The sequence below is a fragment of the Saccopteryx leptura genome, chromosome 2 (assembly GCF_036850995.1).
Source record: "Saccopteryx leptura isolate mSacLep1 chromosome 2, mSacLep1_pri_phased_curated, whole genome shotgun sequence".
NCBI classification, from domain to species: Eukaryota; Metazoa; Chordata; class Mammalia; order Chiroptera; family Emballonuridae; genus Saccopteryx; species Saccopteryx leptura.
This window is the reverse complement of record NC_089504.1, coordinates 132,448,879-132,732,631: the sequence shown is the minus strand read 5'-3', so window position 1 is coordinate 132,732,631 and position 283,753 is coordinate 132,448,879. Positions and strand designations below refer to the sequence as shown.

The 283,753-nt window shown below is 44.7% G+C and overlaps 5 protein-coding genes, 1 long non-coding RNA gene, 1 other non-coding gene and 3 pseudogenes across 8 annotated transcripts in view; 3 read left to right on the top strand and 7 right to left on the bottom strand.

The window, feature by feature from the left end:
* Window positions 1–18,434: 18,434 nt before the first annotated feature.
* DHH (desert hedgehog signaling molecule) lies at window positions 18,435–23,747 on the bottom strand. Its single transcript, XM_066365774.1, has 3 exons — window positions 23,237–23,747; window positions 20,263–20,524; window positions 18,435–19,992 (listed from the first exon to the last, which is right to left on the bottom strand). The coding sequence occupies exons 1-3, from the start codon at window positions 23,537–23,539 to the stop codon at window positions 19,367–19,369; spliced, it is 1,191 nt and encodes a 396-aa protein (XP_066221871.1). The 5' UTR covers window positions 23,540–23,747; the 3' UTR covers window positions 18,435–19,366.
* Window positions 23,748–25,516: 1,769 nt separating this feature from the next.
* LMBR1L (limb development membrane protein 1 like) lies at window positions 25,517–41,438 on the bottom strand. The gene is made up of 17 exons (XM_066368795.1): window positions 41,069–41,438; window positions 36,238–36,322; window positions 34,920–34,953; window positions 33,411–33,550; window positions 32,513–32,616; window positions 31,826–31,952; window positions 31,230–31,298; window positions 31,026–31,090; window positions 30,606–30,678; window positions 30,449–30,532; window positions 30,276–30,352; window positions 29,250–29,327; window positions 29,030–29,103; window positions 28,717–28,807; window positions 28,549–28,615; window positions 26,319–26,480; window positions 25,517–26,129 (listed from the first exon to the last, which is right to left on the bottom strand). The coding sequence occupies exons 1-17, from the start codon at window positions 41,138–41,140 to the stop codon at window positions 26,062–26,064; spliced, it is 1,470 nt and encodes a 489-aa protein (XP_066224892.1). The 5' UTR covers window positions 41,141–41,438; the 3' UTR covers window positions 25,517–26,061.
* A 5,167-nt stretch (window positions 41,439–46,605) lies between these two features.
* Window positions 46,606–46,905, bottom strand: LOC136393134 (large ribosomal subunit protein eL36 pseudogene; annotated as a pseudogene).
* A 13,509-nt stretch (window positions 46,906–60,414) lies between these two features.
* TUBA1B (tubulin alpha 1b) lies at window positions 60,415–90,736 on the bottom strand. 2 transcript variants are annotated; one of them, XM_066368782.1, is made up of 4 exons: window positions 90,643–90,736; window positions 62,072–62,294; window positions 61,781–61,929; window positions 60,415–61,551 (listed from the first exon to the last, which is right to left on the bottom strand). In XM_066368782.1, the coding sequence occupies exons 1-4, from the start codon at window positions 90,643–90,645 to the stop codon at window positions 60,571–60,573; spliced, it is 1,356 nt and encodes a 451-aa protein (XP_066224879.1). In that variant the 5' UTR covers window positions 90,646–90,736; the 3' UTR covers window positions 60,415–60,570. The 2 variants fall into 2 exon arrangements, with proteins under 2 accessions (XP_066224879.1, XP_066224878.1); XM_066368781.1 differs by lacking the exon at window positions 90,643–90,736 and adding an exon at window positions 63,699–63,856.
* Window positions 80,957–84,562, bottom strand: LOC136393892 (heterogeneous nuclear ribonucleoprotein A3-like; annotated as a pseudogene).
* Window positions 86,385–90,780, bottom strand: LOC136394918 (tubulin alpha-1A chain). Its single transcript, XM_066368783.1, has 4 exons — window positions 90,643–90,780; window positions 88,397–88,619; window positions 88,106–88,254; window positions 86,385–87,565 (listed from the first exon to the last, which is right to left on the bottom strand). Exons 1-4 carry the CDS (start codon window positions 90,643–90,645, stop codon window positions 86,585–86,587), a joined length of 1,356 nt encoding a protein of 451 aa, XP_066224880.1. The 5' UTR covers window positions 90,646–90,780; the 3' UTR covers window positions 86,385–86,584.
* Window positions 87,737–186,274, top strand: LOC136394925 (uncharacterized). Its single transcript, XR_010749249.1, has 3 exons — window positions 87,737–87,904; window positions 103,645–103,789; window positions 185,258–186,274. It is a non-coding gene; the product is annotated as an uncharacterized lncRNA (long non-coding RNA).
* Window positions 105,809–107,463, top strand: LOC136393133 (microfibrillar-associated protein 1-like; annotated as a pseudogene).
* A 73,400-nt stretch (window positions 186,275–259,674) lies between the features above and the next one.
* On the bottom strand, window positions 259,675–259,781 carry LOC136396418 (U6 spliceosomal RNA). The gene has a single exon (XR_010749705.1). It is a non-coding gene; the product is annotated as a U6 spliceosomal RNA (small nuclear RNA).
* A 13,638-nt stretch (window positions 259,782–273,419) lies between these two features.
* The window catches only part of TUBA1C (tubulin alpha 1c), a 10,625-nt gene continuing 291 nt past the window's right edge, over window positions 273,420–283,753 (top strand). Inside the window, exons 1-4 of the mRNA XM_066368784.1 lie at window positions 273,420–273,539; window positions 277,654–277,876; window positions 278,019–278,167; window positions 282,974–283,753. The exon at window positions 282,974–283,753 is cut by the window's right edge and continues 291 nt beyond it. Coding sequence (XP_066224881.1) covers window positions 273,537–273,539; window positions 277,654–277,876; window positions 278,019–278,167; window positions 282,974–283,753 — 1,155 coding nt within the window. The 5' untranslated portion in view covers window positions 273,420–273,536. The remainder of the gene's footprint in view (window positions 273,540–277,653; window positions 277,877–278,018; window positions 278,168–282,973) is intronic.

Genomic DNA, 283,753 nt, shown 5'->3' with positions numbered 1-283,753 from the left:
TAGAAGTGGCTGCGAAAAATCGTTAATAGAAAATACACACTTTGGCTGGCCTGGAATTTCTTCTTTTTTTTTTTTTTTTTTTTACAGAGACAGAGTGAGTCAGAGAGAGGGATAGATAGAGACAGACAGGAACGGAGAGATGAGAAGCATCCATCATTAGTTTTTTGGTTTTTGGTTTTTGTTTTTTTAGAGAAGAGAGGGAGAGCCAGAGAGAGGAGAGACAGAGAGAGAGAAGGGGGGAGGAGCTGGAAGCATCAACTCCCATATGTGCCTCGACCAGGCAAGCCCAGGGTTTCGAACCGGCTACCTCAGCATTTCCAGGTTGAGGCTTTATCCACTGCGCCACCACAGGTCAGGCCAATCATTAGTTTTTGTTGCAACACTTTAGTTGTTCATTGATTGCTTTCTCATATGTGCCTTCACCACGGGCCTTCAGCAGACCGAGTAACCCCTTGCTGGAGCCAGCGACCTTGGGTTCAAGCTGGTGAGCATTGCTCAAACCAGATGAGCCCGTGTTCAAGCTGGTGACCTCGGGGTCTCGAACCTGGGTCCTCTGCATCCCAGTCCGACGCTCTATCCACTGTGCCACCGCCTGGTCAGGCTGGCCTGGAATTTCTGATCAAAAGATTCTAGGCCTTCCTTTTGCAAGGTTTTTGGGTCCTTGGATTGGGGAAAAAGGCCAAAGTTCTAATATATTACCTCTGCTTTCCCAACCTTCGGCCCCAGATCTTTTATTGTCAGGTTTCCGTAGCCTGCCAGGACCTCACTCTGGAACTGCAATTACTATTCTGGGAAAAACTATTAGAATTTGTGGCCATGTCCTCTGAGATTTCGTTGTCTTCATCATAATAAACACATTTATTTATTCAGCAAAAAGTTATTAAGCATATAGTATATGTTCCAGGCATTGCTCTAGTTTTGGGAATAGAGAGAGGCACATAGCAAACAGTCGCTGCGCTCACAAAACTTAAAACCTAGTTAGGGAAAAAACAAAAACAAAACGTAGTTAGGAAAAGACAAACGTATAAACAAAGCAATATTGGTGTCCCAGTAGAGCCCAAGCTCTACATCGATCAGGTGTCCCTGATTCGACTTCCCGGTGCAGTGGAACACTCCTGCTTATCAGCAGGGCTAGCAACCTCTTGAGATTACTCTTGAGGCGGCTATGAGGATGCTACTGTTAAGTGCCACCGGAGGAAAGACACGACCAACACACAAATTAGTTGCAGTAATCACACAGGCAATTTATTACTCACAGACCCTTTTGGTGTGCCTGGGCACAGCTCAAGAGGGCCCCATCAGAGTGCTCCTCCCGGCTGTCTTTGGTCAGAGCTCAGAGCGGCATGGAGACAGTCCACATCAACGTTGGAGTCTGGGCGACTACTGCAGCAGGGGGCCCCTCAGCTTTAGTACTTTTTCTGGCCAACGCCTTCTAACAGGTGTCAATCTACACCTCAAACCACCTTTTTAGGGAGTTCCTCCCAGGGAATCCTCCACTATGTTAATCTGAAATGTTTACATTAAACCACTTTTTTTTTTTTTTGTATCAATATTTTTCTGAAGTTGGAAATGGGGAGGCAGTCAGACAGACTCCCACATGCACCGGACCGGGATCCACCCGGCATGCCCACCAGGGGGCAATGCTCCGCCCATCTGGGGTGCTGCTCTGTTGCAACCAGAGCCATTCTAGCGCCTGAGGCAGAGGCCATAGAGCCATCCTCAGCACCCGGGCCAATTTTGCTCCAATGGAGCCTCAGCTGTGGGAGGGGAAGAGAAAGACAGTAAGGAAGGAGAGGAGGAGGGATGGAGAAGCAAATGGGCGCTTCTCCTGTGTGCCCTGGCCGGAATTGAACCCGGGAGTCCTGCACGCCAGGCTGACGCTCTACCACTGAGCCAACCGGCCAGGGCCTTAAACCACTTTTTAAGATGTTTTTAGTTACATTAATTTACAAAGTTAATGCAAATAACACCAAGCCACTTCTTATCTAGGTATAACTTCACACACACACTAACTGGGCCCTGCTCGAAAGTCAGAGTCTGTTTACCACATTACAGAGTTATGACACCAAGCCACTATATTAATTCCTACCCAAATGGCATAACTTTATTTAATTTTTTTTAACTTTATTTATTTATTTATATTTTACAAAGACAGTGAGTCAGAGAGAGGGATAGACGGGACAGACAGACAGGAACGGAGAGAGATGAGAAGCATCAATCATTCGTTTTTTTTTGTTGTTGCGTGTTGCAACATCTTAGTTGTTCATTGATTGCTTTCTCATATGTGCCTTGACCGCGGGCCTTCAGCAGACTGAGTAACCTCTTGCTGGAGCCAGTGACCTTGGGTTCAAGCTGGTGGGCTTTTGCTCAAACCAGATGAGCCCGCGCTCAAGCTGGCGACCTCGGGGTCTTGAACCTGGGTCCTCTGCATCCGAGTCCAACGCTCTATCCACTGTGCCACCGCCTGGTCAGGCAACTTTATTTAATTTTAATAATTATTTTTAATCTCATTTTAATTACTTTTATATATCTTTCATATTTTTATATTTCTATATATTTAATTACTATAACCTTATATTACTACAACAATTGAGCAATATAAAGTGCTGTAAGGCCCTGGCCAGTTGGCTCAGTGGTAGAGCGTTGGCCTGGTGTGCAGGCATTCCAGGTTCGATTCCCAGCCAGGGCACACAGGAGAAGCGCCCATCTGCTTCTCCATCCCTCCCCCCTCTCCTTCCTCTCTGTCTCTCTCTTCCCCTCCCGCAGCCGAGGCTCCATTGGAGCAAAGTTGGCCCGGGTGCTGAGGATGGCTCTGTGGCCTCTGCCTCAGGCGCTAGAATGGCTCTGGTTGCAACAGAGCGACGCCCCAGATGGGCAAAGCATCGCCCCCTGGTGGGCATGCCAGGTGGATCCTGGTCGGGTGCATGCTAGAGTCTGTCTGACTGCCTCCTTGTTTCCAACTTCAGAAAAATACAAATAAATAAATAAAAATAAATAAAGTGCTGTAAAAGACAGTGTAATAAGAAATGACCATTTTAGACCAGTGATACTTCCTTTCAAAAAAAGCCTTGTTTAAACTCAACTCTGAATGACAATAAGAAGCCAGATAGCACAAGATTCCCACAGAAGAATCTACCCGTTTTCTCACGCTAAAACAGAAATAAATGTTTTCAATTTAAATTCCAGGAGAGAGAGAGAGAGAGAGTGAGAGAGAGAAAGCACATGAGAGAGACCAGTTAGCCTAAAGCAGATGAAGCCTAAGAGGATAGCAGGGCTAATTCTACAATAGTATCTAGAAAGCTGTCGGTGATGTTTAAGTTAGGGCAAGACATGATCTGAATTGTGTTTCTAGAAATCTCTCTCACTTGGCCCTGGCCGGGTAGCTCAGCTGGTTAGAGCATCGACCCGATATGCCAAGGTTGTAGGGTTTGATTGCATCAGGGCACATAAAGGAATCAACCAATAAATGTATAAATAAGTGGAACAATAAATCGTGTTTCTTTCTCCCTCTCTTTCTCCCTTCCTCTCTCTAAAAATCAACCAACCAATAAATAAATAAATGATAACTTTTAAAAGATCATAAATATATATATTTTTAAATGTCACAGATACAGCCTGACCAGGCGGTGGCGCAGTGGATAGAGCGTCGGACTGGGATGCAGAGGACCCAGGTTCAAGACCCCAAGCTCACTAGCTTGAGCATGGGCTCATCTGGTTTGAGCAAAAAGCTCACTAGCTTGGACCCAAGGTCTCTGGCTAGAGCAAGGGGTTACTCGGTCTGCTGAAGGCCCGTGGTCAAGGCTCATATGAGATGAGAAAGCAATCAATAAACAACTAAGGTCTCGCAACGAAAAACTGATGATTGATGCTTCTCATCTCTCTCTGTTCCGTCTATCCCTCTCTCTGACTCTCTCTTTGTCCCTGTAAAAAAAAAAAAAGTCACAGATACATAAAGATTACCAATATAGGATCAAATAAAGGAAGAAGCATCCCTCGCTGTGGAGAATGGATTGGAGTTTGAGGAGGATAGGAGCAACTGGTGAAGCAGGGAAATGAAAAGTGAAGGTGACTTGACTAGAGTGATAGAGATGAATGAAATAATTTGGAATATGTTTTGAGACTGAGGTCAGCTGACTTGCTGAAGGATTGGAAACAGGATGTGAGGGAAAGAAAACACCTATATTTACAGAGAGTTCTATGTTGTGCAAGGAGCATTTTATTGTTATCTCATTTAATATCTACAAAAGTCCTAAGGCTGATAATTTGTACTATTCATTCATTAATCAACAAATCCTTATCAACAACCATCATGTCCCAGGCACTCTTCTAGGTGCTTGAAAAAGAGCAAGGAACAACACAGATGAAGTTTTTGCTCACAAGGAGCAAGTATTCTTTTGAAAGAAGACCAATAATCTACAAGTAAACAATAAATAAGTTACAACAAAAAAGTTATAACTGCGATAGGGAAAAAAAAACAAAGTATTAATGGGCTAGAAACTAACTTGGGGTGTGATATTCCTCTTTTTTTTTATGTGATATCCTAGAAAGCCTGAAAAGGTGACATTTGTGCCTGAGACTTGAATGATGAGTAGCTATTATCTTACAGATGTGGAAACTGAGAGTTAGTTATACAGGTAGTGTACAGAAGTTATTTCTTCTGGAAAGCCCTGTAAAGTGGGTATTTAGGAGTTGAATTATACTGAAGGACAGGTTTTATAAAACTATAAAACCATCTAATGCTCTAAAAAGTCCAGATCTAAGAAAGCTGTTTTAAAGAGCCATTTCTTAATCTGGCCTCAGAGAGGAACCCAAATACCTTTTCTACTGGGGAAAGAAAGTTCCTTGCAAATCCGCAATTTTATGTTGAATAATTGGGAGTGACCAAGGTTGGCGACGATTGCAGATTGGGTCTTAAACACTGTAAAATAGAACAAAGAACTGGATTCAGTTAAATTCAATAAAAACATATTCATCTCCTACCTTGTGCCAGATACTCTTACTATGTGTTGCATACTATGGAAGTCAGGTTAAGTAAGAGATGTTTTATATACTATTTGTCTTTCCACTCTTCCACCCAGATTTGTGTACAAGAGGCAGACCTTGCCCCCTGAATCCTAGTGGGGCTGAGCCAAAGTGGAGCACTCACAGAAGATCAGGTAGAGAGCCTGCCCAGTGTTTGTACAGTGGATACAGTAGCAACTGGAGATGCTGAGGTGCCACACTTGAAACTCTGAGGTCGCCAGCTTTGGCGTGGGCTCAAGAGCTTGAGTGCGGGGTCACCACCTTGAGCGCCAGATCACCGACATGATCCCAAGGTCACTGGCTTGAGCCCAAGGTCATTGGTTTGAGCAAAGGGTCACTGGCTCAGCTTGAGCCTTCTGTTCAAGGCACATACAAGAAGCAAGCAATGAACAACTAAAGTGAAGCAACTACAAGTTGATGCTTCTCTCTCTCCTTCCTCTCTCTCTCTCTCTCTCTCTCTCAAAATCAATTTTTTAAAAAAGATCAAATGGACGGAGGATAGTGTCAGTGTCCTCCACTAAAGATCAGGGCACCTCTCAAGGCACTCCCTGCCTCCACACACACAGCTCTTTTGTTCTGTTTCTAGTAACTCCCTCCCCTTACTTCTCGGTAACAGCCCTTCTGATACTCATCAAGATGTACTGTTCTGGCCCTGGCCGGTTGGCTCAGTGGTAGAGCGTCGGCCTGGCGTGCAAGGGATCCCGGGTTCGATTCCCGGCCAGGGCACACAGGAGAAGCGCCCATCTGCTTCTCCACCCCTCCCCCTCTCCTTCCTCTCTGTCTCTCTCTTCCCCTCCCGCAGCAAGGCTCCATTGGAGCAAAGATGGCCCGGGCGCTGGGGATGGCTCCTTGGCCTCTGCCCCAGGCACTAGAGTGGCTCTGGTCGCAACAGAGCGACGCCCCGGAGGGGCAGAGCATCGCTCCCTGGTGGGCAGAGCGTCGCCCCCTGGTGGGCGTGCCGGGTGGATCCCGGTAGGGCGCATGCGGGAGTCTGTCTGTCTCTCCTTGTTTCCAGCTTCGGAAAAATAAAAAAATAAAAATAAATAAAAAAGATGTACTGTTCTACCCCTTTGGTTTTCCTACAACTTGGCACAACTTTGTAAATAGCCTCTTTTTTAAATCATCCTCAAATTATCTTGAGGGCTTTCTCCTCCTGTGGCTTTAATATATATATAAAGAAAATCTCACAGCAGATTTTCAGCTACATCTCCTTAATCAAAACTGTATCATGTGGTTATCTCTAGCTGCAAGGGAGCCTAGAAATTTTAGCATTTTATTTTCTACCCTCTATAGAAAAGGAAAGAGGGGAAAAAGAGATTAAGAATAAATGTTTAGTGAACCACTCTACAATCTCAGGACCAAGATATTTGTTTATTAAATATCAATCACCTGCAAAAGTAATGCCTAAATGATAACTTTTAAAAGATCAGAGATATATTATATAAAAATCACCAATATAAGATCAAATAAAGGAAGCAAATTATCCTAACATTAGGTAAATGGGATTGGAGTAAAATTTCTAGTGACAGCATCATATATTGCTAGGTCTCAAACAACTGGGACAAAATAAGATGAAATGCTCCCAGAAAACTGTTTTAAGTATTCCTATGAAAAGTGAAAAATGTGCCCTGGCCAACTGGCTCAGTGGATAGAGTGTCAACCCAGTGTATGGACATCCTGGTTCGATTCCTGGCCAGGGAACACAAAAGAAGTGACCGTTTGCTTCTTTTCTCCTCCCTTTCCCCCTTCTCTCTCTCTTCGCCTCTCACAGACAGTGGTTTAATTGGCCCGAGTGTTAGCCCGGGTGCTGAGGATAGCTAGGTTGATTCAAGCATCAGCACCAAACAAGGGTTGCCAGGTAGATCCCAGTCATGGTGCATGTAGTCTGTCTCTCTATCTCCCCTCCTCTCAAAGAAAAAAAAAAGTGAAAACATTTATACTATTTTTGCATCAAAATTATGGGTCCCATTGTACAGGTCTTCAGGTCTTCTTGGTGTTCTACAGCTTTAGTGGAGAAACTATTACAGGTTCACCACCTTGTTGATGGATCAGTTACCTATTGTTGCATAACAAAGTATATAAAAATTTAGTGGTTTAAAACAACAACAATATTTTATTTCTCATGATTCTGTGGGTTGAAATTAGCAATTCTGTATTCTCTCCTGGACTCATTCATATGGCTACTAGAGGCCACAGACCCTGTTGGGTGGTCCTCTCCTTCAACTAAGCTACAGTTACAGCTATCTCTGGGTTCTTGTACCCTCCCTTCCCTTGCCCCTTGAGGCCTAGGAGTTACCACCTCTAGTGGCTCCCCGCTGATGTCAGACTCAGAATGCTTTAGTACTATTGTAGATACTCCTTCACCTTGGCTACACCTTTATGAACAGACCTTTCATTAAATTTTCCTCAACTCCCCATTTGCTATGCAACTGTTTCCTCCAAGGTCTCTGAATGATACACTTCTGAATGTTATAGTAGGGGAAAATATCAAATAAAATATTAGAAGCCAAATTACATTGTCTTATGTCACAATATAAGTAGTTAGTAACATAGAAAAAGAAAACATTCTCAGTGCCTTACTTGTGGTGCAGTGCATAAAGCGTTAACCTAGAATGCTGACGTCACCGGTTCAAAACCCTGGGCTTGCCTGGTCAAGGCACATATAGGAGTTGATGCTTCCTGCTCCTCCTCCCCCTTCTCTCTCTCTCTCTCTGTCTCCTCTCTAATATAAATAAATAAAATATTTTAAGAAAAATAAGAAAACATTCTTTTTTTATTTTTTTTTTTTTTATTTTTTTTTTTTTTTTTCATTTTTCTGAAGCTGGAAACGGGGATAGACAGTCAGACAGACTCCCGCATGCGCCCGACCGGGATCCACCCGGCACGCCCACCAGGGGCGGTGCTCTGCCCCCCAGGGGGCGATGCTCTGCCCATCCTGGGCGTCGCCATATTGCGACCAGAGCCACTCTAGCGCCTGAGGCAGAGGCCACAGAGCCATGCCCAGCGCCCGGGCCATCTTTGCTCCAATGGAGCCTTGGCTGCGGGAGGGGAAGAGAGAGACAGAGAGGAAAGCGCGGCGGAGGGGTGGAGAAGCAAATGGACGCTTCTCCTATGTGCCCTGGCCGGGAATCGAACCCGGGTCCTCCTCACGCTAGGCCGACGCTCTACCGCTGAGCCAACCGGCCAGGGCCAAGAAAACATTCTTAAAAAAAAAATAAGGCCCTGGCTTGTTGGCTCAGTGGTAGAGCGCCAGCTCGGCATATGGAAGTCCCGGGTTCAATGCAGGGCACACAGGAGAAGTGTCCATCTGCTTCTCCATCCCAGCCCCTCTCACTTCTCTCTCTCTCCTCCCCTTCTGCAGCCATGGCTTGATTAGTGCGAGTTGGCCCCAGGCGCTGAAGATGGCTCCATGGCCTTTGCCTCAGGCGATAAAAAATGGCTGTGGCTGCAACTGAGCAAAGGCCCTAGAGGGGCAGAGCATCGCCCCCTAGTAAGCTTGCCAGGTAGATTCCAGTTGGGGTGCATATGAGAGTCTGTCTCCGCTTCCCCTCCTCTCACTTAAAAAAGAGAAAAGAGGATCTAACCTTGCCCTGACCTGGTGGCTCGGTTGGTTAGAACATCATCTTGATATACAAAGGTTGTTGGTTGGATCGATTCCAACCAACATACAGGAACAGATTGATATTTCTCTCTTTCTCTTCTTCTCTTCTAAAATCAATCAATAATTTTTTTTAAGTTAACGTGTTTTTTTTTTTGCCTGACCCAGGTGGTGGCACAGTGGAAAGAGCATCAGACTGGGACATGGAGGTCCTAGGTTCGAAACTCCGAGGTGGCCAGTTTAAGCGTGGGCTCATCTGGTTTGAGCAAGGCTCACCAGCTTGAGCCCAAGGTTGCTGGCTTGACCAAGGGGTCACTCACTCTGCTGTAGCCCCTGGTCAAGGCACATATGAGAAGGCAATCAATGAGAAACTGAGGTGCCACAATGAAGAATTGATGCCTCTCATCTCTCTCCCTTCCTGTCTGTCTGTCCCTATCTGTCCCTTTCTCTGTCTCTCTTTGTCTCTGTCACACACACACACAAAGGTAATCTTTTTTTGGTAACTGAGGGTTCTCAAGACATACCACAGTGGTATGTAACATGATTTAAGTAATACACAATCTTAAAAATTATTTGAGCCTGACCTGTGGTGGCGCAGTGGATGAAGCGTTGACCTGGAAATGCTGAGGTCACCAGTTCGAAACCCGGGCTTGCCTGGTCAAGGCACATATGGGAGTTGATGCTTCCAGCTCCTCCCCACCTTCTCTCTCTGTCTCTCTCTCCTCTCTCTCTCCCTCTCTGTCTCTCTCTCCCTTTCTCTCTCCTCTCTAAAATGAATAAATAAAAAAATTAAAAAAATAATAATACTTTAAAAAGTTATTTGGTTATATAATTTTAATGTCTGGTAGAAAAAATAATTTATTTTTGACACATGGATTTGGGCACATGTCTCAGATGTTCACATGTCAATGAGCCAATTAAGGATATGTGTTTCTAGGCACACCACAGAAAAATAATCAGTATGCACATACAGACATTTTCCTGCATGTTCCTTATGTCTGTCTGCCTCTCCCCTTACTCCTGCACCTACTCTTGACTTCTGTTAGCATGTAATATGATAAACACTAACCCATTTTAGAAAAATGGGAAGTACTTAGCTTCTCTCAGGGGACCTTGCTCAATCCAGGGACCACAACTGGCAACTTACAAAATAATTGAATTATTTTGAATTGAATCAAGTTAGCTTATTAGAGCTGGAGGATCTTGGTAATCATCTGGTATAGTTAGTTATTCTCAAACTTGAGGATGCATCAGAGTCACCTGGAGTATTTGTTAATGCAAAGATTGCTGGGCCTTACACCAAAGTTTTCTTTTTAAATTTTTATTTATTCATTTTAGAGAGGAGAGAGAGTTAGAATGAGAGAGAGAGAGAGAGAGAGAGAGAGAGAGAAAGGGGGGAGGAGCAGGAAGCATCAACTCTAATATATGCCTTGACCAGGCAAGCACAGGGTTTTGAACCGGTGACCTCAGTGTTCCATCTCAACGCTTTATCCACTGCACCACCACAGGTCAGAGCCAAAGTTTTCTTTTTAATTTATTTATTAATTTTTAGAGAAAGAGGAAGGGAGAGAGAAAAACAATTTGTTGTTCCACTTATTTATGCATTCAGTGGTTAATTCCTATATGTGCACTGACCAGGGATCAAACCCACAACCTTGGCTTATAGGGATGATGCTCTAACCAACTAAGCTACCGGCCAGGCCCCAAAGTTTTTGATTCAGAAGTTCTGAGCAGGATCCAAGAATCTGCATTTTAAATAGGTTTCCAGGTGATACTGAGGTTACTGGTCTGGGGACTATACTTTGAGAATCACTTGGTGTAGAAAAAACTTCTATAGGCTAGGAAACAATAGCCTGGAAAAGTTAAGTGCATTGCAGCAGCAAAACATTGTGGAAAGAACACGGACTTTGCAGTTAACCAGACCTGGTTTCAAATCCTGGATTATTTACTATGTGATCTCAGGCAGGCTACTTAACTACTCTGAGCGTCAGTTTCTTATCTATGAAATGGTTAGAACAACACGGTAGATGCCTGTCATTCTTTCTAGCTGCTGGCAGAAAGACGGAGTTCCAGGGTGCAGAGTGGCAATAGAGGCAGCAGTGCCTTCCAGCATCCAGTGTCAGGGAATTGGTAAGCATTGCAGTGTCTAGTGTTTAGCAACAGTTGCTGAAGTGCTCCGACTGCCTTGGTTCTATATTTGAGGCATTATTTCTGACTGTGTAGCCTTGGAACCCAGGCCCACAGTTCCCTTGTCACCTGCTTAAATCCTTCTGGAATCAATTACTTATTTTGCACAACTGTTGTAAAAAGTAAATGAGATCATGAGTGTGCTATCCCTATCACTTTATTAACAAACAGTTGGTACCCATTAAATTGAAGCTATCAAAATAATTATCATTATTAGTGTAAAAAAATAATTCACAGTTTGGCCAGAGAGATATGCTCAGAGGGAAGCAGATGGCCTGGTTCCCTCCTTGGACACCACAGAGAATGATGATCCTGGGAAGAGCACTCAGTGTAGCCAGCATGGGGACTGGACTGGCTCATTACACCTCTAAATGCTCATGTGGTAAGAAATCCTCACCTAAATTCATAAGTACCTGATCCGGATTCCACCATGCCAATGTATCCATTGCTTTCACTTCCATCCCCCAGGATGCCTACGTCCTCTGTCTAGGGCATTCCCTTTTTCAGTGAGGTACCAGATTGTTATCTAATGAGCATAAATTCAGGATAAAGGAGGAGGAATCTCTCTGTGGGGTATTTCAGCCAGGTCAAATGGAGGCCTGAAGAACCATCCCTGCCCCACCAGTGATCACATTGGGCATCTCCTTCCCCAAGATAATTCTGGGCACACAGTAACAATTCTGATTGACTGGATTGTCCATTTACCATATTCCCTTTGGAATTAATATATTGATATTGGCTGATCAGTTACTCTTTTATTTTATTTATTTATTTTTTATTTTTGGTGACAAAGATAGAGGGACAGACAGACAGGAAGGGAGAGAGATGAGAAGCATCAATTCCTCATTGCGGCGCCTTAGTTGTTTTTTATTGATTGCTTTCACATATGTGCCTTGACTGGGGGGCTATAGCAGACGGAGTGACCTCTTGCTCAAGCCAGCAACCTTGGTGCTGGTGAGCCTTGCTCAAACCAGATGAGCCTGCACTCAAGCTGGCCACCTCGGGGTTTTGAATCTGGCTCCTTTGCATCCCAGTCCGACGCTCTATACACTGCACCATCATCTGGTCAGACTACTCTTTTATTTTAGATATAGGGATATCAACTACATAAAGCTGAAGGAAATTGTTTCCGCTTTCTACCTCCTCTTCCCTCCAATCAACCGCTATGTCTTAGCAATCCCACAAATGTAAATATTTCCTGAAACTGTCCTTTCTTTCTATTTTTTATTTTTTTATTTATTGATTTATAGAGAGAGGAGAGAGAGAGAGATGGGGGAGAGCAGGAAGCATCAACTCATCATAGTTGCTTCCAGTATGTGCCTTGACCAGGCAAGCCCAGGGTTTTGAACTGGCGACCTTGACATTACAGGTCAACACTTTATCCACTGCACCACTACAGGTCAGGCATTCTTTCTTTCTATTTATATCAGTCAAAATCATCTCTTTTTTCCTTTATTTTTTTTATTTATTTTTTTGAGAGAGAGAGAGAAGCAGGGAGAGAGAGACAAAGAGACAGGAACATGGAGCTGCTCTGTGCTCTGGGACGACCCTCTAACCAACTAAGCTATCCAGTCAGGACTTAATTTTTATTGATTTTTAGAGAGACAGAGGAAGGGTAGGGGAAGGGAAGCATTCATCTGTTGTTCCACTCAGAATGCATTCTGTGGTTGCTTCCCATGTGTGCTCTGACCAGAGATCAAACTCGCAACTTTGTTGTTTTGGGACAATGCTTCTAACCAACTGAGCTGGCTGGGCAAGGCCTCTTCTTTTTTCTTTTCTTTCTTTCTTTTTTTTTTTTTTTACAAACAAACGTTTATTTAGAAAGTCAGGGAAGTAGAAGTGAGCTATGGAAGAATTGAGCCAGCTGAGTTGTGTGGGCTCAGGAAACAAGTTACAGAAGCAAATGAAGGGCCTTTAGTGCTTAAGAGAAAGAGAGGCAAGGAAAATATGCCTGGGGAAAAGGCTCAGGCATGCTTCATAGAGAGAGCTGCTTTTTTAAAATCTTGTTGTGTATCCAACATCATCTCTTATCTGCACTATTATATTATCCTTTTTGCCTGCTGTCCTCTTTGGACCCACTAAGTCCCTTCTAATCCATTCTCCACTCAGCTGTTAGAAGGTTCTCTTCAAAACCCAAAATTGATCAGGCTACTCCTCCAAGCTAAAACATAACTAATTTAATTCATTTCAATAACTTCCTGTTGGCCCTGGTCTGTTGGCACAGTGGTAGAGCATCAGCCCTGCATGTGGATGTCCCAGGTTCAGTCTCTGGTCAGGGCACACAGGAGAAGCGCCTATGTGCTTCTCCACCCCTCCCCCTTCTTGCTTCTCTCTCTCTCTCTCTCTCTCTCTCTCTCTTCTCCTCCTGCAGCCATGGCTCCATTGGAGCGAGTTGGCCCCTGACGCTGAAAATGGTAGATGGTTCCATGCCCTCCACCTCAGATTCTGAGGAGAGCTCGGTTGCTGAGCAACAGAGCAATACCCAGGATAGACAGAGCATCGCCCCCAAGGGGGCTTTCCTGGTGGATCCTGGTTGGGGCTCATGCAGGAGTCTGTCTCTGCCTCCCCTCCTCTCACTGAATAAAATAAATAAATAAATACAAATACAAATAAAGAAATAAATAACTTCCTGTTTCTTTAGAAAAACATAAGAAAAAAAAACAAAAAACCTTTAGCATAGAACAATGCCTATCAGTATTTGCCAAGACTTAATAAATATTTCTTGAAGAGAGGGAGTTGTCTCTGGACCTGGGAGGAATTGCCTTGTACCTTTGTGAATTATTTTTGCCTTGCCTTGTTTAAATCTTACAGTACTTCCTTATTTCCAACCTCTTAGAAGTACCTCATTGTAGCCTCTGGCATCTCTTACAAAGTGATTTCCTCAAGGTCACACAGCTGGTGCATAAGCACCCAATAGAATATATAGCCCTATTGTTCTTAACCGTGAGTCACAGTTAAGTGCGACGCAATCATAGTTTAAAAGTGACAACCACTAGTATGATGGCTTGATCCTCCTGTAAAACTCCCACCAAGTTTCTAGGCCTTGGTATAGAATCTTCCAAAGATAAAGGAAACCCACCTTCTCACCCTACCAAACAAGCCCTTTTATCTTTAGATGATTCTAATGGTTATAGAAAATCAGACATTTCAAAAAAACAATCTATCCTAGCCAGTTTATCAAAGAATAGAGAGGATGAGAGAAAGGAGGCTATGTGTGTGAGAGAGACCCACACCTTCCTTCTTGTGGTGGCCCTGAGGTGCTTTGGGCAAGCTGCCCACAAGAGAAAAAGGTGAGCAACTTTGGCTTCAGATTAGTTCAGAGAGAGAATGATATTTAGTCTCAAATATTCTACAAGATATTATAGACTAGCCAAGGACTAGAAAAGGAAAGAATATGTGGGGAGGAAATAAGATTAATCTTAGCTCAAATGTTGGGTGGAATCCCAGCTGCTGCAGCTGCTGAGGGCTTAACCAGCTGTTCCCTGGGCAGCTGCAATGTTCAGCCCAGATCTGGCTCTCAGGATGGCAGCTCTGTCTCAACTTAGGGCCATAAGCTCCAAGATAAGCCAAGGCTCTATTGAAAGAATTTCTGGAAAGCAAAAGAGAATAGAGAGAGAAAAAAAGAGCCCTAGTTCCAAGTACTTATGTTTGGATACCATGAGGTTTGAAATCAGATAACTGTGTTCTTAGATTATGTTGTCCCAAGGAGAGAGGTTGAGAGACAATTTGTGTTTGGGTTTCAGAGAAGCAAAGCCAGGCTGGAGGTGTCACCTTCAATTCTGTTCCTATCCTTTCCTGTCCTGTTCCAATATCCTTCCACTGCTGCCCACCATCTGCTCCCATAACACATTCTGTGTGAGGACTGAGGTATTTCCTAGATGGGGTCAGAACTAGCAACACTTACATGCTCAGATGAGAATCAATTTACTGAGGGGTAAAGACAACCCAAAGAGCTTGCGCAATTGCCAATTTTCTTTTTAAAATGCAAGTTTTATTATTTTTTTTCTCCTCACTTGCTTCAAATCCTACAATTGCTTTTCATCTTCAGGACAAAATTGAAAATCTCTGAAGTACATCACATCTCCCTCTCGCTATACTGAATTTGTCAGTGCTCCTCAGATTCATCTTACTTCAGGCCTTTACACATGCTGGTCCCTCTGCTTGAACAACCTTTACACATATTTCAGGTCTTGGCTTAAATGTACTTCTCATCTCTTTCATCGCACTCAACGACCTTCTAACCACCTGTGCCTGTCTTACCCAGTTGAACTGTAAGGGCCATGCTTGATTCTAATGTCTTATCCCTATGGCACAATACAATGTTTGGTACATTGTAGGACTCAATCAAAACCTAACTGAAGCCTGACCAGGCGGTGGCGCAGTGGATAGAGCATCGGACTGGGATGCAGAGGTCCCAGGTTCAAGACCCCGAGGTCGCCAGTTTGAGCAGGGGCTCATCGGGTTTGAGCAAAGCTCACCAACTTGGACCCAAGGTTGCTGGCTTGAGCAAGGGGTTACTCGGTCTGCTGTAGCCCCACGGTCAAGGCACATATGAGAAAGCAATCAATGAACAACTAAGGTGCCACAACGAAGAATTGATGCTTCTCATCTCTCTCCGTTTCTGTCTGTCTGTCCCTATCTATCCCTCTCTCTCTGTTTCTGTAAAAAAATAAATAAAACAAACCCAAATGTGTCATACAGTGCCTCCTGAAGAAAGGAGTGTTATAAAATCAAATAAAATAATTATAGGGGTAACAACCCCCCCAAAAAAAGTTTGGGAATCATTAATAATGCTTCTAGCAGAGTAGCAAGGCAGACAGACATCAGAAGCAGCAAAGGGAGTAAGTACAATATGGATGCAGAGCATAGAAAACATTTATTGAGTGCCTGCTCCACTTGAGACACATACACTGATCTTGTCAACAGTTCTGTCAGGGAGGTATCATTACCTGTGGGTTGGCCTGATTTCCAAGCCATGCCCTTTCCCCAATCCTCATTACCTATTTTGTTGATGAAAAGAGGTAATGCAATTGGAGATGTTGTATACACAAGTGAATATGCCCTCTGAGCCAGCTTCCTGGAGATGATAGACTTTGCTGCTTGCAGGCAGGTGATGTTTTTTTAAGGAAGTTGGAGGGCCTCCAGAAGACAGAATGATGAGGAATGGAAGGGGTGTGTATGTGAGAGAGAGATGAACCTCAGGCCTGGACTGACAGGATATAGTTTAAGGGGAACCTTGTCCCCAAATATCTCCCTGCCCAAATTATTAAGGTGCTAGGAATCAGCACCATTATGGTTTTATGGCTTAAGAACTTTTGCAGCAGGCAGTTAAGATATATACATTACCTAAGAAGGTTAGTAAAAACAAGGAGCCCGCTTGACCAGGCAGTGGCGCAGTGGATAGAGCGTCGGACTGGGATGCGGAGGACCCAGGTTCAGACCCCGACGTCGCCAGCTTGAGTGCGGGCTCATCTGGCTTGAGCAAAAAACTCACCAGCTTGGACCCAAGGTCGCTGGCTCAAGCAAGGGGTTACTCGGTCTGCTGTAGCCCCACGGTCAAGGCACATATGAGAAAGCAATCAATGAACTAAGGTGTCACACAAAAAACTGATGATTGATGCTTCTCATCTCTCTCCGTTCCTGTCTGTCTGTCCCTATCTATCCCTCTCTCTGACTCTCTCTCTGTCCCTGAAAAACAAACAAACAAACAAAAAAAAACAAGGAGCCCATCATCATAGGAAGACTAATTAATTTATCAGATTAGTCATCCCCCCAAAAAGACATGACTGGAGGGCACCAGGATCTGATAAAGGATGACAAAGGCAGGTTTCAAAACAAAGTTGTTCTCCCAAAACAACAAGGTTATGGCTTCCCCAGTCAGAGCACACACAGGAAGCAAAAAATGTATGTACAACTAAGTGAAAGAACAAATGAATGCTTCCTTTCCCTCTACTCTCTCTCCTTTTCTCTCTCTGTCTCTTTATAAATCAATCAACAAAAATTTTTTTAAATTAAGCCCTGGCCTGACTACGCGGTGGCACAGTGGATAGAGCATCGGACTGGGATGTGGAGGACCCAGATTTGAGACCCTGAGGTCGCCAGCTTGAGCGCAGGCTCATCTGGTTTGAGCAAGGCTCACCAGCTTGAGCCTAAGGTCGCTGGCTTGAGAAGGGGTCACTCGATCTGCTGTAGCCCCCCCCCCCCATCAAGGCACATATGAGAAATCAATCAATGAACAACTAAGGAGCCGCAACGAAGAATTGATGTTTCTCATCTCTCTCCCTTCCTGTCTGTCTGCCCCTATTTGTCTCTCTCTCTGACTCTCTCTGTCTCTGCCACACACACACACACACACACACACACACACACACACACACACACACAAATTAAGCCCTGGCCGGATAGCTTGGTCAGAGGTTGCTGGTCCTATCCCCTTCAGGGCACATACAGGAGTAGCTCAATGTTCCTCTCTCTCTCTCTCTTTTTGCCTCTCTCTAAAAAACAAAACAAAACAAACAAATAAAGTAGGAAAGGTCCACAGCTTGAAGTGCATTTATGAGGTGGCAATAGGAGCCTGATGTGGAAGGGGGTAGAAGGGCACAAAAGGTAAACTTAGCTGCTTCCAAGCGTTGCCTTTATCAAGCACCACCTGGAAACCTAAGTATGCTTTCACTTCTAGACAATGACTTAAGGGTCACAAGGGTGAAGGAGATGAAGGGACAACTTGGATGTACATGGAAATCTGGACTACTACAGGCTACCAGGAGCCAAAGATCTAAATCAGGCAGGAGAGACGCATTAATGCCAGTTTAGAAGGGCCTTCTCAAAGACAGGCAGCTGGGCTCCTCACCAGCCCCTGACTGACACCTGTGGCTCAGCCCCGGCAGCTTAACCAGCCCCAAGCACCATGTACCATCTCTTGCCTCTGCAGAAAGTCTCCTTTGCGCCTATCCAGTCTACCCATTTCAGTGGTACAGTGTTAATTTACGACTGCTCAGGAGGTTGGCGCTCCTAACGGGGGCGTTGGTTCAAGGGTCAACTCTATACACAGTAGTTCTCTTTCCTTTGGTAAGGTAACTGATCTTGAAAACCACCAGAGGGCGGTGTATAGCAGGGACCCAGCTGCTGGGAGGATACAGCTGCTACTGGGAAGGGCGGGCTCCCGGTGGTACCACCCACCCCGACCATCCCCCAAACCCTAGACACTCCCTTTCCAGTGTAGTCTGACTTTCTCAGATCTTCTATTCCTAACTAGAGAGCACCTGCTTGCCTGGATTCCAGATGTCTGCTGTATTGAAAGCCAAAGGTTCCAGGAACAATCAGGCCAAGGAAGCAGAGCCGGCAATAATGGAAGAAGGGGGACAGAGAAACTGTGGAGGAAGCCACTAGAAACAACCGGGACAGGCGATCAGGAAGGGTGCCGGGATTGTAATACCCATACACCCTTGCTTGAAGCGCCTATCCTCCCCCCCACCCCCACCCAACACCAGGGCTGAAGTGGTTTTTCACCCAACAGCCCTTCAGAAGGAATAGGTTTCAGTCTTCTGTCCAGGATTTCTGTCTTGACCAAGAAGAGTGTGTGGGGGCTATCAGATATGACTTGGCTAAGAATTGGGCCAGTTGGTCCCATGACATTCCGCCAAAAAACTTTGGTTCCATCCAGACCCCACACCAGGGTAGGAGGGGGCTAGGTTGATGCATGGTCTTGAGGGAGGGACCAGGACCACAGGCTAACAATAGGAGACAAGAATTCTTTGATTATCAGTACCCACAACGGCCGCCTCAGCTCCATCGAAGCCTCTATGAACAGAGAAAGGACGTGCATGGGCTCTTTCGCTCCTTGGACAACTCTGGCCCCTGTAATAATGGCCAGTATGCAACCGTGCGGGCAGAATGTTGTCCTTTCTGGGTGGGAGTAGGGACCAGCAGCCTAAAAAAGGGCACGATTTTTTTGGTTTCTGACTGATGCATTAAGATGCCCCCTCTGAAAGGAGGAAGCAGGGCAGGAAGACCTGTTGGGGAAGGAGGGAGGAGTCGAATGTAGGATATTGACCCTGGCTGTGTCCCTTTTCACCCACTCTCTGGAGGTGAATCACCCTCGAAATAGAGAGATTTTCCAATAATCTCCTGGAAGCTTTCCCTTTATTAGCCCACCTGTAGGGAAATGTCAGATGTCAGATTGGCTGGCTGTGTAAGGCAGTGTTAATGCCGTACCTCAGCCCCTCATCTTGCCAGGCTAGGCAAGCAGATAATTATATTATGATTTATAAATAGAAAATAAAATAAAATAATCAGGTGGGGGCTGAGGCACTGGAGAAGAATAGGCGAAATATCTCTTTCGAGAAGTACCCACTATCAACGCCACCTGCCTAGGGCCCGGGTCCACCTCTTCAGTTGGAGGTTGCCCCTAAACCAGGCAGTCCTGTGTGCCTCCATTTTTCTCCCTATCCCTTCCTTCCTCCCTCCCTCCCAATTAACATCATTTGCTGCCCACATCCTTAGATCTCAGCCCCATGCCCTCTTTTCAGCTGGCGCACGAGATTTCTATGCCTAGAGCGCTCAGCCCAGCAGCTCCTCCGCCAACCGATAGAGGAACCGAGAGTACCAATGCATGCCTGTCGGCTGGACCGCTCCTCCGGGAAGCAGCGCCCCCAGCGCATGCAGCAGGCGCAAAGGAGCAAAGGCGCGGTGCGCCCACTGGTGACTCTCCAGAACCGCGTAGCACGAGGCGAGGACGTCGTTGACCAGCAGCGTCCCATGCGCTGTAAGCGGCGCGAACACGCCCACGGCTTCCTCTCGAGCCACACGGGCCACGCGCGCCGGCCGCAGCGCGTCCCCGCCGGGCGCCAGCACCGAGTCCCCTGCACGTAGCCGGCGCGCGAATACTGGTGCAAAGTCTCCTGGCGCGGGCGCTGGCCCTCGAGCGGCGAACACCAGGTGCCAGGGTGTGAGCAACAGCTTGCGTGGGGGCCACTCGGTCTCCACAGCCACGAAAGAGGCCCGGCGCTGCAAGTCCCGGTCCAGGAAGAGCAGCACTGGCGTGGGTACCACCCGGCCTGCGGAGTCCGCTGCCAGCACCCAGTCCCCTCGATGTAGTTCCCGCAGCCCTTTCCGCTCTCCACTCTGCAGGCGCACGGTGGCATTTCCCGGAAAGCAGCCGCCAGCCCTGACCGCCAGTGAGTTATCTGCAGAGAACAAGCATAGACACGATTGAATGGAGACCAGCGGTTTCAGAATGTTAGTACAGATGTGGGTCAAGCCCAGCTCAGACCTCATCAGTCCCGGGACAACTCCAATTTCCCATGTATCTGGTCCCAACCTTGGAGAAATGGAAGGGTAATTTATAACACTAACGCCCACCTTGATCTCTCCCACAGTCGCAACAAAGCTATGTAGTCTCAGTTTCCCGGAGAGAGCCCCTTTGGATCGACCTCACCACCCATCCCTTACTGTACCGGCTTTGACCGACACGTGGACATGGTTGCGGGACTCGTAGTAGACCCAGTCGAAGCCGGCTTCCACTGCCAAGCGCGCCAGCAACCCATACTTATTGCGATCGCGGTCGGACGTAGTGATGTCCAAGGCACGGCCTTCGTAGTGGAGAGAGTCCTGAGCATGGTGGCCATCCTCGTCCCAGCCTTCGGTCACCCGTAGGCGTACTCCGGGCCACATGTTCATCACAGCAATGGCCAGCGCGTTCACTCGCTCCTTACAACGCTGTCGGGGAACGAAGGAGTCAATCTCCCTACTACCATACCACCGCTATGGGGGCAACAGGGACCTGGATGGGAGGGTCGATTGTTTTCGTGTCCCCACTCCAGTCCCTCCCACCTTTTGTGCGCCCTGAGAATCTGCATAGGTATAGTTGCCAATCTGAACTCCAGTTCCAAACCATCGTTGGAGAACTGTGGGGTTACGTCTGAGGCTGAGAGGGGGCTCCTATCTCTAGCTTTTCCACTATTTTTAATGCCTGCTTCTCACCCCTACTAGTTTTGGGGCCTCGACTTAACCTGGAAAAGGGCAACGGTTGAGAGGGCGGTGGAATCTTGGTCAGGAAGAGGTTGAGCAGCCTGGCTCCCCGAGAGGAGCCCCTGTTTGAGTCTGACCCCCGCCGCAAGCCCCGGCTGCCCTCCCTCCGCCTGATTCATCTTTTGTTTCGTTGCCTTGCCTGGCACCGGGCATCGCTTCCTTCCTTCCTTCCTCCTCCTCCTTTCGGCCCCTAGCATTAACCCCTTGATAGTGCGAGTGCCCCCCACAGAGGTGCCCTAGCGGAGCCGTGCAGGATCAAGGCTGCTGGAAAAAGGGTTGATGGCGGGGGTTGCACGAAGTACAATGGCCATTCTCCGGGATGACTTAACCAAGCGAGAATCCCGGGCCGAGGCCGGGGACGCGCCGGGAGAAGCGGACTCAGCAGCTCCATCCACAAAGGCGCTTTTCAGCCGCCCAGGCTCAGAGAGAGGAAAGGGCAGAAAGCCGCGCCCCTCATCCCTGCTCCCGCCCGTAGGTCCCCTCCCCCAGCACGGCAATCCCTCCGGGTCTCCGCTCAGGCTCTGCCAGCCCTGAGAACCGCCATCACTCCTACTCTGGTCCAGATGCAGCTCAGAGGGGCGTAGGAGTTGCACCTGAGAAAAGCTGGAGCTGTACTTGTGCGGATCTGGGGGGCCCCCTGCAGGGTGGGAGTGGAGAGGAGGAAAAGAAGCCGCAGCTGCTGGAGGCCTGCAACCGGGGGAGTGAGACTACGGTTATCTTGGCTGCTCCGTCTGGGAGCCAGAGACCTTGGCGCTCATCATAGCACGGACACGGAAGGAGGAGGTGCAAAGAAGACAGCTTCCTTTTCTTCTCCCCATCCGACCTCTCACCTCAGACTTGGTGTTCTACTAACTGCCAGAGGGACACTTTCCTCCTGTCTTTCTTGCCAAGTCTTCTACACCTCCGCAGGATTGGAGAGGAGGGGAGGGGAAAGAGAAAAAGTGGTAACTTCTCCCAACTTTTTGTCGTTTTGTCCTCTAAGAAGTCCTTGAGGCCTTGACCTGCGGGGGCAGCAGCCCAGTGCGGAGCTCACTCAATGAAGGCCTTTTGCAGCTATGGTGTGGGAGATAAGCAGGATCGAAAGGGTACCCCTTAAGGGTTCCCAAACCTTCAGAGCCCCTCCTGGGCTTGTCCATTGTTCTGCCCCCTCTGCTGCAGGTGGCAGCCAGAGGAAAGGACCATAACATTCCATGCTCGAGCAAGGAGGGAAGGAGTGTTCCCTTCCCAATCTCAGTAAGAGAAAGGCTTCAGGGCAGGAGCAAGAAGGGATTCTTTCTTCCCTGGACAGGTTTTCCTAACAAAGTAACCTGGAAAACTATGGCAATTAATCAGAGGAAATCCGTACCCCTCCCTCTCCCCCCACCTCCACACTCCATACACAATTAGGTGGTGTAATGGAAAGTGTATAGGACTTAGAAATCAGGAGTCCTGAATTCTAGTCCCAGCCATACCACTAATTAGTTTTAAGACTTTGATTAAATCGCTTTTCCTCCCGGGCCCCAGCTCTCACTGTAAAATGGGGGGTGGGGTGATGGTGGAAGAATGTGACCTTCAAGTTTCCTTCCAGTTTGGACAGTTGAGGTCTTTGGCCAGAGCATTCCATGATCCTCTCTCCCAAGGCATTGCTCACCTCACCCTACGTTTGTTAGGTTCTGATCTGCAGCAGATGCTCAATATGTGGTAGTTGGATTTATTTTAATTATTTAATTCCAAGGAAAGCTCCTGAGCTAAACTGAACCTGAGGACACAGGAACCCTTTGATTCTCAGGTGGGCCCATCTGTTCTTCTCATTGAGGGCTGCTTTTCATCCCAAGACAGTCGTTTAGACTCTAGAATAACCTTGCCCTGGTTCTATACTGCCTCCCCTGTGCCAGAGACAATTTCTGCCCAGCTCATCCTCAGGTAAATGGTCTGGTGGGTGACCTGCCTCTTGGCCACCCTTTCCCAGCTCCCTTCAGTCTCTTTGACTCACAGAGCTTTTCCACAGTCGGGTCAGAAGCCAGGCTAAGGGCATAGCTTTCTGTCTGCTGCCTAGCCAGCTCCTGGCCCCCAGCTCACCCCAGCCCTTCCTGCCTGGCTCAGTAGCTGACCCCCGGTCCACGCCTCAGCCATTTCCCGTCTCGCCTGCCGCCATCCCCCTTTCCCCGCCCTCGCCCTTGGTGTCTCTCCCAGCTTCACTCTCACTAGTCCCTCCTCCCTCTCCCCATCCCAGCCTCTCCCTGTTCGAATTTCTCCTGATCACTCAGTCCAGCCAGCAGAGGTTTTATGGGGGGGGGGGGGGGGGGGTGTCTTTGAAATAAAGGTTGCTTTAGATGAAGCCCAACTCACCCTCCTGGGCTGCTATAGGAAAGTAGAGAGGTTGGCAGTGCCCTGGCGCAGGTGAGAAGAGGCCCACCTTACCTCTGTCATCAGGCGGTCTGCGCCACTGTTCTCCTCATCCTTGAAGATGATGTCGGGGTTGTAGTTGGGCACCAGATCCCGGAAACGCTCCGAGCCCCTTGCAACCCTCCCCTCAGCGGGCCCACTGGCGCCCAGGGTCCGTTCGGGCACACTGGGCACATACTGCTTGTAGAGCAGCGGCACAAGCTGCTTGCGCACATAGCGGCGCCGGCCAACCGGCCCCCGGCCCGGACCGCAGCTCTGGGCTGGCAATGCCAGAAGTGCCAAGCAGCACAGGGGCACCAGACTGGCCAGCAACGCCATGGATGCAGCGGACTCGGGCCAAAAGGGAATGTTCTTGTCCTCACCAGCTCGCCCTGCAATTGGGCATTCCCCCAGCACCAGACCACGCAGCAGGCAGAACTGCCCCGGGAGTGCCCTAGAGCTCTTGTGGCTCTGTGCACCTGGCTGCCACTAGTTCTGCCTACATGCCCCCGGGGGGTCTGGAACCTGCTACTGACGGGCCATCATAGCAGGGAAGGGGGGTCGTGGGTGAGTGCCAGCTCAGCCTGGCTCTGCGGCCAGGCTCCGGCACAGCCACAATGCCCCGGCTCCGCCTTAAGTGGCCCCTGGCCCCGCCCCCGGCCCAGGACCCGCCCGCCCCCTCCCACCAGGGCGGGGGCTCTAGCCGGTCACCACTGGTCCAGTTTGAGACTGAAGTTGTGTCCCATCCTGGAAACCAGACAGTCACCTGCCTAGGAAATCCTAGTAGCTTTACAGTCCTTGGCTGCCTGGATAAGCATCCTTCTACCTCCCAGTCTAAGCTTGGCACCAAACCACCCTCCTCTGATACTTGAATTGGACCTTTGCTCTCCCAAAGCCTACCCTGGCAAGCCATGTCCTCTGCTACCCTCCAGGAAGTATTGGTTCCAGTTTCTGCCCACGGCCAAATTCTTTAGGCACAGAACTGGAGCCTCCCTTGTCTGTCATCCTCCCCAAACCTCTGCCATTTCCATCTTTCTTCATCAGCAGTAACCAAGACTAGAAGGGGTGGGTACCAGGGGACCATTTTCCCTAGTAGCTTTATAGTCTTCTGCTGGGATCTTCTCTCAGAATCAAGAGCTTGTAGTTATAGTCTGGTTTAGGAACTTCAAAATTTGGCCCCTCTTTTGTCCTTGCTAGACACCCAACTTCTTTCCAAATGAATAACTTGCCAATTCGAAGTTGCTGGAGGGTACTGGGCATGTTCAAGTCTCTAATAGGTTAACGATTACTTCCTTTTACTTTTCATGTAGCCACCTCTCTAGCCAGCTCCCTCTCTGGACCCCCTGGGGCTCTGCTTTCAGACACTCAGGTTTTATCTGAGGCTTTCAGTTTGCTAAACTTCCTTCACCAATCTATTCTGCAGTGATCACTTTCTCTAAGAAGCCTTTTCTGATAGCTGCCCACCTCTGTGTTCCCTTGAGAACCAGCAATTAATTGCCATCCACTGTGCTGTTAGAATTATCTGTCACCGTTACAATAAAGCAATTAAGCAAACTTATTTATCAGGTAACCCCATGGTTAAGTGCCTGGCCTATGGTAATGTTCAGCAAATATTCATGACACCTACATTATTTTTGGATTCCATATTCATGCCTCATGCACCTCCATAGCTAGCACTCAGCACCTTTGTGTATATTAGAAAAAAAGCACCCCTTCCTCAAGGCACCTGCTATTTGCAAGAAAATAGTCATAGTAACTACACATAAGGCTATGAGGTGAATGGTGCCCCTAAAAGTTGTACAATGCACAATCTGCATAACCCTGAGCAGAAACTTTGTCCCTAGCCCCAACATTGCAGGGGGCTTGTATAGTATTTAAGGCACTTACAGCCTCTGGAAAGATGGAGTTAAGGTCTTCTCTGAGGTAGCTTGCAAATCCTTGTTAGCCAGCCACTTCTTTTACTCCACAGCCAATAGTCAAATCAGGGAGGACAGGGTTGAGGGTGTGTGTGTGTACAGGGGAAGGTTATCCTACTCCTACACCCATGCCTACCTATCCCCAGTAACCAAGGCACAGAAACAAGGTCAGGGATATAAGAAAGAGTCAGGGGATCAGCTAGCTTTAGGCAACACTAAGGGAGAGGAGCTTCCAACACCTAATTGTGTGTCCTATCACCAGACCTCAGTCCCCAAAGGATAGTAAGAATGTGGATGGAGGGGAAGGGGAAGGGAAAGGATGGTAGACAGGACCCTTCTGTTTCTTTCAGTTTAGGAGTGGGAGGAGCAAAGCCGTTCAAATAGACACAGAGACAAGGCCTTTAAAAAAACAAAAGCAAACCTTGAGATCAACTTTATTGCTGATGGCTGTGGCCTCTTCTTCCCTATGCCTTTATCTCTCTGATGGCCTAAAGCTCATCTAGGATAGTACAGTGCTTAGGTTTTTCTGGACCAAGAGGCAAAAAGAGACAATCTGCCTCCCAAGTCTGCCCCTGCTCAGTCCCTCCCCTGTCCCCACCCTACCCTATTGCACATCAAATCATGTAAACATGGCTACAGGCACAGCCCGGAATAGCACTGAGGCAGATTGATGTGTAAACGGATTTGGGACCAGAAGCCAGACCCAGTCACCCAGCCCCACCCCATGCTGAGGCCCACAGTTAAATCTGGAAAAGAGGGGAAGGGGAGGGGGCCTGGTCCCAAACTCTGGCTCAGATTATGCAACAGTGCAGATGGCTCAGCTCCCCTCTGCCACCCACCCCTCCCAGATTCCAGGTCCTGAGGTCCACCCACTCCTGGTGTTGCTCCAGGCCTGAGCAGCAGATGGCAGTGTCCAGTTTTCTCCCTCTCACCCCCAACTGGGGGTCACTGGTTCTGGGTCTTCCTAGATGCCCTGGGAAAACCGGAAACAGGCAATGGCAGTCTGTCTAGCCCTAGAAAAGAGGAGGGAGGGGGCATATATTCAGACCTCTGGGATAAGACAACAAAGCCACAAAATGGATGGATGTGGGAGGTTACAAACAAAGCAGAAAGCATGCTGTCTTTCCTTCTGGGATGACCCGTTCCAGAGGATGCCAACTCAAAATTATCCCACTAGCCCATGCCCCTCCACTCCTTCTCACCAAAAGCCCGGATCAGCTCTGCCCGCACAGCTGCAGTGAAGGTCTTCACCAGACAGAGAGTGGTGAGGCCCGCAAAGGTCGCATTGTAGAGGAACACGATGTAGAAATTGCCCAGCCAGTTGAAGCGTCCGAAATCACCCAGCAGGTCAAAGCGAGTGAGTCCTGCAGTACAAAGACCAGGATGGGAGGTGGGCACCCCAGCCTCTCCCTGGCTCAGAGTCCAGCTTTCTGCTGCCTCCTGGTGGCCTCATTGCAACTGATAGGTTGGCCTCCTCTCTCATTAATTATTTCTATCTCTCAAGCTCTGTCTCTGGCAGTTCAGGACTGTGGAAAAAAAGTGTCAACCGCTAGCCTTGTTCCAACTTCCCTTCTAAAGTTTGGCATGTTTTCCAGTTGAGTCCCCTCTGGCTCCAGGTGTCCCGAAGAGCTCCCTGGGCCTGCCAGTTGTCCCTGGGTCAGGAACGTTAAAGGTAGTCACCATGTATTTTTTCAGTGTGGAGGCTAAGAGCTCTGACTCTGAATAGACTGTTTTGGTTCATATCCAAACTCCACCCCAACTAACTGTGTGATCTGGGACAAATTCTTTAAACATCTGTGCCTCAGTTTCCTCAACTATAAAGTAGAGAAAATAATGGGACTGTGAGAATCAAATGACACACACAGGCCCTGGCCGGTTGGCTCAGTGGTAGAGCGTCGGCCTGGCGTGTGGAAGTCCCGGGTTCGATTCCAGGCCAGGGCACACAGGAGAAGCGCCCATCTGCTTCTCCACCCCTCCCCCTCTCCTTCCTCTCTATCTCTCTCTTCCCCTCCCGCAGCGAGGCTCCATTGGAGCAAAGATGGCCCGGGTGCTGGGGATGGCTCCATGGCCTTTGCCCCAGGCGCTGGAGTGGCTCTGGTCGCAACAGAGCGACCCCCGGAGGGGCAGAGCATCGCCCCCTGGTGGACAGAGCGTCGCCCCTGGTGGGCGTGCCGGGTGGATCCCGGTCAGGTGCATGTAGGAGTCTGTCTGACTGTCTCTCCCCATTTCCAGCTTCAGAAAAATACAAAAAAAAAAAAAAAAGAACCAGATAAAATTAATTTATTTTTTTATTTTGAGAGTACATTTATTAAAGCTAGGGATAGTGGGGGAGTTGGAAGAGGTAGAATAAATAAAAGGGTGATAAATGGTGATGAAAGGAGACTTGACTTGGGGTGGTGAACACACAATACAGTATACAGATGGTGTGTTATTAAATTGTACACCCAAAACCTACTTATTATTAACCAATATCACCTCAATAAATTCAATTAAAAAATAAAACATAATTATACAATGAAAAAAAAAAAAAGCTGGGGACTCCGCCTGGCTGGGTGGCTCAGTGGGTTAGAGCACCATCCTGATACACCAAGGTTGTGGGTTTGATCCCCGATCAGGGCACATACAAGAATAAACCAATGAATGCATAAATACATGGAACAACAAATCTCTCTTCTTCCTCTCTATTCCTTCCTTCTTTCCTCTCTCTCTCTCTCTTGTCAAAAATAAATAAATAAATAATAAAAATTCTCTACAAATTTGGATGTTTCTTATATTGACAGTTACTCAATGTTGCTGGCAGAATTTAGAAGACGCCACCCAGGACTGCCCCGTAAACCTAGACCTAGTACTAGGTACCAGCATGGGCTCATTGTGCCGCACTGTCTCACCACCTCAAGTCCAGTGAACTTGGAAAGGACGTCAAATAGAGACACTCTCCAACATTGTGGACCTTATCAGGGACCTAACCATGAATGGACACCTGCCCTTGCCTCCACCTACAAGGGACATCAAAGTTTCCTCTAGGATGAGAAGCTATTGACACCAGAGGTAGACAGCTATCCCAAGATATTGGGAAGGCTTGTATACCTATGGACTGATGTTGAACTCAGAAACCATTTTGTTTAATTGTCTTTACCTATCTCCTAATAATATTAGCCATAATAATAGTTATACTTGTTAAAAAACAAAACAGAACTAAATGGAAGGTTATGTGATGTAGCAAATGGAAAAAAGTACGAGTTTTGAAGCAACACTACACTGAAACAGCATAAGCATTTCACAGAGCCTCTGTTTCTCAATTTGTATCATGAGGATAATACCTTCTCATTAAGTTTGTTGTGGGAATTAGGAAGAACATGCACATAAAGTGCCTGCTTAGCACCAGTAGGTACTCAAAAAAAGCCAATTCCCTTATTTCCTTTTGCTACTTACCCAGGGTTCGAGAGAAGACAGGAAGTGCTGAGCTTAGAACCAGGAGGCAGACACAGTTCCCGATGATCTGGTTAGGAATAAGGAAAGGGGAAGTAAGGAAAGCAGAGCTGCCAGCACCTAGTCCCCATGCATGCCCCCAGGATACCTCCTCTACTCCTATCCAGCTACCTGTGTCATGGCTGTGTTGTGCCATCTGGGCCGCAGGCCCCGGAAGAGTGGAGAACTGTAGAATCCCACGACCGAGGATACCATCAGGTAACTGCCACTGGGGTTAGGGAAGAACAGGCCAACTCCCAAGGATCTGTTCCCTCATCTCAAAGGAAACAGACCCTTTTACCCTTGCCCTACTTTCAAAATCATGTCTTCTTCTTTCTCAACATCAGGTTGGTGAAGACTTGCCCCCTTCCCATCACTTCTACCGCAGTTCTGCCCAGAGTCCCAAAGGAGACAGATTCAGTGGACAGGAGCAATAAAAGGATACAAGATTAATACAACCTGAATGACGGCACCAAAGGAGCCCAGCTTGGAGAAGGAGACCTGGCCCAGGGAGGCACCCTGAGAGATGAAGCAGTGTCACTTGGAGCATTATCCACCCTAGCACCACCCAGCACCCAGCCTTCCCTCTGGCCTCAGTTTCTGCCCCTCACTCCAGCCCTTCTTAGGCCCTCCCCAAAAGATACGGTGGGAGGGCAGCCCAGTACCTGCATGCCCCGGGGCATGGCAGCCTCATCAATAAGCAGCTCCAGGATGTGGATAGCCACAATGAGCACAGATAGGCCCTGTGTGAGACAAGGTCACAGATTCCCAACCCTGCCCCAGCCCACAGCTGTATCCAGAGTTGAATGTCAACAGCAGATACTCTGGTACAACATTTTCAGTTTCCAAGTAGCTATATGGGACCTCCTCAAGACTGGTGCAAGCAACAGATCACCTGTGAGGGTATTATAAGATTCACCCTCTCCAGGTAGAAGGATTGCAAAAAATCTGAATAGAAAAATGGACCATGGCCCTGGCCAGTTGGCTCAGCAGTAGGGCGTCAGTCCAGCGTGTGAAAGTCCCGGGTTCAATTCCCAGTCAGGGCACACAGGAGAAGCAACCATCTGCTTCTCTACCACTACCCCTCCTCTCTCTCTCTCTCTCTCTCTCTTACCTTCCCCACCCCTTGCAGCCATGGCTCATTTGAGCAAAGTTGGTCCTGGACACTGAGGATGGCACCATGGCCTCGCCTCAGGCACCAAAATAGCTTACTGCCGAGCATCGCCCCATAGAGGGCTTGCCAGGAGGATCCCGGTCGGGGTGCATGTGGGAGTCTGTCTCTCTGCCCCCTGCCTCTCACTTAATAATAATAATAGTAAAAATAATGATAAAGAAAAGTAAAAAAAAAATGGACCTCTTCCTCAAGACCCAATAAACTTATTCCCAAGTCCAAGTTGTGGCAAATCAGGGGACAGACTGGTGTTCAACCCTTATTTTCACCCCAAAGCAAACCTGGGTTACTTCTCAGTGGCCCTGTGTAAACTTGGGCAAACTCCTTAACTCTACATTTCATCATTTACAAAATGGGAATTGATGTGCTCAGCACAGGACAGGACACAAAGTAGGCACTCAGTGACAGGCAACTACTATTATTGAGGATAACTAGGTCCCTGCATCTCCCTCTTCCCTGAAAAGGCCTAAAGTACTCAAGGGCCAACTCTTCCCACCCCCACCAAGGCTAGTATACGCACCGTCAATACCAGTAAGCACAGCATGGCCAGGGGATAGCCCAAGTTCCGCTGCCAGGCTGAAGCCTTCCACCGCTTCTCTGTGCAAGGATGGGAAGTGGTTAGCAAGGGCCTGGAACGAGAGGCTACTCTCCTTGGCGAGCCCAAGGTATCCCCACCCCTACCAACCCACATACCCAGCAGGACCCTCTGTGTCTGCAGAGCCAGGACCTGTCTATGCAGCAGCTCCATGTACAAAGGCAGCCAGCAGGAGGTAGGATCTGAGAACAGAAAAGATAGTGCTGGCCCTGCCCAAGCCATGCCACCATCCCACTGAGAAGATTTTCAACTCACTGCAAATCCTGCGGGTCAAAGCTGCTTCCTCAAAAGCTGAGCAGTACAGCTGCTCCTCCAGGTCCTCTAGCAGCTGGGAGCAGGGGAAAGGGAGGGACTAACAGTCAGAGGCTCCCAGATCCTAAGGGCCCCAGGAGTACCCTGTTCATGCCAGGGCTTTATATTTATAGTCCCATTCCTTCCCCTACCTCTCATTTACCACCCTGTGGTCAGCAAGTTTACCCATCCCTCCTGACTGCCTTGTGCTCTGCTTTATGTCTGGTAACCAGCTCCAGATGATGGAGGTGGATACAAGAGCCAACAAAGGCTGTGGCCCTCTGCAAGGTGTGCATCACATAACCACATGGTTGCTTCATTGTTTGGCTTCAGCTTTGCAGGAAGCTCACCCAGGCAGATCAAAGGGCCAGCAGCACTACATACCCGGGGTTTGACCAGCAGCTTCCCAGTAACCGAGAACATGCGGGCAAGACCCAGCGGAGTACACACTGTAGGGACAGAAGCCAGTCACCTGCTGGACCCTTCTCTCCATCATTCCCCCTTCCCACTTTCCATTCCCTCTCATCCCACCCTGGTGGCTCTGGCCCAGGGACCTTACCCATTCTCTCCCACACCCTGAATACTCACCCAGAAGAAGCAGGACCCCAAGGAAGGAAATGCAGGAGTAGAGGTAAGGGAGGTAGTACTCCCAGAAATCTAAGGGTAAAAAACAAGATACAGTCAGCCCATCTCCTTCCTACTTACTGGGACTATCAGGCCTCAGAGACAACACAAAACTTACAGGGGTTAGGCAAGTAATGCAAATCAGGAAAGCTGGCCTGTGTCAGCAGAAGAGGGAGTGGCAGGGACTACAGCAAACTGGAGATCCTAAACCCTACCTAAAGGGCACAACCGCTATTCAGCTCTAGTCACCAGGGACTAGTGCGGCCAGATTCTCAACCTCGTCAAGCAAAGCCAGAGATCTGAACATTAAAGTGAAATCTCACCATTTCAACAAGTCAGCAACTGACTCATATATTTTTTTAATCATTGCAGGGGCCCAATGGAACATTTCGGCAGGTTATATTTGGTCTAAGGTCCATCATTTCAAAACTTCAGTCTAATGGCTGAGATGATTCCAACCTTCTCCACCTTAGAGGGATACAGTTGTTCCAGGCAGGGGAGCATCATCCAACTGAAGAGCCACTCAGCCTGGAGGGTGGAAAGGAAGCTGGCCCTCTCACCATAGAGTGACTCTCTGCTGGCCTTGTTGTTGTCCACAATGGCTGATGCCACCCACACCATGCCCAGCACCAGCAGAGTGAGGAGCATCAACATTACCACCGTCTCGTAGACCCGGCCCAGGACACCCTATGGAAGAAGGCATTAGGGGTTGGATGGAGAGAAATCCCAACATCAGAGTATTGTGAGAAAGAAAGGAAATATGGGGATGTCAGCCTGGTTGGGGGAACCAGAGGACTGGATTCGGAGGAAGGGAAAAGCGTTTCCCTCTTATTCTACTAAATCACTCTGTCCTACCCCACATGGGCTATTCCCTATCCTGGGTATTCATTTGTAACCCCCTCCTGGCTCCTTTCCCCATCCTAGTCTTGCCCTGGGAGGCTGACCCCTGCGGTTTGCATCACAGAAGCCCTTTGTCCTTCGGTTTCCAGTTCAACTTGCCCAATGGAAAGGACTAGCACATTCTCAGCTTCAAATACCAGCGGGTTCCAGAAGCTATTTCTTCCCTCTGCTCCCACAGGCCTAGGGTAGTAATGACTTTCAGCTGTCACTAGCACCTCACACTCCTTGTTGGTCTCCTCAACTCTGACTATAACTCTGCAAATAGTCTCCATTAAAATCTCTTCAGTCAAAACATCTAAGTAGAATTCTGTTGCCCACCTGGATTGATTGATGTATCCCTTACTCACCTTTCTGGAACCAGCGAAGCCCTCAGACTCAGTGAAGAAGTATGCAAAGGGCATGAGGAAGATGAGAGACAGGTTGGAGAAGAGAAAAACAAGGTTCCAGAGGCCTAGAGCAAAAAAGTAAAGACAGCAGTGGTCAGGAAATGAGGGTTCAATGCAGAGAGGACTGACCATGTGCTAGCACTCACAGCACCTTTGTGTACATTAGAAAAAAAGCACCCCTTCCTCAAGGCACCTGCTATTTGCAAGAAAATAGTCATAGTAACTACACATAAGGCTATGAGGTGAATGGTGCCCCTAAAAGTTGTACAATGCACAATCTGCATAACCCTGAGCAGAAACTTTGTCCCTAGCCCCAACATTGCAGGGGGCTTGTATAGTATTTAAGGCACTTACAGCCTCTGGAAAGATGGAGTTAAGTCCTTCTCTGAGGTAGCAATTCCTTGTTAGCCAGCCACTTCTTTTACTCCACAGCCAATAGTCAAATCAGGGAGGACAGGGTCGAGGGTGTGTGTGTACAGGGGGAGGTTATCCTATTCCTACACCCATGCCTACCTATCCCCAGTAACCAAGGCACAGAAACAAGGTCAGGGGTATAAGAAAGAGTCAGGGGATCAGCTAGCTTTAGGCAACACTAAGGGAGAGGAGCTTCCAACACCTAATTGTGTGTCCTATCACCAGACCTCAGTCCCCAAAGGATAGTAAGAAAGTAGATGGAGGGGGAGGGGAAGGGAAAGGATGGTGGACAGGACCCTTCTGTTTCTCACAGTTGATGGACTCAGAAGTGGGAGGAGCAAAGGTGTTCAAACAGACACTGACTGATAAGTTCAAGGCTGTCTGTATCTGCCTGATCCTTTCTACTCTCTATCACCACCCAAAACTGTAGCCATAAGCCACGTACCATGGATGAGGGAGCCATTGAGCCACTGGATGTAGTAGTTCCGAGGCAGTGAGAGCAGCACCTCATTGCTGATGATGGAGAAGGGCAGGAGCAGGACAGCACCCAGGGCAACCGCCAGGGTAAAGGTGCAGAGCTCAAACCTGGGCAGAGAAGAGGTAGTGCCCTTGCTTAGCCCAGACACTCACTTCCCTGGGCCCCAGAAGCCCCATTCGTTCCTGCGGGCAACTGTGCATTCTCCTGGAACTGACTATAGCAGTAACAGAGCTAGGGAAGGAGCCATCATCTGGGGGTCTACCTACAGCCCCCACCCCATCCTAGCCCTTACCTTCAGGAAAGCCTTGGCACGTGGGATGGCCACATATCAGGCATTCATGGGAATCTGGTCACCTGCCATGTTACTTTCCCAGACTATCCCCAGGAGAGTGTGATCCTCCCACACATGCCTGTAGGGTGCACCAGGCATGATACCAACCTAAGGGGCCTGGCCTCTGCTCAGAGATGTGGATTTCTGAGCTTGCTTTCAACCCACATAAGTGTAGGGTCATCCCAAATGGCTAAGCCCTGCACAAAGCACTAGGACAAAGGGGGGAAAGGAAGCTAAAACCTAACTTCAGCCTGACCAGGCAGTGCTGCAGTGGACAGTGTTAGACTGGGACGCGGAGGACCCAGGTTCAAAACCTCAAGATCGCCAGCTTGAGTGCAGGCTCATCTGGTTTGAGCAAGGCTCACCAGCTTGAGCCCAAGGTCGCTGGCTTGAGCAAGGGGTCACTCAGTCTGCTGTCGCCCCCCAGTCAAGGCACATATGAGAAAGCAATCAATGAACAACTAAGGTGCCACAACAAAGAACTGATGCTTCTCATCTCTCTCCCTTTCTGTCTGTCTGTCCCTATCCATCCCTCTCTCTGTCTCTCTCACCAAAAAAAAAAGGAAAAAAATATCCAACTTCATAGCCAAGGTCTGTGTCCAAGGTTGCATCAGTTGAAAAGAAGGGACACATTTACCTATTTGGTCCACCAAGGCGGGGAGGGTTGCCTTCTTGTAATCTGTTGACCCAGAGGGGTCATCTCTACATTTTTCTCTATACTTGCTAGTGAATAATAGCAGCCTGGAATTAAGGCCATCCTCTTAGAATCAAGGATGCCTCCCCTGCGGGTATCCTCTTCCGCATGCCTTGGAATTTTCATTAGTCTGCATCCTACCCTACGTCCTTCCCTATAGGCTGCTGGAAGGTGAGGCCAAGCTGAAGCCATTTCCGGTGACTCAGGCCCCAGCTGACAGTTCCTGGCCATGAGGATCCCAGAAGCTCCTGGCCTAACCAGGAAGGCAGGAAGAACAGCTTTTCTAAGCTTCCCCAGGGTGGGGTAAAGCTGGAAAAAGCCAGAAATGGGGTGTAAGCAGAAACTCTCTCTTCACTCTGTGACACCCCACTTTCTCCCCCAGCTCCAAGGCCTCACTAGATCTAAGTGTCTAAAGGATACTGGTGCCAGGTGTTCAGGCAGCAACACTTACGCAATCTTGTTGACTGTGGCATCTTCATCATCCACTACAAGAGACAGAGGCATGGGGAAGAAGCAGGACATCACTGGACAGCTCTGAGAACCATGTGTGTTGCAGTATGCCCTCCTGCCCCTCCCTGCTCCCTGAAAGGAGGGTCTACACCAGGGGTCCCCAAACTACGGCCTGCGGGCCACATGTGGCCCCCTGAGGCCATTTATCCGGCCCCCGCCGCACTTCCGGAAGGGGCACCTCTTTCATTGGTGGTCAGTGAGAGGAGCATAGTTCCCATTGAAATACTGGTCAGTTTGTTGATTTAAATTTACTTGTTCTTTATTTTAAATATTGTATTTGCTCCCATTTTGTTTTTTTACTTTAAAATAAGATTTGTGCAGTGTGCATAGGGATTTGTTCATAGTTTTTTTTATAGTCCGGCCCTCCAACGGTCTGAGGGACAGTGAACTGGCCCCCTGTGTAAAAAGTTTGGGGACCCCTGGTCTACACCCACAGAGGCAGAGTTGGACAGGAGGCTCTGGGAGAGTTCATGCTGTGAATCCTACAACCTGTTTTCTGGCCAAGGTGGCAGTGATCCCAGGCCAGAAACACTCTCACTTCCCTTCCTCCCCATGATGTCTTCCATCACAGGTTCCTCTTTGTAAGCACAAAATATGATAAACAACTGGTCTGCGAGGTTAGTTACATCAGCGGTTGGGTGCAGAGAAGACAAATGCAGGGAGTGGGGGGAAGGGAGATTCACAGAGAAAGTCTCCAGGAAATTACACAGAAGCATAGCTGCCTTCTTGGGTGGGGGCTCATGAAGTGATCTGGAGGGGAGGTAAAGCTAGGGTCAGGACAAGAAAATCTGGACAGGCTGGGACTAGGAACTGAGGCTAGTGTGTGTCCCCCACCCCCTGCCACATAATGCCTACAGGAAAGAAAACTCCAATCTAAGCACACTTAGGCTCTCTATAAAGAGAAAGGCTACCATCACCAGGTCCTGGGGTCCCAGTGGTCATGAAGGTCTCTGGTCCTGACTATGGGAACACTAGGAAAGGAGGTGCCCATAACATTCACCTTGCAGTTGCCCACTTTAAGTTTAAAGAGTGCATTTATATTAACCATCTGATTTGGTCCACACAAAAACAATGGACTGGGTAGAGACTGTTAGGTCCATTTTGTAAAGGAAAAAACTGAGAGTCAGAAAAGGTAAAGGCTCTCAAACAGCCACCTCTCCTTTCCCAGTAGGCACCATAGGCCCATTCTCCTGAGGCTGGCCCCATGGCAACGGGAACACTGGCAGAGGGCGGGCAAATGAGAGGGAAGTCACAAGTACCTGTGGTGAACTCGGCAGGCTTCTTGAAGTGGGTCAGGGCAATGTGGCAGAGAATGTAGAGCGTCGCAAACAGAAGTGTTGAGATCTGCGGCAGAATGTGAGCTGGGATAAGAAACTGTAATCCCTGCCTGACTGGTGGCACAGTGGATAGAGCACTGACCTGGGACACTAAGGTCCCAGGTTTGAAACCCCAAGATCACTGGCTTGAGTGTAGGATTGCCAGCTGGAGTGCAGGGTCACCAGCTTGAGCATGGGATTATCAACATGATCCCGTGGTCGCTGGCTTGAGCCCAGAGGTCACTGGCTTGAAGCCCAAGGTTGCTGGTTTGAAGCTCAAGGTTGCTGGCTTGAGCAAGGGGTCACTGGCTCGGCTGGAGCCAACCCCCCCCCCCCCCATCAAGGCACATATGAGAAGCAATCAGTAAACAACTAAAGTGCCACAACTATGAGTTGATCCTTCTCATCTCTCTCCCTTCCTGTCTGCTTTCTTCTCTCTTTCTCTCTCTCTCGCACATGCTAAAAAAAAGGATAGAAAAAGAAAAAAATAATTCTAATCCCCAGCACATTCTTCAGCCCCAATAGCCTCTCTCTTAATTCTTTTTTTTTAATTTTTATTTATTTATTTACAGAGACAGAGAGTGAGTCAGAGAGAGGGATAGACAGGGTCAGACAGACAGGAACGGAGAGAGGTGAGAAGCATCAATCATTAGTTTTTCATTGCGCATTGCAATACCTTAGTTGTTCATTGATTGCTTTCTCATATGTGCCCTGACCGCGGGCCTTCAGCAGACCGAGTAACCCCTTGCTGGAGCCAGCGACCTTGGATTCAAGCTGGTGGGCTTTTCCTCAAACCAGATGAGCCCGCACTCAAGCTGGTGACCTCGGGGTCTTGAACCGGGTCCTCTGCATCCCAGTCCGACGCTCTATCCACTGTGCCACCGCCTGGTCAGGCGTCTCTTAATTCTGTGGGTAAGTTCGCCCAGACAAGGCTCCATGGAACTTCCAAGGGTCTACCTTTCTCCCAGGTACTTCCTCCTAGTCAGGGCCTCAGGAGCCGCTAAGAAGCAGCAGACAGGGGCTGTCCCATGCATCTGGAAAAAGAGCACCTTGTCTAGCCCTATAAGGGTTCTCCCGGGAGAAAATAGCAACAGCCAAATGCTGGCTGATAAATTGGCAGAGAAAACTAGAGATGCACATGTACACACACGCCTGAAATAGGCCAGAGAACCAGAGAGCATTTACTCTTAGCACATTATTAGAAAAGGAAGCAAGTCTGAGAGGAAGGAGATACAGTATCTGTATTGTCCTGGCACTTCACTGCCCTTCCCTTTCACCTGCTCCCCCAGTGCAATCTTGACCCAAGCTCCAGGAGAGAATAAGTAGGAATCATGTTTCTAGATCAAGTCTGAACTTCTGTGCTTATTCAGAAGTCTTGAAAGAGCGGGTCTGCTATGAGCCAAACCAGAGTCTCACTTAATTCTCTGCCCCTAAGAGTAGGACTTAGTTTGCCTGATTGGTGGTGGTGCCATAGATAGAACATTAGCCTGGGACACTGAGGTCCCAGATTCAAAACCCCAAAGCCGACAGCTTGAGCATGGGCTCATCCAGCTTGAGCACAGGCTCACCAGCTTGAGTGTGGGATCATAGACATGATTCCATGGTGGCTGGCTTGAGCCCAAAGGTCGTTGGCCTGAGGCCCAAGGTCACTGGCTTGAGCCCAAGGTTGCTGGCTTGAGCAAGGTGTCACTGGCTCAGCTGGAGCACCCTGGTCAAAGCACATGTGAGAAGCAATCATGAACTAAAAAGCTGTAACTACGAGCTGATGCTTCTCATCTCTCTCCCTTCCCATCCCCCCCCTCTCCCTTTCTCTCTCTCAAAAAAAAAAAAAAAAAAAGAGTAGGACTTAGTTTACTCAACATCTGCAAAGTTTCTGGAGTCAGTATCAGCCCCTTTAAAGGCTGCCACCTCTTTGTTCCCTCCTGCAAGTGACTTTCCAACTCTAGGACCGAGCCTCTCAGAGCCTGTCCCATGCCTCTCAGTGATTGGACCTCCAACTGACAGTTAAGATAGGACTTGGCCTGGCTGGGTAGCTCAGTTGGCTATAGTGTCATCCCAATAGGCCAAGATTGCAGGTTCAATCCCTGGTCAAGGCACATACAAGAATCAACCAGGTCTGACCAGGCGGTGGCGCAGTGGATAGAGCATCAGACTGGGATGCGGAAGGACCCAGGTTCGACACCCCAGGATACCCAGCTTGAGCGTGGGCGCATCTGGTTTGAGCAAAAAAGCTCACTAGCATGGACCCAAGGTCAATGGCTCGAGCGAGGGGATACTCAGTCTGCTGAAGGCCCGCGGTCATGGCACATATGAGAAAGCAATCAATGAACTAAGGTGTCACAATGAAAAACTGATAATTGATGCTTCTCATCTCTCTCCGTTCCTGTCTGTCTGTCCCTATCTATCCCTCTCTCTGACTCACTCTGTCCCTGTAAAAAAATTAAAAAAAAAAAAAAAAAGAATCAACCAGCAAATGCATAAATAAGTGGAACAACAAATAGATGTTTCTCTCTCCCTCTCTTCCCTTCCTCTCTCTCTGAAATCAATAAATAAACTTTTTTAAAAAGGCAGGACTTGCCCTGGCCGGTTGGCTCAGCGGTAGAGCGTCGGCCTAGCGTGCGGAGGACCCGGGTTCGATTCCCGGCCAGGGCACACAGGAGAAGCGCCCATTTGCTTCTCCACCCCTCCGCCGCGCTTTCCTCTCTCTGTTTCTCTCTTCCCCTCCCGCAGCCAAGGCTCCATTGGAGCAAAGATGGCCCGGGCACTGGGGATGGCTCCTTGGCCTCTGCCTCAGGCGCTAGAGTGGCTCTGGTCGCAACATGGCGACGCCCAGGATGGGCAGAGCATTGCCCCCTGGTGGGCAGAGCATCGCCCCTGGTGGGCGTGCCGGGTGGATCCCGGTTGGGCGCATGCGGGAGTCTGTCTGACTGTCTCTCCCTGTTTCCAGCTTCAGAAAAATGGAAAAAAAAAAAAAAAAAAGGCAGGACTTGACCAAGTTACTCTGCACATGTATGCATCCCAACCCCACCCCAAGTAAGCTGCTATTGCTCAGGGAAGGAAACACTGATCAGTTTGGCTCCACAATTGTAGTCTTGAGAAGAGGCATTATTGTTTTTGAAGTAGTCCTAGAAGGCAGGATCAGTCTCGTGGGTATTCCAGTCTCCAAGAGGAGCTGACCTGACAGGAAATCTGCATATAATCCATACAAAGTGGGAAAAAGTCAGAGAAACCCCAGAAGAGTCATGGGTCTAGGACAAAGCTGTAGCTTTTGACATTAGGGAAGCAGAGGAGAATGAGCCACTCAGATTGCAACTGCAGAATTTTTACAGCCTAGTGCTCTGCCCTGGGCTTGCGTAATAGCCAGAAAGGTGGGAGGGCTCAAAAGGTCAGGCTGGAGTTCCACGCAGTTCCAGTACAGGCTAGGTCATTTTCTAGAGCAGGGGAAGAGAGCCAGGTAGAGAAGCTACCAGAAGCCTTCAGGCTGTCCTTGGCCAGCACTGATGTCCTCAGCTAATGGGAATCAAGGATGGGGGAGACATCCAGGAGGCTGCTTCTCTGTCCAAGGTCTCATCCCTCCCTTTTCTCTAGTAATGTGGGTCTCTGGCCACACACCATCTCAAGGTCTGGGTGAACCTCAACGATATGTTCAACCCCACCACCATGTGGGACTATCCACTAAGGGACACACAAAGGCTTCCTGAAAGCAGATCTGGCATTCTACATATGGACTGATAGATTTCCTACTTTCCAGTCCTCACAGATAAGGACAGATCCAGTTGAGCTGTGGCTCACTTTATCCCTCCTCCAATCTGAGGCTGCTCAGGGCAGACCAGAGCCCAGCCTGAGAAAAATGAAGAACGAGCCCACTCACTAACACTTCTATTCTTCCAAATCTTTTTCTTTTCCTTTCCATTTAATGTACAGAAGAGAGAGCTACCCTGGGGAGCTTCAAGGAAGACTGGGGAGAAAGGAGAAAGATGAGAGCTCACAGCAGGCCTGAGGAAGATTCCACTTCCTAAGCACCTTTGGGTGTCCCCCGCACCGAAGTGAGGAGTCCATTGCTGTGGCAGGTTCAGCTGATGCTCTCTAGGTGGCAGTGAGGGAGTAAAGAAGGCAGCCTTCCCCTCTAAAGCACTGAGGAAAACCACTCACAGGGGAAATCCCTAAATGGCTAGGTAGCTACTAGGAACCTCCATTCGTAGTGCTCCTAACAAACACCAATAAAGGGGTGGGGAAAGGGAATACTTGAGTTGTTCTCCATCTTTACCCAGTAGAATCCACCTCAGCAAGAGTCCCTTCTTCCAAAGTGGAAGATCCACCAAAATACCCCTTCAACAAACATCAGATGGGTTGGGGGGGGGGGGGTAAATGTAAATAAGTCCTCCTCTAATCAAATCGACCTCTTAGACTGAGATGAGCAGACTCACCAGACTCTTAGACACTGGAGGACCCACACCCGGAACAACAGAAGGGGTGGGGGTGGGGGAGACAGACGGGAGGGCAGGGGGAGGGGCGTGCAGAGGGGAGGAACGGAAATCGATCAGCTTTGTTTATCTCGCAGCAACCCAGCTGAGCCGACCTACTGGTTCACCAGCTGGGGCACCGGTCCTTCTGTCGGGCCGGGGCCGTTCGCTACTCGATCTGGGTCCAGGCAGGGTCTGACGGCACTCTGAGCCCAGGTGATCGTACTCAAACCCGAACCTCTCCCTCTCCCGCGACACCCGTGCTTCTCCCCGCTTTGGTCCTAACCTTCCTGCCCCGGTCCCGCACTCACAATGCATTCGCGGACCCTCTCGTGGAATAGCTGCTCTCGCACGGACAGCACTTCGTAGTCAGCTGCTTCCATAATCTGTTCAGCATGACTGGGGCGGGCGTGTCTCCGGGCCCGGGGAGGACCAGCGGGGATAAAGCCGCCGCCGCCAAGCACCCGGACCCAGCCGAAGAGCCTTTCCTCGCAGCCTGAGACGGAAACTCGGGGAAATCTAAGGTTCAGATTCAGTCGTCTGAACGCCCCGCCCTTAAAGAGGCAGGCACTAGTGAGCCTTGCTTTAAAAGGCCCCTGTCCCCGGCCTCCTTCTGTTCCCTCCCCTTTAAAGTCGGGCCTCCGTCACGTTTCAACGCAAACACTCGCCACCAGGCTCTCTAAGAGGAAGCGTCGATCCTCACTCTGTTTTACAGACAACCAAGTAACGACACAGGGATGGGCGGGTTCCTTTCAGAGAACAGAACTCATTGGCTTCGAGAGAGCTGCCTCTCATCGCTGATGGAATGCTGATAGGCTTTTCCCGACAAAGGAGGCAGGATCTTTTATGTTAATGAATACTGAGTCGAAGACTAACCAGTTGACTCCCTCACCTCGGGCGGTTGGAATGGGAGAATTCCTGAGTATTTGTAGCGACCAAAGTTTTAGTTTGGCCGTGGTTAAATGAACCATTTAGAGCAGGTCAGCCATGGAAGTGCTGAAAGGTACTGCCACCCAGGAACCCAAGGCCCATAGCACCATTTTCTGAAAGTGTGTTTTTATTGGAGTGGAGTCCTCTTCACGGTGAGTTTTCACTGGGTCCCTTTTGTGGATGGTCAAATGTGTGCTGGAGCAAATACGAAAAACAAAACCAAACAACAGCAACAACAACAACAAAAACCTGAATAGAAAACTATAGAAATATTCTTCTGAAGCTTTGTGAGGAAATGACTATAGTGGAACATCGCTGAGTAGGGGCTGAATTAAACATTAGCCAACCTGTGTGCCACTAGCTTTACAGACTTGATCTCATTTAATATCACAACCCTTAAGAGGAACGGGTTATGATTAGCATTTTAGAAATTAGAAAAAGGTAAGAGGCCATGTGCCCAAGGTCACATAATTAAGGAATTCAAGTTACCTTCCATAGTTCTGTAGTTCTTGGTGTACTATTTGAGAAGTCCCACCTGCCCCTGACCGGGTGGTGGCGCAGTGGATAAAGCATCGGCCTGGGATGGTGAGGACCCAGGTGTGAGGCCCCGAGGTCACTGGCCTGAGGCGAAGGATCATAGACATTACTCCATGATCGCTAGCCCAAGGTTGCTGGCTTGAGCAAGGGGGTCACTAGCTTTGCTGGGGCCACCCCCACCCCTCCATTATACGCCTGGGGCATGACTGTCCATCATGACCTGCCCAGTTAAGAATTTATGATCAAATCACCCTATGATGTTACTTTCTGTAGAACCCCTTCTTTTGCCCACATCTTGAACATGCTTATTTCCTTAACCTGGTGCCTAATATGTGTATTACTCAAATATTTACAAATGTAGTGAGAAAAGATGTCAGACATTGCTAATAATCAGAAAAGTTGGGCTCTGGTTCTAGTATTGTCGTCTTGAGGTACACTTGATCTCATCTGCAAAACTAGAAGACCCTTCAGATTGCTTCCAAATCTATAAATCTAGTGTTAATGTCCTTTGCAATCCACAAAGTACTGTGACATCACTCAAGTCACAGACTGTTACATCTGATTCTTTTTTTTTTATAATTTTTTTTATTTATTCATTTTAGAGAGGAGAGGGAGAGAGAGAGAGAGAGACAGAGACAGAGAGACAGAGAGTAGAGACAGAGAGAAGGGGAGGAGGAGCTGGAAGCATCAACTCCCATATGTGCCTTGACCAGGCAAGCCCAGGGTTTCGAACCGGTGATCTCAGCATTCCAGGTCGATGCTCTATCCACTGCGCCACCACAGGTCAGGCACATCTGATTCTTATCACTCATCAACATAGATTTCTGCTTAGAGATTTAAATTTATCCAGAATGTACTGTTGTGTTCAACTGAAATGAACTTAAAAAAATTTTTTTTTAATTTATTGCCTGACCAGTGGTAGCACAGTGGATAGAACATTATTAACCTGGGACGCTGAGGTACCAGGTCTGAAACCCTGAGGTCCTCAGCTTGAGTATGGGCTCATCTGGCTTGAGCACCGGATCACCAGCTTGAGTGCAGTGTTGCTGGCGTGAGTGTGGGATCATAGACATGATCTTATGGTTGCTGGCTTGAAGCCCAAGGTTATTGTCTTGAGCAAAGGATCACTGGCTTGGCTGGAGCCCCCTACCCCGGTCAAGTATGAGAAGCAATCAATGAACAACTGAAGTGACACAACTATGAGTTGATGCTTCTCATCTCTCTCCCTTCCTCTCTCTCTCTCTAAAAAAAAAAAAAAAAAAAAAAAAGAATGTTTAAAAATTTATTGATTTTAGAAGGAGCAGAAGAGAGAGAGAGAGAGAAACATTAATTTATTGTTCCACTTATTTACATATTCATTGATTGATTCCTGTATGTGCCCTGACCCAGGATTGAACCTACAATCTTGGTGTATTAGAACAACATTCTAACCAACTGAGCTACCCGGCCAGGGCTGAAATGAACTTTAAAAGGCAAAATATCATCCTGGCCTAACCAGGTGGTGGCGCAGTGGATAGAGTGTCGGACTGGGATGCAAAGGACCCAGGTTCGAGACCCCGAGGTCGCCAGCTTGAGCGCGGGCTCATCTGGTTTGAACAAAAGCTCACCAGCTTGGACCCGAGGTCGCTGACTTGAGCAAGGGGTTACTCGGTCTGCTGAAGGCCCGTGGTCAAGGCACATATGAGAAAGCAATCAATGAACTAAGGAGTCGCAAGGAAAAACTGATGATTGATGCTTCTCATCTCTCTCCATTCCTGTCTGTCTGTCCCTATCTATCCCTCTCTCTGTCTCTGTAAATAAATAAATAAATAAATATCTTTAAAAAAAAAAAAAAACACCAAAATATCACCCTGGCTGGGTAGCTCAGTTGGTTAGAATGTTGTCCCAACATGCTGAGGTTGTAGGTTTTTTGTTTGTTTGTTTGTTTGTTTTTTACAGTGACAGAGAGAGAGTCAGAGAGAGGGATATAGATAGGGACAGACAGACAGGAGCGGAGAGAGATGAGAAGCATCCATCATTAGTTTTTCGTTGTGACACCTTAGTTTATTGATTGCTTTCTCATATGTGCCTTGACCTTGGGGCTGCAGCAGACCAAGTAACCCCTTGCTTGAGCCAACGACCTTGGGTCCAAGCTGATGAGCTTTGCTCAAACCAGATGAGCCCGCGCTCAAGCTGGCGACCTAGGGGTTTCGAACCTCGGTCCTCCGCATCCCAGTCTGATGCTCTATCCACTGTGCCACCGCCTGGTCAGGCGAGGTTGTGGGTTTGAATCCCGGTCAGGGCACATTACAAGAATCAACCAGTAATGTCATAAATAAGTGGAACAACAAAAGTTGATCTCTCTCTCTCTCTCTCAAAAATCAATAAATTTTTAAAAAGCAAAATATCTATAAATGAATGAGGCCTGACCTGTGGTGGCGCAGTGGATAAAGCATCGACCTGTAATGCTGAGGTCGCCGGTTCAAAATCCTGGGCTTGCCTGGTCAAGGCACATATGGGAGTTGAAGCTTCCTGCTCCTCCCCCTCTTCTCTCTCTCTCTCTCTCTCTCTCTCTCTCTCTCTCTTCTAAAATGAATAAATATAAATGAATGAACTTGGACCTGCATTGTATAAGACAATTTTAAGCTCAGAACACAGAGAGCCTGACCTGTGGTGGCGCAGTGGATAAAGCGTCGACCTGGAAATGCTGAGGTTGCCGGTTCGAAACCCTGGGCTTGCCTGGTCAAGGCACATATGGGAGTTGATGCTTCCAGCTCCTCCCCTCTGTCTCTGTCTCTCTCTCTCTCTCTCTCTTCTCTAAAATGAATAAATAAAAATTTAAAAAAAAAAAAAAAAAAAGAACACAGAGAAAAAACCTAGAAGACATCCTAGAAAAAGGATGTTTTTTGTTTTTTTTTTTGTTTTTTTTTGTATTTTTCTGAAGCTGGAAACGGGGAGAGACAGACAGACTCCCGCATGCGCCCGACCGGGATCCACCCGGCACACCCACCAGGGGCGACGCTCTGCCCCTCCGGGGCGTCGCTCTGCCGCAACCAGAGCCACTCTAGCACCTGGGGCAGAGGCCAAGGAGCCATCCCCAGCGCCCGGGCCATCTTTGCTCCAATGGAGCCTTGGCTGCGGGAGGGGAAGAGAGAGACAGAGAGGAAGGAGGGGGTGGGGGTGGAGAAGCAAATGGGTGCTTCTCCTATGTGCCCTGGCCGGGAATCGAACCCGGGTCCCCCACACGCCAGGCCGACGCTCTACCACTGAGCCAACCGGCCAGGGCTAGAAAAAGGAGTTTTGAGCCCAATAGCAATCTGATTTATTTGCTCACAATTCCTTGAGCCCTTGTTTATAAATCCATTGGAAGCACAGTAGCTTTGTTCCCAATGCCTATGTTTAGAATTGATTAAAGCTTCTGTTTACTGAATTACTACTGAAGGCATTATGTAAAAAGACACTATACAGCCTCTTTTTAAAATATATTTTTTTATTTATTCATTTTAGAGAGGAGAGAGAGAGAGAGAGAAGGGGGAAGGAGCAGGAAGCATCAGCTCCCACATGCGCCTTGACCAGGCAAGCCCAGAGTTTCAAACCGGCGACCTCAGTGTTTCCAGGTCGACACTCCATCCACTGCACCACTGCCTGGTCAGGCTATACAGCCTCTTTTTTTTTTTTTTCTTTTTTTTATTCATTTTTAGAGAGGAGAGAGAGAGAGAGGGAGAGAGAGAAACAGAGAGAGAGAAGGGGGGAGGAACTGGAAGCATCAATTCCCATATGTGCCCTTGACCAGGCAAGCCCAGGGTTTCGAACTGGCGATCTCAACATTTCCAGGTCGACGCTTTATCCACTGCGCCACCACAGGTCAGGCTATACAGCTTCTTTTTAAACTTACTAAATCTCGCTTGACCTGTGGTGGCGCAGTGGATAAAGCGTCGACCTGGAAATGCTGAGGTCGCCGGTTCAAAACCCTGGGTTTGCCTGGTCAAGGCACATATGGGAGTTGATGCTTCCAGCTCCTCCCCACCTTCTCAGTCTCTCTCTCTCCCTTTCTCTCTCCTCTCTAAAATGAATAAATAAAATTAAAAAAAAAAACAAACTTACTAAATCTCCCTTTGTTCAAATCCTATCTACTTCCAACCCAAATATCTTCTCTTCCATCCTTTCCTAAAAGTATTTCTACCTCTTGTAAATTTTCAAAACAACATTCAGCTGTATAGTTCAGTGGGCAATGAACAATTAGGCATATATGTACAGTCTCCTAATATTCATTATCTTGAGCTGTTATTTAAATCTTTTTGTTGTTGTTGTTATTTAAATCTTTTGTATTGTTTAACTTTATCTCCATTTGTGTCTTTTCTTTTTTCTGAACAGGTTTTATCACACACAGAGGGGATGGGGTTCAGTCCTTCTTGGCTGCTGCCTTCCTCATGGCTGCGAGGACATTGCTCAGCTCCTCTCTCTTCCTTGTGGCACAGATGTGTGTCCCCACCCTCTTCTTGATGGATTTCAGGGCTCCCTTGTCCTTGAAGACCTTGAGCAGCTCCATGATGCAAAGCCACAACCTCTCAGATTGTGTCCCACACAAACTTAGTGTGCTTGGCGAGGTGCCTGTGGCAGCGGCTGTGCCTTGACTTGCTCACGCTGTTGGTCACATGTGGCCCTTGTGGAGGTCCATGGCTAAGTAGTAGCACAGAGTCATGGCTTCTGCTCCTTAATGGCTGCCATAATGGAAGGGCTCCCATTTATGACTTTTCTCCTTTCCTCTCTTCTTAAAGGGCTAGAACCCTGCATTTGGCTTCTAATTCACCCCTTTCCTTTAAACCCCAGTACTTAACCCAGTGCAGTTCTCACAGTAAACATTCAATGTTTGCGGATTTGATCTGCCCAGGAGATTAGGTACCCATTCTTAATAGGGAAGGGGCCACCTTAACAGTGGAGTAAATTTCAACATCTCCAGGCAACACAGAGAAGGGAATAATCCAGACTGAGTCACCAATAAGTGCTAAATATGAACAGATACTTTACATAGATTAGTTTATTTACTGTCACAAGGACCCTAAAAAGTAGACTTTTTTTTGAAGGGTCCAAGTTAACATTTATTGTGCACTTACTGTAGGCAACTGCCAAGTCCTCAAAATGCAAAGCTCAGCAACACAATTTTACTGCAGAAATATATCATCTATATACTATTATTGTTTTTTTTTAGATTTTACTTATTAATGTTTAGAGAGAGAAAGAGAGGATGACGGGAGGAGCAGGAAGCATCACCTCCCATATGTGCCTTGACCGGGCAAGCCCAGGGTTTCAAACTGGTGACCTCAGTGTTCCAGGTCAACTCTTTATCCACTGCACCACCACAGGTCAGGTGATATATCACCTATATAAAAACAATTTAGCCTGACCTGTGGTGGCACAGTGGATAAAGTGTTGACCTGAAACACTGAGGTCACCGGTTCAAAACCCTGGGCTTGCCCGGTCAAGGCATATATGGGAGTTGATGCTTCCTGCTCCTCTCCCCTTTCTCTCTCTCTCTCTCTCTTTCTTTCTCTCTCTCTCATTCTAACTCTCTCTCCTCTCTAAAAAATAAATAAAAAAAAAAGAATAAATATATAAAAACAATTTGGTAGAAACATATAGGAAAGAATAATTTGAGTGAGAAAAAGATGAAGTATTGGGATGGATATTTCAGCATAAGTAATGGTTCAGAGGTGTGAAAATATGGTATTAGGCTTTTTAAAAAAATTTATTGATTGATTTTAGAGAGAAGAGAGAAAGAGATAGAAACATTGCTTTGTTCCTGTATGTCCCCTGACTGGGGTTCGGACCCATAACCTTTGCATTATAGGATAATGCTCTAATCAACTGAGTTATTCAGCCAGGAAAAGCTTTTTTCTTTTTTCTTTTTCTTTTTTTTTTTAGATGAGGAATCAGTTCTAAAAGATTAAGTAATTTGTACAAGGGGCTACAATAGTAAATAATGGAGCTGGTATTTGAATTTGGTCTGTCTGACTGGAAGCTTCCCTTTCCCTCACTTCTGTATTGCTCTCATTACTAAACTGCTTAGATACTCACTGTAGTAGGAAGCTAAAACTTGAAGAGGTCTGGCATCCTACATCTGTATCTAAAAGGTTCACTGTTCTGCTTCTTCCTGTGAGGACACCTTTGAGCTTTCAAATGTTGACTTATTGCTGAATAGCACCTTAAGTGGAGCAGACAGAAGACCCAGAGGCACCCTCTCCCAGAGATGACAGGGGTAAACAGGGGACTAGGAAAAATTACCCTTTTTTTTTTCAAACAAAGATTTCAGAAACTTTCCATTCAGAATATGGGTTATTTTCATTTTCTCTTTGCTTACCTACGTGTCCCAATATTCCCACAGAAAACATAAAAAGTACAGAAAAATTTCTACTGACTCGAAGACTAGTAGCTTTAGGGTGGTTTTATTCCAGAATGTCCTGGATCTTCAGAAAGAATTCACTTGCCTGACCTGTGGTGGCGCAGTGGATAAAGCGTCGACCTGGAAATGCTGAGGTCGCCGGTTCGAAACCCTGGGCTTGCCTGGTCAAGGCACATATGGGAGTTGATGCTTCTGGCTCCTCCCCCTTCTCTCTCTTCTCTCTCTCTCTCTCTCTCTCCTCTCTAAAATGAATAAATAAAATAAAATATAAAAATAAAAAATAAAAAAAAAATAAAAAAAAAAGAAAGAGAAAGAATTCACTCAACTCTAAGGAGAAAATACTATAGGCTGTAGCTAAGGACTGAATGTTTGTGTTCCCCTCCCCCAAATTCATATGTTAAAACTCTAACCCCAAACATGATAGTAATATGAAATGGGACCTTTGGGAGGTAATTAGGTTTACATGAGGTCATGAGGTACAGCCCCCATCATGGGATTATTGTTCATGTAAGCAGAGAAAAAGACTAGAGCTTTCTCACTCTCAGCCACGTAAGGACACAGCAAGAAGGTGGTGGGCCATCTGCAGGTCAGGAAAAGGGCTCTCACGAGACTGAATCTGCCAACACTTTGATCTTAGATTTCCCAGTCTCCCTAACTGTGAGAAATAAATGTTTGTTGTTTAAGCCATCTAGTCTATAGTGTTTTTTATAGCAGCCCAAACTAAGACAGGCTGTAAACCCTTTTCCTTCTCTGATGGAAATTAAATCAATTTCTAGAAATGAGCCAGCAACTTTGGAATTGCCCTCTTGTCTAGGATTCTAGGGGAACCAGAGGTTCCCCTTAGGCAAGGCCTCCCTGGATCTGAGAACTTGTGTTGTTGTTGGCCAGAGGGGGGAGAACGGTTTAAGAAACATGCTCTGAGAGGTTCTGTTCTTTTGTCCCTACCTTTCTCTGACCTCTCCAAAAATATTTGAGAGAATAGTCACAATGAAAGATTGGCTTGAGATAACAAGAACATTTGGAAGCCCTAGACTCTACAAATGGGGAAGGATTGTAGAAGTCTTTAGTTCTTCCTGTTTGCCTTTTGTAACATGGACGCCATGGCAGTCCACTGTAGGTCATAGTTAATTGCTAGAAAGTGAGCTGCAATGTTCTTCCCCATCCTTTGCTGTGCCCTCTAGGGTTTTGAGGAAAGAGTCTGCCACCATTTCTAAACAGGAGCTCCTCATTACATTTCTCTTTTCTAATCTAAACAACCTCAGTTTTCTGAGTTGCTGTACCCAGGTCCCCTTACCCACACCTCTCACCCCTTGGAGGAAACTCTCTTGCCTGTCCATATCCTTCTTAAGGTGCACAGAACTGGATAACCCTGCATAGTAGGATGATAAGTGAAGAGGATGGTGGGAACACTTACCAACAAGCTTTGTACACTGTTATATAGAAGGAATGTCTAAGGTGACATCAGCCTGATCGGGCAGCTGGGTCACACCCATCTCATGGCACACATTCATTTGGTCAATGGGAGCCAGCAGAAGTTCTTCCATGTTAGTTAGCATCATGAGACACTAGAGTTGGGTCAAAGAGAGGCTGAGGGTGTTCTTATCAATGAAGAATCTTTAGAAAGATGAGCAATTTTATTGTTCACCTCCATTTGATGTCACTGTCTACCCTGTAGTGTCTACCTGAGGCATCTTAAATCTTTGGGACTGGGAAAGTGGGGGAAGGGGAAGTCAGTAGAGGGGAAGTCTTTGCTAGCTTTCAGAGTTAAAAGGTTGAATCTGCCCTGGCCAGATAGCTCAGTTGGTTAGAGCATCGTCCCGATGCACAGAGGTTGCCTGTTCGATCCCCAGTCAGAGCACATACAGGAACAACAGATTAATGTTTCTGTCTGTCTCTCTCCTTCCTCTCTCTCTAAAATCAATGAATAAAAAAATTTTTTTAAAGTTGTAATTTAGCCTGACCAGGCAATGGTGCAGTGGATAGAGTGGAGGACCCAGGTTCAAGACCCCAAGGTCGCCAGCTTGAGCATGGGCTCATCTGGTTTGAGCAAAGCTCGCCAGCTTGGATCCAAGGTCGCTGGCTTGAGCAAGGGGTTACTCAATCTGCTGAAGGCCCACGGACAAGGCACATATGAGAAAGCAATCAATGAACAACTAAGGTGTCGCAACGAGAAGCTGATGATTGATGCTTCTCATCTCTCTCTGTTCCTGTCTGTTTGTCCCTGTCTATCCCTCTCTCTGACTCTCTCTGTCTCTGTACAAAAATAAAATAAAAAGTAAAAATGTTGTACTGTATGCTTTTGTTTATTAAGTGTCAATCACTTAATAATAAGCACCAAGCGAGGTACTGGTGATATAATGGTAGGCATAATAAACATGGAGTTTATAAAAATCTGGTGGGGGAGCCTGGCCTGTGGTGGCGCAGTGGATAAAGCGTCGACCTGAAAATGCTGAGGTTGCCAGTTCAAAAACCCTGGGCTTACCAGGTCAAGGCACATATGGGAGTTGATACTTCCTGCTCTTTCCCCCTCGTGTCTCCCTTCTCTCTCTCTCTCCTCTCTCTCAAATGAATAAATAAAATCTTTTTAAAAAATTTTAAAAAATTAAAAAAAATCTGGTGGGGGAAATATATTAATTATATAATCACATAAATATATAATTCAAAAATATGATAAATACTTTAAAAGTAGGAGGTTCTATAAAAATACATAATAGAAAACCTGACCTAGTTTGACCTAGTCTTTAAATCCTTAATGAGATGACTCTTGGGTTTTCATCTTCAAAGGAAGAAGATGAGTTAATTGGTCAAAGGGGGTGGAATCATTTATGATTAGTAAAAGTATTATATCTATGCAGATAGAATAGTGTTTGAAGGCCCCAGGCAGGACTGAGATGATGAGGTTGGTTCTATCACAGTTGGACATAGTAACATACATCAGGCTGTCAGGAGAGGGGTTGGTCATTTGAGGGATGGATAACATAGGGCATTTATTCCAGTTGTACCAGATGGTGGAGAGAAAAAACCTCGCCCTCACAACACAATATCAGTATCCCTATATGATGATGTTCACTTTTTTTTTTTTAAAGATTTTATTTATTTATTATAGAGAGGGAAGACACAGAGAGAGAGAGAGAGAGAGAGAGAGAGAGAGAAGCAGGAAGCATCAACTCCCATATGTGCCTTGACCCGGGAAGCCAGGGTTTTGAACCAGCAAGCTCAGCGTTTCCAGGTTGACGCTTTATCCACTGTGCCACCACAGGTCAGGCGATGTTCACTTTTTATCAATATTGACTTCAGATTAATCTGGCAACATGTTCCTTCATTACCCTTGTTGACCCCAAGGCCATGTTTTTTTCTTTCTTTCTTTCTTTCTTTCTTTCTTTCTTTCTTTCTTTCTTTCTTTCTTTCTTTCTTTCTTTCTTTCTTTCTTTCTTTCTTTCTTTTTTACAGAGACAGAGAGAGAGTCAGAGAGATAGGTAGGGATAGACAGACAGGAATGGAGAGAGATGAGAAGCATCAGTCATCAGTTTTTTGTTGCGACACCTTAGTTGTTCATTGATTGCTTTCTCATATGTGCCTTGACCGTGGGCCTTCAGCAGACCGAGTAACCCCTTGCTGGATGGAGCCCGCGACCCTGGGTCCAAGCTGGTAAGCTTTGCTCAAACCAGATGAGCCCGCGCTCAAGCTGGCGACCTCAGGGTCTCGAACCTGGGTCCTCCACATCCCAGTCTGACGCTCTATCCACTGCGCCACTGCCTGGTCAGGCCCAAGGCCATGTTTGTTTGTTTTTTGTTTTTTTTGTTTTTTTAAAAATTTTTCTGAAGTTTAAATGGGGAGGCAGTCAGACAGACTCCCACATGTGCCTGACCGGGATCCACCCGGCATGCCCACCAGGGGGTGATGCTCTGCCCATCTGGGGCGTCGCTCTGCTGCAACCAGAGCCATTCTAGTGTCTGAGGCAGAGGCCATGGAGCCATCCTCAGCGCCCGGGCCAACTTTGCTCCAATGGAGCCTTGGCTGCGGAAGGGGAAGAGAGAGACAGAGAGGAAGGAGAGGGGGAGGGGTGGAGAAGCAGATGGCGCTTCTCCTGTGTGCCCTGGCCGGGAATCGAACCTGGGACTCCTGCACACCAGTCCGACGCTCTACCACTGAGCCAACCAGCCAGGGCCAAGGTCATGTTTTTAAAACAATAATTTTAAATTGATTTTAGAGAGAAAGAAAGAAAGGGAGAGAGAGAAAGAGAGAGAGAGAGAGATCCACTTGTTGTTCCACTCATTTATATATTCTTTGTTGATTCTTAAATGTGCAACCTTGGCATATTGGCAACTAACTGAGCTACCTGGCCAGGACCTCAAGGTCATTTAAAAAATTTTTAATTTAGCCTGACCAGGCGGTGGCACAGTGGATAGAGCGTCGGACTGGGATGCTGAGGACCCAGGTTAGAGACCCCGAGGTCACCAGCTTGAGCGCGGGCTCAACTGGTTTGAGCAAAAAAGCTCACCAGCTTAGACCCAAGGTCGCTGGCTCAAGCAAGGGGTTGCTTGGTCTGCTGAAGGCCTGTGGTCAAGGCACATATGAGAAAGCAATCAATGAACAACTGAAGTGTCACAATGCGCAACGAAAAACTAATAATTGATGCTTCTCATCTCTCTGTTCCTGTCTTGTCTGTCCCTGTCTATCCCTCTCTCTCTGTCTCTGTAAAAAATAAATAAATAAAAAATAAAATTTAATTTATTGATTTGAGAGGGAGGAAGAGGGCGGTGGGGGGAGAGAGAAAGAAACATCCATTTGTTGTTCCACTTATTTATGCATTCATTAATTGCTTTTTGCATGTGCCCTGACTGGGGTCAAACCTGCAACCTTGACATGATGAGCTAACCAACTGAGCGATCTGGCCAGGGCCCAAGGTTATGTTCCCGTCCCACTGTGGGAAGCACCCCTAGTGGCAGGAGCTGAGGTGAAGAGCTCCTTGGGTGTGGAGTTCCTGTGGCTGCCTGATTCACAATGGCCTAGCAGGAGGTCCAGCTGACTCCAGGAATAGACAGAACAAGAAAGTGACAAGTATGTGAATGCTAGGGATGCCAGGTCAGTCACTTCCTGTTTGTTGTATATTTTTTGGGTTCAGCTCCCAGGTGACAACCAGGACAAAGTTCACAAATCTGAGCTCAGCACTTCTGGGCAGAGAACTCTTTGTCAGTGGTGCCATCTGCAGGGCATTAAGGAATTTGCCAGGAATTTGATGGGATTGAGAGGGGGGAAATGGCATCTCCTTCCTCTCTGCCTCAAGCCTCTTAAACTGAGTGTCCCTGGATAACAGCCCTGGTCCTTCATAGGGCTGAAAGACTCCTACTGTCTCTGATCTTGTGGCAGGCAATATTTAAGGGACCTGGTCCTACAAGGCAGGACACTGAGCTGTGTTATCATGTAATTTCTTCCCTGACAATTAAATGTCATCTGTAAAAAAAGAGAGAGAGAGAGAGAGAGACCTAAATAAATAAATTAAAATGTGTAAAAACAAAAGAGGCCAAGAATGCTGGGTTGTGAAGATATTTAAGCATTTTGACGTTAAAAAAAAAAGTGGATGGGTAGTAAATTGACAATGTTGATATTAAGGTAAATTATTATTTTTATATCTTTGCCATCTCTTCTTAGGCATTTACTTATTTTTCTTTCTCTGAATAAGTGGCTCACTCTTTCTTGGCAGTGGCTCTAGGGTCCCACTGAGCAGAGCTGTCACATCCCGGCTTGGGGTGCCCGGCTCCTCATCTTTCCAACTTGGACATATATCTCTAAGCTTTCAAGTCCTTCAAGACTTGATTGCTCCATTTGCTACCTCTTCTGAAAAAGGCAGGATGGAAATCTGTAGTGCAAAAAGGAAAACAGGGCTAGAAGGTTGAGAGCCTGACTAGTGACAGAACAAGAGATCAAGTATCTCTCTCTTTTCCCTAGGCCTCTCATCCTGAGACTCACCTTTTCAGGAGGTGCTTAAAAAGACCTGGGCTTGCCTGACCTGTGGTGGCGCAGTGGATAGGGCGTCGACCTGGAAATGCTGAGGTCGCCGGTTCGAAGCCCTGGGCTTGCCTGGTCAAGGCACATATGGGAGTTGATGCTTCCAGCTACTCCTCCCCTTCTCTCTCTCTGTCCCTCCCTCTCCTCTCTAGAATGAATAAAAAAAATAAAAAAATAAAAAAGACCTGGGCCTGGAAAGAGGGTGAATATATTTTACAAAACTCTAGGGTTAGCCTGACCTGTGGTGGCGCAGTGGATAAAGTGTCGACCTGGAAATGCTGAGGTCGCCGGTTCGAAACCCTGGGCTTGCCTGGTCAAGGCACATATGGGAGTTGATGCTTCCAGCTCCTCCCCCCCCCCTTCTCTCTCTCTGTCTCTCCCTCTCCTCTCTAAAATGAATAAATAAAAAAAATTTAAAAAAACAAAACAAAACAAAACAAAAAAAACTCTAGGGTTAGATGTTTATATTGAGTAGAACAATAGAGATTCTGACTTAAAAGGGAAATCATTTTTATTTCCTTGGAGCATTCTGTGGGCCACAAGCATTAACAGGCACTGTGTTTGCTGCTGGAGCAGAAGTGTAGATAATAAGACCCCCATGCTCCCCTAAAAGAATGCTTGGTGGCATTCCATTATAGTCATCCCTGCCATGTCATACACTTGGTGTCCCATGTCACTAAAGGCTTTGACTACTATTAGTCAACTACCAGTCATGGTCTTGACATATGATTGAAAACAGAGGGTACGGAGGTAAGTACTGAATTTTAGCAGCAAGTTCGATCAATAACCAAATAAGGTATAAAAGGCATACAATAGTTCAGGATTGTCAGGTGTCTGTTCTAAAGGGAGCTTAAAATGCAGTCAAACCCCTGGCTGATTAGCTCAGTTCGTTAGAGCATCCTCCTGCAATGACAAAGTTGCAGGTTTGATCCCCAGTCAGGGCACAAATAAGAAGCAAACGGTGGATGCACAACTAAAGTGAAACAATAAGTGAATGTTTCTCTCTAAAATCAATCAATGAAAAACTTTTTTAAAAGTAAATTAAAGACAAAAAAAACACAAAAATTAGAGTTTGACCTGTAAAAAATGGGAAAACTTTTTCTCTAAACTATAGGTTTCCCCTCCTTTTTTTCCCCCCCCCATTAAGTGAGAGCAGGTAAAGCAGAGAGACAAATTCTGCCATGTGCCCCAACCAGGATTCACCTGGGAAGCCCCTTAAGGGAGGATGTTCAGCACATCTGGGGCATTGTTCTGTTGCTCTAGAAACTGAGATATTTTTAGCATCTGAGGCAGAGGCCTTGGAGCCATTCTCAGCACCGAGGGCCAACTCGCTCAAATCAATTGAACCATGGCTACAGCAGGAGGAGAGAGAGAGAGCTAGAACAGAGAGGGGGAGAGGTACAGAAGCAAATGATTGCTTTTCCTGTGTGCCCAGACCAGAAATTGAACCCAGGACATCCAACTCAGGACATCCACACACCAGCCAACACTCTACCACTGAGCAAACTGGTCAGGGCCTCCCCACTTTTTTTTTTTTTTTTTTTTTTTGTATTTTTCTGAAGCTGGAAACGGGGAGAGACAGTCAGACAGACTCCCGCATGCGCCCGACCGGGATCCACCCGGCACGCCCACCAGGGGCGACGCTCTGCCCACCAGGGGGCAATGCTCTGCCCCTCCGGGGCCTCGCTCTGTCGCGACCAGAGCCACTCTAGCGCCTGGGGCAGAGGCCAAGGAGCCATCCCCAGCGCCCGGGCCATCTTTGCTCCAATGGTGCCTCGGCTGCGGGAGGGGAAGAGAGAGACAGAGAGGAAGGAGAGGGGGAGGGGTGGATAAGCAAATGGGCGCTTCTCCTGTGTGCCCTGGCCAGGAATCGAACCCGGGACTTCTGCACGCCAGGCCGACGCTCTACCACTGAGCCAACCGGCCAGGGCCTTTCCCCACTTTTTAAAAAGAAAATATTTCAAGCACACAGAAAATAGGATATTATAACTATGGTGTTGTTCTAGTCACTATAAACATTGTATAACTCTATTGATTCTCACCTCCTGTCATTTAAGTTTGTTCCTACATTGAAAAGGACTGATGTATAACACATAGGATATTGTTAAATGACAGTGTGATTTAAGATTATGTCATAAGACATTATGGTTTCTAACTTGCCTCTCTTGGATCACTCACTCTGGGGGAAGTCTGCTGCCATGCTGAGAGGACTCTCAAGGAACCCTATGGAGAGATCAATGTGAAGAATTAAGGCCACCAGCAAATAACTAGCACTAACTTGCCATGCATATGAATGACACCTTGGAAGTGAATCATTTAGCCCATCAAGTATCAGATGACTGCAACCTTATGAGAAACTAAGAAAAACCATCCAGTCAAGCTGCTTCTAAATTCCTGACCCTGAGAAATTGCAAGAGGTAATATACATTTATGTTGCTTTATTTATTTAAAAAAATCTTTAGTCCTGGCCAGATTGCTCAAGTTTGTTATAGCATCATCCCAAAATGTGAAGGTTGTGGGTTCGATCCCTGATCAGGGCACATACACGAACAGATTGATGTTTCTGTCTCTCACCCTTCTTTCACTAAAATCAATCAATAAATTGTGTGTGTGTGTGCGCGTGTGTGTGTGTGTGTGTGACAGACAGAGAGAGAGAGAGAGGGACAGATAGGGACAGACAGACAGGAAAGGAGAGAGATGAGAAGCATCAATTCTTTGTTGCAGCACCTTAGTTGTTCATTGATTGCTTTCTCATATGTGCCTTGACCGGAGGACTACAGCAGACTGAGTGACCCCTTGTTAGAGTCAGTGACCTTGGGCTCAAGCTAGTGAACTTTGCTCAAACCAGATGAGCCTTCGCTCAAGCTGGTGACCTTGGGGTCTTGAACCTGGGTCCTCCGCATCCCAGTCCAGTGCTCTATCCACTGTGCCACCGCCTGGTCAGGCAATCAATAAATTTTTAAAAATTAAAAAAAATAATCTGACCAGGCGGTGGCACAGTGGATAGAGCATCAGACTGGGAGGCGGAGGTCCCAGATTCGAAACCCTGAGGTCACCAGCTTTAGCGTGGGCTCATCTGGTTTGAGCAAGGCTCACCAGCTTGAGCCCAAGTCTTGAGCAAGGGGTCACTCGGTCTGCTGTAGCCCCCTGGTCAAGGCACATATGAGAAAGCAGTCAATGAATAACTAAGGGGTGCCGCAATGAAGAGTTGATGCTTCTCATCTCTTTCCATTCCTGTCTGTCTTTACCCGTCCTCTCTTTGTCTGTGTCACAAAAAAATAAAAAAATTTATCTGATTCTAGAAAGAAAGGAGAAACATCTATTTGTTGCCCCATTTATTTATGCATTATTGATTGATTCTCGTATATGCCCTGACTGGGGATCAAACTCTCAACCTTAGCATATCAGGACAACGATCTAACCAACTGAGTTAGCTACCTGGATAGGGCCCACAAATTTTTGGGCAATTTGACCTGACCAGGCAGTGGCGCAGTGGATAGAGCGTTAAATTAGGATGCGGAGGACCCGGGTTCGAGACCCCAAGGTTGCCAGCTTGAGTGAGGGCTTATTGGGTTTGAGCAAGGCTCACCAGCTTGAGCTCAAGGTGGCTGGCTCGAGCAAGGGGTTACTTGGTCTGCTGTAGCCCCCCCACCCCGTCAAGGCACATGAGAAAGCAATCAATGATCAACTAAGGTGCCACAGTGAAGAATTGATGTTTCTCATCTCTCCCTTCCTGTCTGTCCCTCTCTCTCTGCCACATAAAAAAAAAAAAAAAAGGGGGGGGTGCAATTTGTTATGTAGTAACAGGTAAATCATAAACACCTATGAACTTACCACCCAAGCTTGTCATCTTAACGTTTGCCTTACTACATTTTATTTTCTTTTTTTTTTTTTTTTTTTAATTTTATTTTTTACAGAGACAGTGAGTCAGAGAAAGGGCTAGAGAGGGACAGACAGATAGGAACGGAGAGAGATGAGAAGCATCAATCATTAGTTTTTTTTTTGTTGAGCGTTGCAACACCTTAGTTGTTCATTGATTGCTTTCTCATATGTGCCTTGACCGCGGGCCTTCAGCAGACCAAGTAACCCCTTGCTGGGTCCAGTGACCTTGGGTTCAAGTTGGTGGGCTTTTGCTCAAACCAGATGAACCCACGCTCAAGCTGGGGACCTCAGGGTCTCGAACCTGGGTCTTCCGCATCCCAGTCCGACGCTCTATCCACTGCGCCACCACCTGGTCAGGCCATTTTATTTTCTTAAAAGCAATGTTGGCCTTGACCAGTTGGCTCAGTGGATAGAGCATCAGCCCAGCGTGTGGACGTCCTGGTTCTCCCTGGTCGGGCACATATGAGAAGCAGCCATCTGCTTCTCCCTCCCTCCCTCTTTCTCTCTTCCGCATTCTCAACTAGTGGCTCCATTGGTTCACATGGCAGCCCTAGAACCGGGTTGCTGGGTGGATACCAATTGGGGCTTAAGGGCAAGTCTCTTTCCCCTTCTCATTTAAAAATAAATAAAAAGCAGTGTTCCCCCACCCCAAAATGAAACATTACAGTTGAAAACACTGGTCTTTTAATTTTATTAAAAAATACTTGACTTTAGAAAAAGTGAGATATAGGAACATCGATCTGTCCCTGTATGTATCCTAACAGGGGATTGAACTGGCAAAGCTTGTGCTTACAGGATGATGCTCCAAGCAACTGAGTGATCCAGCCAGGGTAAAATACTGGCTTAATCTTGTGCCCAGAATTCTGAGAAAGGATCAAAGCATCCCCTGCACTTATTGCTTGCCTAAAAAGCTTCCCTGCATTGGTTCACTGTTACCCAGGCTCCAATCTACCTTTCCCTCGTGTCATAGAAAGAACAGAGGGACATTTAAGAGGTCCTTTAAACATCTCTCAAGCTGGTCTTTTCTGTGAATTGGGCACTAACTCAAAACTTTAATTACAATTTATCCAGTTTAAAAGCCTTGGCATCTATCTCCCCCTTGGAATTAGTGGCTACTTGAGTGTTGCTGCTAGGCCTCTAGTGCTACCCAACAGCTTTCTCTATGCAAGTCAGATTCTTCCAGAAGCTAGGAACTATTTTATACAGGTGGGACAAAAGTAGGTTTAGTTTTTTCTATGTGATTTTCCATAGCAACTGTAAACCTTTGTCCCATCCTGTGTAGAGCATTTATGGGCTAGGAAAAAACTTGGTCTTTGCTACTTAAACCAGTTAAGACCTCAACATCTCCAGCAAATCTCAATAGTCCCTATGCTTCTGATCTTGAAATGTACTTTTCGCCTAGGTTAAATCCTCCATTTGCTTATCTCTAGATTTTAGATGTAGCAAAATTCTGTACTTAGAATAATGTAAGCTCTCAACCTTTACAAATGTTGCCACTTCATACTGTGTAGTAAAACAGTGCTCTCCTACAAATCCACATAATTTAACAGTAGTCACATCTGCAGGAGATTCATTCAGATTTACAGGCATACACTGGAGATCTGCAGGCTTGATTCTAGATAGAATTAAAGCACACAACAGAGTTGCAATTTTGCTGGAGGGTTTTGTGTCCAATTTGTAAATAATGCATCTGTGCAGTAAAACCAGGCATGTCTGTACTCGTTATTCATAACTCATTACCCAATTAATTCCAAAAGCTGTATTAGCAGAACTTATAACACATCAGTATCAAGCCATGCTTTTCCCGTGTGCTCCTTTTCCTCCAGAGATAGAAGTGGGTTTGTTGATATTACCACCATGTTGCAGTCTCTATCCTCAAAGTGTAGAGAAATCAATTTAGAAAAAGGACAGAAGTCAAACTTCATTTCTCAATGTCTTTACTTGGAGACATGAGGGGGAAATCTTTTGGGTATACATGAAAAGACAGACATGATCACAGGTAAAAGTGAAGACAATCTAGTCAGAAAGCTCTGAAGTTCTGAGTGTAACATGTTACAGGGCTGAAAGGAATGGTAATTAGTATTCCTCTCCTTCCTCCTCACCCTCTCCTTCAACAGAATCCACACCAACCTCCTCATAATCCTTCTCAAGGGCAGCCATGTCCTCACGTGCCTCGGAGAACTCTCCTTCCTCCATGCCCTCACCCACATACCAGTGGACAAAGGCACGCTTGGCATACATCAGGTCAAACTTGTGGTCCAGGCGAGCCCAGGCCTCAGCAATAGCTGTGGTGTTGCTCAGCATGCACACAGCTCGCTGCACTTTGGCCAGGTCTCCACCAGGGACCACAGTGGGAGGCTGGTAATTAATGCCAACTTTGAAGCCAGTGGGGCACCAGTCCACAAACTGGATGCTGCGCTTGGTCTTGATGGTGGCAATGGCTGCATTGACATCTTTGGGAACCACATCACCTCGGTACAGCAGGCAGCAAGCCATGTATTTACCGTGGCGAGGGTCACATTTCACCATCTGGTTGGCTGGCTCAAAGCACGCATTGGTGATCTCTGCTACAGAAAGCTGTTCATGGTAGGCTTTCTCAGCAGAGATGACAGGGGCATATGTGGCCAGAGGGAAGTGGATGCGGGGATAGGGCACCAGGTTGGTCTGGAATTCAGTCAGATCAACATTCAGGGCTCCATCAAACCTGAGGGAAGCAGTGATGGAGGACACAATCTGGCTAATAAGGCGGTTAAGGTTAGTGTAGGTTGGGCGCTCAATATCAAGATTTCTACGACAGATGTCATAGATGGCCTCATTGTCAACCATGAAGGCACAGTCAGAGTGCTCCAGGGTGGTGTGAGTGGTGAGGATGGAGTTGTAGGGCTCAACTACAGCTGTGGAAACTTGGGGTGCTGGGTAAATAGAGAACTCCAGCTTGGACTTCTTGCCGTAATCAACAGAGAGACGTTCCATCAGCAGGGAGGTGAACCCAGAACCAGTTCCCCCACCAAAGCTGTGGAAAACCAAGAAGCCCTGAAGACCTGTGCACTGGTCAGCCTGTAGGGGAAGAAAAAGAGACACTTTAATTCTTTAATGCTAGAATACATTTTCTTACTTAGAATCTCTATTTCTTTAACTTATGATCACATTGATGTAAACAATTAACATAGTGAGCAGTGTATCCCATTTTGGCATGTGTCAAAGAATGAGTGCTATAGTTTGGTTTTTCCTCTTAATTTACAATTGAACCCCCAACCCATTATAAATATACATTTAAATTTGATACCAGTTTCCGAATTCGGTCCAAGACGAGATCAATGATTTCCTTGCCAATGGTGTAGTGTCCACGGGCATAGTTATTGGCAGCATCTTCTTTGCCTGTGATGAGCTGCTCAGGGTGGAAGAGCTGGCGGTAGGTACCAGTGCGAACTTCATCTGGAAGAAGGAAGCCAGGCGGCCACCCGTCAGGAACAACCTGCACCAGCCTGCCTAACCCCAGGGCAGGCACAGAGCCCCCAGGACATACTTCCTGTCTCAGACCCCTGGGATCTCACTCAGGTTACTGAGATCAACTCACCAATGACTGTAGGTTCTAAGTCTACAAACACTGCCCTAGGCACATGCTTGCCAGCGCCTGTCTCACTGAAGAAGGTGTTGAAGGAGTCATCTCCCCCTCCAATGGTCTTGTCACTTGGCATCTGGCCATCGGGCTGGATGCCGTGTTCCAGGCAGTAGAGCTCCCAGCAGGCATTGCCGATCTGGACACCAGCCTGGCCAACGTGGATGGAGATGCACTCACGCTGTGGAAAAGAGAAGAAAATCTGGTTGAAACTAACCCAGCATTGGTTGTGAAGCAGAACAATATACATATGGAATCTTAATCTTACAAATTGCCTTTTAAAACAAATTAAAATGTAAAACTTTTTTTCTAGGGGACACTTTATTTTTTGATCTGTGTTGCTTTTAGTGAATTTCCTTTCCCCTTCTAAATTGAGAAAGGCCCCTTTTCAAACTAAGGAGAGACCTTAGTCACAGCTTCCTTTTTTGAAAGACCAAAATAAAGAAGCCATTAGTCCAGCACGCAGGCCCCAGAATTCCATTTTAGACTAGGTGGCCAGATTTCCGGGCAGCTCCCAGTACAGGAAGCACGTGGCCAGGACAGTGCAGAGGAAATGTCTGGCCCTCGTGAGGGGTAGGGCAGGGCCAGGATTCTGCAGCACAGGATGAATGAGCAATTCAGGGTGTGCGCGACAGCGCCCTCTACGGCCAGCGGGGCCATGCAGCTGCACAGGCATTGGGACAGCCACGGCCACGTCGGCAGAAGCGCAGCCATGACCAACCATCCTCAGCGTTCCCCAGGCATTGGGCTCAACCCAACACGTCAGCATCTGTCAGGTCATATCAGGGATTATCCACAACACGTATCTGGACTAAGATCGGATTTCCATTCACTCAAAATCCCTCTCTGCCAACTGTTCCCACAAGCATTCCTAACGTAGCAGAGAGGCCACGGAGGGGCAGATGTCCTCTAGGGCTGGTGGGAGGTAATATGGCATAGTGCAGCACACTGACAAGGAACCTTCCTCTACACTCTCCTTAATATATTCATTTAAAAAATCCGAAAACTCAAAACAAACCCCCAAACACGAAAACTCTGAGTAACAGGAGACACACCCTTCAGGTAGATCCGCAGCATCCGAGCGCGCACGCGCACACTGCAGTGGCGGTCTCCCGCCGACCCGGGGCGGGAAGATAACGGTCGCGCGTGCGCTCTTGTGTCAGGTCCCTTCCCGCCTCTGCTTTTCGCGCCGAGGAGGAAGTGAGGGCGGGGAGAGCCCGCGCGGGCGCCAGCCAAAGGCGGGGGAAGAGATGGGGGATGGAAACGCGCGGGGAAAAAACTGCAGGGTCTTGGGGCGCCGCACCCTGGAGCTAAGGGCTAAATAAGAGCCCTAACCAGGGTGGAGGGAGTCGACCATCCCCTTCCATAATCAGAGAAAAGGTGGCGAACTCCTTTTCCGGGCCCCAGCTTTTCTCTGCAAACCAGAGTCGATCTATTTCCAACCTTGGCTCATCTCATTTTTCGCCCTCCAAATGCACTGTGCTGGTCCCACCCTCTCTAGTTCGAGGCTCTCCGCCATACCCCCCTCCTCGCCTTGTTTTTTCCCGGTTCTTCGAGCGAGGGCGAGGCTGCTCGCGGCACTCACCATGGTTACGGGTTAGCAGGCACAGGCTACAGGAGTAGACAACGGATCCCGGTTACAGCCCCCGACAAGCTAAGAGTCGTGGTAAGTAACGCACTGAGGTGGGGGAGGCGCCGGAGTCGCTTAAGTAGCGGTTCTGGGAGGGGCGGACGGGCTCAGGCGGTGCCGTAGCCGCGGGCCCCTCCCTCGGCCCGGCGCGCCCACTCTGGGCCCGGCTTGGTCGCCGCAGAGGCGGGCTCCCGGCCCGGAACCCCCTCCCCCCTGCCCCCTCCCGCCCAGCGGGGCGGGGTCCTCCGCGCCTGCGGCCCGCGCGCTCGGCTGCTGCAGTCAGCGGCGCATGGCTGCCGAGGCCTGGTGGATGTTGGGCAGCGTTCCAAAGCAGACCATCCTGGAAGTGCGAGCTTGTCTTAATTTGAACGAACGTTGAGACTTAAGAAGTCTATACAATTTTAAAGGGGAGGCACCATGAAATGCAGAAACGTCTGTTGGGATAGCTCAGCTGATTATTTTCATGTTGCCACAATTTGTCAGTGAGTTTTGCCTTTTCCTTTTCTCAGTTCCTTTAAAGGCATTGCATTCTGTACTTCCTTGGTAATGTGGAGTCACGCGAGGTTAGAAAACAGTTCAGGCCCTGGCCGGTTTTCTCAGTGGTAGAGTGTCGGCCTGGCGGGCAGGAGTACCGGGTTCGATTCCCGGCCAGGGCACACAGGAGAGAGAAATTCTTAACAAAAACATTTGAATTACTGAAAACAGTTCTGTTTGGTTTATTATAATGACTTGTTCTTGAATCTAAGGATACCAAACGTTGGAAGTAAAAAACAGTCATTCAAAGAGTAGTACCTAAGCATTTAAGATCCACACTGTTTAAAAGGGCCCTATTTTTGGACCTCAGCCACCAACTTTTTGGAGCAGCCCTGGAGATTTAAAGACAGTTTGGTAGCTGAATTGAAGAAGTGAAGTCAGAAACTTGAGGTGGGACGAAATTGGCCCCAGAAAGATACCAGAAAGTGGGGATTCCTTATGTTAGTTTTGTAAAACTCTTTGTATAATAAATAACTGCGTTCTGTGTATCAAGATAGATCAGTTTGTTATAGTTTACTGCTAGGAGGCCCAGATTTTAGTGAGTAGACTTTTTCCTCCCCTTACCTTTCCGGAAAATATTCCAAAACCACTGTTAACCCTTCAAAATGCTTAAGGAGGTTAGGGTTAAAGTATGGCTTTTAAATGGTGCTAACAGAAAACCAGTTATTGTTACTACACTATTCAAATTATCCTCCTGATGATAGTGTATTAGTAACAGAAAAAGCTAAATGTAAGACAGTAAAAATTCATAGTTAATATTCAATTATTACCTGATTCAGATTTGGTAAACCATTTCATACAAATAAAAATTTTACTGTTCATATGTGTGTGCTGTTTGTAAGGCTATATATTTTTTTCCACTCATATTTATATGCACCTGGAATGCAAACAAGGAGGTCCTCATTTATTTCTCATAAATTTTTTTTGTAGGCCTGACCTGTGGTGGCGCAGTGGATAAAGCATCGACCTGGAATGCTGAGGTCTCCGGTTCAAAACCCTGAGCTTGCCTGGTCAAGGCACATATGGGAGTTGATGCTTCCTGCTCCTCCCCCTGTTCTCTTATCTCTCCCTCTCTCTCTCATAAAAAAGGAATAAATAAATAAAAATCTAAAAAAGTAAATAAATGTTTTTTGTAGTCCTGCTAAAAGGTTTTTGACACAAAACCCAAATTTGCACACATTTCCTAAACTGAGATATAGGAGACAGGAATATTTTTGTTTTTGTTGTTGTTTTTAGGAATGTATTTGAATATTATCACACTTATCCTTGACATACAGTAATATCCTATTAGTTTCAGGTTGTCTCATGTATACTTTTTTTTTGAAAATTTATCTGTTACATTTATTCTTAAAAGGATATGGAAAATACCAGGGTTGATTTTATTGTGCTTTGCTTTAGTGTGCTTTACAGATAGTATTTTTTTTTACAAATTGTAAGCAAGGCTCTCCACCATCAAAACGATTTATGACCAGCTTTATTGCAGTGGTCTGGAACTGAACCTACAATATGTTGGAGAAATCCTTGTCATTAGCTTGTCTTAACTGGAAATATGAATGTTAGGGAACCAACTAGCTGAACTCCATTTTGCTGTCTGCTTTGGATGAAAGCTATTTGAAAGCAGGCACCTCCCTCTTCCTAGCTCTCTTCAGAATCTTAGAGCTTTCACTGCAGGGATTTGTTTCTGTGGGCCTATATGCCTACCCAGATACCTTCCAAAAACTATTAGCTTTGCAAATAGTTTGCTAATAGCCTTGTTATCTATGAATTCCCCTGTTATGAATAAGAAGTATTGAGGTGGTTTTCCCTTTCTTTCTTTTTTTTTTTTTTGTTTTTGTGTTTGTTTTCAGACTTTATTCATTTGAGAGAGAGAGAGAAGGGGGAAGGAGCAGGAAGTGTCAACTTCCATATGTGCCTTGACCAGGCAAGTGCAGGGTTTTGAACCAGAGACCTCAGCATTCCAGGTCAATGCTTTATCCACTGCACCACCACAGGTCAGGCGTTTTCTCTTTCTTTCTTTCTTTCTTTCTTTCTTTCTTTCTTTCTTTCTTTCTTTCTTTCTTTCTTTCTTTCTTTCTTTCTTTCTTTCTTTCTCTTTCTTTCTTTCTTTCTTTCTTTCTTTCTTTCTTTCTTTCTTTCTTTCCTTTTCTTTTCTTTTTGGTTCATGATGATGCCTCAGGTTTCAGATAATAGAGCCAAAGGGATCTTTAACTATAACCTAGTTTGGTATCTATGTGATAAGGTGCCAAGAAACTATAAAACTTAGCATTAGCAACTGCCATTTTAAAGAGGAAAAGTCAAGCCTCTTAACCCCTCTTTTCTCTGGAGAAAGGAAAGAGAAGAATGCAGGAGCTTCCTGGCTTGCAAGGGCAACTAGGTCAGATAAGTCATCATTTATTTATTTATTTATTTATTTTTAGAGAAGGGTTTTTACTTTTTTTTTTTTAGAGAGAGAGAATCTGAGAGAGGGATAGATAGAGACAGACAAACAGGAAAAGAGAGAGATGAGAAGCATCAATCATTAGTTTTTAGTTGGGACACCTTAGTTGTTCATTGATCACTTTCTTATATGTGCCTTGACCGTGTGCTCGAGCCAGCGACCTTGGGTCCAAGCTGGTGAGCTTTAGCTCAAACCAGATGAACCCCGCGCTCAAGCTGGCGATCTCAGGGTTTCAAACCTGGGTCCTCCGCATCCCAGTCCAACACTCTACCCACTGAGCCACCGCCTGGTCAGGGCAGATAAGTCATAATTTAACTACAGAGCAAGGAAGATGGAACTTATCTGAGAATCCCTTCACTTCTCTTTTCTTAAAAGGCTTTAGGGTGTAGCAATGTTCTCCTTTTTATCTATAGTATAGATAAACATTGTAACAAAGCAGTAAAATTCAGTGAGCTTGTTAATGAGATTAATGACTTTTGTGCCATGCTCCCCCTCCTCCCAAGCCCAGCCAGTGTGTAATTGGGACTATAAAAAGGGGGGGCTGCCTGACCTGTGGTGGCACAGTGGATAAAGCGTCGACTTGTAATGCTGAGGTTGCCTGGTCAAGGCACATATGGGAGTTGATGCTTCCTGCTCCTCCCCACTTTCTCTCTCTCTTCTCTAAAATGAATAAATAAATTTAAAAAAATTTTTTTTAAAAAGGGGGGGCTGCAGGATTTGGGTTTGTTTTACACCCCTGTAGTCGCCGGCCAATAAACTCCTCCAAAATTCATCTGGTGTCTTTGGGGAACTCTGGTTACATTACTACATCTTAATGCCAGAAAAAGATTGAATAATGCTAAGTTAATTAATTTTGCTACCTCTTCAGTACCTGAGAAAAAAGGCTGACATTTTTACCCATTCTCAACTTAATCTGTTTGTATTATACATGGATGCATACACTTTGTGTGTGTGTGTTTGTGTTTATATATATATTTTTTTGTTTTTTTTGTTTTGTTTTGTTTTTTTTAGAGAGAGAGGGACAGACAGAGACAGACAGACAGGAAGAGAGAGGTGAGAAGCATCAACTCATAGTTGCAGCACTTTAGTTGTTCATTGATTGCTTTCTCATATGTGCCTTGATGGGGGGGTGCTGCAGCTGAGTTATTGACCCGTTTCTTGCTCAAGCAAGCGATTTTGGGCTTCAAGCCAGTGGCATGGGGTCATATCTATGATCCCACGTTCAAGCCAGCAACCCTGCGCTCAAACTGGTGAGCGCACTTTCAAGCCAGATTAACCCATGCTCAAGCTTGTGACCTTGGGGTCTCGATGGGTCTTCAATATCCTAGGCTGACTCTATTCACTGTGCCACTGCCTGGTCAGGCCACTTTGTTTTTAACAACTAAATAGTAGTTGTTAAATTGATGCATGTTGGTCAAATAAGTTTGTAAATATGATATATATGTTTGCTCGCTTATAGTTTGCATTGGGTGTGGGAGACAGGCTGTAAGCTGACAAAGTCCTTATAGCCTAAGGCTTAGTTTAAGACTAAGCTTTTCCCCACACCCCTGACTGTTGCATGATGTGGGGTGGTGCACTCTCATGAGGAATCCCATTATGCCTCAGAGAAGTGACTTTGTATCAGAGACTTCCTTGTTTGTATATTGGATTAAAGGTTTTGATTTCTATACTATTAAATGAGGCAGAGGAGCCCATGCTGGAGGAGAACAGAGAAAGGCCACGTGGAGGAGGCCAGGAGAAGCAGCCAAGATGGCGGAGTGCTGAAGGACAAGCCAGTTTGTGCAGAGTTTGTGCAGAGTTTGTGCATGGAGAAGGAAGGAGATGGGGAACAGAGGTGAATAAGGCTGGTGAGGTAGAAACCTTTGATTCTAGGAAACTCGGATAAGTCAGTGGCTTTGGGAGCCCTGAATGGAAAGGGAAGTGTTTTCCCACTGTGTGTATTTCTTGTTTGCTGGGTGCAAGCTAGGATTAATGATAATGGCCCACCAGTTCTTGGCTCCATTGTTTTATTACTGTCTATCCAAATCAAATGTGAACCTGCACGGGCCAGGCGGCTGTGATGGTGGCTGTTGGGCGGATAAAATGTATTATGCTCACTTTGTTAAAGATGCCGTCGCCCAGGTGATATTAATGTGCGTTGGAGGCTGGCAGGATCATTGTAGCCTGGGGCTTGGTTTTGGGATTAAGCCTTTCCTACCCTTTTTGGTGTAAGGTGGTACAATCCTATCATGCCTCAGAGAAGTGACTTTGTATTAAGAGACTTCCCTATTATGTATATTGGATTAAGGGTTTGGATTTCTACACTATAAAATGGGAACGGAGCGGGAGTTTGGCTCTTGGTTCCTGAGATTAGCATGAGAGAGCAGAGAAAGTAGAGCCAGCAGCGGAAGGCGGCCACGTGGAGGAGGCCAGGAAAAGCAGCCAAGATGGTGGAGTGCTGAGTGAGATGCCAGTTTGTACAGAGTTTGTATCTGGGATAAGGAAGGAGATGGGGAACTGAGGAGAATAAGTCTGGTGAGCTAGAAACCTTTGATTCTAGGGAACTCGGATAAGTCAGTGGCTTTGTGAGCACTGAATGTGACTGGGTTTTGGAGCCCAGTGTGTATTTTTACTTGCCCGCCGGGTGCAAGGTAGGATTAAAGGCTATGGCCCACCAGTTTTTGGCTCCATGGTTTCTTTACCGACTGTCCGAATCCAATGCGAACCTGCACTGGCTGGGCGGCTCCGATGCTGGCCGTGGCTGCTGGCTTTACAGTGGCCATGGCTACTAGTCTTACACTGCAATATAAACAGTATTATCCACTGTCTTAACATTTTTTATTTATTTATTCATCTTTAGAGAGGAGAGGGAGAGACAGAGAGAGAAGGGGGGAGGAGCTGGAAGCATCAACTCCCATATGTGCCTTGACCAGGCAAGCCCAGGGTTTTGAACCGGCAACCTCAGCATTTCCAGGTTGACGCTTTATCCACTGCGCCACCACAGGTCAGGCTGTCTTAACATTTTAATGGATTATATAGGTCTTTCTTTTGTTGGACTATTTCAGGGCCTACAGCTATTTGCTTTGAATCTTTGATATAGTAGGAGACTCTGTGTTGCTATTTGAGCCACTCTCATCTTAGCTACCTAATATCATGGTCGTTTGCTACTCTTCTCAGCAGTCAGTAACATTTTTTTTTTTTTTTTTTGCACTTTTCTGAAGCTGGAAACGGGGAGAGACAGTCAGACAGACTCCCGCATGCGCCCATCCGGGATCCACCCGGCACGCCCACCAGGGGCGACGCTCTGCCCATCAGGGGGCGATGCTCTGCCCCTGGGGAGGGGGGTTGCTCTGTCGCGACCAGAGCCACTCCAGCGCCTGGGGCAGAGGCCAAGGAGCCATCCCCAGCACCCGGGCCATCTTTGCTCCAATGGAGCCTCGGCTGTGGGAGGGGAAGAGAGAGACGGAGAGGAAGGAGAAGGGGAGGGGTGGAGAAGCGGCGCTTCTCCTGTGTGCCCTGGCCGGGAATCGAACCCGGGACCACTGCACGCCAGGCGGACGCTCCACCACTGAGCCAACCGGCCAGGGCCAGCAGTCAGTAACATTTGTTGATAGTCCATATTGTGCTTTAGACCCAAAAGTTCACAAAATATTTTGTTCATTTAAGCAGCTCTACAAGGAAAGACACAAATAACAAATAGTAACAACTTACCAAGCATCTATGATTTTCAAATGTTTAGCCTTTTATTTTTATTTATTAAAGTATTAAAAATTTATAGATGCCATTTTATGTTCTCTTTTTTCCCAGATGATATAGGGCAGAGATTTTCAATTTTTTCATCTCATGGCACACATAAACTACTTACTATTGTAGAATTCTGTGGCACACCAAAAATATTTTTTGCCAATCTGAAAAAAATATAGGTATGATTTTGATTTACTTACAAATAATAATAATAATAAAAATAATTACCTACCCTTTTTGCCTCAGTGACTTTTTTTTTTTTTCTGTATTTTTCTGAAGCCGGAAACGGGGAGAGACAGTCAGACAGACTCCCGCATGCGCCTGACCGGGATCCACCCGGCAGGCCCACCAGGGGCGACGCTCTGCCCACCAGGGGGCGATGCTCTGCCCCTCCGGGGCGTCGCTCTGTTGCAACCAGAGCCACTCTAGCGCCTGGGGCAGAGGCCAAGGAGCCATCCCCAGCGCCCGGGCCATCTTTGCTCCAATGGGGCCTTGGCTGCGGGAGGGGAAGAGAGAGACAGAGAGGAAGGAGAAGGGGAGGGGTGGAGAAGCAGATGGGTGCTTCTCCTGTGTGCCCTGGCCGGGAATCGAACCCGGGACTTCTGCATGCCAGGCCGACGCTCTACCACTGAGCCAACCGGCCAGGGCTCCCCAGTGACTTTTTAAAAACAGGTACCTATTCTTGCACATAAAGATTTCTGGTATAGCCTGACCAGGCAGTGGCGCAGTGCATAGAGCGTCAGACTGGGATGCGGAGGACCCAGGTTTGAGACCCTGAGTTCGCCAGCTTGAGCGCAGGCTCATCTGGTGTGAGCAAAGCTCACCAGCTTGGACCCAAGGTTGCTGGCTTGAGCAAGGGGTTACTTGGTCTGCTGAAGGCCCATGGTCAAGGCACATATGAGAAAGCAATCAATGAACAACTAAGGTGTTGCAATGAAAAACTGATGTTTGATGCTTCTCATCTCTCTCCATTCCTATCTTTCTATCGCTCTCTCTGACTCTCTCTGTAAAAAAAAAAAAAAAGATTTTTGGTACCAAGAATTAACCAGTCAGATGCAACCTTATTATTCAATGTGACCAATAAAATGCAATTCTATTATATGACCTATATATTTATGGTTCAAAATGGAGCATTTATACTAGAGAGCTATTGTTGTGTTGGCTGTTGTCTTTTTTTTTTTTTTCATTTTTCCGAAGCTGGAAACGGAGGCAGTCAGACAGACTCCCGCATGTGCCCCATCGGGATCCACCCAGCACGCCCACCAGGGGGCGTCGCTCTGTTGCATCCAGAGCCATTCTAGCGCCTAAGGCAGAGGCCACAGAGCCATCCTCAGCGCTGGGGCCATCTTTGCTCCAATGGAGCCTCGGCTGCGGAAGGGGAAGAGGGAGACAGAGAGGAAGAAGAGGGGGAGGGGTGGAGAAGCAGATGGGCACTTCTTCTGTGTGCCATGGCCGGGAATTGAACCCAGGACTCCTGCACGCCAGGCCGATGCTCTACCGCTGAGCCAACCGGCCAGGGCTTTTGTCTTTTATTTTTTATTTGATAATCTAAGGGAAAAGAGGTCAGTGCCCTTGACTAAATAGTCTAGTATTGCATGTTTTAAAAATTCTTGTGGCACACTGGTTGAAAATTGCTAGCATAGGGGAAAGAAAATGGGCTTTAATTTCAGATAGTATTAGATTTATTTCTGACATCAGTTAATAGTAGTATGACTTTAGACTCTTAATTATCTTTCTTGAGCTTAATTATGAATGGAAATCAATATTAGCTTGGAATCATCTTTTTCTCATACTGTCACATTCAATCCCATTAGTAAATTTAATCAATTTTATCTTAAAAATGCCCATCACTTTTTTTTTTTTTGCATTTTTCTGAAGCTGGAAACAGGGAGAGACAGTCAGACAGACTCCCGCATGCGCCTGACCGGGATCCACCCGGCACGCCCACCATGGGGCGATGCTCTGCCCACCAGGGGGCGATGCTCTGCCCATCCTGGGTGTCGCCATGTTGCGACCAGAGCCACTCTAGCGCCTGAGGCAGAGGCCACAGAGCCATCCCCAGCGCCCGGGCCATCTTTGCTCCAATGGAGCCTTGGCTGCGGGAGGGGAAGATAGAGACAGAGAGGAAGGCGCAGCGGAGGGGTGGAGAAGCAAATGGGCGCTTCTCCTATGTGCCCTGGCCGGGAATCGAACCCGGGTCCTCCGCACGCTAGGCCGACGCTCTACCGCTGAGCCAACCGGCCAGGGCCCCATCACTTTTTTTTAATCACATTACATTATTTCATAGGATTTATGGAATCTGAAATACTTTATTCATTTATTTACTTGTTCACATATTTATTTACTTAGAATTCAAGTTTTATGTCTGTTTTTGTGAAAGTCAATCTTGGTTGCCCTTCTAAAAACTACCTTCCATTCTTCTTTGCCAAGAGAACTCTTTTTTTCTTTTCTTTCTTTTTTTTTTTTTTAAGTGTAGTCATGTGCTCAATCCCAGGAGACAAATCAAGGGTGCCTTGTCTCCCTTTGCTACATATTTTCTCAGTCTCCTTCATATTTATGTGACATAAAGGGAGTTGAGTAGGGTGTTTCTGGAAATTGTTTTCCTCTCTGATCAAGACATTGCAGCCCAGGCCAGTTGGCTCAGTGGTAGAGTGTCGGCCTGGTGTGCAGGAGTCCCGGGTTCAATTCCCGGCCAGGGCACACAGAAGAAGCACCCATCTGCTTCTCCACCCCTCCCCCTCTCCTTCTTCTCTGTCTCTCTCTTCCTCTCCTGCAGCCAAGGCTCCAATGGAGCAAAGTTGGCCTGGGCCTGAGGCTGGCTCCATGGCCTCTGCCTCAGGCGCTAGAATGGCTCTGGTTGCAACAGAGCAATGCCCCAGATGGGCAGAGCATCGCCCCCTGGTGGGCATACCGGGTGGATCCCGGTCGGGCGCATGCGGGAGTCTGTTTGACTGCCTCCCCGTTTCCAACCTCAGAAAAAAAGAAAAAAGAAAAAAAAAGACATTGCATCCTTGAGCAAAGCTCTTTTGTTTCACTTTCCTCTCTTGCTTTTTGCTTTTGGAAATGTTCTATGAAGATATAATACCTGAAGTCAATTTAAGACCTTGAGGGTCTTAATGTAAAGAGAATCAAAGAAATGCCATTTTAGTGCTCTGACACATAATCTGCTGAGCCAACATTAAAACCACCTATCTCTGGATTTATTATTACATAGTAGGTGCTTAATATGTAATTTGTTGTTGAATATTGAACTTGGAGTTTGAGAGAAACTGAAGAATGAAAGTTAATTTTCAGATATTTGGTTTAAATACTTGATTGAATAGTTATGTTTTTCACTAAGATCATAATACTTAAAGGAAGAAGTGAATAGGAGCTATAGAAGGGATGCAGGAGGAGTTAAAAGTTCAGCTTATTTTTATTTTTATTTTTTTTGCAAGGGCTTTCCCTTTTATTTATTTATTTATTATTTTTATTTATTCATTTTTAGAGAGGAGAGAGGGCGAGAGAGGGACAGAGAGAGAGAGAGAGAGGAGAGAGAGACAGAGAGAGAGAAGGGGGGGAGGAGCTGGAAGCATCAACTCCCATATGTGCCTTGACCAGGCAAGCCCAGGGTTTCGAACCGGCGACCTCAGGATTTCCAGGTCGACGCTTTATCCACTGCGCCACCACAGGTCAGGCCCGTTCAGCTTATTTTTAAAAAATTATTTATTTTAGAGAGGGAGGGAGAGAGAGAAACATGGGTTTGTTCTACTTTTTTTTTTAGATTTTATTTATTGATTTTAGAGAGAGGGGGAGAAAGAGAGAAAGAGGGGAGAAGCGGAAGCATCAACTCATAGTAGTTGCTTCCTGTATATGCCTTGACCAGGCAGGCCCAGGGTTTCGAACCGGCAACCTCAGCATTCCAGGTCGATGCTTTACCCATTGCACCACCAAAGGTCAGGCTGTTCCACTTTTTAATGCATTTATTGATTGATTCTTATGTGTGTCCTGACCAGGAATCAAACCTGTCACATTGGCATATTGGGACCATGCTCTATCCAACTGAGCTACCCAGCCAGGGCTATTAGTTCAGCTTTTGACATATTTTGAGTTTAAGTATCTGTGACACATAGCTGGAGATGTCCATAGTCAGTTATATATACAGATATGGAGAGAGAAGAAAGATACAGATTTGAGTCTTTGAGATTTAAGATGATAACTAAACCATAGGGCTAAATAAAATCACTCAGGAGGAATGTATAGAGTTTAGGAGAGTGGTGGCCTAAGTAAGGAACCTGGCCTTAGTAGGGAATATGAGTAATGCTCACAAAAATTAGGGGATATTTAAAAATAAATATGAAGAGATTAAAAAAGCATTTGATTTTATTTTTTATTAAACAAGAACATCAGAAAAGCAAACAAGTCAGAGAAAGTTGTTTGGCTATGCAAATGAGATGCAAAACCAACTTTTATTTCATCAGTTAAAATGCACTATACAAAAGGCTGAAAGTACTGGAATATCTGCACGTTCACTAATCCCCTAATTTTTGTGAACACTGTATTTAAAGTAGAGAAAAAAGCCTTTAAAAGGCATCTAAGAAGAAATGATCAGAAAGGGAGAACTGCAAGTTTCACAATCCAAGGAATGACAGAGTTCCAAGAAGAAGAGGTCTTACAAAGTCAAATACTACAGAGAGGTTAAGTAGGATAAAGATAGGAAAGTGTCTATTGTATGTAGAAAACAATATGGCTTCTATTTTTATTTTTACATTGGATATATATTTATTGAGAACCTATAATGTCAGGCACTTTTTTTAAGTTTTGGGGTAGCTATCACAATGAACAAACTATATCCTGCCCTTATGGAGTTTATATCCTAGTAAAGGAGAAAGAAAATGAATATCCAGCAAAGAGATATGAAATGTAATATAGATACTAATAGGTGCTACAAGGAAAAATAAAGTCTGGAAAAGAGATTAAAGTTACAGAGGGATGCTGTAAATAAATAAATAAAAGTAAAAAAAACCCCGCTGCATATTGTATGATTCAATTACATGAAATGTCCAAATAGGCAAGTCCATTGAGACAGAAAATAGAATAGTGTTTGCCATGGGCTAAGAGAAGGGTAGAGTCTGACCTGTGGTGGCGCAGTGGATAAAGTGTTGACCTGGAATGCTTAGGTTGCCGGTTCAAAACCCTGGGCTTGCCTGGTCAAGGCACATATGGGAGTTGAAGCTTCCTGCTCCTCCCCCCCTTCTCTCTCTCTCTCTCTCCTCTAAAATAAATAAAAATAATTTTTAAAAAAAGAGGAGGGTAGACTGGAGAGTGACTGCTAATGGGTATAAAGTTTAGCTTTTTTTTTTTTTTTTAGATTGAAGAATATGTTCTAGAATTAAAGGTGGTATTGGTTGCACAAGCTGGTGAGTATACTAAAAACTCAAATTGTATATTAAAATTAAACTGTATACTACCTTGTACACTAGAGGGTGAATTTTGTGGTATATGAATTATATATCAAGTAATCTCTGTATTCTAAAATTCCATGTCCTGCCTGACCAGGCGGTTGCACAGTGGATAGAGCGTCGAACTGGGATGCTGAAGACCCAGGTTCAAGACCCTGAGGTCACCAGCTTGAGTGCGGGCTCATCTGGTTTGAGCAAAAGCTCACCAGCTTGGACCCAAGGTCTCTGTCTCAAGCAAGGGGTTACTTGGTCTGCTGAAGGCCCGCGGTCAAGGCACATATGAGAAGCAATCAATGAACAACTAAGATGTTGCAGCACGCAACAAAAAACTAATGATTGATGCTTCTCATCTCTCTCCATTCCTGTCTGTCTGTCCCTGTCTATCCCTCTCTCTGACTCACTCTCTGTCTCTGTAAAAATAAATAAATAAATAAATAAACAAATAAATAAAATAAAATTACATGTCTTACTGGTGTTTCTTTTATCTATTTGGATCACTGAATATGGAAATATTGCTAAAATATATCTACTTAAGTTGATTTTTTTTTTTTTTTTTTTTACAGAGGCAGAGATAGACAGGGACAGACAGACAGGAACAGAGAGAGATGAGAAGCATCAATCATCAGTTTCTCGTTGCGCGTTGAGACTTCTTAGTTGTTCATTGATTGCTTTCTCACATGTGCCTTGACCGCGGGCCTTCAGCAGACCGAGTAACCCCTTGCTTGAGCCAGCGACCTTGGGTCCAAGCTGGTGAGCTCTTTGCTCAAGCCAGATGAGCCCGCGCTCAAGCTGGCGACCTTGGGGTCTCGAACCTGGGTCCTTCCGCATCCCAGTCCGACGCTCTATCCACTGCACCACCACCTGGTCAGGCTAGTTGATTTTTTTTTAAAAGAAAAAGAACAAGTTACAAATGTCTACCTATTGTAATTTATAAAAAATGTCTGGAATAGTGAACAAAATAACAAAATAGAAACAGATTCATAGATATGGGGAACAGACTGATAGCTGTCAGAGGGGATGGGAGTTGGGGAGCTGTGTGAAAACGGTAAAGGGATTCAACAAAGAAAGAAAACGTATAGCCTGACCTCTGGTGTCACAGTGTAAAGCAGGGATCCCCAAACTATGGCCCGCGGGCCGCATGCTGCCCCCTGAGGTCATTTATCTGGCCCCGCCGCACTTCCTGAAGGGGCACCTCTTTCATTGGTGGCCAGTGAGAGAGCCACGCAAAGCACGGCGTAGCTCAGGTACAGTACTACTTCCGGTGATGCGGGACACACGTGTCACGGCTCTGGAAGCGCGTCATATCACTTGTTATGGCTAGCAGTGACAAATATGGAACCGGATATTGACCATCTCATTAGCCAAAAGCAGGCCTATAGTTCTCATTGAAATACTGGTCAGTTTGATTTAAATTTACTTGTACTTTATTTTAAATATTGTATTTGTTCCCATTTTGTTTACTTTAAAATAAGATATGTGCAGTGTGCATAGGGATTTGTTCATAGTGTTTTTTATAGTCCGGCCCTCCAACGGTCTGAGGGACAGTGAACTGGCCCCCTGTGTAAAAAGTTGGGGACCCCTGGTGTAAAGCATCAACCTGAAATGCTGAGGTCACCAGTTCAAAACCCTGGGCTTGCTTGGTCAAAGTATGTATCAGAGGCAACTATTACGAGTTGATGCTTCCTTCTCCTTTCCTTATTCTCTTTCTCACCTCTCTCTAAAATCAGTACATAAAATCATTTAAAAAATTATATATAAAAAAAGAAAAACAGAAAGAAATAGCACTTGTAAACATACAGCAGTATGGGAATTACAGGAGGGAAAAAAGGAGGTGGGGGGAGGTGGAGGGTAGGTGGGGATAGATGATGATGGAAGGAGACTTGACTTGGGGTGGTGAACACACAATATACAGATGATGTGCTGTAGAACTGGGTACCTGAAACCTGTATAATTTTATTAACCAATGTTACTCCAATAAATTAAATGAAAAAAACTAAAAAAGTTAACAGTAAAGATGCAATTTTTGTTATTTATTATTTTTCAATCTGCCTAATAAGACACTATTAAGTTGGGAATAAATTGGTTTCATTTGATATAAATGTATATGAAAAAAATAAAATGTCTGGGATAGGAAAATGTATAGAGACGAAATAGATTAGTGGTTGCATAGGGCTTATGGTTGTTCAGGTTACAGAGTTTCTTTGGCGGGGGTGATGAAATGTTCTAAAATTGATTGTGGAGATGGTTGCATAACTGTGAATATAATAAACACCACTGATATGCATACTTTGGGTGAATGTGTAGTATGTGAATTACATTTCAATCGAGATATTATATTAAAGATAAAATACAAGATCAAGTGTGAGAGAAAGAAAGGTGGGGGGCAGGTCTGGAAGGGGCGCAGGTCTGGAAGAGCAGGATGCATCAATTCATAGTTGCTTCTCGTAGGTGCCTCAACTGGGCAAGCCCGAGGTTTTGAACTGGTAACCTCAGCATTCCAGATCAATGCTTTACCACTGCAACACCACAGGACAGGTGATAGACTCTTTTTTTTTTTTTTTTTTTTTTTTTTTTTTTTTCATTTTTCTGAAGCTGGAAACGGGGAGAGACAGTCAGACAGACTCCCGCATGCGCCCGACCGGGATCCACCCGGCACGCCCACCAGGGGCGACGCTCTGCCCACCAGGGGGCGATGCTCTGCCCATCCTGGGCGTCGCCATGTTGCGACCAGAGCCACTCCAGCGCCTGGGGCAGAGGCCACAGAGCCATCCCCAGCGCCCGGGCCATCTTTGCTCCAATGGAGCCTTGGCTGCGGGAGGGGAAGAGAGAGACAGAGAGGAAAGCGCGGCGGAGGGGTGGAGAAGCAAATGGGCGCTTCTCCTGTGTGCCCTGGCCGGGAATCGAACCCGGGTCCTCCGCACGCTAGGCCGACGCTCTACCGCTGAGCCAACCGGCCAGGGCCGATAGACTCTTGATAAACTTTTTTTTGCTCTTTATAAGAAAAATGGAAAGAATGAAAATTCACAGTTGCATGTGAGACATTTGCTTAGCACCTTTAATGTGTTCCTCTGAAAAACTTGTGCTTACTGACTCATTACCACAAAGTGATTTATAAAATAATGATGTGGGGAGGTTCTTAAAAGTAAGTGCCATCTAGAATATGCTAGCATCAACTATAAATAGACTTGTAAAATATTAGAGTGCATCATTAAGGAAATTTCTGGATTTATTGACACCCAGCTTGTATATCCAGTATAAATAGGTTTTTAAGTTTTTTTTAAATCTTTATTTTGTTTTAGATTTTGTTTATTGATTTTTAAAGAGAAGAGAGAGAGAATGAAAGAGAGGAAGAGAGAAAAAGAAGGAGGAGAAACAGGACGTTTCAACTCATAGTAGTTGCTTCCTGTATGTGCCTTAACCAGGCAAGCCCAGGGTTTTGAACCAGTGACCTCAGCATCCAGGTCGATGCTTCATCCACTGTGCCACCACAGGTCAGGTGGCTTTTCAATTTAAACCAGAGAAATTCCTTCTTTTTAAAAAATAATTCTCTTTTCCTTTGTTTTACATACTCATTCTAGAAAATTCAGACAACTTAAAAAGTTAGAATGAAAGTAAAATTTACCTGAAATCTTATCATTAATAAAAATACAGTTAGAGACCCTTTTAGACATCTCTATGCATATACACATATAAAATTTTATGTAAATGGGTTTATATTATATAGAAAAACAAGACTTTGCTTTATATTCAGTTCTGAATCTGTTAGAGGCATTTCTTTTATTTATTTATAATTTACAAGTCTGCAAAAGGAAGCTAGATCCAAAATATGTGATGTTTCTCCCCCCCCCCTTTTTTTAAAGTTAGAAATTCCTTAACTTTTTATTCCTGTACCACTATCACAATTTACAGGACAACATACCTGATGTAATGAAAAGAAAAAAACAAAGCTACGACAGAGAAAAGACCTCAGGAATGTACATCTACTTGACACTACATTGCATTAATCAATAGCTGCACTTTTTTTTTTTTTACAAAAGCTGCACTTTTGTGGCTATGACAGTCCTGAACAAGAAGGGTTTCCTGTTTAAGTACAGTAGCAGTAACTTCTCTGACTATGGATCATTGTGCTTCCTTCCTTCCTTCCTTCCTTCCTTCCTTCCTTCCTTCCTTCCTTCCTTCCTTCCTTCCTTCCTTCCTCCCTCCCTCCCTCCCTCCCTACCTCCCTTCCTTCCTCCCTCCCTCCCTTCCTTCCTTCCTCTCTTTTCTTTCCTTCTTTCCTTCTTTCTTTCTTTCTTTCTTTCTTTCTTTCTTTCTTTCTTTCTTTCTTTCTTTCTTTCTTTCTTTCTTTCTTTCTTTCTTTTCTTTCCTTCCTTCCTTCCTTCCTTCCTTCCTTCCTTCCTTCCTTCCTTCCTTCCTTCCTTCCTTCCTTCCTTCCTTCCTTCCTTCCTTCCTTCCTTTCTTTCTTTCTTTCTTTCTTTCTTTCTTTCTTTCTTTCTTTCTTTCTTTCCAGAGACAGAGAGAGAGTCAGAGAGAGGGATAGATAGGGACAGACAGGAACAGAGAGAAATGAGAAGCATCAATCATTAGTTTTTTGTTGTGGCACTTTAGTTGTACATTGATTGCTTTCTCATATGTGCCTTGACGGGGGTGGGGGCTACAGTAGACCTAGTAACCCGTTGCTCAAGCCAGCAACCTTGGGTCCAAGCTGGTGAGCTTTGCTCAAACTAAATGAGCCTGCGCTCAATCTGGCGACCTCGGGGTCTCAAACCTGGATCCTCCGCATCCCAGTTCGACGCTCTATCCACTGCGCTACTGCCTGGTCAGGCTCATTGTTCTTTCTGTGGCAGATTTTTATAGTTCCTCTAATGCATTTGGGATGATTGTCTCAAAGTAACCTCCAGCTTTCCTGACAACTTCTCGCTCTCTCTCCTGCTAAGAACTGTAGACCTTTTCTTGATATTTTAGAACCTTCTGCTACTATTGTATATCTACCACTTCCACCACCAGATCTATAACCACCATCATAGGGATTGTCCAAGCTTCTTCCAGCAAAACAGCTCCCTTCATGGGTCTGTAATTTAATTGCTGCTGTCCAGTCTAATTTCCAAAATTATTCTAGTTCCCACCACCAAGTTACCACCAAAATTCCCCTCATCATTGTAACCATCATATCTACCACCACCGCTACCATATTCACCACCTTGGTTTCCATATCCTGGTCCACCACCACCACCATAGTCTCCTCTACTACTATAACCAGGACCACTGCCATAATTGTCCCCATCACCTCCAAATTCATTATATTCACCTCCCCCATAACTACCTCTGCTGCCACCTCCACCACCAAAGCCTCCTCTTCCACCAGTTTCCACCATTGCCAAAGTTACCTTCACCACCTCCAAAGTTTCTTCCACGACCTATAACGTTGCCAAATCCACCTCCACAACCTCTTTGTGATCCAGCAGACTGCATTTCTTGTTAGAAAGGACCTTTTTCACTTCACAATTATGCCCATTAATGTGTGGTATTTCTGAACAATAATTTTATCAACTGTATCATGATCATCAAATGTTACAAATGCAAATCCTCTTTTTTTCCCAGTCTGCCTGTCTTCCATAACTTCTATGGTTTCAATCTTGCCATACTTTTCAAAGTAGTCTCTCAAATTATATTCTTCTGTGTCTTTTTTAATACCACCAACAAAAATTGTCTTCCTTTTAGCTGGGCACAAGGCTTTACAGAATCCTCTCTAGAAACAGCTTTCTCTGGTTCCACCACACTCCCATCAACCTTGTGTGGTTGAGCACACATTGCTGCATTCACCTTCAACACAAGATTAAGTCACAAAACCAAATCCCTGGGAATGTTTTGTTTGAGGGTCTCTCATCCCCACACAATATGTGAGTGTACCCCATTGCTCAAAATGTTCTCTTAAACTGTCTTTAGTTTCAAAGCTCAGACCACTGATAAACAGTTTTCTCAACTGCTATAGTTCCTTCGGATCACGGCCCTCCATTTTGACACTGGACTCACCTCTTTTAACTCGAGTTCAATATGAGCTTTTTTCGAACTAGAGAATCTATGTGGATATTGGTTAAATTAATATAAAGCTAGTGAGACCATCTTTTGAGTAATTTTTTAAAATTTTTATTTATTTATTCATTTTAGAGAGGAGAGAGAGATACAGAGAGAGAGGAGAGAGAGGCAGGGGGGAGGAGCTGGAAGCATCAACTCCCATATGTGCCTTGACCAGGCAAGCCCAGGGTTTCGGACCAGGGACCTCGGCATTTCCAGGTCGACGCTTTATCCACTGCGCCACCACAGGTCAGGCTAGTGAGACCATCTTAATAGCTTATTTGATTAATACAGGCACAATTTATGAACTAACAAAATCCATTACAAATCTTATTTTTTAAGTTATAAGGATTTTGCAGATAGCCCAAGGGTTGGAATTAAGAGGCCACATTCCAGAATGGTAAAGAGAGATTCTGTAGCATAACAGTTTGACAAAAAAGAATCCTTAGGCTGGGCCAGTGGATCAGGGGTAGTATGTTGGCTGGCATATGGATGTCCTGGGTTCAATTCCTGGTCAGGGTACACAGAAGCAACCATCTGCTTCTCTGCCCCTCCTCCTCTTGCTTCTCTCTCTCTCTCTCTCTCTGTCCCCTTCCTGCAGTCATGGCTTGATTGGAGTGAGTTGGCCCCGGGTGCTGAGGATGGCTCTGTGGCCTCCACCTCAGGCACTAAGAAAAGCCCGGTTGCTGAGCAATGGAGCAATGCCCTAGTGGACAGAGCATTGCCCCCTAGTGGGCTTGCTGGGTGGATCCCGGTGAGGTTGCTAGCAGGAGTTTGTCTCTGCCTCCCCTCCTATCGCTTTAAAATAATAATAATAATAATAATAATAATAATAATAATAAAAAGGAATCCTTATCTCTTTACATGATCTATCAAGAGTAAAAGAATCTGAAACATAGCATAGAAAAGAAACATACAGCGGATCCTTGGATTACGACAATCTTGACATATGATGTTTTTAGTTTAGGACACTAACTCCCATAAAAACAAAAAAATTCAGACTTGAGTGTTTCAGTTTATGCCATTAGGGTTGTACAGCAATGACAGATTCAATAAGATATACAGAGCTGTTATGGATGCCTTGCAATGCTATAGGCAGATTTTGGAGGAGAAGAAATCATCAACCTTCCAGACTAGCCTGGAACAATTATTTATTTATTTATTTATTTATTTATTCATTCATTCATTTTTAGAGAGGAGAGAGAGAGACAGAGAGAGAGAAGGGGGAGGAGCTGGAAGCATCAACTCCCATATGTGCCTTGACCAGGCAAGCCCAGAGTTTTGAACTGGCGACCTCAGCATTTCCAGGTCGATGCTTTATCCACTGCGCCACCACAGGTTAGACTATATTTTTTTATTTATTCAGTTTTTAGAAAGGAGAGAGAGAGGGAGAGAGAGAGAGAGAACAGAGAGAGAAGGGGGGAAGAGCAGGAAGCATCAACTCCCATATGTGCCTTGACCAGGCAAGCCCAGGGTTTCGAACCGGCGACCTCAGCATTTCCAGGTCGATGCTTTATCACTGCGCCACTCCTTTTTTTTTTTTTTTTGTATTTTTCTGAAGCTGGAAACTGGGAGAGACAGTCAGACTCCCACATGCGCCCGACCGGGATCCACCCGGCACGCCCACCAGGGGCGAAGCTCTGCCCACCAGGGGGCGATGCTCTGCCCCTCCGGGGCGTAGCTCTGCCGCGACCAGAGCCACTCTAGCGCCTGGGGCAGAGGCCAAGGAGCCATCCCCAGCGCCCGGGCCATCTTTGCTCCAATGGAGCCTTGGCTGCGGGAGGGGAAGAGAGAGACAGAGAGGAAGGAGGGGGGGTAGAGAAGCAAATGGGCGCTTCTCCTATGTGCCCTGGCCAGGAATCGAACCCGGGTCCCCCACACGCCAGGCCGACCGGCCAGGGCCCACTCCTTTTTATATATTGATGAAAAACATAAAACATATCTCTCAAGGACAAAAGCTAAAAGCCAACTAAAGCTAGAAAAAAAGGATAGAATGAGCATCATAGCCACTATTATTATTTTTTAATATGAAGGAATATGCACAGGAAAATTATAAAATGTATATAATAGTCTCAAGATAATACATTCTTTTGCTGTCAATTAAAAAAAAAAATTAGTGCCTGACCTGTGGTGGTGCAGTGGATAAAGCGTTGACCTGGGATGCTGATGTCACTGGTTCAAAACCCTGGGCTTGTCTGGTCACAGCACATATGGTAGTTGATGCTTCCTACTCCTCCCCTGTCCTTCTCTCTCCTTTATCCTCTCACACTCTCTCTTCCCCCTGCTCTCTAAAATGAATAAATTAAAAAATAAAAATAAAAATTATTTAGTAAGAAAGAGAGACAGACAAGGAGAGAGATGAGAAGCATCAACTTTTAGTTGTGGCACTTTAGTTGTTATTCATTGATTGCTTCTCATACATGCTTTGTGGGGGATGCAGATGAGCCAGTGACTACCTGCTCAATCAAGCCTGCGACCTTGTGCTTCAAGCCAGTGACCTTTTGGACTCAAGCCCACAACTATGGTATCATGTCAGTGAACCCACACTCACGCTGGTGAGTTCATGCTCAAGCTGATGAAGTCAGGGTTCAAACCTGGTACTTCAGCATTCCAGGTTGATGCTCTATCCACTTTGCCATTACTGGTGAGGCCAATTTTTTGGTTTTTTACATTTCATTTATCTCCAGGTTCTTCTTACCTCAGATTAAATAGAATAAAAATGTTTTAATAATGCCCTGGCCAGTGGTTCAGTGGATAGAGTGTTGGCCCAGTATATAGATGTCCTGGGTTCATTTCCCAGCCAGGGCATACAGGAGAAGCACCCATCTGTTTCTCCACCTTTAACCTTCTCCTTTCTCTCTATCTCTCTCTTCCCCTCCTGCAGCCAATGCTCTATTAGTGCGAGTTGGCCCAGGCACTGAGGATGGCTTCATGGCTTCCTCCTCAGGTGCTAGAATGGCTCTGGTTGTAACAGAGCAACGGCCCAGATGGGCAGAGCATTGCCCCCTAGTGGGCATACTGGGTGGATCCCTGTTGGGCATATGCGGGAGTCTGTCTCTCTGCCTCCCTGCTTCTCACTTCAGAAAAATACAAAAAAAAAAAAATTGTTATCACAAGAAAAAAATTTAATTGTATGATGAATGTTAACTAGACTTGTGTAATCATTTCACAATGTATACAAATATTGAACCATTATGTTATAGACTTAAAGGTGGTATGTTATATATCCTTGTACCTTGATTTAAAAGAATTATATGCCTGACCAGGTGGTGGCACAGTGGATAGAACGTCAACCTGGGACACTGAGGACCCAGGTTAGAAACCCTGAGGTGGCTGACTTGAGTGTGGGCTCATCATCAACATGATCCCATGGTCACTGGCTTGAAGCCCAAGGTTGCTGACTTGAGGCCAAGGTCCCTGGCTTTGGCAAGGGGTCACTGCCTTGGCTGGAACCTCCCGCCCTCACACACACATAAGGCACCTATGAGAAAACAATAAACTAAGATGCTACAATGAAGAATTGATGCTTCTCATCTCCTTCCCTTCCTGTCTCTCAAATAAATAAACTTTAGTCCACTGGTATTTGACCAGAACAGGATACCATGATAGCACAAGACAATTCCTTATCCTTGGATCCTTAGCCTTTCCGTCCGTTGAACTTATCAGGTGTTCTATTGTTGGAAAAACCCTTTATCCAAACTGTTTCTCTTACCATCTTGTGCTGATGCCTACGATTGCAGTATTCGAGTTTTGTTCTTTGAAGTGATTGGGGTATGAAAATAAGCTTGTAAGACCTGATGATGCATTTGGAATATTCATCATTTAATGTTAGTTGTATGAGACTCAACAGCCAATCAGACCTTTGGCTGTGCATTAGAAGATATCAATTCTTACTAGCATTTTTAACTATTATAATGGAACCAAAACTTAAAAATATCATGGATGTTATCTAGTTACATTTAGATATAATTTTATAATTTATAAGTTTTATAATATACTAAGATAATTTAAGTCATAATATAGCCTGACCAGGTGGTGGCGCAGTGGATAGAGCATAGAACTGGGATACGAAGGACCGAGGTTCAAGACCCCAAGGTCACCAGCTTGAGCGTGGGCTCATCTGGTTTGAGCAAAGCTCGTCAGCTTGGACCCAAGGTTGCTGGCTCGAGCAAGGGGTTACTCGGTCTGCTGAAGGCCCGCGGTCAAGGCACATATGAGAGAGCAATCAATGAACTAAGATGGTGCGACAAGAAACTAATTGATCTCTTTCCGTTCCTATCTGTCCCTGTCTATTCCTCTCCCTGACTCTCTCCATAAGAAAAAATAAATAAAATAATAATATATGTGTATACCAGTAAAATTACTCTTTCTCTTCAATATACTAATACATAAAAAACTTTTGACACCCCAACAGAAAACACAAGTCTGAACTCATTTAAGACAGGGAATACTTTATTCAAACCCATCAGAGAAATGGACAGTTGAGTCTGTAACAAAGCATTGTTTTAAAGCATAGGCCAATTAATTGTTTAGAGTACTCGCTGCTACATTCAAATTAAGACCACAGCTTTTAAATGTTTAAAACAGAATAAGTTTCCCTGTAAAAGCAGCACCGTTGTGACATTTAAACTTTAATATTCCTCTCCTTCTTCCTCACCCTCTCCTTCAACAGAATCCACACCAACCTCCTCATAATCCTTCTCAAGGGCAGCCATGTCCTCACGTGCCTCGGAGAACTCTCCTTCCTCCATGCCCTCACCCACATACCAGTGAACAAAGGCACGCTTGGCATACATCAGGTCAAACTTGTGGTCCAGGCGAGCCCAGGCCTCAGCAATAGCTGTGGTGTTGCTCAGCATGCACACAGCTCGCTGCACTTTGGCCAGGTCTCCACCAGGGACCACAGTGGGAGGCTGGTAATTAATGCCAACTTTGAAGCCAGTGGGGCACCAGTCTACAAACTGGATAGTACGCTTGGTCTTGATGGTGGCAATGGCTGCATTGACATCTTTGGGAACCACATCACCTCGGTACAGCAGGCAGCAAGCCATGTATTTACCGTGGCGAGGGTCACATTTCACCATCTGGTTGGCTGGCTCAAAGCACGCATTGGTGATCTCTGCTACAGAAAGCTGTTCATGGTAGGCTTTCTCAGCAGAGATGACAGGGGCATATGTGGCCAGAGGGAAGTGGATGCGGGGATAGGGCACCAGGTTGGTCTGGAATTCAGTCAGATCAACATTCAGGGCTCCATCAAACCTGAGGGAAGCAGTGATGGAGGATACAATTTGACCTATCAACCTATTCAGGTTAGTGTAGGTTGGGCGTTCAATATCAAGATTTCTACGACAGATGTCATAGATGGCCTCATTGTCAACCATGAAGGCACAGTCAGAGTGCTCCAGGGTGGTGTGAGTGGTGAGGATGGAGTTGTAGGGCTCAACTACAGCTGTGGAAACCTGGGGTGCTGGGTAAATAGAGAACTCCAGCTTGGACTTCTTGCCGTAATCGACAGAGAGACGTTCCATCAGCAGGGAGGTGAACCCGGAACCAGTTCCCCCACCAAAGCTGTGGAAAACCAAGAAGCCCTGAAGACCTGTGCACTGGTCAGCCTGTTAGAAAAAAATAATACAGGAAACATAGTTACTGATTTTTGTGATACAAAATATATTTTCACTTTTTATACAAATCTAAGGACACAGACCTTATTTTGACTAACACTTTAAAAACTGTAGGCCTTACTGGAATAACTTGACATTTCTTTCTTTCTTTTTTTTAGATTTTATTTATTGGTTTTAGAGAGAAGAGAGAGAGAAAAGCTGGGAGAGGGAAGAACAGAAGCACCAACTCGTAGTTGCTTCTCCTATGTGCCTTGACCCAGCAAGACAGGGGACTTGTATCAGCAACCTCTGCATTCCACGTCCGACGCCTTATCCACTGTGCCACCACAGGTCAGGCACAACATTTCTTAATTTAAAATATCTTCATTAAAATTTATGAAATGATACCAAATAATCTATGTTTTGAATTTTTAACATACTGTAAAGGAATAATTCTTCTTATTACATTTCAATTCTGTATTTGAAAAAAAGCATTATTTTAAATGTCTTTCGTAGAATCATTAATTTATTTTACTTTTAGAACAAACATACCAGTTTCCGAATTCGGTCCAAGACGAGGTCAATGATCTCCTTGCCAATGGTGTAGTGTCCACGGGCATAGTTATTGGCAGCATCTTCTTTGCCTGTGATGAGCTGCTCAGGGTGGAAGAGCTGGCGGTAGGTACCAGTGCGAACTTCATCTGGAAAAAGGAAGCCAGGCGGCCACCCGTCACTAACAACCTGCACCAGCCTGCCTAACCCCAGGGCAGGCACAGAGCCCCCAGGACATACTTCCTGTCTCAGACCCCTGGGATCTCACTCAGGTTACTGAGATCAACTCACCAATGACTGTGGGTTCCAGGTCTACAAACACTGCCCTAGGCACATGCTTGCCAGCGCCTGTCTCACTGAAGAAGGTATTGAAAGAGTCATCTCCCCCTCCAATGGTCTTGTCACTTGGCATCTGGCCATCGGGCTGGATGCCGTGTTCCAGGCAGTAGAGCTCCCAGCAGGCATTGCCAATCTGGACACCAGCCTGGCCAACATGGATGGAGATGCACTCACGCTATTGGAAGGAAATGAGAAAAACTGTAAACATAGGCTGTGTTAACATTTTGAATTTTCAGTAGATTTCTAAAAATATTTCTAGTAGTATACAGATATTCTTCAAATTTATCTAAGTTCATGTCCCTAACATAATAGAAATGATTAAGGAAAAGCACCCCTACAAATGCTGCAGATGGGCATGGCCTGAGTAATTAATGTTGTACTGTTTAGCACATGGTGCAAGCCCATTGTTCCTACCAGCATGCTTGAGTAGATTTTTCACATTTAAAAAATATTCAAAGCACTGATTTTATAAAACGAAGTAAGTTAAATTCAACCATTAATTGAAATCAATATTACTACCCTGTTCTGCTTTAAATAAAGATAAAAGTTTAATCTAAATGATTTGGTATTTCAACATGAGCATCTGTACTGCAGCTGAGGCTAGAAGCCACACCCTTCTGCAGTCTATCTGCAGAATTCATCTGTACTTGGGGGTTTGAAGCTGAACAAGGGCTGACTCCTGAACTGCTGCATTTGCTGTGCCTGGTACTAGCCTGTACTGTCTGCTACATTATTTAACAGAGCAAGCTCTATTTCCAGAAACTGCCTACATGATCTCATTGTGCCGTTCTGCCAGTTTTCCTCCGCTGAACCAGGCTGGGACCATATGCCTAAATTGAAATGAATTAATGAAGTTGTGTTAGAACAAACAATAGCTGGACATGGAATATAATTCTTCTTTGCAGAAATTTCATTACTTTTTAAAAAGTTTCTCCAGAATCTTCTCTACTATAAAAAACTGAAAAATTATTCTTTAAAACAGTTCCTAAATTAGAAACAAATATCGCATGAGAAGCTACCAAACAAAGAATAAAACCCAGTGAAAGGATAATGAAATATTTCTTTAAAACAACAAAATAGTACCTATTTTCATTCTGAGATTTTTCTACCCAGCACAGAATGTTCACACTCAATGGTCTTTATGGCTACAACTTCATTGTCTATTCACTGACAGGGGGGTGGGGCAGGGAAGGGCGTTTCCCTGGGTCCTGACCATTAGGGTACCTTGGCTCGCATAGTGGTTTTCCTCACTGAACACAGTGCCAACAGATAGACACACTCTAGTCAGTCAGGGCGGGGTAGCCCAGGACCAGATTTTAAAGGACTTGTCAAGTGAATTGTGATTTTGCTCCTCAAGAAAAAAATATTTCATCTTCATCTAAGTTTTAGCAATGAATGAAAAACCTAACACCTACAGTTCCACAATGATGAAAGGCTTATTAAGTTTTCTCCTGATAGAAGAGGTTTAGCAAAAGCCAACCCCGCCCAGTGGCTCCAAGGCCAGAAAAGCCAGAAACAAACAACTCCACCCCTGCGCCGCCCTGACGCCTGCTACCACCGGCTTCAACAGAAACTAACCAGTTTTTCCTTGTTAATGTATTCCCCATCTTTATAAAATGCCTACGAATCAGCGAGGGAACTTGGGAAGCTTTTTTTTTTTTTTTTTTTTTTAATTAACCCAAGGGTCTACTTTGTCCCAGTCCTTCCCTCCCCCCACTCCCAGCTACACCCACCGACCCCTGGTCTTTTAGGGCGACTCCTCCTCTCCCTGGCCCTGGGGAAACACGCGGGAAGAAAAGAGCCTCTCCGAGTCACTCGGAGACGGTGTACATATACACTGGGGCCAAACAGGAGACGCCACGATCGTCTTTCCCTGCCCGAGACACTTTCATCACCAACAGATGGGCTGCTGGAGGCTCCGAAAGGCTCGGATAACAAAAAACCCTTCCAAACCGCCTTTGTTTTTCCCCACGGTTCTGCCGCGCCCTGGGCACAGTTCTTTCTGAGCTCCTCCTGCACTCTGCACTGCGGCGGCGGCCAGCTCAAGGATTTGGGACAAAGCTTAACCTCGCCAACAAAGCGTAAGGCTCCTCTTGCCAAAGATACTGTAAAGGGAAAAGGACTTCATATTTTCCAAGTACCCTGGAAGACTGACCCCACCCAACGACCACAAAGAGCCAGAGAAAACAGATTCCTACCATGGTTGCTGTTTTGCTGCTGCCAAATGGAAGGTGGAGAGGAAGAGGAGAGGTTGTTGCTTCTTACAGCACGACTCTTAGGCGGTCGATGTAAGAGAACCTGCGGCACATGGGCGGATGCAGCTCCCTATATACAACTCAGTCACCATGGGGATGGGCTGGGGCCTTTTCCTGTTGGTCCAGACCCCTCAATCTGCCCAGAGAAGCCATGACGGGAGAGTTGTGATTGGTGCAAACGACATGGGATGAGGTAATCTCTCCCCCACCCCCTTTCCCCTAGCATCCATAGACTGCATCCTTCAGACAAAGAGACCGAGAAAGAACAGTCAGCCGAGCATCCATTATAGGGTGGGGTTGGGGAGGGGGGTGCAAAAGAGAAGAAAGAGTTGAGGGTGGATGATTTTACGGTGCTTAAACCTCCAACTACAGTAAAAACCACCAATGTAAGTTTTTTTTCCCAACATTTAATCGCAGATTTTGTGTTGAGATGAAATATTTAATGGAAAATTACTCCCAGTTCCTCCGTCAAATTATACTGAACCACATTCGGTGAGGATTGAACATCTCAAATTGCTTTAAAAATAAAGAAGAGATAAGAATGATGTTTAAAATGGCTTGGGTAAATGTAATTTTTTAAATGAAAAAAGGTTCAGTAATAGAGACATCCAAAATGGTTTTTCAGGTTCAAATAATTTATTTTCAGACATTCGTTTGCACCTCTCCCCCAAATAACTAAACAAAAATGGAAGATGGAAAGAATAACCATACTAAATATGGAAGCACACAAGTAGTTCTAACATGGCAATAATTGAGGTCTAATGAACATACCATAGTTAAATGGTTTACTAGAAATATTCCTTTACTAGAAGTCTATGTAATATATTTTATGTAGTGTATTGTTCCTTACAATGAATCATCTTTTCTGATAAAGAACTGAGAAAATACAAGGAGAAAGCATTGAGTTCAGAAGCTAGTACTACCTGATCAGACAGTTATATTCTGTATTATTCTGTTTCCTGGAATGAGAAAAGTAACAGACACCAAATTAAGAAGGAGAATTGTACAGTGTAAAAAGAAGACCATTTTGTAATGTTGCCTCCATCCACAGATAACTGTAATGTCAGCTCAATAACTACATTTCTTTTTTTTTATGTAGCTCTTGTGTGAATTTGGTAAATCTCCTCTAAGAAGCAACTGTGGGAATTGTAGCCAGCCTCATACCGTTGCTATTCAACTAGAGACTGGTGGTTGCTCAATTGCCTCTTGGGACAAAAAGGCTTTACTTTCACTTCCTAGGAAATGAATTGCAGTAACATTCTTTTGCTACTTAGAAAGGCTCCATTATCAATAAAAATAGGCTATGCAGAATAAGACTCTGGACTGGGTGCCTCCTGACATTGATGAAATCTCAGAGTGAGAGGTTTGTAATGGTCACAAAATTGAAAATTTGTATTTTCCCTTTGGTTGTCAGTGACATATTTTTAGGGTCTGCAGCACCATTTACAGTGCTTTGCCGAGCCCATTCATTCCTGCTGGCTGGCAGGCAGAGCAGGGTGTGGGAGGGAGGGACTTGAGGAGACAGCTGCTGTAAGGTTGTGATGTTACAATAATGGCCATGGATTTTTCTAGCCTGCAAACCACAGCTCTGCTTTACATGTTCAAATTTGCTTCACTAATCTTCCCTAGGGGAGAAAAACCCAATGTATGAATTATTTTATCTACTTTTTGCATGTGTCACAGGAAAAATAATCTTCAATATCATCTTATCTTTCTTCAGAAAATAAAAATATACTTCAGTAAAGAGACAAGAAAATTAAGGACAACCTGAATACTTCTTTCTAAATTCAGAATTACATTTAACAAAAATAAGAATTAAGTGACATGGGGGGGGTAAGGATTAATTAAGTAGCTCATTGAAAAATACTTCCTTCAAAATTTTAACAATGAAATAAATTAGACACTGCTAGACCATAGTAAAATGTACAAATCTTTTGGGAATGAGAGGCACAGTCTTGAATTTTATTTTCTTTACATTATAAAAGAAATATGTCATTTGCCCAGTAGTCTCAATTCTTTATACAGTTTACACTGAGGATTAAATAAAAAAGAGGAGGTTCATGCAATTGATTCTTTGTAATTCTATCTCAGTGCCATTCTGTTCCTTATGTAAATGAGGAAATTTTTTCTCCCCTTGGGCATAAGTAACAATAAGATCTAGGTCAGAAATAGACTATTTGAGCACTGATAATCTTAAATATATAAATGGGAGAGCAGGGGGAAAAAACTAATCTCTTCTTTTTGTTCCTTGTCTGATTAATAGTGTGCCAACTATGGGAGGCAAAAAAATATTTTTTTTTATTCGTTTACTTCTTATTTTCAGTGCCAATTTCTTTAACTTACATTAGCTATCCCACTAATGGATTCATTATTGTCCATAGTAAGATTAGGATAAAACTTTCTCTTTTTTCTTTCATAATATTGTGGAATTAAGCTTTTTTGTGTGTCTATACTTTATCTCCATTAAAATGTGAATGCTAGTCTCTGGCAAAGTGCTTAGTGTACAATGGGCATTATACATGTTGGTTGAATTAAATGAACAGCTCTCTGTGCATATTTTCATTAACTATTATCATGGTTAGTAATTTATTTATTTAAATTTTTTGTGAGACGGTGAGAGACAGAAAGAGGGACAGATAGGGACAGAAAGACTGGAAGTGAGAGAGATGAGAAGCATCAATTCTTTGTTGCGGCACCTTAGTTGTTCACTGATTGCTTTCTCATATGTGCCTTGACCTGGGGGGGGGGGGCTACAGCAGACCGAGTAACCCCTTGCTCAAGCCAGCGACCTTGGGCTCAAGCTGGTGAGCCTTGCTTAAACCAGTTGAGCCCGTGCTCAAGCCGGCAACCTTGGGGTTTCAAACCCGGGTCCTCTGCATCCCAGTCTGAAACTATCCACTGTGCTACCGCCTGGTCAGGCTAAAAGTATTATTTTTTAAGATTTTATTTATTCATCTTATAGAGAGGGGGAGTGAGAGCGAGAAGTATCAACTCATAGTTATTTCACTTTAGTTGTTCATTACTTGCTTGTTGTTTGTTGTATGTGCCTTGACCAGGCAAGCCCAGGGATTTGAACTGGTGACCTTAGAATTCCCGGTTGATGGTCTGTCCACTGCACCACCACAGACCAGGTTAAAAATATTTAACAAAGTATTTTACTTTTTAAATATATATACAATAAGCATTTACTGAGTGTCTGTAGTAAGCCCTAGACCATTCTAAATACTGTGAGAATTCAGAGGTGGTAGCATGGCCCCTTTCACCAGAATCTTCCAATCTAATTGAAGAAATAAAACAAGAACATGTATATCAGTTTGAGAATGGGCCTGACCTGTGGTGGCATAGTGGATAAAGTGTTGACCTGGAACACTGACGTTGCCGGTTCAAAACCCCAGGCTTGCCTGGTCAAGGCACATATGGGAGTTGATGCTTCCTGCTCCTTCCCCCTTCTCTCTCTCCTCTCTCTCTAAAAATGAATAAATAAAAAAAATTAAAAAAAAATGAGAATGGTATGTGTTTGTGTGTATATGGGGAAGAGTCTTATAGACTCCATTGCATGACTCTGTGTATCTTAACTTATGTAGGAAACAAGAGTTGTCTAACACGTTTTTTTCCACTTTTTTACCTCCTATTTATCCTTAAATTCATTCCAATCTGGATTCTACTCCAGCCACTCCTTAAAACCATGTTTCTTGCTAAATCCACTTGACACTTTAGTTCTTGTTGACCTGTGAATGCTTTGTTACAGTTTACTATTCTTGAGACACTTTCTTCCCTTGGCCTGAAAAACTACATTTTATGGATTTTATTTCTATATTTTTTGCTTTTTTTTCCCCTCCTCTCCTAGTCTTCAAATGTTGAAGTTCCTTAAGGTTCAGTCCTAGGCCTTTCCCTCATTTTATTCTGCGAGATCTCATCCACTCCTAATTATTTGTTATGCAGTAAAGATATGTTTTGTGCATTCTTGTTTTTATGCAATTTTTCTTTTTTTGTATTTTTCTGAAGTTGAAAACAGGGAGGCAGTCAGACAGACTCCTGCATGCACCCGACCGGGATCCACCCAGCATGCCCACCAGGGGGCGATATTCTGCCCATCTGGGGTATTGCTCTGTTGCAACCAGAGCCATTCTAGCGCCTGAGGCAGAGGCCACAGAGCCATCCTCAGCGCCCGGGCCAACTTTGCTCCAATGGAGCCTTGGCTGCGGGAGGGGAAGAGGGAGACAGAGAGGGAGGAGAGGGGGAGGGGTGGAGAAGCAGATGAGCACTTCTCCTGTGTGCCCTGGCCAGGAATTGAACCCAGGACTCCTGCATGCCAGGCCGATGCTCTACCACTGAGCAAACTGGCCAGGGCCTTTTATGCAATTTTTATTTATTTATTTTTTTATTCATTTTAGAAAGGAGAGGGAGAGACAGAGAGAGAGAGAGAGAGAGGAGAGACAGAGAGAGAGAAGGGGGGAGGAGCTGGAAGCATCAACTCCCATATGTGCCTTGACCAGGCAAACCCAAGGTTTTGAACCGGCGACCTCAGCATTTCCAGGTTGACGCTTTATCCACTGTGCCACCACAGGTCAGGCTATGCAATTTTTATAATAAAAATTTTAACAATATAAATCTGTGAGTTCATAAAGATATATCCACAAAGCAAAAGAAAAAAATTTAAAAAGATTAAAAAGTGAATTAAAAATAATCATTGTCTGACCAGGCAGTGGCGCAGTGGATAGAGCATCAGACCGGGATGCAGAGGACCCAGGTTCGAAACCCCAAGCTCACCGGCTTGAGCTGGGGGGTCACTGGCTTGAGCGTGGGATCCTAGACATGACCCTGTGTTTGCTGACTGGAGCTCAAAGGTCACTGGCTTGAAGCCCAGGTCGCTGGCTTGAGCAAGGGGTCACTCGTTCTGCTGTAGGCCCCCCCACCACCACTCCCCTCTTTGGTCAAGGCACATATGAGAAAGCAAACAGTAAACAATGAAAGTACCGCAAGGAAGAATTGATGCTTCTCATCTCTCTCACTTACTGTCTGTCTGTCCCTGTCTGTTCCTCTCTCTGTTTCTCTCTCTCTGTCTCTGTCACACACACAAAAAAAATAATCATCATCTAATATCATTGTACTATTAGAAGTAACTAGGGCACCAACTCCATACTCTATACCAGTCGTAGTCAACCTGGTCCCTACTGCCCACTAGTGGGTGTTCAAGCTTTCATGGTGGGCGGTAGTGGAGCAACCAAAGTATAAATAAAAAGATATATTTTGGCCCTGGCCGGTTGGCTCAGTGGTAGAGCGTCGGCCTGGAGTGCAGAAGTCCCAAGTTTGATTCCCAGCCAGGGCACACAGGAGAAGCGCCCATCTGCTTCTCCACCCCTCCCCTTCTCCTTCCTCTCTGTCTCTCTCTTCCCCTCCCGCAGCAAGGCTCCATTGGAGCGAAGATGGCCCCGGCGCTGGGGATGGCTCCTCTGCCTCTGCCCCAGGCGCTAGAGTGGCTCTGGTCGCAACAGAGCGACGCCCCCTGGTGGGCGTGCCGGGTGGATCCCGAACGGGCGCATGCGGGAGTCTGTCTGACTGTCTCTCCCCGTTTCCAGCTTCAGAAAAATACAAAAAAAAAAAAAGAAGGGATATATTTAACTATTAGTAAGTTGTTTTATAAAGATTTATTCTGCCAAACTTAGCAAAAATCGAACATAAAGTACATGATAAGTAATTATTATTATATGCTTTAACTCTGCTTTATAAATTTTATACAGTAAAGTTACTTCCCTACTTTATAAATCACCATTACTGTGGAACCAGTGGGCAGTTAGAAAATTTTACTACTAACAGAGATACAAAAGTGGGTGGTAGGTATAAAAAGGTTGACTACCCCTGATCTATACAATGACAATTAAGTAATTAAATAAATAATTGAGCTTTTGTTCTGCATTTTCAGTACAAACTGTATTTCAGAGTAACCAAATTACCCTAGTTAATAAGGGAAAATCATTGTGTGTATGTGTGTGTGTATGTGACAGACAGAGTCAGACAGAGGGACAGACAGGAAAGAAGAGAGATGAGAAGCATTAATTCTTCGGGAGGCACCTTAGTTGTTCATTGATTGTTTTCTCATATGTGCCTTGACCGGAGAACTACAGTAGACCTAGTGATTCCTTGCTCGAGCCAGCGACCTTGGGCTCAAGCTGGTGAACCTTGCTCAAACCAGATGAGTCTGCGCTCAAGCTGGCGACCTCAGGGTCTTGAACCTGGGTCTTCCGCGTCCCAGTCCGATGCTCTATCCACTGCGCCACTGCCTGGTCAGGCAGGAAAATCATTCTTTTATAGGGTATGAAATGCCAGCTAGTAAATATGGCAATAGGCCCTGGCTGGTTGGCTCAGCGGTAGAGCGTCGGCCTGGCGTGCGGGGGACCCGGGTTCGATTCCCGGCCAGGGCACATAGGAGAGGCGCCCATTTGCTCCTCCACCCCCCCCCCCTTTCTCTCTGTGTCTCTCTTCCCCTCCCGCAGCCAAGGCTCCATTGGAGCAAAGATGGCCCGGGCGCTGGGGATGGCTCCTTGGCCTCTGCCCCAGGCGCTAGAGTGGCTCTAGTCATGGCAGAGCGACGCCCCGGAGGGGCAGAGCATCGCCCCCTGGTGGGCAGAGCATCGCCCCTGGTGGGCGTGCCGGGTGGATCCCAGTCGGGCGCATGCAGGAGTCTGTCTGACTGTCTCTCGCCGTTTCCAGCTTCAGAAAAAATACAAATATATATATATATATATATGGCAATAGAATTAGAAAAATCACCCTTTACATTCTCTAATGAAATAATTTATTCAGGCAAAGATTATCAGTGGTTGAAAATTCAGATAAAAAATTGATGGAGCCTGACCAGGCGGTGGCGCAGTGGATAGAGCGTCGGACTGGGATGCGGAGGACCCAGGTTCGAGACCCTGAGGCTGCTAGCTTGAGCTCAGGCTCATCTGGTTTGAGCAAAAAGCTCACCAGCTTGAACTCAAGGCCACTGGCTCGAGCAAGAGGTTACTTGGTCTGCTGAAGGCCCACAGTCAAGGCACATATGAGAAAGCAATCAATGAACAACTAAGGTGTCGCAACGAAAAACTGATGATTGATGCTTCTCATCTCTCTTCGTTCTGCCTGTCTGTCCCTATCTTATCTATCCCTCTCTCTCTGTAAAACAAACAAACAAAAAACAACAACAAAAAAAAAATTGATGGGGATATTTTAAATAAAAGGATTAGGCTATTAGCATCTGAACTGACTGATCAATCTTATCATCACTATAAGTGGGACTACCAGACCTTGTGAACCTGTGATGTGATCCAACAGAAAGTATGTGACATCATCTATGAAATGATCTGGCACAGACAATCATGCTGAATCTAATCAAGTCTTTAGAGCCAGAGGTTTTTTTTTTCTTTGCCTTTCCCAAGTAAGAGGAGGGGAGATAAACTAACTCCTGTAAGCGCCCCAACCAGGATCCACCTGGCAACCCCGTTTGGGGCCAATGCCCCCACCCATCTGGGGCCATGTACAGCAGAGCAATTTTTAGCACCTAAGGCAGAGGCTCCACAGAGCCATCCTCAGCACTGATGGCCAAGGACTCCAACCAATCAAGCCATGGCTTTGGGAGAGGAAGAGAGAAAGAGAGAAAGAGAGAAGTGAGGGACTGGGGTGAAGAAGCAGATGGTCGCCTGACTAGGCGGTGGCCCAGTGGATAGAGCGTTGGACTGGGATGCGGAGGACCCAGGTTTGAGACCCCGAGGTCGCTAGCTTGAGCGCGGGCTCATCTGGTTTGAACAAAGCTCACCAACTTGGACCCAAGGTCGCTGGCTCGAGCAAGGGGTTACTCAGTCTGTTGAAGGCCCATGGTCAAGGCACATATGAGAAAGCAATCAATGAACAACTAAGGTGTTGCAATGAAAAACTGATGATTGATGCTTCTCATCTCTCTGTTCCTGTCTGTCTGTCCCTATCTATCCCTCTCTCTGACTCTCTCTCTGTCTCTGTAATAAAAAAAAAAAAAAAAGAAGCAGATGGTCACTTCTGTGTGCCCTCACCAGGAATTGGAATTGAACCTGGGACATCCACATGCCAGCTTGATGCTCTACCACTGAGCCAACTGGCCAGGGTTAGAGATTCTTAACTTCCATTTATAGGAAATTCAGAGGATAGTGGAACAAGTCAGATGATATCACAAGGAGGCAAGGAGGCAACAGACCAATTCAGAGCATGGGATATTGTACAAGACAAATTATCTTATTTCTGCAACAAGTTACTGGTAGAGTGGGGTTAAAAAGGTGGGAAAAGTGGACTGTTCTAGATTGAAAGAGATTTTCTTTTCAATTTTAGATTAGAAGAGATTTTGACAACTACCAAATATAGCAATGGATGTTGTTTACATCCTGATTCAAACAAAATAAATGTAAAACACTTTGGATATAGCCAAGGAAATTTGAGTATGGACTGGTGATTAGATAATACCAACAAGTTGTTACTTTTATTAACTAATAATGGTAGTGTGGTTATGTAAAAAAATTTCAATAACTTTTAGAGATGCATGCAGAAGTATGGTGAGTTAAATGAAATAAGGTATGAGATTTGACCTGACCTGTGGTGGCACAGTGGATTAAAGTGTCGACTTGGAATGCTAAGGTTGCCAGTTTGAAACCCTGGGCTTGCCTGATCAAGGTACACATGGGAGATGACGCTTCCTGCGCCTTCCCACCCCTCACTATCTCTCTCTCCCCCTCTCTAAAATGAATAATAATAATAAAAAAGAAGATATGAGATTTACTTTAAAATACCTTAGCAAAAAATGGTAGATAAAAGATTGTGGCAAAAATTTTGATGGTTGTTGAATATTAATAATGGATATATAGAGTTTGTTATGCTATTTTCTCTTTTATAGTATGTTTGAACTTTTCTTTTTTTAATATTTTATTCAGTTTTAGAGAGAAGAGAGCAGAGAGAGAGAGAAAGAGAGAGAGAGAGAGAGAGAAGGAGGAGCAGGAAGCAAAGAGAGAGAGAGAGAGAGAAGGAGGAGCAGGAAGCAGAGAGAGAGAGAGAGAGAAAGAGAAGGAGGAGCAGGAAGCATCAACTCCCATATGTGCCTTGACCTGGCAAGCCCAGGATTTTGAACCAGCAACCTCAGCGCTCTAGCTCGACACCCCATTCACTGCAGCACCACAGGTCAGGCTGAGATTTTCTTAATAAAATTTTAAAGGCTATAGAAAGAGGAAATTTGGGATGCTAAAGACCAGTTTTATCTTCTTCATAATTTACTCTGTACTAACTTGAATAGAAAGTTATAGAAATTTCAAAGGAAAGAAAAAGTCCTTGTATTATGACCTATGGTTTATCATGGAAACCTTCATTAGAAATGGTGGCTTTTGACTGAATGGGATGGGAGTAGATGAGTAGTAAAAAAGGGAAAATAATATTAACAAAGACATAGTATGATGATGATCTGGTGCCTGCAGAAGGGAAGCAAAGAAATTGACTTGATTTGGGCATGCAAAGGAATTTTGAGTGATGTGTTATGTGGGGAGAGTGGAGCTAGTTAACAAAGCATTTTGAACTTCAGTCTGAAGAAGTTTGACTGTGAGTCCATAGACAATGCAAAGCCTTTATAATTTTATAAAAAAGAGTAAAGAAAAGGTAACAGCTTTTTCATAAAATTAATCTGGTACGTAAGTGGAATCAGGAAAGAACCTAGAATGAGGGGACCAAAAAAGAGGTTATTGCAATAATTTAAGCAGAAGGTGTCAGATGATAGTAATTACAGTGGGAATAGATAGAAAGGGATAATAGAAGAAACCATCCAAAATAAGAATCTCAGAGGTGATTAGTTGGACAGGAGGTAAAAAGGAAAGTGTCAAAATAACCCTTAAAGTTTTGAACCTGAAGAATTAAGAGAAGGAAATGGTATTTCATTGAAAAGAGATGTAACTCTGAGCAGGAAATGTGTTTGTGTATGTTTTGTGGAGAGTGTAGTGAGGGCAGGACCAATTAGTGATGTAATCTTTTAAAAAAATATTTATTGAGAGGCAGGGAGGCAGAGAGATAGACTCCCGCATGTACCTCGACCTGACCAGGATCCACCTGGCAAGCCCCGTACCAGGGGATGCTCTGCTCATCTGGGTCTGCTGCTCTGTTGCTTAGCAACTGAGCTATTTTAGTGCCTGGGGCGAGGCCGTGGAGTCATCCTCAATGCCTAGGGCCAGCTTGCTCAATCATTCAAACCATGCTGCAGGAGAGGAAGAGAGAGAGAGAGGAAGGGGGAGGGGCAGGGGTGGAGAAGTAGATGGTCGCTTCTCCTGTGTGCCGACCAGAAATCAAACCCAGGACTTTCACATGCCAGGTTGACATTCTACTTCTGAGCCAACTGGCCATATGTAAACTTATAAATTGAATGTTACACTGTTTGAGGTGATAGAGGGATTGAGGGCAGAAGTCTTGGATGCCACTGGGAATCCGAGATTGGCACTGCTCAGAGAAAGGTCAGGATTAGAGGAGTGGAGATGTATATTTAGAACCTAATGAATGACAACAGCATTATACACTGGTGGTATGGTATGAGAATAGAATTCTCAAGAGTAACCTAGAATTTCAAGTTATGCCACTGAACGGGAAATATATTTAGGTGTAATTATGTTTACCAAGTTGGAAGCCTTTCTTCCTTTTTTTAAAAAAAAAATTTATTTTATTTTTTTACGGAGACAGAGAGAGAGTCAGAGAGAGGGATAGATAGGGACAGACAGACAGGAACAAAGAGAGATGAGAAGCATCAATTATTAGTTTTTTGTTGCGCATTGCAACACCTTAGTTGTTCATTGATTGCTTTCTCATATGTGCCTTGACCACAGGCCTTCAGCAGACCGAGTAACCCCTCGCTTGAGCCAGCGACCTTGGGTCTAAGCTGGTGAGCTTTTGCTCAAATCAGATGAGCCTGCGCTCAAGCTGGCGACCTCGAGGTCTCGAACCTGGGTCCTCAGCATCCCAGTCCAACGCTCTATCCACTGTGCCACACCTGGTCAGACCTTTCTTCCTTTTTTATTCTTTGTGTTGAAACTTCTTTTTTTTTTTTAAATTGATTTGAGAGAGAGAGAGGAAAGAAGAGAGAGATAAACAATGATTTGTTTTTCCAATTATCTATGCATTCATTGGTTTATTCTTGTATGTGCCCTGACTGGGGATCAAACCCACACTTTGGCATGTTGGGGTGATGCTGTAACCAAATGAGCTACCCATCCAGGGCCCGAAACTTATTATTGAAGGATACATACATACATAAATTTTTACCAATTATAAATGTACAATTTAATGAATGTTTGCAAACTTTACACTATTACTAATGTAACCAGGATGCTGATCAAGAAACAGAGCAGTATCACTACCCGAGAGGCCTCCCCCTTGTTCCCCTACCCACTCACTATCTGCACTCAAAAGTAATCCCACGAAATTCTAGCACAATAAACTCATTTTGCCTGTTTTTCAACTTTATGTAAGTTGAATATACGGTCTCATATTCCATTGAATATGAATATACTTCTTTCAGTCAATATTATGTTTGAGAAATTTACTCATACCATTGAATATAATTATAAATTGGTTTCATTGTTCTGTAGTACCCCATTGTATGAATATACCATAATTTATCCATTTCCCAATGTTACTAAGATACTTGCATTGTTTCCAGCATTCTTGTACATGTATCTGGGTGAACATATTTACAAATTTTTGTTGCATGTATTGCAGCTGCTAGATTGTGGAATTGTAGGGTAATAGGCCATGTATATATGTTCAGCTTTAATAGAAAAACTACAAGTTTTTCCAGAGTGGTTGTAGTTACATACACGCCCACTAGCAGTGTAGGAGAGTTCTGGTTATTCCTCCTCCTCCTCCATTATAGCCATTTAGGAGAGTTTATAGCAGGGGTTGGGAACCTATTGCTCGCGAGCCAGATGTGGCTCTTTTGATGGCTGCATCTGACTCACAGACAAATCTTTAATAAAAAAAATAATAACATTAAAAATATAAAGCATTCTCATGTATTAGAATCCATTCATTTCCTACTGCTCATGTTTATGGTTGCAGGTGGCTGGAGCCAATCACAGCTGTCCTCCAGGACAACACCAAATTTTTATTGGATAATGCACAACGTACACGGGTCCTTGTATGGCTCTCACAGAATTACATTTTAAAATATGTGGCGTTCATGGCTCTCTCTGCCAAAAAGGTTCCCAATCCCTGGTTTATAGTAATATTTATCACATTGTGACTTTAACTTGGTAACTAATGAAGTTGATACCATTTGCTTTGTTCACTGTCCATTTGGATATTCTCTTTGGGAAAATGCCTGTTCAAGTCTTTTTTATATTTTCTCATAAGTTGCCTGTCTTTATGTTAGGAATTGGTAGGAGTACATTATATATTATTATGAATGAGTCTTTTGTTGGATTTGAAGAATGAAAAAAAATATTTTCCTACTCTATAGCTTGCCTTTTCACTCTTAATGATGTCATTTGATGAATAGAAGTTTTTAATTTTAATGTAGTTCAGTTTTATCATTTTTTATTTATTGTTAACATTCCTTGAGTTATAATTTAAAAATCTTTGCTTACCCACAAGGTCTTGACTACATTACCCTAAAGGATTTATTTCTTCTAAAGGATTTATTGTTTAACCTTTTACATTTTGTTCCACAATACATATGGCAATTGATATTTTCGTGTGTGTTTGGTCTGATGTAGGGGTAAAGATTTATTTTTTACCCCATATGAATATCCAGTTGACCAAGCACTATTTATTTAGAATACCATCTTTTCGCCACTGGAATGCAGTGACCCTTTTGTCATAAATCAAAGCAACTTCTTGCTTTCTAGCTCATACGTATTTCAACTGTATTATTATTATTATTTTTTTTAATTTTTTAAAATTTTTATTTATTCATTTTAGAGAAGAGAGAGAGAGAGAGAGAAAGAGAAGGGGGAGGAGCAGGAAGCATCAACTCCCATATGTGCCTTGACTGGGCAGGCCCAGGGTTTTGAACCGGCAACCTCAGCATTTCCAGGTCGACGCTTTATCCACTGCACAACCACAGGTCAGGCTCAACTGTATTATTTTTTAAATGATTATATGTATATTATTTTGAAGCCAAGTAATTAACTCATATGAATGGTCAACCCTACATGTTTTATTTTTGGAAAAAGGCAGGGAGAGGGAGAGAGAGACAGGAACATTGAGCTGTTTCTGTATGTGCCTTGACTACGGATTTAACCAGGAACTTCTGCACTTCTGAATGATGCTCCAAACAACTGAGCTATCTGTCCAGGGCTTAATTTTTTTATTTATTGATTGATTTTTTTTTTTTTAGAGAGACAGAGAGAGGAAGGGAACGATGGGGGAAGGGAGAAGGGAAGCTTTCATTTGTTGTTTCACTCAGTTGTGCATCCTTCAGTCGCTTCCCGTGTGCCCTTACTGGGGATCAAACCTGCAACTTTGTCATTTTAGAAGGATGCTCTGACTGAGCTAGCCAGGGCTCCTACATGTTTTAAACATTTATTTCTTATTTTTGGAAACAAATATTGATTACCTAGTAAGATGCATATATTGGGCCAGGCATAGTCTAGGGCAGGCGTCCCCAAACTACGGTCTGTGGGCCGCATGCGGCCCCCTGAGGCCATTTATCCGGCCCCCTGCCGCACTTCCGGAAGGGGCACCTCTTTCATTGGTGGTCATTGAGAGGAACACTGTATGTGGTGGCCCTCCAATGGTCTGAGGGACAGTGAACTGGCCCCCTGTATACAAAGTTTGGGGACTCCTGGTCTAGGGTATTAATAGGTATTTGTTTGACTAAGATTTAAATGGAGGCCCTGGTCAGCTGGCTAAGTGGTAGAGCGTTGGCCCAGCATGTGGAAGTTCCAGGTTCAATTCCCAGCCAAGGCATACAGACACAGCGCCGATCTGCTTCTCCACCCTTCCCCTTCTGCTTTCTTTCTGTTTCTCTCTTCCCCTCCCCCAGCCAAGGCTCCATTGGAGCAAAGTTAGCCCCGGTGCACTGAGGATGGCTCAATGGCCTCTGCCTCAGGTGCTAGAATGGCTCTGATTTCAACAGAGCAACGCCCCATCTCAGAGCATCGCTCCCTGGGGGGCTTACTGGTTGGATCCCAGTTGGGAGCAGGCAGGAGTCTGTCTCTCTGCCTTTCGGCATCTCATTTCAGAAAAACAAACAAACAAACAAACAAACAAACAAATAAATAAATAAATAAATAAAAAGATTTACATGGATGTGATGCATTCTGATAAGTTCCAAGGAAGAGGCATGGCATGATCCTGTTCAAAGATATATATGACTTATTGTTGTAAAGTACCTGTACCTCATTTCCGTGAGTTTACGTAGAGACACCAGGTCCAGATGAATTTTGAAGGGTTTTATTAAAGGAGGAGATTTCTTAAATATGCTGGCCGCATATGGCTTAACACGGGGCATTGCAGACCAAATGTGTGCACCAAATACATCTCAGAGGCTGGTTATATACCCTTGATCACACACAGGTTGTGGGGAGCATGACATCATGACACAATTATTAGCAAGCTGACAATATTTGTTTAGGGGATTAACAAAAACAGTAAAACTTTTAAGGTAATACAATCAAAGACTTTTACAAATCTTTTAGTGTCTGTCTCCCCTTCTTTGCCTGGAGGTATGTTACTCTCAGGATTCCAGGAAGGGGGGAGGAACTACAATCAATGTAGGGTGGTATGTAAATTATGTCTCTTATTGAAAGAGAAAAGAAGTTCCTCAGACAACCTTTACTCAATAGTTAAAACTAAATGACTCATTGTCCTTGTAAGCCAGAAACTTCTACACTCTTCTCCCTCCCCTCCTCAAAGGAAAGATGGGACAGGAAAGCCTGACCTTTCTTCCTAAAATATCAATATTAATTTTTCAGCTTTTTGGTACCTTACTACATTATAACCTCCAGGCTTCCAGGAAGTCTAAGGCTTCCTGGAAGAGGTGATACTTGGGACTGTCTTGAAAAATATATAGGAATAGTCTTCAACATTATAGCTGTTTACTATTTGGAATCAGTGAAGTTTCGGGAGTACCGCCACGGCCATGAACATGTTGGTCCCAAGCGCACTCATGAAACAACTGCCCATTCAGTCCACGGCTGGTGCCGTCCCTGTTCGCAATGAGAAAGGTGAGATTTCTTTTTTTTTTTTTTTTTTTATAAATTTTATTTTTATTTTATTTATTCATTTTTAGAGAGGAGAGAGAGAGAGAGACAGAAAGGGAGAGAGAGGAGAGAGAGAAGGGGGGAGGAGCTGGAAGCATCAACTCCTATATGTGCCTTGACCAGGCAAGCCTAGGGTTTCGAACCGGCGACCTCAGCATTTCCAGGTCAACGCTTTATCCACTGCACCACCACAGGTCAGGCGAGAAAGGTGAGATTTCAATGGAAAAAGTGAAGGTAAAACGTTATGTATCTGGAAAGAGGCCAGACTATGCCCCTATGGAGTCCTCAGATGAGGAGGATGAAGAATTTCAGTTCATTAAGAAAGCCAAAGAACAAGAAGCAGAACCTGAGGAACAGGAGGAGGATTCATCTATCAACCCTTGGCTCTGGCATCTGCAGAACCGTATTAGTGAAGATGTGGAAGAGAGATTGGCTCGACATCGGAAAATAGTGGAACCTGAAGTGGTAGGAGAAAGTGACTCAGAAGTAGAAGGAGATGCTTGGCACGTGGAACGAGAAGACAGCAGTGAAGAAGAAGAGGAAGAAATTGATGATGAGGAAATAGAGCAGCGTCGTGGCATGATGCGCCAGCGAGCACAGGAGAGAAAAAATGAAGAGATGGAAGTCATGGACGTGGAAGATGAAAGAGGTCTGGGGAGGAATCAGAATCAGAGTCCGAGTCCGAAGAGTACACAGACAGTGAAGATGAGATGGAGCCTCGTCTTAAACCAGTCTTCATTCGAAAGAAGGATCGAGTAACAGTTCAAGAATGTGAAGCTGAAGCATTGAAACAGAAGGAGCTGGAGCAGGAGGCAAAACGCATGGCTGAGGAGAGGCGCAAGTCCACACTCCAGATTGTAGAAGAGGAGACCAAGACAGAGCTGGAGGGAAACAGGCGGTCCCTGGCTGCACTGGATGCACTGAATACTGATGATGAAATGATGAGGAGGAATATGAGGCATGGAAAGTTCGGGAGCTAAAGAGAATCAAGAGGGACAGAGAAGATAGAGAAGCGCTTGAGAAGGAGAAGGCAGAAATCAAACTATGTGAAACCTAACTGAGGAAGAGAGGCGAGCTGAGCTTCAGGCAAATGGCAAAGTTATTACCAACAAAGCTGTTAAGGGCAAATACAAGTTCTTACAGAAGTATTAACACCGGGGTGCCTTCTTCATGGATGAGGATGAAGAAGTATACAAGAGAGATTTCAGTGCACCTACCCTGGAGGATCATTTCAACAAAACCATTCTTCCAAAAGTCATGCAGGTCAAGAACTTTGGGCGCTCTGGTTGTATCAAATACACCCACCTTGTGGATCAGGACACCACCTCCTTTGACTCAGCATGGGGTCAAGAGAGTGCCCAGAACACGAAGTTCTTTAAACAAAAGGCAGCTGGGGTATGAGATGTATTTGAACGGCCATCTGCCAAGAAGCGGAAAACTACTTAAAGTTCAACTACTAATTCTTCCAGTTGTGGGACACAAGGGGATGTCTCAGTGGCTAGCCCTTGATTTTTTTATTCACATGACCCATGTATCCAGTCTATTGGAATGCCAACTGTAACACTTGGGGAATCCAATTTTGGAAGGTGCTTTGTGAGATTTGGACTCATGCTGATAAACCCACAGAAAAGCACTTTGAATCTAGGTAATTGAGAGAATATTTGCCCTATTTGGTTGTTGTTGTTATTAATTGATACTAGAGAGAGGAAAGGAGAGGCAGAGACATCGATATCAACTTTCAGGTAGGACTATCTTCACTTAAAACTATTTCTGAGAAATCTTAGGTTTCATCATTGCTCTAGTTTCCCAAACTCACTTGGGACTATTCAAAGTTTCTTTTTCCAGCCCCTTAGCTTGGGTCAGAAACACGGGCATGTAAGTATACAGTACATTACTTCTACCTTATAGAAATCTACACTCATAAAACCTGTTTTTCATTTTTGGCTGGCATCGGTTTTTTTTAAATCCATTTATGTATATGTCAAGAAATAAACACATACCAAGATACTTTTTGAGCTTGATATTGGAAATAAAATGTGCAGGCTGACAAGTATTTACCTGTTAACTAAAATAAAACCAGGAAATCGTCAGGAAAAAAAAAAAAAAAAATATATATATATATATATAGAGAGAGAGAGAGAGAGGAATAGTAACTACAAATGGGGAAGAGAGTGCGTAGACAACTGTGTGAGTTTCAGAAACTGGAGGTGGTTTGTTAAAGTGTTAGAAAAGGGAATTGGGAAATGATGAAGCTGGAGGATTATGCAAAGAGTCAATTATGAAAGGACTTTATTCCCAACTCAATGAGAGCCATTAAAGGAAAGAGGAAAAATGAACTTAGCATTTCACAAAAATTCTTCTGACTTCTGTGTACAGAGAGGATAGATAGAACAGAGTTGGGGATGCAGAACCATAAGGCTGGGAGACTGGTTAAAAGATTGCTGTTTAGAAGGATAAGACTTATTTAAGGAAATTGTAATGGCCATGGAAAGAAGTAGACATATTTGGAAAATATATGGAAGATAAGAATCTAGAGGAGCTGGTGATGTGTAGGAATGAGGAGCAATGAAGATGGGGTTACCAGCTCCAGAGTCAGGAAGACCTAGGTTTAATTCTTTTGTCACAATTTGTTCAGATTAGAAAGATTGTTAGGGCTTTAAGGAATGGACTAGAAGAGTTTGAGATGGGAAGCAAGGAGATTATTTAGGAGGCTATTTCAGTCATCCCAAACTTTATGATAAGGGCCTAAGGCTAATAGAGGAAAAGAGATAGATTAGAATGCTAGAGATGGATTTAGGGGATATTTAGGAGGTTGATTTACCAGATTCAGGTACAGACTTAATAAATTAAAGACAATAAAGGACTGCAAGAGAAAGAAGAGTCAGAAAAGGAAACAAAGAAAAATGGCCAAAGGAAGAGAAAAGCGGAAGCCATTGATGTTACAGAAACAAAGGAAGGACAGTGTCAAGATAGAGGATGAGTAATATCAACTACTGAAAAGGGGCGTTGTTAACAAGGACAGAAAAGGCCCTGGCCAGTAGCCCAGTTGGTTATAGCATTGTCTCAACATGCTGAGGTTGCGAATTCAATCCCTGGTCAGTACACATGTGAGAATCAACCAATAATGGCACGAATAAGTGAAGCAATGGGTCAATGTTTCTATCTCTGTCCCTGTCTCTCCCTTCCTCTCTAAAAATCAATAAAAAATAAATAAAAATAAGGATAGAAGAGTGTTCATTGGAATGAGTGAAAAGGAAATAAATGTATAGCATGGGCTTGATACAAAAGGCTTAAAACTTGTTTCCTTGAACTCTAGAAGAGTTCAAGGTCCTAGGACAGAAACTGTTATTACAATGTATCATGTTGTGTGCTGTGAAAGTGAGATTCACATAAGAGCTGCTGGATTCAAAGAATTAGGTTACGTTGTCCCAACTTTTTCCCACCATGGCATCCACTGTCTCATGCCATATCACTGCCTCTACATCTTTTGTGAAATGACCATACACACCCACCTCAACACTGCCTTCCTCATGTAGGTTTGAGTATAAAAGAATAAATTCAAACAAGTAGTTTTTCCTTAAATTCTCTAACAAAAACACACCTCAAACACTAATTTTTAACAGGGAGATGGAGATGATTATGCTGACATGCTGAGTTTACATTTATCTTTATTTTAGGGTTTAGTACTTATCTATTGTTGGTCAAATAAGTTTGTAAATATATATATGTTTGCTTGCTTATAGTTTGTATTGGGTGTGGGGGACAGGCTGTAAACTGGCAGGGTGGTTATAGCCTAAGGCTTAGTTTTAAGACTAAGCTTTTCCCCACACCCTTGACTGATTGCATGATGTGGGGTGGTACACTCTCATGAGGAATCCCATTATGCCTCAGATAAGTGACTTTGTATCAGAGACTTCCTTGTTTGTATATTGGATTAAAGGTTTTGATTTTTATACTATAAAGTAGGGCAGACGAAAGCTTGCTCTCTCCGTTCCTGCTATCACCATTGCAGGGGCCTCCCTGATCCCTTGCCCTTCATGGGAAAAGCAGGTTTTCTGCTTTTCCCTTGTCTTCTCTTGTGGCTTGCCTATCTTGGTGAGACACCAATAAACAGAATGGCCTACCATCCTCCGACTCCACCATTTCTTTACCATCTGCCCGAATCCAATGGGAACCTGCATGTGGATGGCCACAATGACAGCTCCTGGCCTTACATTCATATATTGAGTTAATTGGTTCTCACTATGTGTGGTTGTTGGGCAGATAAAATATATTATGCTTACTTTGTTAAAGATGGAGCTGCCTATGTGGAGGCCATTGCCCAGGTGATATTAATGTGTGTCTCAGTGGGCTGTGGGCAGGCAGAATCCTTGTAGCCTGGGGCTTGGTTTTGGGATTAAGCCTTTCCCACCCTTTTTGATGTGGGGTGGTACAATCCCATCATGTCCCAGATAAGTGACTTTGTATTAGAGACTTCCCTATTGTATTTTGTATATTGGATTAAGGGTTATGGATGTACACTATAAAATGGGGGCAGAACAGAAGCTTGCTCTCTTGGTTCCTGAGATTAGCATGAGAGAGCAGAGAGAGCAGAGGAGAGCAGAAGGAGGCCACGTGGAGGAGGCCAGGAGAAGCAGCCAAGATGGTGGAGTGTTGAGTGAGAGGCCAGTTAGTGCAGAGTTTGTGCAGGAAGAAGGAAGGAGATGGGGAACAGAGGTGAATAAGTCTGGTGAGCTAGAAATCTTTGATTCTAGGAAACTCGGATAAGTCAGTAGCTTTGTGAGCACTGAATGTGAGTGGGTTTTGGAGCCCAGTGTGTGTTTTTACTTGCCCGCCGGGTGCAAGCTAGGATTAAAGATAATGGCCCATCAGGTTTTGGCTCCATTGTTTCTTTACCGACTGTCCGAATCCAATGCAAACCTGCATGGGCCAGGCTGCTGTGATAGTGGCCTTGGCCATGGATACTGGCTTTACAGTGGCCTTTAAAAACTGCTGCATTCACATTGGCCAAATTCTAACATTAATAGTTTAGGTAAAAGTATGACCCCAGATCTAAATTCAGATCTTTATTTAAAGCTTAATATTATCTTTCTCAAACTCTGGTCAACACAATAAATACATGATTACTAAATAATAGGGTTTCTTTGGATATGATGGTAAGAATTATCTGTGCAGATTTTGGTAACTGGGTTTCATCTATGTTAGGAAGGACTTTTATGTGTATAGCAGAGATAAATATTAATAAATTTCTGCTCCAGAAGTAAGACATAAAACAGTGCAATAAACACCTGTACTCTATAATATTAAAAATATATCTTGGCCTTGGCCAGTTAGCTGTCAGAGCGTGGTCCCAAAATGATATGTTATGGGTTCAATCCCCTGTCAGGGCACAGATGGGAAGCAACCAATTAATGTACAGCTAAGACGCCTGACCTGTGGTGGCACAGTGGATAAAGCGTCAACCTGGAAATGCTGAGGTCGCTGGTTCAAAACCCTGGGCTTGCCTGGTCAAGGCACATATGGGAGTTGATGCTTCCAGCTCCTCCCCCTTTCTCTCTCTCTGTCTCTCTCTCCTCTGTCTCCCTCTCTGTCTCTCTCTCCTCTCTAAAAATGAATAAATAAAATAAAATAAATTAATGTACAGCTAAGTGGAACAACAAATGAATGCTTCTCTCTCTTTAAAATCAATCAATAAGCCTGACCAGGCGGTGGCGCAGTGGATAGAGCATTGGACTGGGATGTGGAAGGACCCAGGTTCAAGACCCCGAGGTCACCAGCTTGAGCGCGGGCTCATCTGGCTTGAGCAAAAGCTCACCAGCTTGGACCCAGGGTCACTGGCTCCAGCAAGGGGTTACTCAGTCTGCTGAAGGCCCGCTGTTAAGGCACATATGAGAAAGCAATCAATGAACAACTAAGAAGTCGCAATGCACAACAAAAAAACCCTAATGATTGATGCTTCTCATCTGTCTCCATTCCTGTCTGTCCCTGACTATCCCTCTGACTCTGTCTCTGTAAAAAAAAAAAAAAATTAAAAAATCAATCAATAAATAATTTAAAAAATATATCTATTATTATAATAAAATGCTTTGAGGTGGCCTGACCTGTGGTGGTGCAGTGGATAAAGCATTGACTTAGAATGCTGAGGTCACTGGTTCAAAACCCTGGGCTTGCCTGGTCAAGGCACATATAGGAGTTGATGCTTCCTGCTCATCCCCCCATCTCTCTCTCTCTGTCTTTCCTCTCTAAAATGAATAAATCTAAAAAAAAAAAAAAAAAAAGAGGAAAAGAAAAAAGGTTTTGAAAAAATGCTTTGAGGTTTACTCATTGATATTTAGTAATTTACCGAACCTCTCTTTTTAACAAAATATTTATGCCCTAAGCTACACATTTTAAATATTTTATTTATTCATTTTAGAGAGGAGAGAGAGAGAGAAATGAGAGAGAGGGAGAGAGAAGGGGGGAGGAGCAGGAAGCATCAACTCCCATATGTGCCTTGACCAGGCAAGCCCAGGGTTTCGAACTGGCAACCTCAGTGTTCCAGGTCGACGCTTTATCCACTGTGCCACCACAGGTCAATCCTAAACTACACATTTTAATTTGTAATTTTGCTCTGGTACATTGGGGAAGTGGTTTACCCAAGCCTACTGATGAAATCTGATGTTTTGGACAACTGGAGAAAACTTGAAGAGGTTCAGAAGCATCCTGAGAGGAGAAGAAAGCAGGAAGTGGAAAAGATAGTAGATAATCTGTTTTTCATGAAACACACTTTATAATTTGGTTGCATTTTATTAACTCAGATTACACACACTCACAAGGATGCACATTGAACCACCTTTTTCCTACCCTTCCCCTTTGCCCCAAAGCAGATGGAAATTAGATGGCAGTCTGGAAGGTTGCCATGGTACACTGGCTATAGAGATTTAACAGTAGTCAAAAGAAGCTCCAGAGTCCCCTCCCCCAGCATCCTAATGTATGTTTCTCTTTTTTTCTCTCATTAATTCCATGTTATAGATAACCAGAGTGAGACTGATTTACTAGTGAACAACAAAAAAATTACTGTATCCAAAAGTGTTCCTGGCCCTGGCCGGTTGGCTCAGCGGTAGAGCGTCGGCCTGGCATGCGGGGGACCCGGGTTCGATTCCCGGCCAGGGCACATAGGAGAGGTGCCCATTTGCTTCTCCACCCCCCCCCCCTTCCTCTCTGTCTCTCTCTTCCCCTCCCGCAGCCAAGGCTCCATTGGAGCAAAGATGGCCCGGGCGCTGGGGATGGCTCCTTGGCCTCTGCCCCAGGTGCTAGAGTGGCTCTGGTCGTGGCAGAGCGACGCCCCGGAGGGGCAGAGCGTCGCCCCCTGGTGGGCGTGCCGGGTGGATCCCGGTCGGGCGCATGCGGGAGTCTGTCTGACTGTCTCTCCCCGTTTCCAGCTTCAGAAAAATACAAAAAAAAAAAAAAAAAAAGATATATATTTTTTACTGATTTTATCCTCCTGTATGACCTGTAGGCATCTCAAATTCAGTGTATCCAAATAGAATTGGTTACTTTTCTCCATTATCCTCTTTACTGTTCTGTAATCTAAATTATTCTATATTCTCATTATTAGTTCATTGTCACCATCTTTCTAGTCTACTAAACTAGATTAAAATAATACCTTCATATAATGCTTATTATGTGTCAGACATGAATCTTAGCACTTCATATAATATTAACTCATTTAGGTTAATCCAAACTGATTACTAAATTCTGTCAATTATATTTTAAAATTGTCTTTACAAATATTTGCCAAATGAACAAATGACTAATTTTCTAAAGTGTGACCAATTTTATTAACCAAAGGGTCTAGCTCAAGGGGAGGATGTGACACAATATTTAGGACATGGTCTTTGAAGCTTCATCTTTAAGCGTTATATGTATAAATCCAAGAGCCAAAATAGAAGATCACCCTTTGCAGCATATTGAAATCATCTCTACACCAGTGTTTCCTGCATGTGCTGAACTAACTAGTGTGTTTGTTTAAAATACTGATTTCCAGTTCCTGCAACAGAGCGTCTGATTTAGTAGGTCTAATTCTCTTAGATATCTTAGAATTAATAATTTGCCATTTTGGAACTACAGAGTTTTAATGCTTTTGGGTGCTGTGGTTCAGTTATTTCTAAATTCTGTTAACTCCTGGATAAATTGACTAAGAATTACTCTCCAGAGAGTTGTAATCATGAAAGACACAACTTCCAATGATGGCCAGTTTAAAAGGTATTTTAGGAAACATTTCTTCATCTTCCTTTAGATTTAAAAATCAACTATGCACATGCAGAAGAGAAGAAAGGCTGCGTTTTTCTTTATCTGCCCAGCCTAAAAGATCATTTAGAAGACACTTCTTCATTAACCTTAAACACTGATTATGCATGTGTTGAAAAGAAAGATTAGAAAAGGCTATTGGTTTTTCCTTCATCTGCTTTTATGAACAACAAATCATTATTCTAAAATATATAGCTTATATATAGCTTAAGAGATGTAGAGGTTTACTCAAGATAGCGTGGCCTGAAATAAGTCCTTTCCGTGGTAAGACTGTCTCTGGATTCAGTATATTTTAATAAATAAGTCCCACTATTAATTATTAAATGATTTTAGTATTTTTAGACATGTAAGAGAAACTTGACTCTCACCCCTCATGTTACTAAGCATATCATATAGTTGCTAGGAGACAGACTTGTAAGCTTGAGGGTACTTCAGTTTTTCCTTATCACCTTGCATTACCACATGACTATACCCTAGTGTTTTACAGCCTTAGAGGAAAGAGACAAACATTAATAGCACCTAGAAAAGATGGAAAAAGAGAGATAAGGGTGGGGAAATAGAATAAGGAAAATAGCAAAGTATTTGAGAAGAGCTTGTGAGGTTGGCAGAGGGAGGCTATTATGCAATTTCCTTGACTGAGTCATGGAAAAACCTTAAATTGCCAGTGCTCTAAATTCTGTATGCTTCTACCTTGTCTTAAAAAGAATTAGAGAGTAAACTTTAAGAGGATAATGTTTCATATAGTATTTCTGAATATTTTCAGTAGGGTGGATATCAGTTGTAACTCTTATTGAAGACTGGCAATTACAAACACATTAAACAAGTCTTACATTGTTTAAAATTCCAAATTCAGGTATACAACACTATTTTCTTTCATTTCTTCCTCAAAAGAGTAAAAAGGGACAGTATTAAAAGGAAGGTTACAATATAAGTGTTCTTGACTCCTGGGCAGTACATGTTTCTGTACAAAAATTTTAAAATCTAATATAAAAGGTAGAAAGAAGAAGCTGTTGTGCTTTACCTAGAGGACTCTGTTGTATCTGAAATAAGAAACCAGGCTCCAGGTTTCATTGTGGGCATGTGAAAGGTTGAGTCTTTGTGTCTCTGTGGCATTTGCTGTTGCTGGCAACCAGGAAGCTGCCTAGTGATTGTTGCTAGGTCCTCAGTGCCTCTGTGTGCCTGAAAACTTAATCAGTGCCAGAAACACCAGAGATAGAAATCGTTGCAGAGAATCCAGCGCCTGTTATCCTCAATGGTCCTACTGTAAACAGTCCATCTTGTGTTCAGTGAAAATCAGTGTAAAATGGAGATTTCACACAAAGAGTTCATCCTGAGCTTCCTCTTCATGAATGGCTCTCTCAGCACAGAGCACTGAGAGGATGCTGGAGGTGGTTTAATTGAAATAAGGTTTATATTTTTGTGTCACCAGCTTAAACTAACACATAATAACGAGTCTGAGACAGGGAATACAGAAAAGAAAAATTTTGTCGGATTTAGATGACTTCCAGTTCTGAAGGCAGGAAGGACCCGTCAACATTTGCTGACAGCTTGAGGTCGCCTTGATGACCACAGAAGCCATGATACAAATGATGGTACCATTTTAAAGAGGTGTCAAAAGATTCTGATAAAGGTTCATGTCAGCATCATCCCCAGAAATAACAGATATCATCTCTTGAAATTAAACATCGGTTCATAGATGAACATTACAAATCAGTACAACCACTTAAGCCATCTTGTGCAAATGTAGACTTCAAATTTTATTTTATTTTATTTTATTTATTATTATTTTTACAGACACAGAGAGAGAGTCAGAGAGAAGGATAGATAGGGACAGACAGACAGGAACGGAGAGAGATGAGAAGCATCAATCATCAGTTTTTTGTTGCGACACCTTAGTTGTTCATTGATTGCTTTCTCATACGTGCCTTGACCGCGGGCCTTCAGCAGACCAAGTAACCCCGTACTCAAGCCAGAGACCTTGGGTCCAAGCTGGTGAGCTTTGCTCAAACCAGATGAGCCCGCGTTCAAGCTGGCGACCTCAGGGTCTCGAACCTGGGTCCTCAGCATCCCAGTCCGACGCTCTATCCACTGTGCCACCGCCTGGTCATGCTAAATTTTATATTTCTTGCATGTCTCCTACCCAGATGTAAATAGCGATAGCTCTGAATTTATCTTGGGAACAACTGCAAATCTCAGCTGACATTAAGTAAACATTGGTGTTGAAAAAAAGATTGGTGCTGAGATGACGTAAATATCTACTCATATTAGGCATCTGGTCTCTAAAATGGGTCTAAATATTTACTGTTTTGATTATTACTAATTTTTGAACACCTAGGCAAGGTTAACTACAGTATGATCTAATTTATACCTCAAAATAATTCCTGGAAGTAGATACAATTATGTTCTCTTTTTCCTCAGATGATAAAACTGGTTCAGAGGAGTTAATAATATTCTCAAGGTCTCCCAGAGCTAATAAGTAGCAAAGTGAAAATTCAAACTTGGATATATCTGGCTCCAGTGTTTGACTATGAACCACTACTCTGAGTATTTTGTTTTAAAGAGAATGCTTTATGTATGGAAATAAATTGTGTAGTACATCATGTGTCAAGGTGAAGAGCACAGGCTCTAGAGTCCCTCTCTCCCCTTTTAGGATAGTTGAGACTCAGAATATCTCCTCCTTCTGGGGTTGGCTTGCCATAAAGGCCCTACCGGGACAGTTCTCCAGAACCTGGCAAGTCACCATCCTTGCCAAGTCTAGATGATTCGGTATGTAATAACATCCTATGGGGTCTTTAGATGGATAGTTCTGATTGGGCTTTGCAATCCCAGTCTAGTTAACCTGATAGTTCTTTTTTTTGGGAGGCAGACTTGCCCCTAGAGTGATGATTTTCAACATTTTTCATTTCATGGCACACATAAACTATAAAATTCTACAGTGCACCAAAACATATATTTTTTTCCTAATCTGACAAAAAAAAAAGGTATAATTTTGATTCATTCACCCTGCACAGCTATTGTTGTGTTGGCTGTTGTCTTTTTTTTTTTAATTTGACAATCTAAGGGGAAAGAGGTTAGTGCCCTGACTAAATAGTCAGATATTGCATGTTTTAAAAATTCTTCTGGCAGCCTGACCAGGCGGTGGCACAGTAGATAGAGTGTCAGACTGGGATGCGGAGGACCCAGGTTCGAGACTCTGAGGTCGCCAGCTTGAGCGCGGGCTCATCTGGTTTGAGCAAAGCTCACCAGCTTGGACTCAAGGTCGATGGCTTGAGCAAGGGGTTACTCGGTCTGCTGTAGCCCCACGGTCAAGGCTCATATGAGAAAGTAATCAATGAACAACTAAGGTGTCGCAACGAAAAACTGATGATTGATGCTTCTCATCTCTCTCCATTCCTGTCTGTCTGTCCCTTATCTATCCCTCTTTCTGTCTCTGTAAAAAAATAAAATAAAATTTAAAATTGGTGGTGGTAATGGTTGCATAACTCTGTGAATATACTTAAAACCATTAAATTGTGTACTTTAAATGGGTGAATTTTATGTTATGTTAATTATATTTAAATAAAGCTTTAAAAATATTATAGCCATGAAAAAAATTATTTCCTGGTTCTGTTCATTGAATAGGCCTAGAAATAATGATATCTCAGTAGCAAAAAGCCCCCTTAGCACCAAGACTGTAAGTTTTAGAAACTATTCCCAGTCCTGGCCAGGAGTCTCAGTGGATAAAGCATTGATGGACCTGATGGGCCAGAGGTCACAGGTTCAACCCCTGTTAGGGAAGCTACAGAGAACCAATCAATGAGTACACAGTTAAATGGAACAATTAAGAGAAACAACAAGTTGATGCTTTTCTCTCTCTCAAAATCAATGGAGGAAAATAATATATTCACAAATCATTTAGGAAGTCAGAGGATCCCAGAATTGTATGTGATAAAACAATGTAACTATTATAAATATATGAAACAACTTCACTGAGGAGGATGGGGAGAAAAAGTGCTGATCTAAGTTACTTTGGAAATAAGTGGAGACTAAAGGCAAAGGAACTGTATATAAGCACTATACTTGGCCCTGGCCGGTTGGCTCAGTGGTAGAGCATCAGCCAGGCATGTAGAAATCCTGGGTTCAATTCCTGGTCAGGGCACACAGAAGTGCCCATATGCTTCTCCACCCCTCCCACTCTCTTGCTCTCTATTCCCCACCCACAGCCATGGCTTGAATAATTCAAGCAAGTTGACTATGGCACCATAGCCTCATCTCAGGCGTTAAAATAGCTCGATTCCTGAGCAATGGAGCAGCGGCCCCAAATGGGCAGAGCATCCTTCAGTAGGGGGCTTGCCGGTTGAATCCTAGTCAGGGCACATGCGGGAGTCTGTCTCTCTGCCTCCCTGTCTCTCATTTAATAAAAATTAAAAATAAAAAAATAATCACTATACTCAATAAAGTTGTTTCCCATGAGGGATACATACAGGTTAACAATTCTGAAACCATTATCCATGTAGACTGGAATTGAACAATTAAGTAAATGGCTGGTGGCGAATGGTGGGACCCACATTTCTTTTTTTTTTTTATTATAAATAGATTTTTATTTTAATGGGGTGACATCAATAAATCAGGGTATATATATTCAAAGAAAACATGTCCAGGTTATCTTGTCATTCAATTATGTTGCATACCCATCACCCAAAGTCAGATTGTCCTCCGTCACCTTCTATCTAGTTTTCTTTGTGCCCCTCCCCCTCCCCCTCTCCCTCCTTCCCTCCCCCCGCTCCCCATAACCACCACACTCTTGTCCATGTCTCTTAGTCTCGTTTTTATGCCCCACCAATGTGTGGAATCCTGCAGTTCTTGTTTTTTTTCTGATTTACTTATTTCACTCCGTATAATGTTATCAAGATCCCACCATTTTGTTGTAAGTGATCCAATGTCATCATTTCTTATGGATGAATAGTATACCGTGGTGTATATGTGCCATATCTTCTTTATTCAGTCTTCTATTTTTTTTTTACAGTGATTAAAGCCTTTAAGCAAACTCTTGGCCAATATAACAAGAATCCATAAAAGAGTAGTGTCCTTAACAAGTTCACCAAGTCCAAGTTGGCCCCAACACCATGCCAAGTCCCTGATAAATGCAACCCAACCCCAGTTCAGTCTGTTAGGAGCTGTCCCAAGGAGCAGGAGTCCAGGAAAAGTCCACATCCAAGAAAAGTCCACATGGCACTGGAATTGTCACAATTCTATACTTTGCAGCTCACGTCCAAGTCCCAATGACCGCTGCTTCTAGCTGGTAATGATTCAGGTAGACTGGAAAAGCCATCTGCAGCATGTGTGGAAACGGAGCTTCTGTTCTCCTCTGCCTGGAGAGATGAGACCAGGTTGCTTTTCCCTGGAGCTCTGTGACTGTGGCTTGGTAAAGAGAACCTTGGGATACACTAAGCTGGGTGGCAAAGGTAGATTCATAATAGAAGTTGGCAAAAGGGGGAAAGAGAGCTCTAAATTAGGAGTAGGTCCCAGCCTGAAATATGAGTGGGGCATTGAGGTAGGAGGAATAAAGGAAACACTATATATTAAACAAAGCAACAGAAAATAGGACTATCAACACCCACAACAGAGATCTTTGAGGGAAGAATAAAAAACCTGACTATTCAGGCAAGACATAGTTAAGTGGCCCTTGTGCAAATGAGATCAGTTTACCTGCTTCTTGGAAGAAATACCCTAGGCTCGTCCATAGTGTCGTAGATGGGGCCGACGGCCCTGGGCACCTTCAGCCTTCAGTGGCAAACCCCAGCATTCTGGGCAAGGTTAGGTCACAGGTGGCTGGAGCAGGGCTGGAAGAGACTGAACCCTCCCTTAGAGGAGCGAGGGGGAAGCCTACCTTCCAGTGTCCCTGTTTCCTCACAGCAGAGGCATGTAAGCCTGGCAGGCTTTAGCTCAATGACCTTCCTTTCCACTATTGAATCAGGACCCAGATGGCATCCTATGAGACCCCTTTGGGGTATTGGAGCCTTTAGGGGCGTATCCTAAAAACTGGTAGTTCCCCTGATCTCTATTGAGCTTTTTCTGCCTCTTGGTATCTTAAAAGCCATGCTCAGAAGATCTCGCTGAGGGGTTTGAGGATCCCCATCCGCCTATATAAATCTTTTCCATATATCTGGGGCTATTTGGAAAAAGACAAAACAGTGTTATTAGCTGGATCAAATAAAGAAGGTAGTAGTTTGCAGGAGAAAAAGATTTGGCGTCTCCTGTTCATCAGCATTCAAAAGAAATTAAAAAAATTTTTAAGTGAAAAGCATGATATGGTAGACCCATAGGAGTTCCAGGATATGACTCCCCCCTTTTAAATTTTTTTAAATTGACCTTAAAATATTTGCTGGGTACACTTTAATAATACCTTGACTTTAAAGATTGTAAGAATGACAAAATACAGTAAATGCTTTTGCTTCATATGCAAGAGCATTGTCAGTTTAACCAGTTTAGAAAATTCAATAATAGAACAGTGCATACAGACAATGAGCTATAACATGCTTAGCAGCCTCTCCTGTTCTGACAGAGGTTACTATAAATCCAGAATATGTATTCACTGTAACGTGGACATAGGACTGTTTGCCAAATGAAGGTATATGAGTAACATCCATTTGCCAAAGTTGTCCTGGTATGGGTCCTTGAGGGTTAACTCCAAATGAAGGGGCAGATTGTAATATAGGACACCTTGGACAGGATTTCCCAATCTGCTGTGCTGCTTCCCGAGAAAGTTAAAACTGTTTACACAGGGCTGCAGCGTTCTGGTGATGAATAGTATGAGACTGAATTGCTCGATCTGTCATGGTTGCTCCAAATAAATTTTCTTTTGGGTAGCTTGATCAACAAGGGCAGTCCTAGGCCCTGGCTGGTTGGCTCAGTGGTAGAGCATTGGCCTGGCGTGCAGGAGTTCCAGCTTCGATTCCTGGCCAGGGCACACAGGAGAAGTGCCCATCTGCCTCTCCACCCCTCCCCCTCTCCTTCCCCTCTGTCTCTCTTCTCCCCTCCTGCAGCCAAGGCTCCATTGGAGCAAAGTTGGCCCGGGCGCTGAGGATGGCTCTGCAGCCTCTGCCTCAGGCGCTAGAATGGCTCTGGTTGCAACAGAGCAACACCCCAGATGGGCAGAGCATCCCCCCCCCAGTAGGCATGCCGGGTGGATCCCGGTTGGGTGCATGCAGGAGTCTGTCTGACTGCCTCTCCGTTTCCAACTTCAGAAAAATACAAAAAAAAAAAGGGGGGGGGGCATTCCCTTGTGCTAAAGCTCCAGGGAGCATGGAGTGAGCTTGAGTATGTCCTATAAAACATGGAGCTCTATGTTGACATATAAGTCTTTGAAGAAGGAGGAACTGCTGAAATAGTTTATCAGCATTTGTCCCTAAGACAGCAGTCTTTATAGTGGAAACAACCATAAGTAAGTATTTGCTGTCTGTATATAGATTAAAGGGGGAATATGGCAAATGCTGAAAAGCCATGATCATGGCATATAATTCTAGACTTTGAGCTGATTTTAAGTTGACAGTTTCAGTATAAAGTTGTCCATTGATTTGCAAGAGCGATTTGCCATTTAGAGGAAGTTTCCTAGAGCCATTGTTGTTGATCCTTTGAAAAAAGGAACAACAATAATTTTGAGGCTCAAAATCTATAAGCTGTAAGGGTCGCCTATGCCCCTTGATAATCCAGGAGGCAATAAGATCAAAATATGGAAGTGTATTCCATGGGCTATTAGATGGTTCAATGTGCCCAGGCTGTAGCTGCTCTTGTACCAATTGAGCAGCTGCCCTAAGTTTCTCCTGAGAAAGGGGCCATTGGTCTACCCATACAGGATTATCTGATTTCCAAGTAATTGGGTCTGCACAATGCATTATTGAGGTAGCAGGAGCTACCAAGGCCCCTATGCTAAATTTTGTTATCCTAATCCACACCTTCTGGTATTGGGTGCCATTTCTATAGGGGTGAGAATTCCTCGCTGTTCTTTCCCTAGTCCCTTGGTGGGCAAAAATCCCTGATCAAGCATCTGAGTACTGACTAAACCATTAGGACTGACAAGCAACGCTCCCATATTTTTCAAAACATCTCTACCCCACAAATTAACTGACCATCCAGGGAGCACATAAGGCTTAAAAAAATCCAGAATGACCTTCTTAATCTTTCCAATGTAGAAAACTAGAACTTTGTTGAGGGGATTTACTCTGCCCCACATTTCTTTTTTAATGTTAGAATTGGAGGTTACAGACAAACAAGAAGGAAAAGCTAAAATGATCGATGTGAGAGCTGGAGACATCAGTATGAATAGTTTGATTAATATAGAAACAATGTTACATATAGATATACTGTACTAATAAGTATGTGTGTATATGTACAGATGATTATATACATACACATATATTCCTCTCTTTGTCAGCTGCAAGTGCCTAGAAGCAATGATACTCCAAGGGCAACAAGTACACCTGCTTTGTATTTCTAATAATAGTCTCCAGTGAAAGGAACCAGGGTTCCTTGGAGAAATGGGCTGTTCTAGGACTAGAGCAATAAGTATACAAGATGATACTGGGGCATCTTTTAGTGTCAGAAAGTGATAAAGTGCTCAAAAAAACCTTGCAATGATGGGGATATGTCAAAGGGACACAGGAGCCAACTGAAGTAGTCTAATGGCCAGAGCTGGAGCAATTTGTGCAATAAACAAGTAGAGTGGCATTGGATTAAAACCCAGGGTATAAAATAAACATCTATCATTGCCAACTGATATAAATAAATAATTGAATAAATAAATAAATGGAGGTGAATTTATGTATATACTCCCCACTTAAGGAAATGGAGCATTAATTACAACTCCTGAATGACATCCTTCCAAAGAGAAAGGGAAAAAAAGAGTGAGTTTACAGTGGAAAAAACATGACAAAAGTAACCTCAGCCAGGTGATCAAGGTTAACATCATCAGTAATAAGTCATGTTGATGGCATGTACCCCTGGTGTGATATGATGAGAATTGTATGTTATCTCCATGGTCTTCCTCCCTCAACCCCAGAACCCCCAGTCAGTCATGAGCAAAAACAGCAGCAAAATCCCAATTGATGGGCAAATCTACAAAATATCTAATCAGGGTGACTCAAAACTGTCCATGTCATCACAAACAAGGAAAATCTGAGAAATTGTCACAGCCAAGAGAAGCCTGAAGAGACATGATGACTAAATGTAATGTGGTATCTGCCTGTCTATTGGTGGTGCAGTGGATAGAGTGTCGACCTGGGATGCTGAGGCCCTAGGTTCACAACCCCAAGGTCACCAGCTTGAGCATAGGCTTGCCGGTTTTAGCATGGGGTCACTGACTTGAGTCTAGAGGTCACTGTTTTGAAGCTCAAGGTCACTGGCTTGAGCCCAAGGTTGCTGGCTTGAGCAAGGGGTAACTGGCTTGGCTTGAGCCCCCTGGTCAAGGCACATATGAGAAACAATCAATGAACAACCAAAGTGACACAATTATGAGATGATGCTTGTCATCTCTGTCCCTTCCTGATCTCTTTCTTAAAAATAAAAAAAAGATAATGTAATATGGTGTTATAGATGGGATCCTGGAACAAATAAAGATATTAGGTAAAAACTAAGGAAATATGAATAAAATATGAACTTCAGTTAATAATAATGTAGCAATATTGCTTCATTAAGTGTGACAAATGTAATATACTAATTTAAGATGAAATAGGGGAAAATGGGTTTGGGGTATATGAGATTTCTCTCTACTATCTTCATAATTTTTTTGTAAATCTAAAATTGTTCTACAACAAAAAGTTTATTTAAAAAAATTTTTCCAGTGGCTCAATGGATAGAAAGTTGACCTGGGTTCGACCTGGGACACTGACGACCCAGGCTCGAAACCCTGTGTTTGCCAGCTTGAGCATAGGCTCATCCAGCTTGAGTACAGAAGCACCAGCTCGAGCATGGGGTTGCCTGCTTCAGCGTGGAATCATGGACATGACCCCATGGTCACTGGCTTGAGCCCCTTGCTGGCTTGAGCAAGGGGTGTCTCTCTGGCTTGGCTGGAGCCATCTGTCAAGGCACATATGAGGAAGCAATCAGTGAACAACTGAAGTGCAAGTTGATGCTTCTTATCTCTTTCCCTTCCTGTTTCTCTCTGTCTCTCCTGCTAAAAATAAAAAATAAATATTTTCTACTAAAAAAATTAGGGTTTCTTGGAGAAGGGGCTAATTCTTGGTCTGGGGCATAAAATGTACAAGATAAGCCTGAGACATCTTGTCATTCCAGAAAGCAAGGAAGTTCTCAAAAAGTTAGTGGGAGTGTGTCATAAGGACACAGGAGCAACATGAAGAGGCTCCTGTTGGTCAAAAACAGAACACAATAAGCCTTTAAAAGAACAATGACAACAATTGTTCTTTTAAAGGAAACACACTAATCATATTTTAAAAATAATGATTTCATAATGAGATTTTTTTTTTTTTACAGAGACAGAGAGTGAGTCAGAGAGAGGGATAGACAGGGACAGACAGACAGGAACGGAGAGAGATGAGAAGCATCAATCATTAGTTTTTCATTGCGTGTTGCAACACCTTAGTTCATTGATTGCTTTCTCCTATGTGCCTTGACCGCGGGCCTTCAGCACACCGAGTAGCCCCTTGTTGGAGCCAGCGACCTTGGGTTCAAGCTGGTGGGCTTTTGCTCAAAGCAGATGAGCCTGTGCTCAAGCTGGCGACCTCGGGGTCTTGAACCTGGATCCTCTGAGTCCCAGTTCAACGCTGTATCCACTGCACCACCTCCTGGTCAGGCTCATAATGAGATTTTTAAGAGAAAAAACAAAAAGCATTTGTCACTATATTATTTATTTATTTATTTAGATGAGAAGAGGGGAGATAGTGAGGCAGATTCCTGCATGTGCCCCAACCAGGATCCACCCAACAACCCCATCTTGGGCTGATGCCAAGTACCAAGCTATTTTTAGCACCTGGTGTGATGTGATGAGAATTGCATGTTATCTCCGTGGTCTTCCTCCTTCAACCCCAGAACCCCTAGTCAGTCATGAGCAAAAACAGCAGCAAAATCCCAATTGATGGACAAGTCTACAAAATATCTAACCAGGATGCCTCAAAACTGTCAATGTCATCACAATGAGGGTAATGCGCTCTGATTGAGCTACCTCAGTGCCCAGGGCCACACTCAGACCAATCGAGCCACTGGCTATGGGAGAGAAAGAGGGAGTAAAGGGGGAGAGGGAGCGGAAGAGAAGCAGATAGTCACTTCTCCTGTTTTCCCTAATCGGGAAGTGAATCCAGGATGCCCATGTGCCAGGCCAGCACTCTATCCACTGGCCATGGCCTTTTTTTTTTTTTTTAAGATTTTTAAAATTGATTTTTAGAGGGAGGCTAGAGAGAGAAAGGGGGTGGTAAGAATAGGGAGGAACAACTTACAGTTGCTTTTGGTAATGTTCCTTGACCAGGCAAGCCTAAGGTTTCGAACTGGCAACCTCAGCATCCCAAGTCAACACTTGATCCACTGCACCACCACAGGTCAGACATTTTTGTCACTATATTCTGACAATAGGCAAGTTAAAGGGGAAAATTAAACCTTAGCCTATCTTTTTCATATGAACTATGTTTCAGACGACCAATAGCACTTTTAAACAAAATAATTTTAGCTAATAAATGTCAAAAAAAGTACAGAATTTAAAAATCACCACGGCCTGACCTGTGGTGGCGCAGTGGGATAAAGCGTCGACCTGAAACACTGAGGTCGCCGGTTCGAAACCTTGGGCTTGCCTGGTCAAGGCACATATGGGAGTTGATGCTTCCTGCTCCTCCCCCTTCTCTCTCTCTCTGTCTCTCTCTCTCACTCCTTTCTCTCTAAAAAATATCAATAAATAAAATATTAAAAATAAATAAATAAATAAATAAAAATCACCACTTTGCAACTCAATGTCAAATCATTGACTCAGGCAAAGATCATCAAAGGATATGATACCATTTCAAGAAAGAGTGATAGGGCATTTTAAGATGGAGGGCTAAGACTATCACAACCTGACCCACATTCTTTTTTTTTTTTTTTTTTTTTTTTTTTTTTTGTATTTTTCTGAAGCTAGAAACGGGGAGAGACAGACTCCTGCATGCGCCCGACCGGGATCCACCCAGCACGCCCACCAGGGGGTGATGCTCTGCCCCTCCGGGGTGTCGCTCTGTTGCGACCAGAGCCACTCTAGCGCCTGGGGCAGAAGCCAAGGAGCCATCCCCAGCGCCGGGCCATCTTTGCTCCAATGGAGCCTTGCTGCGGGAGGGGAAGAGAGAGACAGAGAGGAAGGAGAGGGAGAGGGGTGGAGAAGCAGATGGGCGCTTCTCCTGTATGCCCTGGCCGGGAATCGAACCCGGGACTTCTGCACGCCAGGCCGACGCTCTACCACTGAGCCAACTGGCCAGGGCCTGACCCACATTCTTAATTTGTTTATTTTTATTTTAATTATTCTACAAGACAATGACATGAGGATATAAAGGAAAAGGAATTGCTTTAGATTAAGACATGAGACATAACAAAATTAATTTGTCCCCCTTGTTTGGATCCTATTTTTTTTTTTTTGTATTTTTCTGAAGTTGGAAATGGGGAGGCAGTCAGACAGACTCCCGCATGCGCCCGTCCGGGATCCACCCAGCATGCCCACCAGGGGATGATGTTCTGCCCATCTGGGGCGTCGCTCTGTTGCGACCAGAGCCATCCTAGCACCTGAGGCAGAGGCCGTGGAGCCATCCTCAGTGCCCGGGCCAACTTTGCTCCAGTGGAGCCTCGGCTGAGGGAGGGGAAGAGAGAGAGAGAGAGGGAGGAGAAGGGGAGGGGTGGAGAAGCAGATTGGCGCCTCTCCTGTGTGCCCTGGCCGGGAATCGAACCCGGGACTCCTGCACACCAGGCCATTGTTCTACCACTGAGCCAACCAGCCAGGGCTTGGATCCTATTTAAAGCAAACCATTTCTAAAAATAATTGTTTCAGATAATCAGAAAAATCTGAATATGCACCAAGGAATTATTGTTTTTTCAAAAATTAGGTATAATGTCATCAAAGTTCTGTAAAAAAAAGTTCATATTTATTAGAGATGGATACTGAAGTACGTAGGGATGAAATGAGATGGTCTGCTTTGGAATGCTAAATCAAAAGTGAGAGAGAAAGGCCACAAAAAAATCTCAAATAGCCTCAGCAACATTGAGAAAGAAGAACAAAGTTGAGGATATCATACTACCCCATCTAAAACTATACTACAAGGCCATAGTAATCAAAGTGGCATGCTACTGGCATAAAAACAGACATACAGATCAAGGAACAAAATAGAGAACCTAGAAATCAACCCACATCTATATGGTCAATTAATATTTGAGAAAGGAGGCAAGAACATACAAGGAGGTAAAGACAACACCAAAAAAACAATCCAATTAAAAAATGGAACAGTTCTCCAAAGAAGACCTACAGATTCAAATTAAAGCCACATGAGATACCACTTCCCACCTGTCAGAGTGGCTATCATCAATAAGTCCACAAATGACATGTGTTGATGAGAATGTAGAGAAAAGGGAAGCGTCCTGCACTGCTGGTGGGAATGAAGATTGGTGCAGCCACTGTGGAAAGCAGTATGGAGGGTCCCCAAAAGATTAAAAAAGGACCTGATTTATGATCTAGTGATTCTACTTCTGGGGATTTATCCAAAGAAACCAAAAACATTAATTTGAAAGAATATATACACCCCTGTGTTTATTGCAGTGTTTTTTACATTAGCCATACTGTAGAAGCAACCCAAGTGCCTATCAATCGATGACTAGATAAAAAAGCTTTGGTACATATATACAATGAAATGTTACTTGGCCATAAAAATGAATAAAATCTTAACATTTGCAACAGCATGGATGGAGCTAGAGGTCAGTAAAATAAGTCAATCAGAGAAAGACAAATACCATATGATTTTACTTATATGTGGAATCTAAAGAACAAAATAAACAAAACTGAAACAGACTTTTAGATACAGAGAAAGAACTGATGGTTGCCAGAGGTGAGGTGAGTGTTAGGGCACTGGCTGAGAGAGATGAAGGGACTAAGAAGCACAAATTGCTAGTCACTTAAATAGTCACAGGGAAGTAAGTAAAGCATAGGAAATATAGTCAATAATATTGTGATAACTATGAATGGTGCCAGACAGGGTACTAGAAATATTGGGGAGGGGAGACACTTTGTAAACTATATGATTGTCTAACCACTAGGCTTTACACTCAGAACCAGTACATAATAAAAAAAGAGAGAGAGAGAAAGAAAGGGGTAGATGAAGCAAGTGTTGTAAAATATTTTTTTGTGTGTGTGACAGAGACAGAGAGAGACAGAGAGAGGGACAGACTAGAAGAGAGGGAGATGAGAGGCATCAATTCTTTGTTGTGGCACCTTAGTTTCTCAGTGGTTGTTCTCTCATATGTGCCTTGACTGTAGGGCTACAGCAGACCAAGTGACTCCTTGCTCAAGCCAGTGACCTTGGATTCAAGCTGGTGAGCCTTGCTCAAACCAGATGAGCCTGTGCTCAAACTGGCGACCTCGGGGTTTCGAGCCTGGGTCCTTAGCATCCCAGGCTGACGCTCTATCCACTGCGCCACTGCCTGGTCAGGCAGTGTTATAAAATCTTGATAATTTGATGGGTATGTGGGGATTGATTACACTATTCTCTCTATTTTTGAATATGTTTGAAAATATTCACGAAAGTTTTTGAAAAGAAAGTTGCAGAAAACATATTCCATTTTTTTAGAATTCAAAGTTGGTGTGGTGGGCTTCATGGTGCACTGCCCAGGTAGATCCCCCAGACTGAGGGCTGCTGCCTTGGTTGCTGGTGTACTGTTGGCAGATACCCCAGCCACCAGCAGCCTCTTCAGAGGCTGCCTCAACTGAAGAGAGCTTTCTCATCCAAGCTCATGCTCTTTCCCAAGGTGGCCAGGTCCAATAACTGATTGGTGTGCTAGTATAAAGCCCTGGTCATCTTGGCTCAACTTGGGACGATTATAAAGGGTCACTGTTGCTCAGAGTGCCCTGTGGGGTCAGCTAAGGCAGTTTTGGGGCCTGCGTCACGACTTGACTCATCCATCTGCCTAATCCTTCCTTTTCCTCTCTTTCCCAGATGTTGACCTCAAGTACAACCCTTAATAAACATTGTGTATGCTAAACTCCATCTCAGAGTCTACTTCCCTGGGAACCCTATTTGTGACAGTTTAATGGGTAGAATTGTGTCCCCCACTAAAATTCATATGTTGAAGTCCTAACCTCTAGTACCTCAGAGTGTGATCTTATTTAGAAACAAAGTCTCTAAGGAGGTGATTAAGTTAAAGTGAGGTCATTAAGGTGGACTCTAATCCAATATGACTAGTGTCCTTATAAAAAGGGGAAATTTAGACACAGAAAATAGACATGCTTAGAAGGAAGATGATACAAATAAAAACAGGGACAAGATGGCTACCTACAAGCTAAAGAGAGAATTCTAGAACAATTCCTTCCCTCACAGTCCTCAGAAGGAACCAACCCTGCCAACACCTTGATCTCAGACTTCTAACCTCCAGAACTGTGAAATAATAAATTCATATTGTTTAAGAAGCACAGTTGCCCTGGCCGGTTGGCTCAGCGGTAGAGCGTCGGCCTAGCGTGCGGAGGACCCGGGTTCGATTCCCGGCCAGGGCACACAGGAGAAGCGCCCATTTGCTTCTCCACCCCTCCGCCGCGCTTTCCCTCTCTGTCTCTCTCTTCCCCTCCCTCAGCCAAGGCTCCATTGGAGCAAAGATGGCCCGGGCGCTGGGGATGGCTCTGTGGCCTCTGCCCCAGGCGCTAGAGTGGCTCTGGTCGCAACATGGTGACGCCCAGGATGGGCAGAGCATCGCCCCCTGGTGGGCAGAGCGTCGCCCCTGGTGGGCGTGCCGGGTGGATCCCGGTCGGGCGCATGCGGGAGTCTGTCTGACTGTCTCTCCCTGTTTCTAGCTTCAGAAAAATGAAAAAAAAAAAAAAAAAAAAGAAGCACAGTTTGTGGTACTTTGTTATGACAGTCCTAGCAAACTAATACAGACAACAAGCAGAACTAAACAGTTTGTCCAGTGATGCATATAAATGGAGCAAAGTCATCATGACAGCAAGAGAAGGAGACACACGTTCTTCTGGGGGGAGATGGGGTGCCATGCAGAGGAACCACAGAGAGCTTCGTCAGTCTGCTTCTTGAGATGATGGTGGGTTCATGATCACTGGTATTATTATGTTTTAAAATGTATTTTAGCCTGACCTGTGGTGGCGCAGTGGATCAAATGTTGACCTGGAACACTGAGGTCACCGGTTCAAAACCCTGGCCTTGCCTGACCAGGTGGTGGCGCAGTGGATAGAGCGTCGGACTGGGATGCGGAAGAACCCAGGTTTGAGACCCCGAGATCGCCAGCTTGAGTGCAGGTTCATCTGGCTTGAGCAAAGAGCTCACCAGCTTGGACCCAAGGTCGCTGACTTCAGCAGGGGGTTACTCCGTCTGCTGAAGGCCCGCGGTCAAGGCACATGTGAGAAAGCAATCAATGAACAACTAAGAAGTCGCAACGAGAAACTGATGATTGATGCTTCTCATCTCTCTCCGTTCCTGTCTGTCTGTCCCTGTCTATCTCTGCCTCTGTTAAAAAAAAAACACACATTAAAAAAAAACCAAAAACAACCCTGGCCTTGCCCGGTCAAGGCATGTGTGGGAATTGATGCTTCCTGCTCCTCCCCCCTTCTCTCTCTCTCTATCTCTCTTCTCTAAAATGAATAAATAAATAAAAATAATTAAAAAAAATAAAATGTATTTTATATTACTTATATTTTTGTGTTTATGTAAAATATTCCATATCTTTAAAAAATGTCATGTATCAATATAATATGTCTGAATTGTGAGAATGTGTGCCAAGTTCTCTTGCAGAGTTTGGCATTAGAAGAGAAGGTAGTATGAGCAGAGAAATCTGTTTCCCTTTATAGGGATTGAAGGAGACTTTCTTTGGCAATATTCACTCTGGTCCTTTGGGCCTCTTTCATAGCCAGTGGAATGTGACAGACAAGGAGAAAAAATCCTTACTTTCATTTTTAATGTCCCAGGAAACATGACCTCATAAGACCTCAACAAGAAATCAGCTAGAATGACTCATTTATATAGTTTTTTTTTTTCATTTATGTAGTTTTGAGAATGAATTCAGCAGATTTTTAAAAATTATTTTTATTAATTTTAGAGAAGAAAAACAGAGAGAGAGAGAGAGAAGGGGGGAGGAGCAGGAAGAAGCATCAACACCCATATGTGCCTTGACCAGGTAAGCCCAGGGTTTTGAACCAGCCACCTCAGTGTTCCAGGTCGACACTTGATCCACTGCGCCACCACAGATCAGGCAGCAGACTTTTTTAAGTTGCAACATTGACTGCAGTAGAAATTAATGTGCTTGACCTTATTCTACATCTTGCTGGAAAACAGGATTAATGTTTACCTCAGGACAGTAATTTGAGGCCTAATGTTTGAGTGGAGGTTTTTGATGTGAAGTGTTTAAGAAATCCAACCTATTTGGGCTGCAACTGAGATTGACTATTTTCTTGTTTAGCTAAACAGGAACTCTATTTTGTTCTTCCCTTAGTACCGGCCTGGTGCCTGATACTCCTCCAGAGGTCAATAGCCCTGTCCTTCTCACCTTTTAGGGATGTTTACTAGAGTTCCTAAAGCCATTGCCAGGTAGGTCACTGCCCCGGCCCCTTGTGTGGTGTTGCCCCACTGGAGGGTATGCCTTCCTTGCTGCTCAGGTAACAAGCCCTTCTTCCACAAGTAACACTTTCCATACACAGGAGGATTGCTTAGGGCTGAGCAGCTTCAAAAAAGGCAATTAGCATAAAGTGGGAAAGCAGTCCAGTCTCCAAACCTGGCAGCTAAAGGGGCTGTAACTCAAATTACACATCTAACTGTTGGGAGTAGGAAAACAATGGAAGACACAATTGTTTAGTGGACATTTAAAACTGTTTTCCTAAAGCAGCAATCATGTCTCTCTTTTTTTTAACCCAAAGTAAAAGACACACTGGGGTATTCTCAGTAAACAGGTGGGATGGAGAGGATTTATTTATGATTTACTGGAAGCACAAAGAGAAGCTTTTATTGTTGATGGCTGGGCTGGGTGGACGCCAGGAGACGCATCCCAGGGGAGCTGTGCTGCTGAGCACTGAATCACAAAGAGCTGACCTAGTCCTTTCTCATGCTGACTGCTTGCTCAGGAATTATGTCAGAGGACAGACAGTATCTAAAGACCCAGTATGTTTTAGACAATTATGGAGACTTTAGAGAAATCTTAATTCTAAGGAACCATTTCAAGAGAAATAGAGAAGCAGTATATTCATTAGCTTGGTGTGGAACTACTGTATGGAAACTATGCTGAGACAGCTCCATGGCTAGCCATTCTGTATCAGCATCTTTCCTGTTCCTTTGCAACTACAAATTTAAATTCAAGTTTCACCAAATGCCTTCAAGACACCAACAGGGGTGGGGCAGGGAGAAGGTAAGGAGTAAATCATTGTAACCAATATTTCTTTTTTAAACAATGTATTTTTTAAAAAATTTTTTTTCCTTTACAGGGACAGAGAGAGAGAGAGTCAGAGAGAGGGATAGACAAGGACAGACAGACAGGAATGGAGAGAGATGAGAAGCATCAATCATTAGTTTTTCGTTGCGCGTTGCAACACCTTAGTTGTTCATTGATTGCTTTCTCATATGTGCCTTGACCGCGGACCTTCAGCAGACTGAGTAACCCCTTGCTTGAGCCAGCGACCTTGGGCTCAAGCTGGTGAGCTTTTTGCTCAAACCAGATGAGCCCGTGCTCAAGCTGGTGACCTCAGGGTCTCGAACCTGGGTTTTCAGCATCCTAGTCCAACGCTTTACCCACTGCGCCACCGCCTGGTCAGGCTGTAACCAATATTTTTAGGCATGGGAATATTTTTTAAATTCTGAGCTAAAATCAGAGGGAGAAAGGGACAAGATGTGCCTTCTGGGAAGGTTGGGGAGGAAGGGAGAGAAAGAAAGATCGATGAGAAATAGCAATCTAAAGTGCAGACTAGGCCTGACCTGTAGTGGCGCTGTGGATAAAGTGTTGAGCTGGAACGCTGAGGTCACAGGTTCAAAACCCTTGCCTGGCCTGACCTGTGGTGGCGCAGTGGATAAAGCGTCGACCTGGAATGCTGAGGTCGCCGGTTCAAAACCCTGGGCTTGCCTGGTCAAGGCACATATGGGAGTATGGGAGTTGATGCTTCCTGCTCCTCCCTTCTCTCTCTCTCCTCTCTCTCTCTCTCTCTCTCTCTCTCTCTCTCTCTCTCTCTCTCTCTCCTGTCTAAAATGAATAAATAAAGTCTTAAAAAAAAACAAAAAAAAAAAACCTTGCCTGACCAGGTGGTGACGCAGTGGATAGAGCGTCGGACTGGGATGCGGAGGACCCAGGTTTGAGACCCTGAGCCCATCAGCGTGGGCTCATCCGGTTTGGACCCAAAGCAAAGCTCACCAGCTTGGACCCAAGGTTGCTGGCTTGAGCAAGGGGTTACCCGGTCTGCTGTAGCTCCCCGGTCAAGGCACATATGAGAAAGCAATCAATGAACAACTAAAGTACTACAACGAAAAACTGATGATTGATGCTTCTCATCTCTCTGTGTTCCTGTCTGTCTGTCCCTGTCTATCCCTCTCTCTGACTCTTGCTCTGTCTCTGTAAAAAACAATAACAACAACAGAAAACAACAACAACAACAAAACCCAACCCAGATGGATCCCAGAGTTCGAGAATAAAAAAAAAAATTTAAAACAAACAAACAAACAAACAAAAACACCCTGCACTTGTCTGGTCAAGGCACAATGGGAGTTAATGGTTCCTGCTCCTCCCCCTTTCTCTCTCTCTCTTTTCTCCTCCCCTCTAAAATGAATAAATTAAAAAAATTTTTTTTTAGCCTGACCAGGTAGTGGCGCAGTGGATAAAGCGTCAGACTGGGATGCAGAGGACCCAGGTTCGAGACCCCCGAGGTCGCCAGCTTGAGCGCAGGCTCATCTGGTTTGAGCAAAAAAAACCCCCCCAAAAAACCCAACCAGCTTGAACCCAAGGTCCCTGGCTCCAGCAAGGGGTTACTCGGTCTGCTGAAGGCCCGCAGTCAAGGCACATATGAGAAAGCAATCAATGAACAACTAAGGTGTTGCAATGTGCAATGAAAAAAGAAAAACTAATGATTGATACTTCTCATCTCTCTCCGTTCCTGTCTGTCTGTCCCTGTCTATCCCTATCTCTGAGTCACTCTCTGTCTCTGTTAAAAATAAATAAATAAATAAATAAAAAATTAAAAAAAATAAAGTGTAGAATAATGTGTAGATTTTCTTAGACTCAACAGAATCTTAAAATGTCAGGGCTAGAAAGAGCTTTTAGAGGTGATATCCCTATTTCTCACTAGTCATCTTACTGTTGAGGAAACTTGGACCAGAAAAGTTCAGTGACCTGCCTGAAGAAGCCAGGTGGATGGCAGAACCAAGCTGGAAGCCAGGTGTGCTCACTCTTCTCATGACAGCCCTGGCCTCCCACCACATCTGCATGATTCCCACCTTACCCAATAGCTATGGCCCCTCACCTATCACTTTAAAAGGTTTTGGACAAGGGGAACCATCAGCAGGTGGGATTGTGATTCAGTGCAATTGCCTTCTAGCCACCATGTTTTATATTTTCACATCCTAAAATAAATAAATCAATTCTGTTTTTCAACAAACTCTTATTTTATTTTTTAATTTATTTATTGATTTTAGAGAAAGGAGAGAGATAAAGGGGGAGGAGGAGCAGGAAGCATCAGCTCGTAGTTGCTTCTGGTATGTGCCTTGACTGGGCAAGCCAGGGGTTTCGAACCGGTGACCTCAGCGTTCCAGGTTGATGCCTTATCCACTGTGCCACTACAGGTCAGGCAACAAGCTCTTATTTTTAATCTTTCATTTGGAAAATATGACATTTAAGTGTAAAAGAAGAGGAATAACTCCAAATAATTTTTTTATGAATTATAGAAATGATCCCTGAAAGTGTAGTCATTACTAATTTTTTTACAAAGCAATCACATTCTACGATCCTTTACAATAGTTTGGATCCCGCACACCTCCCATGACTGTCTATGTAGTGGCAGCTGCTGCAGTCTCATGTTCCTGCCCACAACAATAATTTATTTTCTCCATAGTAATCTGAGTCCCAACAATTTTATCAGGATACTTCTGGGGACTCCATGGGCTCAAGGCTTTGGCTCTTCCAGATAAGCTGGTAGAAGCCATTTAGTTTGCGGAGTATTGGAGAAGGAGTATACATAATAACTGGTATAATATAAAATTTAATAATAGTGTATGTCTAGAGCTCAGCCTCAGGTCTTTAATTACCTTCTCATCCTTTATTATCACCTTGCACTCTACTAGACATACTGTCGCCTCAACTACCAACAGGCCAATTTATGTTTGCTTCTTTGAAGTATATACAGTCAAAAACAGAAAACTACACAAATGGAGACTCTTAAGTCTGGATTCTTAGCAGATGACTGGTACTTGGCACCCAGAATACTCCAGGCATCTGAATTCTATCTTGTCATCTAATACTCATCCCTTGTTTTCTTATAAAGTGAGAAAGATAATCCTTTTGATTTCTTCATCTAAGTGAGAGACCCAGGTGAAGGAATACCTGACGGCCATGATGAGAAGTTCCTCAAAATCTGGGGAATAAAATTGTTCAGGCAAGCATTTAAAAATAATTATTGTCTGGGCCCTGGCCAGTTGGCTCAGTGGTAGGGCATCAGCCCAGAATGCTGATGTCCTAGGTTCAATTCCCAGTCAGGTAACACAGGATAAGTAACCATCTGCTTCTCCAGCCCTCCCCCTCTTGCATCTCTCACTCTTCTCCTCCCCTCCTGCAGCGATGGCTCAATTAGAGCAAGTTGGTCCGGGTGCTGAGGTTGGCTCCATGACCTCCACCTCAGGTGCTAAAAAACTGGCTCTGGTTGCAATGGAACAAGGGCCCCAGCTGGGCAGAGCATCATCCCCTAGTGGGCTTGCTGGGTGGATCCTGGTCGAGTCACGTGCAGGAGTCTGTCTCTGCTTCCCCTCCTCAAAAAAAAAAAAAAAAAAAAAAAATTGTTGTCTGTACACATATACACTCTATACCTCAACACAAGAGTTTAATATTCCTTTAGACATCTAAAAGTGGTATATATGCAACCTACTGAATCAGCAAAAATAATCTTTATGCATCTACTCTGTGTTCAATGATATGCTAAGCAATGTGAGAGATAATAGTAATAGTTAATGTTTATCAAGCTTTTACAATGTGCTAGGCATCTGCTGGGCACTGCACATGAATTGCGTCATATAGTCATATAGCCACCCCTATGAGATAGGTATTTGTATTATCTCCATTTTAAATATTAAGAACTAAGGCATAAAAAAGTTAAGCCATTTGCCCAATGTCACATAGCTAGCGAGTTGAGCCAGGATTTGAGCACAGTTTCATTATAGAACTTACAACTTATGATCTTAAAGAATATAAATCATGGTTCCCACCCTCAATAAATTCATAATCTACTTGGAGAAACATGACTAACACATTAAAACAACAGTAAAGTAGATGAGCATATATAATTAAGCACTAAATTGGATGCCATCAACTATGAATGCTTCAAGAGTTCAGAAGGCCTAGGGAGGCTTGGGCCAAGCAGGCAGGATTTCACATAGCTGAGTTTTTCACATAGGGGAAGGACTGCCCCAGGCAGGGGGTCGAAAAAGTGCTAAAAGCAGAAGTGAGCAAGACCTGTGCAGAAGGATGCAGCAGCCAGCCTGGCCACAGTGGTTGGAGCTGATGGGAAGGGCTGGACCTGTTCTGAAGGTCTTTAAAGCAAAGCAGAGTTTAGGCTCGGTGCATTAGCAAGGCATCATTAAAGACCCTGGATCAATAAAGCAGTATTAGGAAAGGCATGTGTTTGGCAGAATACAGAGGATCTGCCCATCTTATTAAAATTTTAGGTGACAGGCCCTGGCCAGTTGGCTCAGAGGTAGAACGTTGGCCCGGCATGTGGAAATCCCGGGTTTGATTCCCGGTCAAGGCACACAGGATAAGCGCCTATCTGCTTCTCCACCCTTCCCCCTCTCCTTCCTCTCTATCTCTCTCTTCTCCTCCCGCAGCCAAGGCTCCATTGCAGCAAAGTTGGCCTGGGTGCTGGGGATGGCTCCATGGCCTCCGCCTCAGGTGCTAGAATGGCTCAGGCTACAACAGAGCAATGCCCCAGATGAGCAGAGCATCGCCCCCTGGTGGGCATGCCGGGTGGATCCCACTCGGGCACATGTGGGAGTCTGTCTGACTGCCTCCCCGCTTTTAACTTTGGAAAAATTAAAAAAAAAAAATTTAGGTGACATAAAGCTTGGGAAAAACATACTTTGAAGTTACTCTAAATTGTTACCAATTCTTATTCCAAAGTTTACTGTTTATTCTGTTTGATCTTTATGATTTAATTTTACATTTATTTCACATTAACAAATTCTACTAATTTTGTCTCCATAGTACTTTTTTTTTTTAAGATTTTATTTTATTAATTTTAGAGAGGAGAGAGAGAGAGAGAAGGGGGAGGAGCAGGAAGCATCAACTCCCATATGTGCCTTGACCAGGCAAGCCCAGGGTTTCGAACCGGAGATGTCAGCATTCCAAGTCAACGCTTTATCCACTGTGCCACCACAGGTCAGGCTCCATAGTACTTTTTTTTTTTTTTAATTTTTTTACAGGGACAGAGAGAGAGTCAGATAGAGGGATAGATAGGGACAGACAGACAGGAACAGAGATGAGAAGCATCAATCATCAGTTTTTCGTTGTGACACTGTAGTTGTTCATTGATTGCTTTCTCATATGTGCCATGACTACGGGCCTTCAGCAGACTGAGTAACCCCCGCTCGAGCCAGTGACCTTGAGTCCATGCTAGTGAGCTTTCTGCTCAAGCCAGATGAGCCCACGCTCAAGCTGGCAAACCCAGGGTCTCGAATCTGGGTCCTTCCACATCCCAGTCCAACGCTCTAACCACTGCGCCACCGCCTGGTCAGGCTCCATAGTACTTTTTAAACTTACTCATTTCTCTACCCTCCCCCTGCCATTATAGTACTTTGGTTTGGCCACCATCCTAGGGTGAGGGGAGATGTCAGAGAAGACTTTCTGAAAAAGACAACATCTTTCCAGAGTCCTGAGTACTTGGCAAGAGTCAGTCAAGTTGGGAGGGAGGAGGTGGTAAGAGGGCTGGGAGTGAGGGAGTGGGAAAAAGAAGTAGTGGAAGGATACTTTAATGAACAGAAGAAAGCAAAAACCAAACAAAATAACAGATACAGAATTTGGTGCTAAACCTAAGGTGCTGCAATAAGAAAAATGTGGCATGCTTGACCTGTGGTGGCGCAGTGGATAAAGCGTCGACCTGGAAATGCTGAGGTCGCCAGTTCGAAACCCTGGGCTTGCCTGGTCAAGGCACATATGGGAGTTGATGCTTCCTGCTCCTCCCCCCCTTCTCTCTCTCTCTCTCTCTCTCTCTCTCTCTCCTCTCTATCTTAAAAACAAAAACCAAAAAACTAATGATTGATGCTTCTCATCTCTCTCTGTTCCTATCTGTCTGTCCCTATCTATCCCTCTCTCTGACTCTCTCTCTATCTCTGTAAAAATAAATAAATAAATAAATAATTGGTAAGGTCTGACCAGACGGTGGCACAGTGGATAGAGCGTCAAACTGGGACACGGAGGACTCAGGTTTGAGACCCCGAGGTCACCAGCTTGGCGCGGGCTCATCTGGTTTGAGCAAAGCTCACCAACTTGAGCCCAAGGTCGCTGGCTCGAGCAAGAGGTCACTCGGTCTGCTGAAGGCCCACGGTCAAGGCGCATATAAGAAAGCAATCAATGAATAATTAAGGAGCCCAACAAAGAATTGATGTTTCTCATCTCTCGCCCTTCCTGTCTGTCTGTTCCTATCTGTCCCTCTGATTCTCTCTGTCTCTGCCACACACACACACATACAAAAATAGTAAATATTTGGAAAACAGTTAGTGGGACAGGATGCTACAGTAAGGATAAAGACCTTGGGCCAGGAATCAGGAGGTCTGAGTTCTTCTTTTTTTTTTTTTTTTAATTTATTTCAGAGACAGAGCAAGAGTCAGAGAGAGGGATAGACAGGGACAGACAGATAGGAACGGAAAGAGATGAGAAGCATCAATCATCAGTTTTTCGTTGTAGTACTTTAGTTGTTCATTGATTGCTTTCTCATATGTGCCTTGACCGTGGGCCTTCAGCAGACCGAGTAACCCCTTGCTGGAGTCAGCGACCTTGGGTCCAAGCTGGTGAGCTGTTTGCTCACACCAGATGAGCCCGCGCTCAAGCTGGCGACCTTGGGGTCTCGAACCTGGGTCCTTCCGCATCCCAGTCCAACGCTCTATCCACTGCGCCACCGCCTGGTCAGGCCAACCCTGAGCTCTTGATTCTGCTTTTAACCAGGTACGTGATCTTGGGCAAGCCAGCAACCTCTCTGAGCCCCAGGTTACCATCTGTAAAATAAGAGGAATTGGCCCTAGCTGGTGGCTCAGTGGATAGAGTGTCAGCCCAGCATATGGAAGTTCCCGGTTCGATTTCCAGTTAGGGCACACAAGAGAAGTGACCATCTGCTTCTTTTCCCCCTCTCTCCTCCCCCTCCTTTCCCCCTTTTCTCCCTTTTCCTTTCCTGCAGCCCTAGTGCCTTGATTGGTTTGAGCTTCAGCTCTAAGCACTGAGGATAGCTAAGCATCTGTCAGCCTCAAGCACTAAAAATAGCTGGGTATGCGAGCATGGCCCCAGGCAGGGTTGCCAGGTGGATCCTGGTAGGGGTGCATGCAGGAGTCTGCCTCACTATCTCCCCTCTTCTCACCTAAAAAATAAAAAATAGAAAAATAAAAGGAATGGATTTAAAGCAGTGATTCTCAGTCTTTAATGTACAGCAGAATTGCCTGTGAAACATTTTGAAAAATATGTATACAATCTGGAACCTAATTTAAGATGATTCAGAAGCTCCTATGGTGAGTTTGTTGCTTATCAAAGGTTAGGAATTTCAGGGTTTACGTGTTCTTTAGGTTTTCTTCTAGATATGACATCCTATGAGGTAAATTTATTTACCAAAGCATTTTGCCTAGAGCCACACCTATGGCTTTTGGTCAAGTCCCTCTGTCTGTGGTCAGTAATTATATCAAATGGGAGGACCTTGGGATGATACTCTGGCTGCAGCAGTTTGGAGGCAGTGGCCTTGGGCGCCTGACTTGAACTCACTATGAGTCATAGTAACAACTGAGAGCAATTTGCCTTCCCTAATGCTTCCTACTTTATGGAGGACAGAGATAACTGAAAATAAGGAATGAGCTTTGTTGAGTAAGTAGCATATATATGCTGTATTGCTAAACACTGAAATCTGAGAGAGAGGAGAGAGACAGAGAGAGAGAGAAAATGCTTGACATTTTTTCAGCCCACTTCCCATGGACAGCTGGTCAAATTCCTAACTTGTTAGGCTGCTTGGATAGAAGTAGTTGAGTTTTGTAACAGAATAATGCTCACTGAAAGCCTTGTCACAGATAGAAGAGATACAGAACACTGTTTAGGGGAGGGAAGTCTTAGAGTTCCCTATACTCTGTAGACATATGATCCTTCTCTTTGAGTACTAGCGGTTCATTGCTCCATACCATTTTATCTCTCATGAGCTGCCAAACCCCTTCTTAAAATGGGGGAGGGGGAAGCTAAAATTACGGCCTGGCCTCCACTTAAAAAATAGAGAAAGAAACCTCACAAATGTAAATTGACACTCACTGTTACCCGAATGAGCAGTGAGAGCTGCTTGCTTCCTTCAGTTTAGTTACAAAATTAACCTTCGTGCATGTTCCTCTGCCTATCTTTTACCCCTTCTCACTTTCACTAGCTTCTTTTCACTAGGTGTAAAAAACTTTGTTCTATAAACCTTAAAATACTTCCTCTTGAGTTTACCTTATCTAATGATTTTCATGTCCCATTCCCCTCCATCCTACTCATCTCCACACATAATTTTCTTCCCCTACACATATATACTTGTTGGATTCTAATTAACTTTTTTACATTTTTTTAGAGAGAAGGACAGATAAAGACAGACAAGAAGGAGAGAGATGTGAAGCATCAATTCTTCATCAATTGGTCATTGATTGCTTTCTCATATGTGCCTTGACCAGGGGGCTACAGCTGAGCCAGTGACCCTTTGCTCAAGCCAGTGACCTCAGGCTCAAGTCAGCAACCTTTGGGGCTCAAGCTGGATGAGCTTGCTATCAAGCTGGTGATGTCGGGGTTTTGAACCTGGGTCCTCTGCATCCCAGTCTGATGCTTTATCCATTGAGCTACTGCCTGGTCTGGCACTTTTTTACATTTTAACATCTTTGAAATCAGGAAGCATCTTACAACCAATGATACCTAAACTTCCAGTAAGTTCTTTCTGAGTAAGCAGTTTATCAGTTACTGAGAGGTGTTCTTCCTTCCAAACATATGGCTTCAATTCATAAATCTTATAAGAAGTCTTGCCTTATGTTTGTGAAACCACTTGATATTAATATACTGTAATTCCAATATTTCTTGCACTGTGATATGTATGTTCATAAGAGGTGGCATATAAATCTCCTTTATCAATTTAATGACTATATAATATTCCATTATTTAAATAGATAAGAATTTTTGTCTGACCAGGCAGTGGTGCAGTGGATAGAGCATTGGACTGGGATGCGGAGGACCCAGGTTCGAGACCCCGAGGTCTCCAGCTTGAGCGTGGGCTCATCTGGTTTGAGCAAAGCTCACCAGCTTAAACCCAAGGTCGCTGGCTTGAGCAAGGGTTCACTTGGTCTGCTGTAGCCCCACAGTCAAGGCACATTTGAGAAAGCAATCAATGAACAACTAAGGTGTCGCAATGAAAAACTGATGATTGATGCTTCTAATCTCTCTCTGTTCCTGTCTATCTGTTCCTATCTATCTATCTCTCTGTCTCTGTAAAAAAATAATAATAATAAAAAAATTAAAAATAAATAAACAGATAAGAATTTTATTAGCCAGTTTCTACTGATGTTATAAGTGATTGATAAACATACTATGCATACTTATTTATTTCCCTATGATCCATTTCTATTTTTTTTGTTTTATTTTATTTATTTTATTTTTTTATTTTTTTACAGAGACAGAGAGAGTCAGAGAGAGGGATAGATAGGGACAGACAGACAGGAATGGAGAGAAATGAGAAGCATCAATTATCAGTTTTTCATTGTAACACCTTAGTTGTTCATTGATTGCTTTCTCATATGTACCTTGACCATGGGCCTTCAGCAGGCCGAGTAACCCCTTGCTCAAGCCAGCAACCTTGGGTCCAAGCTGGTGAGCTTTTGCTCAAACCAGATGAGCCCACGCTCAAGCTGGTGACCTCGGGGTCTTGAACCTGGGTCCTCTCCATCCCAGTCTGATGCTCTATCCACTGCGCCACCACCTGGTCAGACTTGATACATTTCTAAAAGGAGAGAATAATTACTAGTATTATTGGTCCAGTACAGCAAGTTTTCCTGTTCCTATGTTTTCATGTACTAACTGGACTATAACCCTTAATTTCTGGTCTAATAACCTTTTTCTTTCTTTTATTAATTTTTTTATTGTGATAAAATATACAAGCATGGGCAAAAGTATAGTTACAATTGTTCGTGTGAAAAAAAGACATGCAGGTTATGATTATTACAATAGCTTTATTAACTCAAAAGAATGTCACACCTGTAAACCTAATACTTTTGCCTACCCCTGTATAACATAAAACTTACTTTTTTAAAATTTTTTATTTATTTATTCATTTTAGAAAGGAGAGGGAGAGACAGAGAGAGAGACAGAGAGAGAGAGAGAGAGAGAGAGAGAGAGAGGAGAGACAGAGAGAGAGAAGGGGGAGAGGAGCTGGAAGCATCAACTCCCATATGTGCCTTGACCAGGCAAGCCCAGGGTTTCGAACCAGCGACCTCAGCATTTCCAGGTCGATGCTTTCTCCACTGCGCCACAACAGGTCAGGCATAAAACTTACTTTTTAACTCTCTTTAAATGTACAGTTCAGTGGCACTAAGTATATTCTCATTGCTGGAAACCATCCCCACTGCCCATCTCCAGGAAGATGATTGTCTTTATCTTCTTTTTTTTTAATTTATTTATTTTTATTTATTTATTCAGTTTTAGAGAGAGGAGAGAGAGAGAAGGAAGGAGGAGCAGGAAGCATCAACTTCCATATATGCCTTGACCAGGCAAGCCCAGGGTATTGAACTGGTGACCTCAGCACTCCAGGTCGATGTTTTATCCACTGCGCCACCGCAGGTCAGGCGAAGATGATTGTCTTTAAAGCTGTAGATACATATTGCCAGATTGCCCTTATTATTAGAAATAAGTGATTGCACCTGACCAGATGGTGGCACAGTGGATAGAGCGTCCAACTGGAATGCGGAGGACCCAGGTTCGAGACTCTGAGGTTGCCAGCTTGAGCGCTGCTCATCTGGTTTGAGCAAAGCTCACCAGCTTGGACCCAAGGTCTCTGGCTAGAGCAAGGGGTTACTCGGTCTGCTGAAGGCCCACGGTCAAAGCACATATGAGAAAGCAGTCAATGAACAACTAAGGTGTCGCAACGAAAAACTGATGACAAGGTCTCTGGCTAGAGCAAGGGGTTACTCGGTCTGCTGAAGGCCCACGGTCAAAGCACATATGAGAAAGCAGTCAATGAACAACTAAGGTGTCGCAACGAAAAACTGATGATTGATGCTTCTCATCTCTCTCCGTTCCTGTCTGTCTGTCTGTCTGTATCTGTTCCTCTCTCTGACTCTCTGTCTGTCTTTGTAAAAAAAAAAGAAAGAAAGAAAGAAAAAAAGTGATTGCTATTTCTCATAACAACGTATTTATCTATTAAACAAACACATTCATTAAATAGTCTCATGTGTCAAGCAATGTACTAGATACCCACAAATATAATATTATATCAGTTAAGATGGTTATGTTGCAAATTATAAAAAACCCAACACAAGCTGACAAGTAATATTTTTTTTGTTTTTGTTTGTTTGTTTTTTCTGATTTAATGGCTGAATTCAGCTCTGTTTCCACAACTATGACTCTGTTTCTCTCTCTTTCTCTTGCCGTTCTCTCCAAATATTGCTTTCATTCTCAAACAAGCTTCAGGTATCAAAATGATTACAGCAGCCCTGACCCCTATTGACTCCATCCATGTCCAACAAAAAAAGAGAGAGAGAGAGAAAAAAAAAGAGAGAGGAAGAGAGAGAGAACAACCCCTTTTCCAGTAACTCTGAAGAAAGTCTTGTGATTTACACCAATCAGTGAGGCCACAGGAATAGGATAATAACTGGCTGGTTTAGGCGTATGTCTTGCCCTCCACCCTGTGGCCAGGGGTGAGGGGAGCCCATCTAGATCCAACGACTGATGTTAGTCTAATAAGTTTATAAATATGATATATATGTCTGCTTGCTTATAGTTTGCATTGAGTGTAGGAGACAGGCTGTAAGCTGTCAAGGTCCTTATAGTCTAAGGCTTAGTCTTAAAACTAAGTCTTAATACTAAGATCTTCTCAAAACTAAGCTTTTCCCCACACCCTTGACTGTTGCATGATGTGGGGTGGTGCACTCTCATGAGGAATCCCATTTATGCCTCAGATAAGTGGCTTTGTATCAGAGACTTCCTTATTTGTATATTGGCTTAAGGGCTTTAATTTCTACACTATAAACTAAGGCAGACCGGGGGCGGGGGGCTCTCTCTCAGATCCTGCCATCAGCATTGCAGAGGAGAGGCAGCCAAGATAGCGGAGTGCTGAAGGAGAAGCCAGTTTGTGCAGAGAGAAGGAGATGGAGGAACAGAGAAGAATAAGGCTGGTGAGGCCTTTGATTCTAGGAATACTCAGATGAGTCAGTGGCTTTGGGAGCCCTGAATGGAATGGGAAATGTTTTCCCACTGTGTGTTTTTTCTTGCCTGCCAGGTGCGAGCTAGGATTAAAAGTAATGGCTCCGCCTGACCAGGCGGTGGCGCAGTGGATAGAGCGTTGGACTGGGATGCAGAGGACCCAGGTTTGAGACCCTGAGGTCGCCAGCTTCAGCGCGGGCTCATCTGGTTTGAGCAAAAGCCCACCAGCTTGAACCCAAGGTCACTGGCTCCAGCAAGAGGTTACTTGGTCTGCTGAAGGCCCGCGGTCAAGGCACATATGAGAAAGCTATCAATGAACAACTAAGATGTTGCAACACGCAACAAAAAACAAATGATTGATGCTTCTCATCTCTCTCCGTTCCTGTCTGTCTGTCCCTGTCTATCCCTCTCTCTGACTCACTGTCTCTGTAAAATATAAATAAATAAATAAAGTTTAAAAGTAATGGCTCCATTGTTTCATTACCATCTGTCCGAATCAAATGGGAACCTGCATGGGCCAGGTGGCTGTGATGGTGGCCGCAGCTACTGGCCTTACAACGAGATCAGAAAATTAGCAAAGATATCAGGCCTATTTATTACCAGAAGAACAGGAAGGGACACTGGGGTGACAAAAACAATGTCCACTGTCATTCAGGAGCAGAATGAGACTCTCATATAAGAAACGTATCATACATTATAGTTAAAGAGGAAAGAGAACAAAGTTTTATTCAATATTGTTGGAATACATGGGAGTCCAAAAAGACCAGAGTAACAGGCTGCTGGGCATATAAAATATATTATGCTCACTTTGTTAAAGATGGTGCTGCCCACATGGAAGCCCGTTGCCCAGGGTGATATTAATGTGTGTTGGGGATGGGCTGTGGGCAGGCAGGATCCTTGTAGCCTGTGGCTTGGTTTTAGGACTAAGCCTTTTTTTTTTTGTATTTTTCTGAAGCTGGAAACAGGGAGAGACAGTCAGACAGACTCCCGCATGCGCCCGACCAGGATCCACCCGGCACGCCCACCAGGGGGCGACGCTCTTCCCACCAGGGGGCGATGCTCTGTTGTGACCAGAGCCACTCTAGCGCCTGGGGCAGAGGCCAAGGAGCCATCCCCAGCACCCGGGCCATCTTTGCTCCAGTGGAGCCTCGCTGCGGGAGGGGAAGAGAGAGACAGAGAGGAAGGAGAGGGGGAGGGGTGGAGAAGCAGATGGGCACTTCTCCTGTGTGCCCTGGCCGGGAATCGAACCCGGGACTTCTGCATGCCAGGCTGACGCTCTACCACTGAGCCAAACGGCCAGGGCCAAGGACTAAGCCTTTTTTTTTTTTTTTTTTTACAGAGGCAGAGATAGACAGGGACAGACAGACAGGAATGGAGAGAGATGAGAAGCATCAATCATCAGTTTCTCGTTGCGCGTTGCGACTTCTTAGTTGTTCATTGATTGCTTTCTCACATGTGCCTTGACCGTGGGCCTTCAGCAGACCGAGTAACCCCCTGCTGGAGCCAGCGACCTTGGGTCCAAGCTGGTGAGCTCTTTGCTCAAGCCAGATGAGCCCGCGCTCAAGCTGGCGACCTCGGGGTCTCGAACCTGGGTCCTTCCGCATCCCAGTCCGACGCTCTATCCATTGCACCACCACCTGGTCAGGCGACTAAGCCTTTTTGATGTGGGGTGGTACAATCCCATCATGCCTCAGATAAGTGACTTGGTATTAGAGACTTCCCAATTTTGTATACTGGATTAAAGGTTTTGATTTCTACACTATAAAATGGGTACAGAACGGGAGCTTGCTCTCTCAGTTCCTGAGATTGGCATTAGAGAGCAGAGCAGAGAAAAGCCATGTGGAGGAGGCCTGGAGAAGCAGCCAAGATGGCAGAGTGCTGAAGGAAAAGCCAGTTTGTGCAGAGTTTGTGCAGGCAGAAGGAAGTAGATGGGGAACAGAGGTGAATAAGTCTGGTGAGCTAGAAACCTTTGATTCTAGGAAACTCAGATAAGTCAGTAGCTTTGTGAGCACTGAATGAGTGGGTTTTGGAGCCCAGTGTGTGTTGTACTTGCCCGCCTGGTGCAAGCTGGATTAAAGATGATGGCCCATCAGGTTTTGGCTCCATTGTTTCTTTACCGACTGTCCGAATCCAATGCGAACCTGCATGTGAATGGCCACAATGGTGGCTCCTGGCTTTACACAGGCTCTATTGAAAGGAAGAAAGGAACCCTGCCGGGCACTTCTCCCTGGGAGAAGAGCACCAGTACAAGCTAGGGGGACGAATGTTATAGGGTAAGTAAGAATTTTGAGTATGTGAGTGTTGAATCAAAAGTCCAGGTATGTCTGGAATGCTTCTCCCAGGGGCAGCTTGCCAGCTTCTTGGAATTCCTCTGCCTCAGGGACGATAGTCCAGTAAGGGTGAGGTCTGACAGATAAGCCGAACATCAAGCCAGCAGTTTGGAATTCACGTATCTATCATTTCTCAACTCTCTGGTTACATATAAAGGAAAGTCAGTTATTAATTTTATAATATATGGTGAGGGGTGACGAGGAGAAAGAAGAGAAAAAATTGGAAAATTATTGCTTCTTCTGGAGAGAACTTAAGAACCTTGCCAAGCCAAGTTCCCCATCCAGTTAAGGAGGTCATCAATTTCCGTGCTGTGAGGTCTGAACCAGGTGATGTTTTCAAAAACCTGAGTGAGGAAGTAAAAAATTTTGCGAGGTAATAATTGTTAGTTGCTTGCTGCGAGTGCTGATTGAACAGAGTGACATGGTGATACATGGTCTCCTGGATGAGCCTCATGAGACGTGCTGGTCTGGTTTCTCTCGAATGGGAGGACATGTGGAGATTTTTAGAGACAGAGAACCTGTTGGTGTAAGTTTTAGAAGGACTGAATATGTGCGGTTTAAAAGGAGGGGGGTTTGGAGAACATTCAGGAGGGAACTTCTCAGGCTGAGGGGCGGCTTCTTCCTGCTGTTATCCCTACCTATTTGATATTTCCCTCGTGAAGTTCTCCTTGGGGTATTGGGGAATAGGAGTGTAGGAGCATTTGATTGTAGGTAATCCTAGAGATTTCTCTCATCCGGGCCTCTAGGAACTTGATAAAGAAGCTGGCAAGTGTTTGGATAAGGAGGGTTGTATAGCGGGGTGAAAGCTATTTCATGGTAAAGTTAGAGATATTTTTTCCTGACAGCCCTGGAGAGAGCAGTTAGCTTGAGCTAAAAGAAATGTTTCATGTTCGTTTGTAGGCTCTTCTTCAGGCAAGAAAACCTAGTGATCTTGTCCCCTTACTATGTGAAGGGTAAAAAGACTGAGAAGTGTTAAGAGGTGAATGCTATTCATTCTCCTAGTTCTTCAGGGATACGGGAGAGCTTTAGGGTTAGGGGACCTGTAGGAGTTGAAAGATAGAATTTAGGAGGTTTGCTGATATAGGGTTCTATATTTTTCTGTTTCGCGAGGGCAGGTTTCAGGGTTGGTGTGTAGGGCTAGGTAGATTTTTCCAATTTTCTGATTGGCGAAGGTCTGCATGTGGTTCTGTAAGAAACTAGTGAACAAACGTAAGAGTCAGGGTCCAAAAGTTAGAAAAATAAATAGAAGAGTGTGTGGACCAATGAAAGGCAATAGTCAAGACATCCAGTTTGTGTGAAGCCACTGATTCTATGTTTACAAATTCGCTGGGCTAGAGAGAGAGAGAGAGAGAGAGAGAGAGAGAGTAGGAATAAGACAGGGAAGTGGCCAGTTTCCCTGCCCTTAGACCTATTTTTGTAGAGATTCCTAAAGCAACAAGAAGAGGGATTACCTGTACAGCTCGTTTGGTCCTTAGATTCACGGGTAGTGTACTAGGAATTGAAAGAGGCTCATGGGGTGGGATTAGGTTGATATTGGGGTGAGATAGATTAGGGTACAGGTTTCTGTCCAATTAGTAGGGAGACACATATAAGTGTTATGCCGTTTTTCTACTTTAGCAGCAGTCAGGATCACAGTGTGTGGACTTGTCCATGTGAAAGTCAGTCCTTGGGTGATGTACTGCTGGAAGCACCTATTGGACAGTCTTTAAACAGTTTTCTGAGTAACCTGTAAATCCTGTAAGTACTTAGGGAGAGGGTGGTTACATTTCGACACTTTGCAGCTAGAGTTTAAGTCCTAGTGACCACTGCTTCTAGCTAGAATTAGCAGCAGGTCCCAGCCTACAATAGGCATGGGGCATTGAGACAAGAGGAATAAAGGAGATACTATATATTTTTTTTGTGGGGGGGTTGTTTGTTTTTTTACAGAGACAGTGAGTCAGAGAGAGGGATAGACAGGGACAGACAGACAGGAACGGAGAGAGATGAGAAGCATCAATCATTAGTTTTTTGTTGCGCATTACAACACCTTAGTTGTTCATCAATTGCTTTCTCATATGTGCCTTGACCACGGGCCTTCAGCAGACTGAGTAACCCCTTGCTGGAGCCAGCGACCTTGGGTTCAAGCTGGTGGGCTTTTTTTTTTTTCTCAAACCAGATGAGCCCGTGCTTAAGCTGGCAACCTCGGAGGTCTCGAACCTGGGTCCTCTGCATCCCAGTCCAACGCTCTATCCACTGCGCCACTGCCTGGTCAGGCAGATACTATATATTAAATAAAGCAACAGCCTGACCTGTGGTGCTGCAATGGATAAAGCATTGACCTGGAATGCTGAGGTCGCCGGTTTGAAACCCTGGGCTTGCCCAGTCAAGGCACATATGGGAGTTGATGCTTCCTGCTCCTCCCCCCCATCCCCTTCTCTAAAATGAATAAATAAAACCTTTAAATAAAGCAACAAAATCAGACTGTCAATACCAACAGTAGAGATCTTTGAGGGATAAATAAAACTCAAATATTCAAGCAAGGCATAGTAGATGGCCCTTGTGTTTACAAGAAATGAGATCAGTTATCTGCTACTTGGAAGAAATACCTTAGGCTCATGAATGATGTCCTTGGGCCTTCAGTGGCAATTCCCAGCATGCTGGGCAAGGTCAGGTCACAGGTAGCTGGAGCAGGGCTAAAAGAGACTGAACCCTCCCTCCATGGAGCAAGGGGGCAGCTTGCCTTCTCGTGTCCCTCTCTCCACAGCAATGATGTGTCCCTTGATGGGGCCCTGAAGCCTGGCAGGCTTCAGTTCAGTGACCTTTCCACTCTGGAGCAGGGCCCTGATGGAATCCTAAGAAGCCCTTTAGGGCGCTGAAGCCTTTAAGAGTGTATGCCAAAAGCTGGTATTTCCTGACTTCTTTTGGGCCTTATTTGCCTTTTCTGTTACTTCCTCAGCCATTATAGACCTTAAAAGCCATGCTCAGAAGATCTCACTGAGGGGCTTGACTAAGAGAGCAAAATTGGGAATCCAGTGTCTAAAGAAGCCTATTAGACTAAGGAAAGAAAAGATTTGATTTGCAGTGGTAGGTGGTTGGAGACTGCAGAGGATCTGAGTTCAATTTAGGTTAAGAGCTCAGGTAGTGGGGGTTAAGGTGATGCCCAGATAGACTATGGACTAAAAGTGAAGTTGAGCCTTAGCAGAGAAGACACGATATCCCTTCATGGTGAGGAAGTTAAGAAGAATGGCAGTGTGTCTCCTTGAGGCAGGCAGGGAGGGGCTGCAGAGGAGTAGGTCATCTACATATTGTAAGAGAGTACTAGTTTTGAGATTGCATGCTGCTAAATTCTGAGCTAGTGGTTACCCAAACAGGTGTGGGCTGTTTTTGATCCCCTAGGGTAAGACAGTTTATGTAAGTTGCTGGGCTGCTTTAGTGTCTGGTATGTCCAGATGAATGGAAACAGAAAGTAAGATTCAGGATGTAGAGTAATGGTAAATAAGGCACTCTTGAGGTCTAGGATTGTGAAGTGAGTGGTATTTGAGGGAATGTGTGACATTAACCTGTAGAGATTAGGGATTACTGGATGGAGGAGAATTACTGCCTCATTGATTAGGTGTAAGTTTTGTATGAGGTGATAAGCCCCTGAAGGTTTTTTTGAACAGGAATTGTAAGGTATTTTTCCCTACTGGGAAAGAAGGAAGAGGTCGGAGCCACAAAGTGTGGAATAATAAATAGGTTTTATTGAGTACAGTGCACATCTGTCTGACAAGGTTCCCTGGCCCTGAGGAAAGATGGAGGCCAAGGAAGTCGCAAGTGGTGTCCCACATGGGAGCTATTTAAAGGGTCCCCAGGGTGGTCGAGCTAATATGACGTGGTGAAATCTCACTGGCTGGCAGACGGTCGCTCTTTTCCAAAGGGCTCCTGGGAAGTTTCTTTTGGTGTGCTTGGTTGTGGGCAGTCCTAGCCAAAGTTCGCGGGCCTGAGCTTTCCCCATTATCCACCGACCTTACATTCTGAACTTTTGTGTTAAATAGAATAGGGGCACCATTTATTCATTTGGCTACTTCCTGCTGATTAGGGACATCATGGGGAGGGGGAGATTGGAAGGTGGTGGTTTTGAGGGGTGTCAGGAGGAACATCTGTTTTGCCATGAGTTGAGAAACTTCACGGATGCGGTCCTGTAAGGATTTTAAAAAAAGAGGAGTAATAGGGGGATTTGTAGGGTCCAGCCTTTTGGTGGGCTGGAGATAGATGAAGTCCAGTGGTTCTGACTGCCAATGGTCCTGTAAGGAGGCAAGCTTGAGGCAAAACTGCATGTCAGGAGTGGCATAAAAAGGGGAAAGGAAGGGGTCCCATCCATTCCCATAACCGAGACCCATAAGGGAATTAGAGGTCCAGAGTGTGATGGCAAAATAGAGAAGGCAGCCCCCATGTCCACAAGAAATGAGATGGACTTACCCACTAGTTGCAGCATACCCTGGGTTCTCCGAGTCCAGGCTGTGTCCTAGGAGTTTGAGCGATGCACCCACCTGGCTGGATTGGCCTCCCATTCAGGTGGCTTGTCCTCCACATAGAGGCGCTGAGGAAAAGCCTGTTGCCCAAAGGGGCAATTGCTCCACCAGTGACTGAGCTGTTTGCAGTCAGGGCATGGTTCAGTGGGTAGCCACAGGCAGGGGCCCTGCCGGGACCAGTGACCCTGCTTGCCACACTTAAAGCAAGCTACTGTTGGGGTTCCTCTTTACGGCTTGGACTGGGGTCAGGGCATCTCCTGTGCCTTGCCTCTGTTGCTCTGCGGGCCTCAGGGTTGCCACAAGAGCCTGGGTTTGGAGCATTACCTTCTGCTGCATGCAGGCCTGGTGAACAGCCTTGGCCTGTTTCTATTAGTTGGGACTGTTAAAAACTTTAAATGCGGATGTGAGGGTGATCTGGCTGCGACATCTGTCACCCCATTGATTGCCAGGGTTGATTCGGCTGATCTGGCTGGCTAGGCGGGTGTCCCCTTCCTCCCTCACTGCTCCATGTGCGTCCCTCCTGAAGCTGCGCGCTCGGTCGAAGAGGACGACCTTCCCTGCTAGAGGAGAGGACTGTTCTTCGGTCAAGGGTATACGAGTAGCTGCGCTCCCCTGCTAGAACCTCCAAACAAGTCTCAAGCTCCATTTGTAGGAGAATGTAGGGTAGTCAAGCTTCCAAGACTCCAGACACATCCAAGTGAGGCACTGCATGTGGCAGTCTGCCTTTCTTAAAAAAAACCTTTAAATGCCATGTTCACAGGTTCTGGATGGGGTTTGGGGGTTGAGAATAAGAGGGGGGCTCGTGGGGAGCCTGGCACCCAGATCTGGCAGGAAATGCTGGAGCCAGAGGCAGGACAGGGCCAGAACTTCCTGCAAGAAAATTGGGGTTGGATGTCCTGAAAACCAGTGTAAGAGCCAATGCCAGGCTGAGAATGGCCTGACGGAGGAGGAGTTTAAGGACATAGTGGAGAAGGGAGGGGCTCCTGGCCAGCAGGGGAGGAGAAAGAGAGATGGTAGTGGTGACTAAGAAACAGGATTTTGCAAAGGGAGGGGAGGGGGCTCTCAGAGGGAAGAGACCCGAGCAAAAGAAGTCCGCAGAGGGATGAGAGAGAAGTCCTGAGAGAGGGGGGTCAGGCAGGAGAGAAAGAGAGTTGGGAGTCCGTGGAGAAGGAAAGATCAGGAGTGAGGGTTTTAGGTGAGTTTTCTCTGGCTGGAAAAAGGCCTGCGCAGTGGAACAGGCAGCACAGAGATTAAGGACAGGCATGCGAATAATTAGAAGCCATGAATATAAGGGATCTCCAACCAGCTCCCAGCTTTTTTTGGCGATAGTTAAATTGGTGAGGGTGTTAAAACTGAAAGTCCCTTCAGGAGGCTAATTCAGTGGGTTATGTGGCCTGGCCACAGTGGAGAAGAAGAACAGTTTCTTCTTCTTTAGGGAGGGAGATTCCTGTGCCCCAACAGCCACCCTCAGTCCTCGGAGTGGTCAGATTTGAGTATCAGCATCCCAAAACTCAAGTTCTGGGCCACGGACGGATAAGGTAAAGTGGGTGTGCTCGGGACGTCTCCACAAGCACACACTCACTCGGAATGGAAAAGACTTCCCTGACGTAGCTGCGGTTTCGGACAGGGAGTCTCAGCAGAAAGAACTGAGGGGAAGGCTGGAGGCAGGGGACTTACCGCACCGTGAGCCAAAGTGGGTGGAAGGTTGGAGATCCTGGTTCTTTCTCTGAAGGGATGGGGAGAGGAGAGGTCCTTGCAGATCTCAAACTCCTCCCGGGTTTCAGCACCAAAATGTTAGGTATTTTTCTCTGCCGAGAAAGAAGGAAGGGTTGGAGCCACAAAGTGTGGAATAATAAGAGGTTTTATTGAGTACAGCGCGCATCCCACCCGAAGAGGTTCCCTGGCCCTGAGGAAAGATGGAGGCTAAGGAAGTCACAAGTGGTGACCCACGTGGGAGATATTTAAAGGGTCCCTAGGGTGGTCGAGCTAATATGACATGGTGAAATCTCACTGGCTGGCAGACGGTCGCTCTTTTCCAAAGGGCTCCTGGGAAGTTTCTTTTGGCACACTTGGTTGTGGGTGGTCCTAGCCGAAGTTCGTGGGCCTGAGCTTTCCCCGTTATCCACCGACCTTACAGGAAGGATGGGGGTATTGCAGGAAGAGTCCATGGGGATGAGTAAGCCTGGTTTAAGAGGTGGGTAATTATTGGTTTAAAGCCTTAGAAACAGACATAGTTACACATTAAACAAAGACTTCAGATACACATTATGAATTAAGGAATTTAAATGAGAGCATTTTACTTGTTTCAATTAAAATTATACTAGAGGTGTTTTCTGAAAAACAAAGAGACAAAACAGATTATTCACTCACATAGCTCAATAGACAATTCTGTTTTTTTAAGCTTTTCGAGATGGCAGGGAGTTGTCAGTATAGAGGGGAGGAAGAGAGAAAGCAGACAGATGGACAGTGTGAGCAGCTGGATGGAAAGGAAGGAGGGTCAGAATCTGCAGGAGGAGGAGGTGGTGGCACCACGTAGTCAGAAGGAGTCAAAAAGATTTAGAGCTCTGAGGAGAGGGGAGAGGATGAGGGGTAGTGGAAGGCACAGTCAGTCTCTGAGGAGGGGGAAGAGGGATGGGTCAAAGAAGAAAAAGAGACAGAGCTGCCAGTCTGTAAGGAGGAAGTAGAGGTTTAAGAACACAGTGGAGAAGGGAGGGGCCCCTGACCAGCAGGGAAGGAGAGAGACTGGTATTTGCAGGTGAATGAGAAAGAGGATTTTGCGAAGGGAGAGGAAGGGACTCTTGGAGGGAAGAGACCCAAGTGAAAGAGATTTGCAGAGTGACCAGAGAGGGGTCCCAAGAGAGGGGTGCCCCCGGGGGTCAGGCAGGAGGGGAAGAGAGTTGGGAGTCCACAGAGAAGGAAAGATTAGGAGCGGAGTTTTTAGGTGAGGTTTCTTTGGCCAAAAACGGCCTGCGTGTAGAATAAGCAGCATAGAGATTAAGGACAGGAGCGAAGGGAGAAGAAAGGCCTGCACGTAAGGAATTTCTGATGCCCTCCCCGTCCGATGGCAAAAATTGTCAAGATCTCTTAGGATATTGTAATCAAATGTCTCATTTTCAGGCCAATGGGAGTCATTGTCTAATTTGTATTGGTGCCATGCTATGTTACAGAAGAATTGAGGTTTTTTGGCTTAAGGTCAGAGAAGCCCAACTTAGTGAGTTTTTTTATGAGACATCCTAGAGGGATCTGGTCAGAAGACTTAGACTCTGAAGAACCCATAGTGGAGACAGGTGAGCAAAAGGGAGCGTCCCGCCTTTTGTCACTGTTCCAAGAGGAGAGAATCTCCATGTGGGGGAATTGTCCCTGATAGAGGTCGTCACCACCTGTCAGGGAGCTCCAAGGACAAGAAGTCCAAGAGAGTGGAGAGGTTTGGCTAGGTGCCTAGTCTTCCGTGCAGTCCACTGAGACTGAAAGTCAAACTCCTCAAAATGTGAGGCGTGTCAGAGAAAACCATCTGACCAGAGAAAATTTTGTGGAAAAGAGAAGCCGACCAGGGAAGGGGAAGGGAGAAACTCCTTACCTTCTGGTCCAGCAGGGGATTGGGACAGGGTTAGACTGCCAGCCAATCAACCTACAATTACACGTCCAAACAGAATCAGGGAGTAAGCCCAGGACGAGCTGCTGCTGCCCATTGCTTCCCTGGTTGTATGTTTGGAGGACAAAGAGGGATCGTCCAGGCAGTTAGTACCCTGTCCTGGGTTTCGGCACCAAATGTTGGAATCCATGGGAGTCTGAAAAGACCAGAGTAACAGGCTTTTTTGAAAGGAAGAAAGGAATCCTGCCGGGCACTTCTCCTGGGGAGAAGATCACCAGTACAAGCTAGGAGGACAAATGTTATAGGGTAAGGAAGAATTTTGAGTATGTGGGTGTTGAATCAAAAGTCCTGGTATGTCCGGAATGCTTCTCCCAGGGGCGGCTTGTCAGCTTCTTGGAATTCCTCTGTCTCAGGGGCGATAGTCCAGTAAGGGTGAGGTCTGACAGATAAGCGGAACATCAAGCCAGCAGTTTGGAATTCACGTATCTATCAAATATATCTTTTTTTTTTTTTTTTTTTTTTTTTTGTATTTTTCTGAAGCTAGAAACGGGGAGAGACAGTCAGACAGACTCCCGCATGCGCCCGACCGGGATCCACTGGCACGCCCACCAGGGGCGACGCTCTGCCCACCAGGGGGCGATGCTCTGCCCCTCCGGGGCATCACTCTGCCGCGACCAGAGCCACTCTAGCGCCTGGGGCAGAGGCCAAGGAGCCATCCCCAGCACCCGGGCCATCTTTGCTCCAATGGAGCCTTGGCTGCGGGAGGGGAAGAGAGAGACAGAGAGGAAGGAGGGGGTGGGGGTGGAGAAGCAAATGGGCGCTTCTCCTATGTGCCCTGGCCGGGAATCGAACCCGGGTCCCCTGCACGCCAGGCCGATGCTCTACCGCTGAGCCAACCGGCCAGGGCCTCTTTTTTTTTTTTTTAGTTGTATCTAGTACTATGTATTGTGCCTTAGCCTTCAGGAAATTTATACTCTAATGAGGGAAACAGACACATAAGCAGCTCCCATAGACTGAGTGTCAAGAGAGGTAGGGGTGCTGCCAACCCCCAGGCTTCCTAGAATAGGTAACACCTGAGCTGAATCTTCCTGTATGACATGAAGAAATGTGGAAAGGGACTTTAAGGTAAAGAAAACTACATGAAATGGTTGGAGGGGGATTATATAGCTCAGGATCCAAAAACTAACATATATTGTAAGGTTTGGTTCAGAGTGGCTTTTAAAACCAGAGCCCCCTTTAAAACTAAAATTCTTCTCACCCAATTTCTTAGCCAGACTCAATCCAGCACATTTCCCTCCCCCCACTTTGAGGTTATAGTTAACTGGCTTGTTATTCTCTCGCTTAATGGCTTCCTGGCCTCCATTTTGAAATGTAGAAATGTCAGAGAAAGCTTACATTGGGAAGAGACCTGACAATTGAGATTTAAATCACAATAAGCATTTGGTAAAAGCCTAAATTACAAGCCCAGAGGCACTGTCTTCTGATAGCAGATCACCCCTCCCCCCACTCCAAGAGCAGTGGGAACCAGTGGGAGGAGCCAGGTACTGGCTTGCTCGAAGCCTGGGTGTAAAGCCAGTAGCCGCGGCCACCATCACAACCTCACAACCGCATGGCCAATGCAGGTTCGCATTTGATTCGGACAGATGGTAATGAAACAACGGAGCCAAGAACTGGTGTGCCATTATCTTTAATCCTAGCTTGCACCTGGCGAGCAAGAAATACACACACTGTGCTCCAAAACACACTCATTCAGTGCTCACAAAGCTACTGACTTATCCGAGTTTCCTAAAATCAAAGGTTTCTAGCTCACCAGCCTTATTCACCCCTGTTCCCCATCTCCTTCTCTCTACTTAAACTCTGCACAAACTGGCTTCTCCCTCAGCACTCCACTATCTTGGTGTTGGAATCCATGGGAGTTTGAAAAGACCAGAGTAACAGGCTTTATTGAAAGGAAGAAAGGAACCCTGCCGGGCACTTCTCCCTGGGAGAAGAGCACCGAAAACAGACTGAGGTAAAACTTTATAGGGTTGGGGATAGCCTCGAGCAAGGGTGTGCTGGTGTGTTCAGCTTTCTGGAATACTCTTCATTGGGGTGATTGACCAGCTTCCTGGCATTCCTTTGTCCCATGGGCAATTGTCCAGTAATTAAGGGTGGGGTCAGGCAGCCAAGCAGAACAGCAAAAGGGCAGTTTGGAATTCACATATCTATCACTTAGCTGCTTCTTCTGTCCTCCTCCATGTGTCCTTTCTCTGCTCTCCTACAGCTTGGGCTTGTCTTAGAACATAATCACTCTTCTCCCCAGAACAACATGATCTCTCTTCCTTTTAAAACCTTTTGGTGCGAAAGCCCTCCCCCAACACATATTAATATAATCAGGCCCATCCCAAGCAAGAAGGGCAACTAATATCACTTGGGTGATGGACTTCCACGTGGGCAGCGCCATCTTTAACAAAGTGAGCATAATATATTTTATCTGCCCAACACTCGGCCTGCCTGGGACCTTTTTTGTGTGTGTGTGAGAGAGACAGAGCGAGGGACAGATAGGGACAGACAGACAGGAACGGAGAGAGATGAGAGCATCAATTCTTCGTTGCAGCACCTTAGTTGTTCATTAATTGCTTTCTCATATGTGCCTTGACCGTGGGGGCTATAGCAGACCAAGGGTTGGGCAGATAAAATATATTATGCTCACTTTGTTAAAGATGGTGCTGCCCACGTGGAGGCCGTCACCCAGGTGATATTAATGTGTGTCTCTGTGGGCTGTGGGCAGGGCAGGGAGAAGGAAGGAGATGGGGAACAGGTGAATAAGTCTGGTGCCGGGGTCCAGCCCCGGGGGGGATCCGGGGGTCCCACAGGAAGAGACGGCGTCGGCGAAATCGAGTGAGAGAGCCGAATTCTTTTCTTTCTCTTTATTCTCTAGTTAGCATTTACTGCCAGGCATCTCTGCTCAATGCTAGTATAGCTCCCTTTTTATACACACACACTGAGTTACAATTACATGGTGTTAATCATTGCTTCTGTTTCACTATGTTTACATGTTTCTGGATAACAGTTAATTTATATCTATAAATTACAAACCAGGTAGCAAATCATTCAAAATACAAAATAACTTGAATAGTGATAACAACATCGGTAAAAGCTTTTAAGGTATTAGTACTAAAAGTTAACTAACTTTACTGCTGTTGTGAGTTAAGGGGCAGAGAGAGATTAGCAGACGAGATTATTAAGGACTAACAATGGACAACCGTTTGCTCAGATAAATGGCTTTGAGTTTAAGCAGTGTCCTACTTTTTCTCACAAGATTCTAAAAGGCTTGCCTATAAAGAAATTGACAGAACATTAAGAATAGCTTTCACCCAAAGATATACAGAGTGCACTTGCAAGATAGCCTAGTAGCAACATAAGACATTAATTGTTATTACTTCTATGGATTTTCCTACATTTCTCTCATTATTAAAGAATTTTTTGAAAGTATGTAAATCTTATGAGAACATCTCATTGAGAAAGCCTAGCAATTGCCTTTAGTCAAAAGACAATTCTCTTAGTAAAACATTCTTTTCTTGCTGACTGCGCTTTCATCCTAGGCCACACAATGGGCCATTTTATTATACCTTACCTAAGATACTATTGTCTAGTCAAATATTACTTATTTATTATATTTAAACACTAGTTAAGTTCTACCTCTATTCTTCTCAGAGTGTATCACTATCTGCAGATCAAATAAGCAAGAAGAAAGGAATGTTTCTTTACTCTATTACATGAAAAGGCTAGGAGGAAAAATGTTGAATTAAGTGAAGGCCGAGAGGTGCTCTGTACACAGCCACTGCCTCCTACCTAGTCACAAGTCACAATCTATTCTTTCTAACATGATTAAGAAGGAATTCTCCTACAAACTTAACCCTTTATGAGGGATATCATAGCCAGCCTCTTATGTCTATGAGCCCAGTTCAAGGGGCTTACAGGCTTTTCTGTGGAACTCACACCCTCTGTCTCATTTCCAAAGAAATTACTACAAATCTACAGGGAAAGTACGGTACTATTATCCCTGTGCCACAAATAATAGCACACACCCAGAAAAAGGGGGGATATAAGGCCAGATTAATTAAAAAAATCAAAGGGGGAAGTATCGTGCCTTTCCTTTTGCAGTGACTTTGTCACCCCACAGCCATTGGTCTTCACTGCAGTGACTTTGTCACCCCGCAGCCATTGGTCTTCACTGCAGTGACTTTGTCAATCAGCAGTTTTTGATCTTCTTCTGCTGTGACCTTGTCAGCCAGCAGTTGTGGGTCTTCTCCTGCTGTGACCTTGTCAGCCAGCAGTTGTGGGTCTTCTCCTGCTGTGACCTAGTTAGCCAGCATTAGTGGATCGGCTCCCGACATCTCCCCCTTTTTTATTATTTAAATAAAGCTTTTGTATTTTCACCGTTGTTTCTCTGAGATTGCTGTTTAAGAGTCGGAACATGACTGGAAGGACAAGAAGAGTGATAATTGCCACAGCTATTATTATGCCTATATCAGTAGCCAGAGAGGTCAGGCCATGCATAGAAAACATACTTTTAATGTTTTCAACAAATTGATCAGCTACTTCTGAGGCAGAGACTAAAGAGCCTGAATGTCCTAAGTTTTGTATCTGCTGATGTAATTCCTTCAAATCTAAACTAATATCACTATTATTCCATACACCTAACAAATGATTCTGTACATTATTCTATGCTATGATAGACTGATTGTATTCTAAAGGAGTCACACATATCCACCTGAATCCTGCATGGCATCTAAGAGTCATTCTAGCTTTCATAGCTAACAACTCATTACATATGTGAATAAAAGCCTCCTCTAAAGCATTCACTTTCAATTCTAACTTCCTATCTATAGTCTCCTGTACTGCTAATGCAAGAGATATATTACGAGATAAACTATCCACATGATTTGCAGTGTGAACTGATTGAGCTAAAGCAGTGGTGGAAGCAGCTACAGATCCTATAATAGCAATAAGAGCAGTAATTCCCAAAATCAATTCGGCAACAAATCGCTTTCCTCGATGGTGAGCAAGCGCTTCAGAAGCAGCCTGTAGTGCATGCAACCCTGGGTCATCATACCAAGGCTGAGACAGACTAACAGGTAACATCACATAAGGTGGCTGCCGCAAAATAAACATAACTTGAGCTTTGGTGTCATAAGATAGACAGTTTGTTAAAACACAGCGAGAGCAGGAAATGCTAAATATAGAATTATAAGTACTAACAGAAAGATTACTGTCTATTGTAGCAATCAAGAATACATAAGGAGCCGGTACACAAGCCTGAACAAAAATATTCTGAGCAGGATAAGGGTAAGGCCTAACTAAATATGCTGGTGCAGCAGCTGCAATTAGCTGCCAAAGCTTTGTTTGATACCTGGTGGTTAATTCATCCTGATAAGTCAGCTGTGCAGGTATCCATCCAGCAGACTGCCAACGTGTGACGATTTTATTTAAAGGATTATATTTATCTGACCAACTGTAATCGTCTTTCATTTTCTGCACTAATTTTCTATAATCATATTCAGAATAAGGACTAGACCAATCTTGTACAGTGAAATTAACAGCATATGTAGTATAATTCATATAATTGTAATATGCACATTCTTGCCATGGGGGAAAACCAAATCTATTCTCCACAGACCACCAGTAAGGCTCTTGAGTTGCCTTTTTTGGAGGATAAAGTTCACATGGGTGAAATCCCTTAGGAGGCAATGTAACAGGATTATACTCATGGGTGTCAGGGCCTCCAGGCATTAAAATTGTGAGAGACCATAAGTCTCTTGTTGGGTGTCCAGGTTTATTACTTTTAGGAGAATCAGTCAAAATAGTCTTAAGTGTAGTAGGAAAACACCCAGAAATCTTGTGAGTATTATTAAACATAAAACATATAGGTACCTTATCCGTTTTCCCATGAAATGAGAAATTTGAATTAGTTTTATGTATAATAAAAGAACTACATGATCCTCCCAAAAACTTAGTATGATTATTAAACACAGGTATATCATCTCCTCCCCAAGTAACAGGCTTAACTAATGGTGGATTTGGAATATAAGCCCAATAAGATTTGTTTTGTTCAGTAGCCTCAACATTAAGTACCTGAATTGAAAGTACAGCTAGCATAGCAATAAACATATTAACAGGGTTACGCTCTATATTTTGTTGACGACAAATTGAATCAGCCCTTTCAGACAACGCCTACAACTGGCCCCAGGTTGGTGGGTTGACAGTTCTAGTAGAGTGAATCATCCGTTGACTATGATAGGGAGGTCGTCTAGCTTCCTGTAGTGACAATCGCTGCATCACTCGAGTAACAGGATTATACAGAGAGTTCTTTGATGGCTTTTGCTGGAAAGTCACTGGTGACGCGGGTGGCACAGAAGTCTCCTTCTGGCTGGGAGGGGGCAGCAGTGGCAGCAGAGGCCTCTGGTGACACATGGCGAATCAGCCGGTCTGGGATCCAAAGAGGCGAGTCAGCGTCCTGTGGAAATATACAAGCATACCCTCTCCCTTGAGTTAAAATTACATCTGGACCTTTCCATTGACCTGTCAATAAATCCTTCCACTTTGCCATTGGTTTAGGCTTATCCAGATCCAGATTCCAGTGTCTCAGGTGTTGAATAATCCTGTATATTAGTATTCAAAAGAAATTTTTTAAAGTAAAAAGCATGATAAAGAAGATTTGCAGGAGTTCCAGTATATGAGTTTTCTGTATTCATAAAAACATTTCTACTTCATTAATTAACAGGCAATTTAAAGAACACATTAAAGCTGGAAAATTCTAGTGTGGCTTTCATTATTTTTCTATATTAAAAAAATCTACACCTTTGTTAGGCAAACCTACTCTGCTTCATGCTCTGCAGTGGCAGCAAGAGCCTGAAGCTTGAAGCAGTTTAGTCAAAATTAACAAGTTTTTAGGATTTATATTTCATATTATTTAAATTTAAATGAGCGCGCTTTACTTGTTTCAATTAAAATTATAAATTGGTAGGGATGATATTTTTATAATATTAGAGCCGGCATATTCAATTTTTGCATGCAAGAACTTAAAAAATCACATTTAGACAACATTAAACAAAGACCAAACACAAACAAGAATCAGACAAAGTAGACAAATCAGACAGATTAGAGAGAAACCCGGGATTTTAGAGATTAGAATATGGCCTGCTTGATTTTTACACAGGGCTATTTTGATTGGAACATATTGGATAGAAACTAAACAGAACTCTCTCTTGAAAAGTTTCAAGAACGGCCGCTTATGAGATTTTGTTTAGCTATATCCAAACAGGTGTTCCCTTTGCCCTCTTTTCAGGCATAGAACAGGAAAGAAATAAAATGAGTTGAGAGAAAGAGGAGAACAAAAAAAAAACTGTAATTTTTCCAAACTCTTAAGTTTTTCTATTTTACTAAAGAAAATCAGATAATAACACAACTTTAAAACTCATCTCAGTTTTCTAATCATTCTTGACTTCTAATAGCTGCTGCAACCTGCAGCCGGAATCCCTCCATTTCAACCCCCACAAGAGGCTTGCTTCTCATATTTTGCATGGAGGCATGGGTGGTTCAGTGGTAGAATTCCCGCCTGCCACGCGGGAGGCCCGGGTGAGGTCTGAGACAGACCGGAGTTGACAAATGGATTCAGGCTGGCCCCAATTGTTATTGGGGCCTGAGGCTGGCCCCCTTGCCAGTTTCCCTGATTGCTACTTTGATTACTTGTCAGATTTGAATTATGTGGGGGCTGCCATTCTATTCCTAAATTTGGTCCTAACGGCTGTCCGTTTTTGTGAAATTTAGAACGGCACTGCTTTGCCCAATGATATCCTTTTTGACAGCGTGGACACAAAGTCTTAGGCAATGGGACATTATTATTAGCATTATTAATTACGGGAGCTGTCCCTTGCACTCCTGGGCTTGCTTGCCCACTCTTGTTAGGGCATTGTCGGCTAAAGTGACCCGTTTGATTACAAGTAAAGCAAGTAAGACTTCCCTTAGAGGAAGCTTCATTGACAGAAGGCATTTTTCCTTGATACATAGTCTTAATAAATTGAGGATACGTTTCTCCTTTTAAAGCTGCAGCAATAGTTACTCCCTGAACAAAAGCAGGATTTACATCCTGACAGGCTTTGATGAAATCTCCTATCGTTCCTTCTCTCCTCACTGACCGCAACATAGCCTGGCAAGTGGAATTAGCATTTTCATAAGCCAACTGTTTAATTATAATATCTCCTGCCGCCTCATTTGAAATAACTCTTCTTACTGCTTGAATCAACCGAGCAACAAACTCCTCATAAGGTTCATCACCTTTCTGTTTTACTCCTACCACAGTAACATCTCCACCAGACAAAGCTGGCAACTTTCTCCAAGCTGATATAGCACAATTATTCACTTGTATCAAAGCTGGTTTAGAAAGTTTTAACTGTTCACTAACATCAGCAAATTCTCCTTCTCCCGTAATCATTTCTCTAATCACAGGATTATGTGTCCTCCGATTCCTAACTGCCTGTTGTTTAGCTTGCTCCTCATATTCAGCTCTCCAAAGGAGATAATTTCCTCCAGATAAACAAGCTTTAGCCACTTGTTCCCAATCATAAGGAGTCATCCAATTATGAGAAACTGTTTCCACCAAAGACATAGTATAAGGAGAGGTGGGTCCATATTGACTGCAAGCCATTTTCAACTCTTTCAATAATTTATAAGAAAGCGGCTCCCATGTAGGATCCTCCTCATCAAATTCACCAGCCACAGCCACAGGGAAACATAATGCCAAATCAGTTTCCCCTTGGTCGCAAGAAGCTTGAATTGCCTTCTGCAACCCTGTTAACCCAAATGATTTTTTCTTTTCATTAACATCTGGTGATTGTACTGGTAGAGGCAAAGACATTTTAACAGCCTTATTTTCATCCTTTTTGTCAGTCTTGGAGGGATATAATATGGGCAAGACTGTTTTTGATTTCCAATCCTCATTATCCCTATTATATTTAGCTGCCTCATCTTCTAATTCAGCCTCATCTTTTGGAGATAAAAGATTTTCACTATCATCCTGATGTTTACTTAATTTTAAAGAGGCCATAGCATGATTTGTAGTATCTTGAGACTGCCTTTTACTTCTAATTAACGGAGTCTCTTCTTTTGGAGGAGCAGTTGCCTTAGAAAGTTTATGCATCTCATGTTCTGGATTTAAGGCATCTTTAATCAAGCTCCATAAAGCAAATGTATCAACTGGAACCTTTTCTGGTCCATGTAGCTCATAATAAAGTTTTAAATCTTCTCCAACTTTAACCCATTTCTCAAAATCAAGCGTTCCCTCATCTGGAAACCATGGAGAACATTTTTGTACGAATTTCATAAAACGAGCTACTTGTTTAGAGGAGACCTTAACTCCTTTTTGGGAAAGTGTATACTTAATAACTTTCATAAAGAGTCTTCTTTCTTTAGACTCAGTATGGCCCATGACTTCTCAAAATCTTAAGTTCTGAAATTCTCCACCTATCCTCACCCTGTCTTTCTTACAGGGGGGTCTGCAGCACCCTGAGTGGAGTCCTAGCCGTCCCGAGACAACGAGGGGGGATTACCTGTAGGTCCCTGTATCGGGCGCCAAATGCCGGGGTCCAGCCCCGGGGGGGATCCAGGGGTCCCACAGGAAGAGACGGCGTCGGCGAAATCGAGTGAGAGAGCCGAATTCTTTTCTTTCTCTTTATTCTCTAGTTAGCATTTACTGCCAGGCATCTCTGCTCAATGCTAGTATAGCTCCCTTTTTATACACACACACTGAGTTACAATTACATGGTGTTAATCATTGCTTCTGTTTCACTATGTTTACATGTTTCTGGATAACAGTTAATTTATATCTATAAATTACAAACCAGGTAGCAAATCATTCAAAATACAAAATAACTTGAATAGTGATAACAACATCGGTAAAAGCTTTTAAGGTATTAGTACTAAAAGTTAACTAACTTTACTGCTGTTGTGAGTTAAGGGGCAGAGAGAGATTAGCAGACGAGATTATTAAGGACTAACAATGGACAACCGTTTGCTCAGATAAATGGCTTTGAGTTTAAGCAGTGTCCTACTTTTTCTCACAAGATTCTAAAAGGCTTGCCTATAAAGAAATTGACAGAACATTAAGAATAGCTTTCACCCAAAGATATACAGAGTGCACTTGCAAGATAGCCTAGTAGCAACATAAGACATTAATTGTTATTACTTCTATGGATTTTCCTACATTTCTCTCATTATTAAAGAATTTTTTGAAAGTATGTAAATCTTATGAGAACATCTCATTGAGAAAGCCTAGCAATTGCCTTTAGTCAAAAGACAATTCTCTTAGTAAAACATTCTTTTCTTGCTGACTGCGCTTTCATCCTAGGCCACACAATGGGCCATTTTATTATACCTTACCTAAGATACTATTGTCTAGTCAAATATTACTTATTTATTATATTTAAACACTAGTTAAGTTCTACCTCTATTCTTCTCAGAGTGTATCACTATCTGCAGATCAAATAAGCAAGAAGAAAGGAATGTTTCTTAACTCTATTACATGAAAAGGCTAGGAGGAAAAATGTTGAATTAAGTGAAGGCCGAGAGGTGCTCTGTACACAGCCACTGCCTCCTACCTAGTCACAAGTCACAATCTATTCTTTCTAACATGATTAAGAAGGAATTCTCCTACAAACTTAACCCTTTATGAGGGATATCATAGCCAGCCTCTTATGTCTATGAGCCCAGTTCAAGGGGCTTACAGGCTTTTCTGTGGAACTCACACCCTCTGTCTCATTTCCAAAGAAATTACTACAAATCTACAGGGAAAGTACGGTACTATTATCCCTGTGCCACAAATAATAGCACACACCCAGAAAAAGGGGGGATATAAGGCCAGATTAATTAAAAAAATCAAAGGGGGAAGTATCGTGCCTTTCCTTTTGCAGTGACTTTGTCACCCCACAGCCATTGGTCTTCACTGCAGTGACTTTGTCACCCCGCAGCCATTGGTCTTCACTGCAGTGACTTTGTCAATCAGCAGTTTTTGATCTTCTTCTGCTGTGACCTTGTCAGCCAGCAGTTGTGGGTCTTCTCCTGCTGTGACCTTGTCAGCCAGCAGTTGTGGGTCTTCTCCTGCTGTGACCTAGTTAGCCAGCATTAGTGGATCGGCTCCCGACAGTCTGGTGAGCTAGAAACCTTTGATTCTAGGAAACTCGCATAAGTCAGTAGCTTTGTGAGCACTGAATGCGAGTGGGTTTTGGAGCCCAGTGTGTGTTTTTACTTGCCCGCCAGGTGCAAGCTAGGATTAAAGATGATGGCCCATCAGTTTTTGGCTCCGTTGTTTCTTTGCCGACTGTCCGAATCCAATGCAAACCTGCATGGGCCAGGCTGCTGTGATGGTGGCCTTGGCCACTGGCTTTACACCGAGTAACCCCTTGCTCAAGCCAGCAACCTTGGGCTCAAGCTGGTGAGCTTTGCTCAAACCAGATGAGCCCATGCTCAAGCTCGCGACCTCAGAATCTCGAACCTGGGTCCTCCACATCCCAATCCGACTATCCTCTGCGCCACTGCCTGGTCAGGCCAGCCAGGACCCTTTTGAACTAGCACAGGCCTCCGTTAGACAGTTGAGCCAGGAAATAATTTGGAGAGACTGTGGTGCCTCTCCAATCCACATATGAAAAAATATTACTTTGTACCTTATAGAGGCAGTGATATCAGCCACTTTTTCCAAGATCTCTGACTAAACTATAAAAACCCTATTCCAACCCTTCCCATGGCCAATACAGCTTGGTCTGTCTCAGCCACCTGCACCCAGGCATTTTAAATAAATTTTTCTTTTGGAACATACCAGCCTCGTGTTTTCAGTTTGGCTCTCCCCGGTGCCCACCCATATACCCGGGAAGAGGTTTAGCCTGTCAGGATAAGGCAGTCTAATTGGAGTTCTCTCCATATCTGACCTAGTTAGGGGTTAATATTACCTGCCAGTTGCCAAGAGAAGCTGAAAGGAGGCTTTCCCCTTCCCCAGTGGATTGGCCACCCATGGCTTTAACCTAACAACTATATGCTAAAGACTTCTCAGCCCCTTTTCTATAATATTTCATGTAATTAATATGTCCTAGAGAATAGTGAATAGCCTGGCTTTTTTTTTTTAATTAAAAAAAATTTTTTTTACAGAGACAGAGTGAGAGTCAGAGAGAGGGACAGACAGACAGGAATGGAGAGAGATGAGAAGCATTAATCATTAGTTTTTGGTTGCGACACCTTAGTTGTTCATTGATTGCTTTCTCATATATGCCTTGACCATGGGCCTTCAGCAGACCGAGTAACACCTTGCTTGAGCCAGCGACCTTGGGTCCAAGCTGGTGAGCTTTGCTCAAACCAGATGAGCCTGCGCTCAAGCTGGCAACCTCGGGGTCTTGAACCTGGGTCCTCCACATCCCAGTCCAACGCTCTATCCACTGCGCCACTTCCTGGTCAGGCTAGCCTGGCATTCTTGAAGAAATGTTCATGAAAAGGAAAACAAAACAAATAAAAACAACCAACCAAACAAACCCAAAAAGTTTGGGGTGAAAAGAGCAAGTTGGCATCAGATTATGGAAGGGCTTTAAATACCTATGTTATTCTTACTTTAGCTAATGAAAGTTTTGGCGCAAGGGTTTGGCATAAGGAAAGCCATAGTTATAAAGACTTTCCAGATTTGATACCTGTTAGACAGTGTTGGGCAGATAAAATATATTATGCTTACTTTGTTAAAGATGGCGCTGCCCACGTGGAAGCCCATCGCCCAGGTGATCATACTAGTTGCCCTTCTTACTTGGGATGGGCGTGATTATATTGTATTAATGTGTGTTGGGGATGGGCTGTGGGCAGGCAGGATCCTTGTAGCCTAGGGCTTGGTTTTGGGACTAAACCTTTCCCACCCTTTTTGATGTGGAATGGTGAACTCTCCTGAGGAATCCCATTATGCCTCAGATAACTGACTTTGTATCAGAGACTTTCTTGTTTGTATATTGGATTAAAGGTTTTGATTTCTACACTATAAAGTGGGGCAGACTGGGAGCTTGCTCTCTCTCTCTCTCTCTCTCTCTCTCTCTCTCTCTCTCTCTCTCTCGGTTCCTGAGATTAGTATTAGGAGAGCAGAGTAAGGCCACGTGGAGGAGGCCAGGAGAACCAGGCGGAATGTGGAAGGAGAAACCAGTTTGTGCAGAGAGGAGATGGTGAACAGAGGTGATTGAGACTGGTGAGGTTAGAAACCTTTGATTCGAGGAAACTTGGATAAGTCAGTGGCTTTGGGAGCCCTGAATGGAAAGGGAAATGTTTTCGCACTGTGTGTATTTCTTGCCCACCGGATGCAAGCTGGGATTAAAGCTAATGGCCCAGCCTGACCTGTGGTGGCACAGTGGATAAAGCGTCGACCTAGAAATGCTGAGGTCGCCGGTTCAAAACCCTGGGCTTCCCTGGTCACGGCACATATGGGAGTTGATGCTTCCAGCTCCTCCCCCCTTCTCTCTCTCTGTCTCTCTCTCCTCTCTCTCTCTCTCTCTGTCTCTCACCCTCTCTCTCTCCTCTCTAAAAATGAATAAATAAATAAAATTATTATTTTTTTAAATAACCAAAAAATAAATAAATAAATAAAGCTAATGGCCCACCAGTTCTTGGCTCCGTTGTTTCATTACCGTCTGTCCGAATCCTATGCGAACCTGCATGGGCCAGGCAGCTGTGATGGTGGCTGTGGCTACTGGCTTTACAGACAGTATGGGCTGGAGAGAATTGTATGTGGTCTTAAGACCATTGAAGAGTTTGCGAAGATATGCCAGCCAGAGGTCAGAAGAATCTGCTTCTGCCTTCCTGATTCTCACACACTGCTGACCTTCTTATAAACACTCTCCATCGTGCCCTTTGGAATCTTTGTTTCATTGTACCATCTCTACAGTATTTTTTTTTTAAGTGAGAGGAGGGGAGATAGAAAGACAGACTCCCACATGCACCCCCACTGGGATCAACCCAGCACCCCCTGTCTGGGGCCCTTGCTCGAATCAATCCAGCCACTGGCTGCAGGAGGGGAAGAGAGAGATAGAAGGGGGAGATGGAGGGAGAGAGAAGCAGATGGTTGCTTCTCCTGTGTGCCCTGAACTAGGAATGATCCATGAACCCCAGGGCATTCATATACTGCAGGGCCAGTGCGCTATTCACTCAGCCACTGGCCAGGGCCTATCCCTATATTCTTAATCTCTTTACCCTCCTTCTCCTTACCTTAACTAAAATTTATGGGTTCCCCTTACCCACACTCCCTTGCTCAGCAACCCACTTATACTGAGCCCCCTTGAGCAGAAGTTATTAGTCATCCCATTGGACCCAGAGCTTATCCATTTGCCAGCCATTTCTAGCGCCCTCCCATTCAACTCCTCTTCCTGTGAGGGCCATACCATCCAGCCCCCCCCCCTCCCCCCATCTTTCAGGCTTCCCTTACTCTCCCTCATTCACTTTCAGCACAGTACCTTCTCCTGAAAGTTATTTGGTAATTATAACTTAGATGCTAAATCCACTGGGTGTCATATTTTAACTTGGGGCATTTGATTATGTTCATTGACAGATTCATCAGAAATTTTTTTTTTCCTGTTTCTCCTCATATCCCTCTTGCAATTCTTCTCAGTCTCTTTTGCAACTTCTTCTTCCCCACTTCTTTTTTATTTTATTTTTTTTAATTTTTAAATTTTATTTATTCATTTTTAGAGAGGAGAGAGAGAGGGAGAGAGAGGCAGAGAGATAGGAGGGGGGAGGAGCTGGAAGCATCAACTCCCATATGTGCCTTGACCAGGCAAGCCCAGGGTTTCAAACCAGCGACCTCAGCATTTCCAGGTCAACGCTTTATCCACTGCGCCACCACAGGTCAGGCTCTTTTTTATTTTTAAGATCTTCTTTATTAATTTTACAGAGAGAGGAGAGAGGAGGGGGGATGGGGAACGAGAAGTATCAACTCAGTTGCTTCACTTTAGTTGTTCATTGATTGCTTGTTATATGTGCCTTGACCGGGCAAGGCCAGGGTTTCGAACCGGCAACCTCAGCATTCCAGGTCAGTGCTCTAACCACTGTACTACCACAGGCCAGGCTTCCCCACTTCTTTTTTTTTTTTTTTTTTCTTTTTTACAGAGACAGAGAGAGAGTCAGAGAGAGGGACAGATAGGGACGGAGAGAGATGAGAAGCATCAATCATTAGCCTTTCGTTGCAACACCCTAGTTGCTCATTGGTTGCTTTCTCATATGTGCCTTGACCGTGGGCCCCCAGCAGACCGAGCAACCCCTTGCTCAAGCCAGCGACCTTGGGTCCAAGCTTTGCTCAAACCAGATGAGCCCGCGCTCAAGCTGGTGACCCTGGGGTCTTGAACCTGGGTCCTCCGCATCCCAGTCTGACGCTCTATCCACTGCACCACCGCCTGGTCAGGCCCCACTTCTTAAATGTAAGTATGCCTTGGACGTCTTCCTCAGCCATCTTCCCTTCTCACCTTCAAAGCTCTTCGAATGGTTTGAATTACCATGTATGTGTTGGTGAGCTGACTGACAGCTCACAAATCCACATTACCTCCCAGGCTCTCTCCTGAGCTTTAAATTTTTGTATCCAACTGCCTACTGGGCAGGACTAATTCAATGTAACTGAAACTCCAGTTCCACACACCCAAAAGAGTAGACTCTTTTCCATCTACCCAGGCACCCAAGCACTATCCTGGAAGTCACTTTGACTGCCTTTTTTATATCTGTCATAGATCTATCCTCCTCTCCATTTTTCACTATAAAATTTAAATTAGGTTCTCATTATTCTTTGCCTAAAATGTTAGCTTTTTATTTTGAACATTTTCAAATATACATAGAGTATGATGAATCCCCACATTTCCATCATCTGGATTTAATTAACTTTTTGTCATGTTTACTTCATCTATTATTTCTATCATATTTTAGAGCAAATCTAGCCATCATGACATCTCACTCATAAACAATCAAGTATGCTACTTTATTATTTTACCATAGAAACATTATCACACCTAACAAAATGAACAAGAATGCTTAATATTACCTAATAGTATCTTCTAATTTATATATATATATATAATTGGTTGGTTTAAAGCATGATCCAAACAAGGTCCACACATTGCTTGTAGTTGAAGTGTCTTAGAAACTAGAATAGGCCCTGGCTCTTTGGCTCAGTGGTAGAGTGTCAGCCTGGCATGGGATGTCCCGGGTTTGATTCCCAGTCAGGGCACACAGGAGAAACAACTATCTGCTTCTCCTCCCCTACCCCCCATTTCTCTTCTTCTGCAGCCATGGCTCAGTTTGTTCCAGCTCATTGGCCTCAGGCGCTGCGGATGGCTCCGTGGAGCCTCTGTCTCAGATGTTAAAAATAGCTCAGATCGAGCCTGACCTGTGGTGTCGCAATGGGTAAAGCATTGACCTGGAATGCTAAGGTCGCCGGTTCAAAACCCCGGGCTTGCCTGTCAAGGCACATATGAGAGGTGATGCTTTCTGCTCCTCCCCCTTTCTCTCTCTCTCTCTCTCTCTCTCTCTCTCTCTGTCTCCTCTCTCTAAAATGAATAAATAAAATCTTAAAAAAAAAATTGCTCGGTTCGAGCATGGCCCCAGATGGGCAGAGTATGGGTCCCAGATGGGGGTTGCTGGGTGGATCCTGGTTGGGGCGCATGCAAGAGTCTGTCTGTCTATCTTTCCTCCTCTCATTTAGAAAAGAAGAAAAAAAGATACTAGAATAGTGTCTCCCTTTGATCCTTCCCATTGACTTTTTTTTTTCTTTTTTTTTTTTTTCCGAAACTGGAAACGGGGAGGCAGTCAGACAGACTCCCACATGCGCCCGACCGGGATCCACCCGGCATGCCCACCAGGGGGCGATGTTCTGCCCCTCTGGGGCGTTGCTCTGTTGCATCCAGAGCCATTCTAGCGCCTGAGGCAGAGGCCACAGAGCCATTCCCAGCACCCGGGCCATCTTTGCTCCAATGGAGCCTCAGCTGCGGGAGGGGAAGAGAGAGACAGAGAGGAAGGAGAGGGGGAGGGGTGGAGAAGCAGATGGGCGCTTCTCCTGTGTGCCCTGGCCAGGAATTGAACCCAGGACTCCTGCACACCAGGCCGACGCTCTACCACTGAGCCAACCGGCCAGGGCCCCATTGACTTTTGAAGAGATTGAATCAGCTAGCTTGTTTCACCTACATTTTTGCAGTTGTCTCTGGCAGTCTCTTCGCCTGGGGTCCGGCTCCTTCCCACTACTTCCCTAGGCCATCTTCCACACTGCCATCAGAGCCATCTTTCTGAAATGTAGTTTGAGTCCGGTTATTTTCCTGCTTGAAACTCTTTAATGGTTCCCACGAGCTGCCATGAGGAAATTCAGTCTTCTTCCTTTGTCATATAATGTTTTCACTGCTCTCTACCTAAATTTTCAGTCTCATCTTTGGTTGATGCCTCCTATACAACATAGGCCAAGACCTTTTTTTCCACAAAAACACCAAGCTCACTTTCTGTCAGAATATCATGTATTTGCCTCATTTCCACCTGGAAAATAACTTTTATTCCCAAAGCTCAGCTCAAGTATCACCTTCACAATGATGTTTTTCTGATTCCTTAAGCCCCAAAGAATAAAAATTGACCATCTCCTCCTTCTATCTTGGCCCTAGAGTGTCCCACTGCACATAAGTGTTTCTATTACTGGCTCTTTCTTTTATTGATTGATTAATTGATTAGTTTTAGAGAGACAGAGAGAGAAGCATTCATTTGTTGTTCCACTTATTTGTGCATTCATTGGTTGCTTCCCCTGTGTGCCCTGACCTGCGGTTGAACACGCAACCTTGGTGTTTTGGGATGACACTCTAACAGACTGAGCTAACTGGCTAGTGCCTGCTAGCTCCTTCTGAGGCTCCTTGAAGCTGGGTCCTACTCATTGTACTAGTCTTATCAGCCCCCAGGTGTGTAGAAAAATAGACTTTTAATAAATGCTCATGAGTAGGTAAATTAACAATAAATGAATTGGTTTATATTGCAAGTTGGAAAACAGTAGATTTTTCCCAGAAAAAGTTACTAACAGTCTCTCCTTCTCACAGCTCTTGAAGCCATGGGCACAGCCAGACTTAGGCCAAGGTCCAGGCAATTCTTATTTGAGAGCAGGGCCCCAGACCTCCAGCCTGGTGAGTTCTATCCTGTGCCCCTATGAGAGTCATGTGGTTTTGAGTGACTCTGGTTCTATTACAAGACCATTGGATTCTCAATAAAGCATTTCTGAAGACATAGTCCTTGAATGAAGAGAATTCATTCCTCAAAGAAAGTTGCTTTCTTGGTCAATATGATTTATTATCAAGCACAGTATAAACTGGGAAAAGGCAGGTAGTGACAAAGCAGATGAGCAGGCTGTTATTCAGCGCCAGGCATTTAAAGACTGTGCACTGATTTCATGACACTATTCATGTTACCTCCCTCTTTCACCCTGTGTTTTTTTAATCTTCTAAATGAAGATACTAAACTAGATAATCTCTACCACCTCACACCTGTTAGATTAGCTATTATTAACAAGACAGGTAATAGCAAATGTTGGAGAGGCTGTGGAGAAAAAGGAACCCTCATTCACTGTTGGTGGGACTGTAAAGTAGTACAACCATTATGGAAGAAAGTATGGTGGTTCCTCAAAAAATTGAAAATAGAACTACCTATGACCCAGCAATCCCTCTACTGGGTATATACCCCCAGAACTCAGAAACATTGATACGTAAAGACACATGCAGCCCCATGTTCATTGCAGCATTGTTCACAGTGGCCAAGACATGGAAACAACCAAAAAGCCCTTCGATAGATGACTGGATAAAGAAGATGTGGCACATATACACTATGGAATATTACTCAGCCATAAGAAATGATGACATCGTGCCCTGGCCGGTTGGCTCAGCAGTAGAGCGTCGGCCTGGCGTGCGGGGGACCCGGGTTTGATTCCCGGCCAGGGCACATAGGAGAAGCGCCTATTTGCTTCTCCACCCCCCCCCCCTCCTTCCTCTCTGTCTCTCTCTTCCCCTCCCGCAGCCAAGGCTCCATTGGAGCAAAGATGGCCCAGGCGCTGGGGATAGCTCCTTGGCCTCTGCCCCAGGCGCTAGAGTGGCTCTGGTCGCGGCAGAGCTACTCCCCGGAGGGGCAGAGCATCGCCCCCTGGTGGGCAGAGCATCGCACCTGGTGGAGGTGCCGGGTGGATCCCGGTTGGGCACATGCGGGAGTCTGTCTGACTGTCTCTCCCCGTTTCCAGCTTCAGAAAAATACAAAAGAACCCCAAAAACAATAAAAAAGAAATGATGACATCGGATCATTTACAACAAAATGGTAGGATCTTGATAACATTATATGGAGTGAAATAAGTAAATCAGAAAAAAACAAGAACTGCATTATTCCATACATAGGTGGGACATAAAAACGAGACTAAGACCCTGGCCGGCTGGCTCAGTGGTAGAGCATCGGCCTGGCGTGCAGAAGTCCCGGGTTCGATTCCCGGCCAGGGCACACAGGAGAAGCGCCCATCTGCTTCTCCACCCCTCCCCCTCTCCTTCCTCTCTGTCTCTCTCTTCCCCTCCCGCAGCCGAGGCTCTATTGGGGCAAAGATGGCCCGGGCGCTGAGGATGGCTCTGTGGCCTCTGCCTCATGTGCTAGGATGGCTCTGGATGCAACAGAGCAACGCCCCAGAGGGGCAGAACATCGCCCCCTGGTGGGCATGCCGGGTGGATCCTGGTCGGGCGCATGCAGGAGTCTGTCTGACTGCCTCCCCGTTTCCAGCTTCGGAAAAATGCAAAATAATAATAATAATAATAATTAATTAATTAAAATAAACTAGATCTCTGAGATCATTTCCAGCTCTATCATTTTATTATCTAATTCTTATATAATACCATTATAACATGTATTTGGTGTGATAAAGTTTCAAGAATTATTGATGGCATTTTACAGATGTGGAAACTGAGGGCAATGGGTCAAGAGATGTGCTTCTGACACATGGAGGTAGCGCAGGGGCCTGAAGCCTTCCCGATCTCTGTTTCATTAGCATCAATATTTCTTGGCTCCTGACGGAACTGCAGTCCCTTTCCCTTTCGAAAAGCTAGTCTGCTTTGTCCCCCAGGCCTGCAAAAAAATACAAGAGTCAGAGTATTAACATGAGAAATATTAGAGCACATTTATTCCACTCTCACAGCCTACTAGGGTTTTAGTCTCACAGTATTGAAAGTAAGAAAAGTCAGTGGTGCTGAGACTGCTAGGCACATAGAAGAACGAGGCTGGTGGAGAAGGGGAACAGATCTGAGCTGCTGGGGATGCTTTTTGGTGCCAGTGGATGAAGTCAGGAGGTGGGGGCACCGATCCCAAGGGCATATGGCAACGTCAGCCTCACCTCTTCTCTTCTTGGCAACAGCCAGTCTAGCTGGAAAGAGCAATCTGTCAAGTCTAATTAGAGTAGAAGAAAGTGAACAATGGGTATGCAGCTCTAAATGACAGCTCAGTTTAATAGGGTGGAGGAGCTTGGGAGGGCTGTGTGCTTTGTGTGCTTGGAACTGGTTCCTTCATATGTATGCTTGCTGAACTCAAACTGGATTATTTACCCTTCTCACAACATAATATCTGAAGAGGGAGGGAATCTTCAGGTCCCTGAGCTTTTTAACATGTGCACATCCAGCAAAAGCAGAAGAGAACATGGCTGTGTTTCAAAGGTGAGGCTCTAATTGAAGTTACATCATGCAGTGCGGACACTGCTGTGTGCATGCAACTGATATTTATTAATTTGTTCATGTTTCTCTTTTATGTTTAAATATATTGATAGTATTAATGTTTCTCTTATTACTTTTGCAACCCTCTTTATTAAAAGGCTTATAATTGGATTCTTGAAATTTCAGAGCAGCCTGAAATAATATTTTCGGCTTATAAATGGCCTATCTGATTTGGATATTTTAGTTCTTGCATGAAAATTGGGTTTCACAGGAAAAGGGTATATTTTAGAAATGGAATCAAATACATATATTCCTTAAAATAAATATCTGAATGCAGGTTATTGAGGCTTAAAAACTGCATGTGCACAATCTAAAGACTCAAATAACAGAGGCCTGTTATTAGCAAATATTATAGCAAAGACTAGAGGTTTGTTAATTTATGCCTCAGTGTGGGGCACTCAGACATCTTAAAGGTATAAGAAAAATAATTCTCTTAAGTGGGAGAGAAAAAATGGGAAAAAAGTACATACAAACACAATTTATAAATCTCAGTTGGCATGATTTTGCTGTTCTTTCCTGTGCATAATCTTGTTTAATCCTCCAAGAAGCCTTGAACTGTTACTATTATCTTCACTCCATAGAGGAAGAAATGTAAGGCCCTGAAGAATTAGCCCAAGGTTAAGAGAAATGCAGAGTCAGGCCTTGAACCCAGATCATCTGGCTCCAAGTCTAGTGTACTTTTCAGCACAGCATTTCTGGTAGAGTCAGGAGACCTTGCATTTTAAAAATCATGTGATTTATTATAGTAATGCCAACATGTGGACTGTCTTCTAATCTATTGATCTTTTATGGACTTGAATGAGGCATTAGATTGTTATTTGATGTATTTGTACCACTTACCTTTTATTTTCTAACAGCGTCTCATTTCTTTTGTCCTTTATTTTTCCTTTACACACATGTATTTGAATAAATTATCTTGTACAAAAATAAAATAAAACTCTACCAATGCTATGCACCTCGCCCAGACCCAGTTGTCTCCCCAGGGAAACCAGTTATCAATTTGGGGTTTAACCACCTTGTTTTCTGTGTGTATTTGTATTATTTCTCTGTGTGTGTATGAGACTTGAAAACATAAATGGCTCCATGCTGTACTTTTTATTCTACATCTTACTTTTTTTTCCTTTTTCTTTCTTTAACTTACTATGCCTCCTGGAGATGTTTCCATGGCAGTATGTTTAAGTCTAATTCATTGTTTTTCGTCAGTACATAGCATCCTATGCACTGTCACTTTTATTGTTTCCTCGCCACATTGCCTCTGCTTTTGAAATGCCTTAGTGACACAGCAAGTCAACATTTAAACGTATTTGTTTTTATGGGGTACATAGAGATAGGCATAGGCTTTGGGGCTCATTGGCATGTTAGTTAGGAAGGAAATGTGGAAGCACCCACCCCAGCACTCGGAGCTGAGATGAGAGGCCTAGGGCAGGCACTGTTATCAGTAGATTTGTTACCTCTCAGGCTTGGAATTTTAGCATTTACATTTTTCCCCTTCAGAGACAGAGGATGGGTCACTGGATGTTTGTACCCCACCAGGGCACTGTCCATTCTAAGTCTGGGCTGGCCCTCGGAGGTTTTTCTTTTTCTTAGAGCTGCTGCTCTTGCTACCAGCAGCCTCTTCAGGTCCACTGCTCAGTGGCTCCTCCTTCAAAGAGAATTTCCTCTTTTTCTTGGGGACACTCCTGTCTGTTTCCTGCCTCTTCAGGGTCCCTAACTAGTTCCTCTTTGGGGAAAGATTTCTTCCTCTTGGGAAGATTTTCCCTTTTTTTAAACCACCTGTTTTCCAGAGATATATTTCTTACAGATGAGAAATAGTACTAACATATTTGACAGGGTGCTGTGAGGATGAAATGAGCATGCATAGGAAAAAAAAACACATCAAAACCAGACGTAATGAGATGGGTAAGTATGAATTGTGTTTGCTCGCCCTTTTCCCTCTCTCTCTCTCCGTTTGGATATTATGTTGTGAGGCAATTCCTCAAGGAAGAGTAGTTAGTATATGGAGCTGTGAGTGTTGCTATTAGAAATTCCATAGCAGGAATGTAACTAAAAGCATGGGCTTTGGAAACTAACAGATCTCTGGATTCAAGTCCTGATGTGGCTATTTATTAATTGTGTAACTTGGGTAATGTTTTGTAATATGTAAAAGAGGGTAGTAATAATGGTAAACTTGGGCTGTAGGGTTATGGTTAAGGTTTAAATGAGATAATGTATATGAAGTATTTATAGAGTTTCTGGTTTATAGGAAAGTCAGCTGCTGTCATCACTGTAAGTCAGAGAAGTTGCAATATCCTCACTTCTGTTTTCTGTCTATAAAGTATCACTATCCAGTTTCCTCAGATGTGACAATAAAGGCAGGCCTAATCTCAGGATTAAAGCATAGCCATTCATTGTTCTTTTCGTCCATAATTTCTCTTTCTTTTTTTAATGCAAGTATTCCCTGAGTGCCTACCGCGCGTCTAATACCCTGTTGAGTGCTTCATGAAACATATAGTAAGTGCTGACAGTTAAGTTCAAATGCCTTAATGTATGAGGTTAGCACTGGGAAGAACTTTGAACCTGTCAAATAAAAGACATTCTGTAATACTCTCTGTGGGTAACAGATAACATAAACCCAGGGTGGTATTATGGATATACATGCCCAGTGGCTATTTTATCAAAATTTCCTGTTAATTACAAAGGTATATACTGTATATACATATATACCTTTAACACCTGCTTATTTGTCTTTTACCTAGTGTTGGGCAGATAAAATATATTATGCTCACTTTGTTAAAGATGGCGCTGCCCACATGGAAGCCTGTTGCCCAGGTGATATTAATGTGTGTTGGGGACGGGCTGTGGGCAGGCAGGATCCTTGTAGCCTGTGGTTTGGTTTTAGGACTAAGCCTTTCCCACCCCTTTTGATGTGGAGTGGTGCAATCCCATCATGCCTCAGATAAGTGACTTTGTGTGGTTTTTTTTTTTGTTTTTTGTTGTTGTTTTTTTTTTACAGTGACAGAGAGTCAGAGAGAGGGATAGATAGGGACAGATAGGAATGGAGAGAGATGAGAAGCATCAATTATTAGTTTTTCGTTGTGATGCCTTAGTTGTTCATTGATTGCTTTCTCATATGTGCCTTGACCACGAGCCTTCAGCAGACCGAGTAACCCCTTGCTCGAGCCAGTGACCTTGGGTCCAAGCTGGTGAGCTTTGCTCAAACCAGATGAGCCCACACTCAAGCTAGTGACCTCAGGGTCTCGAACCTGGGTACTCCACATCCCAGTCCGATGCTCTATCCACTGCGCCACCACCCGGTCAGGCCAGATAAGTGACTTTGTATTAGAGACTTCCCTATTTTGTATATTGGATTAAAGGTTTTGATTTCCGCACTATAAAGTGGAGCAGACCGGGAGCTTGCTCTCTCTCAGTTCCTGAGATTTGCATTAGCGGAGAGAGCAGAGAGGAGAGCAGAGAAAGGCCACGTGGAGGAGGCCAGGAGAAGCAGCCAAGATGGTGGAGTGCTGAGTGAGAAGCCAGTTTGTGCAGAGTTTGTGCAGGGAGAAGGAAGGAGATGGGGAACAGAGGTGAATAAGTCTGGTGAGCTAGAAACCTTTGATTCTAGGAAACTTGGATAAGTCAGTAGCTTTGTGAGCACTGAATGAGTGGGTTTTGGAGCCCAGTGTGTGTTTTTACTTGTCCGCCAGGTGCAAGCTAGGATTAAAGATGATGGCCCACCAGTTCTTGGCTCCATTGTTTCATTACTGTCTGTTCGAATCTAATGCGAACCTGCATGGGCCAGGCTGCTGTGATGGTGGCCCTGGCTACTGGCTTTACACCTAGCTTCAGAATAATTTTAGAAGCCGGCCTGGGTCTCATTTATAGAACTTGAGCCATCAGATCATAGGCTAACATGGGGCTGGTTTCCTGGCTGGGGTTGCCCTCACTTCCTCTTGATAGTACCAGAAATGAGGCTGCCAGGAGCTGGTGAGGAGCTGTTCTCCACAAGGCTTAAGACTTGGTTGAGTAGAAACATGCAGATATCTTGTTATTCCACACAAAATGGCTGATATTTAGTGAGTACATTAAAATCCCCAAAGAGTAGGGACTGTCTTATAGTGTCTTAAAGGATGCCATGTGAATGAACTGAAAGTACCTACTGGAGGGACGGGGGGCAAATTCCCAGGAAATAAATCTATACTATTTCCAAAATGTCAGCCTAGTCTATCTCAGTCCAGTAAGCTTTCTCTGTTGTGTATATAAACCTATTCCAGCAGGCCCAGCTGGACATAAAAAGCCACCTCAGCTGTCAAGTGCAGGAGCCAGATGTAGCTTTGGTTTATGTAAGGGCAGGGGCCTCCACAGACATGGTGGCCATTCAAATGCAGGTTCTCATTAAATTCGGGCAGACGGTAAAGAAATGGCTGAGTCGGAGAATGGTGGGCCATTCTGTTTATTGGTGTCTCACCAAGACAGGCAAGCCACAAGAAAAGCCAAGGGAAAAACAGGTGCTTTTCCCATGGAGGGCAAGGGATCAGGGAGGAGAGAAAGAAGAAATCCTGCCTTACCAGGTGGTGGCAGAGTGGATAGAGCATCGGACTGGGATGCGGAGGACCCAGGTTCGAGACCCTGAGGTCACCAGCTTGAGCGCAGGCTCATCTGGTTTGAGCAAGGTCACCAGCTTGGACCCAAGGTCGCTGGCTCGAGCAAGGGGTTACTTGGTCTGCTGAAGGCCCGTGGTCAAGGCACATATGAGAAAGCAATCAATGAACAACTAAGGTGTCGCAACAAAGAATTGATGCTTCTCATCTCTCTCCGTTCCTGTCTGTCTGTCCCTATCTATCCCTCTCTCTGACTCTCTCTCTCTGTATAAAAAAGAAAGAAAAGAAAGAAAGAAAGAAAGAAAGAAAGAAAGAAAGAAAGAAAGAAAGAAAGAAAGAAAGAAAGAAGAAAGAAAGAAAAGAAAGAAAGAAAGAAAGAAAAAGAAAGAAAGAAAGAAGAAATCCTCCGGCACCTCTGGGTGGTGGGGACAGAATCTCCCTTCCAGTAAACATTAGCAAGACAACGGCCCCTCCCAATCAGGAAGGCAACCTTTAACCTCAGACTGCTATATCTGGCTGCTCAGCCCCCAATGCAAACTATAAGCAAGCAAACATATACATCATATTTACAAACTTATTTGACCAACAGTTTAAGAATCAGTTCACGTAGCAGATGCTCTGAGTTGCTTAGAGAGTGGCATGCTTATTATTCCTGATACAAAGACAAGTATCCTATGTCTTAGTTCCACTCTTAGATCAGGGATAGGTAATTCTGAATGTTTTTAGTTTTAAAGGAGCTATGTTAAATCATTCCTATAAGAAAAAAAAAATCAGTGTGAAAAGGTGTAATTTTTCAGAGAGCCCTTTTACTGCTGAAGGGATTTCTTAGTGGACAAAGGAATTCGCTCATTAAATCACACCTCTGTGAAGAAGAGAGCCTAAGTGTAAGGTGAAGGGCATGTAATTGTTAGGTTAATTGAGATTCAGTACACCTTTGTCTCTGCCACCCTTTCTGAGGGTGATCTTTTTATTTTTTAATTTCATTTGGTAAAAAGTGCATCTTCCTGAAATTTTTGCCTTGAAACCCAGAATAAAAATTTATAGCATGTTAGAATTCTATAATCTGACTCTGCTTTGCACAGGCTCCAAAATATGCTTTCCAAATCATTATTGGCAAGGAATTTATTTTGCCCTCCTGCAAGAAGTGAAAGCAGCTGGTGTATGAAACTTGAGAAAGAGTCCATTTTCTAAGGAAGAACAAAGAGAAAGCAATAACCCTCCCCCTTGGAGAAGCTGCTTTGCTTTGTCTGAGCCGACTCCCTTTGAGGACCACAGCAGGAGAGGTTTAGAGCTGGGTCCCTGCTATTAGTTTAGTAACACTTGGTTCAGCAGTCCTGGGGATGTGGGAAGATGTGTGCCCCCTGCACAGTGTTCCTGTTATCAGCTGCCCCATGCATGTAGCCTCTCTCCCAAGGACACTTTTATAACACAGTAACACTTAGGGAGACATTCCTCTCCTTTACTTCAGTGTCTCTGGGACTAAACAAATGTCAGGCCTCATCTTGGATCCTGTTCCCGGACAAGAAAAAAAATCAGAGATGTTCTAAATTAAAATTACAGCGGCCTGAGAGTGAAAGAGATAGAACATTTAGCCTGTTAATAGCTATAGACCAGCTCTGACAAAAGACTGCTCACATTTTTTGAATATCTGTTGAAATTTAGGATCAGTTTCTAGGCGGGTATTTCCAAGACTATCCAAAAGAGAGAATAACCAGGTGCTATTAAACCCTAGCAGCTCCGCTTCTTATTTACAAATGAACTTTCCAATCTGCTGCCCACAGCGGATCCACAGGTGTGGACACTTCTTCTTTGAGGACTCTGCTGCACCTACCCTAGAACTACCCCAGCTTCACCTTCTCCCACCCACTTTCTCTACAGTTAAGTAAATCCTTTCAGAGTGGCTTACATCTTTCTCTCCCATTCCTGATGTATAAAATGCTTGCAAAACTCCAGGACAGTGAACATACTGTCTTTTCTACCTAGGCATGTTGCTGGTGGCTTCGACTCCATGCCCCAAGATCAGGCTTCTTCTTCTCCTTCTACTCCTCCTCTCACTTCCTCTTCTTCTTCCTTTTTTGCTAGCAATAGCCTAATAAATCCCTTCTAAAAAGACTTTCAGCCATGGAAGTTAAAAAATTTTCATTTAACACCCTAATTCACTAAGTTACTATATATCCTTTGTCATCCAAACACTGAGCTCTCAGTGCTCATCTGCTTGGATCCAGACTGTGAAGACCACAGCTCAAGTGGTCACGTATAAGAGGTGGGAGCCTCCTTCTCCAGGACCCTCAAGAAGCCTTCTGTTCCAGTTGGGTTCCTAATTATGGTGTTACTGGTGCTACTAGACAAAAGAGAGGGCCCTGTTTTGGACCAATGTCTATAATTTATGTCTACAGCTACGCCCTGATGGGAGACAGAAATTTTCATGTCAGAGAACAGGGACCTAACCTGATAAACAGCATGACTAGTTCAAATTCTTACCAGCCAAAGGGTGGGTTCTTGTCTTTCTCCAGATAGAAGTCATGGGAGGCAATGCTAGAACATTAAAGGTTTATTAAGCTTTAGAGGGGAGGTCAAAGCTTGATGTATCAAGGGAGCGGATATGGCTCCCTGAACCCCTGCCAAGGCTGTATTTATTTAGCACTGGTGAGTCTACCTCTTGGCTGATCTTTCAGGTCTCTCCTTTGGTGGGCTAAGTGCAGTGGGCTACATGCTCTGATATACTAGGCATGTCTCATTAGCATCTTAACTCTTCATCCAGGGGTGTCTTTTTAGTATTATAATATGCAAAAGTCACCAAAAGGATAGTCTTAGGAGCTATTGCGCAAGTGCAATTTTAGGGACTTTCCTTAGCCTGACTGCATCCTTTCTTCAGCGGGAAGCATTCATAGCCCTTTTGGTAGGGGGAAGGACTGGTGTGCTGCTATTCTGGCTTTGTGGCTGGATCTGATCCCCTGTTGCTTTCTTGAAGGTGGCCTCCTACAAAATGAAACTGTCCACTTATGGGTCTTCAACAGAGATGTACTATTCTTATACTTAATGCACTAAGTCTCTGTAAGTGAAAGGGACAAGAAGGTTAGAAGCACATCATTTGGGCAACCTGAAAGACAGGGCTCTATAAGAGAAAGCATCAGCTTAATGAAAGGCAACACAAAGCTCTGTGCAGTATAAAAATGGAGAAGCTGCACTTTGGCATCATCTTGCAGGTTACAATTCCCAGCAATCGCCTTGGCTCAGGAGCAGAAGCGCAAGGCATCTTTCTGTGGGCCTCAGCCATAGGGGGAGAAAGGTGGTACCACAATTCTCTCCCAGTGGATGCTGATGACGTGTTCTAAGCAGATGGTTCCAAAGGCTCCTGTCAAATGAGTGAACAGAAAAAGGAAGTGGGGAGAGGAGGAGGGACTCTAAAATGGCACTGCAACAATCCTGGAATAAAAATGAGGGGCCATAGTGAGAAATAGGCACAATCACCTTGAAACTCAACCTCCTGCTAGTTGTTGTTGTTGTTTTCCAATTTGCTTCTGATAACCTTTTAAAATATTTTGTAAATAACTTCAAGCAGGATAAGATAAATGAAAGAGAGAGCCTATCAGGCTTTACTTTTTCACTCCCCTTTAGGATTGTCCTAAATCACAATTGTACCACAAAAATCGAATCCACCCCGTTTAAGCTTTAGGAAGCATTAAAACAGTCAAATCTTTTGAAATATTGTACACCAAAACCGTTATAGGCCACTAGGTTTCTCTTCTCAGCACAGAGGCTTGTTCTGGTGGTTCCCATGACTTTCAGTTTTGTTTGGTGGACGCATAACGTGCTGCACGGATTGCAGCCGTGTTTGGAACGTCTGCTGGGTTAAGCGGTCGCTGGAGCGACGCCGCAGGCTTTGGTTCCCCCTTCTCACCAGCAGACGGCGCTGTTTTCCGGGCTCCCGCGGCCGACGCCCTGCCCGCCATGAAGTGCACTTCCGCCGCGGCCTAGCGAAGCTGACCTCCGTCACGCCTCGTTAGTCGTTCTTGAGGCAGCCATCGCGGCCAGCTAACATTTCTGAACCACTATGTCCTTGTGATAGTTTATGCTACTTGAAAACTTGCTTGTTGGGTCTTTCAAAAGAGTGGAAGTCCTGAAAAATAAAGTATTTGGGATTGTGTAATCACTGAATTATTAAACAACTCAAAAATGATTTTCAACTTAGTAAAATAAAGATATTCTTTGACTCCAGAGAGAAAGCAATAGATGTTGAAAATTACAATGTTTAAAAAAAATCTCCTTCCTGTTTATTCCAGACTCTCGGTGCAGGCGTCAACAGCTTGCGAAAATTCAGTTGCGGCGCCATCTGCTGGACGAGCCGCGAATCTGCAAGGCCCTGCCCGGGAAAGAGATCGCGTTGCAGGTGAAGGAAGGCCCAGCCTTCACCCACGAGACTGGCACCAAGGTAGCAGTCACATACAATCAACTTATGAAAAAGAGACTAAATTGACTCTCCACGAAAATAGGCTCAGGCGTAAATGAAGTGACATATGTTTTTTAGGTGTCCTCTTAAGAAAACCTGGGGCTTTAGGAGAAGAGGAGGCATAAATCATTTCATTACAGCCTGACCTGTGGTGGTGCAGTGGATAAAGTGTCAACCTGGAACATTGAGGTCGCTGGTTCAAAACCCCGGGCTTGCCTGGTCAAGGCACATATGGGAGTTGATGCTTCCTGCTCCTTCCCCCTTCTCTCTCTCTAAAAATGAATAAAATTTAAAAATTAAAAAAAAATCATTTCATTAAACCCACACATCTGTCAGGTGCGAGGCAGAAAACTAAAACTATATTTTCCATCAATCTACACAGAGGAGTATCAGGAACAGAACTCACAACTTATTTGTTCTCCTGAATGGAACTGATTTTACTGAATGGAAGGAATTTTAAAAGTGAAATGGGTGACAGAAACAAAATTAAGCTGGGAGTGGGGGGAGGTGATAAAGTATGACCTTGGCCGTGGTTTGTTAGAAAGTCACTAAGCCCTGCTACCATTTTACTAATTCTGTTCTGATTTACTTAAAGATTGTTCTTTTTAGGAGACTTCAGAACCTTTTCACAGACGGGTCTAAACCCATTTGCAAACACATATATATACACCATAAACCTGCCTTCACTATTATTGCAAACTTTTTAAAGGCCATAATCAGATCATTTCCTTTTTTTAGTTAGAAATTAAGTTTAATGGAGTGACATTAATCAATAAGAGTACATAGGTTTCAGGTGAACATCTCTATAGCATTTGAACTGCTGATTGCATTGTGTGCCCATCACCCAAAGTCAAATCATTTTCTGTTACCTTATATTTGTCCCTCTTTAATCCCCTCTCTCCTGTTCCCTCACCCCCATAATCACTCCACTTTTAATCAGATCACTTCATAATACGTGTAAGTCATCATTTTGCTCTGCACCTTATATCTCAATAAAACTGGAAAACAAGAAAGGGATCACTTTTTCCCTATGCTTACTGCCATTGGCCTCCAGTTTGGCTTCCTTCCCTCCTGGGTTTGCAGTGGATACTCCCTATTATATGCATGTGTATGATTCTGGGGTTCTTCACTTTCACTGAATTCTCAAACCGCAAGGAAGACACCAGAAGAGTCCATGAGCAGCACTGGTGGGCATAATGGCTTCACCCCTGCCCTGGGCCCTCTCTGCTGTCAGCTGCCTGAACTGAGAAGAGATGCACCCAGCTCAGACCCTCTGCCTGCCAACTGGGCTGGGAGTAGGAATAGGATCTCCGTGTCCAAGCCAAACCTGTTTCAAGCCACAATTACCTGGTTTTGATTCCAGCCCCACTTGGTCAAAATAAAAAAATAAACAAAGGCCATAATCAGAAAATCTTGGGGAAATGGTAGAACTCAGAATTATAGAAGAGAATTACAGTTGCCCTACCACCTGGAAAATATGGTATTGCTGATAGAAAACTTTTGTAATAGAAAAATATTATCAAACAAGGTTCTGACCCTCCAGAACTTGCTAATAACTTTCTAACAAAAATAAGTCTTTGTGCTTTGGGATGAGCTTTTAGTGCTTTTCCTGAAAGAGATGAAGTGGCTTTACCCATGTGACATAGTGTTTATAAGGACATCCTTTGGTGCTTCAATAACAGCCGTCATGAACGAGACCTACTGATTCTACTGCTGTAGTGAATAGTGTCATAGAGAAAATGTTAGTGAATAGTGTCATAGAGAAAATGTAGACCCTCTCTATGGGTGCTTAAAGAAAACTAAAAATCCAGGATGAGATCTAAAAATCCATTGTGATGGTACATGGATGGTACTGGAGAACTAGAAAACTGACTATATATTTTTACTTTGAATGAACAAGGAGTTATTAAGTACTGTACCGAATTATGACCAGTGGAGGAACTATTTGATGGGTAATACCACATCTGCCACATCTCTCTTCTATTAGTGTATTTGTGAGGGAAGTCTTTCATAGAAATTAATAGTCCTGTGAGTGATGGCATGAAGTGGAAAATTGTACATCCCTTGGGGAAGGTGCTTTCGGGGCCTCTCGCTGGGGGGTCAGAGGTGGAGCAGTGAGAACCAGACACGGTAAGCCCTCACACTCTCTTCCTCTCCTGAGGCACAAGGCAGCACCGGAAGCTGAATGTTTTCTCTTCTGTGGTTCTCCTTAATTCATTTTGTTTGTTTAGAAGGTTCCACCCTCAGAACAAGCCACATATGAAAACTACCTGTCAGTTTCTTCACAGGCATCCCAGAAGTATTCACTGAGCACTATTTTTGGTTAACCCAATATAAAAAGACTACCCATTCCCCCCAGCAATTGAGGTTGGGGTTCAAATATTTTGTGTTTGGCAAATAGCGAGGGAAAATTTTTCTAGAGATGACCTCTCCCTTGACTTTTAGCCTGTTCTAAATTGGGCCTTTGAGAGAATGTGACCATTCTCTCAAAAACATGAAATGGATTGAACTTGGTAGAAATTTATATCCAGACCCTAGAGTTAGGTAAGTATGTCTGTTATGGTCAAAATCCTGACCCACAGAGGGCTTGCTTTAACACTGCCAATGCAACTCACCTTTGTTCTCTCAGCACAGACCAGTCGCTTCCCTCCCCTCCCGGCAAAACGTCAGGCTAACTTCTACTCATCAGTAGGTCTTGGCTTTTTGGCCAGTTTCTCTGAGATTTTCTTGGCACCCTCCCCCCAAAAGGAGGGTTCACCTATTGAGTTCCCAACATCTCATGGTTCCCCGTCATAGCTCTGTAATACCATATTGTCACTGCTTTTATCTGTCTGTCTCCCATACTAGAATCTTATATCCGATGAAAATGGGGCCAACGCTATTATTATCTTCATTTCACATCCTCAGTACCTAATTAGTGCCACAGATCAAGCAGGTTTAGATAGGAATTCAGCACACAGGGATGGGAGGGAAGGATATTGTGGATGGAGGAATTGTCATGAGCACGTCCACAGGTCGAGGAGCATGCCTGTGGTGTGGCTGACGCTGGAGGGGGACTACAGGAGATTGGACATGAAAGAGTCTGGGTGGTTATGGATATTGTGAATGTTAGTTTCAGGTAATGGTCATCAGAAGTTGAAATAGTTGCAAATGATGACATTTCTGGTATATTGTATATTGGGTGTTTTGCATATATTTTCACCAAAAATGTGGAGTCACAGATCTAGCTCATTCCACATGTGGAAAATATGACTTAATTAGCAAAACCAGCCTACATAGTCGAATCGGTCAGTTAATTAGATTTATTATTTTTTTATTTTTATTTTTTTAAGTAGATTTTTTTTTTTTTTTTTACAGAGTCAGAGAGAGGGATAGATAGGGTCAGACAGACAGGAACAGAGAGAGATGAGAAGCATCAATCATCAGTTTTTGTTGCGACACCTTAGTTGTTCATTGATTGCTTTCTCATATGTGCTTTGACCACGGGCCTTCAGCAGACCGAGTAACCCCTTGCTGGAGCCAGCGACCTTAGGTCCAAGCTGGTGAGCTCTTGCTCGAACCAGATGAGCCCGCGCTCAAGCTGGCGACCTCGGGGTCTCGAACCTGGTTCCTCGGCATCCCAGTCTGATGCTCTATCCACTGCGCCATCGCCTGGTCAGGCCCTGCCAATGTTTCTTACCTGGCTCATGAGTCTCCCTCAGGCGTGATGCATTCTCAGATCATCCTTTCATTTGGAGACACAGCACGGGTTCACAATTCTGTTGTGAAAAGTCAGAGCAATTGGGAAGGGGAGGCTGGAAAAGATAAATGGGCACAATGCCAGCCATTTCCAGGCAGACCACTTTCAGGAGAGGAGACATTTGGAGTTCAGAATCTTCAAATTGAGCCCCTTAATATTATCTATGCTGTGTACTCTCAAACTTGAAGACTATGATTCTAAAGAACCTAGATTTTATACTACAGAGTGGGCTATACAAGAGGTACAGAGAGAAAATATTACAAGTTCTATTTATACATTTTCATGTAACCCTCTTAAACTGTCTATTTTGGTAGATATTTAGTATATGTGCTGCCAAAGCAAGCACTGCTTTGGTGGATGTTTATAATTCACGTAAAATTGAATTTATAATAGGCCTGACCAGGCGGTGGTGCAGTGGATAGAGCGTCGGACTGGGATGCGGAGGACCAGATTTGAGACCCCGAGGTCGCCAGCTTGAGCGCGGGCTCATCTGGTTTGAGCAAAAAGCTCATCAGCTTGGATCCAAGGTCGCTGGCTCCAGCAAAGGGTTACTTGGTCTGCTGAAGGCCCGCAGTCAAGGCACATATGAGAAAGCAATCAATGAACAACAAAGGTGTCGCAACGAAAAACTGATGATTGATGCTTCTCATCTCTCTCTGTTCCCGTCTGTCTGTCCCTATCTATCCCTCTCTCTGATTCTCTTTTTCTGTCTCTGAAAAAAAAAAAATGAAGTACAGTAGTGTACTTCAATGAAGTGCAGTGGTGTACAGGGGGTCCTTCAGTTACACACAGTTCTGTTCCGACGGCAGTGATATAACCTGAATTTTAGTGTAAGTCGAAACACACCCTAGCCTAAATCACATATCTATCCTAACATAGTTGTAAAATCATAATCTAGAACATAAAAACACAACTAAGCCACAAAAAAAGGAAAAGGACATAAATATACTGTACTGTACACTGTACTGTAGTAACAGAAAAAAATGACATGTAGTCCATAAATACGATGCTAACGGCATAAGCTGAAAACACTCATGACTCAAATTTTTAAAGTTTTTATGGGAGTGAGCATTGTAAACTCGGAACATCAGATGTTGAGACTGTCATAACCCAAGGACTCCCTTCTATAAATATTTTATTTTATTTATTTTTTTGTGGCAGAGATAGAGTCAGAGAGAGGGACAGTTAGGGACAGACAGACAGGAAGGAAGAGAGATAAGAAACATCAATTCTTCGTTGCGGCTCCTTAGTTGTTCATTGATTGATTTCTCATATGTGCCTTGACCGGGGGGGGGGGGGGGGGGGGCTACAGCAGACCGAGTGACCCCTTGCTCAAGCCAGCGACCTTGGGTCCAAGCTGGTGAATTTTGCCCAAACCAGATAAGCCCGTGCTCAAGCTGGCAACCTCAGGGTCTCGAACCTGGGTCCTCCACATCCCAGTTCGATGATCTATCCACTGGGCTACCGCCCGGTCAGGCTATAACTATTTAAAAATAAATTGTATTTCTGTGTATTAGAGAAATATTAGTTTACTGATAAGCACATGCAACCAAAAACAACAACAACAAAAACCCCTGAGGACCACCTTTAGAAACAGTGCAGAGGCATTGAAGTTTCTTGAGTAAAGAAGTAAAAATGGACATAATTGTTAACTACAGGTGATAACAAGAAACAGTGCCAGGCAATGAGGAGGATGCACAGAGGGAGGTACCACGCATGCCTTCAGACCTAGCACACTGGCTGACACATGAAAAAACAAGTGACAAGGCCTGACCTGTGGTGGCATAGTGGATAAAGCATTGACTTAGAACACTGAGGTCATTGGTTCAAATCCCTGGGCTTGCCTGGTCAAGGCACATTTGGGAGTTGATGCTTCCTGCTCCCCCCTTCTCTCTCTCTCTCTCTCTTTCTTCTCTGAAATGAATGAAGTCTTTAAAAAATTAAGAAAAAACAAGTGACAATAGTGAATAGAAAATAGTGCATAGCTAATTAAAGGAAGGACAATGAAAAAAGAAATTTAAGAGAACATGGAAGGAACAATTGCTTTTTATTCTGTTTTTAAACATGAATTTCCTGCAGAAAGAGATGAGTTTCCAGCAAGGCCCTAAATGGTGATGGTCTCACCACAGTATTTTCATTTCAAATTCCAAGCATTCTGTTTGGTTATGCTTCTTCTCCATCTTTTAACCACCAAATTGATGTTTTATTTCTGATCTAGGGGGGTGATGTTTTTCAGTTCTTAGAAGAAACATCTAAAATTGTGAGTTGATGATTAAGAAGGAGTTACTTCTGTAATCCTAGTCTTTCAGAAGATATCAACATTATGATGGTTAAAATATCCCGAGGGAAAGGAAGTTGGAATAATTTCAGAGCCTTTCTTATTTTTACAAATTCTGCTATGACCAGAATTTCTCAGAGGGATTTAAAAAAGTTCTCAAAGAACATTGTAATAAGGCATAATAATACCTTTTAGTTGTGTGTGATATAGATCCAATCTCAAAGGATTTTCACGATCTTATCTTTGTATTCCCACCAGTTCTGTCTCGCTGAGTATAAGGGTGATAAATGAGGTCAAGGAGCATCCCAGACTCAGTCTGAACAGGAGCCCAGGCCGTCTGATAAATGCTAGGTTGGAAAAGAGCCCTACAATGTCCAGCCAGATGCTTATTCAGACCCCACCCTCCTTGCAATAGCACCATAGGCATTATTTTAGCCATTTAACAGAAGAAAAAAACAAGACTTGGAGAAGATAAGAATACTTGTCAAGTGCACAATTACTAAGGAGGGTTGGAATTCAACACAGGTGTCTCTTACCCACAGCCTGTTTTAGTGCCTAGGACAGTGATTTTCAACCTTTTTTGAGCTGTGGCACATTTTTTACACTTACAAAATCCTGGGGCACACCACCTACCAAAATGACACAAAATGACATTCTAACACAGTACATATTATACATATAGTTAATAATATAGTTTCTAAATGTATTTATACTCACTTAGTGTGAAACCTGGGCCTGTTTCAATGAACACAAAAGGGATATCCTGGCAGGAATGGTAGAAAGACACACACGAAGCTCTTCCTCAACAGTTCTCAGTCTCTCTCTCTATTTTTAGTTTTTATCGCAGTCAAGCTTGAGAAGCTCAGCTCACATAGATATGTGGTTGAAAACAGGAGCAATGTCAAAATAGCTTTGTTGGCCAGAATGGGGAACTCCTTGGCAACAGATAACCAAAAACTGTCCAAAGAAAGATCAGCAAACTTTAGCTTTAAACCATGATCTTGTTTCAGTTCAATGAGTTCCTCTTGCTCCTTTAAAGTCATGTCCTTTCCAGCAACGGCTACTGAGCTGTATGGGTCCCTAACCCAGTCAAGGCATTCTGTGAAGGCTGAAGAGAAATAAAATGACAACGTCTTCTCAAGAGTTTTCAAATGTCTGCCAATCACCTTGCACATTGCAGCAGTGTTGCCATCATGCTGTTTCTCGGTGAGCGGGAACATCTCAAGGTTGCCACGCTGCACATGTTGTTGCCAGAGCTGCACCTTTAAACGGAATTCGTTCATTTTATCAGTGCTTGTAAGCAGGTTTTCATTTCGGCCTTGCATCTGTGTGTTCAGTTCATTCAGATAATGAAATATATCAGCCAGGTATGCCAGCTTTGCACACCACTCATCACTTGCAAGCAGCTTTGAGTAATCGGACCTCTTGTTTGTCAGAAATACTTTAAGTTCCTCTCGCAACTCATACACACGGGCCAGCACTTTGCCGCGCGACAGCCACCGGACCTCCGTGTGGAGCAGTAAGATTTTATGTTCCGCTCCCATTTCTTTACACAAAGACGCAAATAAGCGAAATCTCAAAGGTCATGTCTTCACAGAGTTCACTATGCTCACAACATCATTCAACACAGGAGCTAGATCTGCTGGCAAGGTCTTTGCAACGAGGGCCTCACAGTGCAAAAAACAGTGAGTAACAATAACATCTGGGTTTCTTTCTTTGCCCCTACTTACAAAGCCTTTGATGCGCCCGACCATAGCGGTGGCTCCATCAGTGCAGACACTTGTGCAGTTTTCCCATGTAAGCCCGCTTTTATCAAGATATTCCGACGTGACCCAAAATATTTCCTCTCCTGTTGATTTTTCTGGCAGTGCCTTGCAAAATAGGAAGTTTTCTCTAATGGCTTCTCCATCCACAAAATGCACATTGGCCAAGAGCTGACAATGTCCACTAATATCCGTCGACTCATCAAGTTGCAAGGCAAATTTCTTACTGATGCACACCTTTTCCAAAACAACTGTTTCAATGTCCACAGACATGTCATCAATACGTCTGGCAATTGTGTTATCTGAGAGAGGCACTTTAGCTATCTCTTTGGCCGTGGTAGGGCCAAGCACCTCATTTACAATGGTTTTACAAGCTGGCAGTATTAATGTTTCTGCCACAGTGTGGGACTTTTTTGATTTAGCTACGGAGTTCAGCAACAAGGTAGCTAGCTTTGAGGGCTCTCTCGTTTACCTTTGTGGTTTTTCTCAAAAGAGTTGCCCGTTTCTCATTGTTTGTACGTAAGCATACAAAATAGTCCATCAGCTTGGTTTTTTTTTTGTTGTTTTTGTTTTTTTGTTCTTTGTGTATTTTTCTGAAGCTGGAAACGAGGAAAGACAGTCAGACAGACTCCCGCATGCACCCGACCAGGATCCACCCGGCACGCCCACCAGGGGCGATGCTCTGCCCTCCAGGGGGTGATGCTCTGCCCCTCCGGGGGCGTTGCTCTGCCGCGACCAGAGCCACTCTAGAGCCTGGGGCAGAGGCCAAGGAGCCATCCCCAGCGCCAGCTTGTTTTGAACGGAAGGGTGTTTTGTTTGGAGATGGCATTTAAGCTTGCTTGGCACCATGGAGCTATTAAGCTTCTCACCACACACTAAGCACAGCGGAGTTGGTGCTGTCTCATCCCCGGTGAAAGTAAATCCAAATGAAAGATAGCTTTTGCTGTATTGCCTCGAGCTCACCGTCTTGTCTTTTTTTTTTTTGTCAACCACTCATACTAGGGCCTTCATCTGGGTCAGAATTTTGTCCAGGGCCCTGTTTGGCATTTGCATTTTCCCTTCTCAAAAACTTCTCCATCACTGTCACTTGCTCATCTTGCTGAGATCCCAAACTGTCACAAGAGTGAAATATGCCTGGCAGAGATCCTTTAAGTAAATTACATTTATTAAAAAAAAAAAGTTAAATAAAAAAGGATAACCCCCTCATATATATAGTCCCACGTAATATCCCCTTATAAATACAGTCCCACGTAACATCCCCTTATATACAGGCCCATGTAACCTCATATATACAGTCCCATGTAACCCCTCATGTATACAGTCCATGTATCCTCTCATATATACAGTCCCGCTAATGGATACTGGAGCTTTCATCAAGGTTGTGGGTTCAAATCAATTTGGCAAATACTCTCTATATAGAGACTGGACAAAATCAAGTTTAGAAAATGTTGGGTACTTGTGTAACATCATATGTCCTCAGGGCATCTCTACTGTCAGATTGAGAAGTTTGCTTTCTAGGTAAGGATTCTGATAAATACTAGAGTTCTCCCTGAGGTTGTGGGTTCAAATCCTATGGTCAGCTGGGTGCAGGGGCCTTGGTTCTGTCTGTTTTGATGGTGTATATAGAGATTTGAGCTCTTTAAGAAGATGACCCTTCAGGAGGCCATATACAATATAGATAACATTGTGATGCATTGTATATCACCCTCTGCGGGGGCCTCTTTTAAAAAGAAAAAAGTCCCTGACTAGGCGGTGGTGCAGTGGATAGAGCGTCGGACTGGGATGTGGAGGACCCAAGTTCGAGACTCCGAGGTCGCCAGCTTGAGCGCAGGTTCATCTGGTTTGAGCAAAAAGCTCACCAGCTTGGACCCAAGGTCGCTGGCTCCAGCAAGGGGTTACTTGGTCTGCTGAAGGCCTGTGGTCAAGGCACATATGAGAAAGCAATCAATGAACAATTAAGGTGTTGTGCCTGACCTGTGGTGGCGCAGTGGATAAAGTGTCAACCTGGAAATACTGAGGTCGTCGGTTCGAAACACTGAGGTCGCCGGTTCAAAACCCTGGCTTGCCTGGTCAAGGCACATATGAGAGTTGATGCTTCTAGCTCCTCCCCCTTCTCTCTCTCTCTGTCTCTCTCTCTCCCTCTCTCTGTCCTCTCTAAAAAAAATGAATAAATAAATTTAAAAAAAAAACAATTAAGGTGTTGCAACGCGCAATGAAAAACTAATGATTGATGCTTCTCATCTCTCTCTGTTCCTGTCTGTCTGTCCCTGTCTATCCTTCTCTCTGACTCACTCTCTGTCTCTGTAAAAAAAAAAAAAAAAAAAAAAAAAAAAGAAAAGAAAAAGGTCAAATATCTATATACACCATCAGTATAGACATAACCAGCTGAGGCTGAGGCTTCATCTAGTGGTGGCAACATTTACCTCCAGTCCTGACCAGGATTAGAAATCAGGACCATGGGGAGGAGTAGCAGCTTCAACTACTCGCTGCAGCCACACAATGACAAGTGCACGGCAGCCCCAGCGGGGACCTTCCTGGGTGTGGATGAGAGGCGGCCTACTATTGGTTCATCGCTAGTGGTCAGGATGAATCCTAGAAGGTGATTGGTCAGTGAGCATTCCCTGTACCTCCACTCTTCCTGTCGCTGATAGCTGGAAGGATTGTGAGGGGAATGTTTATGTTCAGATGGAGGCGGCTGGCGGCAGGCCAGATAAATAGCCTCTGTGGGCCGTAGTTTGGGGATCCATGTTTAATTTCCCCACGGTGCACCTGACCATGTCTCACGGCACACTGGTTGAAAAACACTGGCCTAGGAGACAAGTGGTAATTTTGGTGGGACAGTTTGAATAGAGTGGTATAACTAGAATAAAGATTATGTGGGGTTTTCTGTCTGACTGCCTCCCCATTTCCAACTTCAGAAAAATACAAAAAAAAAAAATATGTGGAGTTTATTCTCTTATTTATCAAATATTTGAGAAGGGCAGGAATTCCAGCTGTGGCAAGCAAAGAGGTGGGCAAATCCTCTCCCCCAAAAATCAGTGATAAAGCTAAAAAAAAAATTGATGAAAAAAGCCATTATTAGTACTCTGGAAATAAACCGAAGACACAATAATCTGAGAAGTGTTTATGCTTGAACAACTGCTGAAGTTCAATAATAACAGTGGGAAACTGGCATCCTTGCCTAGGGATTTTCCCATTTTCTTGTCCTCCCCCAACCCCAGTCAGCATGGAGATTTTGCCAGGTTGAGGGGGGGATGCTGGAAGGACCAAGAGCTTTACTGCCACAAAGAGGGCTTACTTGATTTAAAATGGGAAAGGGCCCATGATTCTATTAACCTGAGGTTACAGTTGTGGTTGGGGCAAGTGTATTCCTGGCCATATTAGCTGAGGTGGTTGAGTGCAATTTCTGTACCATCATTGGCTGACCTTTAGGCTGCTAAGACACAGGGGCAACCCCTAGGAAAATAAAAACCCCTAAAAATAAAAACAAGAAAAAATAAACTGAGCAGAGATAACAGCAACCATGCACTTCAAAGGAGATAGATTTAACCCAGGCATTTTACTAAACACACAAACACAAAAGACAGCCTTGAGGAAGAAAATCAGAATCCAGAGTTGTTACAATATATATTTTAAATATCCAGTTTTTCATAAAATATGCAAAGAGATAAGAATGTATGACTCATTCTTAGAAGTAAGCAAGGAAAGTATGACTCATTTGAAGATAAAAGCAAAAGTCAATAAAAACTATCTTTGAGTATCCCCAGAAGTTGGATTTAGCAGGCAAAGACATCAAGGCAGCTATGATGAATAAGTTTAAAGAACTAAAATAAATCATGTTTAAAGAATCAAAAGAGCCTGACCTGTGGTGGCTCAGTGGATAAAGCTTTGACCTGGAACGCTGAGGTCGCCGGTTCAAAAGCCTGAGCTTGCCTGGTCAAGTCACATATGGGAGTTGATGCTTCCTGCTCCTCCCCTTCACACTCTCTCTCCCTCTTGCGCTTTCTCTAGTCTGCCTCTGTAAAATGAATACATTTTAAAAAATCAAAAGTAGGACAATAATCAACAAAAAAAGACTCTCCATAAAGAAACAAATTATTTAACAATTTTGAAGTTTAATTTTTAGAGGTAAAAATGAATTCCTGAAATGAAAAATTCACTAGAAGAACTCAAAAGCAGATTCAAGAATGCAGAAGAAAAAGAAAAAAAAAGAATGTAGAAGAACAGATTCAGTGAAGAGAGATCAACAGAAATTATCCACTGAAGAATATAAAGAATAAAAATTGATGGAAAATGCACAGAGCCCTCAGAGACTTATGAGACAACATATAACATACCAACATATGTGTAATGGGAGAGGAGAGAAAGGGTGAGAAAAAAATATTTGAAGAAATATTGTTGATAAAGTTGTCAAATTTGATTAAAAACATTATTCTGTACAACCGACTAGATAATTAACAAAGATATCCACACAGAAACACAATGTATCAACTGTTGAAAGCTAACAACTAAAAGAAAATATTTTTTTAAGGCATTCTAATTTTATTTATTTATTTTGTGACAGAGACAGAGAGAGGGACAGACAGGAAGTGGGAGAGATGAGAAGCATCAATTCTTCATTGCGGAACCTTAGTTATTCATTGATTGCTTTCTCATATGTGCCTTGACCACGGGGCTACAGCAGACTGAGTGACCCCTTGCTTGAGCCAGCAATCTTAGGCCCAAGCTGGTGAGCCTTGCTCAAACCAGATGAGCCCACACTCAAGCTGGCAACCTCGGGGTCTTGAACCTGGGTCCTCCGCATCCCAATCTGATGCTCTATCCACTGCGCTCCCACCTTGTCAGGCTAAAAGAAAATCTTGAAAGTATCAGGAAGATCATCATATACAACAGAGCATAAATATAATTGACAGCTATTTTCTCATCTGACACAGTGAAGTTTTCTCTTGTGAAACAATGGATGCTGGAAGGCACTGGAATAGCTCAAAGAAAAAAAAACTAACAATTTTTTATCCCACAAAACTATCCTTCGTATGTGAAGGGAAATTAAGACATTCTCAGATAAACAAATCTGAGGGCATTTATCACTCCAAGAAATGCTAAAGGGAGTCCTTCAGGCTGAAAGTAAAGTATACCAGATTGTAACTCAAATCCACACAATGAAATGAAGAGCATTGGAAATGGTAAACATGTGGGTTAATATAAAAGACTATAAATATATATTCCCTTGTTTCTTCATAGAATTTTTTAAAAGATGTGAAATTGTATAAAGCAATAATTACCATATTTCTCCATGTGTAAGATGCTCCCATGTATAAGACCTTAATTTTTAACCTGACCGGGCAGTGGTGCAGTGGATAGAGCATCAGACTGGGATGCAGAAGACCCAGGTTCGAGACCCCGAGTTTGCCAGCTTGAGCGCGGGCTCATCTGGCTTGAGCAAAAAAAGCTCACCAGCCTGGACCCAAGGTCGCTGGCTCGAGCAAGGGGTCACTTGTCTGCTGAAGGCCCGTGGTCAAGGCACATATGAGAAAGCAATCAATGAACAACTAAGGTGTCACAACAAGAAATTGATGATTGATGCTTCTCATCTCTCTTTGTTCCTGTCTGTCTGTCCCTATCTATCCCTCTCTCTGACTCTCTCTCTGTCCCTGTTAAAATAAAATAAAAAAATCAATGAATTAAAAAAAAAAAGACCTTAATTTTGGGGGCCTGAAATTTGAAAAAGAATGTATACATGAAGTTATTGAACTCAAGTTTTATTTATCATAAAATTCATACAACTCCTTATCACTGTAAAATGCAAGTAAGAAAACTACAACCACTGTATAAGATGCACCCAGTTTTTGGACCCCAAATTTTTTCAAAAAAGGTGCATCATGCATGGGAAATACGGTATAACAATAAATTGATGGGTTATAAATACATGTAATATAGATAATGATCATTGATATATTATGTGATATAAAGATATATCTAGTGCCTGACCTGTAGTGTGGTACATGCAGTAAATTAAGCATCAACCTGGAACACTGAAGTTGCCATTTCAAAACTCTGGGCTTGCCTGGTCAAGGCACAGATGGGAATTGATGCTTCCTTCTCCCCCCCCCTTTTCTCTCTCTCTCTTTTCTCTCTAAAATGAATAAAGTCTTAAAAAAATTAAAATGTAAATATATATATCTTTAATAATAAACAATATTAACTATTAATATAAAGATATATGTGAGCCTGACCAGATGGTAGCGCAGTGGATAGAGCATCAGACTGGGATGCAGAAGCACCCAGGTTCGAGACCCTGAGGTCGCCAGCTTGAGTGCGGGCTCATCTGGTTTGAGCAAAGCTCACCGGCTTGGACCCAAGGTCGCTGGCTCAAGCAAGGGGTTACTCGGTCTGCTGAAGGCCCACGGTCAAGGCACATATGAGAAAGCAATCAATGAACAACTAAGGTCTCGCAACGAAAAACTGATGATTAATGCTTCTCATCTTTCTCCGTTCCTATCTGTCTGTCCCTGTCTATTTCTCTGACTCTCTCTCTGTCTCTGAAAAAAAAAAAAAAAAAAAAAAAAAAAAAAAAAAAAAAAAAATATATATATATATATATATATATATATATATATATATATATATATGTGAGATATATATAAAATAACACAGGAAGGGGAGAAGAGTTATATTAGAACAAAGTTTTTATGTTTTACTGAAATTAGTATTAATCTGAGAGAGATAATAAATTAATTATGTATTATGATCCCTACAGTAACCATTAAGAACTAAAAATTTATATGGTAATAAATCTACATAAAAAATAAATGGAGGCCCTGGCTGGTTGGCTCAGTGGTAGAGCGTCGGCCTGGCGTGCGGAGGTCCCGGGTTCGATTCCCGGCCAGGGCACACAGGAGAAGCGCCCATCTGCTTCTCCACCCTCCCCCTCTCCTTCCTCTCTGTCTCTCTCTTCCCCTCCTGCAGCCAAGGCTCCATTGGAGCAAAAATGGCCCGGGCGCTGGGGATGGCTCCTTGGCCTCTGCTCCAGGCGCTCGAGTGGCTCTGGTTGCAACAGAGCGACCCCCCGGAGGGGCAGAGCATCGCCCCCTGGTGGGCATGCCGGGTGGATCCCGGTCGGGCGCATGCGGGAGTCTGTCTGACTGTCTCTGCCCGTTTCCAGCTTCAGAAAAGTACAAAAAAATAATAATATTAAATAAATGGACACCTGGCCTGTGGTGGTGCAGCAGATAGAGGGCTGACCTGAAATGCTGAGGTTGCCAGTTCAAAACCCTGGGCTTGCCCAATCAAGGCACATATGTCAAGCAAGACGTGAACACCTAAAGTGAAGAAACTATGAGTTGATACTTTTCATTCTTCCCCCTTCTCTTTCTCCTCTCTGTAAAATTAATAAATAAAATCTTTTTTTTTTTGCATTTTCTTTTGCATTTTTCTGAAGCTGGAAACAGGGAGAGACAGTCAGACAGACTCCCGCATGCGCCCGACCGGGATCCACCCGGCACGCCCACCAGGGGTGACGCTCTGCCCACCAGGGGGCGATGCTCTGCCCATCCTGGGCGTCGCCATGTTGCGACCAGAGCCACTCTAGCGCCTGAGGCAGAGGCCACAGAGCCATCCCCAGCGCCCGGGCCATTTTTGCTCCAATGGAGCCTTGGCTGCGGGAGGGGAAGAGAGAGACAGAGAGGAAGGTGCGGCGGAGGGGTGGAGAAGCAAATGGGCGCTTCTCCTGTGTGTCCTGGCCAGGAATCGAACCAGGGTCCTCCGCACGCTAGGCCGACGCTCTACCGCTGAGCCAACCGGCCAGGGCCTAAAATCTTTTTTTTTTTAAATGTTACCAGCCCTAGCTAGTTGGCTCAGTGGTAGAACATTGGCCCAGTGTGTGGATGTCCCAGGTTCAATTCCTGGTTAGGGCACAAAGGAGAAGCAACCATCTGCTTCTCCATCCCTTTCCATCTTGCTTCTCTCTCTCTCTCTCTCTCTCTCTCTCTCTTCCCCTTCTGCAGCCATGGCTCAATTGAAGTGAGTTGGCTCTGGGAGCTGAGGATGTCTCTGTGGCCTCTGCCTCAGGCACTAAGAAGAGCTCCGTTACACAGCAATGGAACAATGCCCCAGATGGGCAGAGCATTACCCTGTAGGGGGCTTGCTGGGTGGATCCTGGTCGGAATGCATGTGGGAGTCTGTCTCTGCCTCCCCGCCTCTTACTGAATAAGAAAAAAAATGGCACCCTAAAAATATTTATTTCACACAAAAGGTGGCAGTAAAGACAGAAGAGGAAAACCTGATCAGGCAGTGGCACAGTGGATAGAGTGTTAGAATGAGACACAGAGGACCCAGGTTCGAAACCTCAAGGTTGCCAGCTTGAGTGTGGGGTCATAGACATGACCCATGGTTGCTGGCTTGAGCTCAAAGTCATTGGCTTGAAGAAGGGGTCACTCGCTGTGCTGTAGCCCCCCCAGATAAGGCACATATGAAAAAACAATCAATTAACGACTAAGGTGCCGCAATGAAGACTGGATGCTTCTCATCTCTCTCCCTTCCTGCCTGTCTGTCCCTATCTGTCCCTCTCTCTGACTCTCTCTCTGTCTCTGTCAAAAAAAAAAAAAAAAAAAAAAGAGAGAGAACAATAAAGAAAAGAAACACATAGAAAACAAATACCAAGCCTGATCAGGCGGTGGCGCAGTAGATAGAGCGTCAGACTGGGATGCAGAGGACCCACGTTCGAAAACTCGAGGTCGCCAGCTTGAACGCGGGCTCATCTGGTTTGAGCAAAAGTTCACCAGCTTGGACCCAAGGTCGCTGGCTCCAGCAAGGGGTTACTCGGTCTGCTGAAGGCCTGCGGTCAAGGCACATATGAGAAAGCAATCAATGAACAGCTAAGGTGTTGCAATGCGCAATGAAAAACTAATGATTGATGCTTCTCATCTCTCTCTGTTCCTGTCTGTCTGTTCCTGTCTATCCCTCTCTCTGACTCACTCTCTGTCTCTGTAAAAAATAAATAAATAAATAAAAAAGAAAACAAATACCAAAATGGCAAATGTAAGTCAAATCACATCAATAACACATTAACTGTGAAAAGTTTAAACATCACAATCAAAAAGCAGAAATTGGTAGACTATATAAAAAGAAACATCCAACTATAAGATGCCTACAAGAGACATCTTAAATTTGATGACATAAATGTATTAAAAGTAAAGGATGAAAACAGATATAATATGGCTAAGTAAGTATAAGAGAGCTGGAATGACTATATTAATATCAGGCAAAATAGACAGGTAAAAATGCTACTAGAGACAAAGAGGGACATTTAATAATGATAAAGGAATCAATTCATCAGGAAGTTATAATAATTATAACATACATATATATATACATGAACACATATAAAAACAGATCTGCAATATTAAAGAAAAATGGACAGAGTTGAAGGGAGAAATTCGACAATAATAGTTTAAGATTTCAATACCTCACTCACATTAATAAATAGAATAACCAGACAAAAAAATCAGCAAGGATATAAAATTCTTTTTTTTTTATAATCTTTTTTTTTTTTTTTTTTACAGAAACAGAGAGTCAGAGAGAGGTATAGATAGGGACAGACAGACAGGAATGAAGAAAGATGAGAAGCATCAATCATCAGTTTTTCGTTGGGACACCTTAGTTGTACATTGATTGATTTCTCATATGTGCCTTGACCACGGGCCTTTAGCAGACCGAATAACCTCTTGCTCGAGCCAGCGACCTTGGGTCCAAGCTGGTGAGCTTTTGCTCAAACCAGATGAGCCCGCGCTCAAGCTGGCGACCTTGGGGTCTCGAACCTGGGTCCTTCCACATCCCAGTCAAACACTCTATCTACTGCGCCACCACCTGGTCAGGTAATATAGAATTCTTGAACAACACTATCAACCAACTTGACCTGATTGACACCAATTGAACTCTGACCAAAGACTGGAGAATAGACATCTTTTTCAAATGTGCATAAAATATTCTCCAGAAGAGATCATAGGTCAGGATATAAAACAAGTGCTCAATAAAGTTAAAATAACTCAAATCATACAAACTGTGTTCTCTGATTACAATGGACTTAAATTAGAGAACAACAACAACAGAAAGAAATCTAGGAAATCCCCCAAGTAGTTGGAAATTAAACAGATTTCTAAATAGTCCATAGGTCAAAGGAGCTATCACCAGGGAAATTTTAAAATATTTTGAACTGAATAAAAATGAAAACACAACGTATTAAAATTTTCTGTAATACAGCAAAGAATTGGTTTTAGGGAGACACTTATGTCAGGAAAGAAGAAAGGTCTTAAATCAATAACCTAAGCTTTTGCCTTAAGAAAGTAAAAAGTAGCCTGACTGGGTGGTGGTGTAGTGGATAGAGTGTCGGACTGGAATGCAGAGGACTCAGGTTCGAGACCCCGAGGTCGCCAGTTTGAGCGCGGGCTCATCTGGTTTGAGCAAAGCTCACCAGCTTGGACCCAAGGTCGCTGGCTTGAGTAAAGGGTCACTCAGTCTGCTGAAGGCCCGTGGTCAAGGCACATATGAGAAAGCAATCAATGAACAACTAAGGTGTCACAATGAAAAACTGATGATTGGCCCTGGCCGGTTGGCTCAGTGATAGAGTGCCGGCCTGGCGTGTGGGAGTCCCGGGTTCGATTCCTGGCCAGGGCACACAGGAGAAGCGCCCATCTGCTTCTCCACCCCTCCCCTTCTCCTTCCTCTCTGTCTCTCTCTTCCCCTCCCGCAGCCAAGGCCCCATTGGAGCAAAGTTTTCCCGGGCGCTGGGGATGGCTCTGTGGCCCCTGCCTCAGGCACTAGAATGGCTCTGGTTGTGGCAGAGCGATGCCCCAGATGGGCAGAGCATCGCCCCCTGGTGGGCGTGCCGGGTGGATCTGGGTCGGGCGCATGCGGGAGTCTGTCTGACTGCCTCCACGTTTCCAACTTAAAGAAAATACAAAATAAATAAATAAATAAATAAATAAATAAAAAAGAAAAACTGATGATTGATGCTTCTCGTCTCTCTCCGTTCCTGTCTGTCTGTCCCTATCTATCCCTCTCTCTGAATCTCTCTCTGTCACTGTAAAAAAAAGAAAAGAAAAGATAAAGTAAAAAGGAGTGCAAACTAAACCCGAGGCAAGCAGAAAAAGGGGAATAAAGATTAGAGCAGAAATTAAGAAGAAATGAAAAACAATACTTCTATGTTGTTAGTTTTTTGAAAAGCTCAACAGAATTTTAATTAGATTACCCAAGGTGGGGAAAAAAGAGACAGAGAGAGAGAAAATACAAATGTCTGGAATAAAGAAGAGAACATCAATGTCTACCCTACAAAAGTTAAAATATTACAAGGGTATGTTATGAATAACTTTATACCAATAAATTAGACAAGTTCAATGAAGTACAAAAATCCCAGGAAGACACAAATTACTGCCCTGGCTGGACAGCTCGGTATTTTGGAGCATCATCATGATGAACAGAGTTGCTGGTTCAATCCCTGGTCAGGGAACATATAGAAACAGATTGATGTTTCTGTCTCTCTCTCTCTCCCCCTTCTTCTGTCTCTAAAATCATTAAATAAAAAGTAAAATAAAAGAAAGATACAAATTACCAAGACCAACTCAAAAGAAATAAACACATCAAATAAAAAAAAAAAAAGAATTAGTATTCAAAAATCTTTCCACAAAGAAGAAAGAGCTCAATCCCAGATTGCTTCACGGGTGAATCCAATAAATATTTAAAGAAGAAATAAGAACCTGGCTGGTTGGCTCAGTGATAGAGCTTTGGCCCAGTGTGTGGAAGTCCCAGGTTCAATTCTCATTCAGGGCATGCAGGAGAAGTGACTATCTACTTCTCCCCCTTTCCCCCTCCCCCCTTTTTCTCTTTCTTCTTCTCCCACAGCCATGGCTCAATTGTTTCTAGCACATTGTCCCTGGGCGTTAAAGATGGTTCTGTGTAGCCTTTACCTCAGGTGATAAAAATAGCTCGGTTGTGAGGATGGCCTAAGATGGGGAGAACATTGGCCCCAGACAGGGGTTGCTGGGTGGTTCCTGGTCAGGGCACATGTGGGAGTCTGTCTCTCTATCTCCCCTCCTCTTACTTGGAAAAGGAGAGACAAAAAATATTTTTAAATTTAAAATAAAGAAGAAATCATAACAATACTCGACAAACAACTTCATGAAATAGAGGGGAGACCATTTCCCAAGTCATCTATAATAAGGTGACCAATCGTCCTCCTTTAGGGAGGACAGTCCTTCTTTTGTAAGTTCTGTCCTCCCTCGAAAAGTGTCCTCCTACATGTCCTCCTTTTTGATATTGGAGGACTAATTTGTAAATGTCTATATTTGATTGATGCAGAGTTGATCCATTGTATGTGATGTGATGTATTTGTATCTAAATGAGTACTTTTTTCTTACAATTATTATTAAAAATTAATTGGCATGTAAGCATAATTACAATATAAAATATTACAAATGTTTTTATTATGCACATATCATATTATAGTGTATTATTGTTGCAATGAATAAAATGTTTCTTTTATTTATGATATTGTTTTCTTCAATTTATTTTTGTCCTTTTCATTGTAAAAGAGTTAGTCACCTTATCTTTAAGGGCAGCATTATTACCCTAATGCCAAAGCCAAACACACTACAAGAAAAAAACAGCTCTTTATGAATATCAATGCAAAAATCCTCAACAAAATACTAGCAACCTAAATCCAGCAACATATAAAAAGGGTACACCATTGCCAAGTAGGATTTATCCCAGGAGTTCACAGTTGATTTAACATTCTAAAATCAATTAATGTAATATACCATATTAATAGGATATAGGACAAAACCCACATAATCATCTCAATACATACAGACAAGCATTTGACAAAATCCAACATATTCATGATAAAAACTCTCTACAAACTACAAACAGAAGAGAACTCCACACTGATAATGTGTGGTAAGGTGCCACAGAACTAAAACTTAGTTTTGGCAACGCCATTTTAAAGAGGAAAAGTCAGGCTTTCTGTCCTGTCCTTTCTTTGGAAAATGGAGGGAGAAGGATATAGAACAGGGGTCCCCAAACTACAGCCTGCGGGCCACATGCGGCCCCCTGAGGCCATTTATCTGGCCCCCTCCACACTTCTGGAAGGGCACATCTTTCATTGGTGGTCAGTGAGAGGAGCATAGTTCCCATTGAAATGTTGGTCAGTTTGTTGATTTAAATTTACTTGTTCTTTTTTTTACTTTAAAATAAGATATGTGCAGTGTGCATAGGAATTTGTTCATAGTTTTTTTTAATAGTCCGGCCTTCCAACGGTCTGAGGGACAGTGAACTGGCCCCCTGTGTAAAAAGTTTGGGGACCCCTGATATAAAAGTCTCCTGACTTACAAGGACAACTGGGTCATTTAGTTTTAGTTCTCTGAAAGGATTAAGGTTATCTAAAGAACTTCCTTTCTCTTTCAATAAGAGACAGAATTTACATACCCTACCCTGATTTTGGTTCTCCCTCCCTTCCTGGAGTCCTGAGATCAACGTGTACCTGTACGCAAAAGAGGAGAGATGGATACTAAAAGATTTGTAAATGTCTTTGATTGTATTACCTTGAAAGTTTTAACATTTTTTATAAATCCTCTAGACCAGTGGTCCCCAACCTTTTTTGGGCCACGAATCGATTTAATGTCAGAAAATATTTTCACAGACCGGCCTTTAGGGTGGGACGGATAAATGCACAAAATAAAATTATGCGACCAGTGTAAAAACTGTGGTATTTTTAAATATAATTGTCAAACTTACAAGACAAGCATCAAGAGTGAGTCTTAGACAGATGTAACAGAGGGAATCTGGTCATTTAAAAAAAAATAAAACATCGTTCAGACTTAAATATAAATAAAACGGAAATAATGTAAGTTATTTATTCTTTCTCTGTGGACCGGTACCAAATGGCCCATGGACCGGTACCGGTCTGCGGCCCGGGGATTGAGGACCACTGCTGTAGACCAGTGGTAGTCAACCTGGTCCCTACTTCCCACTAGTGGGCATTCCAGCTTTCATGGTGGGTGGTAGCGGAGCAACCAAAGTATAAATAAAAAGATAGATTTAACTATAGTAAGTTGTTTTATAAAGATTTATTCTGCCAAACTTAGCAAAAATCCTACATAAAGTACTTGGTAAGTGTTGGGCAGATAAAATATATTATGCTCACTTTGTTAAAGATGGCGCTGCCCACATGGAGGCCATCGCCCAGGTGATATTAATGTGTGTTGGGGGCAGGCTGTGGGCAGGCAGGATCCTTGTAGCCTGAGGCTTGGTTTTAGGACTAAGCCTTTCCCACCCTTTCTGATGTTGGGTGGTACAATCCCATCATGCCTCAGATAAGTGACTTTGACTTTGTATTAGAGACTTCCCTGTTTTGTATACTGGATTAAGGATTTTGATTTCTACACTATAAAATGGGGGCAAAATGAGAGATTGCTCTCTTGGTTCCTGAGATTTGCATTAGAGAGCAGAAAGCAGAAGAAGGCCACGTGGAGGAGGCCAGGAGAAGCAACCAAGATGGCAGTGTGTTGAGTGAGAAGACAGTTTGTGCAGAGTTTGTGCAGGGAGAAGGAAGGAGATGGGAAACAGAGGTGAATAAAGTCTGGTGAGCTAGAAACCTTTGATTCTAGGAAACTCGGGTAAGTCAGTAGCTTTGTGAGCACTGAATGTGAGTGGGTTTTGGAGCCCAGTGTGTGTTTTTTACTTGCCCGCCGGGTACAAGCTAGGATTAAAGAATATGGCTTGCCAGTTCTTGGCTCCATTGTTTCTTTACTGACTGTCCGAATCCAATGCAAACCTGCATGGGCCAGTGTAAAGCCAGCAGCCAGGGCTACCATCACAGCAGCCCGGCCCATGCAGGTTCGCATAGGATTCGGACAGTCAGTAAAGAAACAACGGAGCCACAAACTGGTGGGCCATAGTCTTTAATTCTAGCTTGCACCCAGCGGGCAAGTAAAAACACACACTGGGCTCCAAAACCCACTCACATTCAGTGCTCATAAAGCCACTGACTTATCCGAGTTTCCTAGAATCAAAGGTTTCTAGCTCACCAGCCTTATTCTCCTCAGTTCCCCATCTCCTTCCTTATCCCAGATACAAACTCTACACAAACTGGCATCTCACTCAGCACTCTGCCATCTTGGCTGCTTCTCCTGGCCACATGGCCTCTTTCTGTTCCTCTGCTCTGCTCCCTCTGCTCTCTCATGCTAATCATCCCAGGAACCAAGAGAGCAAGCTCCTATTCTGCCCCTATTTTATAGTGTAGAAATCCAAACCTTTAATCCAATATACAAAACAGGGAAGTCTCTAATACAAAGACACTTCTCTGAGGCATGATTGGATTGTGCCGCCCCACATCAAAACGGGTGGGAAAGGCCTAATCCCAAAACCAAGCCCCAGGCTACAAGGATTCTACCTGCCCACAGAGACACACATTAATATCACCTGGGCAACGGCCTCCTTGTGGGCAGCGCCGTCTTTAACAAAATGAGCATAATATATTTTATCTGCCCAACAGCCAGGCTGCTGTGATGGTGGCTCTGGCTACTAATTTTACAGGCTCCCAAAGCCACTGACTTACCTGAGTTTCCTAGAATCAAAGGTTTCTAGCTCACCAGTCTTATTCACCTCTTTATTCCCCATTTCCTTCTCTCTGCACAAACTCTGCACTAACTGGCTTCTTTTTTAGCACTCTGCCATCTTGACTGCTTCTCCTCTCCTCCACATGGCCCTTCTCTGCTCTCTCTCTAATGCTAATCTTAGGAACTGAGAGAGAGCAAGCTCCCCCTCTGCCCCCATTTTATACTGTAGATTCAAAACCTTTAATCCAATATACAAATAAGGAAGACTCTGACACAAAGTCACTTATCTGAGGCATAATGGGATTCCTCATGAGAGTGCACCACCCCACATCATGCAATCAGTCAAGGATGTGGGGGAAAGCTTAGTCTTAAAACTAAGCCTCAGGCTATAACAACCTGGCCTGCTTATAGCCTGTCCCCCACACCCAATACAAACTATAAGCAAGAAAACATATATATCATATTTACATACTTATTTGACCAACATTCCACCTCTTTTGCTCATATCACAATCTAAAATACAGGTATTGGGGAGACAAGATGGCGCTGGAGTAGGCGGACATACCAACATCTACCTCCCAGAACCAAAGTGGATTACAAACTAATTTTAAGAACTAGCATCTGGAAAAACCAACTTTGGACTAAACTAAGAGGACTCTTCAACCAAGGAACACTGAAGAAGCCACACCGAGACTGGTAGGAAAAGCGGAAACGCAGAGAGGGCTGCCCAGCTCCCCGGAGCGAACAGCAGCAGGGAGAGACTTGCGAGGCGGGAAGTGAGTTTAGCAGAGGGGGAAGGGTCCTGAACCCCAGGAACAAAGCCCCAGCCTGCAGCCCCAGAGCCCAGAAGAGGCATAAGGACAGTATTTAGCTGGAAACAAGTCAGGATACTTTTGTGAGAAAGTCTGATTTCTCAGACCCAGGATCCTTCTTAAAGGGACCGCGCAGAACATCTCTCTCACAACCACTCACCCAGGGCTCCTGGGGACGGGGAGAGAGGAGAGGACCAGAGTAACAGGAAGAGAGTGTAATCTAGGAGGCACAGGGAGAAACATTTTGGGAGATAGTCACCCTAACCCCTGGGACGAGTCACTCCCCAAAGCTGAAGTGAATATTTCCCCCAGAAACAGCAATACCAGCAAAGGGAAGCAGGAGAGCAGCCAAACAAGTTCCCCCGTGGCATTCAGAGCAGAGTCGCATAGAAGGAGGGAGCTTTCGGGTCTACAGTAGTGAGTCTTAGGGTCCGAGCTGCAAGGCCCCACCCACGCGGCTGAGGGCTGCCGGAGGGCGGGCGGCAGCGGGAGACAAAAGCGCAGTTCTGCTGGCAGGGGCGGAAGCCGGCTGGCCACCACTGGGCTCAGGTGTGAGCTCAATCTTGCCCGGCTGGGGAGAAGGGGGTGTGTAAAAGCGATCAAGCTCAGCTGCCCGCAGCCTGTAATCCAGCCTGCGGGAGAAGGGCGGGAACCCCAGAAAGGGTGGAGACCAGCCCCGGAGTGGGACGGAGGAGCACAGCCTTGCCCCGCCCGTGAAACCCAGGCTTGTGGTCTGACTTGTTAGCCAGCTCCTCCCGCGGGGGTGGAGCCAAAAGCCCAGAAGAGGCGGAGTTCCGCTACTGAGCTGAGCTTGGGCACGCAGTCCTGCCCGGCGGTAGAGCCAAGGCTAGCAGCCGTCCCTCCAACGGGCTCCTCCTGCAAGGGCAGGGCGAAAGCCTGGAAACAGGTGAAGACCCGCAGCTGAGCAAAGGTGCTCGCCAGTGCCCTCAGGACCGAGCATAACGTCACACACGGGGGCGGGGCCAAGGCCACCAACGCTTGTACACCCAAGCGCGTGATCACAGCCACTCTCACGAAGAGAAAATGCGGAGGCAGAGAAATACAACACAAATAAACCAAGAGAAATCCCCAGAAAAGGACCTAAGTGAATCAGATATAACCAAATTACCAGATGCAGAGTTTAAAATAACGATTGTTAGGATGCTCAAAGATATTAGAACAACCATAGATGGCCATTACGAAAACCTACATAAAGAGATAACAAATATTAAAAAGGACATTGAAATAATAAAAAAGAATCAGTCAGAAATGACAAATACAATATCTGAAATAAAGAATACAATGGAAGGAATTAAAAGCAGGATGGATGAAGCAGAGAATCGAATCAGCGAGTTAGAGGACACGATAAATAAAGGCACGGAATCAGAGCAGGAAAAAGAAAAGAGACTCAAAAAGTCTGAGGAAACTCTAAGAGAGCTCTGTGACAACATGAAGAGAAATAACATCCGCATCATAGGGGTTCCTGAAGAAGAAGAGAAAAAACAAGGGATAGAGACTTTGTTCAAACATATCATAGCGGAAAACTTCCCCCAATTAAGGAAGGAAAACATTTCACATGTTCAGGAAGCACAGAGAACTCCATTAAAGAGAAACCCAAAGAAACCAACACCAAGACACATCATAATTAAAATACCAAAGCTAAATGATAAAGAGAAGATATTAAAAGCTGCTAGAGAAAAAAAGACTATCACCTACAAAGGAGCCCCCATAAGGATGACTTCTGACTTCTCAACAGAAACACTTGAGGCCAGAAGGGAATGGCAAGAAATATTCAAAGTAATACAGAACAAGAACCTACAACCAAGACTACTTTATCCAGCAAGGCTATCATTTAAAATTGAAGGAGAAATAAAAAGCTTTACAGACAAAAAAAAAACCTCAAGGAATTCACTGCAACCAAACCAAGACTGCAAGAAATGCTAAGGGACATGTTTTAAACAGATCAAAGGAAAAAAAGAATATAGCAAAAGAGGAAAACAGTTTTAAAGAAAAAAAAGGCAATAAACAATTACATATCAGTAATAACCTTAAATGTTAATGGATTAAATGATCCGATCAAGAGACATAGGGTAGCTGCGTGGATAAGAAAACAGGACCCATACATATGCTGTCTACAGGAGACACACCTTAGATCAAAAGATGCACACAAGATAAAAGGATGGAAAAAAATATTTCATGCAAATGAAAATGAAAAAAAAGCTGGGGTAGCAATACTTATATCAGACAAAATGGACTTTAAAATAAAGACCATAGTTAGAGATAAAGAAGGTCACTACATAATGATAAAGGGAGCAATCCAAAAGGAAGATATAACCATTATAAATATCTACGCACCTAATATAGGAGCACCTAAATAGATAAAGCAGACTTTGATGGACTTAAAGGGCGAGATCAACAGCAATACTATAATAGTAGGGGATTTCAATACCCCATTAACATCATTAGATAGATCCTCAAGAAAGAAAATTAACAAAGAAACAGCAGATTTAAAGGACATATTAGATCAACTCGATTTAATAGATATCTTCAGAACCTTTTACCCTAAAACAGCAGAATATACATTCTTTTCAAGCGCCCATGGTACATTCTCTAGAATAGACCACATGTTAGGGCACAAAAGCGGTCTCAACAAATTTAAGAAGATTGAAATCATATCAAGCACTTTCTCTGATCACAAAGGCATTAAACTAGAAATCAACCACAATAGAAAAATTGAAACACATTCAAACACTTGGAAACTAAATAGCATGTTATTAAATAACGAATGGGTTAACATTGAGATCAAAGAAGAAATTTAAAAATTCCTAGAAACAAACGATAATGAGCATACATCAACTCAAAATTTATGGGACACAGCAAAAGCAGTCCTGAGAGGGAAGTTTATAACATTACAGGCATACCTCAAGAAGCTAGAAAAAGTTCAAATAAACAACTTAACCCTGCATCTAAAAAACTAGAAAAAGAATAGCAAGTAAAGCCCAGAGCTAGTAGAAGGAAGGAAATAATAAAGATCAGAGCAGAAATAAATGACATAGAGGCTAAAGAAACAATACAGAGGATCAATGAAACCAGGAGCTGGTTCTTTGAAAAGGTAAACAAGATTGATGAACCTTTAACGAGACTCACCAAGAAAAAAAGAGAGAGGACTCAAATAAATAAAATTAGAAATGAGAGTGGAGAAATAACAACTGACACAACAGAAATACAAAATATTGTAAGAAAATACTATGAAGAACTGTACACCAAAAAACTAGACAACCTAGATGAAATGGACAAATTCCTTGAATCATATAATCTTCCAAAAATCAATCTGGAAGAATCAGAAAACCTAAACAGACCAATTACAACAAATGAGATTGAAACAGCTATCAAAAAACTTCCAAAAAAGAAAAGTCCTGGACCTGATGACTTCACAAGTGAATTCTACCAAATATTCAAAGAAGAACTAACTCCTATCCTTCTCAAGCTATTTCAAAAAATTCAAGAGGAAGGAAGATTTCCAAACTCCTTTTATGAGGTGAGTATAATTCTGATTCCAAAACCAGGCAAAGACAACACAAAAAAAGAAAATTATAGGTCAATATCCCTGATGAACTTAGATGCAAAAATCCTCAACAAAATATTAGCAAACCAGATCCAGCAATATATGAAAAAAATCATACACCATGATCAAGTGGGATTTATTCTCGGGAGGCAAGGCTGGTACAATATTCGCAAATCAATCAATGTGATTCATCACATAAACAAAAGAAAGGAGAAAAACCACATGATAATTTCAATAGATGCAGAAAAAGCATTTGATAAAATCCAGCACCCATTTATGATCAAAACTCTCAGCAAAGTGGGAATACAGGGAACATACCTCAACATGATAAAGACCATCTATGACAAACCCACAGCCAACATCATACTCAATGGGCAAAAATTAAAAGCAATGCCCTTAAGATCAGAAACAAGGCAGGGGTGCCCCTTTCACCACTCTTATTCAACATTGTTCTGGAAGTCCTGGCCACAGCAATCAGACAAGAAAAAGAAGTAAAAGGCATCCAAATTGGAAAAGAAGAAGTAAAACTATCATTATTTGCAGATGACATGATATTGTATATAGAAAACCCTAAAATCTCAGTCAAAAAACTACTAGACCTGATAAATGAATTTGGCAAGGTGGCAGGATATAAAATCAATAGTCAGAAATCAGAGGCATTTTTATACACTAATAATGAACTGTCAGAAAGAGGAATCAAGGAATCAATCCCCTTTACCATTGCAACCAAAAAAATAAAGTACCTAGGAATAAATCTAACCAAGGAGATTAAAGACTTGTACTCGGAAAATTATAAAACATTGATAAAAGAAATCAGGGAAGATACGAATAAGTGGAGGCATATACTGTGCTCATGGTTAGGAAGAATAAACATCATTAAAATGTCTATATTACCCAAAGCAATTTATAAATTCAATGTAATACCGATTAAAATACCAATGACTTACTTCAAAGATATAGAACACATATTCCAAAAATTTATATGGAACCAAAAGAGAATATGAATAGCCTCAGCAATCTTGAAAAGGAAGAATAAAGCGGGAGGTATCACACTTCCGGATATCAAGTTATATTATAAGGCCATTGTACTCAAAACAGCATGGTACTGGCATAACAACAGGCACATAGATCAATGGAACAGAACAGAGAACCCAGAAATAGACCCACAGCTCTATGGACAACTGATATTTGACAAAAGAGGTAAGGAAATACAATGGAGTAAAGACAGCCTCTTCAACAAATGGTGTTGGGAAAATTGGACAGCTATCTGCAAAAAAATGAAACTAGACCACCAACTTACACCACTCACAAAAATAAACTCAAAATGGATAAAAGACTTAAATGTAAGCTGTGAAACCATAAGCATCTTAGAAGAAAACATAGGCAGTAAGCACTCTGACATCTCTCACAGCAATATATTTGCTGATTTGTCTCCACAGGCAAGTGAAATAAAAGACAGGATAAACAAATGGGACTATATCAAACTAAAAAGCTTTTGCACAGCTAAAGACAATAAGAACAGAATAAAAAGACAAACTACACAATGGGAGAATATATTTGACATTGCATCTGATAAGGGGTTAATAACCAAAATTTATAAAGAACTTGTAAAACTTAATACCAGGAAGACAAACAATCCAATCCAAAAATAGGCAAAAGAAATGAATAGACACTTCTCCAAAGAGGACACACAGATGGCCAATAGGCATATGAAAAAATGTTCAACTTCACTAATGATTAGAGAAATGCAAATTAAAACCACAATGAGATATCACCTCACACCAGTCAGAATGGCGCTCATCAACAAAACAACACAGAATAAGTGCTGGCGAGGATGTGGAGAAAAGGGAACCCTCCTGCACTGCTGGTGGGAATGCAGACTGGTGCAGCCACTGTGGAAAACAGTATGGAGATTCCTCAAGAAAATAAAAATCGAACTGCCTTTTGACCCAGATATACCACTCTTAGGAATAAACCCCAAGAACACCATAGCACTGTTTGAAAAGAAGAAATGCACCCCCGTGTTTATGGCAGCATTGTTCACAATAGCAAAGATCTGGAAATAGCCCAAGTGTCCATCAGAGGACGAGTGGATTAAAAAGCTTTGGTATATATATACTATGGAATACTACTCAGCCATAAGAAATGATGACATAGGATATTTTACAACAACATGGATGGGCCTTGATAACATTATACTGAGCGAAAGAAGTAAAACAGAAAAAACTAAGAACTATAGGATTCCATACATAGGTGGGACATAAAGATGAGACTCAGACATGGACAACAGTGTTGGGGTTACAGGGTGGGGGGAGGAGAGGGAGGGGGTTGGGGGAGGGGAGGGGCACAAAGATCATGGCTTTTCATCATTTGCCATATTCCCCCCTTAATCTATAGACAGACAGCAAATATTTACTTATGGTGTTTCCACTATAAAGACTGCTGTCTTAGGGACAAATGCTGATGAACTATTTCAGCAGTTCCTCCTTCTTCAAAGACTTGTATGTCAACATAGAGCTCCATGTTTCATAGGACATACTCAAGCTCACTTCATGCTCCCTGGAGCTTTAGCACAAGGGAATGCCCTTTTTCTTTTCTTTTCTCTTTTATTTTTTTTATTGTTGTATTTTTTCTTTTATTTATTTATTTTTTTGTATTTTTCTGAAGATGGAAATGGGGAGGCAGTCAGACAGACTCCCGCATGCGTCTGACCGGGATCCACCTGGCATGCCTACCAGGGGGAATGTTCTGCCCATCTGGGGTGTTGCTCTGTTGCAACCAGAGCCATTCTAGTGACTGAGGCAGAGGCCATGGGGCCATCCTTAGTGCCCGGGGTGGCTTTGCTCCGGTGGAGCCTTGGCTGCAGGAGGGAAAGAGAGAGACAGAGAGGAAGGAAAGGGGGAGGGGTGGAGAAATAGATGGGCACTTCTTCTGTGTGCTCGGACTGGGAATCGAACCCAGGAATCCTGCACACCAGGCCAAGGCTCTACCACTGAGCCAACCGGCCAGGGCCTAGGAATGCCCTTGTTGATCAAGCTATCCAAAAGAAAATTTATTTGGAGCAACCATGACAGACCGAGCAAGTCAGTCTCATACTATTCATCACCAGAACGCTGCAGCCCGGTGTAAACAGTTTCAACTTTCTCGGGAAGTAGCACGGCAGATTGGGAAATCCTGTCCAAGGGGTCCTATACTGCCCCTTCATTTAGAGTTAACCCTCAAGGACCCCTACCAGGACAACTTTGGCAGATGGATGTTACTCATATACCTTCATTTGGCAAACAGTCGTATGTCCACATTACAGTGGATACATATTCCGGATCTATAGTAACCTCTGTCAGAACAGTAGAGGCTGCTAAGCATGTTATAGCTCATGGTCTGTATGCATTGTTCTATTATTGGATTTCCTAAACTGGCTAAACTGAAAATGCTCCTGCATATGGAGCAAAAGCATTCACTGTATTTTGTCATGCTTACAATCTTTAAAGTTAAGGTATTATTAAAGTGTACTCAGCAAACATTTTAAGGTCAATTTAAAAAAAAAAATTTTTTTTTAAAGGGGGTAGTCATATCCTGGAACTCCTACGGGTCTACCATATCATACTTTTTACTTAAAAAAAAAATTTACATTTCTTTGGAATGCTGATGAACAGGAGACACCAAATCTTTTTCGCCCGCAAACTACTACCTTCTTTATTAGATCCAGCTAATAACACTGTTTTGTCTTTTTCCAAATAGCTCCAGATATATGGAAAAGATTTATATAGGCAGATGCGGATCCTCAAACCCCTCAGCGAGATCTTCTGAGCATGGCTTTTAAGATACCTAGAGGCAGAAAAAGCCCAATAGAGATCAGGGGAACTACCAGCTTTTAGGATACACCCTTAAAGGCTCCAATGCCCCAAAGGGGTCTCATAGGATGCCATCTGGATCCTGCTTCAATAGTGGAAAGGAAGGTCATTGAGCTAAAGCCTGCCAGGCTTACATGCCTCTGCTGTGAGGAAACAGGGACACTGGAAGGTAGGCTTCCCCCTCACTCCTCTAAGGGAGGGTTCAGTCTCTTCCAGCCCTGCTCCAGCCACCTATGACCTAACCTTGCCCAGAATGCTGGGGTTTGCCACTGAAGGCTGAAGGTGCCCAGGGCCGTTGGCCCCATCTACGACACTGTGGACAAGCCTAGGGTATTTCTGCCAAGAAGCAGGTAAACTGATCTCATTTGCACAAGGGCCATTTAACTATGTTTTGCTTGAATAGTCAAGTTTTTTATTCTTCCCTCAAAGATCTCTGTTGTGGGTGTTATTAGTCCTATTTTCTGCTGCTTTGTTTAATATATAGTGTTTCCTTTATCCCTCCTACCTCAATGCCCCACTCCTATTTCAGGCTGGGACCTACTCCTAGTTTAGAGCTCTCTTTCCCCCTTTTGCCAACTTCTATTATGAATCTACCTTTGCCACCCAGCTTAGTGTATCCCAAGGTTCTCTTTACCATGCCACAGTTGCAGAGCTCCAGGGAAAAGCAACCTGGTCTCATCTCTCCAGGCAAAGGAGAACAGAAGCTCCATATCCACGCATGCTGCAAATGGCTTTTCCAGTCTACCTGAATCATTACCAGCTAGAAGCAGTGGTCATTGGGACTTGGACATGAGCTGCAAAGTATAGAATGGTGACAACTCCAGTGCCATGCGGACTTTTCCTGGATGTGGACTTTTCCTGGACTCCTGCTCCCTGTGACAGCTCCTAACAGACTGAACTGTGGTTGGGTTGCATTTTTCAGGGATTTGGCATGGTGATGGGGCCAACTTAGACTTGGTGAACATGTTAAGGACACTACTCTTTTATGGATTCTTTCTGTATTGGCCAAGAGTTTGCTTAAAGGCTTTTAATCACTGTAAAAAAAAATAAAATAAAAAAAATAATAATAAAAAATAAAAAAAATAGAAGACTGGATAAAGAAGATGGGGCACATATACACCATGGTATACTATTCAGCTAGAAGAAATGATGACATCGGATCACTTACAGCAGAATGGTGAAATCTTGATAACATTATGCAGAGTGAAATAAGTGAATCAGAAAAAAACAAGAACTGCAGGATTCCATACATTGGTGGGACATAAAAACGAGACTAAGAGACATGGACAGGAGTGTGGTGGTTACGGGAGGTGGGGGGAGGGAAGGAGGGAGAGGGGGAGGGGGAGGGGTACAAAGAAAACGGGATTGAGGGTGACGGAGGACGATCTCTCTTTGGGTGATGGGTATGCAACAGAACTAAATGACAAGATAACCTGGAAATGTTTTCTTTGAATATATGTACCCTGATTTATTGATGTCACCCCATTAAAATAAAAATTTATTTATTAAAAAAAAATACAGCCCGACCTGTGGTGGCGCAGTGGATAAAGCGTCGACCTGGAACGCTGAGGTCGCTGGTTCGAAACCCTGGGACTACCCAGTCAAGGCACATATGGGAGTTGTTGCTTCTTGCTTCTCTTCCCTTCTCTCCTTTCTGAAATGAATAAATAAAGTCTTTAAAAAAAAGTACAGGTATTCCTACACAAGGAAATTAGGCACGTTACACAACTTACAACAGCACAAATCATACAGTTTCAACAATTACAAAGGTACATTTCACCAGTCTCTGAGCACTTAGCCCAAAATGCAAAATGTTCTCGGCCTTCTTTCTCGTCATGGGAAAAGCTTTCTAGCCATGGGGCAGGGGAGTTGTTGGGCAGATAAAATATATTATGCTCACTTTGTTAAAGATGGCGCTGCCCACATGAAAGCCGGTCACCCCAGTGATAATATTAGTATGTTAATGTGTTTTGGGGGTGGGCTGTGGGCAGGCAGGATCCTTGTAGCCTGGGGCTTGGTTTTAGGACTAAGCCTTTCCCACCTTTTTATTTGTTTGTTTGTTTGTTTGTTTGTGTATTTATTTTTTTTACAGAGACAGTGAGTCAGAGAGAAGGATAAATAGGGACAGACAGACAGGAATGGAGAGAGATGAGAAGCATCAGTCATTAGTTTTTTATTGCGCGTTGCAACACCTTAGTTGTTCATTGATTGCTTTCTCATATGTGCCTTGACTGTGGGCCTTCAGCAGACCGAGTAACCCCTTGCTGGAGCCAGTGACCTTAGTTCAAGCTGGTGGGCTTTTGCTCTAACCAGATGAGCCCGCGTTCAAGCTGGCGACCTCGGGGTCTCGAACCTGGGTCCTCTGCATCCCAGTCCGATGCTCTATCCACTGCGCCACCACCTGGTCAGGCCTTTCCCACCCTTTTTGATGTGGGGTAGACTTTGTATCAGAGACTTCCCTATTTTGTATATTGGATTAAAGGTTTTGATTTCTGCACTATATAGTGGGACAGACTGGGAGCTTGCTCTCTCTTGGTTCCTGAGATTAGCATTAGAGCAGAGAGTGGCCACGTGGAGGAGGCCAGGAGAGGCAGCCAAGATGGCGGAGTGCTGAAAGAGAAGCCAGTTAGTGCAGAGTTTGTGTAGAGAGAAGGAGATGGGGAACAAAGGAGAATGAGGCTAGTGAGCTAGAAATCTTTGATTCTAGGAAACTCGGATAAGTCAGTAGCTTTGTAAGCACTAAATGAGTGGGTTTTGGAGCCCAGTGTGTGTTTTTACTTGCCCGCCAGGTGCAAGCTAGGATTAAAGATAATGGCCCACCAGTTCTTGGCTCCATTGTTTCATTACCATCTGTCTGAATTCTATGTGAACCTGCATGGGCCAGGCGGCTGTGATAGTGGCTGCGGCTACTGGCTTCACAGGAGTGCTTCCAGCAAAGCCGCCCCCCACCCCTATTAGGATATTTCACATTGTCCAAAATCCGTAAGTCCATCCAACAAAGGAGCCAGTGCTCAGTCAGGTCAGAGTCCAGGAATCAGTCCACGCACATGGGGCTTCAGCCACCGACCTCATTGCTGCCATTCTGGCAGGTCTTACACTATCCCAAAGAGGAGCACGTGGCAATGGCAGTCAGTATTTCCATCTCTACTCCGCAGAGCATGATGGCATCTGCCCCTATGTCCAAAAATCGCAGACCTACCAGGGGTATAATAGATACTCCTGACTGCTGGGTTTTAATCTTCTGGAGACTGCAGATTGCAACTCCAGCCCAATTTTCCTCATCCTCCAAAGAGGAACTGAAAAATCAGCTCCCACTTCCAGGCTCAAGCCACGGGCTGCCGCTGCCTTCTGCTCCGCAGACCTTGCAGCCCCAGCTCTGGCCTCAGCCTCAGCCCCGGCCTCCTGCAGCTGCTGGCTCTCCACAACGTCCAGGGCAAGCTGCAACTCATGAACCTGTGATTCCTTCTCCAGCATCTGCTCCATTTGCAGGCGAATCTCGCAAACCTGGTCAGCCTCCTCCTCTAGCGCTTCCTCCAGCTCCAGGATCAGCATTTGTGTCTCCCATGTTTGCTCCAGCACCTTCCACTGCTCAGTTTGCAGATCCTGAGCAGCCTCTTCCACAGAGCTCTTGGTTTCCTTATGCATGGCTGTAAAAGTCAGCCAGCCTGCGATCCCCAAAAGGACAGCCATGGGGAACCATAACAGCAGCCAGTCCTCTACTCCACCACTCAAAGGTGGTGGTGCCTCCATACTCATCTGTATCGAATCCTGCCGCAGACTACGCCAAATGTAAAGGCTTACAGCCTGTCCCCCACACCCAATACAAACTATAAGCGAGCAAACATATATATCATATTTACAAACTTATTTGACCAACATGATATGATCTGACATTTTAACAGGATCACTCTGGCTACTGTGCCAGGCGTAGACAGTAGGTAGGCAGGAGGAATAGAAAAAGCAGGGACAGCCTGACCAGGCGGTGGCGAAGTGGATAGAGCGTCGGACTGGGATGCGGAGGACCCAGGTTCGAGACCCAGAGGTCTCCAGCTTGAACGCAGGCTCATTTGGTTCAAGCTGGACCCAAGGTCGCTGGCTCCAACAAGGGGTTACTTGGTCTGCTGTAGCCCCCCTGGTTGAGGCACATATGAGAAAGCAATCAGTGAACAACTAAGGTGTTGCAACGGAAAACTAATGATTGATGCTTCTCATCACTCTCTGTTCCTGTCTGTCTGTCCCTATCTATCCCTCTCTCTCTCTCTCTCTCTCTCTCTGTCTCTGTAAAAAAAAAAAAAAAAATGTGTAAGGCAACATTTAAAAAAGGCAAATGTATGTTCTTCTTTCTATAAATTGGTATTAAGAAACATAATTTTGCCTGACCAGGCGGTGGTGCAGTGGATAGAGCATCGGACTGGGATGCGGAAAGACCCAGGTTCGAGACCCTGAGGTTGCCAGTTTGAGTGCAGGCTCATCTGGTTTGAGCAAAAAAAAAAAAGCTCACCAGCGTGGACCCAATGTCACTGGCTCGAGCAAGGGGTCACTCGGTCTGATGAAGGCCCACAGTCAAGGCACATATGAGAAAGCAATCAATGAACAACTAAGGTGTTGCAATGAAAAACTGATAATTGTGTCTGTCTGTCCCTATCTATCCCTCTCTCTGACTCTCTGTCTCTGTAAAAAAAAAAAAAAAAAAAAAAAAAAAGAAAAAAAGAAACATAATTTTAACTTAATAAAACTGAATCTAATTTCATTTTTTGAAAAAAAAACCCTCACTCCCAGGTGTCAGTGAGCATGAAAAAAACTCATTACTCAAAGGGTAAAAAAACCTGGACATTCCAGATCACCTCCCCTTAGACTTCCAGATTGTGGAAGTCCCCTTAGCTTACTTATGGTTAATCATCCCCCACCCCCTCCACTCCCATAACAACTACCAGCCCCCACCCTCTCGTCCCCTATTTAACCCTACCTGTTAGAGAACCAGTCGCTGACCTCTGCCTTAGGAGTCAGCCCGGCAGATGACCTGCTAATAAACTTTTCTTGTCTGAACTCAAGTGTCCTCCTTCGGCCGACCTTATAGGCAGTGGATAAATGGGTCTGGAATGCTAAACTGGATACATATGTATAGTATAAATTAGTGTATGGACAGTATATAGAGCAAGAGACTAGATGAAATCAGCAAAGGAAATGGTGTAGAAAGGAATGAGAGAAGACCTTGAGCCCTTGACATTAAGAATTTAGTGGGGGAAGAATTTTGGAGACCACCCTGGCCAGATGGCTCGTTTGGTTAGAGTGTCGTCCTGAAGTGCTGAGGTTGCTGGTTCAATCCCCAGTCAGGGCACTTACAGGAACAGATTGATGTTCCTGTCTCTCTTTCTCCCTTCTCTCTCTCTAACATCAATCAAATAAACATAAAAAAAAAAAAAAAACCCAACCAAATAAACATTAAAAAAAAAAAAAGAATTTGGAAGACCAAAGAGGACAGAAAGAGCAGCCAGGCCTGGCCTGTGGTGGTGCCGTAGACAGAGCATCAACCTGGAGAGCTGAGGTCTGGTTCACAGCCCCAGGCTGGCCCAGTCAAGGCACATATAATGGGAAATCAATGGACAACTAAAGTGAAGCAACTATGAAGTGATGCTTCTTGTCCCCCACCACCACCCCTTTCTCCTCTCTCTGTAAAATCAATAAATAAAATCTTAAAAATTTTTTAAACAAATTTTTTTAAGTAAAAAAAAGCAGCAGGGAAGAAAACCAGAAGCGTCCTGGAAACCTACTGAAAAAGTGCTTCAAGTGAAGTATTTCACAGTGATCAACAGTGTCAAATGATGCTGATAGGTAAAATGAGATGAGAACTGAGAACTGACCATTGGATTTGGGAATTTGGAGGCCATGGATGACCTTGACAGGAACAGCTTTGGAGAAGTGGTGGGTTACAGCCTGATTCCAATGGGTTCAAGTGGGAGGAGGATTGTAGATAATTCTTGTCTATCAGAATAAGGAGAGAGATGGGATAGTAGCCACAAGCAGAAGTGAAATCAAGAAAGATTGTTTTGGAGATGGAAGAGCATGTGTTTATACTAAAACATGGAATAGAGAGGGGAAACAGATGCAGAAGACAGAAAAGAGAATCACTGGAGTAATGTCCTTGAGTAAACAAAAGTGGATTAGATGTCACATAGAAGTGGAAATGTTAGCCTCGAATAAGAGCATGGACAGGCCTGACCAGGTGGTGGCACAGTGGATAGAGCGTTGGACTGGGATGCTAAGGACCCAGGTTCGAGACCCCGAGGTCACCAGCTTGAGCGCAGGCTTATCTGGTGTGAGCAAAAAGCTCACCAGCTTGGACCCAAGGTCGCTGACTTGAGCAAGGGGTTACTCGGTCTGCTGAAGGCCCACAGTCAAGGCACATATGAAAAAGCAATCAATGAATAACTAAGGTGTTGCAACGAAAAACTGATGATTGATGCCTCTCATCTCTCTCCGTTCCTGTCTGTCTGTCCCTGTCTATCCCTCTCTCTGACTCTTGCTCTGTCTCTGAAAAAATTAAAAAAAAAAAAAAAAGAGCATGGACAATTTATCTGCAGTAGTTAGAAGGCAGGAGTGCATGGGTACAGTGACAGATAGGTAGATTGTTAAAAATTATCCCAAATTTGGAAATAAGCAAACAGGGTACTAGGTATCTTCTTAATGAAGAGCTGTGCTCCTCCAGCAGGTTTTCTGGGGATTACCTGATTTTCTAGGGACAGGTACCTTTTCTCAACTTTCTACTTACTTTTTTTTTTTTTTAGAGAGAGAGAGAGGGACAGACAGGAAGGGGAGAGAGATGAGAAGCATCAACTCATAGTTGAGTTCTTTCATTGATTGCTTCTCGTACATACCTGTACCAGAGGGATCCAGCTGAGCCAAGTGACAGACACTTTGCTCAAGCTAGCAACCTTGGGCTTCAAGCTAAGTGACCTATAGGCTCAAGTCAGCGACCATGGGGTCATGTCTATTGTCCCACACTCAAGCTGGCAAACTCACAGTCAAGCTAATGAGCCCACGCTCAAGCCAGCAACCTCAGTGTCCCAGGCCAATGCTCTATCCACTGCGCCAGCACTGGGTCAGTCTCTACTTACTATTGATTAGGATATTTTATAACTGTTTCTTATAAAAAACTTAAGCAATACAAATCAGTCTTTCTGAGAGAAATACAAGTGACTTCTGTCCTGTGGAAAATATAACCTCACAGGCTATATATTTATTTCCCGGGTAGAGTATTAACTAGTTTTGGATCTAACCTAGAAATCTTAGTCTAACATTTTTAGAGGTTTTTTTTTTTTGTTTTTTTTTACAGAGACAGAGAGTGAGTCAGAGAGGGATAGACAGGGACAGACAGACAGGAATGGAGAGAGATGAGAAGCATCAATCATTAGTTTTTCATTGCGCGTTGCAACACCTTAGTTGTTCATTGATTGCTTTCTCATATGTGCCTTGACCACGGGCCTTCAGTAGACTGAGTAACCCCTTGCTGGAGCCAGCGACCTTGGGTTCACGCTGGTGGGCTTTTTGCTCAAACCAGATGAGCCCGCGCTCAAGCTGGTGACCTCGGGGTCTCGAACCTGGGTCTTCCGCATCCCAGTCCGACACTCTATCCACTGTGCCACCGCCTGGTCAGGCTAGTCTAACATTTTTAAAACGCTTTTCCTGATAAACTATATCAACTCTTGTTCCTTGTATGCTCTGTGCCAACTTTATCATTTTACTAGTTCCTTACTTAGTCAATACATCTCAGACACATGTTTATTCTATATTTATACATTTTATTGGTGTTTCCATGAGAAGCTCTACAGCAGTGGCGCCTTTAAGTTTCTCTTGACATCCCTATACCTACTAGACCTTGCTACTGTGTGTTCTGAAGGAATCTAAAACTCTCCACTGGGAGGCCAAAAGCAATCTCACTCCAACCTCACATAAAAAACAAACAAACAAACATAAACAGAAATAACCTTGCATCCTTCCCCCCCCCCCCCCCACACACACACACATATCTCCCCTAGTATTTCCTATCAGGACCAGAGAGAAAATTCAGAGCTGTTTCATGTCCCTCATTCTCCAATCCAGCTAGATATCAGTTTCTACCAATTTCTATACTGTGAACACCTCTCAAAACTTATCCCTACTCCTATCAGGATGATTCACAAAATCTTGGGAGGTTTACACATTCCAAATTGGGGCAGGGGAAGTGAGGCAGGATTGGTAGCATTCCAACTCAGGCAGGGAGGGAACTAGCTCTCCCAGGTCAAATTTGCACACTCACTTAGACGGTGAGGCTCCCAGGGGCTTCTGGTCTCTGGTTCGGCTTGTGCACCCACAGCAGTGCTCGGGGCCTTGTCTTAAACTGCATCACTAGTCGAGACCTCCACATTCCTCAGGGTGATTTTATTTTGGGTCCCAGTGTCCTTTACTGCCACTGGGCTATTGTCAGGCACTCCTAATCTACCCAGACTGGATCCCTAATATAGAAACTACAGAAACTTGAGGATCTGGGTTAGAGGTTCTGGTCCCTTCCTACCCTGGGATCCATATGCATATTGATTGACTTCCTACTTTGATTCTTCACTTGGATGCCTAATAGGCATCTCATACTTAATATGCTCAAAACAAGCCCTGATTTCCTTACCACCCTCAGACGCATTGATCCCAGAGTGCACCTCATCTTAATATCAACTCCATTTTTTTTCAGTTGTTCAGGCCCAAACTCTTGGCGTCACTTTTTAAAAATATTTTTATTGCCTGACCAGGTGGTGGCGCAGTGAATAGAGCGTCTGACTGGGATGCCGAGGACACAAGTTCGAGACCTCAAGGTTGCCAGCTTGAGGGCGGGCTCATCTGGTTTGAGCAAGGCTCACCAGCTTAAGCCCAAGGTCGCTGGCTTGAGCAAGGGGTCACTCGGTCTGCTGTAGTCCCCCGGTCAAGGCACATATGAGAACAACTAAGGAGCCACAATGAAGAATTGATGTGTCTCATCTCTCTCCCTTCCTGTCTGTCTGTCCCTATCTGACCCTTTCTCTGACTCTCTCTGTCTCTGCCACACACAAAAAAATTTTTTTTAATTATTTATTGATTTTAGAGAGAAGAAGGGAGGGGAAGAGAGATAAAAACATAGATTTGTTGCCTGACCAGGCGGTGGCACAGTGGATAGAGAGTCAGACTGGGATGCCAAGGACCCAGGTTCGAGACCCTGAGCTCACCAGCTTGAGCGTGGGCTCATCTGATTTGAGCAAAAGCTTACCAGCTTGAACCCAAAGTCACTGGTTCGAGCAAAGGGTTACTCGGTCTGCTGAAGGCCCATGGTCAAGGCACATATGAGAAAGCAATCAATGAACGACTAAGGTGTCGCAATGCGCAACAAAAAACTAATGATTGATGCTTCTCATCTCTCTGTTCCTGTCTGTCTGTCCCTGTCTCTCTCTCTCTCTCTGTAAAAAACAACAACAACAAAAAACCCACATAGATTTGTTGTTCCTCTTATTTATGCATTCCTTGGTTGATTCTTATATGTGTTCTGAGCAGGGATTGAACCCACAACCTTGGTGTATTCGGAGGATGCTGTAACCAACTGAGCTACCGGGCCAGAGCCTTGAAGTCATGCCTCTTTTTCTCACAATCCACATCCAATCCACCAGAAACTCCTATCCAAAATCTGGCCACTTCTCACTATCTCCTCTGCTTACTGGGTTGTCCACTTCCATTCTTGCCTCACTATAGCCTATTTGATGCACAGAGACCAGAGTAACATTGTTAAAACAAAAGTCTAATCTTGTCATGACTTTGCTTTAAACCCTCCAATGTCTTCCAATCTCATGTAAAAAAAAGCCAGATTCCTTACGGTGGCCTCTGAGGACCTACACAATCTAGGCCTCACTCTCTTTCTCTGCCCTTGTCTCCTGTTGCTTTTCTCCTCACTCACACTGCTCCAGCCATTCTCTCTGCCTAAAATGCTCTTCTCCCACACACACACGTGGTTCAGTTTTTTCTTCAAATCAGAGAGGCCTTCTGTGCCATATTAAGTAAAATAGTGTTCCTCATTACTCTCTAGCCTTCTCACTCAGCTTCATTTTTCTTCCTATATTGTGTCTCTTCCCCAAGTGCAATATAAACTCCTGGAGGGCACCCTGGACAGTTGGCTAAGTGGTAGAGCATCAGCCCAGCAGTTAATGTCCTGGGTTTGATTCCCAGTCAGGGCACACAGGAGAAGCACCCATCTGCTTCTCTACCCCCCTCTTCTCTGTCTTTTCCCCTCATGCAGCCATGGCTCGATTGGAGCAAGTTGGCACCAGGCACTGAAGATGGCTCCATGGCCTCAGCCTCAGGCACTAAGAAAATCTCTGTTGCCCTGGCTGGTTGGCTCGGTGGTAGAGCGTCGGCCTGGCGTGCAGGAGTCCCGGGTTCAATTCCCGGCCAGGGCACACAGGAGAAGCGCCCATTTGCTTCTCCACCCCTCCCCCTCTCTTTCCTCTCTGTCTCTCTCTTCCCCTCCCACAGCCAAGGCTCCATTGGAGCAAAGTTTGCCCAGGTGCTGAGGATGGCTCTGTGGCCTCTGCCTCAGGTGCTAGAATGGCTCTGGTTGCGACAGAGCTATACCCCAGATGGGCAGAGCATCGCCCGCTGGTGGGCATGCCAGGTGGATCCTAGTCGGGCGCATGCGGGAGTCTGTCTGACTGCCTCCCCGTTTCCAGCTCCAGAAAAATACAAAAAAAAAAAAAAAGAAAAGCTCTGTTGCTGAGCAACAGAGTAATGCTCCAGATGGGCAGAGCATCCACCCTAGTGGGCTTGCTGGGTGGATCCCAGTTGGGGTGATTGCAGGAGTCCATCTCTCTGACTCCCCTCCTCTGACTGAATAATTAAAAAAAACTCCTGGAGGGGCTTTGTTTTGTCCTCAGTTCCTAGAACAGTGCAAAGTACACACTAAGACCCAAATAAATATTTATTGAATGAAAGAAAGAAAAATGTGATTTTGTGACAGAGACAGGGAAAGGAACAGACAGACTGGAAGGGAGATGAGAAGCATCAATTCTTTGTTGCGGCACCTTAGTTTCTCAGTGATTGCTTTTTCATATGTGCCTTGACTGGGCGGGGGCTCCACAACCTTGGGCTCAAGATGGTGAGCTTTGTTCAAACCAGATGAGACCACGCTCAAACTGGCGACCTCGGGGTTTTGAACCTGGGTCCTCCGTGTCCCAGTCTGACGCTCTATCCACTGCTCCACAGCCTGGTCAGGCTGTAATTTTGTATTTCTGGGAAGTCTTTACATTTCCAGGGAACTATGTAAAATGACTGAATTATATAGGAAACAATAGAGGCTTTATTTTATTTTACAAATGACGAAACTAAGACCCACTCAGTCGTATTTCTACTAGAATCCAATCCCCTAAATTCCAATCCAATGATCTATTTACAAGACTGTTTTAAACCAGGTATTATCCTCATATAGCAGATGGGAAACTCAGACACAATAGCTAGGGACTTTGCCAAAGTCCCTATTTAATCTTTGTGCTATTTAATACCACCAGAAACCAGAATTCCCAGTTCCTAATAGTTATAATGGCTCTGAGAATTTACACCTGTAAAGCCAGAAGTCAGGGCCAGGGCCACCATCAGAGCAGCCCAGCCCTTGCAGGTTCGCATTGGATTCGGACAGTCGGTAAAGAAACAATGGAGCCAAAAACTGGTGGGCCATAGTCTTTAATTCTAGCTTGCACCCGGCGGGCAAGTAAAAATCACACACTGGGCTCCAAAACCCACTCACATTCAGTGCTCACAAAGCCACTGACTTATCCGAGTTTCCTAGAATCAAAGGTTTCTAGCTCACCAGCCTTATTCTCCTCAGTTCCCCATCTCCTTCTGTTGGGCAGATAAAATGTATTATGCTCACTTTGTTAAAGAGGCCGTTGCCCAGGTGATATTAATGTGTGTTGAGAATTGTTGTAGCCTGAGGCTTGGTTTTGGGATTAAGCCTTTCCTACCCTTTTTGATGTAGGGTGGTACAATCCAATCATGCCTCAGAGAAGTGACTTTGTATTAGAGACTACCCTATTTTGTATATTGGATTAAAGGTTGTGAAGCTACACTATAAAATGGGGGCAGAACGGGACTTGGCTCTTGGTTCCTGAGGTTAGCATGAGAGAGCGGAGAGAGTAGAGCCAGCAGCTAAAGGAGGCCACGTGGAGGAGGCCAGGAGAAGCAGCCAAGATGGCGGAGTGCTGAGTGAGATGCCAGTTTGTACAGAGTTTGTATCTGGGATAAGGAAGAAGATGGGGAACTGAGGGAAATAAGGCTGGTGAGCTAGAAACCTTTGATTCTAGGAAACTCGGATAAATCAGTAGCTTTGTGAGCACTGAATGTGACTGGGTTTTGGAGCCCAGTGTGTATTTTTACTTGCCCGCCGGGTGCAAGCTAGATTAAAGACTATGGCCCACCAGTTTTTGGCTCCGCTGTTTCTTTACCGACTGTCCGAATCCAATGCAAACCTGCATAGGCCAGAAGGCTGCTGTGATAGTGGCCTTGACTGCTGGCTTTACACCTTCCTTATCCCAGATACAAACTCTGCACAAATTGGCATCTCACTCAGCACTCCGCCATCTTGGCTGCTTCTCCTGGCCACATGGCCTCTTTCTGCTCTCTGCTCTGCTCTCTCCTCTAATGATAATCTCAGGAACCAAGAGAGCAAGCTCCTGTTCTGCCCCTATTTTATAATGTAGAAATCCAAACTTTTAATCCAATATACAAAATAGGGAAATCTCTAATACAAAGTCACTTCTCTGAGGCATGATTGGATTGTACCGCCCCACATCAAAAAGGGTGGGAAAGGCTTAATCCCAAAACCAAGCCCCAGGCTACAACGATCCCCAACACACATTAATATCACCTGGGCGATGGCCTCATGTGGGCAGCACCATCTTTAACAAAGTGAGCATAATACATTTTATCTGCCCAACAACACCCTTGTCATCGAGGACTTGATAGAGTCCTTACTTCAATATTTTGGTTTTTTAATCTTTACTTTTCCTACCTCACAGGGTCTTTCCTTTTGTATTTTATTCTGTCCTTTCTCTAGAGGTTAGAATGATTCTGCTGCTCACTAAGAAAGTAACCACTACTATCCCTTGTCAATACCTGAACTTGATCTTCCTCTGCTTCCATAACAATGTGCTTTGTTGGGATTAGGCTATCCTTGTTCAGGCACTTTAACAAACTACCATAATGCAAAGCCAGTATCCACGGCCACCATCACAGCCACCTGGCCCATGGAGGTTCCCATTGGATTCGGACAGACAGTAATGAAACAACAGAGACAAGAACTGGTGGGCCATTAGCTTTAATCCTAGTTTGCACCCGGTGAGCAAGAAATACACACAGTGGGAAAACACTTCCCTTTCCATTCAGGGCTCCCAAAGCCACTGATTTATCTGAGATTCCTAGAATCAAAGGTTTCTAGCTCACCAGCCTTATTCACCTCTGTTTCCCATCTCCTTCTCTCTGCTCAAACTGGCTTCTCCCTCAGCAGTCCGTCATCTTGGCTGCTTCTCCTAGCCTACTCCACGTGACCTTTCTCTGCTTTCTTCTCTAATGCTAATATCAGGAACCCAGTCAGGAACTGAGAGAGCAAGCTCCTGGTCGGCCCCACTTTACAGTGTAAAATTCAAAACCTTTAATCCAATATACAAACAAGGAAGTCTCTGATACAAAGTCACTTATCTGAGGCATAATAGGATTCCTCAAGAGAGTGCCCCACCCCACATCATGCAATCAGTCAAGGGTGTGGGGAAAAGCTTAGTCTTAAAACTAAGCCTCAGGCTATAATGACCTGGCCTGCTTACAGCCTGTCCCCCACACCCAACGCAAACTATACGTGAGCAAACAATATCAATTTACACACTTATTTGATCAACACATAAACTGGCTTATTTACAACAGAAACTTGTTTCTCACAGTTCTGGCGGCTGGAAGTTCAAGTTCAGGGTGCCGACATGGCTGAGTTTTGGTTCAGACCCTCTTCCCAAGGCAGCCTGCTGTTTTATTGTTGTATCTCACATGACAAGAGAGCTCTCTGGAATCCCTATTTTAAGGGCACTAATCCCATGCATGGGGCTCTACATCCCAAAAGCCTCACCCCCTATGATCATCTCAGTAGAGGTTAGGATTTCAACACAAGAATTTGGGGGTGACATGAACATTCAGTCCATTGCAGGCTCTCTCGGCCCTGACTGGAGGCCTCCCCCCCCCCCCCCAATGCAATCAAACAAATCAAGGAAACAGGTTTCATAGCTTGTTAGGTGACCTACATTCCAGGTTAATTTTTCTTTCCTCCTAAACAACTTTGGTTTACTATCAGCCGTTTCAGGAAGAGTAAAGTAGTATAGCAGCTTGAATGTAAAATTTATTTCTGTTTTCAACACAAAGAATTCTTTCCTTCTTTCTTTTTTTCTTCCCACAGTATGTGAACTGAGCTCCATCCCTTGGGTTCTGTACAAATAAACGAAACAGGGTAAGCAAGTTGATTTTGTAAGTTACGCCACATAACCCACTTACAAGGTCAGTGGGGACCACAACTTACCAAAACAAAGATGTGATTTAAAATGAGGAACTCTTGATCTATCAAAAAGAAGCAAAGACCTTTTTGGGTTTCTAAAAGGCTTATATTCCTGACTCAAAAAATGCTGGAGGGTAAGAGGGAAATGCACATGGACTCAAGGATCAAAATAGCAAATGCTATAAAAATAGAGGTCTGTGAACACAGGGCGTCATCTGTTTGAATGCTGCACCAGCATCCTTCCTCACTGTGTCTTATTGCTTAAAGATAAAACTAACTGAAGACCTAAGAGAGTGCTGGAGGAAGTATAGAGTAGAAACTAGTTTCAGATATCAACATACTGACCCAAAAAAGTTTTACCCATTTGGAAGATACGGGGTAGGAATAGTATTAAGAAGGAAAGTAGAAAAGATAAGAACTTTTCTTTAGCAGAATCTTAAAGAAAGAAAAGGGAACAAGGCCAGACAGAAATGTTTGGAAAATAACAAACCATGGGTGTATACCTTGATGGTTATCAGTTCCTTGAAATGACCTGCAGCTACAGCAAGAAGAATGAGTGTTAGGATCATAAATGATGGGATCATAAGTGGTGGGATAATGGCCGATGGGATTCTCAGGGTGTTGGGCAGATAAAATGTATTATGCTCACTTTGTTAAAGATGGCGCTGCCCACGTGGAGGCCATTGCCCAGGTGATATTAATGTGTCTCTGTGGGCTGTGGGCAGGCAGGATCCTTGTAGCCTGGGGCTTAGTTTTAGGACTAAGCCTTTCCCACCCTTTTTACTATCTTTTTTTTTTTTTTTTTTTACAGAGACAGAGAGTCAGAGAGAGGGATAGACAGACAGGAACAGAGAGAGATGAGAAGCATCAATCATTAGTTTTTCGTTGTGCGTGGCGACTTCTTAGTTGTTCATTGATTGCTTTCTCATATGTGCCTTGACCGTGGGCCTTCAGCAGACTGAGTAACCCCTTGCTGGAGCCAGCGACCCTGGGTCCAAGCTGGTGAGCTTTTTTGCTCAAGCCAGATGAGCCCATGCTCAAGCTGGCGACCTCGGGGTCTCGAACCTGGGTCCTTCCACATCCCAGTCCAATGCTTTATCCACTGCACCACCGCCTGGTCAGGCCTTTCCCACCCTTTTTGATGTGGGGTGGTACAATCCCATCATGCCCCAGATAACTGACTTTGTATCAGAGACTTCTCTATTTTGTATATTGGATTAAAGGTTTGGATTTCTACACTATAAAATGGGGGCAGAACGGGAGCTTGCTCTCTTGGTTCCTGAGATTAGCATTAGAGAGGAGAGCAAAGAAAGGCCACATGGAGGAGGCCAGGAGAAGCAGCCAAGATGGCGGAGTGTTGAGTGAGAAGCCAGTTGGAGAAGGAAGGAGATGGGGAACAGAGGTGAATAAGTCTGGTGAGCTAGAAACCTTTAATTCTAGGAAACTCGGGTAAGTCAGTAGCTTTGTGAGCACTGCATGTGAGTGGGTTTTGGACCCCAATGTGTGTTTTTGCTTGCCTGCCGGGTGCAAGCTAGGATTAAAGATGATGGCCCACCAGTTTTTGGCTCCATTGTTTCTTTGCCAACTGTACGAATCCAATACGAACCTGCATGGGCCAGGCTGCTGTGATAGTGGCCCTAGCTACTGGCTTTACACAGGGACAGACACTCTGTAGGCCTTCATAGGTTAGGAGTAGTGACTTGTCGCCCTCCACTGATGTGTGGGAAGTTGTATGAAAGAGAATGAGTGTAAAATGAATGAGACTGACATTAGGAGAGGGTTCCGACTCTCCCACAGGGCCAAAGCGAGTGTTGGGTCCCCTCCAAATTTCCCCTACCCTTCCCCAATTCATTTGGGTGGCGTAATTGTTGTCTGATGCAGGAGGCATGAGGTTCACAGGGGAAACCCAGTGCTTTAGCCATGACAGTCAAAAATTTTAAGAAAGGGCCTGACCAGGTGGTGGCACAGTGGATAGAATGTCGGACTAGAATGCAGAGGACCCAGGTTCGAGACTCCAAGGTCGCCAGCTTGAGTACGGGTTCATCTGGCTTGAGCAAAAGCTCACCAGCTTGGACCCAAGGTCACTGGCTCAAGCAAGGGGTTACTCAGTCTGCTGAAGGCCCATGGTCAAGGCACATATGAGAAAGCAATCAATGAACAACTAAGGTGTTGCAACAAAAAACTGATGATTGATGCTTCTCATCTCTCTCTGTTCCCATCTGTCTGTCCCTGTCTGTCCCTCTCTCTGACTCTCTCTGTCCCTGTAAAAATAAAAAAATTAATTAAAAACAAAAGAATTTTAAGAAAGGGTTCTCAGGGGATTATGGGGTTACTATGTCCCCAGGGAAATTGAGGACCTCATATGAACTAGAATAGCCCACTGTTGGGAAAATGAGTTTGTAAAAAAATAAAAAATAAAAAATAAATATATATATATATTCCTGTCTGTCTGTCCCTATATATCCCTCTCACAGGAACGGAGAGAGATGAGAAGCATCAATCATGAGTTTTTTGTTGCGACACCTTAGTTGTTCATTGATTGCTGTCTCATATGTGCCTTGACCATGGGCCTTCAGTAGACCGAGTAACCCCTTGCTCGAGCCAGTGACATTGGGTCCAAGCTGGTGAGCTTTGCTCAAACCATATGAGCCCGTGCTCAAGCTGGTGACTTCGGGGTCTCAAACCTGGGTCTTCTGCATCCCAGTCCATTGCTTTATCCACTGCGCCACCGCCTGGTCAGGCGAGCTTGTAAAATTTGTGTTTTTTTAGTCTGCTACTTTTATTGTTAAAAATGGTGCTGGGCAGCCACGTGTATGCTTGCCCTCAGAACAGAGCAGTTGATTGCAAGTGGCGGATTGGATTACACTCCTGCTTGGGAGGGGCCATTGTTTTGCTAATGTTTGCTGGAGAAGAGGCAGAGAAAGAAGCCATGTTTGTAAAAAGAAAAAAACGGGGAGGGGGGAGCTGCAGCAGGGATAGTGCCACCTCCATAGTGTTCAGGGGCCCCGCTGCGCTTACTTATGCTCCAAGGAGCAGTGCCAAGTGGCGAGTCCTCGCGCAGCTCCCAGTGCCTGCTCCCCCTTAGGCACCAGGAATCCCAGGCACCCTGACCCTTATATTGACTTGATGGTATAAAGCACTGTACATCAAAAAGAGGGTGTAAAGCCAGTAGCCAGGGCTACCATCACAGCAGCCTGGCCAGTGCAGGTTCGCATTGGATTCGGACAGTCGGTAAAGAAACAAAGGAGCCAAAAGTAGATGGGCTGTCATAGTCTTTAATTCTAGCTTGCACCCGGCAGGCAAGTAAAAAATACACACTGGGCTCCAAAACCCAGTCACATTCAGTGCTCACAAAGCTACTGACTTATCCGAGTTTCCTAGAATCAAAGGTTTCTAGCTCACCAGCCTTCTTCTCCTCAGTTCCCCATCTACTTCCTTATCCCAGATACAAACTCTACACAAACTGGCATCTCACTCAGCACTCCGCCATCTTGGCTGCTTCTCCTGGCCTCCTCCACGTGGCCTTTTTCTGCTCTCCTCTGCTCTCTCTTCTAATGATAATCTCAGGAACCAAGAGCCAAGCTCTCGTTCAGTCCCCATTTTATAGTGTAGAAATCCAAACCCTTAATCCAATATACAAAACAGGGAAGTCTCTAATACAAAGTCACTTCTCTGAGGCATGATTGGATTGTACCGCCCTACATCAAAAAGGGTAGGAAAGGCCTGACCTGTGGTGGCGCAGTGGATAAAATGTCAACTTGGAAATGCTGAGGTCGCCGGTTCGAAACCCTGGGCTTGCCTGGTCAAGGCACATATGAGAGTTGATGCTTCCAGCTCCTCCCCCCTTCTCTCTCTCTCTCTCTCTCTCTCTCTCTCTCTCTCTCTGTCTCTCTCTCTCCCGCTCTCTCTCCTCTCTAAAAAAAAAAGAATAAATAAAATTAAAAAAAAAAAAAAAAAAAAAAAAAAGGGTAGGAAAGGCTTAATCCCAAAACCAAGCCCCAGGTTACAAGGATTCTAACTGCCCACAACACACATTAATATCACCTGGGCAATGGCATCTTCAACAAAGTGAGCATAATACATTCTATCTGCCCAACAGAGGGTTAGCGCCCTGGCCGGTTGGCTCAGTGGTAGAGCATCGGCCTGGCGTGCAGAAGTCCTGGGTTCGATTCCCGGCCAGGGCACACAGGAAAAGCGCCCATTTGCTTCTCCACCCCTCCCCCTCTCCTTCCTCTCTGTCTCTCTCTTCCCCTCCCGCAGTGAGGCTCCAATGGAGCAAAGATGGCCCGGGCGCTGGGGATGGCTCCTTGGCCTCTGCCCCAGGCGCTAGAGTGGCTCTGGTCGCAAAAGTGCGACACCCTGGAGGGGCAGAGCATCGCCCCCTGGTGGGCAGAGCGTCGCCCCCTGGTGGGCGTGCCGGGTGGATCCCGGTCGGGCACATGCGGGAGTCTGTCTGACTGTCTCTCTCCGTTTCCAGCTTCAGAAAAATACAAAAAAAAAAAAAAAAAAAAAAGAGGGTTAGCATCTCTTAGCCAGCTAGACAGCTACAAAATAGTGAGTGCATTTTGACCATTCCTTATTTTTCTCAGTAAATCAGTGGTTCATTGGGGGGGGAGGGGGGGTCATAGTTTACAATCTGCTTATTGTAAATTGTACTAAATTTGTACTAATGATGAGTATAAGGTCAGTAGCCACCATCGTGGCCATTCACATGCAGGTTCACATTAGATTCAGATAGATGGTAATGAAACAACGGAGCTGAAAACTGGTGGGCCATTAGCTTTAATCCTAGCTTGCACCTGGTGGGCAAGTAAAACACACACTGAGCTCCAAAACCCACTCATTCAGTGCTCACAAAGCTACTGACTTATCCGAGTTTCCTAGAATCAAAGGTTTCTAGCTCACAAGCCTTATTCACCTCTGTTTCCCATCTCCTTCTCTCTGCACAAACTGCACTAACTGGCTTTTCCCTCAGCACTCCACAATGTTGGCTGCTTCTCTCCTCTCCTCCATGTGGCCTTTTTCTGCTCTCCTATAGTATGGGGTCCTCCTAGAACATAATCACTCTTCTCCCCGGAACAATGTGATCTCTCTTCCTTTTAAAACCTTTTGGTGTGAGCCTGACCAGATGGTGGCGCAGTGGATAGAGCGTCGAACTGGGATGCAGAGGACCCAGGTTCGAGACCCCGAGGTCGCCAGCTTGAGCGCGGGCTCATCTGGTTTGAGCAAAAAGCTCACCAGCAAAAAAAAAAAAAAAAAAAAGCTCACCAGCTTGGACCCAAGGTTGCTGGCTCGAATAAGGGGTTACTTGGTCTACTGAAGGCCCGTGGTCAAGGCACATATGAGAAAGCAATCAATGAACAACTAAGGTGTCGCAGCATGCAACGAAAAACTAATGATTAATGCTTCTCATCTCTCTTCGTTCCTGTCTGTCTGTCCCTGTCTATCTCTGCCTCTGGAAAAAAAACAAACAAAAAAACCCCTTTTGGTGCGAAAGCCCTGCCCCAACACATATTAATACAATCATGCCCATCCCAAGCAGGAACGGCAACTAATGTTATCACCTGGGGAACGGGCTTCCACATGGGCAGCACCATCTTTAACAAAGTGAGCATAATATAGTTTATCTGCCCAACAATGAGGCATATAAAATTGCATAGTCTGCCAAATATGAAGACGTCTTTTTGTACCAAGGATCCATTGTTGTGGAAAAAATATTTTCTATGTTAGAAATGTATATGTTATTTCAACAGTCTTTTGTTAATTTTCTTTTTTATTTGCAATTTTATACCCCTGTGATGTTGAAATCTTGGTTTAAATATTAGGAGATATGTAATGATTATAAATGATATCTCTTTATACAGTGTATAAATGTTCAGTTTATTATCATTTCTGAAGCAGTTAAAGGGGTAAGGTCCAGTCTGCTCATGAGTTTGTAGACCGTGGAAGCAGTATTGTTCAATATTAAGTCACTAAACCCGAAGTGACAAATATTATTATTGATTAGCTTAATAGTACAATTCTCAACATAGTAGGTGGAAAGGAGAAAATAGATGACTAATTGTGGTAGTAGGAAACATTTAAGGTTTGTGCCCAGATTAAAAGAGCTAAAGGATTTAAACAGAAATCTGTTTCTCTTGAGCTTTTTAGACATTATCTGTTAGGGTCCATAAAGCTACAGCATAAATAAGGTATGTTTTCTTAGAATGTAAAAGGGATTTATGATCAAGTAGAGTATAAGATTTATTTTATGAAGTATTGGTCATTTCAGTTAGTGCTTTTAACTAGATATTTAGAATTTGAAGCATGGATGTAATAGGACATAGTTTAAATCCCTTTTTTCCCAAGTGACCTATAGAATTAGAACGCTCAGAATCCCCTTTCTCAGGGAAGCCTCAAGCCCTAACAGGACATTTAGAATCTGGACTGTATATACGCCACTCCACTTAGGACAACTGAGAGCACCTCAAGAAAATGTTTCTGGTTGCCTGGCCTAGGTGGGACCCTATCACCAAGCAGGAGAGGAAATTTTGGACACTTTCCACCAGTTTCTGTTAGCCAGGGTCAGGAAAGATACTAAGAAAAAGAACCATAAATTTGTCTAAGGTGTCAGAAGTTATTCAGGATCCTCAGAAGACCCCTGCAGCTTTCTTAGATTACAGAAAGCTTACAGAGTCTATGCAACTCTAGACCCAGAAAACACTAAGGCAGTCAACTTAGCCTTTACATAGCACTCAGCTCTAGAAATTAGAAAGGGGATGTACTACAAAAATTAGAAAACTTCCTCAAGATAAGTTAAAAAGGTAGAAACAGCTGCTAAAAATCTAAGCATTTAAGAAGAGACATTGCTCCTCCCTCACGCACATAACTCTGGCCCCTAAGATGGCTGGTTAGCCAAAGACGAGTAAGATTCCTGAAGGCAGGAACAACCTAAGACAGGCTCAGTTGAAGAGGGGCCATCAGGAGAAGGCTTAAGAACTAACAAAGGTGAGGCTCAAACCCAACAATGCAGGAGCCTGCTTTCCTGAAATAGTGGCCATCATCCACTGTCCAGGGCACCAAAAGAGGGGGACTCCCTAGAAACTCAAGAAAAACCAAGCAGCTGATGATACTACCAATAAGGTAGCCCTAAAACCAGTGGGGTTTTTAGGAAATTTTAATAACTACTAGAACCTTGTTGCCAAAGGTTTTTTTTGTAACCAATTAGATTTTGCCAGCAGGAAAGGGATGACTAAGAATAAGAAGAAATAATTAGAAAAGCCAGACTTAGAATCTATTGCAGAAGGCACAATGTCTGAGGGTTTTTAGTCTGTGCCTAAATAAATACTAAGCAAAGTAAAGAAATTATAAAGAGAAACAAAGAGAGAGGAACTTTCCCAAGTGAACATTTATTTTTTATTTTTTTCATTTTTCCGAAGCTGGAAACGAGGAGGCAGTAAGACAGACTCCCACATGCGCTCGACCGGGATCCACCCGGCATGCCCACCAGGGGGTGATGTTCTGCCCCTCTGGGGCGTCGCTCTGTTGCATCCAGAGCCATTCTAGCGCCTGAGGCAGAGGCCACAGAGCCATCCCCAGCGCCCGGGCCATCTTTGCTCCAATGGAGCCTCGGCTGCGGGAGGGGGAAGAGAGAGACAGAGAGGAAGGAGGGGGGAGGGGTGGAGAAGCAGATGGGCACTTCTCCTGTGTGCCCTGGCCGGGAATCGAACCCGGGACTCCTGCACGCCAGGCCAACGCTCTACCGCTGAGCCAACCGGCTAGGGCCCAGGTGAACATTTAGAAATAGATTTTACTAAAGTAATTGACACCTTTCTAGGATAGGTAGATGCTTTTCCTACTAGAAATGAGACTGCAGTAACAGTTGTTAAGAAATTGCTATATAAAATTATTCCCAGAATTAGCTTGCCCATTAATATTGAGTCTAATGATGGGCCTGCATTTGTATCCAAGATCTCACAGCTAGTAGGAAAGGCACTCAATATTAATTGGAAATTACATTGTGCCTACAGGCCCCAAAGTTCAGAGCAGGTAGAATGCATGAATTGGACCTTAAAAGAAACTTTAACCAAATTTGTTTTTGAAACTGGTGAAAAATGGCTGTAAAGCCAGAAGGCACGGCCACTATCACAGCAGCCCGGCCCATGCAGGTTCGTATTGGGTTTGGACAGTCGGTAAAGAAACAACGGAGCCAAGAACTGGTGGGCCATTACCTTTAATCCTAGCTTGCACCCAGCAGGCAAGTAAAAACACACACTGGGCTCCAAAACCCACTCACATTCAGTGCTCACAAAGCTACTGACTTACCCGAGTTTCCTAGAATCAAAGGTTTCTAGCTCACCAGACTTATTCACCTCTGTTCCCCATCTCCTTCCTTCTCCCTGCACAAACTGGCTTCTCACTCAACACTCCACCATCTTGGCTGCTTCTCCTGGCCTACTCCACGTGGCCTTTCTCTGCTCTGCTCTCTAATGCTAATCTTAGGAACCAAGAGAGCAAGCTCCCGTTCTGCCCCTATTTTATAGTGTAGAAATCCAAACCTTTAATTCTATATACAAAATAGGGAAGTCTCTAATACAAAATCACTTATCTGAGGCATGATAGGATTGTACCATCCCACATCAAAAAGGGTGGGAAAGGCTTAATCCCAAAACCAAGCCCCAGGCTACAGGGATTCTGCCTGCCTACAGCCAGCCCCCAACACACATTAATATCACCTGGGTGACGGCCTCCATGTGGGCAGCATCATCTTTAACAAAGTGAGCATAATACATTTTATCTGCTCAACAATCCACCCCTATGCTCACTTTACTACCCACAATCTACATCACCGGCATCCCTGTGCAAGAAATTAGGCATATTACACAAATTATAGCATGACAAATCATACAGTTTCAACAATCACAAAGGTACACTTCACCAGTCTCTGAATACTTAGCCCAAAGCACAAAATGTCCTCGGCCTTCTTTCTAGCCATGGGAAAAGCTTCCCGGGGCAGGGGAGTGCTTCCAGCAAAGCCACCCCCCACCTCCATCAGGGTATTTCATATTGTCCAAAATCCATAAGTCCATTCAACAAAGGAGCCAATGCCCACTCCGGTTGTAGTCCAGGAAATCAGTCCACGCACATGGGGCATCAGCTACCCCCCTCATCCCTGCCATCCTGGCAGGTCTTACACTGTCCCAAAGAGGAGCACATGGCAATGGCAGTCAGCATTTCCATCTCTGCTCCGGAGAACATGTCCAGCCCTATGTCCCAAAATCGCAGACCTACCAGGGCTGTAGTAGGTGCTCCTTCCAGCTGCGCTCTTATCTTATGGAGACTGTGGATTGCAACTCCAGCCCGATTCTCCTCATCCTCCAAAGAGGAACTGAAAACACCAGCTCCCACTGCCGGGCTTGCAGCCCCAGGCCCGGCCTCAGCCCCGGACTCAGCATCAGCCTCACCCTCAACCCCGGCCTCCTGCCGCTGCTGGCTCTCCACTATGTCTAGGGCAATCTGCAACTCACGAACCTGTGAATCCTCCTCCAGCAGTTGCTTCATTTTCAGGCGAATCTCGCAAACCTGGTCAGCCTTCTCCTCCAGCACTTCCTCCAGCTCCAGGGTCAGCATCTGTTTCTCCTGCATTTGCTGCAGCTCCTTCCACTGCTCTGTTTTCAGGTCCCAGGCAGCATCTTCCACAGAGCTTTCAGTTTCCTCATGCATGGCTGTAAAAGTCAGCCAGCCTATGGTCCCCAAAAGGACAGCCATGGGGAACCAAAACAGCAGCCAGTCCTCTACTCCACCGCTCAAAGGTGGTGGTTGCTCCATACCGAACTGTATCGAATCCTGCCACAGACTACGCCAATTGTAAGGCCAGGAGCCACCGTCGTGGCCATTCACATGCAGGTTCCCATTGGATTCAGACAGTCGGTAAAGAAACAATGGAGCCAAGAACTGATAGGCCATTACCTTTAATCCTAGCTTGTACCCGGCAGGCAAGTAAAAACACACACCGGGCTCCAAAACCCACTCACATTCAGTGCTCACAAAGCTACTGACTTACCCGAGTTTCCTAGAATCAAAGGTTTCTAGCTCACCAGACTTATTCACCTCTTTTCCCCATCTCCTTCCTTCTCCCTGTACAAACTGGCTTCTCACTCAACACTCCACCATCTTGGCTGCTTCTCCTGGCCTACTCCACATGGCCTTTCTCTGCTCTGCTCTCTAATGCTAATCTTAGGAACCAAGAGAGCAAGCTCCCGTTCTGCCCCTATTTTATAGTGTAGGAACCCAAACCTTTAATCCAATATACAAAATAGGGAAGTCTCTAATACAAAGTCACTTATCTGGGACATGATAGGATTATACCATCCCACATCAAAAAGGGTGGGAAAGGCTTAATCCCAAAACCAAGCCCCAGGCTACAGGGATTCTACCTGCCCACAGCCAGCCCCCAACACACATTAATATCACCTGGGTAACAGCCTCCACATGGGCAGCGTCATCTTTAAAGAAGTGAGCATAATACATTTTATCTGCCCAACAATAGCCCACCTTACTCCCCTTAACTCATTAGGGCAAGGTACACTCCCTACAAGGAAAAATACACTCCTTTTGAAAGAATGTTTGGGAGACCCCCCTCCCTTACTACCAAAACTCAGAGAAGAAATAAAAGCTGAGTTAAGTAACCACTCCTTCTTTAAGTACATACAGGGTCTACAGATTACTCAGCAGACCTTTCAAAAGACTGTCTGAGAGGTGCTTCCAGCACTGCCAGGAGACCCGGTACATCCCTTCCAGCCTGGGGACTCAGTCTGGGTAAAGAAGTACACCACCCAAGGACTGACTCCCATGTGGATAGGTCCACACACTGTGATCCTGACCACTCCCTCTGCTGCCAAGGTAGAAGCCATACCTGCCTGGATTCACCACAGCTGGTTGAAGCCTGAGGCCCCAGCAGAGATGCCCTGGTGGACAGTGGAGACTGACCCTGCCTACCCTTGTAAGTTGACCCTGAAAAGGACAACATGCCTTGCTCCAGCCACAAATCGGGAGCTGGCTGGTCCACGTACAACCGAAGCCTGAGGAACCACACTGTGGGGCTCCTTATAATGGACTTTGGGAGGGAAGGGAGGTAGGGTAGAGGACTGTGAACTGTGTATTCATATCACCAAGGAAGGCCAAAAGGTCTCCACCACCTTGCTTTTCGATGGCTTCTATGAGTGCCCGGGAACCCAGAAAGGGATCTGTACCTATAATCAGACTCAATATTCAATATGTTACCCAGGGAATGACCAACCTTATATCTGTTATAACCCCACAGACCCTCCTACTGAAGTAGTGTTTGAGGTAAAAATAGCAAAGGGAAGAGGAGTTTGGGGATGGAAGGATGGGCCAACCATGGCTCAAACCAGGGTCAAAGGAAAGCCAAAACAAGTTACCTTAAGTTTTAATGCATGTGCTGCTATAAGTTATACAGAAAGGGGGTGTGGGTCTCTCAGCTGGGAGAGAAGATATAGTGTAAATGAAAAGTATATAGCCTGACCAGGCGGTGGCGCAGTGGATAAAGCATTGGACTGGGAGGCGGAGGACCCAGGTTCGAGACCCCGAGGTCACCTGCTTGATAGAGCGCGGGCTGCTCTAGCCCCATGGTCAAGGCACATATGAGAAAGCAATCAATGAACAACTAAAGTGTCACAACGAAAAACTAATAATTGATGCTTCTCATCTCTCTGTTCCTGTCTGTCCCTATTTATCACTATCTCTGACTCTCTCTCTCTCTCTGTCTCTGTAAAAAAAAAAAATGTATATATGTGCTCATAGCTACTTTCGTGGATTAAGCTGTTACTATTGGTTGTGTGTCTGATGGGGTACTTGGGAAAAGGACACCTCTAAAAGGAAAGAAGTATATTTTAAGAGAGGAGTAGCTCTGTCAAACTGCACCACCCAGGGGTGTAATCCCTTAGAGTTGATCATAACCAATCCCCTAAACCCCCATTGGAAGGCTGGAGAAGTGCTAACACTTGGCATTGATGGGACGGGGCTAGATTCCAATTGTTCCAATTGTTATTAGAGGTCAGGTACCGGACCACCCCATTCAAGCCTTCCAAGTATATAAGTCCTTTTATAAGGAAGCAACTGAACCCCTATGTTGGGCAGATAAAATGTATTATGCTTGTAAAGCCAGCAGCCCGGGCCAAGCCCACTATCACAGCAGCCCAGCCCATGCAGGTTCGCATTGGATTCGGACAGTCGGTAAAGAAACCATGGAGCCAAAAACTGGTGGGCCATAGTCTTTAATCTAGCTTGCACCCGGCGGGCAAGTAAAAATACACACTGGGCTCCAAAACCCAGTCACATTCAGTGCTCACAAAGCCACTGACTTATCCGAGTTTCCTAGAATCAAAGGTTTCTAGCTCACCAGCCTTCTTCTCCTCAGTTCCCCATCTACTTCCTTATCCCAGATACAAACTCTACACAAACTGGCATCTCACTCAGCACTCCGCCATCTTGGCTGCTTCTCCTGGCCTCCTCCACGTGGCCTCCTTTAGCTGCTGGCTCTACTCTCTCCGCTCTCTCATGCTAACCTCAGGAACCAAGAGAGCAAACTCTCGTTCCATCCCCATTTTATAGTGTAGCTTCATAACCTTTAATCCAATATACAAAATAGGGTAGTCTCTAATAGTCACTTCTCTGAGGCATGATTGGATTGTACCACCCTACATCAAAAAGGGTAGGAAAGGCTTAATCCCAAAACCAAGCCCCAGGCTACAAGGATTCTGCCTGCCTTTAGCCCACCCCAACACACATTAATATCACCTGGGCGATGGCCTCCTCATGTTATCTTTAACAAAGTGAGCATAATACATTTTATCTGCCCAACAATGCTCACTTTGTTAAAGATAACACGAGGAAGCCGTCGCCCAGGTGATATTAATGTGTGTTGGGGTGGGCTAAAGGCAGGCGGAATCCTTGTAGCCTGGGGCTTGGTTTTGGGATTAAGCCTTTCCTACCCTTTTTGATGTGGGGTGGTGCAATCCAATCATGCCTCAGAAGGTGACTGGGTTGGAGACTTCCCTACTTTGTATATTGGATTAAAGGTTGTGAAGCTACACTATAAAATGGGGGCAAAACGGGACTTGGCTCTTGGTTCCTGAGGTTAGCATGAGAGAGCGGAGAGAGTAGAGCCAGCAGCTAAAGGAGGCCACGTGGAGGAGGCCAGGAGAAGCAGCCAAGATGGCGGAGTGCTGAGTGAGATGCCAGTTTGTGTAGAGTTTGTATCTGGGATAAGGAAGGAGATGGGGAACTGAGGAGAAGAAGGCTGGTGAGCTAGAAACCTTTGATTCTAGGAAACTCGGATAAGTCAGTGGCTTTGTGAGCACTGAGTGTGACTGGGTTTTGGAGCCCAGTGTATGTTTTTACTTGCCCGCCGGGTGCAAGGTAGGATTAAAGGCTATGGCCCATCAGTTTTTGGCTCCGCTGTTTCTTTACCGACTGTCCGAATCCAATGCGAACCTGCATGGGCCAGGTGGTGGCTGTGATAGTGGCCCTGGCTCCGGCCGTGCCTCCTGGCTTTACACCCTACCTCCACCACCAGTCAACTAAGAACTTAATCCTCAGGATGGCTGAGGGAATAGCCCATTCCCTAAATGTCACCTCTTTCTATGTAAGTGGGGGAACTCTAATGGGGGACAAATGGCCGTGGGAAGCCAAGGAACTAGTTTCCACTAGGGCTAGGCTAAATGTAACGATCCCCCACACCTCGGATGACAGCCAATGGATTTTAAAACATGTTATTATAGGGCAATATTGCTTAGCCAGAGGAGGAGGGGATCTGACTGAATCATTTGGAGAACTGACTTGCCTTTGTGGTAAGATGCCAAAGAACTGTAAAACTTAGTATTGGCAATGCCATTTTAAAGAGGAAAAGTCAGGCTTTCTGTCCTGTCTTGTCTTTGGAAAATAGAGGGAAAAGAATATAGAAATCTCCTGACTTACAAGAACAACTGTTTCATTTAGTTTTAGTTCTCTGAAAGGATTAAGGTTATCTGAAGAACTTCCTTTCCCTTTCAATAAGAGACAGAATTTACATACCCTACACTGATTTTGGCTCTCCCTCCCTTCCTGGAATCCTGAAATTAACCTGTACCTCTAGGCAAAGGAGGAGAGATAGACAGATAGACACTAAAAGGTTTATGAATATATTTTGATATGTAAAATGATATCACCATTGTGTTACCTTGAAAGTTTTTTTTCTTCTTTTTTTTTTGGTGACAGAGACAGAGTCAGAGAGAGGGACAAATAGACAGACAGGAAGGGAGAGATGAGAAGCATCAATTCTTTGTTGCAGTTCCTTAGTTGTTCATTGTTGGTCAAATAAGTTTGTAAATATGATATATATGTTTGCTCGCTTGTGACTTATATTGGGTGTGGGGGACAGGCTATAAGCAGGCCAGGTCGTTGTAGCCTAAGGTTTGGTTTTAGGACTAAGCTTTTCCCCACACCCTTGACTGATTGTATGATCTGGGTAGTGCACTCTCATGAGGAATCCAATTATGCCTTGGATAAGTGACTTTGTATCAGAGACTTCCTTGTTTGTATATTGGATTAAGGGATTTTGGTTTTCTACACTATAAAGTGGGACAGACCAGGAGCTTGCACACACAGTTCCTGCTATCACAATTGCAGGGGCTTCCCTGATCCCTTGCCCTTCATGGGAAAAGCTGGTTTTCTGCTTTTCCCTTGTCTTCTTTTGTGGTTTGCCTGTCTTGGTGAGACACCAATAAATAGGATGGCCCACCATCCTCCGACTCCGCCATTTCTTTATCGTCTGCCCGAATCCAATGGGAACCTGCATGTGAATGGCCACGATGGCGGTTCCTGGCCTTACATTCATTGATTGATTTCTCATATGTGCCTTGACCAGGGGGCTATAGCAGACTGAGTGATCCCTTGCTTGAGCCAGTGACCTTGGGTTCAAGGTGGTGAGCCTTGCTCAAACCAGATGAGCCCACGCTCAAGCTGGCGACCTCAGGGTCTCGGACCTGGGTCCTCTGCATCCCAGTCTGACACTCTATCCACTGCGCCACCACCTGGTCAGGCACCTTGAAAGTTTTAACGTTTTTTTAAATCCCCTAGACCAGTGGTCCCCAACCTTTTCTGGGCCACGGACCAGTTTAATGTCAGAAAATATTTTCAGAGACCGGCCTTTAGGGTGGGATGGATATATGTATCACATGACTGAGACGAGCATCATGAGTGAGTCTTAGATAGATGTAACAGGGAATCTGGTCATATTTTAAAAATAAAACATCATTCAGACTTAAATATAAATAAAACAGAAATAATGTAATTTATTTATTCTTTCTCTGCGGACTGGTACCAAATGGCCCACGGACCAGTACTGGTCCATGGCCCAGGGGGTTGGGGACCACTGCCCTAGACAAATGTTATAATCTTGTTAATGATTGTGTCATGCTGTCATGTCCCCCCAACCTGTGTGTGGTCAAAGGGTATATAACAAGCCTGAGATACCTTTGGGGCTGCACAATTTGGGTCAGATATGCCCCATGTCAGTCATATGCAGCTGGCATATTAATAAATCTCCTCCTTTTAATAAAACCCTTCAAAATTCATCTGGATTGGGTGTCTCTATGTAAACCCGTGGATGTGAGGTACAGTACTTTACAACACCTTGGGCAACAATATTATAGTGCCACCTCCAAACAAAGTGTGTGGTGGGGAAACCAGATGGAGAGAAATCTGTAGGCTAGATTCCCCAAGCTAACTGGAGCCTGGCAGGACCCAGGCAGGGCCAGAGACTGGATAGTGTTGGAATCCATGGGAGTCCGAAAGACCAGAGTAACAGGCTTTATTGAAAGGAAGAAATGAACCCTGCCAGGCACTTCTCCGGGGGAGAAGAGCACTGAAAACAGACTGAGGTAAAACTTTATAGGGTTGGGGATAGCCTCGAGCAAGGGTGTGCTGGTGTGTTCAGCTTTCTGGAATACTCTTCATTGGGGTGATTGACCAGCTTCCTGGAGTTCCTTTGTCCCATGGGCGATTGTCTGGTAATTAAGGGTGGGGTCAGGCAGCCAAGTGGAACAGCAAAAGGGCAGTTTGGAATTCACGTATCTATCATTTCTCAACTCTGTGGTTACATATAAAAGAAAGGCAGTTATTAATTTTATAATATACGGTAAGGGGTGATGAGGAGAAAGGGGAGAAAAAATTGGAAAAGTATTGCTTCTTCTGGAGAGAACTCAAGAAGGGAACCTTGCCAAGCCAAGTTCCCCATCCAGTTAAGGAGATGATCAATTTCCATGCTATAAGGTCTGAACCAGGCAATGTCTCCGAAAGCCTGAGTGAGGAAGTAAAAAAATTTTGCGAGGTAATAATTGTTAGTTGCTTGCTGCGAGTGCTGATTGAACAGGGTGACATGGTGATACATGGTCTCCTGGATGAGCCTCATGAGACGTGCTGGTCTGGTTCCTCTCAAATGGGAGGACATGTGGAGATTTTTAGAGACAGGAAACCTGTTGGTGTAAGTTTTTAGAAGGACTGAATATGTGTGGTTAAAAGGAGGGGGGTTTGGAGAATATTCAGGAGGGAACTTCTCAGGCTGAGGGGCAGCTTCTTCCTGCTGTCATCCCTACCTATTTGATATTTCCCTCGTGAAGTTCTCCTTGGGGTACTGGGGAATAGGAGTGTAGGAGCATTTGATTGTAGGTAATCCTAGAGATTTCTCTCATCCAGGCCTGTAGGAACTTGATAAAGAAGGGGTCAAGTATATGGAGATTAGGAATGCAGAGATAAGGAGAGGTGTGTGTGTGTGTGTGTGTGTGTGTGTGTGTGTGTGTGTGTGTGTGTGAAAGTTCTCCCATGGTAAAGTTAGAGATATTTTTTCCTGGCAGCCCTGGAGAGAGCAGTTAGCTTGAGCTAAAAGAAATGTTTCATGTCCGTTTATAGGCTCTTCTTCAGCCAAGAAGACTCAGCAATCTTGTCCCCTTACCATGTGAAAGGTAACAAGATTGAGAAGCGTTAAGAGGTGAATGACAGATAGCACCATGTGGACTTTACTGGATCTGTGGGAACAGGGCTTATACCTGTCTCCCCAAGAATTGGGAAGGAAGCTGTATAATAGGTACGATAAAGCCCTCCTTTCTCCTCTTGCTTCTGAAAGCAGGGGAACTGCTTGGCTACCCAGCCACACAACCCTCACAGCGAGTAAAGAGAGAACTCCAGATAGGAGACTGGAAAGATAACGAGTGGCCCCAGAGCGGATAATCCAATACTATGGACCTGCCACCTGGGCAGAGGATGGATCTTGGGGATACCGCACTCCCATTTACATGTTAAACTGGATTATCCGATTGCAGGCAGTTTCAGAAATCATTACCAATGAGACTGGGAGAGCCCTACCCCTCCTTGCATATCAGCAAACTCAAATGAGAAACACCATCTACCAATACAGGTTGGCACTAGACTATCTGTTAGCAGCAGAAGGAGGAGTGTGTGGGAAATTCAATCTCACTAATTGTTGCCTGCAAATAGATGACCAGGGCCAGGCAGTTGAGGACCTTGTCAAGAAAATGACAAAACTGGCACACGTGCCTGCGCCAGTCTGGCATGGATGGGACTCCAACAGCCTTTTTGGTGGATGGTTCTCAGCCTTTAGTGGGTTCAAAACCCAAATAGGAGCAGTCTTACTGCTCCTAGGAACTTGCCAGATAGGTCTGTGTCTGTTGCCACTGCTATTGAACAGCATAAAGAACACGATAGAGCCCTGGCCAGTTGGCTCAGTGGTAGAGCATCGGCCTGGCGTGCAAGAGTCCTGGGTTCGATTCCCAGTCAGGGCACACAGGAGAAGCGCCCATCTGCTTCTCTACCCCTCCCCCTCTCCTTCCTCTCTGTTTCTCTCTTCCCCTCCTGCAGCCAAGGCTCCATTGGAGCAAAGTTGGCCCGGGCGCTGAGGATGGCTCCATGGCCTCTGCCTCAGGCACTAGAATGGCTCTGGTTGCAACAGAGCAACGCCCCAGATGGGCAGAACATCACCCCCTGGTGGGCATGCCGGGTGGATCCTGGTTGGGCGCATGTGGGAGTCTGTCTGACTGCCTCCCGGTTTCCAACTTCAGAAAAATACAAAAAAAAAAAAAAAAAGAACATAATAGAGATCACTGTGCAGTGACGAACTACGGATTAATGATCCTCCAAGGTACTTACACTCCACCTGTAGAGGAGAATAAGTCAAAGATTTGACCCATAATATAAAACCAGTGGGGAATGTGATAAGGTGCCAAGGAACTGTAAAACTTAGCATTAGCAACACCATTTTAAAGAGAAAAAGTCAGGCCTCTTACCCCCTCCTTTCTGTGGAGAAAGGAAAGAGAAGAATGCAGGAGCTTCCTGGCTTGCAAGGGCAACTGGGTCAGATAAGTCATAATATAACTACAGAGCAAGGAAGATGGAACTTTTCTGAGAATCCCTTCACTTCTCTTTTCTTAAAAGCCTTTAGAGTATAGCAATGTTCTCCTTTTGATCCTATAGATAAACATCGTAACAAAGCAGTAAAATTCAATGAGCTTGTTAATGAGATTAATGACTTTTGTGCCATGCTCCCCCTCCTCCCAGCCAGTCTGTAATTGGGACTATAAAAGGGGGGGGGGCTGCAGGATTTGGGTTTGTCTTACCCCCTGTAGTTGCCGGCCAATAAACTCCTCAAAAATTCATCTGGACTTGGTGTCTTTGGAGAACTCACGGGGTATATTACAACATCATAACTGAAGGGTTTGAGGGTCATTCCAGGTTTGTATGACTTGGAGACATAAACATGCAATTAAATTTGTAGATATAAAAGTTGTTTCATATTAATGTTTTTGGAGAGAAGACAGTGGTTTGAAACTAAGAGTATTGATGCGGACCTCCCAAGGGAAGGGGTGGGGATGCCAGAGAAGAAGGCTGGACCTCACACAGCCTGGGCCAGTGTATTTTTAGATAAAGTAACTTAACCCCATGGACCTCAGTTTTCTCTTCTGTAAAATAAAGGTAACAATCGTTTCTGCCTTAGAAGGTTATACTGGGTAATAAATAAAGTATGTAAACTCCTTGGTCTGGGCATGACCAGGTGGTGGCGCAGTGGATAGAGCATCAGACTGGGACACGGAGGACCCAGGTTCGAGACCCCGAGGTCACCAGCTTGAGTGTGGGCTCATCTGGTTTGAGCAAATCTCACTGGCTTGAGCCCAGGGTTGCTGGCTTGAGCAAGGGTTTGCTCTGTCTGCTGTAGGCCCCTGGTCAAGGCACATATGAGAAAGCAATCAATGAACAACTAAGGTGCCACAACGAAGAATTGATGCTTCTCATCTCTCTCCCTTCCTGTCTGTCTGTCCCTATCTGTCCCTCTCTCTGTCTCTCTCTCTCTCTCTTTGTGTCTGTCACATACACACAAAAACAACTCCTTGGTCTGGGGATGAAAGCCCAGGGTTGTGACATGGTGGAGATGCTGAGGGTGGGAGGGTGGGGAAGCAGGCAGTAGAGGAGTTTGGGCTTTTAGGACCCAAGAGATAAAAGGGCTGAGAAAGAACCATGAGTGAGTTGACTGGGATTGAAGACACTAGGAGGTAACCCTTTCTTAGTCCTGAAAGTTCTCAAGTACACTAAGTATTTGTTTTTTCCTACCTAATTAGTACAATAGTACCTCAATACAAAGGAATATCAGTTTATAAACTATACACAGTTAGGAAATTTAGAGATGAGACAATCTTGTGTTACTCAGTTTAATTTGGCTGAAAGTACTCAGCCTCTTCCAGTGCCTGTTGCTCCCCCTTCAAGACTATGGGAGTCTCCCTACTTGAACCCTTGTGAGCTGGGAGAAGCCAGGCTGGGCTTTGGGGCTTTGGTTGGCTGTGAAGAGAGGGTTAAGCCTGAAGCCAGGTTATTAGCTAAACTCTAAGAAAATATTAATATATTTTTATACCAGAATTAAAAGAACCAAGAGAAATAGCCTAACTTCGTTAGTGTGGAAGGAGGGGCAGTGGTGTCCTGGTAAATGTTTAACAAGCAGCAAGGAGTGGAGGTGAGAGCCTAATTTGTAGTATTTACCTGTAAAGCCAGTATCCACGGCCATCATCACAGCCGCCTGCCCCATGCAGGTTCACATAGGATTTGGACAGATGGTAATGAAACAACAGAGCCAAGAACTGGTGGGCCATTATCTTTAATCCTAGCTTGCACCCGGTGGGCAAGTAAAAACACACACTGGGCTCCAAAACCCACTCATTCAGTGCTCACAAAGCTACTAACTTATCTGAGTTTCCTAGAATCAAAGGTTTCTACCTCACCAGCCTTATTCTCCTTTGTTCACCATCTCCTTCCTTCTCTCTGCACAAACTCTGCACTAACTGACTTCTCTTTCAGCACTGCACCATTTTGGCTGCCTCTCCTGGCCTCCTCCATGTGGCCTTTTTCTGCTCTCCTCTCTAATGCTAATCTCAGGAACTCAGAGAGCCAGCTCCCAGTCTGCCCCACTTTATAGTGCAGAAATCAAAACCTTTAATCCAATATACAATCAAGGAAGTCTCTGATACAAAGTCACTTATCTGAGGCATAATGGGATTCCTCATGAGCAGGGGTCCCCAAACTTTTTACACAGGGGGCCAGTTCACTGTCCCTCAGACCGTTGGAGGGCCAGACTATAAAAAAAATTATGAACAAATCCCTATGCACACTGCACATATCTTAAAGTAAAAAAACAAAATGGAACAAATACAATATTTAAAATAAAGAACAAGTAAATTTAAATCAACAAAGTGACCAGTATTTCAATGGGAACTATGCTCCTCTCACTGACCACCAATGAAAAAGCTGCCCCTTCCGGAAGTGCGGCGGGAGCCGGATAAATGGACTCAGGGGGCCGCATGCGGCCCGCGGGCCCTAGTTTGGGGACCCCTGCTCATGAGACTGCACCACCCCACATCATGCAATCGGTCAAGGGTGTGGGGAAAAGCTTAGTCTTAAAACTAAGCCTTAGGCTATAACGACCTGGCCTGCTTACAGCCTGTCCCCCACACCCAGTACAAAGTATAAGTGAGCAAATATATATATCATATTTACAAACTTATTTGACCAACATCACCAATTTCCATATAAATACATCCCCTGTTGCTAATTTCAAGCTACCAACATAATGTCCAAATGACTCACAAAATTCCTGAGAAACTAACTGTAAGGTATTTTTCCCCGCCAAGAAGGAAGGAATGGGGCTCAGAGCCACAAAGTGTGGAAAAATAAAAGGCTTTATTGAGTACAGAGCACGCATCCCACCCGGCAAGGTTCCCTGGCTCTGAGGTAAGATGGAGGCCAGGGAAGTTGCATGGATTAAACCGTGTGGGAGATATTTAAAGGGGTCCCTCTAGGGAAGTCGAGCTAACATGACGTGGTGAAATCCCACTGGCTGGTTGACGGTTGCTTTTTTCCAAATGGTTCCTGTGAAGCTTCTTTTGGCACGCTTGGTTGTGGGTGGTCCTAGCCAAAGGTCGCGGGTCTGAGTTTCCCAAGTGACCATCCCCCATTATCCACCAACCTTACATTCTGACCTTTTGTGTTAAATAGAAAAAGGGGCGCCGTTTATTCAGCTGGCTACTTCCTGCTGAATAGGGGCATCGTGGGGAGGGGGAGATCAGAAAGTGGTGGCTTGAGGAGTGTCAGGAGGAACATCTGTGTGGCATGACTGGAGAAACTTCACGGATGCTGTCCTATAAGGATTTTAAAAAAGAGGGGTAATAGGGGAATTTGTAGGGTCCAGCCTTTTGGTGAGCTGGAGATGGATGGAGTCCAGTGGTTCCGACTGCCAGTGGTCCTGTAAGGAGGAAAGCTTGAGGCAGAACTGCATGTCAGGAGTGGCATAAAAAGGGGAAAGGAAGGGGGTCCCATCCATTCCCATAACTGAGACCTGTGAGGGAACTAGAGGTCCAGAGTGTGATGGCAAAACAGAGAAGGCAGCCCCCATGTCCACAAGAAATAAGATGGACTTACCCACTTGTTGCAGCATACCCTGGGTTCTCCGAGTCCAGGCTGTGTCCTAGGAGTTCGAGCGGTGTGCCCACATGGCTGGATTGGCCTTCCCATTCGGGCGGCTTGTCCTCCACGTAGAGGCACTGAGGAAAAGCCTGTTGCCTGTTGTTGTGAGTCGGGGGCACAGAGAGAGAGATCAGCAGATGAAATCATCAAAGACTAGCAAAGGACCACCGCTCACTCAGGCAAAGGGCCCTGAATTTGCGCTGTGTCCTATTTTTATTCACAAGACTTCAAAAAGCTTGTTTACTGAGAAATTGGCATAACATCAAGTGTAACTTTTACTTTAAAGATACATGGAGTGCACCTGCAAGATAGCTTAGTAACAACATAATATCAGAAGGCATTAATTGCTATTGCTTCTATGGATCCCATAACATTCCTCTCCTTATCTTAAGGGATAACCTTGGAAAGTACAGAAATCTTATGAGAATGTTTTACTGAGAAAAGCCCAGCAACTGCCTTCAGTCACATAGACCTGTTTCAGTAACCTGCCTTCAAGTCAGAAAACAATTCTCTAGGCAAAACATTCTTTTCTTGTTGGCTGTGTTCCCATCCAAGGCCATGCAGTGGGTTATTCCACTACAGTTGCCCAAAGGGGCAATCACTCCGCCAGTGACTGGGCTGCTTGCAGTCAGGGCAGGGTTCAGTGGGCAGAGCCGCCAGCAGGGGTCCTGCCGGGACCAGTGGTCCTGCTTGCCACATTTAAAGCAGGCTGCTGGTGGCTCTGCTGGTCTCAGGGTTGCCACAAGAGTTTGGGGTTTGGAGCGTTACCTTCTGCTGCATGCAGGCCTGGTGAACAGCCTTGGCCTGTTTCTACTAGTTGGGACCGTTAAAAACTTTAAATGCCATGTTCACAGGTTCTGGATAGGGGTTTGGGGGATTGGGAATAAGAGGAGGGGGGGCTCGTGTGGAGCCCGGCACCCAGATCCCGCAGGAAACGCTGGAGCCAAAGGCAGGACAGGGCCAGAACTTCCTGCAAGAAAATTGGGGTTGGACGTCCTGAAAACCGGTATAAGAGCCAATGCCAGGCTGAGAATGGCCTGACAGAGGAGGGACTTAAGAACACAGTGAAGGGAGGGTCCCCTGGCCAGCAGGGGAGGAGAAAGAGATGGTAGTGGTGAATAAGAAACAGGTTTTTGAGAAGGGAGGGGAGGGGGCTCTCAGAGGGAAGAGACCTGAGCACAAAAGAGGTCCGCAGAGGGACCAGAGAAAAGTCCCAAGAGAGGGGTGCCCCCAGGATCAGACAGGAGGGAAAGAGAGTTGGGAGTCTGCGGAGAAAGAAAGATCAGGAGTGGAGGTTTTAGGTGAGGTTTCTCTGGCCAGAAAAAGGCCTGTGTGGTGGAATAGGCAGCACAGAGATTAAGGACGGGTGCACGAATAATTAGAAGCCGTGAATGTAAGAGATCTCCAATCAGTTCCCAGCTTTTTTGGCGATAGTTAAATTGGTGCGGGTGTTAATACTGAAAGTTGCTCCAGGAGGCTAATTCAGTGGGTTCTGTGGCCTGGCCACAGCGGAGAAGAAGAACGGTTTCTTCTTCTTTAGGGAGGGAAATTCCTGTGCCCTCATGGCTGCCCTCAGTCCTTGGAGTGGTCAGATTTGAGTATTAGCGTCCTAAAAACTCAAGGTCCAGCCACGGACGGAAAAGTAAAGTGGATGTGCTTGGGGAGGTCTCCATAAGCACATGCACTCGGACGGATGGAAAAGACTTCCCTGACGTAGCTACGGTTTCGGACAGGGAATCTCGGAGGAAAGAACTGAGAGGAAGGCAGAGGCAAGGAACTTACCGCACCGTGCGCCGAAGTGGGTGGAAGGTTGGAGATCCTGGTTCTTTCTCGGAGGGGATGAGAAAGAGGAGCGGTCCTTGCGGACTTCTACTTCTCCCGGGTTTTTGGCACCAAAATGTAAGGTATTTTTCCCCACCGAGAAGGAAGGAAGAGGGCTTGGAGCCACAAAGTGTGGAGTAACAAAAGGCTTTATTGAGTATAGCACATCTGCCCAGCTGGGTTCCCTGGCTCCGAGGTAAGATGGAGGCCAGGGAAGTTGCAAGGATTAAACCGTGTGGGAGATATTTAAAGGGGTCCCTCTAGGGAAGTCGAGCTAACATGACGTGGTGAAATCCCACTGGCTGGTTGACGGTTGCTTTTTTCCAAACGGTTCCTGTGAAGCTTCTTTAGGTGCGCTTGGTTGTGGGCGGTCCTAGCCAAAGGTCGCGGGTCTGAGTTTCCCAAGTGTTCATCCCCCATTATCCACCAACCTTACACTAACAGTTTGCTCTAGTCAGCTCTAGCACACAGTGAGTAGGGGAATCAGCGGGAAAGAATCACAACGGTTTCACGTAGGGAGACTCCCACAGACTTGAAGCAGGGAGCTTCAGGCACTGGAAGAGGCCAAGTACTTTCAACCAAATTAAACTGAGTAACATGAGATTGTTTCACCTCTAAGTTTCCTAACTGTGTATAATTTATGCACTGATATTCCCTTATATTGAGATACAGTACTATTGTACTAATTAGGTAGGAAAAAATAAATACTTAGTGTACTTGAGAAAGGCTGGCTCTGTGTCCTGGGAAGAGGAGGAGGGGGCAGGTAGGAGAGATTTCTGGAAAAGCAAAGGGAAAGATTATCCTGATAGTCACAGGCTCTAAGTAAATCTCCTACCATCTCCTGGCCAGAAGTTAAAGTCACAGGAAAGAAGATCCTCAGGGGCCTTCTGCTGTGGACTGCCTGGGTGCTTTTTAGGTATATGAAAAAATAAAAGTATAAATAGAAAAGATTTCTAGACTCCCTGATATGATCTACTTACTAGCTAAACAATGTAGATAATTGAAGAATGCGAGTAGTTCCTTTTCTTTTTTCTTCTTCTTCTTCTTCTTTTTTTTTTTTTTTGTATTTTTCTAAAGTGAGAAGCAGGGAGGCAGAGAGACAGACTCCCACATGCGCTCGACTGGGATCCACCTGGCATGTCCACTAGGGGGCGATGTTCTGCCCATCTGGGGTGTTGCTCCATTGCAACTGAATCCATTCTAGTGCCTGAGGCAGAGGCCACGGAACCATCCTCACTGCCTAGGCCAACTTGCTCCAATGGAGCCTTGACTGCAGGAGGTGAATTGAGAGAAAGAGAGAAAGGAGAGGGGGAAGGGTAGAGAAGCAGATGGGTGCTTCTCCTGTGTGCCCTGGCTGGGAATCAAACCCGGGACTTCCACATACCGGCCAATGCTCTACCACTGAGCCAACCAGCCAGAGCCCCTCTTTATTTTCTGCAAGAGAATTTTACTTGTTTGTCCTAAAGGGATGGGGGAGGGAAAATAATTACAGAAGAGATTAGAAAGAGCTTGAGGAGGAAGGCTTGGCTGCAGTATGTATGTAAAGCAAAAATATTAGGGAAACACAATCTACTCAGTTATTTCAGCCAGTCACTATGAGGAAAGGATTCAAAGTATTATATTTTTAGGGAATATAAAGCAGATTAGAACAAGTCAAATGATGTCTCAGTGATAATAAAATGTAAAATATTGGAGATGAAAGCCAATCTTCTCTGGTAATCTCCCAAATGGAACTAGCATTTTACATAAAGAGTCCTGAGGAAAGGGAAGAAGTCCAAAATACCCCTCCCCTCATGGGGGAGGAGAAGTGTGAAAGAATGTGTAAGAAAGTTATAAAGTCTGAATTTTTTTTTTTTTTGTATTTTTCTGAAGCTGGAAACAGGGAGGCAGTCAGACAAACTCCCACATGTGCCCGACCGGGATCCACCCGGCATGCCCACCAGGGGGCGATGCTCTGTAGTGGTAGAGCGTCGGCCTGGTGTGTGGGAGTCCCAGGTTCGATTCCTGGCCAGGGCACACAGGAGAAACACCCATCTGCTTCTCCACCCCTCCCCCTCTCCTTCCTGTCTCTCTCTTCCCCTCCCGCAGCCAGGGCTCCATTGGAGCAAGGATGGCACGGGTGCTGGGGATGGCTCCATGGCCTCTGCCTCAGGCGCTAGAATGGCTCTGGTTGCAGCAGAGCATCGCCCCGGATGGGCAGAGCATCGCCCTCTGGTGGGCATGCCGGGTGGATCCTGGTCGGGGGCATGTGGGAGTCTGACTGCCTCCCCGTTTCCAGCTTCAGAAAAATACAAAAAAGAAAAAATATATATTAAAAAAAAAATGAACAGTGAGAGAACGTTAAAAGATCTAAGGATTATTTTTTCCCCAAAAAGAAAATAAAATATTACTTAGAAGATTATGCCCCATCTTCTGCATTTACAAGGGGTAAAGGGAAGAAAAAACAAACTGCCTAGAAATACATAGCTTTTTAAAATCCTTGTTATACCCTGGCTGGATAGTTTGGTTGTTTACGGCAGTGTACTGATATGCAAAGGTTGAGGGTTCGATCAGTGGGGGGATTCAAATAATTTAACAACTGGTTCTCTGCCCTAATGACCATTTTAAGTATAAAAAAATGATATACCAAAAGGTAGTGTATTATTTCATGCATTTAATACTTAAATAAGAACAACGAAAGAGGTATACAAAACTAGATTATAAGAAAAAGTTTTAAAATATTAATGAAAAAATATTACCTGACAAAAAACAATGAAACTGTTATTTAAGATATTTCCAGCCTGACCAGGTGGTGGCGCTGTGGATAGAGTGTTGGACTGGGATGCGGAGGACCCAGGTTCGAGACCCTGAGGTTGCCAGCTTGAGCACGGGCTCATCTGGTTTGAGCAAGGCTCACCAGCTTGGATCCAAGGTCGCTGGCTTGAGCAAGGGGTTACTCTGTCTGCTGTAGCCCACCCCCACCCCCATCAAGGCACATATGAGAAAGCAATCAATGAACAACTAAGGTGCCACAACAAAGAATTGATGCTTCTCATCTCTCTCTGTTCCTGTCTGTCTGTCCCTCTCTCTGTCTTTCTCTGTCTCTGTCACACACACACACACACACACACACACACACACACAAAAGAAATGTAAATTTGTGATTTCCACATCGGGTGGCTGCCCAGGTGCCCACCTTAGAGAGAACCCTGAATACATGTGCCATTTTAACAACTGGTTTGCTGAACTCAACAAAAAAATTAGGTATCAGTTCTGCTGAACCGGTGTGAACCAGCTGAATCCCACCACTAGGTTTGATCCCTAGTCATGGCACATAAAGGAACAGATCAATGTTTCTGTCTCTGACTCTCTCCCTTTATCTCTCTAAAAATAAATTTAAAAAAATCAATCAATAAATTTTTTTTTAATGGAAGAAAATGTTTATCATAAAGAAGGTGGTTGGCCTGACCAGGCAGTGGCGCACTGGATAGAGCATCAGACTGGGATGCCAAAGACCCAGGTTCGAGACCCCAAGGTCGCCAGCTTGAGTGCGGGCTCATCTGGTTTGAGCAAAAAGCTCACCAGCTTGGACCCAAGGTCGCTGGCTCAAGCAAAGGGTTACTTGGTCTGCTGAAGGCCCGCAGTCAAGGCACATATGAGAAAGCAATCAATGAACAACTAAGGTGTCGCAATGCGCAATGAAAAACTAATAATTGATGCTTCTCATCTCTCTCCCTTTCTGTCTGTCTGTCCCTGTCTATCCCTCAATCTGACTCTCTCTCTGTCTCTGTAAATAATAATAATAATAATAATAATAATGAAGATGGTTGAACTTAACTGCAAGGGGTCCTTGCTATCTTGAAACTCAGACAAAACTTCTTTTTTCCCTGTTAAATTAGTAGAAGCCTTGCCTTAAGACAACAAATTCAACAAGTGATTTTTCTGGGACTTCCTTTTCCTATGAACAAGAGCCACTTCTAAGGAAGGGCCTAGAGGTAAAAGAGGCAACTGTCATTTTAGGCATTTACTCTGGGTTCTACCCAGAGGCTGATTTAACGGAGGGCGCAACTGGCGCACGCTCTGGGCCCCAACTTCTGAAGGGCCCCGCAAAACCCCAACTTTACACTTTTTTCTAATGACACCAAGTTTGGTTCCATATGTGCAATTTTAACATTATAGTACATAGCATTTTTTATTTTTTATTTTTTAAATATGGAACGCTTCATGAATTTGCGTGTCATCCTTGTGCAGGGGCCATGCTAATCTTCTCTGTATTGTTCCAATTTTAGTATATGTGCTGCCGAAGCGAGCACGCATTTTTTATTTATTTAAAAATATGGTTAACATGTATTTTTATTTTTCCGGTCTCTTTTTTTTTTTTTTTTCCTGAAGCTGGAAACAGGGAGGCAGTCAGACAGACTCCCGCATGCACCCGACCGGGATCCACCCGGCACGCCCACCAGGGGGCGATGCTCTGCCCATCCGGGGCGACGCTCTGTTGCGACCAGAGCCACTCTAGTGCCTGAGGCAGAGGCCACAGAGCCATCCCCAGCGCCCGGGCCATCTTTGCTCCAATGGAGCCTTGGCTGCAGGAGGGGAAGAGAGAGACTGAGAGGAAGGAGAGGGGGAGGGGTGGAGAAGCAGATGGGTGTTTCTCCTGTGTGCCCTGGCCGGGAATCGAACCCGGGACTTCCGCACGCCAGGCTGACGCTCTACCACTGAGCCAACCGGCCAGGGCCCGGTCTCTTTTTTTTAAGGGGCCCAATATTTTCTTCTGCACCTGGAGCCTCAACCGATCTTAATCTGCCTCTGGTTCTACCTCTTGGGGTTTAGGGTAATTATTTCAAGTCTCAGAACCTTATTTCCCACAGTACCATAAAAAATACCTTGTTAAAAAACGTTTTTGAAAACTCCTCCAGACCCTATTGCAGTAGAAAATATTTTGTTACAAATCGCTATATGAGCACAAGATATCCCTATACTATTATTTGTAACATGTAATTTGTAACTAAACACAAATTTTTCAGTATGACTGGTATCCCAGATAGCATAAAAAGCAGAAGTTAGACTGAAAAAATCTAAAGTTGTTTTATCTGAATTGTTTTCTGTTTACTAATGCTTTGTGAACATGCTATATAACAGCAATTTCAAGTTCAAACTACCTCAAGCTAGAGGAGGTAAGCAACACTTCTTTCCTTAAAACAAAAGTCCCATCTGTGAGTATTTATGTGATATACTTGTGTGTCTACCAACTTACACCATTCACAAAAATAAACTCAAAACGGATAAAAGACTTAAATGTAAGTCGTGAAACCATAAACATCTTGGAAGAAAACATAGGCAGTAAGCTCTCTGACATCTCTCACAGCAATATATTTGCTGACTTATCTCCAAGGGCAAGTGAAATAAAGGACAGGGTAAACAAATGGGACTATATCAAACTAAAAAGCTTTTGCACAGCTAAAGACAATAAAAACAGAATAAAAAGACAAACCACACAATGGGAGAACATATTCGACAATACATCTGATGAGGGATTAATAACCAAAATTTGTGAAGAACTTATAAAATTGACCGCCAGGAAGGTAAACAATCCAATCGAAAAATGGGCAAAAGAAATGAATAGACACTTCTCCAAAGAGGACATACAGATGGCCAATAGGCATATAAGCCTGACCAGGTGGTGGTGCAGTGGATAGAGCATCGGACTGGGATGCAGAAGGACCCAGGTTCAAGACCCTGAGGTCGCCAGCTTGAGTGCGGGCTCATCTGGTTTGAGGAAAGCTCACCAGCTTGGACCCAAGGTCGCTGGCTCAAGCAAGGGGTTACTCGGTCTGCTGAAGGCCCACAGTCAAGGCACATACGAGAAAGCAATCAATGAACAACTAAGGTGTCGCAAAGAGGAACTGATGATTGATGTTTCTCATCTCTCTCCGTTCTGTCTGTCTGTCCCTATCTTTCCCTCTCTCTGCCTCTGTGTCTCTGAAAAAAAAAAAAAAAAAAAAAAGAGCAGGGCAGCCAATCCTGGAGGGAAGGGGGGAGGGCATTGGGGGGAGGGGGCAAAGGGGGTATGAAAGGGAACATGGGGGTAGGGGGAGAGGGAGATATATTCGATGGAACACTTGAATCTATGTAAACACTATAAATTTAAAAAAATATATATATATATATTTATTTGTGGGTCTTAGAAGACCCTGACTGAATGAAGCATGTTTTCAACTTGGCTCATTTTTGCACAGCTTAAATGCATAGCAGAAGCCTCAATTCAAGCATCACAAAATGTTACGGCTGGACAAGGTTTTAGAGATAATCCTGTCAATCCTCTCATGTTGTGCATGTGAAACCTGGGCCCTAAGAAGGGAAAATGCCTGTCCAAAGTTATAGCACCAAAAAAGGCAGAGCATTGGCTCTGTTAATAACTCAACATGTTTGTGGGGACTTCTGGAAAATTTCAACTTCTGGAAAGGAAGATCAGTTTTTGCATCTCCTCATTCAGTAATTTTTAGACCCATAAAGACCTTCTTATTTTAATAAAGGTTAATTAATTAATTAATTTAGACAGGGACAGGAACATTGAGTTGCTCCTGTCTGTACCCTGACCAGAGAATTGAACCAGCAACCTCCATGCTCCAGAATGATGCTCCAACCAATCGAGCTATCTGGCCATGGCTTAATTTTTATTGATTTTTAGAAAGACAGAGAGAGGAAGGGAAGCATTTATTGTTCCATTCAGTCTGGTTGCTTTCTGTGTGCTCTCTGACCAGGGACTGAACCTGCAAGCTTGTTGTTTAGGGAGGATGCTCTTAACCGATTGAGCTAACCAGCCAGGAACTAAACATTATGTCTACCCAGGAAAAAGATTCTCTACCTCCTCCACCTCCTCCTCAAGAAAACAAAAAACAACTCTAGCAGGGCGCTGCAAATTAAAATATAGATCCCAGTGCTCAAAATGATTTTAAATGCAAGAGGCTGCACCTTCACCTCTAATTTTTCTTTTCTTTTTTTTTTTTTTTTTTTACAGAGACAGAGAGAGTCAGAGAGAGGGATAGATAGGGACAGGCAGACAGGAACAGAGAGAGATGAGAAGCATCAATCATCAGTTTTTCATCGCGACACCTTAGTTCATTAATTGCTTTCTCATATGTGCCTTGACCGTGGGCCTTCAGCAGACTGAGTGACCCCTTGCTCGAGCCAGCAACCTTGGGTCCAAGCTGGTGAGCTTTTGCTCAAACCAGATGAGCCCGCGCTCAAACTGGCGACCTCGGGGTCTCGAACCTGGGTCTTTCCACATCCCAGTCCGATGCTCTATCCACTGCACCACCGCCTGGTCAGGCCACCTCTAATTTTTGTCCTTTACTACCACCACCTTCAACAGTAACAGCCACTGATTTTACTGTCTTACTATGTGTATGTGCTATGTATTATTTATTTCATTTAATCCTTATAACAATGTATCCACCTATGAGTTATATACTAGCTCCATTTTATAAGAGATTTAGAGAAATTAAGAAATGTGCTCAGCCTAGCAGTTAGCTCAGTCAGTTAATAGTGTTGTCCCAAAATGACAAGGTTGCAGGTTCGATTCCTGGTCAGGGCACACACGTGGAAGCAACCAAAGAAATGCACGACTGAATGCAACAACAATGCTTCCCTTCCCCCTCTCCACTCTCTCCCTTCCTCTCTCTTTCTAAAAATCAATAAAAATTAAGCAATGGCCAGATAGCTCGGTTGATTGGAGCATCATCCCAGAGCATGGAGGATACTGGTCCAATACCCCAGTCAGGACACATACAGGAGCAGCTTGATGTTCCTGTCTCTCCCACTTCTTCCTTCTCAGATATGTGTTACCTTAACCCTTCTTTCTCCTAAGCAACAAGGACCCCTTTTATCTCTATAACTTGTCCCTTCTTCTTCTTCTTCTTCTTCTTCTTCTTCTTCTTCTTCTTCTTCTTCTTCTTCTTCTTCTTCTTCTTCTTCTTCCTTCTTCTTCTTCTTCTTCTTCTTCTTCTTCTTCTTCTTCTTCTTCTTCTTCTTCTTCTTCTTCTTCTTTCTTCTTCTTCTTCTTCTTCTTCTTCTTCTTCTTCTTCTTCTTCTTCTTCTTCTTCTTCTTTTCTTCTTCTTCTTTTTCTCCTCCTCCTCCTCCTCCTCCTCCTCCTCCCCCTCCTCCTCCTCTGCCTCCTCCTTCTTCTTCTTCCTCCACCCCTTCTCCTCCTCCTCTTCCTCCTCCTCCTTCTTCTTTTTTTTCCAAGTGAGAGGAGGGGAGATAGAGACAGACTCCTGCATGCACCATCTACCTGACAACCTCTGTCTGGGCAGATGCTCTGCCCATCTGCGACCACTTGCAACCAAGCTATTTTTAGCACCGGAGGCAAAGGTTACATGGAGTCATTCTCAGGGCAGGGGGCAGTGCGCTCAAATCAATTGAGCCATGGTTGTGGAAGGGGAAAAGAGAAAGAGAGAGAGAGAGAGAGAAAGGGAAGGGGGAGAGAAGCAGACGGTCACTTCTCCTGTGTGCCCTGACCAGAAATTGAACCTGGGACATCCACATGCTAGGCTGTTGCTCTACCACTGAGTCAGCCAGCTAGGGCCTATAACTTGTTTCTTGAACCCATTTCTTCTACAGCTCACATATTCTATTTCTGTGACTTTTTTTTTTAAGTGAGAGAGAGAGTGAGAGAGGGACAGACAGACAGTAAGGGAGAGAGATGAGAAGCATCAACTTATAGTTGTGGAACTTTAGTTGTTCATTGATTGCTTCTCATACATGCCTTGACCCCGGGGCTCCAGCTGAGCCAGTGACCTCTTGCTTAAGCCAGTGACCTTGGGCTCAAGCCAGCCACCTAGGGCTTCAAGCCAGCAACATTTGGGCTCAAGCCAGTGACCATGGGGTCATGTCTATGATCCCAGTCTCAAGCAGGCAACCCTGCACTCAAGCTGGATGAACCTGCACTTAAGTCAGTGACCTTGGGGGTCTGAACCAGGGTCCTCAGCATACAATGTCGACATTCTATCCATTGTGCCACTGCCTGGTCAGGCCTCTGTAACTTTCTAAATAAACTTTTTCAAGGAAGGAAGGGAAGGAGGAAGGAAGGAAGGAAGAAAGGAGGGAAGGAAGGAAGGAAGGAAGGAAGGAAATGTACTCAAGAGCCAACAGCTAGAAAACAAAAACATCCAGAATCCAAACCAAGGTAATCAGTACTGCCAAACCTTTAAACATATTGTGGTTCCTCAAGGGCTATCTGCTTGAATTTGAGGCAGTAAAGAGTAAGAGGGAGAAAAATAAAGGTATTTTGTTAATCAATCATATGAAAACATACTCTAGAAGTAAAATGCCTATTATTTTCAAATTGTCACACTGAGCTGTTCTTATCAAGGTTACTAGTAATATGGCTAAATCCAGTGGTCATTTAAAAAACTATTTTATTTATTGATTTTCTAGAGAGGAGAGAGAGAGAACAGGGGTGAAGAGTAGTGTGCAACTTGTAGTTGTTTCCAGTATGTGCCTTGCCTGGGAAAGCCCGGGGTTTCAAACTGGCAATCTCAGCATTCCAGGTCGAATCTGCAACCTCAGCATTCCAGGCTTTATCCCCTGGGCCACCACAGGCCAGTCTAAAATTTTTTTAACTGATTTTACAGAGAGAGGAAGGAGGGAGCGAGAAGCATCAACTCATAGCTGCTTCACCCTAGTTGTTCATTGATTGCTTGTTGCATGTGCCTTGACCAGGCAAGTCCAGGGTTTCGAACAGGTGACCCCAGCATTCCAGGTTGATGTTTTATTGACTGCACTGCAGGTCAGCCTATTAGTTGATTCTCGTATGTGCCCTGACCAGGGAGGGAACCCACAGCCTTGGCATATTGGGACCACACTCTAACCAACTGAGCTACCCAGCCAGGTCTTCACTGGTCATTTTCTTTTCTTTTAATTTTTTTTATTTTTTATTTATTCATTTTAGAGAGGAGAGGGAGAGAGAGAGAAAGGAGAGACAGAGAGAGAGAAGGAGGGTGGAGCTGGAAGCATCAACTCCCATATGTGCCTTGACCAGGCAAGCCCAGGGTTTCGAACTGGCGACCTCAGCATTTCCAGGTCGATGCTTTATCCACTGCGCCACCACAGGTCAGGCCATTTTTTTTAAATGAAGTATTTCAATTAGCAGGAATTTTATTTTATTTTATTTTTTTTACAGAGACAGAGAGAGAGTCAGAGTGAAGGATAGACAGGGATAGACAGACAGGAACGAAGAGATGAGAAGCATCAATCATTAGTTTTCGTTGCGCATTGCGACACCTTAGTTGTTCATTGATTGCTTTCTCACATGTGCCTTGACCACGGGCCTTCAGCAGACCGAGTAACCCCTTGCTTGAGCCAGGGACCTTGGGTCCAAGCTGGTGAACTTTTGCTCAAACCAGATGAGCTTACGCTCAAGCTGGCGACCTCGGGGTCTCGAACCTGGGTCCTCCACATCCAAGTCCGACACTCCATCCACTGCGCCACCACCTGGTCAGGCTTCACTGGTCACTTTTGAATTCTTATCATACTTCACCTGTCAGCAGCATTTGACACTTCTGATCACTCTTTTCTTGGAGTTCCTCCTAACTCACTTGGTGTTCCCTCTTGCTATCTGTCCTTTTTTTCTTTTTTCTTTTTTTTTGTATTTTTCCAAAGTTAGAAGCAGGGAGGCAGACAGACTCCCACATGTGCCCAACCGGGATCCACCCGGCATGCCCACCAGGGGGTGATGCTCTGCCCATCTGGGGCGTTGCTCTGTTGGGGCTGGAGCCATTCCAGCACCTGAGGTGGAGGCCATGGAGCCATCCTCAGCGCCCAGGCCAACTTTGCTCCAATGGAGCCTTGGCTGCGGGAGGGGAAGAGAGAGATAGAGAGGAAGGAGAGGGGGGAGGGTGGAGAAGTAGATGGGCGCTTCTCTTGTGTGCCCTGACTGGGAATTGAACTTGGGAGTTCCACATGCTGGGGCCGATGCTCTACCGCTGAGCCAACCGACCAGGGCTGTCCATTTTTTATTTTTAGTTTTTTTGTTTGTTTTTTGTTTTTTTAAGTGAGAGGTAGAGAGATAAGAGAGATAGACTGCTGCATGAGCCCTGACTGAGATCTACCTAGAAACCCCCATCTGGGGCCAATGCTCAAATCGACCCAGCCATCCCCAGCACCTGAGGCTGACACTTAGACCAACCAAGCCACTGGCTTCGAGAAGGGAAGAGAGAGAGAAGGGGGAGAGGGAGGCTAAGAGAAGCAGATGGTCTCTTCTCATGTGTGCCCTCAGCATTCCAGGTCGACGTTCTATTCACTGCACTGCCACAGGCCAGGCTCACTTCCATGTTTTGAACCCTACATTGGCTCCCCATGTTAGAGTAAAAGCCACAGGACTCAGTGGCTTACAAGAAGCAACAAGATCCAGCTCTCTCATCTCCTACTATTTATCTTTTCCAGACAGACTGGCCTCCCTGCTCTTCCTTCCAAGAGCTTCACTTTTGCCTTTGCTCCAGCTGCTCACTGTTCTGGGACCATTCTCTCCCAGATAGCCGCTTGGCTAACCCCTCACGACATTCAAGTCTTTGTTCAGCTCTCACTTATCATTAAGGCTAACCCTGATTGTTTTTACTTACTTGCAACTGTTGGAGCCCAAGGTAGGTCACCTCAAAATATCTCACAGTGGTATATTGATTATTTTGAATTAAAATCACTTTGAAGCAGCAGGAGCCAGAGGAGCTCTCAGACTTTCTGTTTAAATGCAGGAAATAGAAAAGTACCTTCCTGCTATAGCTGGGTTAAGGAGCAATCAGACTAACAAAGAAACAGCCTTTTTACCAGAAGTAGAGAATTGAGAGCAGAGAAGTCTCTATGAACAAATCATTGTTAATTTTACTAACTTACTGCCCTAGCTTACATTCTAATTAAATTCCTTCCTAGCTCAGCTGCAAGAACTACAGAAGGGTACAAGGGGAAATTCCCTCTCCCAGACAGAACCTTCCTCCCACAAACCCCTCTCCTACAACTCTATTCCACTTTACCTTGCTCTATATTTTTTCTATAGCATTCTACACCTTCTTTTTATTTTCCACACCAACTTTTTTTTTTAAGTGTGAGAGAGAGAGGGACAGACAGACAAGAAAAGGAGAGAGATGAGGAGCATCAACTCCTAGTTGCAGCACCTTAGTTGTTCATTGATTGCTTTCTCATTTTTGCCTTCACTGGGGGGCTCCAGCCTAGCCAGTAACATTTTGCTCAAGCCAGGCACCTTGGGCTCAAGCCATCGACCATGAGATCATGTCTATGATTTCATGCTCAAGCCACTGACCCTGCACTCAAGCTGGTGAGGCCCACACTCAAACCAAGGGAGCCTGTGCTCAAGCTGGTGACCTTGGGGTTTTGAACCTAGGAACTCAGTATCATGGGCCCATACTCTATCCACTGCACCACCACCAGGTCAGACAAGGTTCTTTTGAACTAAAATGATGCACAGTAGAGACCACAGTCTGCAGGGGAAGCAGCCTCCTGAGTATCTCCCGGCCAATGGCCCATAGATTGAAGTAGAATTTGGTTAATTCTCTAACTCCTTTGGTCTCGGGGGCGAAGGGATAATAGATGGAAATGGAGAGAATGATTAAGAAGAGGCAAGAATGAGGCTTGGTCTTTTTTTTTTTTCTTTTTCAAATTATAAGAGAGAGCTTATTTAATACTTTTTTTTTTTTTTGTATTTTTCTGAAGCTGGAAACGGGGAGAGACAGACAGACTCCCGCATGCACCCGACCGGGATCCACCTGGCACGCCCACCAGGGGGCGACGCTCTGCCCACCAGGGGGCGATGCTCTGCCCCTCCAGGGCGTCGCTCTGTTGCGACCAGAGCCACTCTAGCGCCTGGGGCAGAGGCCAAGGAGCCATCCCCAGCGCCTGGGCCATCTTTGCTCCAATGGAGCCTTGGCTGCCGGAGGGGAAGAGAGAGACAGAGAGGAAGGAGGGGGTGGGGGTGGAGAAGCAAATGGGCGCTTCTCCTATGTGCCCTGGCTGGGAATCGAACCCGGGTCCCCCGCACGCCAGGCCGACGCTCTACCTCTGAGCCAACCGGCCAGGGCCCCTAATTGTTCTTTGATTGTTTGCTGTATGTACCTTGACAGGGGAAGCCCAGGGTTTGGAACCAGTGACCCCAGCATTCCAGGTCAATGCTTTATCCACTGCGCCAATGCAGACCAGGCAAAACGAAGCTCAGTCTCAAAAGAAAAAAACCCGAAGGGCTTCGACTTAAACCAGCTAAAGTTTGTTTTATAACTGTTTTTCACCCAGTTCCAGCTGTCCAGGAATAAGTTAAATATAATTTTGCCACTTCAGCTGATGACAAAGTAGCAGCTTTCCAGAATGTGGGCTTAGCTTGCACTAGTTGCCAACATCACAGCACAAAATTACCAAAGGGGATTTCAGAACAGTTCCTATACCCTCTCACTCCTCTCAGTGGGAGGCCAGCCCCAACTGAGATCAGTGCAGCAGGCAAGCTTCGTTTATGTTTCTTATCCTGTGTGGTGGTAAACCAAGAGTCTAGAAACTTCTTGCTGCAGTATAACTTATTTTTTATAATGTTCATTGCCTTTTTTTTCTACCCTCTTCTAGAACATTCGCTCTGTGAGGCAGAGCTCTGTAAACTATATTCTTCTTCTTCTTTTTTTTTTTTTACAGGGACAGAGAGAGAGAGAGAGGTATAGACAGACAGAAACGGAGAGATGAGAAGCATCAACCATTAGTTTTTTGTTGATGACACCTTAGTTGTTCATTGATTGCTTTCTCGTATGTGCCTTGACCGCGAGCCTTCAGCAGACTGAGTAACCCCTTGCTCAAGCTGGCGACCTCAGGGTCTCGAACCCGGTTCCTCCGCATCCCAGTCTGATGCTCTATCCACTGCGCCACTGCCTGGTCAGGCTCAACTATATTCTTATACTTATTCCTAAGTACCTAGAAACTGTGCTAAATACATTTGTGGAATGAATCTCAAAAGTGGAAAGGTCTACAAATTAAAACTAACATATTTAGCAACAAACTAAAATGCTAGTTATTCTGGATTTTAGAATACCCTGCCACACAATGGAAATTCCATAGCATATGATGAGTGAATTATGTGCTATATTATAAAAAGGAATCTCGGCCCTGGCCGGTTGGCTCAGCGTCGGCCTGGCGTGCGGAGGTCCTGGGTTCGATTCCCAGCCAGGGCACACAGGAGAGGCGCCTATCTGCTTCTCCACCCCTCCCCCTCTCCTTCCTCTCTGTCTCTCTCTTCCCCTCTCGCAGCCGAGGCTCCACTGGAGCAAAGATGGCCCGGGTGCTGGGGATGGCTCCTCGGCCTCTGCCCCAGGCGCTGGAGTGGCTCTGGTCTCGACAGAGCGACGCCCCGGAGGGGCAGAGCATCGCCCCCTGGTGGGCAGAGCGTCGCCCCCTGGTGGGCGTGCCGGGTGGATCTGGTCAGGCGCATGCGGGAGTCTGTCTGTCTCTCCCCGTTTCCGGCTTCGGAAAGGTACAGGAAAAAAAAAAAAGGAATCTCTGTACATATTCTTCATGGCATCCATGTTGTGTATGTGAATTGGACTATGTCTCAAGTTCTGCCTATTCAATACCCAAAACCCATTTTTGCTTTCACTTTGCCTTTTTCTACTTTAAGAAAAAGCCCTTTAATTTATATTCTGTATAGCAGTCACTGTTTTTCACTGAATATTTCCATGAACTTTATCACCTAGAGCTGGTTAAGGAATTTAAGAGCTAAGATAACATATGAAATTACAGATAAAGACAGTTGAGCCCGACCAGGTGGTGGCTCAGTGGATAGAGTGTCAACCTGGGACACTTGAGGACCGAGGTTCAAAACCCTGAGGTAGCGAGCTTGAGAGCAGGTTCACCAGCTTGAGCATGAGGTTGCTGGCTTGAGCATGGGATCACAGACACGACTCTATGGTCACTGGCTTGAAGTCCAAGGTCGCTGGCTTGAGCAAGGGGTCACTGGCTTGGCAGGTGCCCCCAGGTCAAAGCACATATGAGAAAGCAATCAATGAACAACTATGGTGCTGCAACTATGAGTTGATGCTTCTCATCTCTCCCTTCCTGTTTTTCTCTGTCTCTGTCTCTGTCTCTCTAAAAAAAAAAAAAAAAAGGAAATTAAAGAAAGCTAAAGTGCTAAAGTCAGGGTGGGGAAACCTTTCCCTCACCCTGTCAGTTCTTCTGGCTGGTTGAATAATTCAAATGGCATACAGCTGATTAACAGAAAATCAAATTTTAATATGAGTACACGGGGAAATCACAAAAGCATGAAAATTTCAAAGACAATGAGGCAAGATGAGATATGAATGTCATTTTGGACTGAGTGGAAGGTTGGCAATACACTGGTATACCAGAAAGAGCAAACATTTGTTAAACAAATTCTTGTAGAAACAATGGGATGCTGAGACCAGCTCGGCAATGGGGGTGCACAAAAGGAAGGTGCTGCAGGACTTAAGAAAAAACACACAAGGGCCTGACCTGTGGTGGCGCAGTGGTTAAAGCATCGACTTGGAAATGCTGAGGTCGCCGGTTCGAAACCCTGGGCTTGCCTGGTCAAGGCACATATGGGAGTTGATGCTTCCAGCTCCTCCCTCCTTCTCTCTCTCTGTCTCTCCCTCGCCTCTCTAAAATGAATAAATTAAAAAAAAAAAAAAAAAAAAAAAAAAAAAAAAAAAAAACACACAAGACACAAGATACAGAAAAGATGGATGGGTACAGGGGACTCCCAGCCTCTAGGACTGAGGTCCCGGCTAACTGCAGCCCCATCACATTTATTCGCCTCTTTGCTCATCGAGCAAATTAGCAGAGCCTGGGTCAAATTAGTCTACATTGGATTCAGGTGCAGAGAAGGATGACCAACCGATGGCCCCCAGGCATGTAGGAAAATGGCTATAGGGATCAGCTGCTTCCTATAAACAATCATAGTAGTGCTTGCAACTGTTCTGCCCCCGCAGGACTTGGCGTTCCAAAGTCCACACCAAGACTTGTCTCAAGGCTGCAGTTTAATCTCTCGGCCATTTCCCACAATGGGATACAAAGGAAAATCAGCAAATTTGCTTTGATCCTCCCTGTTTGTCACAGTTTATTTTTTTAAAAAGATTTTATTTATTCATTTTAGAGGGGGTGGGAGGGGAAAGAAGGGGGAGGAACAGGAAGCATCAACTCTAGTATGTGCCTTGACTAGACAAGCCCAGGTTTTTGAACCAGCAACCTCAGCCTTCCAGGTCCACACTTTATCCACTGGGCCACCACGTCAGGCGGTCACACTAAAGTTTATGTGCTAAGGTGAATAGTCTAAGATTTCCTTCCAGAAGCAGGTTTTTCTATCTCAATATCTTTAGGTAGTAGGTAAGGGATAGGTAAAAACTCTTCTTTAGTTTGTTGGGCTTAAATTTTTGTTTGTTTTTTTAGCGAGAGAGAGAGAGAGAGAGAGAGAGAGAGAGAGAGACAGACAGACAGGAAGAGAGAGAGATGAAAAGCACCAACTCAGTTGTGGCACTTTTTAGTTCATTAATTGCTTTCTCAAATGTGCCTTGACCCCGGAGCTCCAGCGGAGCCAGTGATTCCTTGCTCAAGCCAGCAACTTCGAGGTTTCAAACCTGGGTCCTCAACGTCCCAGGCCAATGCCCTATCTACTGCGCCACCCCCTGGTCAGGCTGGGCTTTAATTCTCTTCAGCTCAAAATAATCTGCATGCCAGGTGGCACATTCTAGGGAAGACTCACTCCCCATCCCCACACTTCTGAGAAATAAAGGTAGCAGGGATGGTCCGGCTGTGGTGTAACCTTCAACTAGTTTAATTCCTCTAAGTCCTAGTTTCCTCCTCTGTAAAATGGGGAAAACTCACAGGGTTTGTTGCATGAATGAAATGTAGTTAAAACCAAAAAATGGGCCCTGGCCGGTTGGCTCAGTAGTAGAGCGTCGGCCTGGCGTGCAGAGGTCCCGGGTTCGATTCCTGGCCAGGGGACACAGGAGAGGCGCCCATCTGCTTCTCCACACCCCCCTCCTTCCTCTCAGTCTCTCTCTTCCCCTCCCGCAGCCGAGGATCCGTTGGAGCAAAGATGGCCCGGGCGCTGGGGATGGCTCCTTGGCCTCTGCCCCAGGCTCTGGAGTGGCTCTGGTCCGGACAGAGCGACGCCCCGGAGGGGCAGAGCGTCGCCCCTGGTGGGCTTGCCGGGTGGATCCCGGTCGGGCGCATGCGGGAGTCTGTCTGACTGTCTCTCCCCGTTTCCAGCTTTGGAAAAATACAAATAATAATAATAATAATAATAAAATAAAAAATTAAAAAAAAAAAAAAAAAAAGGAAGCTATTATTATAATGAACTGGGGAAAAAACCCGCTTTTGCACTAAGGGAAAACGATTGTTGTTAGGAAGCCAAAGGTTCATTTTTTAAAGGAAGCAAGAAAACGAGTAGGGGAAAACAACTAAAAGGTTGAGGCTTCAGGCCAACTGGTGGTAATGAAAACCTGCAAAGGACAACAAGCCTACTCTCTTTCTTGGACATTCTTCAGGCCCCCAGAGCTCGGCGAGGCGGAAGCAGCCGGGCCGGCGGCTCGCAAGCCGGGCGCCTAGCTGGAGGCCACGCGTGCCTTCCTCGGGGGTCCTGGTCCCCGAGTGGGGCGCGCAGCGGGAGGCTCTGCGCTTCAGGTGCTTCCATTGCTTCTAGGTGGACTCTTTGCTTTCCTACAATTTCCAGTCTCCACCCACTCTCGGGCCCCAAGACATCTCCTCCCCTTCCTAGTTCTTCGGCTCCTTCCGAAAAGTTTCGTTTGAACTTTTGAACTCACCAATCAGCGGTGCGCTCCCTCCCTCTCTCCGCCGCTCCCGCCCGGGGCCACGCAGCTGGAGGCGGGGCCACAGGGGCGGGGCGGCTTGGGTTTCCGCCCACCCACGCATTAGGCTGCTATATATTGTCCCGCGGGCGGCGGGTTGACTCACTTTTCCGTCGGATTCCTTGTGGTCTGTTAGGAAGAGGTTTTTGTTGCTCGCCGTTCCGGTTTGCCTTCTCAAGCCCCTTGGAGCTTTACAAGTCGTAGTAATGGTGAGTGGGTGGTCTTGGCCGCAGGGGTGGGGTGGGGTGGGGGGCGGTGAGTGGGAGATTGGGAGAGGGGAGAGGGAGCAGTCCGCGTGGGTGGCAGGCCCCGGGTTGCACGTGGTGCCGCGTCCCGGAGGTCTCTAGGCAAACTGGCTACTAGTGACTGAGCTGGGAAATCGGAGCTCACTGGGCAGATTCCTCTTTGGGCCGGAAGACGCGAGCCGGCACTGCCATCGGTGGAAGTGAAAATCCCTTTTTTTTTTTTTTTTTTTGGTAAAGCGCTTTTAGTCCTAGTGACAGGGTATTTATTGTCCTAGGGCCAGCCATCATCACCCAAAGGAGGCTAGCTCCCAAGGACTTGAAGAAACTAGAAATCCCTCCCCTCCCATATCCCCAATGACCTCACCTTTCCTTACGCAGTGGAAGCACCTGGACTACCTCTTGCGCTTCCGCACGGAAGGTGGAAGCACGAGAGCCTCTCCAGCGTCCTGTGTGACTCGCTGCTGAGTCACCTGTGGCCGGGCTCTGGGGAGAGGTTCCAGTTGCAAGCAATCCACCTGAGGGTTGGAGGCAGGCTCCTCCTCACGTTGTCTAATCCTGCATTTCTGGTGTTCGTTAAGGCTGGACCTTTCTACTTTAGCCAGGTTTTTTTCTAAAATGTCCGTTAAAGGATATTTTCTTGTAAAACTACAGAATAAATTAGTACTGACGGTGTATTCTTAGTTAAACATGAAATTATACACAGCTCGAGTGTGGTCTATATAGCTTCCACAGTTATTAAAAACAGCCTCTGTTGCTCTACCATGTTTTAAATCCATTGTGTACCAAATGTTTCAAAATAGTATCTTTCTTTTGAAAAAGAAATACCGAATAGTGAGCAAGTTACATTCTTCAGAGATAGCTAGTTACCAAAAGTATGTCTAACTGTAACAACTTGCTTGAGTGCTTTTCACCAAGCTAACCCCCAAATACTGGTAAAAGTGTGATTCAGAAAGTGTAACTGTTTCAAGCAGTGATTTTTCAACCGGTCTGCCGCAAGAATTTGTAAAACATTACTATTTAGTCAGGGGTACTCTTCCCTTAGATTGTACGATTTTAAAATGACAGCCATCACAACAGTCTGGTGTGAATGAATCAAAATTATACTTTTTTTCTGTCAGATCAGCAAAAAATAATGTAATGCCCAGAATTTAGCAACTTTTAAAATTTTCTTATTGACTTTATTGGGGTGGTATTTGTTAATAAAACCATATAGATTTCAAGTGGTTAATAAAGTTATTAGGTTACATCACCTGTAAATTACACTGTATTCACCCCAAGTCTCCTTCCATCACCAGTTATTCCCTTTTATCCTTTTCTACCCGCCCCCCTTGCAGTATGTTGTCTGTGTCTATGGAATTTTAGTAATTAGTTTGTGTGCTGTGAGATGGAAAAAGGCTGAAAATCTGGTTTAAAGTGCAGGAGAGGAGCTGCGGCAGACCTATTTCATCAATCACAGATGAGATTAAGAGGTTTTTGTATTGTATTTGTTGTTTTTTGTTTTTGTTTTTACAAGAAACTGAGTGCTTATCCAGTTAAAGCTAAACTACAATAATTGACTCCACCTGTGTCTCTCCATCTCCCTAGAGATTGGAGAGCACAGTCTAAATGAGGAATCTGGTTAGGGTGAAGAACAAAGTAAGTTTTGAGGCTCATAAATCTTCAATAGATTTGAGAGTATCTTCTCAGATACTTTATCTCCTCTGGTTTTCTCTAACTTTCTCCAGCTGTGGAATTTCCAAAGTCCATTTAAAGGTATGATGATGCAATGGTAAATAGTTAAGGGCTCATTAGAACAAACAACTCCTCTTTCTCCCATAGCCCTGGAGCTGGGCAAGTAGATGCAGGTGATCCCTGAGCTTGCTATGTGATCAGGAGACCAATTGTTTTATGGGAAGTGTAGGTAGGAAGGAGGGGACCATAGTCAAAGGTTGTGAGTGATTAGGGTTTTATTATCTCAGGTTATGAAATTAGACTCTTCGAGATCTGAACTGGTGTTGAATTTTTTTAAACTAATTTTGTATTAGTGGCTTTTAAAAACTTGAAGCCCTCTTATTTCAGGAGAATGGGAGATAATCAACTTTTTTTTTTTTTACAAGGACAGAGAGAGGGTTAGGTAGGGACAGACAGGAACGGAGAGAGATGAGAAGCATCAATCATCAGTTTTTCTTTGCGACACCTTAGTTGTTCATTGATTGCTTTCTCATATGTGCCTTGACCCCGGGCCTTCAGCAGACCGAGTAACCCAAGTAACCCCTTGCTCGAGCCAGTGACCTTGGGTCCAAGCTGGTGAGCTTTGCTCAAACCAGATGAGCCCACGCTCAAGCTGGCAACCTCAGGGTCTTGAACCTGGGTCCTCTGCATCCCAGTCCGACGCTCCATCCACTGTGCCACCGCCTGGTCAGGCAAGATAATCGACATTTTGAAAGTCTTGCTAATCTCCAAAGTAGCTGATCTGGTTTATAATAAAATACAATATACACCCTTTTATGTTTACCTCTTAAGTCTTGAGTATAGATGTTCATTGCTTTGTTTTTACTAAACAGGAATGAGTTTGGTACCATAAACTATTTTGTTCAGCATATAAAGGAAAACATTTTCTCAATAGTATCATTAAATTATTGAAACTAGACTTTTTCAAGTGCCAAAGATAATATGAGCATTTTACTAGGAAATCACTAATTTCCAATATTAGTAGATTGTTGGTGACATTTCTAGCTTTTATTAACATGTGTCCCCACCCCCAACCTCGCCCTCCTTCTCTCAGGACTGTTGATGGTGAAGGAGAAAATGTTCTTTAAGATTAAACTCTTCCACAGGATTAAAAAGCTGCCTCTGACCAGTTTCTAAAACACTCACTGTACAGCTAACTGCTGCTTGGCTGGCGTTTTCTCCATGAGTCATACGCCTGTAGTTTGCTGGTTTAAGCTGGTTTTAAAGGGAGAGAGAGGCTCTTTTAAAGAATAGAATTAGGGATCAGAATGAGCTCAGTAGTTACACAATCACACAGAATGAATCAGAAAAGAAAGGCGCCTGATCAGGCGGTAGTGCAGTGGATAGAGCATCGGACTGGGATGTGGAGGACCCAGGTTCAAGACCCCGAGGTCGCCAGCTTGAGTGGGGGCTCATCTGGTTTGAACAAAGCTCACCAGCTTGGACCCAAGTTCGCTGGCTTGAGCAAGAGGTTACTTGGTCTGCTGTAGCCCCACGGTCAAGGCACATATGAGAAAGCAATCAATGAACAACTAAAGTGCCACAACAAAAAACTGATGCTTCTCATCTCTCTTTATTTCTGTCTGTCCCTATCTATCCCTCTCTCTGACTCTCTGTAAAAAAGAGGGGAAAAGGCAAATTTTACATGCTTTAAGGCTCATCAAGTACATTTCTTAGAAGCTGGAGGAAAATGTTTTGCTATAGAGTAGCTTTGTCTCTCTAAATGGTTGAAACCTGACCTTGAGGTCCTGGCTGGTTGGCTCAGTGGCTAGAACATCGCCCTGGCATGTGGAAGTCCTGGGTTCAATTCCCGGTCAGGGCACATAGAAGAAGCAACCATCTGCTTCTCCACCCTTCCCCCTTCTCTGTCTCTCTCTTCCTTTCTTCCCTTCCCCTCCCCTCCTGCAGCCATGGCTCAAATGGTTTGAGCAATTTGGCCGCCATGGCCTTGCTTCAGGAACTAAAAATAGTTTAGTTGCCGAACAACAGAGCAGCAGCCCCAGATGGACAGAGCATTGCCCTGTAGGGGGCTTGCTGGGTGGATCCCAATTGGAGCACATGATGGAGTCTGTCTCTCTGCCTCTCTGTACTGTTTTTTTAAAAAAAGCTTGACCTTGAATACCTAATATGGCTACAACGCGAGGGTATGGTTTCTAGTCTGCCTAGTAGTTCATTAACATTGGTTTCCCCAAGCATTTTCTCTGAAGTGTAGTCTTCAACAGTGTCTATTGCTTGTGCAATAGTCCCGGGTCAGGCCTTCAGAATGGTGGTCATCTATCCTGAAGTTTAGTCATTTAGGTGTGAATCATTCCTGAATGTCCCTATCTGATGTGTCATATTCTGACATTTTCCTTTCTTCCTCCTATAGCGTGAGTGCATCTCCATCCACGTTGGCCAGGCTGGTGTCCAGATCGGCAATGCCTGCTGGGAGCTCTACTGCCTGGAACACGGCATCCAGCCCGATGGCCAGATGCCAAGTGACAAGACCATTGGAGGGGGAGATGACTCTTTCAATACCTTCTTCAGTGAGACAGGCGCTGGCAAGCATGTGCCTAGGGCAGTGTTTGTAGACCTGGAACCCACAGTCATTGGTGAGTTGATCTCAGTAACCTGAGTGAGATCCCAGGGGTCTGAGACAGGAAGTAAGTCCTGGGGGCTCTGTGCCTGCCCTGGGGTTAGGCAGGCTGGTGCAGGTTGTTAGTGACGGGTGGCCGCCTGGCTTCCTTTTTCCAGATGAAGTTCGCACTGGTACCTACCGCCAGCTCTTCCACCCTGAGCAGCTCATCACAGGCAAGGAAGATGCTGCTAATAACTATGCCCGTGGACACTACACCATTGGCAAGGAGATCATTGACCTCGTCTTGGACCGAATTCGGAAACTGGTAAACAGTACTTTTTTTTTTAAATGAGAGAAGGGGAGATAGACTCCGGCATACGCCCTCACCAGTATCTACCTGGCAACCCCCATTTGGGACTGATACTTGCATCAGTCAAACCACTGGCTGCGAGAGGAGAGGGAGTGGAAGAGAAGCAGATAGTCACTTCTCATGTGTGCCCTGAACGGGGATCAAACCTGGGACATCTGCACCCCAGGTCAATGCTGTGTCTAATGAGCCCGCCGGCCAGGATCACAGTACTTTATTTAAAAGTGGAATTAGGCCCTGGCCGGTTGGCTCAGCGGTAGAGCGTCGTCCTGGCGTGCAGGAGTCCTGGGTTCGATTCCCGGCCAGGGCACACATGAGAAGCGCACATCTGCTTCTCCACCCCTCCTCCTCTCCTTCCTCTCTCTTTCTCTTCCCCTCCTGCAGCCGGGGCTCCATTGGAGCAAGGATGGCCCGGGCACTGGGCACTGGGGATGGCTCTGTGGCCTCTGCCTCAGGCGCTGGAATGGCTCTGGATGCAGCAGAGCGACCCCCTGGAGGGGCAGAACATCGCCCCCTGATGGGCAGGCCGGTGGATCCCGGTCAGGCGCATGCGGGAGTCTGTCTGACTGCCTCCCCGTTTCCACTTCGGAAAAATGAAAAAAAAAAAAATTAAAAAGGGGAATTAGAGTTTTAAGAGACCAAACTACAAGAATCATTCTTTGCACACTAAAATAGGCCTTGGGCTGCTTATTATTAAATAACTAAACTTCTAAACCAGACAGTCCTGGGTTATGGGACAACTGTTTGGGGGAAGGGTAAGTGCTCTTTCATTTATTTCTACATCCTCTGGGCAATTGCTGACTCCGTGAGGGTAGTTTACCAGGAGTCAAGGTGAGAACCAGCAGGCTTGGCCTTAACAATTTGACTGAAATAAGATCATTAAACAACTTGTTCTTAAGCTTCCTGCTTCAAGCTGAGACATCCCCTTTTAGGTTATCTTAGTTATACTGAGTGAGTAGGTAGTTGACTAGAAAAATCTGGATTGGTGCCTTATGTTAGTACAAAAAGTTCAGAGCTCAAGAAGCCAGTATAATACTGATTAGAAATGGCCAACACTAGAAACTTGTTCTTTTGTTTGTTTCAGATTTTATTTATTGATTTTTATGAGGGGGAGAGGGATGGGAGCGAGAAGTATCAACTCAGTTACTTCAGTTCAGTTCATTGCTTGCTTGGCGTATGTGCCTTGACCAGGCAAGCCCAGGGTTTTGAGCCATCAACCTTAGCATTACAGGTCGACAGTATCCACTGTGCCACCACAGGCCAGGCAATACAGGAATCTTTCAACAACACTGAAAATGGAGTCAGGGGAGCTCCCTTTTTATAGAAGTAAGTATTGGTCATTGAAATTTGGAAGACATTAAGATTTAAGCACGCCTGATCAGGCGGTGGCTCAGTGGATAGAGCGTCGGACTGGGATGCAGAGGACCCAGGTTCGAGACCCCGAGGTCACCAGCTTGAGCACGGGCTCATCTGGTTTGAGCAAAAGCCCACCAGCTTGAACCCAAGGTTGCTGGCTCCAGCAAGGGGTTACTTGGTCTGCTGAAGGCCCACGGTCAAGGCACATATGAGAAAGCAATCAATGAACAACTAAGGTGTTGCAGCACGCAACAAAAAACTAATAATTGATGCTTCTCATCTCTTTCCGTTCCTGTCTGTCTGTCCCTGTCTATCCCCCTCTCTGACTCACTGTCTCTGTAAAAAATAAATAAATAAAATTAAATAAAAATCTAAACACAAAGCAATAGGCTTACTTTTCTACTAGAGTTCAGAGCAGTGGGGACTGGCACCTTGGCAAAAAAAATCTCAGGCACTTGTATTCACATTGCTGAAGTTGATAAGTGTTCCGTATGGGTCATTTTTCTTATTTTAAAGATTTTACTTATTTTTTTTACAGAGTGGTAGTTAGAGTATGAAGTATCAACTCGTAGTTGCTTCACTTTAGTTGTTCATTGATTGCTTGTCGTATGTGCCTTGACCCGGCAAGCCAGGGTTTCAAACCAGTGACCTCAGTGTTCCAGGTCAACTCATTTTCCACTGTGCCACCACTTGACCCATACATGAAAAATGTATGGGTCATTTTCATTAAGAGTCTGGCAATCATTAATTGTATGTATGACTCTTATAAGTAATTAACCCCAAATCAAGAATGAATACTTGGGTAGAGTAGCTTGTTGGGAAAACCGCATTACCTTAAGCCTAGCCACAACTGGCCTATTTCAGAAAGAATGGCCTTGCATTATTCATGGCTTCATACTTTTCCAGATGTTTATCATAGTCTCCCCAGCAAAGTTGGGTTAATGGTTCCTATGTTAACAAGTCAAGCTTCAGCTACAAGTACTGACTTAGAGATCAGGACCTGCCTCTAGAGACAAATAAGCCTAGTAAAAGCCACTGAGGTTTTAGGAGTGAAGTTCATTACCAAAACAATTGCATTTGTCCTTGGTGTTACTGTGTCCATGTGAAGTTTAATGGATATACAGTAATTGGTAGACTGGGATCTGCTTTGTACATTGATCTCATTCAGTGTATGGACCCACTGAAGAATTAAACCCTATGAGGGGTTGGGACTCAATGTCCACAAATCTGGCACCTTTCAGAAGTGAGTTGTCAACAGAATGTTTTGTTTGAAAGGTCAAAAGTCATCTTTTTTTTTTTTCAGAGACAGAGAGTCAGAGAGAGGGATGGACAGGGACAGACAGACAGGAAGGGAGAGAGATGAGAAGCATCAATCATCAGTTTTTCATTGCGAGACCTTAGTTGTTTACTGATTGCTTTCTCCTATGTGCCTTGACCGTGGACCTTCAGCAGACCGAGTAACCTCTTGCTTGAGCCAGCAACCTTGGGTCCAAGCTGGTGAGCTTTGCTCAAACCAGATGAGCCCGCACTCAAGCTGGTGAACTCGGGATCTCAAACCTGGGTCCTCCGCATCCCAGTCCTATGCTCTATCCACTGTGCCACCGCCTGGTCAGGCAAAAAGTCATCTTTTAATCGAGTTGCAGTTTGCTAACCGGAATAGCTCAAGTTGAATAGTGGAATGCCCAAAAGGTCTTATGAAATTATGATAGTAAGTCATCTCTCCCAGAGTGATTGGGCTTTTGGGTGACTAGTACTTACTGTGCCGAGCACTGTTCCAAGTACTTGTAATTGTCAACAACTTGAGGTAGATTTCTATCCTTACTTACTAAACAAGAAAACTGAGATTGAGAAGTGATGAATTCAGTCAAAGACACAACAAGGAACTGGTAGAGCCAGATCCAGACCCAGCCTGACTCCGATGCCAATACTAGGGCATTTCTGTTGTATTCCAGCTCAGAAAGCAGCTGCCAGATCTTTGTAAAACATCCATTGTATGGAGCTGGTGGTCCTAGGCCTGCCCTTGGTAGTTCTCCAACTGATAAGTTGTCCTTGTTTTGTGGTCACAGCAAGGGCAACAGAGGTTGCCCTCCCAGTTGCTAAAACTTAGGCCCTGCAGCTATTCCAGACCTCGTGATTCTTTTGCCTTCAGAGATGAAAATAGTTCATTGTTAAATAGACTTTTAGCAGACTCTCCTCTCACCCTGGGAGTTGATTATGAAGTTCCTCTGAATCACTTAGCACTTCAGAAACTTTTTTTTTTTACAGAGACAGAGTCAGAGAGGGATAGATAGGGACAGCAGATGGGAGCGGAGAGAGATGAGAAGCATCAATCATCAGTTTTTTGTTGCGACACCTTAGTTGCTCATTGATTGCTTTCTCATATGTGCCTTGACCATAGGCCTTCAGCAGACCGAGGAACCCCTTGCTCAAGCCAGCGACCTTGGGTCCAAGCTTTGCTCAAACCAGATGAGCCCACGCTCAAGCTGGTGACCTCGGGGTCTCGAACCTGGGTCCTTCGCATCCCAGTCCAACATTCTATCCACTGTGCCACTGCCTGGTCAGGCCAGAAACTTTTTATGACTGCTTTCTTAGCAAACATTCAAAAGATTTTTCAAATCTCAATGTAATAATTAATGGATTTAATAAAGATATCGGGCCCTGGCCGGTTGGCTCAGCGGTAGAGCGCCGGCCTGGCGTGTGGGGAACCCGGGTTCGATTCCCGGCCAGGGCACATAGGAGAAGCGCCCATTTGCTTCTCCCTTCCCCCTCCTTCCTCTCTGTCTCTCTCTTCCCCTCCCGCAGCTAAGGCTCCATTGAAGCAAAGATGGCCCAGGCGCTGGGGATGGCTCCTTGGCCTCTGCCCCAGGCGCTAGAGTGGCTCTGGTCGTGGCAGAGCGACGCCCCGGAGGGGCAGAGCAGCGCCCCCTGGTGGGCAGAGCGTCACCCCTGGTGGGCGTGCCGGGTGGATCCCGGTCGGATCCCGGTCGGGCACATGCGGGAGTCTGTCTGACTGTCTCTTCCCGTTTCCAGCTTCAGAAAAATACAAAAAAAAAAAAGATATCATAGCAGGCCCTGGTCACTTGGCTCAGCGGTAGAGTGTCATCCTGGTGTGTGGATGTCCAGGTTTGATTCCCAGTAGGGCACAGAAGAGAAGCGACCATTCTTCTCCACCCCTTCCTGCTTCCCCCATTTCTTCCCCCTCTTCTTCTCCGCAGCCATTGCTCAAATGATTTGAGTGCATTGGCCCTGGGCGCAGAGAATGGCTCTGTGTAGCTTGCACCTCAGGCACTAAAATTAGCTCGGTTGCAAGCATGGCCCCAGATGGGGGTTGCTGAGTGGATCCCAGTCAGGGCACATGAAGTTGTTGCAGTTTTCACCAAGGCTAACATTAAAACTTTTCTTTTCCAGGCTGACCAGTGCACAGGTCTTCAGGGCTTCTTGGTTTTCCACAGCTTTGGTGGGGGAACTGGTTCTGGGTTCACCTCCCTGCTGATGGAACGTCTCTCTGTTGATTACGGCAAGAAGTCCAAGCTGGAGTTCTCTATTTACCCAGCACCCCAAGTTTCCACAGCTGTAGTTGAGCCCTACAACTCCATCCTCACCACTCACACCACCCTGGAGCACTCTGACTGTGCCTTCATGGTTGACAATGAGGCCATCTATGACATCTGTCGTAGAAACCTTGATATTGAGCGCCCAACCTACACTAACCTTAACCGCCTTATTAGCCAGATTGTGTCCTCCATCACTGCTTCCCTCAGGTTTGATGGAGCCCTGAATGTTGATCTGACTGAATTCCAGACCAACCTGGTGCCCTATCCCCGCATCCACTTCCCTCTGGCCACATATGCCCCTGTCATCTCTGCTGAGAAAGCCTACCATGAACAGCTTACTGTAGCAGAGATCACCAATGCGTGCTTTGAGCCAGCCAACCAGATGGTGAAATGTGACCCTCGCCACGGTAAATACATGGCTTGCTGCCTGCTGTACCGAGGTGATGTGGTTCCCAAAGATGTCAATGCAGCCATTGCCACCATTAAGACCAAGCGCAGCATCCAGTTTGTGGACTGGTGCCCCACTGGCTTCAAAGTTGGCATTAATTACCAGCCTCCCACTGTGGTCCCTGGTGGAGACCTGGCCAAAGTGCAGCGAGCTGTGTGCATGCTGAGCAACACCACAGCTATTGCT

What these genes read in the sequence shown, in the direction of transcription:
- DHH (XM_066365774.1), bottom strand. Translation starts at nt 23,539, where the DNA reads ATGGCGTTGCTGGCCAGTCTGGTGCCCCTGTGCTGCTTGGCACTTCTG. An exon ending in CAGACCGCCTGATGACAGAG is followed by an intron (nt 20,525 to 23,236) that starts GTAAGGTGGGCC and finishes GTTCCCCGACAG; the next exon opens with CGTTGTAAGGAGCGAGTGAA. An exon ending in CCACGTGTCGGTCAAAGCCG is followed by an intron (nt 19,993 to 20,262) that starts GTACAGTAAGGG and finishes TGTTCTCTGCAG; the next exon opens with ATAACTCACTGGCGGTCAGG.
- LMBR1L (XM_066368795.1), bottom strand. Translation starts at nt 41,140, where the DNA reads ATGGAAGCAGCTGACTACGAAGTGCTGTCCGTGCGAGAGCAGCTATTC. An exon ending in GCTTCGCTGGTTCCAGAAAG is followed by an intron (nt 31,953 to 32,512) that starts GTGAGTAAGGGA and finishes CTTCTTCCATAG; the next exon opens with GGTGTCCTGGGCCGGGTCTA. An exon ending in TGGGGTCCTGCTTCTTCTGG is followed by an intron (nt 31,091 to 31,229) that starts GTGAGTATTCAG and finishes CTGTCCCTACAG; the next exon opens with TGTGTACTCCGCTGGGTCTT.
- LOC136394918 (XM_066368783.1), bottom strand. An exon ending in CCTGGAACCCACAGTCATTG is followed by an intron (nt 88,255 to 88,396) that starts GTGAGTTGATCT and finishes TCCTTTTTCCAG; the next exon opens with ATGAAGTTCGCACTGGTACC. An exon ending in TGGACCGAATTCGGAAACTG is followed by an intron (nt 87,566 to 88,105) that starts GTATGTTTGTTC and finishes TTTTTCTAACAG; the next exon opens with GCTGACCAGTGCACAGGTCT.
- TUBA1B (XM_066368782.1), bottom strand. An exon ending in CTTAGAACCTACAGTCATTG is followed by an intron (nt 61,930 to 62,071) that starts GTGAGTTGATCT and finishes TCCTTCTTCCAG; the next exon opens with ATGAAGTTCGCACTGGTACC. An exon ending in TGGACCGAATTCGGAAACTG is followed by an intron (nt 61,552 to 61,780) that starts GTATCAAATTTA and finishes CTTCCCCTACAG; the next exon opens with GCTGACCAGTGCACAGGTCT.